Source organism: Phoxinus phoxinus, assembly GCF_949152265.1.
Source record: "Phoxinus phoxinus genome assembly, chromosome: 10".
In the NCBI taxonomy this organism is placed as follows: domain Eukaryota; kingdom Metazoa; phylum Chordata; class Actinopteri; order Cypriniformes; family Leuciscidae; genus Phoxinus; species Phoxinus phoxinus.
This window is the reverse complement of record NC_136885.1, coordinates 24,960,438-25,178,427: the sequence shown is the minus strand read 5'-3', so window position 1 is coordinate 25,178,427 and position 217,990 is coordinate 24,960,438. Positions and strand designations below refer to the sequence as shown.

At 38.3% G+C, this 217,990-nt stretch overlaps 8 protein-coding genes across 10 annotated transcripts; 5 read left to right on the top strand and 3 right to left on the bottom strand.

The window, feature by feature from the left end:
- Positions 1-2,304: 2,304 nt before the first annotated feature.
- Positions 2,305-5,842, top strand: pnrc2 (proline-rich nuclear receptor coactivator 2). Of its 2 annotated transcripts, XR_013799228.1 has the most exons (3): positions 2,305-2,581; positions 3,062-3,280; positions 3,476-5,842. XR_013799228.1 is itself a non-coding variant. In XM_079625056.1 (2 exons), exon 2 carries the CDS (start codon positions 3,497-3,499, stop codon positions 3,962-3,964), a length of 468 nt encoding a protein of 155 aa, XP_079481182.1. In that variant the 5' UTR covers positions 3,141-3,280; positions 3,476-3,496; the 3' UTR covers positions 3,965-4,102. The 2 variants fall into 2 exon arrangements, 1 of the variants encoding a protein (XP_079481182.1); XM_079625056.1 differs by lacking the exon at positions 2,305-2,581 and having other exon boundaries at positions 3,141-3,280; positions 3,476-4,102.
- Positions 5,843-8,129: 2,287 nt separating this feature from the next.
- On the bottom strand, positions 8,130-10,076 carry LOC307006313 (uncharacterized protein). Its single transcript, XM_079627162.1, has 8 exons — positions 9,596-10,076; positions 9,438-9,488; positions 9,311-9,355; positions 9,155-9,210; positions 8,917-8,984; positions 8,803-8,831; positions 8,564-8,717; positions 8,130-8,467 (listed from the first exon to the last, which is right to left on the bottom strand). The coding sequence occupies exons 2-8, from the start codon at positions 9,477-9,479 to the stop codon at positions 8,256-8,258; spliced, it is 606 nt and encodes a 201-aa protein (XP_079483288.1). The 5' UTR covers positions 9,480-9,488; positions 9,596-10,076; the 3' UTR covers positions 8,130-8,255.
- Positions 10,008-18,337, bottom strand: LOC307006312 (uncharacterized protein). Its single transcript, XM_079627161.1, has 15 exons — positions 18,325-18,337; positions 15,506-17,470; positions 15,280-15,419; positions 14,803-15,004; positions 14,268-14,372; positions 13,603-13,793; positions 13,363-13,504; positions 12,612-13,256; positions 12,384-12,508; positions 12,169-12,295; positions 11,941-12,065; positions 10,783-10,902; positions 10,651-10,698; positions 10,491-10,574; positions 10,008-10,267 (listed from the first exon to the last, which is right to left on the bottom strand). Exons 2-15 carry the CDS (start codon positions 17,358-17,360, stop codon positions 10,145-10,147), a joined length of 4,032 nt encoding a protein of 1,343 aa, XP_079483287.1. The 5' UTR covers positions 17,361-17,470; positions 18,325-18,337; the 3' UTR covers positions 10,008-10,144.
- Positions 18,338-19,272: 935 nt separating this feature from the next.
- dop1a (DOP1 leucine zipper like protein A) lies at positions 19,273-44,505 on the top strand. Of its 2 annotated transcripts, XM_079624672.1 has the most exons (38): positions 19,273-19,629; positions 20,719-20,911; positions 21,000-21,181; positions 21,268-21,438; positions 22,041-22,230; positions 22,361-22,459; positions 22,710-22,809; positions 23,704-23,813; positions 25,166-25,280; positions 25,375-25,495; positions 25,602-25,721; positions 25,798-25,909; positions 26,234-26,263; positions 26,828-27,067; positions 31,912-32,458; positions 32,817-33,088; positions 33,169-33,321; positions 33,426-33,526; positions 33,650-33,915; positions 34,022-36,119; positions 36,475-36,586; positions 36,854-37,036; positions 37,153-37,278; positions 37,357-37,491; positions 37,609-37,664; positions 37,758-37,862; positions 38,659-38,725; positions 39,014-39,158; positions 39,285-39,364; positions 39,620-39,729; positions 39,865-40,014; positions 40,120-40,181; positions 40,313-40,465; positions 41,615-41,751; positions 41,964-42,019; positions 42,175-42,339; positions 43,164-43,293; positions 43,667-44,505. In XM_079624672.1, the coding sequence occupies exons 2-38, from the start codon at positions 20,774-20,776 to the stop codon at positions 43,967-43,969; spliced, it is 7,440 nt and encodes a 2,479-aa protein (XP_079480798.1). In that variant the 5' UTR covers positions 19,273-19,629; positions 20,719-20,773; the 3' UTR covers positions 43,970-44,505. The 2 variants fall into 2 exon arrangements, with proteins under 2 accessions (XP_079480798.1, XP_079480799.1); XM_079624673.1 differs by lacking the exon at positions 26,234-26,263.
- A 987-nt stretch (positions 44,506-45,492) lies between these two features.
- Positions 45,493-91,569, top strand: snap91a (synaptosome associated protein 91a). Its single transcript, XM_079624870.1, has 28 exons — positions 45,493-46,330; positions 60,832-60,974; positions 67,324-67,399; positions 67,631-67,733; positions 68,926-69,019; positions 69,318-69,429; positions 69,551-69,657; positions 69,755-69,796; positions 73,946-74,007; positions 74,809-74,821; positions 76,657-76,778; positions 76,868-76,950; positions 77,495-77,509; positions 77,969-78,103; positions 79,601-79,681; positions 82,202-82,432; positions 83,603-83,683; positions 83,926-83,994; positions 84,221-84,337; positions 84,876-84,947; positions 85,839-86,021; positions 87,891-88,127; positions 88,219-88,243; positions 88,513-88,606; positions 88,686-88,772; positions 88,873-88,980; positions 89,769-89,863; positions 89,950-91,569. Exons 1-27 carry the CDS (start codon positions 46,201-46,203, stop codon positions 89,853-89,855), a joined length of 2,709 nt encoding a protein of 902 aa, XP_079480996.1. The 5' UTR covers positions 45,493-46,200; the 3' UTR covers positions 89,856-89,863; positions 89,950-91,569.
- A 212-nt stretch (positions 91,570-91,781) lies between these two features.
- Positions 91,782-98,351, bottom strand: prss35 (serine protease 35). Its single transcript, XM_079626594.1, has 2 exons — positions 98,153-98,351; positions 91,782-94,449 (listed from the first exon to the last, which is right to left on the bottom strand). Exon 2 carries the CDS (start codon positions 94,434-94,436, stop codon positions 93,168-93,170), a length of 1,269 nt encoding a protein of 422 aa, XP_079482720.1. The 5' UTR covers positions 94,437-94,449; positions 98,153-98,351; the 3' UTR covers positions 91,782-93,167.
- A 10,098-nt stretch (positions 98,352-108,449) lies between these two features.
- Positions 108,450-191,650, top strand: me1 (malic enzyme 1, NADP(+)-dependent, cytosolic). Its single transcript, XM_079625731.1, has 14 exons — positions 108,450-108,650; positions 136,942-137,075; positions 140,891-141,040; positions 158,344-158,419; positions 159,903-160,064; positions 170,169-170,272; positions 184,987-185,096; positions 186,086-186,183; positions 186,498-186,611; positions 187,852-187,957; positions 188,057-188,199; positions 188,295-188,468; positions 190,965-191,063; positions 191,151-191,650. Exons 1-14 carry the CDS (start codon positions 108,522-108,524, stop codon positions 191,316-191,318), a joined length of 1,767 nt encoding a protein of 588 aa, XP_079481857.1. The 5' UTR covers positions 108,450-108,521; the 3' UTR covers positions 191,319-191,650.
- Positions 191,651-194,900: 3,250 nt separating this feature from the next.
- On the top strand, positions 194,901-200,512 carry mchr2 (melanin concentrating hormone receptor 2; the record flags this gene model as incomplete). The annotated part of the gene is made up of 5 exons (XM_079626374.1): positions 194,901-195,115; positions 195,981-196,190; positions 197,383-197,577; positions 198,086-198,205; positions 199,179-200,512. The coding sequence occupies 5 exons, from the start codon at positions 194,901-194,903 to the stop codon at positions 199,489-199,491; spliced, it is 1,053 nt and encodes a 350-aa protein (XP_079482500.1). The 3' UTR covers positions 199,492-200,512.
- Positions 200,513-217,990: the final 17,478 nt, after the last annotated feature.

Here is a 217,990-nt window from a genome sequence, read left to right as displayed (position 1 = left end):
AGAAGAATATCATATACGATGACTTGAGGTTGAGTAAATCATGGGTTAATTTTAATTTTTGTGTGAACTATCCCTTTAACTATTAAATATTGAGTGTAGCGTTATTTTTAATCAACAGGTGGCGCTTGTGAATCTTTTATGTAGCTTCTTAAAGGGATAGTTCACCCAAAAATGCAAATTCTGTCTTTTAAGAATGTTGGAAACCAGACAGTTGACAATAGCCATTGACTTCCATACTTTTTTACATACTTACATACTTGAGAGCTTTGTTTTTGTTTTCATGTTACAGTTCGTTGTCAACAATCTAAAACAACAATCACTTTTCTCTCTGTTACTTTTTAACAATTTAAGCCTTGTAAAATAAAGGCAGTGTTTGTTATAAGATATATCTATCTATCTATCTATCTATCTATCTATCTATCTATCTATCTATCTATCTATCTATCTATCTATCTATCTATCTAACACGATTTATCTTTTTGTGTCATAAAAGTATTGTTTTGTTTCTTGTGTAGACATCTGTTTCTCCCCAAATTTGGTCATTTGACCTCTTCTCAAATGGTGTGTGACCAATAAGACTCTCCCACCCGACCTACTTTCCAAACATAGGATTCAAACTTAAGCCAAGCCCCCTGGAAAGCTGTAAACCAAGGTTACATCCAGTGGGTGTGCACTTCCGTCACCAAATATGGGTTTTGATTAAACAGGCAAACAAGTGCTGTATTATGCAACAGGTTTGCTTGAGGGTTTGCAAGAGTTTGAGGTTTGCAAGAGTATTTCTCTAGATGAGGGAATTTTAAATGAGAATTGAAAACTTTCACATGTTTAGAACCACCACTTCAGTAAAAGTTTTTACAAATTACGATTTGTCTTAATCGATTTGGCTCATTTATTTAATAATCCTTAGCATTCTCTAAATTCTAAGTGCAATTGTCACACGTCTTATGGCGCATCAGCTAATCTATGTCTGGAAAATGTAGTAACTCTCCCAAAATATTTAATTCATGCTTCAAAACCTATAGTTATTGTGTCAGTAAATTGGCCAATGCCACAAAAATGAAACATTTGTCATTATGAGCCATAGCTCATGGTCAAATTGTTTAGATGGGTTTTTTTTTTTACTCCATGGCAGTCAACCCAAATACTTAGGACCTATTTTTGTTGACACTGACTGTCAGTTTTGTCTGAATACAAGCTTTTTAGATACACATTTCAACATTAGGTAAAAGTTTACATGGGAAAGTGTAGCACACAGAAAAAGAATATGCACATCATACCCACATTTTGGAGTGACAAATTCACTGAGAATCATCAGCAAGCAATGCGCATTTAGTTATTGTGCAACTAGACAATATTGAATAAGCCTATAATTATGTTTGACTAATGTTGAGCTTTTTTGATGAAACATCAAGTTACTTCCTGAGAACAATGTTGGAAATATGACAACAGAGAATGTCTAAATCTGGCCTAAATTAAATGTTTATAACTTCTAACAGCTGTTGAACATTCTCAGTTATAGCACCACCATTAACAATCTAAGTAGACATTTTGGTTCAAGAACACCAAATGGCCCATATGCCCCCTCAATCCATTCACTGATTTATGAAGATACTAGGCTACACCCCCAAAATAACACCGTTCTCAGTTGCTTTTCAAACACTCTCCCTCCTATTGTCATTGGCAGTAGACACCACTTCACAGGTTTTTATCTCTACCTGTTGTCACATGCCAGCAAGTGGTGTGTGATACCATGTTTCTACTTGGTTTTCAAGACAAAGGCCTATTTCCTGTGTCCCACTCACACCTTTCCTATGATCATGGTAATGCCTGCTATATAAGTGTCTACTGTTTTATTAGGTTATTAATATAGTAGGCTATGGATTTTAACATCCTGAATTCAAAATTGGACAACTCAAAATTCTGGTTTTGTCTGATAATTTCCACAACATGAAGAGTCTGAAAGTAAAGTATTTTTGGCATGTGTTAAAATTAATTTTCCCTTACAAAAACTTATTGAATATCTAAAGAATTAAAACACGGTTTCATTGTTCACGTGATTTTACATAAAGCATAGACACTGTGTGTTGTGCCCATATGTGTTTTTCGAAGATATGCCATGGACATAGGCTTCATTGGTATTCATAGGCTATTTGCATTTTGAGATGAAACCATAGACTGTATGGATGAAACTAACCGGAAGAAACCCATGTGACGTGACGTTTTATATAGCTTCGAGTTATTACAGTAAGGCGGAAAAACCAAAATTCCCCAGTCCCCATAAACATGCAATGACGCAGGAAGGATGGCAACAGGCGTGTTCATCGCTCCTATTGGTCACACGTCGACAGTGCTTCTCCCTGATTGGCCAGAATAACATACGCCTGAAGTACTTATGCTTTGTTGAGGATCCATTTTGTTGTTAGACGGAGACAAACTGGAGGAGAATAATACCATTCCGTTGTTGCCTCGGATTGTTATGAAGATTCACATATCGGGAAATATTTTCTCCATTAACAGCTACAGCTAGCAGACTAGACCAAGGGAAGACGAAGGGCTTTTTCATCAAAGCCTGAGGAAGTCGGTAAGTTGTTTTTTACTGAGTTAAAGACATAGGGAGTCGTCGACAGTATTGACGCCATGTTGTGTTCAAGAGTCTTTTGTTTTGGTACGGTGCCAGAAAACATGACCTAATACCTTTATTTTATAAGTTAAAGCTCAAATATTTGTTGCAAAATCATAGTATTTATCTGCGATTTCGAAATGTGTGGTTTTTCGTCGACAAGACTGTTTGAACATTAGGAAGATTAGATGTTTATGTAACAACATTTTCAAGATTTAGATTTTTAAACGATGAATTATATGAAAGTTTTTTTATGTTTGACCGTAACCTCATTTTAGACGGGTTATTTTACTCTTATACACAAACAAATGGTTTAGTGAGATTTTATCTTTCTATATTTTATGTGAAAAAATGAATGTTGCTTGATGCTGTCAAAATTGAACACATTTTTTGGAAAGATTTTCGTACTTTATATTAAACCAACCGTGTTTCTTTTGTTAGATTCACGGCTTCTAGAGCACCGTGCGCCGAGCGTGAATTCATGTTCAACTCGGTTACACGACAAAACAACGCTCATTGGCACATGAACACTTCAGATCTTGCTGGACCTAGACGTGCAGCGAGAGGTAGATCAACTACTTCGAGGACCTGGAGCCCGATCGGTGAAGAGAAATTAAAAAGTGAAGAGAACCAAGCACTCAACTTTTCTACAACAGTGAGGTAAGCAGAGGAAGCGAGTGGGGGATGGGCGGGGACTCGCGCTGCACGTAGCCCTTTGTTATTGCAAGCCAGCAACACGGGACATTTGACAATTATTTTGAGCTTGTTTTTAAACCAGTTTGCACACTTTAACATTGTACTTAAAAAGGCGCATTATTTCCCTTTGTTTAAACAAGGTTTATATTTTGTCTTTAGGTGACATCCAGTTAAAGCAGTATGGGAGGTGGTGAGAGATACAACATTCCAGATCGCCCAGCGCCCAAGAAGATCCACCAGATTGGCAGAAGCAAGCAGAGAAGTCGAGACCAGAATGGAGTGGTGCATTCCGCCTCCTCAGGAGCCTTAGGGGTGCCCCATCACCTCAGCCATCGCAGGGGTGAGAAGGGCACCAGCTATTCTTGGTCTCCTGAGGCGCGGCAGGCCGCGTCTGTAGACAAGAAGAATGCCGCTGTTCGTTTTGCCACACCATATGATCAGAATTGGGAGGGGACCATGTCCCACCTGAACAAACTTTTGTCAGCTCAGTGTGGTCAGAACTATGCTGGAGCCAAGTTCAGTGAGCCCCCATCCCCAAGTGTTCTACCTAGGCCCCCGAGCCACTGGGTGTCTCTTCCCATCGGCGCTTGTGATCATCGTGAGATGATGACCTTTCAGTTAAAGAGCCTTCTGAAGGTTCAGGCATAACAAGGTCTCACTGCTGCTCTCTTAAGCCAATATATGAATGAAGGCTCCGCTTTGACCTTTGGCCTCCCCATGAATGCTTCAGCTGCGTAATATATTTTACAGCTATTTTTAGATTTGCGTCTTAATAAGGTGATAAGCATTTGACAGGCAGATGTTTCTCCTAAATGTTCTTCACCTAATTTTTTTAAAGAAAACCGCTTCACTAGTTATTACGTCATTGAGGCCTTAAGGGGTGGTCGGAAAATCTTAGCGGAGCTGTACGCCATGACAAATGATGAACTGGATGTCCTCCTAATAACTAATTGCTCTGTTATGCTCCTGTTTTGTTTTGTTCTTTTTTTGATGGCTGTTTGTGACAGTGTTTTTTCTTCTCAACCTGGCCTAGGAGTAGATGTCAAGACAACTCGCACCATTTTCTTTCTAATATTTCGAATTCTGTTTTTCGCTTGCTGAGGTTTGATGCGCACTCTCGGCTTGAGTTTTAATCATGCAGGGAGTGGCGGAAACCTCTTGGTGCTAAGCACAGCAGCATTTGTAGCATTATAGTGCGTACTGCATTTCCAGGTATCTCTTTTTATTTTGCTTTTTGGGAAGTAAAAGCCACTTGACGTCGTTCTGCAGGGAGAACTAAGCGAACAGAATACGGAGGGGGGACAAGCTTAAGTGAAAAGGTCATTTAACTAACCTCAAGCTTAATGAGGTTGCACAATGGACCTTGTGCTTTCAACACCTGTACTTCTTTTTTTAATGGCGCTGTGCGCATTGCACTATAGGTGTTGAAATTCATTAAGGTTCACAAGCTCTATTGCAGCGTTAAGCTTGTACTTTTTGCATCCCTTATGTTATAGCTTAGAAAACTAAGTGTGATTTTTAATGTCTACCAAAGCTACGTAATCAGCAATTTTCTGTTGGAATCCCCCTTAGCTTAACCAGATCTGGTTACAAGTGCCATAAATCATTGGGTAAGGCATTAGCGTATATCAAGGTTTTGGTTGACAAATCATTTTTTAAAACTTTGCTGTACTCTTAGAACAATCACAGAGCAAATATGCGGAGGATGGTTGTGATGCGAGACCATAGGACAGATGTTTTCTGTGGTCTTGTCTCATAGCCTTGTTTGCTCTGTGATGTGTTTTGATATTATAAGCATTATGTTATGAAATGTGTGTATTATGGCACGGGGGAAGTGAGAAATAGGGCGCAAGTCCAGTGTGGACATGTTTACATTGTTTGTTAAAAAAAAAAAAAGGCAGACTGCCGGCATTTTACACACACTGCCCTTTCTCACTTGTTGTTATTCTTGCACTGCTGTTCATTTGTGTTCAAAAGTTTCAGACAAAGTTGCTCTTTCAACTGTGGATATGTGAAGCACCCCTTCCCACTTTGTTATACGTGTGGCGGAAAAAAAACTACCTCTCTTGCAGAACGTGATATTAATAGCTATCTTAAAGATGACAAAACAAAGCTGATAAGTTTTGGATGTGTGTAATGGAGCCATGTAAATAATGAAATGTATAAAATGTTGTAGCATATTGTACATTTGTGCAGGAACGTTTGAAACCTGCAGATAAAGTATTTTTAGTAATAACACTGAATGTAAAAGTCACGCTAAGGACGTGGCTTGTTTTCAAATGCTGAAGAATATTTTGTTAAGAAAAAAAGAGAAAATTTTGCCTATAGTGCGTCAGAACCCCTGCACTGTGCAGTTTGTTGCCAGTGATCTTGCACATAATATTTTTATTTTGTATAATGCACCATGTAGGGGCAGAACGAGCTTTAAGTGCAAGTAAAAAAAAGATGGAATAAATTTTTTTTTGAAATTGAAAGGGACTTTTATACATTGTTTTGAGTTGCCTATGCAAACAGTATTTTTTTTTTTCAAATTTTTTTTTTGCTTGGTTATAACGTTATTATGGTCAATTTTGCCCTTTATCCAGAGTCCATAAAGTAGTGTTGCATTTGCATCAAGTCATTGGTCTTTCCTCCGCAGGCCAATGTTTGATGCCAATGATGCTGCATTTACCTCCAGAAAAGCCAGATTACATTTTAACCTTTTAAAGTAAAAAGTGAATTATTTTAATAGAATGTGTAAAAGTCCTTTTCCTAAATTTGTCTGTCCTGAACAATTGGCTTTGAATTTATCCCAACCTTGTAAGTCACTTGAAATGCAAACTGAAAGCCCTTTTATTAAGATTTGGTATACTAAAATATTGTTTAATTTGGTTGTCTAAAAAAATAAAATCCCTTCCCTTCCCCCCCAATATTGTCTTTGTGTGTGATGATTTTTTTGTTGAATCTGTTGTCAGAGTTTACATGTAAAAAACACATAATGGATGTTAGTTTTAAATGCTGTTACTATTTGGCATAGGTTTTCATGTATTTTTCTGCATTTAGAGAAACTTTTTACCTAAACCCTAAAATGAACAATATACTTAATTTCACTTAAAGGAGAGTAATATAAATACTATTTTAGTTTTAGTGATGTTAAAATATTTGTTTTGCGAAATGTCGAACGCTACTTCTAATATCAAGCAGGAGCTTGCATAGGTCAACTGACAACTGTGTTGGACTTCGGCCCAGAGTTTCGAAGTCAAGAACTCCGTCTGATCACGTAGACCGCATAACCCACTGAAGGTTTTATAACGGTGGTTTATGACGTGTCATTAACAGAACGAACTGCTGATAATGCTCTTTCAGTCCGTTTGACTTCTTTGGAAAGATTTGAAAATGCATAATAGTGATTAAAAAAAAGTATTTTTTATAATTATTACACTATAACAAAACAGGCAGACTAAAATATCTGTCAATACAGATTGAAGTCATAAAAAATTATGAAAAACTTGTACGTTACATAAATGAAAGGTTTAGGGTTGACAACGCGTCATTTTAAGTTACAGAAAAACAGGAAATTAATGGCTGGTATTTGGGTAACTCCCCTGAGCAAACTGTTTACAGATTCAGAGCTCTAAGCTTATAACAAACAACGAATTCAGTATACAGGGAAACTGGTTTGTCCCATGACCATATAGCACACTAGTACTAATAGTTCTCAACGGCGGTGAATTTCATTAGTTCAAGTAGAGGTAACTGCAGGCTGGAGCAATGGGCGTGCCATGAGGTCGGTAAGGAATGGGGCGTGCCGAGAGGAATGGGGCGTGCCGTAAGGTATTTTCAATTGGACGCGAAAAGCTTCCTGATCCGCATAAAAGCGAGCCATAAACTTAATCACTATAATTACACAAATAATTATACAAGACCAAATACATTTCTTTCACTGTAAAATAGCAATAATGATATTAAGAATACATTTAAAAGTACGTCACCTTCGAAACCTTATGTATGGCGCGGGTTACATGACGTCATCATCACCGCGACTTTTTATAGGATCAATCATTAAAAAACATTCATACTGTTTGTGATAAATGCACTTTTTGCAACCTATGTTTGTAACACATCACTTGAAGATATTGAACATTTATTTTTGTATTGCCGTTTTTCTATTTCTTTTTGGACTGACTTTAAAATAGATATGAGAAACATATTTGTCTTAATTTGTCCAAAACCCATATTTTTCTGAAAAACTAAATTATATAATTCAATTATTTTGGCGAAGTTTTATATTCATAAGACAAAAATAAAAGAAACCCTCATATATTACCTTTTATAACACTGATCTCACAGTATACTTTGAAAGCCTTTCAAACATGAGGTAACAAAAATAAAATAAAAAGATTTATAACTACCTTGATATTATAAACTTTTATTTTTGCATTTATTTATGTGCATTTTATACTTACTGTTATTCTCTGATTTACACATTTTGAGCTGTATTTAAAATGCCTTGTATTAATCTTTTCTTTTATTGCATACTTGAAATGTCTGTACTTGAACTAAATAAAATAATATAATTAAAAAACAAATTAAATTATTATTTTGAAGATAAAAATATCTCCTGACACTATTAAAGTCATTTTGAACTTTCATTTAAAGTTCATACAAACTAAAAGTAATGTTATTTTTATAATAATGGTACAGCAAATGTTTTTGCTGTATAAAGGCATATATACTGTACATGTTTGATCAAACACACCATATAATTATACAATTAAGTAAAAACAGTTTAATAAACTTTTAAGTGACATTAATCAATTAAGCAAAACAAACACCATTTTATACAAAATACATTTATTCAGTTGTCATTTTTACAATTAATTTTTTGAAACGTCAATAGAATGTCATCAAAGGCTTGTGTTCTAAGTCAAAACTCATTCCGAAGTCAAAACTCATTCCTTCACTGATTCATACTGTAGTAGCAGTCCATAGAACAGAAGCCATCAAACTCTTTGTCTGAATAGAATGCAGTGAAGACCCCCTTCTTTCCACTGCCGCGATATCCAGTGGTGTTTTTGTAGAGGAATCCACAGGCATCACATCTGGTGAGCTTAAACTCCACCCTATATTCCTCCCTCACATTCGGATTGACTGACTTCCAGTCAACGATACCTACAAGGAAAAGAAAAAAAATATTTGTAATGCAAAAAAATGAAATTAATATATTAGCTTAACTTGTTCATTTCATAAAGTAATACTTATACATACTGTCCAGCCAGGCAAAGTGAGCTTTTTTAAGAAAACCTGGATGGTGGACTGTTTCATTAAACTTTTTGCACACTAGTGACAGAGTGTGAAAGGCTTTGTCTCCTTCTTCATAAACAACATCAAGAAGAATGTGACTGAGCACCTCTGGTGGTAGCTGGAAATAAAAATATGGAAAAACTATTTTAAAATATTACATGACTCCAAATTTTTATTTTTAAATAAATAATATTCAACAGTACATCAGCAAGGCCTCCTGTTGGGTCCATGACTGAAAAAAGAAAAGAAAAAACATTTTCACTGGCCTTTTTTAAAAATATATTTTTACGTGTTATATTTCAAACTGTTTACCATACCAGTTTTGACTTCACATGAGCCTTCAACCTCAGCATCTTTTCTGTGCCTTTTCCGATCTGTAGGAGACCTAGAGAGAGAGAGAGAGAGAGAGAGAGAGAGAGAGAGAGAGAGAGAGAGAGAGAGAGAGAGAGAGAGAGAGAGAGAGAGAGAGAGAGAGAGAGAGAGAGAGAGAGAGAGAGAGAGAATTACAAAATGCTAAAATGTCATTACTTTAAATTTATTAGAATTAGAATTTACCCTGAGTCTTCAAGTAGCAGTACACACCACCATTTCCTTATTCTTGACATATTAGCCTTAACAAAAAAAAAAAAAAAACATTACTATAATGTTTAAAATTCTGTTTTTATACTGGCTTGCAAAACAAATGTGTTGAACAAAGATCTGAAGACTCACCTCAGAAAAGTCAAAAGCCACCCCCAGAGAAATGTACAGGCCATACTGAAAATCAAAGGCTACTTGTTAAGACCTTTTTTATTTTGTTTCTAAATTAAACTGATGTTACTGTCATATAAAAACTCACCATGAGCACAAAGACTCCACAATTATTGGAGAAATGCTGCATTGGAATCTCCTGGATAAGGTTTGAAAGCAAATCAAGAAATGAAAAAAAGCAAGTAAGCAAGAAAGCATTTAATTTAATTGTGAGCTAGAAAAATAAGTGATGATTCAAAAACTTACTGGAAGATCCTTACAGGAGATCTCAGTCCAATGGCCAGGAATGACAGTCTGAGCAACCCTTCTATTAAATGATTTTTAGAAATTGAGAAATTATTATGTTGAAATTCAAAATCAACAAAACACACCCCTATTCAAAAGGTATCTCATCCCTATCTTTATAACTCTGCTGCTAAACTTATGAACAAACTATACAACAGTCCCCCATTTTGATTGTGTACGCCCCTTACTGTTGATTGGTTATTAGTGTTTTGGTACTTTCAACGTTAATACATTTAAATGACCTCATAATTCACATAAGACATTAACACAAGAACGTCAAAAATGAAGAAAAAAAAGAAAAATGCTGAATGGTTTAGAACTGAACCACCATACAGCAGCTGAGAACATTTGAACAAGAACTGTTCAACTGGAACTTCTGAACATGAACTACTGAGCTATGTAAAAGACCTGTACACTTGACTGTATCTTCCATCACTCAGACCACTCGCGCAGAGTGAATCAAGAAAAAACACCTGTTTCAGCTTTGGGCGCAAAATCTGAAAATGGTTGTTAAACAATAAATACAGAAATCAATTTGACATGGATAAAAATGTCTTCATGACTTACACAAAGCATCCAATGTGACTTGATCCACGATGGGAATAGAATGCAGTCTTTTGTAGAAGCATCAACCTATCACAAATAAATATAACACAAAATGGTGCACAATGTTTATTTTGCTCTGTGAAATCTTTTTGGACACTTTGAAAGAATGCTTACAACATGTATGCCACATAAAATGTCAATAGCTAGCAATAATACATAGAAACAAGTCAATGAAATCCAAAGTATGTATGCTAAAATAACAAATCCTAACTACAATATTACTGTTGGAAAAAAATATATAATTGCTTACAGGGATATGTAACATGGGATCTGCACAAAGTGGGGGAATCAGCGTTGCATTCACATAGCTGTTAGACGTCCAGACTTGGATGCCCTAATTACAGAAACATACACATTTCTTCATAATAGCTTTTTGCATTTTATTCACGCTACAAGCAATGACATTTTACCTGCAATTTGCTGAGGTCTTCAATTTTCTTGAAACAGCAATTCAGAATCTGTTAAGATATCACAGCTTCACTTAAAAACAGGAACATTTTTGAAAAGTAAATTGGATCAAAGAAATTTAAGATGATCCTAACTGTTGCCTCCACATTGCGTTCCAATCCCAAGGTCTGAAAATCTTCTCGCATCAGGGTTGTAGAATAAACACGTGCCACATGTTCTCTCCCATTTTGCTTTGTGTCTAAAATATGTGAGAGCTATTTGGAAGGGGTGGGGGGTGGGGGGGGGGGTGGGGGGTGGAGGACATTATCAACATACATTACAAAATGTTTGAGGCTACTTGAGCCTACTTGAGGCTTCATCAGCTTAAAGGGATACTCCACTGTTTTTTCATACTAAACTATGAACTATGTTATTCCCTTAACTAAGACGAGTTGATACATACCTCTCTCGTCTCAGTGCGTGCACTTAATCGCTCTAGCGCGCAGTGAGTGACACTTTGATAGCACTTAGCTTAGCCCAGTTCATTCATTAGGATCCAGACAGATGAAGTTAGAAGTGACCAAACACCTCCACGTTTTTCCTATTTAAATACAGTTACACTAGTAGTTACACGACCAAGTATGGTGACAAAATAAAACGTGGCGCTTTTCTAAGCGGGTAAAAAGGATAACTAATGTATGGCGGAATAGCACTTGAAGTTGGAAGCACTTCGACTCGGCGCAGTAAAAAGTCACGTTGGTTCTAATGACAGAAGTGAGAGGGAGAGGATTTTACAAGCGTGACTTTTTACTGCGCCGAGTCGAAGTGCTATCAAAGCATCGCCGCGCGCCAGAGCGATTAAAGGGATAGTTCACCCAAAAATGAATATTCTGTCATCATTTACTCACCCTCAAGTTGTTCCAAACCTGTATGCATTTCCTTCTTCTGCTGAACACAAAGGAAGATATTTAGAAGAATGTCAGTAACCAGACAGTTTCTGGTTCTCATTGACTTCCATAGTAGGGAAAAAAATATACTATGGAAGTCAATGGGAACCAGAAACTGTCTGGTTACTGACATTCTTCTAAATATCTTCCTTTGTGTTCAGCAAAGGAAAGAAATTCATACAGGTTTGAAACAACTTAAGGGTGAGTAAATGATGACAGAATTTTCACTTTAAAAGTGAACTAATCCTTTAAGTGCACGCACTGAGACGAGAGAGGTATGCATCAACTCGTCTTAGTTAAGGGAATAACAATTTAATATGAAAAAAACGGTGAAGTATCCCTTTAAAAGATTTCAGAGCAAATCACCTTTTCTTCGCTGAATGGTTGCTCCCAGCCAGTCTTGTTGGGCATTACATCCTTCCGCCCTGTCACAGACGCCTTGTCTATACTCGGCTCATTATCCATTTCGACTGTGCTTTTACTTAAAGTCCCTAGCAATAAAGCATGCGAGTGTCATCTAACCCCAGTGTCAAATAACATTTCTGGAGAAGCCAAATAATGACATTAAATTGCATTACGAAAAATTAAGTTTACCTGCAAGTGCTTGGCCATGCTCATCCAGGACAACCTGAGTGCAACCAACTTCTCTCATCAGGGTTGTAGAACAAACACTTGACACATGTTCACTCCCATTTTGCTTTGTGTCCAAAACACGTGTGAGCTAAAAAACATTATCAACAAACATTACAAAATGTTTCAGGCTACTCATTCCTCAGCTTTTAAGATTTCAACCTTCATAGAGCAATCACCTTTTCTTCGCTGAATGGTTGCTCCCAGCCAGTCTTGTTGGGCATTACATCCTTCAGCCCTGTCACAGACGCCTTGTCTATACTCGGCTCATTATCCATTTCGACTGTGCTTTTACTCAAAGACCCTAGCAATAAAGCATGCGAGTGTCATCTAACCCCAGTGTCAAATAACATTACTGGAGAAGCCAAATAATGACATTAAATTGCATTATGAAAAATTAAGTTTACCTGCAAGTGCTTGGCCATGCTCATCCAGGACAACCTGAGTGCAACCAACAGCCTTGGTAAGCTGTTCTGTAAACCTAGTGTTAATCGCAACGTTGTAGTGGTGCAGCAGATTTCGCATAAGAAACAAGTGATTTGATGGCTTCATAACATTTAGGAAGTAATTGTTTTTTCTCATTTGAGAAAACAACTGCTCCGCACACTGAGAATTAACTCTTCCAGCCAACTCAGGCACAAGCTGTATTTTACGAAGTTTATCACGGGGATCCTTTGTGTTGTTTTCATGGAATCTGTCAGAAAGTACATAGTGATCAGATGAGCCAGTTAATGGATGCCCATTCACATCAGCAGGCATTTTCTTCTCTTTGAGCCATTCCAATGAAATCTTAAGTCTCCCCTCTTCTGCTGCTGCAATATTGGCATCATTTGGCTCCAAAAGCCGACCCTCATGTGGGCTGAATGGAATCATGTTTGGGTTACGGAGATTTGCATGAGTGGAAAGTCCTCTTGCAAAGTCATAAATGGTTACGTTGGGAAGGTGTTTCCAGGACAGCAAAATGTCAGTGAAGTCCCTTGGACTTTCAGCTCTCACCAGGACTTTAATGCTGTTAACGACACCACAGGGGCACATAACAACTGCCCAGCCACCTAAGTGATAAATTGTTTCAAATTAATGATTGCAGCACTAAAAGTAAAAAAAATAAAGAAATGTGTGTTTTCTATTATAAATTAAGATATATCTGTGCATACAAACCTGATGCACCCCAAACCTTTTGAAAAATTTTGTCATATGCTGATCTGTTTTGCATTTCACTCCTCAGTCTCATTATGAGGTCCATCTTTGATCCCTTGTTATCTAACCCACATGATGCACATAACTGTCGGACAGCAGCCACCTATGAATTAAAACAACAACAAAAAACTCAGAATTTATTAGAAATAAACAATGACAATAGAATACGGTTACAAAAAGGTAAACAAAACAACACTACACCTTCAGTGACATCAGCTCATCAATAAGCCTTTCCTCAGTTACTGGAACTTCAGATGCAGGATTAGGATTTGATGAATGTACTTTCTCCCATTCTGTATTTAAGACAGAGCCAGACTTCCTAGTATTCGGTCCAATCCAGGGAGCCCAAAGGTGATAACTTGGCTTGACTGCAAAAGGATTGGGGTTTCCAGCTGCAAAAACAAAACAAAAAACAAGTCATAATGTTGTTTCACTCTGTCTCCTCTCCACCAGTAAGCTGGTGTGTGGTGGGTGTTCTGGCGCAATATGGCTGCCGTCGCATCATCCAAGTGATGCTGCCCATTGGTGGTGGTTGAGGAGATTTCCCCCTTCTATGTAAAGCGCTTTGAGTGTTGAGAAAAGCGCTATATAAATGTAACGAATTATTATTATTGTTGTTGTTGCCAGTGATAACTCAACTTTTATTTCTAAAGTTTAACAACAAAATAAAGTTATACATAAATATAAATTAATTAATATGTAATAACAGATCATGTCATGGGGTACACTGTATTTTTCTAATTTGTGTGTGTGCATGTTGCATCCATGTGTAATGTCTCCCAGTATAAAAGTTTAGGCATAATACAAGATAAAAAAAATACCTGTGTCTGTGTAGTACTTTGATCCAAATTAATAAAATAACTTACTCTCCACAAGACCTCTTGCAATAATCTCCAATCGCAGTGAATTCCAAAAAGCCTCCACATCCACCTGTCCATCAAAGTTCGCTGGTGGTTCTTCTATTTCACTGACTAACAAAATAAAATTACAAATACAGTGCCAAGTCAAAACTTATAAAACATCACTATTTTTAATGATTTGAAGGAAGTATCTTATGTTCATCAAGTCTGCATTTATTGGAGCAGAAATTCCAATTTAAAATTGTTCTAAAACAATTTGTTTAAAAACATTCTATTTAATATACCATCAAAAATGATTTCAGTCATCAGTCATTTATTTTTATTTAATTATTATGTCAGTGTCAGACATCAGTGCCACATGATCTAAATGTAATTTATTATGCCTTATCAATGTGGAAATATTTTTTATAACCTGTGATACTTTTTCAGGATTATTTGATGAATAAAAGACAGCTCAACTCAAAACTTCAATTGATGATTGATTCTAATAACTTGCATGCAAGTCAGGATATTTCAAATTCTAATTAGATCTGTATCATACCTGGCATGCTAAAAGCTGCTTTTCGATGAGCATCCATGATCACAACAGATGGATGGAATCCACACTTTAAGCAGGAAAACTGGTAGTTGTGATCAGTTAATGCTTCAAAGTGCAAATAAGCACAAAGCACTGTTTTACTTGGGTAAACCACTCCATTGGATATTGAAAGCGCTTTACAGACTCTTTCAACAGCGGTGTGAGACTAAAGAGGAAAAATTAGGTATTGACATTGTTGTGACAATAACATTTAACACTGTAAAGCAGGGGTATCCAATCCTGCTCCTGAACGACCACTGTCCTGCAGAGTTTAGCTCCAAACCTAATTAATAAAGTCTGGTCCAGCTGATCAAGTTATTACTAGGAATACAAAACACTTCCTGGCAAGTGTGTTAAGAAAAGTTGGAGCTAAACTGCAGGACAGCAGCCCTTCAGGACTGAGTTTGGACAACCTGCAATAAATTAAGCAATCCACAATACCTGCAAAAAACTCCGAAGCATAAGACAAAATTTCAAACTGAGTATGATGTGGTCATCGTAGTTATGCACACCAGTGCTCCATTCTTGATAGCGATATGCAAGTCCACACACTGGGCATGTCTTGCAATAGGTTTCAACACCTAAAAACAAAAACAAACAAAATAAGCAGCTAATCTTAACACACATTACTGAAGTAAGAATTTACTACTAACAAATAAATACCAACCTTCAATTATTCCAACTGTTGTGACAATTTTAGCTTTATTAGAGATGAGCAAAGGATCACTAAGGGGTTCCGAACACGATGAACAGTGCATTTCATCTGGAACCAAAACTTTTGGGAATTCCTTTTCATCTAAATTGGTTGCTGAGATGGGTAGGGAAGAAGGTAATGTTTTCTTTGTAAAGATATACTGCACCATTTTCTTGAGGTCCTCATTTTGTGGAGGGTACACAATGTTCTCAGAATAGTCTTTTTCTGAATCAGAAAGTCCAGTGTCCACTGGCAATGGAGTCTTACAGGTCAATTCCACCTCTGTGCTCTTCACTCTTTGGAACATTTTCCTGTTGGTTTGGAAAAGATACCATTTGCACACAGCCTTGTGTATACAGGAGCGTCTTGGCCGAGTACAAGGGCAATGCCATGTGTTGTTTTTTGCATTATAAACAACCATGATTCTTTCCAATCGGTTATAGAATGAAACTTTTGGCTCAAAAACTGACACATAGTGCATATAGGATGGACCACCAAGAGTCACATAGGATGCAAAACACACACTTTCTTCTTCAGCTTTTTTCTGAGCATTTAAGCACTGTCTTTTGCGTTCCTCTGAAAACCATTTGTGCTGTACCATTTCTCTTAAAGCCTCTTCATGCAGGACAACATTTCCAGCATCAGATCTGCAGTAATCCACTGATTTTAAGTGTGTACACTGACAAGATCGCATGCCACTTCTTTTAAAATCCATTACAGAATTGCAGACATCAAGTTCACAAGTCACCTTGTGTGAAATACCCCATGTTTTTTTGATAACATGAATGGGTATACAAGGGCCTTTAGATGATTTTGCAACAGCAAAAACTGCATTTTTTGGGTCAATACACTGACTTTGAAGGTGAGACTGTGCAGTGATATCAGGTTCAATATTCAAGTGTGCCCTTTGTATATGTTTCTTGAGGTTTTTTTTTAAAACGCACAGATTACAGTGGGGACAACATAATCTTTGCCCCTGTTTTCTACGAACTTTCAAGCGGGTTTTATCGGTGTCATCACAAAGAGGTGCAAAAGACACAGTTTTGGTCACTTGCGGAGTGGTGTCGTCACTTTGAGCAGGAAACCTAACTGACTGGACCATCTTTGGAGCTGCATCACTACTGGGAGGAGACAAAGATGCACACTGGACCGGTTTTGGAGCTGCGTCACTACTGGGAGGAGACAAAGATGCACACTGGACCGGTTTTGGAGCATCGTCACTACTGGGAGGAGACAAAGATGCACACTGGACCGGTTTTGGAGCATCGTCACTACAGGGAGGAGACAAAGATGCACACTGGACTGGTTTTGGAGCATCGTCAATACAGGGAGGAGACAAAGATGCACACTGGACTGGTTTTGGAGCATCGTCACTACAGGGAGGAGACAAAGATGCACACTGGACTGGTTTTGGAGCATCGTCAATACAGGGAGGAGACAAAGATGCACACTGGACTGGTTTTGGAGCATCGTCACTACAGGGAGGAGACAAAGATGCACACTGGACTGGTTTTGGAGCATCGTCAATACAGGGAGGAGACAAAGATGCACACTGGACTGGTTTTGGAGCATCGTCACTACAGGGAGGAGACAAAGATGCACACTGGACTGGTTTTGGAGCTGTGTCAATACAGGGAGGAGACAAAGATGCACACTGGACTGGTTTTGGAGCATCGTCACTACAGGGAGGAGACAAAGATGCACACTGGACTGGTTTTGGAGCATCGTCACTACAGGGAGGAGACAAAGATGCACACTGGACCGGTTTTGGAGCATCGTCACTACTCTGATGAGACAAAGGCACCGTCTGTTTGACTACTTTGCACATATTTATGTGCTTTATAAAATCAGACTTTTTAATTATGGTTTTTGAGCAGTGGAAGCAGTGAAAGTGCTTGGTTTGTCTGCATTCCAAGTGGCAGTCAAAGATGATCAAATCTAAAAGAATCATAAACATCAAACACAATTTAAAATAGGAAAATTCATATATAAAGTAAAACATGTTTGACATAAGTTTCCAATTATGATACGTAACATCACCGTTCACGTTATTATCTATAACCTTAACAAGTTATAACAGGCATGCATAGGGTGCGATTTGGCGGGGGGGGCGGGGGCGCGCGCGCAAGTAGACGCGTCCGGTAGCCATTCGCGCGTCCGGTAGACGTGAAATGATAGAAAAGACATTATCTGTGTTAGCAATTCGCCTCATTCGCGTGAACTGGACGCGCAAATGAAGCGAATTGCTAACACAGATAATGTCTTTTCTATCATTTCACTGTAGCTCAGCATCGCGATGTAAAGTTAACGTTATTGCATGATCACAGTTTAAATGTGTGGGGAAAGATAAGCTATTAAAGTAAAAATATTGCGTTAGGCTACTTCATGAGTTAATAAAAAAGATTTTACAATTCCTGCACATGCAGTGATGAAGTTCATGTTCTCATGATTTATTTTTATGAATAAAAATGTTTCAAAACATCCCCCCCCCCTCTGTTTTTATTCACAAATCGCACCCTGCGATCACAACTGAACTCATACTTACGTTCATGTCGAACCGCGCGAAGTCTGTGGCTTTGCAAATGACTGTGTATATGTTGTGATATTCACATGGACTAAAAACATTGAGAGCACAGAACGGACATCGATATAACTCGCCGACTCTGATGTCTTCGATGCAAATGGACTCATTCATTCTTCTCACTGTAACATGTGTCTGTCAACAACAATTAAATAATTACCAAAGTTGAAAGATGTAAAGCAAAGAGAACCACAAATTACACGTGTATTACCTCCGCCATCTTCTTTCCGTCTAAAGGAAATGACGATATTTTTTAGCTAAAGGAAATGACGTATAACTATGGTTACTGCTGATTGGCCAACGCAGTTGCCAGGAGGAAACTCCTTTGACCAATGAGAAACCTCTTGCCACGCCCCTACCTCTCGCCACGCCCCTACCTCTTGCCACGCCCATTACTCCAAGCTGCAGCTACCCCTGTCTCCATTAGTTTGACTTGTGAAATTTAGATGCACTACCGTGCTTACGTTTTCACTGTTGTTTACGCTTTCTGTGGTTATAGCCTCTAGCGTACTAGAGCGATTAACAGATTGCAACATGGAATTAACCCAAAAAGAAAGAGGATAAATGATAGTTTTTATAATTTACGTTACTTTAAATTACACATAATTATGAATGGTCTTGAAAGCTTCTGGTGTAAATAACGTATTTTAAGCAAATTAATTTAACTGCCAAATAGAAAAAAGTGCGCAACGTTGGGTGCAGTGGTTTCTGTTTTGTTTTCCACAGCACCATCAGCTGGCAACGAGCTAACGTTACATTTACTGGTTTCGGTGATGCGGACGTGATGCAGACGTCACTTATTGAAGAAACAACAACCTTTCAATAATTTAATGGAATTCAAACCACTTAATACAGCTTGAAAAGTGAGCTAACGTTAGCTGTACAAACTATTCCGTTTATAGTCCACAACCACAATATGGTTAACGTTATTTAGTTCAGTTTTATGTATTCGAAATTCACGTTTGCGGTATAAATGTGTATAATTTATACTGAAGAACAAAACGTGAAACGCTCTTCCAGAAATGTTATAGTTAATGTAGTTAATATTGTGTTACTTATTATATTTTAAATCGCCCGTATGAAATTTATTTCCGGGACTTGCCTACAAAGTGACGCAATCATGGGAACTTTTATTATGAAACGGAGACGTATTTTTTTTGTTTAACAAGGAACTGATCCCGCATGCGCAGAACGAATCATTTTTTACCTGTCAACGTCTTTAATCAAAAATGGTTTCATCCGCAGAGTGTCAACGCTATCTGCATTGATGTCAACATTAACGCAGCTGTATAAAAGATGGCTTTACTAAGAGCAGATATGTAACTTAATCTCTCCAGCGGAGTCCGGGAAAGCGTTTATGCTGTCAGTACACCCACCGACGTCGCACCTGACCGTAACGTTACATCGCTCACAACCTATTCATCCATCTATACATTTGCCTGCCTACAAGACTAACAAGCCCCCTCAGCCCCTCACAGCTCAGACCTTTTTAAAAAATCGTCGTCGACTGACAACGGTAAGCAGCAGCTCAATGGAGAGAATCCTGTGCTCTATAGCGAGCGTACAGTAGCATAGCAGTTAGCGTGTGTTCATGACATTTGATCGTGTTTGGGTGGCTATTCTCAATATGTATGGGAGGTATCGTACCAAGTGGAGAGATGTAGAGAGATGTTTACTATGAACCACATATTCATCATTGTCACACTAGTTAACCGCTTTTGAGGACCTCAGAGGGGCCTTCTCATCACATCAATGGTCCCTTGTTCCCCATCAGCAGATTATGGGAAATCACAAGCCTGCCAAATGGAGTGATGCTATGTTTTTTTCTAAATTGAATTCATTCCAGTTGAAAACAGAGTCAGACTTAGAAGGGCTTAATGTGCATACTTGTTTTGCTTGGTGTGATCTTGTTTTGGAGAGAGTAAAAACTGGGCTGTTATGATGCATCTTAAAGGGACAGTTCCATCCAAAATTGAAATCATAATTTACACAGTACACACCCTCATGTTTTCTGTATGGCTTTCTTTCCTCTGTGGAACACAAAATGTGAATTTAAGCAGAATGGCAGCTTCAGGCACCATTTATTTACATTGTGTAGAAAACGACTGAGGTTGCCATTCCTATTGGTACAAAATGAGGGTAAGTAATTGATGTTTTTGGGAGTGATCTGTCACCTCAATGAAACGTTTTTATTTTTATTGCAGGTTTTTTGCATGAATTTAATGTTTTCAATAACATAACTGCTGTTAACGCCAGATTAGAATGGGGTATGTGGAATTATTAATTTATTTCCCCAGTCAGTGCTTTATTGTTGTTATTCTTTGCCCTTTATAGCTTAAAGTGTCTCACCTGCAACTGAGTCACATCTGTTAATAATTCAACAGCCTCCCACTGCATTTCCACTAGTGACAGTGAGCTCTTCTGACCACTAAAGTGCTGCTGTGTTTGGTTGAGTGTGGTTAAGCTTATTGTTGAGTATACTGGAATCTGGGTGTGAGCTCTTTTTTCCGTCATCAAGCATGTGATCTACGCTGTAACATTACTCATTGAGTTATGATTGAATTTAACCTTTGTGTATTTTCCCCGCTGTTCCTTTAAACTTAAGGTGTGATGTTTGTACGTGACCTCGGAATCGGCTTTTAGTCCCATCGTGTAGGACGATGAATGCAGAGGAGTTGGAACTCCTTGGTGACTCGAAGTACAGGAACTATGTGGCAGCGGTAGATAAGGCCCTAAAAAACTTTGAGTACTCCAGCGAATGGGCCGATCTGATCTCAGCACTCGGAAAGCTCAACAAGGTCCATTTCTACATCCTCTTGATTTTAGTAGCAGTTCCAAACCTGACAGGTGCTTTACTGATCTAATTTTTCTGTATTTGTTGGACAGGTTTTGCAAAACAATGGCAAGTATCAGGTTGTGCCCAAGAAATTGACCATTGGAAAGCGCCTGGCCCAATGCCTCCACCCGGCGCTGCCCAGCGGGGTTCACCGCAAGGCCCTGGAGACCTACGAAATCATCTTCAAGATCATTGGACCAAAGCGCCTGGCGAAGGATCTTTTCCTCTATAGGTAGAGATATTGCGAGATTGATTTTTCTGCTACAGTGACTTTTAGTGCCTAATATGTGCTTTTATTACCCTTTTCCTCCTCCTCAGTTCTGGACTCTTCCCTTTACTATCCAATGCTGCTATGTCTGTGAAGCCAGTATTACTTGGGTTATATGAGACCTACTACCTGCCCTTGGGGAAGACTCTTAAACCAGGCCTGCAGGGACTCCTGACCGGTGTAATGCCTGGTCTGGAGGAGGGATCAGAGTATTATGACAGGTAAAATAAAAGTTTTTAAATCTAGAATGTACTTGTTTCATGTTTATTAAATATGCATACTACTGTTTATATTACTACTGGTATTATATTAGTACAGTAACAGTAATATTGTTAAATATTATTGCAATTTAAAGAATGCAATTTATTCCTGGGAATTTCTTATTATTTTCTTATTTCTTATTATTTTCAATGTTGAAAACATTTGTGTTGCTTAATATTCACCGGTATTTATAAATAATATTGTGGAAACTGATTTTTCTGAAAGGATTCTTTGTTAATTAAAAAATTGCCTTTATATTAAATGTTTTTTTAACAATGTAAATGTACGTCTTTACTGTCACTTTTGATCAATTTAATGCATCCTTGCTAAAAAAAATTAGTTTCTTTTAAAAATCTTACTGACAATATTTTGAACAGTAGTGTATATTATATGTTCTTAAAAACATCTTAATCTTAATGTATAAATGGAGCTAATGAGCATGCACAATTAAATATCCAATATTAGCTGAGATATTTATATATATATATATATATATGTGTGTGTGTGTGTGTGTATACATGTATCTACAATATGAACTAATACCAATAAATAAAAACAATAGGAGCAATACCCTGCTAGAAAAGGTGGCAGCAGCTGTGGAGCAGCCGGCCTTCTACAGTGCCCTGTGGGGCAGCATCCTAACCAGCCCTTCTGTGCGTTTGCCTGGAGTGTCCTTCGTCCTACTGCACCTTAACCGAAAACTATCAATGGAGGACCAGCTCTACATCATTGGCAGTGACATCGAACTGATGGTACACTGATCAATAGTGGCAAAATGCAAGCAAAACAGCCTTTAAAAATGAATGAATCACAATATAGAAATAGTTTTATTGGATACCACAGGGAACATTTATTTATATCATGATTTCATGTTTTCTTCAGGTGGAAGCAGTCAGCACATCTGTGCAGGATTCCAGTGTGTTAGTGCAGAGGAGCACCCTAGATCTGATCCTGTTCTGCTTTCCTTTCCACATGAGTCAGGTAACAAAACTGACAATTTTTTATTCTATTTTACTCCAATGATAGGAATATTTCTTATATTTCTCTCCGAAATTCAGCTGTGAAAGACCTTACTGTGTTGCATCTCTGGTGGCAGAGTCACCTGTCCACCTTTAACACATATATTTGTAGATTTGATTATTCTCTAGTCACAAAAATAGAAAATTTAGTGTAAAGTTTTTGACAGAAATTACGCACTAAGACGAAATGCACTCTATTCTGTTCATTTCAGGCTACACGTCCAGACATGATCAGGATTCTGTCTGCAGCACTTCATGTTGTCCTACGAAGAGACATGTCCCTGAATCGTAGACTTTATGCCTGGCTGCTGGGTGAGATATCCACACCTCGCACACAAACTGTATGCTCTCCAGTGTCCACCCTTTTTAGTTTTGTTCCCATTTTCAAAGATGGTGTTCTTAGAAATCCTTTGTTACATTGTAAATGTCTTTAATGTCATGTTTCATCTATTTAATGCATCCTTGCTGAATAAAAGTATTAATTTCAGTAACACCTTATTTTACAGTGTCATTGTTACATATGTTATGCTACATGTAGTTATTATAGTAATAACTATTAATTATGCATAATTAATTACATGCAACTAACCCTAAACCAAATCCTAACCCTATAGTAAGTACATGCAGTTACTGAATATTACTCAGTCAGTACTTAAATGTATGTATGTACAGTGTAACAAAGACACCTTAAAATAAAGTGTGACCTTAATTTCTTAAATAAAATATTTCTGACCCCAAACTTTAGTGTAAATAAGCACTAAAAACTTAATTTTACAACTTCATAAAAACAGCATAAACTTGCTTAAGTTTTGTAGTGGTAAAGCATTTTATATTTAAGCTATATAAAATGGACCAAAGGTTAGAAACAATTGTTTTAACATTCCGATTTCTCATGTTTTCATAAGAACCATATCACACATTATCAGTTCAGACAGATTGGTAATATGATTCCTAAATGGCCTGCGTGTTTAAGTGTTTTGGTTGACCTGATTTTGTCTCTTACTTGCTGTCCATTTGCTGTGGATGAACATTGCGGTAAGTTTGTATGTCATGAACACAGTGACAACTATAAGTAGCCTCTTATCATATTTTCATGAACACTTGCTCATTTATTTCCTTGTATCTCTGCAAGTCATTAAAATTGTTTTGGAAAACTTAATATCTATGAACTCAGTGTTCTTATTGTGTGCTTGATGGTGTTTTCAGGGTTTGATAACAATGGTGTGCAAGCAGGCCCTCGTAGCACCCGACTCAGTAATCCAGAAGAACACGTCACACACTACTTCAACACTTATTCCAAGGACATGCTCATTCAGGTAAGGTCAAATGTTCAAGGCAGAAAATGAAGTCCAAACAATGAGAACTTCACATATGTTTTTGAATGCAACATCCAAATTTTGTTCTATGTCAAAAAGATGGATTGATGCGACTAATTTTTCATGGGACATCAGAAATCTCTGCTGTTCACAGTATTCTAAGCAAACATTTCCAGACAGAGAAATCAAAAGCAACATAGAAACTTCAAAAGATCTCTTTCTTTTTTTGAGTTCGAGTTTGCTTTTGTTGTAGGATAAAACCGTTTTTGTTATGTCTGCAGAGGCACACAGGTGCATGCACACATTTTGTCAATAAGCCACTCTGTCTTCACTTTTCTCCATGTGGTCTGTATGCATGGTTTAGCTTGCAATGAGACACTGGTCCCTATGCATGCATAGACAGAGCCTTTCAGGGCCATGCTTTTAAAATGTCCCGGTACCCCTGGGGGTTGAGTTTGGGACTGCAGCAGGGGGAGTTTTGTTTTTGGCATTTTCCTCTCTGTTTTATTGGAAGGGGAATTGTTTGATTGCGTGCCATCTGGTTCGGGCCACTTGTTGGATCTCGCTTGTTTGGGAAGTAGGTTATTGCAGGGACCGTCTGTTCCTCTGTCTGTGCAGCCATGCGTTAGACCAAGTGTGAAATCCCTAAAGAGCGGAAATACACACTTGCAAAGGCCTACACAGTATAATGGAGAGAATTTTCCTTCTCAAGGGTAATGCTGAGGAAAGATGCATCTTAAGTACTTTCGTTACATTTAGATTACCTTTTTCATCATCTAACACTCAATTAAAATTAATCTTTAAAGTCAGCATGAAATTAAAATTCACCCTATTTTTTCGATTATAATGTAAATGCATGTTATAGATATCATTGTGAAATTTTTTTTGTTATTACTGGTATCTTACTGATTTTTTTTTTTTTTTTTTGCTCATAATGTTATTCAGAAAGAATGTCTTAACTTGATCTTCTGGGTAAAAACCCCACATTGCATTTTTTTTTTTTTTCAATAATCTTTTATACTCTGATGTATGTCATTATATGGAAAAAATTATCTGTCGCTACTTTTGAACTCTATGAACTTTAATAATTGAATCAATAACACTGTTAAATGTAATCTTTAGCAAAGCTCAAAACCAATAAACTGTATGTTTTTCATATTGAACATTATATACATTTATAATGTTATGATACATTTACTTGTAATTTTTAAAACCGTTGGTTTAAGTATTTTATTTTTCATTTATACAAAATAGTATGTTTGATATCAGCCATTAATCTTCAGCCATTTATCATTACTGGTCAGAATTTTATTTGTCTTTGCATCCCTAAATGTGTCTGTGTATGTTTGTAGGCCATGGTGGGGATCTTGCAGGGGAAGGCAAGAGGAGGGGAGGAGGAGAGCATCCTGATGCACGACTTAAAGCCGTTTCGCATTCTCATCAGCCTTCTCGACAAGCCTGAGCTGGGTACAGCCATTACTACATGCTGTCTGTGGTATGCTTAAACTCACACAAAGAGAGTTTGGAATTGCCTTGATACTTTTTTGTCCACTTTATTTAGGCCCAGCAATCTTAGAGGATGTTCTGATTGAAGTGTTTCGCACCCTGCACACTCAGTGCCGTGCTGAGTTGGACCTTCAAAACCAAAACCCCTTCAGCAAAGACCAAACTCAACTTAGCAGGTCCGCACTTCTTTTCTCTCACTAATGGTTTTTACAATTATGCAGTTCTTACAAATATTTTTCAATGACAATATTTTCAACTTTTTCTTTTGTGTTGCTTTTTCAGCAAACTCAGAGAAAACAAGAAAACAGCAGAGCTCATTAAAACCGCCAACCTCTTGTTTAACTCATTTGAGCCCTACTACATGTGGGACTATATTGCACTCTGGTTTGAGGAGTGCTGCAGGTGTGTGTAGGATAATGGGTTGAAAATATAATGCATTTTTGGTCTATTTTTGCTTGACCTCATTCTCTTTTCATAGGTGGACTCAGAGCAGTCATACCACTGGACAGACTATGAGCTCTGAGACATCAACACGCTCATTGGTTGAGTTCTGTGAGCTGGTGGACTTCTTGTTGGACATTGTATCTTTGGTTGGTAAACTTTACACTTGGATATGATAATTTAGCTATGGAAATGTTCAGATCCCTAGTGACTTTTTGCCAACTAGAAATTAAAATTGTCTAATCTCCATTGATGTTCCTACCTCTTTAGTTATACGCAACTAAACTACTTCAACATTTTAGTGTAGATATTTTCTACATGTGTCCAAATTTTTATGTGTGTGCTGATGTCTATGTGAAAGATTCAGAGATCATCTTGGCCTTCCAATCAGGGTTTCTGAAGTGTTTTCTGGCCTCTGCACTGCTCGCTTCTGTCTGTCTGAAAATCTCTGCTCTCTTTTTTTTCCCTCGAAGCCTACTAGAAGCATGAGGGTTATCTGCCAGGTACAGTACTGCTCTTACTTGCCTCTTCACCTTACCTTCACTTCACTCTAATTTTTTGGCTACCTTTCCAGAAACATCCATTAACGGTCTGTAATCTCCAGGTTTTCCATTTCCTGCTCCTTGCTCGCTTTGAAAAAATAAACGCCACTTCAGCTTCACACCACTCACACCCTCTGATCTTGAATGCCGTGAAACAGACAAGCGGAGTAATAATAATAAAAAAAAGCCTATTTGCTGTATTAAATTATATTTATTGTTATGTTATATCTAACATTTTACATTATATCATTATTTAAAAGAAACACTCATCATGTTTATCTATGGATGTTGCGGAAGGTAGAACCATAAACTTGCATGAGCTCACCAATTAAAATTCTTAAGCTTGTTACTCACTTTTACACCACACATAAAGCCTAAATGGTTATAATATGTTTTTCAGTTTTGTTAACCATAACTCTTAATGTATATTACTGACTGTGACGCAGGAATGGACCTCCGGCTGTCTTAATATTGACAAGGAATTGAGCCTCCCTCATGCATATCTCTCTGTCTTTTTCGCTCTAGGAGACATACATTGAGATCCAGACAGAGCATCTACCTCAGTTGCTGCTGCGGATGGTTTCTGCTCTTACCACACACCTGCAGGCCCTGGGCCTCAGAGAGCTCACCCACTGTCTGCGCCTCTGCTCGAAGATCCTCAGCAAAGTCCAGCCCCCTCTGGTGTCACCCCTTGCACTGCCCTCTGGTCCGCCCTCGTCCTCTGCCACAACTACCCCTTCCTCTAGAGACAAAGATGAGAAAATGGTGAGAGCAGACAATTAAATGATTCAAATATGTTCTGTGAATAAATACTAAAAACCAGATAAATGACTGATTTTATATGTAGGTCACATTTTTAACAAGCTTAAGGTAAAGCATAATATATGCAGGGTCTACACAGCAATGGAAAAACTGGGAACAAACAAGCTTATGAAAGACATTCAATAGAATGTTTTTTTTTCTAGTTATGCTCAGCTCTAAATTATTTAATCAGTTAGAAATGGCTATTTACATTTACATTTACATTTATTCATTTAGCTGACGCTTTTATCCAAAGCGACTTACAATTGCTATATATCAGAGGTCGCACGCCTCTGGAGCAACTAGGGGTTAAGTGTCTTGCTCAGGGACACATTGGTGTCTCACAGTGGATTCGAACCCGGGTCTCTCACACCAAAGGCATGTGTCTTATCCATTGCGCCATCACCACCCCTCTATTTCTTTTAGTGCTATTGCGAAATTTTTTCAGGGTTCCTATGATGGAAAACCTAGAAATATATAATAATTCAAATATTTCCAGGCCTGAAAAATTCAGGAAAACACATCTTAAAATGTCATTAAAAACAAGTAAAGAACAAATTTCCATTACAATTAAATGACTGGAAATTCAAAGATGTATGTTGCCTTCAAGTAACATGTAGACCTCCTTTATTAGGGGCAGAGCACCGAAGTTACCTATTGTAATCGTTGGCGTTCTTATTCTTCTTCCGTTTCCGCTCAGGAAGCCTATGGCAGCCCATAGAACCGCTTGCGGTAAAGTTCTAATTTGAAACACAGATAGATAGAGACAGTCTGAATTGTCACAATAGTAAATTTGGAGACTCAATCCCTCTAGTGCCACCAATTGTGCAAATTTGCACTCACGTTTTATGCTAATAACTTTTGAACCGTAAGGGCTAGAAACAAAATTACTATTGCCTCATTTTCTGTCATGAAATTTGTCTGCCATTTTGAATTTTCTGAAAAAAATACTTTTTCAAACTCCTCCTAGGCCATTGCTCCGATTTGCACAAAAATGGCACCAGGTAATTTTTATGTCGAAAAAGTTATGGAACTCAACTGTTCCCAAACAATGTCGAACGAAGTGCCTGCCAAAATAAACATGAGGCTATATCTTTGCAACGCGTGATTCTTTTCCCAAACCAGTTCAACGGAAATCCTGCCCTGCACCCAATTCTAAAGATTTCATTGGTCATGTCAATCAATGTACTGATACCAAAAATCACAAAACTGGTCTTGTTAGATTTGGTGCATCATGTCGAATCAAACGATACCAAACTTTCCTATATTGACCATTTTGGGCGTCGGCCATTTTGAATTTTGTCGTACAATGCTATATTTTAAGTATGCATTGGCGTATTTTTACAAATCTAGGTATGTGTCTTCGGCACCATTGACCTTGTGGTCAAAAGTTATAATACCTATTTTTTCAAACTCCTCCTAGACCGTTTGTCTGATTTTCACCAAATTCAAGTCAGATCATCTTCAGACTGTGCCGACAAAGTTGTGGATTTCGCGTCGATAGACGAAACTGTTTTCGTATACCGCAGCAAACAAACCTGAGGCATGACGACAAAATGACTCTTGAGGCTGTATCTCTGCAATGCTTTGGCATATTGACACCAAACGTTGCTTGTGCCATTGTCACCTCACTCTGAACACACCATTTTGGTCACAGCACCATCTGTTGGTCGAAAGTGATAAACCATTAAATCAAATTACTAGTGGCTGTATTTATCATTTTTCAGCCATTTTGCCTAAAAAAATCTTAAAATGTCTTTAATTGCTCTTTGTTGCAGTTGGTCTGATGCTCCCAGCCATCTTGACATGATGTATAGTGCGTGTTCTTTGTGCTTGGCCCCGATAATTTCTACCTTTGTAGAATGAATATTCAAAGTTGTTGTTTTTTTCCTTTATATGTAAAAGTCAATTATATAGGCTGCCCTTGGTAACTGATGAAATAAATCAAATGAAAGTAAGATAATCTCATTTAAATTGAGTGGCTTTTAGAAGCTGTGATTCAAGCCCAACTAAGGAAACACATTGGCATCAGTGCACAGAGACCGACCTCCAGTCTGAAACACAAAATCTGTTACTCTCATCTCTGCCCTGTGCTTCATGTACAATTTTTTTAGGCATTCCACATAGGGAATATGTAGTGTAGATTAAAAAGTATCTTAACTTAACTGTTCACAGTTCAGCTGTGAAATGTACTCTCTTTCTTCTCTGACTTTGTACATCACTCAGCACTTTATTTAACTGCCAATAGCAACAGTACTCTGTCAACTTAGAATGTCTTTTCATTGTTTTGAAGTCTTTGGAAGCAGTCCCTACAGCATTAGTCTGTTAAAGTCAAGCCAATATGGCCTGATTGCCATACAAGCACTGGCCTGGAAACAACCATTCTTCTGCCTGATGGTGTGTGTCTCCCACTGTACATGCCTTCACTGACTCCCTGCTCTGGGTCCAGTAGACAGGATGGTCCGCCGTCATTGGACCCTGACATAAGTTTGTTAGGGTGTGTGTGTGTGTGTGTGTGTGCCCCCATGACCTGTTTGCTACCTTACCGGGACTACATGTCTCCACCGTAAGTGAAGCTTCATCGAAATTGTGCCAGACTCCCTGGATGGTGCCAGCATACAGGGAGGGTAAGCAAGGGAATAGGGATGAGACGTTCATGCACAGCTGAGTTCCTCTCTCTAGTGGGAGCCAAGTCTAGCCTCTGAGGCCCAAGAGTCTGTCATTTTCACTCAGGTGAAAATAGCCTTCAACCTCTCAAGCTCTCGCCTTTCCCTCCTCTGGGGCTCATGCAGCGCACTGCTTGCCACCTGAGTCTGGCTCTGCGCTGCTACACAGTTCTATGATAGAAACCACTGAGTTGTGGATGTCTGAATGTGTTATAGCCAACCCACAGCATGATGGGAAGGGCTTCATGTTAAAGTGTAGGACTGAGAGAGCTATGTTTTGCGCAAGAAATGGCCTCAAATTTGACAAGCATGGAATTCCTTGCAGCCTTACAGTCACTATGATAATATAACAATATAATATTATCGACATTATGCAAATAGGGATTTTTTTTTTTCTAATCCCTATTTAATTTAAAAAAAAATTTGTGGGATTTTTAAAATCGACTTCGTGGAATGCTTGAACAGTCAACATGAAGGAAGCTCTATATGATTAGACTGGTTTAGGTCTCACTTGACCTGTATCATATGTGGCTACATAAGATGCATTTGTTGTATTCAAAAATAGCTAGATAGAGCTCACCATAATGGAGCAGAATTCACTGGTTTCAAGTCTTAATGTAAGGGTTGTGACAGGATTTAAAAAAAAAACTGCACCAGATGTAACACAACAGGGCTCGACATTAAACCTTGTATGTACTTTGCCCTTCGAACAAGTAAATCGGTCATTCACTTGTCTAAGTAAAAAAGTTTATTGTCTGGAAAGAAAAAAGGACTTTTTAATGCAACTTAATTTCAAGCAATATTTGCATCAGTTCTTATTAGTTTTCATCAGTATCAGCTCTTATTTACTTAAATCAGCATATTTGTTATTTTTTTAATTTATTTTTTACCTTTTTAAAAAGGTATTTTTTTCCTAGCCCTATTAAATGTGTCATCTATCATGTCAAATTCTTAAGTTGTATCAGTAAATTCAATTAGGATAATAAGACACTAAAAAAAGTCTGTTACCAAAAGAAATCACAATCAGCAAAATCCATCTTTTCACTGCAGAGGAAATAGAGCTGCATCGGAAGTGGCTTTTAGAGAGAAAACATCACTCTTGGTCATGTGATATTGCTTAACTACCGGTATATATGTTATGTGCTGTTGCAATCATTTGTTTGGATTTTCCCACAAGAGACTTTCTCACAAAGACTGGCACGACCTTGTTACTGTCCATAATTAATTTATTTTATTCATTTCATAAATTTTATTTATTTATTTATTTATATAGCACTTTTTACAATACAGATTGTTTCAAAGCAGCTTTACAGAGATAACAGGAAAATAATGCAACAAAGTTTGTTTCCAGAAGAAAATAGCATCACAGTCCAGCCTAAAGTAGCCCTCAGTAAGATCTGGATTTCTTTGTTGTATCCTCGCGTTTTGCTCGGAGGTTTCTTCGGAATATATATTTGACAACAACTGTTAAAAACTCGCTGGCTATTTTCAGACACTAGAGGCTTAGTAGATCAACGACATCAAAGCAGATGGGAAACCGCCGGCCCAAAGTTGCAAACGCTGTTTTTCCGCTCACGGGCACCAGGGGGGTGCGAAACCACCACCATTCAACCCAAAATAAGTAATATAACCATTCCAGTGACTCCGAAGTTGATCAGTTAAGGTAAAAAAGTTACTTAGTTCACCTTTAAGTAAGTTAATGTTTAATTTTGTTGTAAAAAAGTTATTAATTTAGTTCATTTATATATGGCTGCTCTGGAGATACCTGTGATGTCATCGTTCAGTTCTCATATAATGGTGTCAATGCAGGCAGATCAATATTATTGTTGAATATTAAATTTAATGTCCCCAACTAAGCAAGCCAAAAGCCAATGGCAACATAGATGAAAAAAAGGTGAAAAAAGCGACAGTGGCGAGGAACCAAAACTCCATCAGGTGGCAGGATGGAGTAAAATGTTTTAAAAAAAAATCAAAACTAAACCAGTATATTTCATTGACTTAATGAAACTGCCTTGACTTTGAAACTGTCAAAGGGTGAATGTAGGGTTTTGCACAGTAGTGTCAGAAGACACTGTGTTTTATGTACCATCCTGGAGAGAAATCATTTTCTTTCTGTTCTTTTTCATTCCCAATCTTGCTCAGACCCTACCAGTCACTCTTGAAGCCCCTGGCAGCACTGATGTATTTGATGATGGCGAGAATGCTTCCAGCAACCGATTGTCAGAGAGTGGATTTACTGACTTCATCCAGTACCAGGCTGAACGTGGGGAGCAACCTGATAAGATGCAACACTCCGAGGATGATGCCTCCATCCCTGAAGATGTACCTGTCCAACCCAAAACTAAACCCAAATCTGGGCTTAATAGTTCATCCCACAGTAAGCCCCAGGACAAGCCAGTGATGCAGTCCTGCCTTGAACATTTCCAGCAGTTCCTTTCTTTCCTAGTGAGGCTTTACATCACCCCAGGTGGTCAGGCAGAAGCAGGAAAGAGCTGCAATGCAGAGATGGACACTCTAACAGTGGTGGCTGATAAAAGATGGACAAGTGGTTTTGAGGAGTCGTCTGTGCAAATGGAGTGTCTGGCTGCATTCACTGCTGCCTGTCAGCTCTTCTTGGAGTGCTCCAGTTTTCCAGTCTACATTGCTGAGGGCAACCTGAAGTCCTCGCCCACTAGAGAGGAGCAGGCAGGTAAAAATGACCTTCTGCTGCCATTTCTTAATTGAATGTACCAAAGGTCCGAGGTCAGCCTGTTAGTCACCTTCCTCTAAGTTGTGACCTTGTTATCACAATGCTGGACATTGTTATCCTTGACTGCCTCTGCTGCCTTTAATCATAACTCAGAAATAAGTATTAGTATTGCTTTAATATACAACCCTTACATACCTGATAGCACAATCTGCTTTTTTCACATGCAGTATGAATTAATTTACTACAAAGGTATTTGGGGGCAGTTTATGAGGGTAATTTATATAAATACATAGTTTGTTTCACATTTGAAATCCTTCTATGTCACATTACATATTTGTGTTGTGCCATCTCTTGACAGGTGAGAGTGTTCAGCCAGCGGTGTGGCTTCAGACCCTGATGGATGCATGCTGTACAGCTGCTGATTTCAGTATTCAAGCAGTAGCTATCTCACTTGTCATGGACCTTGTCGGACTCACACAGTCTGTAGCTATGGTGACAGCTGAGCGTGTGGCAAGTCCAGACTCGGGCCAGCCAATGAGTCCGAGTCAGGGGCGTGTTTCAGTGGTGATTCGACCACCACTCACACCTGGTATCTTGAAGTACATTGCAGAGAAAACAGGTTTCTTCAAGGTTTGCATTATTTCTTCACTTCTTAATTCTCTTGAAGTCTCTCCTTTTATTTTGATCTCCTTCTCACTTCTCTCCCGTAGAGTGTAGCCCTTATCTTATGGGATCAGTTGGGAGAGGAGACTCCCCAGCACCACAAGCGCAGTGTGGAGCTCTTTTACCAGCTTCATAATTTGGCTCCCTCCCCCAGCATTTGTGAAGATGTCATTAGCCAGCAGCTCATGCATCGAGACAGGGTCAGTCATACATGCATGCACAGACACCCCACAAACAAGTGGCATAGAATTGCACAATTATACATGCACCGAATGTTTTTCACATATTACCAATTTTATTTTAGAGAATACGCCTGGAGGCTCATGTAAAATTCTCAGTTCTTTGGCACCTAACCAGAGACTTGAATATCACCAAGTCCTCCCCTTTCAATCGGACCTTTGACAGGTAAAAGCACTTCTATGGGAGATGAAGTCTAATTATTCAAAAAAACAAATATGACTTGGAGAATCATCTCAAGACACTGTCATTTAATTGTTAAACTGCCTCACTGTTCTCTTCCTCTTGTAGGTCTCTGTTTATCATGTTAGACAGCCTCAGTTATTGGGACGGCTCTGCAAGTGCTGTTGGCAGGGCCTGGTTGAACCAGGTGTTGCAGAGACATGACATAGCTCGTGTTCTTGAACCTCTACTGCTTTTGCTGCTGCACCCTAAAACTCACCGTGTATCCATACAGCGGGTTCAAGCACAGCGTCACTGGACCCCGTTCTTTCCTAACCCAACGGAACAAGAGTCCTCTGAGCCAATTTACATGAGGGATATGGGCTATACTGAAAGTAAGAGGGTTCATCTAGTAATATAAATAGATTTATCATCTGCTTTTTTTCTTGTTTAACCAAAATAAATATTTGCTTTCTAATGTGATTTTTGTCTCCTCTGCAGGTTTTAGCCAGATATCAGGGAATGGCCAAGCATGTGGCAGATGCCTCCCATTGGATGATATGGAACCCTTTAGCCTGACAGTCAACCCTTTGAGTGACAGTCTTTCTCTCTTGAGCCTTAGTAGCGAGAACCTGCAGCTGTGTGGCGAATATCAACCTCCTGATCAGCAGGGGGAGCACCAGAGCTCAGATTCAAGTGGCTCTCAGTCCTCCACTATAGACAATGGCAGCTTTGATGAACTGGAGGGAGGTGGTAGCACTGTTAATATATCTGATCCTGTGCTTTGTCAATCTGTTTCGTCTGAGGAGGAGTCCTTGCACAAGGCAGTTTCTGCTGTGCTTTTTGAGCTAGTAGACAGAGTGGTGCAAATGGTGGAAAAAGAGTCCACTGAGACACCATCATCTCCTGATGCCTGGATTCAGACAGACTCTGACAGTTCTAACTCATCCACCGATACCTCTAATGGGCCATGCATCACACTTGCTCCCTTTTCCAACACCCAACCTAGAATGCTCCCAGAATTTGTTGCAGGGGGAACCTTGGAGTTCCTGGCTGTGGCCTCAATTGATGCTTTAGGGGAAGAGGAGCATCGGGAAGGAATTGCTCGGCATAGCTCCTCCCCTTCTATCATTACACTGCCAGATAGCGGTGGCAGTGCTGCCACAGAGCAGAGTCTCCAGGTAGTTGACCAGCACCGCAAGCGCAGCCACAGCAGCACACAGCTCAGCCTAAAGGGCAAGATTATGGAGCGTCTGGTGGACAAATCCCCAGGGGCCAAGCCTAAAATCAAGAAGGTCAAGAGGAAAGATGATGATAGACGCAAAACCAACCAGGCTGAGAAGAGCCGCCCACCCAGCATCTTCTTCGGTGACAGTCTTGACTTGGAGAACTGGTACAGCTGTGGGGAAGGGGAAGTGTCTGAGATTGAAAGTGACACAGGTTCACCCAGTGGTGGGGCTGCTAGCGGGGTGGGAGGATCTCGCACTTCTGGGTCACCTCGTTTTAACATTCATCCCCTATACCAGCATGTGCTGCTCTATCTTCAGCTCTATGACTCCTCTCGGACTCTGCATGCGCTCTCTGCCATTGCAGCCATGCTACGTGCTTCACCAGCAGGATTTGTGAGCGCCATCTCCACCACCAGCATAAACAACACATACACTCCACAGCTCTCTCTTCTGCAGAACTTGCTAGCACGTCATCGTGTCTCTGTCATGGGCAAGGACTTCTACTGCCCCATCCCGCAGGACTCGCACTCTCACTCGTTCCGAAGTGCCATGTTCCTGGAGATCATAATCTCCCTTTGCCTCTATTTTCTGCGCAGCTATTACTCGGCCCATGTGGCCGCCACCTCACAGGACCTGGCAGGCAACCATGCCATGCAGCTGACAAGCGTGGAGGTGCTGACGTTGCTCTTCAGCGAGCTTTCTAAGGTCACTGGGGGCTCAGCAAAGGGCTTTGCAAGCTTTATTTGTGACGTTTTGTCCAAATGCAAAGTGCAGAAAGTAGTGCTACACTGTTTGCTTTCCACCATATTTAGTGTACAGAAGTGGCATGACCACCGTGCCCGTGGCACCAATGTGGCTGCAGTTGAGGAGGGGCTTTCAGAGGACAGTGTCATCAATCTGTCAGAGGACCAGTTGGACAACTGCAGCGCGATACAGTCACAACTTTTGCGTCTGCTTCAGAGCCTGGTGGTGTTGGAGCACCGTGTGATGATCCCAGTGGATGAGGGTGGAGAGGGAGTTCCTGGGTCAACTGGGTCTAGTGTCATACCTAATGGTCCCGGGACTGGTTTTGAGCTGATTGGGGGTGAGGTCGAGCATGTCAACCCACAACAACCTATGACATCCTTGCAATATCTGCACGGGCAACCCATTACAGCTCAGGGCATGTTTCTTTGTGCTGTGATCCGAGCCCTGCATCAGCATCATGCATGCAAGATGCACCCACAGTGGATTGGCCTTATCACAGCCACTTTGCCATACATGCGAAAAGTGCTTCGGCGAGTAGTTGCATCTGTTACTCTTCAGCTGTGCAAAAACCTTGACAACCTTATCCAGCAATACCGCTACGAGACGGGCCTCACAGACACAAGGTACTGGACCAATTCAGTTATGTAGCAGAGAAACAGGGCCATACAGCAAAGCACAGTAGTTCACGGAGCTGTTTGTATTGAAATGTTCAAATTGTTGATAAAGAGTATAATCACAAACAGATCACTCACCGCAACCACAAAAGTGATTATTTCAATATAGGTCATGTGATAGTAAATTAATTTTGACCCACAAGAGGGCACTGTTCACCATCAATTCTTCAGTGATTGCCCTAAAAATATCATGTTCTTTTAAAAAGCACTTTAGGGAATATAAATTAAAATAAATACCATAAAAATTTGAAGCAGTGCTTTGTTAATGAGGGGAAAGCCAATGTTTCTGTGTGTATATTTCTAGGCCCCAGTGGATGGCATTGTGTATCCCTCCTGACCTGATTCTAACTGTACTAGAAGGAATGACAGCCATAATCCATTATTGTCTGCTAGACCCAACATCACAATATCACCAGGTGAGGGAGCTAGTGTTTCCTGCTTGTTGTCTTTCAAATGCTTAAGATAATGGATACATTAAAAAAGTCAAATGGTGAGAACAATTTAATAATAATAATAATTGCTATTATTATTATTATTATTAATCTATAATGTATGTATATATATATATATATATATATAATATTAATTTAATAGGTGTCAGTGTTTTCCAATTTCAATCAATGCTTAGGTGTGAGCTTTGAATTAGTATGATTTTTTAATGCTTTTGTGCATGTAATCTTCAGCTTCAGGTGAATGTAGATCAGAAGCACCTTGCAGAGGCACGTGCAGGCATTCTCTCCATCTTGCACACCATCATGTCCTCCGTAACCCTGCTGTGGGGTGTCCTTTATCTGGCTGATAGTTCCGACAAGCCAGCGGCAGCCTCTGCCTGCTCCACCTCCAACATCAACCTAGGATCCACAAAGGTACCGTTAGGAGAGTGGACTTGTGTCTTAATCTTAATACACATGTAGTGACTGTGCTTTGGTCCTGAGAGTAGTCCAGGTGCTAGGTTAACAAACTTTTTACTGCTTGTTCACAGAATCTCAGGCAGCAAATTCTAGAGCTGCTGGGCCCAATCTCAATGAATCATGGAGCTCACTTCATGGCTGCTATTGCTTATGTGTGGAATGAAAGGAAGCAAGTTAAAACTCCATCCAGGAACAAGGTATGATCAACACCAGAAGTAACCTATTGGGTTTGTACCCAGGGACTACAAAAACAAATGCATTGGTCTGTATTTTAGGTAATTCCCACAGCTAGTGAGGAACAACTTCTCCTTGTGGAACTTGTTCGTTCAGTAAGTGCCATGCGAACTGAGACTGTGATACAGACAGTGAAGGAAGTCCTCAAGCAGCCCCCAGCCATCGCCAAAGAGAAGGTAGAGTTACGAATATACCCTGACAACTCCCATAATACTTCTCCAGTCACTGTCAATTACTGCTGTTGGTTTTGCAGGTAGATTTAAGACTCCCCTTTGCATTTCTTAATTTTACAGAAGAATCTTTCCCTAGAGGTCTGCATGCTTCAGTTTTTCTATGCCTATGTGCAGAGGTAAGTGAACTGACCAACTATAGTAATATCAGCATATGCCAAAGGTATTCTTTAAATTACTCTGTCTCACTGCCCTTGTCTCGTGTCTATTAGTATTCCAGTGTCTAGTCTGGTTGATAGCTGGCCATCACTCTTGGCATTGCTGAAGGACTCTGTGCAGCTCAGTCTGCCTGCTCCAGGACAGTTCCTCATACTAGGGTAAGTTATTTTTCTCAAATCCTAGGACAGCCATACTTTCATTTCAAAAGTACATTCATTTAGAGGTTTTACTCATAAGATAAATAGTGGTAAATATAATAGAATGAATGTGTCCAATAACAAAATGAACTTTGTCATAAATGAAAAGTTTGTTTTTGTTAAAAAAATAGGCAATATGTTTTGAAAGACTTCATTAGCTATCAAGCTTATTTCATTGGAATGTCCTGGATCAAATTATATTAGGCATTGTTTTACTGAGAACGTTTACTGAGAACTGAGAACGTTAGACTTTAAAAAAAAAAGATTGCTCCTTTGGACTTCGGTACCAAGTCGGTCCTGAAATTTTTAAATTGTGACGCTTTGAACGATGTTGAGTGGAATCGTAAACACCTCTGATTGGCCATTGTGTTCACATGCTCATCGGATATGTCCGTGATTGGCTACAATGAACAACGCACAGGAGCATTTGAGTGCACACGGAAGTGTTTGAAAGCGTTTTAAAAAACGGGAGCTGGAGAGCGTTTGAAAGCACAAGCAGCCGTTTATTAGAGGACCGGTCCTCCGATAGACGCCTGCTTCCAAACGCTCCCGTGTGTATCTGTGTAAGCGCTCGGTGAGGAGCGTCATTGATGTTTATTTACAACATGTTTTTGAAGCGCTGATCATTGTAGCCAATCACAGACATATTTGATGAGCGCGTGAGCACAATGGCCAATCAGAGATGTTTACGATTCCGACTTTTTGACAGCTCTAGATCACATGAAGTATCAGGAATTCATTTTTATGTTTTCTTTAGAGTATTGAATGAGTTTATCCTAAAGAATCCCACCCTGGAAAGCAAGAAGGACCAGCGAGAGCTACAGGTGACCTTTCCCTCATTCCAACACTCTCCACTGTTACATCCAAATATCATTGTTTTTTTTACATGGTTACTTTGTGTTACTGTTTTTTGGACATTGTACCATGGTAATACCATGTATTTCACTACCACTTGCTAATACCACTGTATATAAATATGGCAATTCTATAATACTATGGTAAACATTGAAACAGTTGGTAATGCCATGGTACTTTAGTGTCAGTGTCAGCTGTTTCTCTTACATGTCTCAGTTTAATTGTTCACATTAAATCATAAAACCATGATTTTCCAGGATGTGACCCATAAGATCGTAGAGGCTATTGGAACGATTGCAGGCTCATCCTTAGAACAGACCACATGGTTGAGGAGAAACCTGGAGGTCAAACCTTCCCCTCAAATCATGGTGGAGGGGGCCAGTCTGGAGGCAGATGTAGAAGGTCAGAGACTATGTGTGTCTGTGTTTATGTAAGGTATAGCCCATGTACATCGACCCCTGTTAGCATGCACAGCTCCATGACCATGAGGGTATGGCGAGTCTTTCACTAACAGTATGTATGTTTCAGATCTAATGCTCACAGTGATGGAGGCCTCCAGCTTCACTCCATCTGTGTACAGTGTTCACGCCCTCACTTTGCTGTCTGAGGTAAACACAGAATGTCACATGCACACTCTTTTCCTTTAAATATACAACGAGCCCAAATCTACCACAGGTGCTGTAGATATCATTTGTAAATTAGAATTTTGCATTGGTATCAAGCACACCAAGAACATTCACAGGTCACCAGAGGTCGTGCTCTGCCCTGCCCCACTTGTCTCTGTATGTTTGCTTTTATTTTGCATTGTTGTGTTGATTGGGTTTCTGTGAATTGAATTATTGTGATCATGGGTGTATTTGCAGGTACTGGCTCATCTATTAGATATGGTCTTCTACAGTGATGAGAAGGAGAGAGTGATTCCTCTGCTGGTCAACCTCATGCATTATGTTGTGCCATACCTACGCAACCATAGGTATTTAGTCTTCAAAATCCAACACTGTTGACCCAAGATGAGGAATTGACAAAATTATCTGCTTCAGTGTCTTAGATTGTATAATTGAAAGTTATTAGGGATCAAGATCTTGTTGCTCTCTCTTCTTTTTGCCAGTGCTCACAATGCCCCCAGTTATCGTGCATGTATCCAGCTGTTGAGCAGCCTCAGTGGATATCAGTACACCCGGAGAGCCTGGAAGAAAGAAGCTTTCGACCTGTTTATGGACCATACGTTTTTCCAGATGGACTCCTCTTGCGTCAGCCAGTGAGTTCTGTACAGCACAACATGTCCTTTCTCCTCGTCACAGTGGTTTTACTGCCTCTCACAGGGCAATGTTACCCTTTAGTTGACCACATCTCTCTCTTTCAGCTGGAGAGCAATCATAGACCACCTGATGACTCATGACAAAACCACATTTAGAGACCTGATGAGTGAGTCTTCCCTTTCTACTAAGTGGGCCTTCCAGCTGCGCCCATCTTATTGCTCTATCATTATCATCGAGTTGGTTTTTTGTGTGTGAGTGTTGTAGAGAGGAACTTGCTAACATTTTGTATATGTGCAGCCCGAGTTGCCGTGGCTCAGAGCAGCTCTCTGAGTCTTTTCACCAATCGAGATGCAGAGCTTGAGCAGAGAGCCATGTTACTCAAACGACTGGCCTTCACCATCTATAGCAGTGAGGTGGACCAATACCAGAAGTACTTGCCAGACATTCAAGGTACACGCAGAAACTAACAGACATGCTACATAAGAGCACCTAAACAAAAAAAACATTGATTACAAATCAGGGGTGTACAATCCTAGAGGGCCAATGTCCTGAATTTAGTTCCAACCTGCCCCAAAACACTTGCCTGTAAGTTTCTAGGGCTGCGATCCACTTCGCTTTTAGACGCATACTTGCAAACTTCCCTGAGCTCTTCTTCATCTCCAATTTGAAGTGAGTTCCAGTTCCTCATGTGAATGAGGAAAGCTTATATGGACAGACCCTTGACCCCCTCGACAGACCCTTGACTGAGGAAGCGAGTTGACTCCTATGCAAACTTCAGGCAGCACACATACACCACAATGCAACACGATTGTAACGCCACAGTATATCGCACTTAATACTAGGTTTAATCTATTAATTGCTTATTAACTCTTAACTTATAAGGTTATTGTATTGATATTTTATTAGTTTGTGTAATTTTATCGATTTTCTCCAACAGCACAAGCATACCTATAGGCATATAGAATTGTGCATCAAACTAATTAATTCGGAAAAGTAAATAAACAGTATAATGTAAATAATAAATCAGTTCCATTAAGATTTCCAAGTGTCCAAAGGCTTGGGACTTTCCTATTCAATCCATTCCAAGGGTACTGCCAGTAGTGGACAATCGTAAGAATCGCCAGTAGTCCAACGTAAGCACTGATGTACATCTGAGAAGGATAGACATCAATGAGATGGAGGGAAGTTAGTGAGGGTAAGGCATAAAAAAGTTAAGTGAAGCGCAGCCTTGTAATCTAGCGCACATAATAAGCTCTAAATCAGGGGTCGGCAACCTATGCCAACTTTCAAACAGCACTCTGCACGTGAGAAATATGTATTTCGCTTAAATACCCCTCACACCTGCACACCAGTGAACATTTTTGAGGTAATCGTTCCTCATAGTCACACAACCTGTTTAACGTTAGAAGTTATAAATACTATTAAAGGGTGAAAATTATACAGTTTCTCGAGTCACGCTGCGCGATTGAGTAGATGACAGCTCACAGTTTGTTCAGCTGTATTTGTTGCTCTTATATTTCAGAGAAAAAGCTACCGCTGTCAATGAGATTTTCAACTCTGTATACACAGTCCTTGACATTTCACACACTGTCGTTTCAGAGCGTCTTGTGGAGAGCCTACGACTCCCTCAAGTGCCCATCCTCCATGCTCAGGTCTTCCTCTTCTTCAGAGTGCTGCTACTGCGCATGTCCCCCCAGCACCTGACCTCACTCTGGCCCACTATGATCACTGAGCTGGTGAGGATATGACACACCTCACACACATTCACATATTACAAATAATCACAAGCAACATCTTACAAATCAGTCTGTAAGCTCTTGGCCTTGATGGTGAAATAACAGAAGTTCCCAGGGAGAATTTAGACGGGAATAGTTATTTGGTAGAGCGTTTTTGTCTCATTCTATTAGAATTAGCCATGTTCATTAGGCTTGTTTGTTTCTTCCCACAGGTTCAGGTGTTCTTACTCATGGAACAAGAACTCACTGCAGATGAGGACATCACCAGGTATCCATTTATCAAATCTGTTTTATAAATGGATTCAAGAAATAAAATCAAGAAAAGCTTTTGTTCAAGAAATAAAATCAGGCTCCATTTAAGACCTTGATAGGTGATTTGTACATGTTGAATGCTGATGAATGTGGTCTTTGGCCTCTCTCCAGGACCTCAGGCCCCTCGGTTGCAGGGCTCGAGACAACATACTCAGGGGGCAATGGCTTCTCTACCTCCTACAACAGCCAGCGCTGGCTCAACCTCTACCTGTCTGCCTGCAAGCTGCTGGACCTGGCCCTCGCTCTGCCCTCTGAGAGTCTGCCTCAGTTCCAGATGTGGGTGTTTTTACACGTTTTGACACATTAAATGTTTTGAAATGTATTTTAGTACAGGGAAGGAACTCATTTGAATAAGCTAGTAATATTTCTTGGGCTTTCTAGAGCTTTTCACACTGCACTTAACCCCAGGTTATCGTTGTTCTAAATGCTGCTTTTAACCCTGGATAAAGGAACATTTCACACTTGTAATTTAAAAGTGAGGTTAGCACCGCTTTTTACCCAAAGTTATGAAACCTCACAAACCACTTTTGCTGTAACACTGCATTGCAGTGCCAAACTTGTAGTGTGAAATTATGTGGTGTTAGAATGTTATGGCTAGATGCTTAGCAACATACACCCAATTGCTTGCCTCATATTCACATGTTTTGGACAGTCAAAGAAACACTGTTTAAGAAATGGTGATAGAAAAGACGTTAATTGGAGTGAAGAAAAGGCTGTTTCATTTAATTGTTACAGTTATAGTTCAAAAAGTCTAAACAGGTCGCATGCTGCTTTTGTCTATTCAATGACACTGACACGGCAAATATGCAAATAAAGACATTAACACAGGGTTTGGGAATTTATAGTGCAGCTTATGATTACCCAGGATTAACTGTTAACTCTAAGTCATGAGCAGTGTGAAACGTGATAACCCAGGATTCTGTTTACCCAGGGTTTAGAATGACCCATGGTTAACTATTTCAAGTGTGCAAAGCCCTTCTGTTCCGAGCTGTGGAAACTATTCATCCTTTTACATTATATCAGTCTTCTTCATTGATAAAATTCATTACGAATATTGAGCATATTTAATTTGAAGGAAATAATAATACACTGTGCCACAGGTATCGCTGGGCTTTTGTCCCTGAAGCCTCGGATGACTCTGGTCTGGAGGTCCGCAGACAGGGGACCCATCAAAGAGAGTTCAAGCCCTATGTTGTCAGACTGGCCAAGCTGCTGAGAAAAAGGGCCAAGGTAATACGACCAACAAACAGTCGCCACAATATGCAATTAACCCTAAAAAGGGCAAGACCATAAAGAGACATCAGAGAATTTATGTATTGCTATTTTTCCATCTCATCTCTCAACCCTTTCCCTGCCTCTCCCCACAGCCTCTTAAATGTCGCCCCTTTTAGGATTACTGGTAATCTATGGAAATCTGTTCTTTCCAATTGTTGCCTTATTTTTTTAATAGATAAGAAATCTATTAAAAGATTAATAGATCTTTTATTCATTCCACGTGATTAGCATAGGACCTATAACATTTATAGACTATTCAGTAGATTTGCTAATGCTCGTAAACCTAGGATGTTCATTACCTTCATGGGAATGTCTCCATTAACTCTAGAAAAATCCAGAAGAAGACTGCTCCACACGCACTCTGTCCTGGGAGCCCGGACAGCTCCTGCTCACCCTTTATGTGATCCGCAGCATGGAGCAGCTCCTCCCTTTCTTCAACCTTCTCAGCCAGGTGTTCAGCAGTAAAGGCAACAGTCGCTCAGGATCATATCACAGCCCTACCCCCAGAGACGGCCCATTCCCTAGCAAGGATGGGAAGTTGGAGAGCCAGAAAGTCTTCTGGAGCCGGGCCAGACAGAACATTGAGGAAATGGTTGAAAAGGACTTCCTTGAGGGACTCATCAAAACGTGACCTGACATGAACAAAAAGTGAAGCTATTGAGCAAAAACACTAACACCTCACCTTTTAAAAAAAAATGGAAGAGAACAAAAAAAAAGAAGTTTGTACATTTTTTTTGCTTTTCTAATTAATGTATTTTTCCCCAAAAGCTATACTATTTAATTTAAATTATTTTAATGTAAATATGGCCAGCTGTGATGATTTCTTTGATTTTTTTTGAGCCCATAGGATAGTATGATGATACTGTGCCATTCCATATTGTGGTGACTTGCCTAATAAAAGAGACATATCATGTGAATTTAAAACATTTTGGAATTTCCTTATACACAGAAAGGCTTGTAACAGATCTCATGTCCATAACTAACTAATCAAACATGCACTAATATGTATTTCCTTTTGGATTAGATTTCAATTGTCAACAAAAACCTTTCGTGTAAAAATGCATATATGCGGATAGTTAAAAGTAATGTTGCTTTAAAAAGATCAAAGCCATAATGGAAAAACATTGCGTAGCAGAGATAGGAAATAAAACATACATGTTCCAATCCACATGCTTTCACTACAGCTGTTTTTCTTCTTTAAAGAGTGATCTAATTTAACTAAAGTACAGCCATAATCAAATGAGGGGATTATGAATTTATAAAATGAATGAAGACCACCATTAAAATGACGTAAGTATATTATTTATATTATTTTTTGTTTATGATGCTGTTCTGACTTTATTATTATTATTATTTTTTTTTAATGGTACGAAACTAGGAAAAGGGTTTGGCACTTACTGTGTGAATAAAAAAAATCATGGCGATGATTCGAAAAGGTTAAATGATCCTGAAAAAAAATGGTCAAAAACAACTGGATTGGAAATAAATGGGAGACGAATTTCATCTATTGGAAACATTTGGTACTGCGCCAAAACTGATAGGCTATAATCAGCCTCAAATTTATAACACAGTTTGTTTAGATTTATGGCTTTGATTTTCTCACAATTTTAGGGTTAAACGTGTTTTGGAAAATATATATTTCATACAAAAACTGAAAATGGTATCTTTGTGCATTTTTTATAACAATGTAAAATTAACAACTTTTTTCAAGTTCACTTTTTTAAATGTTTAACTACCGCATAAATATAATTTAGTAGCATAAAAGTCCCTAAAATACAAAATATTACATTAAAAACAATCATTTAGTTGGAAGAAAAAAAAAATAGGTCATTTTTAACCGACACGCGAATTTTATTTTTGTGATATAGTTGTGTTTATTGCCTAATAAAGGTCATATCAAGCAGTTGAGGAACTTGAAGAAAATGATAATGCTTGAACATTCTTGAACAGTCCTTTGTTGTAGACAAGCTAATTTTAATCACGAATAACAGCCACTGAACGGATCTTTAGGGTGAACTGACTGACTGAAAAGATTCATTCCAAGAGGAATCAAATTCCCCACCTCCGGTTACCATAGCAATTAAACAGCACATTTACATGGGGCGCAGATAGTAAAACGCAATCTGGGGTTTTAATGACGTGTGACCTGACTCATGCGTGGGGGCGGAGTGATAGGAAAAATAAATAAATATTGAGTCCATTAGGGACCGCGGCTTCCCGTTATCGCAGCGTTTCATCCTCCTTGTTCAGCAATTGTCCGAAACTGGACATAGCCACAGGGTGAATAAAAAGTAGGGAGAGCGTCTTTTAGAGATGAGGAGAACAACGCAAGCCGTTTGAAGGTTTGGGTGACTGCACATCCAGCGGGGTTTGTCGGGAAGATTAATCCTTGATCTGGAGGAGGAGAGAAGGACGACTGTTCGAGCCGAGCATCATCGTTAACAGCCTTTTCCAATACAAAGTGGAAATAGCGAGGACAATCCTTTAGTACTTTATATAAATTGTCTTTTATAACATTCAAGCTCACCGTTTTCTCTTTTTAATAACTATTTGCGGTTGAAATAGTCGTTACGCATCTCCCGCATCCCCACGAGGGGAATACACAGCGCAGGCGTTGACCTGAAATTTATATTTTAGTAAACACGGAGTCTAGCTCTGTATGTTTTAGTATTGCCTTAGGTATGTCCATAGCTCATCATCCATGCTAAAGATTTAATCTTGATAACAATAACATCATATTAATATCGCGAATTGTGGCCGCGAATCCATTTTAAAGGGCCTCATCCTTTTGGACGCTTTGGAGCAACTCGACGCGTCTCTTTATACGGGAGTAAGGGCGTTTGATTCGGCGAGAGAAGAAAGATGTCGGGTCAGACTTTGACGGACCGCATCGCCGCGGCGCAGTACAGCCTCACGGGATCCGAGGTGGCTCGTGCGGTGTGTAAAGCGACCACGCACGAGGTGATGGCACCTAAAAAGAAACATCTCGAATGTAAGTTGGTTCAGGTTAAGATTACACATTTCTCTGCCTTGTTTAATGTCTATCAAATATACCTACACCATCTGTTCAACTATACACATCATGGTTTCCCACTTTGCCCATCATCATTCCTCAAAGGTCATCAAACACCACTGGATTGGTTAGAAAGGTCTGTGGTGCTGTTTTGGTGTCAGTATTGTGGAATGGAGATATGAAATTTCTCTGTGACTAATGGGCCCTCATTTCACAGTGTGTCTGTCACTAAGCAGAGAGACACCAGAATGAACAGAGAACATGGCTTCCGTCCACTGTATGGCCTGAAAGGAAACAGACTATCTCACACTTCCAAGTCATTTGTTTGGAAAGCCATTTATTTGGTATGAAATGGAATCTATCTATCTATCTATCTATCTATCTATCTATCTATCTATCTATCTATCTATCTATCTATCGTTAATATACAGGTTTATATATATAAAACTTAAAAGATAGACATTTTAAGCGATATGTATATAGATATGCAAACCTATTAGACAGTTCAATTACAGTATATATATAAAATGTAGCCTACATATCACTGAAAATATTATCTATCTATCTATCTATCTATCTATCTATCTATCTATCTATCTATCTATCTATCTATCTATCTATCTAGTGCAATATAGGACAATATAGATTTTCAGATTTTAATATATTTATAATGTGCTCTAGAACCTTTTGTCTACTAGCTGTAAGTCTGTAAGTTACTGTACATTACTCAGTGTTGATAGCATGGTAGGAAGTACACTCGAAGGCTAAAGTAATCAACCTCCAGATGAGGTTGAGTAGCATGTGACCGGGAATTGTTTCGGCAGCTCCAATACACTTTCATTGCCTCTCAGATTCACCTCTGTTGAATTATACATGGCTCTGTTGGTCAAAGGTGAGGATGTCACCAAGAACATGAAGTGGAACATTTGAGACCAACGTTCAACCCCTTTGATATTCAATGAAAGTTTAAAACTCAATGTCTTATTGTGTGTCATGTAGGGGGGGAAAACAGATTGACAAATATGCATGTTGTTTACTCAGACCTCTAGTTGTAAAAAGAATTGGTAGAAATTGGACACAAACAGACAAACAATCTGCAAAATTCAACAACCGTTAGATGTGATATTGAAAGTAGATATAGCTAGTATTTGAAACGATTTTACAATTGTCTCATGCTGAAATGTAAACAGTGTCTCATTGAAATATGGCACATAAATCTCTCTGAATCATGGTTCTTAAATCAATAGCTTTCAGTCCTGATCAGCATCACAAAAGGTCTGTGTTTGTGGCAGGTGTTCTAAGCACTGTGACACTCCCACATCTGCCTCAGAGGAGCATGGGTAATCAGAACACGTCAATTAAAGCAGAGATAAGCAATTCAACTGCAAGGCTCAGGACAAATTCACGTGGTTGAAAAACCTTTCCTTGGTTTCCATCCATGTAATCTTCCTGTGATGAATATTTATTCAGTTTATTTATAGTTTTTAACCCATTCAGTATTATTTTGTATGCAGCACTCAGCATTCAGGCGACATGCCAGCAATCTCTTTAATGTGCTGACTCATTAGTTCACCTCCCATTTTGTAATGTACACTCATTTCGGTAACATAATGTCGCTTGTCTTGACTTTTCAGATCTTATGTGTACCTAGTTAATTGTCATTTTTAGTATTTTGGTATTTAAACCAAAATCAGAAAATGAACAATGAAATCAACTTGCATTTTGTTACATGGAACAAATCAGTTTGAATAGCAGGAAAAGGGGGTGGACCTTCTAGGTGGATTGTGCTGTTGAATTAGTGCATAAAGATCAGTGGCATGCAGTGATGTTCAGAAATGAGGCAAAGTCCTTTTTTACTTTGACACATTTTCAGGTTAAATAAATAAACATTACTTAGGCTACCAAGAAAACAACAACCAATACAATTCTATAATGTATTTTTACATTAACAATGCAATTAATGTTCTATTTATTAAAAACAAGCATATTTCACATCAAGTTCACATTTATTTCAAAACAATAACTTTAAGAATGCAGTAACAAATTTATTTAGCCTGGCCAAACTCATCGCTCACTGAAACCCCTCAATATTGTGTTTCCAAAGTCATTTCAAGTTCGAATGTGCTGTGACAAAGCGGTGATATCTAAGTGGGTGAGTTGTTCACTTACTTTTTAATTATCACATTAACACAATTATTCAATCCAACAAAGTGACATTCCCCCATTCATTCTCAATTGACCATCACCAAACCCACCCCACGCTTTAGTTTAGGGGGTCTCTTAAAACTCAGTGCGCTCAGGGGAGGCGAGGAGATGCTGCTTCTCAGCGTAACTTTAAAGGAACACGCCGACTTTTTGGGAATTTAGCTTATTCACCGTATCACCCAGAGTTAGATAAGTCCACATACCCTTTTCATCTCTGTGCGTGCCGTAACTCTGTCTGACGCACCCACCGCCATTCTAGCTTAGCACAAAGACTGGAGGTATACGGCTCCAGCTAGCATACTGCTCCCAATAAGTGACTAAATAACGCCAACATTTTCCTATTTACATGTTGTGATTTGTACTTTGTATAGTCACAGCGTGTACAAATAACAGGGCCACATGAGACACAGCCATCTTCTAACCGTATACATACTGGGAACTATATTCTCAGAAGGCGAAGGAAGCACTGCTCCTTCTGCGGAGTGATTTGCTCGCAGCACCTGAGAAGCCCCGTGGTGAGGAGCAGAGAGTTCACTCAGTGTTGCTAGAATTACTGTTATTTTGTCACTTATTGGGAATCAGTATGCTAGCTGGAGCCATTTACCTCCAGTCTTTTTGCCAAGCTAGGCTAGCGGTGGGTGCGTCAGACAGAGTTACGGCACACACAGAGATGAAAAGGGTACTTAGGCCTATCTAACTCTGGGGGATACGGTGAAGAAGCTAAAGTCCCAAAAAGTCGGCGTGTTCCTTTAACCGATGGTGTCACTGTTGGACAGTGTCACTTAAAAATCAGTTATTTATACACTTTTAATGTGTTCATTCGTGTTCATAAAATTCACCTCATTTCTGACATTTCCAACCCCCCATTAGGATTTTTAAACATTGCATCGCCTCAATGTTATGTCCTGTGACCGGGAAAACTGCACAGATGTTTTTTTCCCCCAACATATTAAAGGGATACTAAAAGGCTTCATTGTATCAGGCCTGTGTTTGGAACTGTCTAGCAGAAGCAGCAGTAGCCATGACCCAATAGTATAATAGCATTTAAGACACTAAAATTGTCCTGAGTGTCACTGCATTAGATAATGGAATATAAAAACAACTAGCATCTGCGAACAACATTTTTTTTTAGAGCATTTCTCACTTTTATAGAAAAGAACTACGGTAACTACCTTGCAAGTACGTCTTTCCAACTGGTCCCAAGTTGATTTTAGTGAATGCATCAAGCAATTCCCCCTCAAGTTCACACAGGTGTGCTAGCAGTAAAGTGTAGTTCATTGCATTAACTATGGACGTTCCACTGATTAATGTTGTTCAATGAATTTTCGTAGTCGTAATCCAGCCATTTCAACAGGAATACATCACTAGGCCATTTTTAGGTGGACCCAAATTTCTACCCAGCCCCCCTAAATATTTTGTGATTAGCTCCCAATCTGTACACAAATTTGTGATCGCCTCAGTCCCCTTTAAGTTTCAGCTACTCCCCGTCTTTTAGAGTTATTCAGCGTGTTTTTCTCCAGCGAAGAAGACATACTTATATTCATTCTAAAATTGTATTTATTTTAAATTGTGTTTTTTGATGTCAGTGAATTATAGAAGTGGCAAATTTAGATAGATTAATGTGCTGTTATTTTTTTTAAATAGAAAACAAAAAAGGAATGGTTTAACATAGGGCAAATAAACCATAGGCCTATTGCTAATCTAGGCTATTACAGTAATATAAGGTTTTGTCTATACTAAATTAATATTAATGAATATGATCTGGTTAGTTCAAATGATAGATAAAAATGAAGTAGCATAGAATCAACTGCATGTATTGTTCCTGCCTACCCTAGTATGCAAACAATAGCCTATATGATTTTTTTTTTTATCATGCCCTCATTGGGGGCTAATATTGAAATCCTAGAATTGCCCCTGATAGGAATCCATGTAATCATGGAGAATTTCTTGTGAGGGCGAAACATTTCCCAATGCAGATTTCACAAAAAGTTCAGTTGAATGAATCAATGACTGTGGCCAAAAGCTGAAAAATGTTGCATATGAAGGTAAGAAGGCACGTCCCAATCAAATGTCTGTGTCATCCTGGCCGATTTTTTAAGGCAGCATAGATGTGACCTTCACTGGCTTTGATATCCCAGAATCCTCTGCATTCCATACCATGACAGTTGAGCTGAAAAATAAATATGGCATCTAAAAGTTGTGGTAGGTGGTCAGTTTGTGTTTAAATGTACATTTTGGACCAACTTTTTCCAATTTTGATGTATTTGTAGTTATTAAATATTTGCTTAGTTATCACCAAAGCTCTCTCTATTTAGGTGTAGATCATTCAATATTATGCTGCCTCAGAAATGATTTTAGTGTGGACAGAAGTTTAGACACAGCCAATGTTTGTGAACAAATAGATTGAGTGAATGATTCAACGACCTAAAAAGAGCTTCCCAAATGATTCAGCATTTACACAAATTGGTTGAATTAATGATTCCAATGAATTACTCATAAAGACATTCACTTGTCACCATATACTGGTGTAACCTACAGAGAGAGACACTAAACCATCACCACCAATAATGGACAGACTGACAAAAACGTACAAAGGCGGAGTAATACTGTCACGTTTCAGTCCAAAGACGATGAAGAAGATTCAATTAGAAGTGTTTTTTATTAAACAAAGTCAAACAAAGTTATTTAATCCACAAATGCGAGACAGCGTACGAGCATAAACACGTGGAAAAAAACAGACAATGAATGTGAACTGGAGAGGAACTTAAATGCACGGATACAATGAACTGACTACAGACAGGTGTACTCCTTAAATGAATATCCATGAAAACAGATTAGTGGCGGGAAACTAGAACACACGAAACAGGTAACTGAAGAGAAACAAATTAAAAGTCCATGAAAATGAAACTAGAGCTAAACTGAAAATAATGGTGGCAAATACAAACTGGGAAAAGTCCCAGTGCTGTTGAACTATATTTATAGATGAGTCAAACAATCAAGGAATGAAACATATTCATAGGCATCTGGTTCGGCAGTCTTTGTTGGTGCTATTTTTGGTGACTGCGGGTAGAATGTCCATGTGGGGTCGGACAAACTGGGCAGAGTGTTAAGCTCAAACTCACGCTTGAGTTTCAAACATCAGCAGTATAATGATAAAGATACATTTTATCTAAAGGCCGTAGGGAGATATATGACTGACTCACAGCTAAACTGGAGGGACTTGAGGAGGAAATCATTCATCTGAGTGTCACAAGGAAAATGAAGAGGCTATTGAGGCCACCAGGGTGTCATTTCAACCAAAGTGCTGATTTAAGGAGCTTCTTTTACAGCTTAATAAGTAAAACTTACATTAGCTTACAAAATACATTCAATTCGCCCCATTATTCCAGAGAATAATGCATCCCTGGCTTAAATTCATTTTTAAGTGTGTCTCTGTGAATCAGTCTCACTCTATCCTTCTCTTTTTCTTTCTTTTTCTTTCTTCCTGTTTGTCTCTCTCTAGCTAACTCTTTCTGTCTATCCCTTTCTACAAATCAAATGGTGCAGTGTTGGCGATACTCTGTCTGCAGTGTGTGAAAGTAAGAGAGTGAAAGCTGTGCGGCACTGATGTCACTCAGCAAGAGAAATCAGCATAGCTGTGATGTCACAGTATCAAAATGCGGCTTTCGGCCAATCACAACAAAGCATAGTGGCAGAGTGTTTTCAGCACCTTGGACAGGGACACCCCCTCAAAAACTGAACTACCACCTCTATTCTTATATTCTGTCAATCCTCATCCTTCCTGCATCCTTCCCCCCACACACAGCTGACTTAGAGGTCACTGCGTCCTTGAAGCAGTATTCATTGTGCATTAGTCATTGTGTGTGCTAATTTAAAAATTTGAAATGAGTCATTTATGCTGCTCTTACAAGCACACGCACATATTTGCATTTGAGTATAGCGAGAGAGAGATGCTCTTCTGTCCATTCATTGCGCAGATGTTTGTAGTGCTGTTTGCTTAGTGGTGAAAGTGCTAAATTTGTCGCCTGGTTAATTAGGCTACAATCACACTGGCAGTAGTGTACATGGCATCAATGGGTGCTGTTAGTACAACGCTGTGCCATGAATAATGCAAGAGAGATTTGTTTCCTGTGTAATCTGTCCGCCGGGCCCCCAGGAGCCTTTAAGAGACAGAGCAGGGTGCAAGGGTCTCGACCAGGTCTGCCATTGGAGATTAGGCCACACAGGATTCCACTGATTCTCACATTAGAGAAGTCAAAACAGATTTGATTATATGTGTTGCTGGAGATTGAGATTAGCTTTTTCCAAAGGGGAAGGGGGTTAGAATAGGTCAGGGACTGCAGATTAGTTGGAGAGGTAAAATAGAGCACTAAGATTATAATAGCACATTCATGTTTATCTGATGTTGAGATGCTCAGTCAACATAAAATGTGTTTGCAAGCCATTTTGCTTCTGTACACTGGCTCCTTTCAGAGTAAGTAAGTGTCACACGCATCCAAAAATAAAAACAGGTGCAAAAAACTAAAATATATAAATCACCCAACATGATGTCGACACACTGTTGCTCCCTAAAAGGTTGATTAATCATCTCTCCAAAAAGATGAGACATTTTGAACAAAATCTTTTTTGAAGAAAAGATAAAAAAAAATACGTTTTGGTAGCAAAAGTGTACCGACATTATTTAGATTTATTATTTTATGCATTTCAGAGTGGAAATAAAAATGTAGGTCAAGACTTGATTTTATCCATTATGAATGATAAATAGGGTCCATTTGGATTGATTTTAATGCAAAAATCTTTTAATTGAATCACGCTTCAACACATTAAGCAAAATCTGTCATGCAGTAAACTATTGAGTGACTGGCCTGAAATTGTATATGGTTGCTAAAGAGCAGGCTCGTTATTAGACTGTTTTTCAACATCATTAGCAAATTGTCTTGTAATGAGAATCATGCTTCAAGTTAAGGGTGATTTACTTAAGTATTTAATCGGTAATATATTAACATGGCTGAGCAAAAATATATATAATTTATCATGCTTATAGTTCTATAAGCATGATATAAGCTCACGTCTGCACTACAGAAAGGAAGATATTCTCCTGTACAGGCTGGTTTACGCTGGTTTCTTCTTGGCTATGTCGCCACGCTGCTTGCCAGTGAGGGCACATGGACAATCTCTCAGTTTTTTTTTTTTTTGCTTCAGGGATAGGACTATAAATAAATAGAGCTTTTCATGCTCCATTCATGTGCAGCGGAATATGGCTGTTTTTGCTCTCAAACACACATACTGTATCCAGCATACTCATTCAGCTCTCATTTTACTTAAACGCTCTACCTTAAAACCGTTATTCATTTTATAAACCGTTTATAAACTTAAAACCGTTATTCATTCGTTTGCATAGCTCTGTTGAATGGACTTGGCGAAATTGTTATTTCAGTAAAAACAAGTAGCTAGTTGCATAGGATCTTTGGACAAGGGGAATGTTGGTAAAGATATGCAAAAATATTAAAACTGGTCTAAATCAACAAGATAAATAAACCATTAAGGTTATTTAAAGGCTAGCACATAAGGATATTATAATTTGTTATGAAAGGCAAAGTGGAGAGAGTAATGCAATTTAGCATGCTAAGATTAGCATGACACAGTTGTCCACATCGTTGTACAGGTTTACAATGGGACAACTGTCACATAGGCTAGTATTTAATAGATATATTACAAAATCATCCTGTGACATCCAATAATTTCTCAAATAATATGTTTATGTTTCTCAAATAATATGTTTTTTGTGATATCACAAAATAATAATGAGAAAATATAGCTTCTGGGACTAGAGAATTCAACAATGGTAACTTCCACAAATGCAATATTACTCACAATTCTGGTTCTATAACTAACAAAGAATGCACTTACAAGTCCGTGTCACTTAATTTGACATTCTCTGCAAGTAACTGGACTCAAACCTGGTCAGAACTCACCAAGTCACTGTCAGAGCATGCTGTGTAACACTACACAAGCACTATCCATTGTAGCACTCCAATATTAGGAGCTATAGTGTGACTGTTTGTAGTATCAGATTGTGCATTTAATTATCAGAATATGAATTCTCTGATTATTAGTATGCCGTTTTTGAGTCTTTATTGTGTTCTCATGTCTTTTATTTTGAAATTGTGTGGGCTGTGAATGATTGGTTCTTGTTCAGTTGTCTTTGCTATCAGGTTTGCTCTTGTGTATTGTTAGCCTATATCTTTACATTGCCCTGTGTCTAGCATCGTTCAGTGTAACCAGGGCAGGCAGTGATTGGTGAGTTCTTTGTTTATAATTAAAAGTACTGTCTAAAGATACACATGGGAACAATCAAGTGAGTGCAGGGCTTGACAATAAAGATGGCCCTGGGCCAGCATGAACAATGCTCGGGACAGTTGACGGACATTGGGCCAGTGCTGCATCATCATGAAAGTTTATCATTTGCACACCTTTTTAAGCCTTGCTAGTTTAAATATTCAAGCGCAAGAAGACGCGAAAGATAATTATATTTGGTACTCGCACGCTGTGTGAGAAGTTTGTGTGTGCACACATCCGAGGCATGAGCTCAGAAAGCCACTTCTCAGGGTGTGTTCACACTTTTAGTTTGGTTCATTTGGTCCGGACCAAAAAAAACAACAACATTTAGGCCTGGTCCGCTTAGTGTTCACATAGACCTAGAAGGCATATGGATATGTTCACAACCTGATTTGTCACGTATATTTCGTACATCCAAAACAATGCTGTGTGCTGGGCTAAATGCACTTGCTGTGTGTAGCCAACATATGATGGTATTTTGACCAGCTGAGAACTCGTGAAGAGCTTATAAAATGTGTTAAGGAGTCAAAACAGTGTCAGGAATCCGACGGTTTTTGCATGTACCAAATTTTGATGGGCAACATTGCAACTATGATGAGAAAAAAACAGTTATGTTTGAGCATTCTGTCCTTTTAAGGGTCGCATCTTGTGACATGTCGTTTACATGTCTTTGGTCCGTGTTGCATTCATATTTCATTCGAACCGCACCAGAGTTAATTTGGTAGCTAACCGAAAGCCATTCTTTCGGCGATCTTTGTCTGCTTGTTTGATGCGCACCACGGTTCGAATGGCAGCGTTCACACTTATTCAAATGAACCGCACTAACAGAGCCATCGCATTAGGGTTCGTTTTAATCTAACCAAACATGGCAAGTGTGAACACACCCTCAGACAGCGTGCGAAAACTGAAGTGAACTGAGTTCTCTTCGCGTCTTCTTGTGTTTGAATGGACAAATTCACCCAAAATTGTCAAAATGCCAGTCTTGGCGACTATCTTTGTAAACAGTCGTTTATGTCGTGAACGTAAACAGTTCAGAAATAAAACGCTTGTGAAAGAGAATATTGCATTAGGTCTTAAAGTGACAGCAGACTAATAAACCTGCTCTCTGCTGTTAATGTTAATCAAACAGCAAAGGAAAAAGAAATAAAATAACTCATGGTTCTTGACTGAATAACTTTTGTAACTTTAATAAGGATTAATATAATTTATACAGTGAAGACAATGCAATGTTATTTTACTTTTAATTACTTTATTCAATTTCTGTACCTGAAAACTATTAGCCTAGACCTTCCTGAAAATCACTGTTTATATAATTTGAATCTTTGCTCTATTGTATTTATTTTTGCTATTGCTATTATTTGTTCTTATTTTATAACTGGCGGTTTAATTGTCTTTAATGATATTTGATATTTAGCTATATTAGGCTAGTAGTTTTCGTGTGGTATCAAAATTGGAATAGAAAATTGTGAAATTTCCCCGTATCTAAAATTTGGTGTCATAAGCTTATTTTTAAAGGTTGCATGGGTCAAACACAATGAAAACAATAAGTATTTTAATAATTAGTTTTATTACTTTTGTGGTGGGGGAAGTGAAAATTTCCACATAAATTAAATGTAATGTAAACGACTTTACATATATATAATTAGCTTTAAAAAAAGTTGAAGGTGTATTTTAATAGTGTGTCCTTATTTAAATAAAATATGTGTGTGTGTTAGTATCATTGATATATTGTTAATTTTCATGTTATAATCTTGTGTTTCTACTTGTTATTAATAGTTTTATTTTAAATAATCTTAAATTAATAATTTTACAGATAACACATTTTGATAACTTACTGAACGGTTCTTAAAATTCTATTGCCAAACAATGTAGCCTATATGATATTAATATCTTGTTTATGATCTTTTTATGATTAAATGCCAACCACCCATTGAATGGTCTGCCCTTCAAACTAAAGTGTCTTCATTAAGTTCAAGAGTATTTTGTGCATAATGTCACATTGTGTTGAGTCACAACCCGAATCAGAGCTGCTGTTTGAAGTTGTCTGTGTACCCATGCTGTTATCAAGTGGATTTTCTTGTACACTCTTTAGCTGTTCTATTAGGAGGACACTCAGTGTTAACTGGTTTTTAACTGGCCTCTTGTCTCGCTCCATGGCTGCGTACATTGCTTAATTAAATGTTGCCGTGTCTTAATATTCAACAAAGGAGACCTGGTTTCCTGACACCAGACTAAGTGCTGCAGTTGCCAGGGAAACAGGCGGTTTAAGCATGTCTGTCTCTCCTCCTACTCGTGTCTTTAGAGGAGTGAAATGACCGTTTTAGAGACGGACCGTTCGGTGCATTTTAACACATGGCATGAGATTTTGGGGCGTTGTTTGTAGAAGCGATCTCAGCGTGCATAAATGCAGGATGCAATTACTCCACAATGGCATTTACAGTCTGGGTGAAAATGCTTTTGTAATGGCACCTCAGAAGGTTAATTGAATGTCTAAAGTGCATGTTCTAGGGCTTTCTCTGCCGCTAATGGTCACTTTATGCGCAACTGAAGCTGTTCAGTGCATTTATAGGGTGTGAAGTTGAACTATGAGTTCACACAGACCAGACTGTTATGAATTTGGGATTTTATTTGCTTTAAGTGCTGAGTTGGATGATTAAAATGTTAACTAATTTACAAAACAGTGAAAAATTAATAAACAAAAATACATACTGTGTTGATATGTTTATACTGAGAGTTATTGACTACTTGTTCTCCGCTTCCTTTTTGTTCGTTTCTGGTACAAGTGGATAAATAAATGTGTAACGTGTGTGTGGGTCAGGGGTGCCCTACATTATAGGAACTTTAAAAATATTAAAATGCATAATCAGTTAAAAATATATGCAATGTATTTCTAACTTTGCAGAAAAGTCTGACATTTTACAGGCACCTTGACAGTTTTTTTTTTCATTGCAGCCAACAAAACTTGAAGAATCGCAAAGAATCTTTTATGGCATAAAGAAAAGAAAAAAAAGGCGATATATATATATATATATATATATATTTTTTTTTACAATTGTTTTCTTTCAAAATGAACTATTCATTATTTTATAAATAATTTTATATAAATTAGATTTTCTTCAAAGGTTTAAAAACAAGCTTGTCTTTTTGTTATAAATTTAGCAGAAGTACAAAATCAAAAATCATCAGACTTTGAATATTTACTTCGACTTTGACATCAGTTAGAAAGGTCGTAGGAGGCACTGGTTTAGGGGTAGGGGATATAAAATACCATAACTCAATAATATGAAAAAAACAATAATAGTCAATAATAGAAGTCAATAAAAAATCCCGCCATGATAGAAAAACCAAAGTGTGTGTGTGGCCCATGGATCTGCTACCGATACTGTCATTTGGTCCTGTTATTGAACAGGGAAAGTGGCCTGTGGGTCAAGTTGGTGGTCGATAGTTGGGGAGCACAGCAGAGGCCATGAGGCTGCAGGGTAGTTTTCTGGCCTGCTATATGAGCTCTCACTGCGTTTACGGTTTGACTGCTGTGCTCTGATACCATTTGTGTATTGTGCACAGCGCTTCATCTTAGCAGGGTGTTTATTTGTTTGGATTTTGTGTAAGCATTCCTGCCGTGCAGTGAGAACAGTGAGATGTGTCCTATCTGACTCCACTACTGATTCTCCACTCACAGCCTTTTATTACTCTCCATAAATAATTTAGGAAGCGAAGGCTAAGTCAGAGATACTGTTTCCTCTGAAATCCTAGTGCACAAAACTCAAAATTTTATTACAGTATGACTCATGTGTGTTTATAGTTTGTTTTAAGCACAGCCTTGCTTCATAATCCCCTGTGAATGCCCCCAATAAGTACAAACAAATGCCCCGTATATCAGTAGATTTTCTGCCTCATGCATCGATTCTGCAACTCAGACGAGACAAACTTTATGTCTTACAAAGTTTATGAGACTGAACAAACCTGCTTTATTACCAAACTCTTTAAGAAGCCATTTGGTTTATTGTATACTAACAAAGGCATTGAGCACTACTGAAAATGAGGTGAAGAAACAAATCCCTTATGCACTATAGTTCAAAAATGTCGGCTTGGTAAGATTTTTAAAATGTAAAAAAAAAATAAGTCTCTTACGCCCACCAATTCTGGTTTATTTCAACAAAAATACGGTAAACTGGTACTTTTTCAATAAAAAAATTTATTAAAAAAATTCTATTTTCTATCTAAGTAATTTATTCCTTTGATGGCAAAGCTTAATTTTCAGCAACCATTACTGTACAGTATTCTTCAGAAATCATTCTAATATCCTGCTTTGGTGCTTTCAAATTATTTCTAAGTTGAAACCAGTTGTGCTGCTTAATGTTTTTGTGGAAACCACAATATTGTTTCAGGATTATGGTGAACGGTACACAAAATTAATACAATGACCTGAATATTAATGTAATATTATGATAAAAAGAACTAGACATTTTTATATTTTTTTTATTTTAGGTGAGGTTCAATTATATCAAGGAGGTTTAACCTCCAATTGTATCCCATAAGGCTGTGGTGAAATGCTTTAAGATGCCAAACTTTTAAGCCTTTTAGAGGGAGGTCTATTATTGTGTGGACTCTGTGGTTATGTAACTTATGTAATCTAATCTGTGGTCATCTTGTACTGTACACTAATGTGTGTGTATCCTTCCTCTTTCAGTCAAGGTGACTGCATCCCATAGCCTGGTGCATTTCCACCCTATAATATTGTTTCCTATGTGATGAGAGATGAGGCTGCAAGTCATTGTTCCAACATGCCTTAATTAGATTATAATCATATATAAAACGATATCGGAATTATTGAGACATGGTTATAGTGCTTGTCAGTATGTAAAAATAATACTTGAACCTAGACTGTGGTTTAAGGAAGTTTTTTGTGATGTGTAGTTCATGGTTTAGGATGGATGGTGTGTGGTCTGTTTTGGCTGCTTTGTCATGAATCTCCTTGGATACATGCTGATAGAAATCTGTGCGTGCGTGCGTGTGTGTGCTGTAGTGAAGGTGTGATAGAAAGAGAAAGAGAGGGACAGAGAGAAGAGAAATATCTACTCATCTGTTCTTAGTATCTGTTCTCTTGAACAATGTGTCCAACAATGTCTGTCTACTCTAGACAGATAGATAGTTTGACATCTCATAATCTGTTTATCAATCTTGTTTAACTATCCATTTGTCTACCTCTGTTTTTGTCTGTTTAACTGTGTCTGTCTGATGGTCAGTATGTCTGACTATCTTACTGTTTCTCCGTCTACCTGACTATCTCTATCTATCTCCCTATCTCCCTATCTCTCTATCCATCCATCCATCCATCCATCCATCAACTTATCTTTCTATCCATCTTACTACCTATTTCTCCAACTCTCCGTCTGTCTATCTTACTATCTATCTAACTATCGTCTGTCTTTTTGTCTGTTTATCTATGTTTTCTTTTTCGCGTTCTACTTCTCTCTCATGTCTCTTTATTGCTCTCTTTTAGCATATTTTGCTGCATTGTCAGATGTCACTCTGAATAACAAGTCAAAAGAGCCGTTTTGTCATGCACTGGTGCACCTCAGAGTTCCCATCACAATGCATTATTCAAAGTTATGACAGCGCTGTAATATTAATCACCTGTTATTTTCCCTTTCATATCTGCATTATTGAGTTTAGGCTGTTCTTTGTGGATACTTACTACATGTCTATAACCATAGCTATAATGAGAATTCTAATTACAATCAATTCAAGAGATTTGTGAACTCTCTCATCATTTTGTCTTCTGAACCTAAATGTCTATTAAGAGAGAATGTTTGATATGCTAGCCAGATTGTGTGTTACTCTTACCCGGATATCCTGATCTGTGTTGTGCCCACTTCAGGAGCTGTTATGAGTTCAAGCCAAGTCTTTAATTTGCATTTCATATTCCCTCACAGACTTGATCCAGGCAACCCAGGAGTCCAATGTCAATGTTCCCCAGATGGCTGATACCCTGTTTGAGAGAGCAGGGAATGCGAGCTGGATTGTGGTCTTCAAGGCTTTGGTCACCACTCACCACCTGATGGTCCATGGCAATGAGGTGAGAAGCAAGCATCTGATTACTGCAGGACTGACTACTTGCATTGTTGAAAGTTCCTAAGTTCTGCATTATACTTAACCTACGTAAATAGTAAACTTGATTTTTAACAATTTTCTGAGTAGCTCATCCCCAGAGCTGACCACCTATTGCACTGAAAGCCCTTCTGCTTCCACTTATCACCATTATCACACCCATCAGGCTCACAATAGGCTCAGAGAGACATACAGGCGGGCAGATGCTCTGGCCCTCTCTCTCTCTCTCTCTCTCTCTCTCACTCTCTCACTCTCTCTTTCTGAAAGAGCAGTTTACTCTTTCAGTCAAGGCTTGCGCTGTGCGGTGAAAGAGACATCGGAGAGTGAAAAGGCAAATGGCAGTGGAAAGCAGAATGAGATAAAGAGAAAGAAGAATGAATGATAATGGAAGGAGGGTGAAGGAACTGAGAGCTTAAGACGAACTGATCAAATTCAGAGAAGTACAGCTACAAAGGATAATTGAATAAATATGAAGCCACATATATGCTGGAGACATATGAATAGGTGTCACTATGTTATAAAAAGTGGTTGGACAGTTATGGAGGTGCGCATATGGATATGTTGTGACGTCATGGAATGGCAAAGGCGTAGCTAGTGAATATTAATTATTGCGCAAATAATTAAGCAATCTCATATATTTATATACAGTTGAAACCAGATATTTACCGTACATACATTTCAGAAAAAAAAACACAAAAACGTTCTTTACTGTTGTTGGGGATTGCCCCACTGAATGCCGGTTCTTTAATGGGCTTAACCACTTCAGTACTCTGATCAGGGAGTAGGAGTCATCATATATTTCCACATTTATTTTGTGCAGGGTTTCACCATATAACATGTCAATTATCCCAGTAAACAATTACCGTCTTTCAACGTTGAAATATGGTTGAAAATATGTCGGTCCGCCTTGGACTGGTTTACGACGTGATTTCAACTAAGTAGTTTTGGCCGGACTGTTTGACTACGTGTTTTCAACTGATCATCTAAAATGTTTTCAACTGATAATCTAAGACAGCTAGGATAAGTCTGTTATACATGCTAAAACAACAGAGAAAACAAACTACCAAACCATGTTCATTATTATCTCAAATAAATTTAAAGAGTTTTACATATTCCGTCAAAGTTATAAAAAAAATTTAAACGTTGAAAAGTCGGACAAATTTGACGTCTTTTCAATTTTCATTTTCAACCTTCAGTGGACGGTAATTAGACCGTAAAAATTACGTCTATTCAACGTCTAATAGACGACTTTTTGCTTGCTGGGATGCATTTGAGGTAGTTTCTGCAATAAACAAATAAACAGAAGTAAATAACCAAATGTTAAACATACATGCTCACATACTGTTGTGATAAACAGTAGCCTACATGACAGATTAGACTATTTTAACAGCTCTCTCAAAGTGTGTTTAGCAGAATAAGAAAGCAAACAGAATATAACAAAATATATAAACAACCTAAGGTACATTATAATAGCGACCTCATTATTGTATTAAATAATAATAAATCTAGAATATCTTATACAGATGCATAACCCTTAAACGAGGTATTACCAATATTAGCAAAATAAGCCCCGATGCTAGCGGCACTTTCACGTGCGTTTCACATGCCAAACTAATGTACATAAAGATCGCGAAACACCCGCGATTCAAGATTGCGAAATACCCGCGATTTACAGGCTTAGTGTTAAAGATAATCTTAACAGTATAAACATCCAGTATTAATAACATAAAGTCAGGAAATAAACTCACTTCTTCAATAACTTTTGTCCTGCACTCAGAGATGCTGCACGGGTGGAAATATGCGTCATATTCTGACAGCTCTGTATGCGTAACGGAGAACGCGCCACTTACGCCAAAACCGCATCCAATAAAATTGCGTACTACATCTATCCGTATGTATTAAGTATTCTACATAATAAACCCTTATAGAATACAGCAGTAGATAATACTTAAAGACATACAATGTAAAGAATTCACAACAACTGTCATACATTAAATCAGAGTAAACTTTTTCTGTTTTAGATCAATAAATATTAACATCTTTTTTGCATTTATTAAATGTCAGAATCGAGCGAGGGATCATTTTTATGTATTTTTTTGATAACTTTCATCAAAGTCAGACTCTGAAGTATACATACACTTCTTTAGTATTTGGTAGAATTGCCCTGAAACTGTTTCACTTGGGCCAAACGTTTTGGGTATCCTTCCAAAAGCTTTCTACAATAGTTTGCTGGAATTTTGGCCCACTCCTCTTGACAGAACTGGTGTAACTGGGTCAGGTTTGTAGGCCTTCTTGCTCGCACTCGCCTTTTCAGTGCCGCCCACAAATGTTCTATGGGATTGAGATCAGGGCTTTGTGATGGCCACTCCAAAACCTTGACTTTGTTGTCCTTAAGCCATTTTGTAACTAATTTGGAGGTATGCTTGGGGTCATTGTCCATTTGGAAGACCCATTTGCGCCCAAGCTTTAACTTCCTGGCTGTCTTCAGATGTTGCTTCAATATATCCACAAAATTCTCTTTTCTCATGATGCCATCTACTTTGTGAAGTGCACCAGTCCCTTCTGCAGCAAAGCAGCCCCACAACAACTACCACCCCCATACTTCACAGTTGGGATGGTGTTCTGAGGCTTCAAAGCTTCGCCCTTTTTTCTCCAAATATACCGTTTATCATTATGGCTGAACAGTTCAATTTTAGTTTGGACATGTCTCCAGAAATTAAGATTTTTGTTCCCATGTGCAGTTGCAAACTGTAGTCTGGCTTTTTTATGGTGGTTTTGAAGTAATGGCTTTCTTCTCCCAGAGTAACTTTTTAGCTCATGGTGGTACAGGACTCGTTTTACTGTGGATAATGACACTGTCTTACCAGTTTCAGCTAGCATCTTCACAAAGTCTTTTGCTGTTGTCCTGGGATTGATTCGCACATTTCACACCAAAAAACGCTCCTCTCTGGGACTCAGAATCCGTCTCTTTCCTGAGCGGTATGATGGTTGTACATTCCCATGTTTTTTATACTTGCATATTATTGTCAGAACAGATGAACGTGGGACCTTCAGGCATCTGGAAATTGCACCTAAGGATGAGCCACACTTGTGGAGGTCCACAATTCTTTTCCTGATGTCTTGGTTGATTTCTCTTGATTTTCCCATGATGTCAAAGAAAGAGGCTCTGTGTTTGAGGTGTGCCTTTATATGCATCCACAGGTGTGCCACCAATTAACTCAAATGGAATCAATTACCGGTAACCTATCAGAAGCTTCTTAAACTCAGATTGGAATCGTCTGGAGTTTTCTTTTTGTTTAAAGACACAATAAACTAATACATAAAAATTCTCCCTCACTCGATTCTGACATTTAACAAATGCAAAAAATATGTTAATATTTAATGATCTAAAACAGAAAAAGTTTACTCTGATTTAATGTATGACAGTAAATAAATAAAAGTTTTTGTGTTTTTTTCTGAAGTGTATGTAAATATCTGGTTTCAACGGTACATACACTGTGTTTTTTTACTTCTGCAACTGTCCAAATCTCTGGTGAAACCACATTAACGGTTTTCGTTCACACATCCCCGTGGACACACTTTTGAACAGCACACCTTTCCTGGCTTCCACCTCCAACAGCAAAACATCCTGTTCATTATCCGTTGAGGTCTTTGTTCTTTTCTCTTTTTTTTGCTCTTTTGCTTCAGTGACTATATACAATACTTCTCTATAAGATTCTCTGGATATGCGGAAAACTCTTATATGGAGCTGGTTTGGGCGTGTATTATGTAAATCACTAACCTCAGGCACAGGGTCACTCAGTTACAATATATGGAATTCATCAACATTAGAACAAGGTTTAGAACAAATGCAAAAGAAGCTCACAAAAGCTTTCCGCCCAATTCACACCACACGTGCATGACGTGCTGTGAATTGGGCGGAAAGCTTTTGTGAGAAGTTCAAATGTCATTATAAATACGAATAATGTACGCAATTAATAGTGAATGAGACCCACTGTCGAAAAGTTTAGGGTCAGTAAGATTATTTTAATATTTTATGGGTGTTTTCTTTTCTTTTTTTAAATATTCCTCTTATGCTCACCAAGGTAGCATTTATTTGATAAAAAATATAGTAAAAACAGTCATGGTGAATTATTATATTTAAAAAATCAAATGTTTTCTATTTGAATATATTTTAAAATGTCATTTATTTATTTAATGGCAATGCTGAATTTCCATCTTTCTAATATGCTGATTTTTGCTGGATTTTAGATAACTAAAATCTACATTTATTTGAAATAGAAATCTTTTGTAACCATGTGTAAAAGTCTTTACTGTCACTTTTGATCCTTTCCGAATAAATTTATTAATTTCCTTTTTTTTCTTTTTTTTTCTTACTGACCCCAAACTTTTGAACAGTTTTTTGTTCATCTTGTAATAACACTTTCGTTTTGAGTAAGAGAGGTAAACAAATATGAATCTTAGGCTAAAAGTGATGGTCTTCTCATGTGCATGTTGTAAATATATATGTAAATATATTGTGTAAAGTTATGCAGTGTTGATTACTTCTACAAGCATTGCCTTTCATTCTGCTGAATAAGCAATGAGGACAAATATTGTATGTCATAACAATAATATATAGTAGATGAGCTCACTTTCCATTATTTTAATTAGAGAGAGCCATTCAATTATGAATGCGACCTGCCAGACTGCTTTGTCTGAGGAGACAGATATGCTGCTTCATAATCTTCCCCTAATGTTTAATTCGTTATTGTGGATATCAACTCAAGGAGAGACAGAGGTGCAGCTGGATAGTCAGAGAGGATAGTCACACTCTGGAAGAAAAAATTAAACATGGTATGTGTTCTAATACATCAGGCTATGTGCTTCTACAGGTCACATATACAAGGGAAGTATTTACCTTGACACATGGATATTCGAACTTGTTAGTAATCGGACCTAACTGATTAAAAGTGTGAGGTACTTTATGGCCCTGTCCCAAATGACTCACTTCATATGCACTTACGGTCTTGTGGGCTTACAGTGGCTGCCGCGTACGTGTGTCCGTTAAGGCAATGGGACCGTAGGGTGTGCCATTTTAGGTTTCAGAAGGGTGCTCGCGAGTGCCCCCGACAGTCAAAGCGACGTTACGTCACGAAAGTGCGGACACGTAGGAAGACCGCAAGTGTTTAGGCTGCCATTTCGGACAGGGCCATTTAGCTTGATCTCCCCAAAAGCTTCTGTATTGATCAGCTGACACATCAGTTAAACTCTAACTGGCAGAACTGAAAAGGCACAGCCCACAGAGATGATGGATTGCTGGGTTTGGTTTGATTTATGTTTTAGTTAAAATCATAATATTTGAACCCTCCAAAAATCACTTTGAAAAGGTCACCCATAAATCAATAACATAATATATACCTTTACCTTCATAGCATTATACTAGAATTCATGAACCAAACATGGAATAAATCAGTTTCTTTCATTAGTGTTTTTGTCTTGTTTTCTAGCAAAAAATATCTAATCAATAGTTGAGATTGATAAATAATAAGGCTTGTCTGTAGAGAAGATGTATATCTTAAACTAAGCATATGTTTCTTACCTTTTGGGCAAATAGGTTTATGACTTTTAAAACAAGTAAAAAAACCTAATTCAAGATATGTTCTCTGAAATTTAAATACAAACAAGTAATAATCATATTTTTACTTATTGTTGCTAGAAAACAAGACAAAAAAATTTTTTTATTTCCAGTTAAGTATTCACACTGTTCATGGAATCATACAGTATCTTTTTTCTAATTATTTTGATTAGTGAATATTTTCCATTTCATTTCATTTTCGTGACTCATTACTGTTTTCCATAGACTTGTTTGCCTACTGTTATTCATCAAATGTGTCGAGCTGCATAAATTTGTTTGTAAATGAAGGCTGTATACCCTGCTCATATGCAGCGAGTGTGCTAGTCTTTCTTGATAAAGCCTCTGCTATTATTTCCATTTTTCCATTCGCTCCCACTCAAAGCTTTAATGTGAGTTTTGAGTGATTAATCATGGGATGATTATATCGGTTTGGTAGCAATGAATTCTGTTTCTTCACTGAACTGCAGTTTTCAAACGCAGTTCTGCATTACATATGCATCTCTCTGTATCTCTGTCAATTGGACCTTTTTTTATTAATTCTGGGAAGTATTGAAATTGTAGTCTTGGGTGTTCCAAAAAGCAGACTTGAATTACAATTCCATGTGTGCTAATATATATATATATATATATATATTTATTTATTTATTATTATTATTATTATTATTATTATTATTATTATATTCTTCTTTTTTTTCTCCAGAGGTTCATCCAGTACCTGGCCTCCAGGAACACCCTATTCAATCTTAGCAATTTTTTGGACAAAACTGGCTCTCATGGTAAGTAATATTTCATTCAGTGACAGCAGCTACCAGTCAAAATCTTTTTGTGTGATATTAAATCACTATAAAAAGTGATGTGAGCTATAATTAATTGCACTACTCTTAAACAAACACATTTTGACAGTTCTTATTTAATCAACTTTGTTGCGATCCCCACTACTTACATTTGAATTTGCCCATAAATCAAAATGATCAGCCCGTTGTATTTATAAAGGCTTGTACTTTCAGGTTATGACATGTCAACGTTTATAAGACGTTACAGCAGGTATCTGAACGAGAAGGCGTTTGCATACAGACAGATGGCTTTCGACTTTGGCCGAGTGAAGAAAGGGTAAATGAATCTTCTGCTACATGCGCAGTAACAGATTTGAGTGGGATGCTGTGAAATCAAGGACAACCTCAAGTCCCAGAAAAGAGCTTTGTGATGCTGCTGTAGAAAAGTAGTTATTGTGGTTACTCACGAGGTTTGGAGAGCCTTGCTCTCTTGGAACTATCTCTTGTGTGTGTGTGTGTGTGTGTGTGTGTGTGTGTGTGTGTGTGTGTGTGTGTGTGTGTGTGTGTGTGTGTGTGTGTGTGTGTGTGTGTGTGTGTGTGTGTGTGTGTGTGTGTGTGTGTGTGTGTGTGTGTGTGTGTGTGTGTTATACTGTATGTGATCAAGGTCTCATTTGCAGACATGACACAATGAAGAAGCTACAACATATAAATTGTCTGACATCCCAAACACATTGGCAGCACACATCTGATTATTAGAGACAAAAAATTGCATTTTTAATTAATTCTCTTAGAAATGTGTATTAATGTACCCTGAATATGAACATACTGTATCTATTAGACCATATTTTACTTTTCTATATTATAATATTATACTTATTATATATGGTTAGACGACACAACCTATTCATGACTTTTTCATCAAACTTTTATTTTAGGTTCAAATGTATGTGAATGTATGAATAAACATTTATATTTTAGCTGCTGTAGTCACTTTTTCAAAAAAAAAAATAACAACACCTAATTTTCATATGGTATGACAAATACATTTTTACAGGTTCATACCATGATATGTCAAATTTCCAAATGTATTTCATGTCAACTATCCATGTTTTTTTTTTTTTTTTCATGAAAGCATACAAAACCAATTACAAAAAAATCTGAAAAATTCCAATGTTGAACTAATATCTTCTTTGTAACATTCATGGCAGCTAGCCAAAATTTCCAGTCCTTCTCACTCAGAGGAAGTTGAGAATTATCATTCAACAATAAAAGAACAGGATGCTTGGGAAAAAGTATTCTAGTGACATTGTACAAAAAAAAACATCCCACAAATTTTGTACATCTGGACAGTCCCAAACGCATGTACATCAATGTGCCTGTGTTCCATGGCCTACAAAAATCCTAGTAAGGGTGGGGCTGATCTTAACATGTAACCCAATAATTGTTGTTTTACCTGATTCTGGATTATGTTCACTTATAAATGACATGTTCTTTACCACCAAATCCATGTGAATGTGTGTGTTTCTCAGTGCTGATGGTGTGATGAGAACAATGTCTCCAGACAAACTCTTGAAAGGCATGCCCACGCTGCAGGGTCAGATCGATGCTCTGCTGGAGTTTGACGTGAGTCTGCTTACTGTCACCATCACTGGCTGTATTAACACCCGATGCTGTTACACAGGGTTCAAACTCGACTAGCATCACGCCTAGTTAGGAAAAACTTTTGCAAGATACAAATCTGTGACATACTGTCATTTTAATGGTGTTTTTACAATTTGAAATATAATACAGTCTGAATTTTATGTTCACTGAAGCTATTTCCCTGTAAGGTAGCTGGTAAATTTTGACAGCTGGTGAATAAATATATTCACAGCTTGTACTGGAAATGATCATTTTTTATTCTCTTCCTTTATTGTTTCAGGTTCATCCAAAAGATCTTGTAAACGGGGTGATCAATGCCACCTTCCTGTTGCTCTTCAAGGATCTGATCAAGTTGTACGCCTGCTACAATGATGGCATCATTAATCTTTTAGGCAAGTCTTTGTTTTTAAAGTTTAGTGATAATATTTTTCAGATTGCAAAGACGGCATATTGACAGTTTGCAAGATTTGACGCATCTATGTTACTTAATATAATTTCCTTGTTCATTTTTAGAGAAATTTTTCCAGATGAAGAAAGGACAATGCAAAGAGGCATTGGAAATCTATAAAAGATTCTTGACACGAATGACCAGAGTCTCAGAGTTTCTCAAAATTGCTGAGGTAAACCATGCATTTTTTGTAATTATAAAATGCTCAGTGAAACTTGCATTAGTGGTTCATAGGTTATGTCATATAATCTCTCCTTTTTGTCCAACAGCAAGTGGGAATTGACAAAAACGATATTCCTGAACTGACGCAGGTAAGGCTCTCCTTCATTCCATTCCTCATGATGCCAACACTCTCCACGTCGGTACTAACAGTGCACGTCAGTGTTGTGGTGTTGTTTTAATGTGTTGCATGTGTCTTAGCCTTCAAATCTGAGAAATCCCAGCAGTTTTAGACAATTGAGAGGTTGTTGACCTTTCCTCACCATTGGGCCAGTCATAAACATCCATGCGCTACATATTTGTCAGAAGGGTGCGTGTCCCGTGGATCCTTCCTGTCCTGTGCCCCCCGGCTGATTGACAGATTCTGTACCTGTCTTCTTATTTCAGCGGTGCAGATTGATCACACAGGCTGAGAGAGTGAGTAGCGTGTGGTGCTTTCCACTTTGGGAAATCCTACAGCTTAGGAGAGAGCAAAAAAACAATCCTCATTAGCGCTCATTAAATAAACTGCACACTAAATCTCATTTCAGAGTGAACTTGGATGCGACTGAAGGATCATGAGCGCAGTAGCAGCAATGCTTGCTGTCTGAGACAAGAACATAAGCTACAGCCACATTTGCATCCCAGCAAAGCTGAAGAATCGCCAAGAATAGAGTTTCCACAATCATTAAGACCCATTTAATATGTTGAACAAAACTATTTGCCTAAAAACTATTTAAAGACGTCTGGCATCTTTTGAGAATTTCAGTAAATTTCTCTCCAACGGATTATTGCCTCCCTTTTAGATGAGCAAAATATGAAAATAACTGGCGCTTTCCATGAATATGGAGCACTTTGGTGTCCTCAGACTTTTTAAAAACATTTAAAGCACAAATAGCTTGTTTTTCTGTTGTAAAAGCTATTATGATTTTTGCCTTTTGTGTGCTAACTTTTTTCAAAATGTTTCCTTGTATTAAAAAAAAAAAAAAGTGCTTTCTTTAAATTTGTGACACCCAAGATGTATTATTTGGACATTATTATTATTATTTTATATATATATATATATATATATATATATATATATATATATATATATATATATATATATATATATATATATATATATATATATATAAACTAACAAATACTATTTTCAAATCAATAGAAATGTATGTTCATCACTACAAAGCAAAGCCCCTAGAGAGTGACGGCTTAATTTAGACTAAATATGCATGCAAATTTGTTACTCCTTGTGCTTCTATTTTAAATTTGTATGTTTATTTAACATTTATTGCTCAATGTTTTATATATATTATTAGAAAATATCTGCCCATAAAATACCCACCTCCTGTCGCCTTTCCATTTATTGAAAATAACAAAAACTGACTTAATTTATAAAGTTTCAGTCACCTGTTTTGTGCTCTATTCATGGAATACACCAAATTCAAGCTTTTAAAGCTTGCAAACAGAAGGTTCTGCCGTTGTGGAAGCTCTGTTATGAAATGATGAGAGTTTTTCATACTAGCAGAAACAAGGAGGCTTGCTCTGAAAGCATGCTGCGAGTGATGTCAGGGCAGGATGGTTGCCTTTAGATACTCTGGATCAGCGGCGGAGTTCAGGACGTGCTGGCGGGAGACGTGCATGACTGCCTGGGTTCTGGATTTGGCAGTGGTTGTAATTGGGTTTTGGCCTGGGATGCACAGCTGTGTAGCTCAAGAAATTTGATTACATTTAACAGGGTGTAGTAATGTTCTCACAATTTATTTCTAGATATTCCCTTAGACCCTATTTAAAGGACTCAAGTGTACTGAAATCTTTTGATAGCTGCATTTTGCAAGTTTGTTGTATCCTTAAGTGATCAGTTGTGCATGCAATCCCGATCTACCAAACAGAATTAATAAAGTGCTATTTGTTTGTTTTTTAGCTGCTTTTAGTGTAATGAAGTTGAGTTTAAATTCAGAAAAGCCCGTTCCTCTTCATTAAATTCTGTCTTGATGCAACCCTTCCCACTCACACTATAATTAGAAATCAAAAGAAACATTTAAAAACCCATTTTTCAGCTTTGAATTTTTCAGTTAATTTGTGTCACAACAAAAAAAAGCTCTCATGTCTTACAGGAGCTAAAGAGACACAACGCATACATTGTGTTTAACACACTGTTTAAGGATAGCTGTTATCTGCTCGGTATAGAGCACAGGGTAATTAATGGATTAATTATGTGAATTAATCTCCATTATTCCTTTGTAAATATGTATGACATTGTGTGTAGCTGTGTTTGTGTGTGTATGACAGAGAGAATGGGGAAAGTAGGTGAGAGATGTTGAGGGTATGCTTGAGGTTAGTGTATTGTGCCAACACTTCAGCTCAAACCCCAATTCTCAGGGGTACTTCTCAAGCCTACTTTTCTAATCCGTCTGCTAGGACCCCAGTGTAATTGTCTGAGAGTGCTGCCATGAAGGATTCGTTTAGCTGCCACTGCTTGAATTGTTGTAGGAATTATCATACACTATTTTGATGAACAGCAATAGGTCATGTACATGTATATTACTTACACTTCTGAATACTCTATTCTGATTGGTCAAATGGCATCTAGCTGTCATATGTTGTGCTGTAAAACAGGTTAATTTACTTCAAGAAATAATATGTTTAGATAAGTTGTCCGAGTGCTATTGGTTCATTATGATTAGCCGTGTTTCCATCCACCTGTTTTATTGTGAAGTTTGGGAAATTTCTTAAAAAACGGTAGATGGAAATACCAAGATGCGCATAATTTCAAAAAATGTGCATAATTGCTCTCAATTGAGGCGGATATTTTTTTATCCGATGAGAAGACTTGCACATACACTACAATGGAAACATATTTTCTGAAACTCAACAAAAAACTCTCTCGACTTTGCGTCGACAGTGGATGAGATTGAATAACTGGACTAACCAGCGGACCAATTTCATTGCACAGCATCTCAAATGTTGGTTTGGTCATTCTGAAATTCCTAAGCCAAAGTCTGTCATCAGAATGATTTGGTATTTGTATAATGACCACCCAGAACTGTCTCACAGGATTGCGTTTCCAAACACCAGGCATCCTCCTCTGAACGCGAAATAACATGACAGCATTTATTACGTTTTGTCTGTGCTCTCTGAAAGTCGCAAATCATTTATGATGTATGAAAAAAGAGCCTCGGGGAAGCGTCCGACTGCAGAAACTTCCATTTTAAGTTCCCAGGAAGTGACGATTTTGTTCTCCTGAGTCCTGACCACTTGGGATGGAAACACTGCTTTATTCGCAATGCTTTATGTGATCCAATTTTGAGCCCAGTTTTGCGCACAAGTTCAATTTGTTACTTTGGATGGAAATATAGCTATTGTAACATTTTTCTGTGTGTTTTAACATTCTGATTGCTGTTTATGCATCAAATACAGTAATACATTTGTTGTTAGTTTGCATTATTATTATTTTGTACAGACATTACAAAATGATGTATTATGTGAACAGCTACTGACATACAGCACGGTCACCAGATCAGACAAGGCACCCCACTCTATCTGTACATGATAGGTAGTTGAATTTATGATACTAATAATGGTATTTTTCCAGGCCTGATCAAATATTTAATTTTCAAGATTTGTGAATTGTAAAGGGATTGTGGCATAATAAGTCATGCATGTAGGTTAGATGTGTGTATCTTGACTAGACTTAGACAATCTATAGATGCTCTGTGGTATTATGGCCCATATCATATTACCAAGGCTTTTTATTTACGGTAGCTCTTATTCATGAATTAACCACAAAAATGGACCAGATTATATATTATTTTAAGATTTGTTTGGCCTATTTAGCTGTAACTGCATGACATTTTTACCCATGAGATACACCCACCTGCGATTATGTGGCATGTCTAACCAATAATGTGCTCTGAATGTCTCTGTTGTGCCTGAATGCATGAGTGAGCATGCTGCAGTGCATTGTGGGCCCCACTGGGACCATGAACTAAACTAAAGCATTGTGCTCTGCATCCAAACCAGCGGGGAGAATTCTTTACTTACTTAATTAAGTCTATTAACTTACATAAACGTATCGTTTATTGTGTTACAATATAAACTATAATTATATAAGTTATAGCAATTTTCTAGTATATTTTGTCATCTGCTTGTCTTCATTCACTGTTAGCAGGTTGACTTTGTCTTTTTGTGTTTTGTAGTCTGAATGATTGTGTCCTTGGTGGTAGGTCACTTTAACAATGCGTTGTTTTGTGGCTTTGTAGGCCCCTGAGAGTCTTCTGGAATCTCTGGAGACACATCTCAACACACTCGAGGGGAAGAAAGTGTAAGTGCTTAAAGTCTTCTGAATAATATGAAGCAATAAAACAAAAGAAGTCTATCTTCTTTATCTCGAACGGATGAAGCTTTTCTACTGCTGATAAAATCGATACTTTTATTACAAACGGTAATACTGTCCCTCCTTTCCTTGTGTTAACAGTGATGAGTGAGTATTTCTACAGAATGTTTGCCAGAATTCACTTGTACCGTAAACATAATTATATTTTTGTACTGTAATGGTGATGTTGTCGTCATTGTGGTGTGCACAGTTCTATAGACTGATGGTTGAACTTTAGTTTCAAGTTTCAGCATTTCAAAATGCTAAAGTTCCCTCTCTCTATAGAATTAATAATTTTTTTGTCCTGCAGAGCTTTTTAATCAATTTCACTCTGTACAAGGCTGAACCGGACTGAACTTAACACACTAACAGTGCAAGCCTAGAATTGATCGATTGCTCAATATGAATTGATCGATTTTGTGTTTGGTAGTCTTCATTTTAGTGTCATGCAACTTGTATGGTAACTGAATACCCCGTATTCCCCCAGTGCATGCCAGCTGTTGATATTATATGAATTTAAAATAAATATTATAATTTTTGGATTGGATTTATTTTGTTTCCTACAAAAAAAATCGAAATGAGTAGTAGGACAATAAGACTATTTGTCATTAATGCATAATGCCTGTTTGCTGTTTGAAATGATTCCTCATATCATGATTTACAATTCCATCATTTAACTTTTTGAGTATAATGTTTTGTCAAAGTTATTTCAAAAGCCATTCTCACATTATTTACGTTTCCTACCACTAGGTCACCTACTAAGGTGAGTAATGTGAAACTTTTTTACAATTGAATTATGCAGTATGACACTATCGTTCAAAAGTTTTGGGTCAGTCTCTTATGCTAGCCAAGGCTGCATTTAATCGACGAAATACAGTAAAACAGTAATATTGTGAAATATTATTACCATTTAAATGAATCAAAACAATCTGTTTTCTATTTCTGTGATTTATTTCTGAGATTGAAAAGCATAATTGTCTTCAGTTTCACTAATTCTTATTATTTTCTATGTAGAAAATGGTTGTGCTGCCTAATATTGTTGTATAATCTGTGATGCACATTCTTTCAGGATTCTGTGATGAAAAGAAAGTTAAAAAGAACAGTGTTTTTTAATGGAATTTATTTTTTGGTATCAATGTAAAAGTCTTTACAGTCATTTTTGATCAATTAAATCCATCGCTGCTGAGTAAAAAAATATTCATGGCTGCGTTTCCCGATAACGTTGTCTCTTAGCTCGCTACGAAGACTCTTAAAGTATAACTTAACTAAAGGTATACCATTTCTAGGCGTTTTCCCCGAACCATACCTTAGGAAGCTGCTTAAGATATACCTTCTTACGTGCGATACCAGGTGCTGTCCGTGGCGATGCTGCTGAAGTGGTTGAAATCGATGTCTCGACAATCAATTATTAACTTGTGCAGGGGCTGTTTCTCCATCATGTAGGAAAGTGGAGTTCTTTATGAAAGAAGCACTTCAGAAATAGTTGAAATTGCATTTATTAGGACTCATGGGATATTATAACGAATAATCCAAACTATAATAGCCTAACCTACATATTTAAAAATTGTATCATATATTGATGCCAAAACGGTCGGCCCATTTCATATGTTTACGTGCTTTCTTCTCTTTCCCATTTTTGTTCGCTGAGGTGGAGCTGCGATTAAATATTGTTCTTGTAAATACTTTCTAGCATTTCAGTAATAAAAGTGTACATCGTACGTGCGGTGTCTGACAGTGATCAAAAAGGATTTAAACAGTGAAGTTTGAAGTGATCTCTTCTTGTAAACTTAGAGATGTGGATTAGGACGGCAATTAAATCACCACGCGACCTTGGTGTTTGTCAAAAAACAGTATAATTTGGCCGGAGATTTTTACGCAGGTGGTGGGAGAAAAACACTGACATTCTAGATTCGGACTGCAATAAAATCACAGACTAACCCCTGTAAATGTTAAAAATACCTTACGACCCCATGAAAAACAGATAGCGTCCGAATAGGGCTAAACTGACAGTATGCTTTCACCGGCCTTTGAAAGGGCTCCGCAGACGGAGACAAGAGCAAACTCCCCACCACAATCATTCCCTTTAGACTAGCCTTTAATGGTTTGCCAGCTGATGTACCTTTAGATAATATAATTAACTAAATTATAATATTATAATTAACAATCTAACAACATTCAGTGTAATGACAATTGTATTCTTTGCATGAAACACTTGGATTAGCCTAATTGAACACTGTCTGGGTGTATTAAAACTTTAGAATTATATTCGTATATAGACCTGCAACAGTGATAAGGTAAAGCTTAGAGTGGTCCAGACCAACCTTCCGAACGTATGACTTACAGAAGGTACACTTAACTAAGAACGTTTCGGGAAACACGTATTAACGATAAGGTACAGCTTAAGGTGTAACTTAAGAACGACGTAGCGTTAAGGTTTCGGGAAACGCAGCCCATATCTTTACAAAAAAAATTGTACTGACCCTAAACTTTTGAACAGTACCGTATATAATTCTATATAATACTAAAGTATTATAAAACATAATTTGTCTTACTGTCTATTTATTAAAATAAATGGTAAATCCAATATGCCACATATAGAAAGGATCACCAACAAATAATGGAACGCCTGCTGGTACCCCTGCCAAAAGCGCTGATCCCACTTCTGCAGCAGCCGCAGTAACTGACAGCATTGCAGCAGCACCAGCTACAACCACCATCAAGTCAGTTGTCTTATTATAATAAAACACAACCATCTGTGACATGTCCTACTGTATATGCATTACTCTCTCTTGTCTTTTCCTCTCTGTAGTAGCGGCTTTAATGATCTTGTGGATTTTGATCTGTTGGCTCCAACCGCAGGGGCTTCGGCGGCTCCCACAGCATCATGGGGAGGTGAGCTGATGTCATTTCATTTTGCTGCTATAAACCATAATCACCTGCGATAACCACTGTACTGAAGAGTGTTGTGGTTGTTGTTGTTTTTATGACATTCTTTGAGATTGTTTTATCAGGGCAGGTCAACTGATCACATTTCTGGTTAAAGTTGTGCAAAAATCTCCAGCATTTATTGTCACAGAGACTAAAAAACTGGAGGTTTAGGTTGTTATCGGTGTGTTCATCATTCATATCACCACTACTAGTTTGTCTATTTGAGCTCCACTGCATGAACCATTTTCTACCCAAATTAGGCCAGTTAGGGGAATATATTTATTGAGTGGGCATTCTAATGAGTTATAATGACAGACTAATTGGAAATGTCTTTCCCTTTCTGCTTTTCTACCCAAGCTTGTCAAGTCCCAGTTGTAAGCCGCAGTTTCTTTAGAAAGAAAAATGTGGGATCAGCTGATTCAAGGAGAGATCAAACATCTGTTTGCATCTAACATAATCTTCTTCTTTTCTTCCTCACTCATTTCCCTGTTTTTGGCTTTGGTGTCAGATCTGCTTGGTGAGGGTGAGTAGAGATGATTTTTAGATTGCATATACATAAGTGTTCTATCCAGGATCTGAGCCTTAAAATGTATCATACAAAAATCAACATGTTATTTTATTTTATTTTCCTATAATAATTAAGCAACCTAATGATTAATCATCAAAGGTTATTTTTATTTAGATTTAAAAAAATATATATAATAATTTATAATAATTGAAAATCATTTCAAAATTTGAATGGGCAGGACACCCTTGCGTCTTGTCTACCAGGAAAGTTCTGAACAAACTTTTTACTGTCCAAATCTGCATTCTTCTTTTTTTGATCCAGCTGTAGCTTTATGAAGTAATTTTACTAAAATCTCACCACAAAAAAAAAAAAACGTTCTTTCATCATTCTACATCCCTTCCTCGCCTCTCTCTCCTCCTCTGTCTTTCTGAATGATGTGGTTTGGTTGTGGCTTGGCTGTGGCGGGTGTTCCAGACTCTCTTGCTACCGCTAACTCTGAAGCGCCCCTCTCTGAGGCTGACACTGCCGCAGCTTCTGCTACCGAACCAGCTGCTGCTGCCGCCTCGCTGCCAGTGCCTGCCACCGTCTCAGACATGGATCTGTTTGGAGGTCAGTCAGGTCATTTCCAGGTTTAACTATCAGGGAAGAATGTTGAGTTCATCGGTTGTTTCGTGAATCACTTGTTGGTAAATGCTTGGTTTGGGTGCATGGATTGTTACTGGTACAGTTTGAAGTCACTTTTCATGAAGGTACAGTAACTTGTCAATTACTTTATATTTAAGTAAATGCATTTTGCCATATTGGCAAACATAATTTGCCGTGTTTTTTATTCCTTTTCCAATATGTGGCCTGAAGTCACTATTGTGTAAGTAGAAGATAATTAGTTCATTGGACCATATTTATTCGTTTAACAGACGCTTTTATTCAAATGAGAACAATACAAGTAGATAGGATTAATCCAAGGGAGAAAAGAACAGAAGTATTGTTAGGCCTACAAGCTGAGTTGATCCGTTTGTTTAATGAAGCATACTATATAGCTAAGGATTAGTTCACTTGAGATGAGATCGCTTACAGCAGACATTTCAGTACAGGCCTGATTATAAAAGGTCAACCGCAAATAAGAGACATCAAATCACCTTAAACTGTCAAATTTCATGCCATGCAAATGTTTAAGCCCAGGCCAGCTCAAGTTTAGCTCCACTTTGCCAGCGGAAATATGATATTAATGTTATTACACATTGAGTATGGAATTAATTCTTTTTTTATATACAAGTGGGCAACCCTATTTATTAGAATTAAGTAATTAAGAATTAAGTATAAAATAACATTTACCGGTAATTAAAACTAAAATCTAAAATTTTAAGTACTAAAATGCATTTCAGATGCAATCACTTTGATTGCACTTGTTGTAAAAAAAAACATGTAATGTCTAATGTATGTTTTTATGGTTTTAGTTTGTTATGATAAAGTATAATAATGCTGCTATTAATGTCTATTAAAGTTTCATACAACATTACAGACATGTTGTACATGTTGTTAATTAATATAACTATATATATTATAACTATAATATAATATGATTCTGTATTATATGGATTTGGCAACCCTACCAGTAACTGACACATTGTTTCATACAAAGCTGTGCAGACTGTTGATTTGATACTCCTCAAATTAAATTGACAGTCGGTTTAAAAAAAATAAAAAAAATAAAGCTTTTTTTCTCTTGGTTAATAAATTAATTAATTCTTACCTGGTCATCATAATGAGTCGTGCAGGTTTTGATGGGGTTTGAAATATCAAATGCCACAATGCTCATCACCGCCTTGGCTTTAGTTAACTGAAGCAATGCTGTCAAATCCAACACGTTTTACTCACTTGTTGGTCCTGACGGCATTAACTGGATGTTTCACGCAGGCTGACTCATTTCCCTCAGTGTGTGTGTGTGTGGACACGCTTAATTAAACTGTATACAGCCCAGACTGGTCTATTTTACTGCCATTTGGGTTGTATAGAGTGCTTCTGTTCACTTATAGAAGTCTATATCTATCGCCTCTTCATCCCCGTTTCTTTTTCTCTGTTGGGTTTTGTTGGTTTGGGTCGGCCCAGATGCGTTTGCGCCCTCCCCAGGTGATGGCCCGAGCGAGGGTGTGGCCCCAGCAGCTGCTGCCGATGCATGTGCCGGATCTGGTGGGTTCTCATCCGTACACAAGATCCTTTAGCACCCTGCTCTCCTGTGTGTGTGTGTGTGTGTGTGTGTGTGTGTGTGTGTGTGTGTGTGTGTGTGTGTGTGTGTGTGTGTGTGTGTGTGTGTGTGTGTGTGTGTGTGTGTGTGTGTGTGTGTGTGTGTGTGTGTGTGTGTGTGAGAGTGTGTGTGTGTGTGTGTGTGTGTGTGTGTGTGTGTGTGTGTGTGTGTGTGTGTGTGTGTGTGTGTGTGTGTGTGTAATATGGTCGTGTGCTATGATCAGGAGTTTGTGAGTGCAAGAGAGAGTGCAGTGCAAGCAATGCGATTTTTGTTTACATTGTTTTAGTTTTTAACCCTGCTTTTGCCCACACGATACAGCAAAATAATTTTGTCCATGACCTGCCTGAGCACATACACCATTCTCTGCAGGCACAATTAATATTATCTCTCCTTACATTACAAAAAAATAATTTTTAATCATTATCTTGGTCTTGTTTTACAGTAAAAATATGTACACATCCTTAAAACATTAAAAGCTCAATTAATTTCGTTTTAAGGATGTTTAGATGTTTTGAAAACAAAACAAAATCCTTAAGATGATGATTGAAAACTATTTTTGCCTCAACTTTCTGGAGAAAGGCTCAAAAAAATTAAGACATTTTTCACGATTTACGCATTTTAATTAATAGTAAAATAGTAAAATTCCATCAAATTGAATTGAATAATCCTTACATATTTTTACATAAGGATTATTAAAATTAAATTTGATGGAATTTTACTATTAATTGGAATGCTTAAATCTTAAAAATACAAATAAAAAAGGCTTAACATTTTTGAGTGCTATGTTACCTTTACTAATAATTTCCCTTCCAGCTTATATTTTCAGTATCAGTGATTCATTTGAACAACCTAAACTTTTAATTTCATGAAGTTTGAAGAGCAAAAGCTTAGTGGTTGTATTTACATAATGCAGCTGTGGTGTCATAGAACATGAACAGAGTTACTCTATATTTACCTAACTTTATATTAGCTTTTATTGTAATTTAGGATTACACTTTATTTCGATAGTCCACTTTAGACATTCTTCTACTTTGCAACTACATGTCAACTAATTATCATTAGAGTATTAGTAGACCGTTAGGTAACTTAATAAGTTGACATGTACATGCAAAGTTACTTATATTCAGTAGAATGTCTGTTCTCTGTTGGAGGACCATCAAAACAATGTGTTAGCCGATATTAAGCAGGGAGTCTACTAATACTCTAATGACTGGTAGTTGACATGTAGTTGCAAAGTTACTTATAGTTAGTAGAATGTCTGAAGTGAACTATCAAATAAGTAATAAATAACTTGGCTCTGCTAGGACCTTAAAAATCTGCAACTTTTGACATTCAGACATTACTTCCTTGTTTTTGACCACCTCAAATATGTATAATTATACAAAACAGATTAAACCATAACATTGTTTATTGTGTTTTTGTTACATAAGTCTACTGAAGGCGAGTTGAATGCGAACCCATATGCAGTTCATTGAAACGGAATACAAATCAAACCGAAGAAAACCATGACATGAACTAGACTAGAGACTTGGCTAGAACATAAAGTTCAAGCACAAAAACACAAAGAAACACATGATCAAAACAACCAATCAGAACATGACACATGGCAGAATCACATGGGGAGCAAGGGAATCACATGACAAAGCCATTCCCCCATTCACTATTCCCTACATTACACATTACTCTACTAATTTAGTCCACTTGAAGGAGTGAATGAAAACAAGTGAGGTAATTTGGATCCTGAGAGTGCTGCTTTTGCATAGTTTGTGCTTTCTGTTTAATAATCATTTGAAACTTAGCAAACTGGCAGCTCCAGTAGTAATGAAAAGATTTATCTTGAACACTGTCAGGGAAACTAGCATGTATAAACCCTAATTAAATTTAATCATCAATTAAAAAGGTTATACCTGTATGATATTACGCTGTACAGTGTACCAGCTGTTTGGAAAATGGATGGACGGCAGCATCTTCTGGTCAGACGCGGGAATTAATTCGGCGCGACCATCACAGTACATTATGGGTATTCTAAAGCCGTTGAGTGTACATCGGTTGTACACTCGTTATTGTGGTGCATTATATGATTGAATGAGTGCACTTGATAATGTCCACTATAGTTTCAGACACCACTACAAATGGTTGTCCACTCAAATAGTGCCCTATTTAAGGGTATAAGTAGCGATTTCGGACACAGCCCTTGACTAAGAAAACTACAAAAAAAAAGACAAGAAAACAAACGTGAACCAAAACAGTTTTTAACTACTTTTTAATGAGTCTGGTGGTTGCAGTACTAAGGTTAATGGTGTCTTAAAGTGTGCTTTTTAAGGTAAAATCCATCTCCTCTCTCTCCGTGACTTCAGTGCTGCTGAAGTTATGAGCTTTCAGTGTGTTTCTTTTTCATTTGCAGTGTTTGTTATGTAACAAACCTTCCCCACTCCATTTTCACCCCCCACCCCTCCCTAATAAAGACCCCTGGGCCACATCCGAGGGGAGCTCAAGTGTTGCCCCAGAGCTGGATCTCTTTGCCATGAAGCCAGTAGAGAGTATCGCTGCCGCAGCGTCCCCTACCAGCGCCGAGCCGAGCATCTCACCAACAGCGGCCCCTGCTGTCCCCTCTCCTCCACCCGCTACTGCCACCACCACCACCACATCTGCTACACCTGAGCCCGTGCCTCCGCCAACACTAGACCTGTTTAGTGGTAATATTTCTGCTGTGGTTCTGCCTCTGTCTTGCTTTACTCTGCATTATGACAATATTAACTTGCTACGCTAGTTCCCCAACATTATTAAGATTCTCTTTGTTTGATTTCTCTCATTTAGACTTCGGTTTTATTTTTTGGTCATTCTGGTTTGTGAATCATGACCTTAACCACCTTTTCAGTTCTGAGGAATAAACAATAGTTTGGAATATAAATATAAACATACACTTCTCTTATTACTATTATTCAGCAAAGATGCATTTAATTGATCAAAAGTCGCAATAAAGACATTTATAATGTTACAAAAGATTTCTATTTCAAATAAATGCGGTTCTGTTGAACTTTATATCAAAGAATACAAAAAGATCAATCACGGTTTCTACAAAAATATTAAGCAGCACAACTTTTTTTTACATTTATAATAATTAGAAAATGTTTCTTGAACACAAAATCATCTTATTAGAATGATTTCTGAAGGATCATGTGACACTGAAGACTAGTAATGATGCTGAAAATTTAGCTTTGCCATCACAGCTATAAATTACATTTTAAAATATAAAGCAGTTATTTTAAATTGTAAAAATACTTCATAATATTTCTGTTTTTACTATTTTTGATCAAATAAATGCAGCCTTGGTGAGCATAAACATTTAAAAATCTTGCCGAACCCAAACCTTTGGACAGTTGTGTAAATATTTCAAAAAGATTATACTATTGATGTAGTTGTAAATATCAATTGATGTGTATAAAATGTCTGTATAAAAAATGTGTATATAATATATATATATATATATAAAAATGTACATCAAGAGGGGTGGTCAATGTCACTGATTCACATTTGGCCTCTAAAATCGCACTGCAATCTGTCAAAATCCAGGATTTGCAGTGACCACATTTGTCCTGCAATCATTTTCTGGCTTTTTGACCATAATCTGAATGCTGCAGTTTGCATTGACATTTGCAGACTTGATTAAATTGTCTTTTGTGCTACTTGTTCAAAGTGATTATGGAAAAAGCAAGCAAAGCAAAATGTTTTCTCGTCTAAATCTCTCTCTCTCTCTCTCTCTCTCTCTCTCTCTCTCTCTCTCTCTCTCTCTCTCTCTCTCTTTTGAAGCTGTCATGTTATGCACTGACTAGAAGCGTAATGCAAATGTGTGTCCTTGTTTATAGATATGTTTGATTCTATGCCTGAGCAAAGCTCCTCCGCGGAGCCCAAAGCAACCACTCCTAGCGTAGACCTATTTGGTGCAGGTACAGGAGTTGCTTCCCATACTTCTATTGAACGTCTCGTCTAGTCTCACCTTTCTTCTTTCCCATCTGTTTTTTTGCCCACTCCGTCTTGGTTTGTCCTCATAGTGGAACGTGGACTTGTGCATGTTTGCACCCTCAAAAGCACGACTCTGTGTTATTTGCGTGCCTCTGCTCCTTATTGATTTCTCTTCTCTTACATTTCATCCTCCACTTCCTCTTTCTGCTTTGGCTTGGTCTGGAAGATCTTCCCGCTGTGTCACGCGGGCCCTCACCTTTGCCTGAGGCCAGTGTGACTGGTGATCTCTTGTCTGGTGAGTGTCTGAGGCTTGTCTCGCTAAACCTAGCATGTTCCACAAAAGAATGGAAGCCATGCAGGTTTAACATGACAAGAGGGTGAGTAAATGATGACAGATCCCTTTAATTTAATGATGTATTTGGTTAATGTTCTTCAATGCACTTCTACTTTCACTCTACCTCACAGTAACACTTTAAGCTGCTAGTATTATTTTCAAAGGTGTGTCTCTCTTTCTCATATAGACTCATTTGTTGCTCCAGCTGTTGTTCCAGTGGCTCCTGCACGTGCTGGTCCAGCTGCTCCAGCTCCTCCTGTCTCTCCTCCTAAAGCCGAGCCTGGACCTGTGCTGGATCTCCTTGGTGTGTCCCCTAAACTTTCTCATAAATAACACCTAGAAGACCAGAGGAAGTGCTTAAATATTGAGATGTTCATATTCAAAGGCTTCCACTGCAGTGTAACCCAGAGAATTATGATCAGGTTTTTACATCTGACTACACAATGTTGGTGCTGAGCTTGTTCAAGTTCATTTTATTATAGCATAGACATTTACATTTATGAACTGGTAAGTATACACCAGCTGTTTCATAACCCAATTTTTCAGTTATAAAGGGTACTTTGGTCAGTGTCTGTTAAGTGAGCAGATGATGATGTTAAGAAGAGAGAAGTTTGTTTGGTGTGTATTTGCATGCTGTGCCGTATACATTGTAAGTGTGGAAAGATACAGGGAATACACATCCACGTGTCAGCGTTTGTTACGGTGTGATTCTGTGTGGGCCTGTTGTATGATCTCGGCTCACTCTCTCCATCTGCCCTTCTCTCAGTGTGTATGCAGCTTTAAGGCTGACTAATGCTTCTCCTCCTTCATGCTGCGCTGTGGGACGTCTGTCTCTGGAACAGACACATTTGGAGACACTACTGGAGAGTCCCAGTCCGCCGCTCCGGGAGCACCATCCTGTGACCTGCTTGGAGGTATGGTCACAAATCTTGATTGGGAAAACTCTCATTTTTGATTATTGATGAAACCGAGAAGCTAGAACAAGCAATGCCAACGTGCTGTTCTATTTATGTTATGCAGTTAATGCCTAATAAATAATTAAGTAAAAAAAAAAAAAAAAAAATGATAGTAATTAATCATTTAATTACAATCATAATAACAGTAGTTATTATCATTGCTTTTTTTTAGTTAAATGTATAATTTAATCCAATAATAGTAATAATAATAATTATATATTATAATATATATATATAATGCTAAGATTCAATATTTTTCTATAAACTAATTCTAGTTTAATTAATTAATGTTACTTTTTCAGTAAAACTTTAAGCGTAAATTGCTATGCTGATAATATAATTTGTATTAAAATTTTGTATTAAATTAGGATAATAATAATAAAAAAAGTTGTTATTGTTAACTAAACTTTTAAAAATATTTTTTTTGCTAATTGAAATAAAGCTAAATATATCAATAAAAAGCTTTATTTAAAATGTTAGATTTTATTTTTGTTATTATTTATATTTATATATATATATATTTTGCTTTATTTATTTATATATATAGCCTATAGTTTTTATTAATGTTTTGAATTAGCCTTTATTTGTAGATTTTCAGTTTAGTTTTACATTATGCTTTAGTCATTTTGTTATGTGCTTTTGGAATTTGTATTAGTGTGTATATATATATATATATTTTTTTTTTTATTATATTTTTTTTGCTTTATGCATATATATATATACACAGTGTATGTGTGTGTGTGTGTGTATGTATATATATATAAAAAACTAAAACAAATTCCAAAACCTTTTTTAAAAAAGTCTACAAGTGCATTGTGGATTTGGCGTCTCACCCGTTGATGTCTGTAGGGTTGATTTCACCGGTCACCCCGACGGTTACACCAACCCCAGCAGCAGTGCCAGTCTCAGCCCCAACTGACCTGCTGGAGTCGGCTTTTGACGCCTTCGGCAGTTCGCCAGTGTCCTCCACACCAGCAGCGGCAGACAGCACACTCGCCACCGCAGCAGCGTCTGCTGGCTTTGATACGTCAGGTGAAAAATCAGATTATATATGTTCCCCGGGTGTTTCGAACAGATTACTATACTCTCACATTAAACATTGATAATTACCTTTTTGCCAAAACTGTTTTTATTTTCTCTTGAACACAGCGTGGCGTTTTTCAAGCTTGCTTGCTTCTCAGCACACTTTCGTCTTGCATGAGCACTTCTGTATCTGCTGACCTTCTTGAATAATACAGAGAGGATGTGGCAGTGCTTATAAAATGCATTCTCCCTGTGCTTTTTCTCCTTTTCATTTCTTCTTGTGTTCTGTCTGTTCTTGCTCTCTTACTATAATACTGCTTTTCTCAACTTTATCACCTGTCCCATTATTCTGTCATGTCTCTCTCTCTCTTTCTCTGCACTTGGTTTCTGATAACTCTCTCCTTGCACACTGATCTGGCTCATTGCTTGCTCCTGCTGTGCGATTGGTGAGTTGGTGAGAGGACTCAGGGCTTTGCGGCATGTAACGCTGTACCCGATCACGCTAAAGGGATTGGGAGGTTTGAATGTTCTCGCGCTGTTTGTTCATCCACTGCACATGCACACCCTTTACCCTTTGAACTCTGTGCAGTTTTTCCCTGCTCGCCTATATTCTTGAGCATTACTGCATTAGAATGAATTGCCTGCCTTAGTGTTGTTAGTACTGTACCGGAATACTTCTTCATAAAAGGTGCACTAAAATAATCATTTCAGCATATACTATTAGCTACTTTATAAATGTGTTGTGAATTCTTCATACTTTTTTAGGTTGTACATTTTAAGTATTTGTAAAGTGATATTTCTTAATTTCTTTACATTCAAAAATAGCTGGAAGTCATTATAAGCTATAAAAAAATACTTGATGCACCTTTAACATTTTTGAAGAGCCAAAACCTTACCTTTAAGGTTAAAGTTTTGGGTCATTGACTGGGAGGTGTCTGATCTCTGCCCATCTCCTCATCTGGTACAATTAGTTCTGCAGTGAGGATATTTTCTTTGGTGCCTGACATGATGCGTCCGACCACGTTGTAATGCAATGAAAATCCTGTTTATAAAGATGTGCTGATGTGTGTTGCCAGTTTTTGGTTTCCCAATGCATGTAGTTAACACCCCTGGATGCAATTTTTGAAAACCACATGAATGATATGATAAATATGTGGATCTCAATTTATTTTTGTTTTTTAAATATATGTGCACTTTTGTTCAAAGGTTTGAGGTCAGACAGATTTTTTTTTTAAATTAAGAAATTCATACTTTTATTACACATTAAATTAACCAAAAGTGACAGTAAATACATTTTGATACAAAATATCTCTGTTCCAAATAAATGCTGTTCTTTTTAACTTTCTATTCTTCAAAGAACCCCCCCCCCCCCCCCCCCCCCCCCTCCAATGTAAGGTCCCCATACAAATGCTAAGCAGCACAACTGATTCCAACATTGATAATAATAAAACATGTTTTTTGAGTGCCAAATCAGCATAATCATCGTTATAATTGATTTCTCAAGGATCATGTGACACTGAAGACTGGAGTAATGATGTTGAAAATTCAGTTTTACCATACATATTAAAATAGAAACCAGTTATTTTAATGTGTAATAATATTTCACATTATAACTGCTTTTACTGTATTCTTTATCAAATAAATCCATTCTTGGTGAGCATAAGAGACTAATGAAACATTAAAAAAATCTTACTGACCTTTTGAACGGTAGTGTATATTTTATTTGAATGTCTTTTGTTTTACTCCTGGTGTGTTACAGTACATCTGCCTTGGTATTAAATGGGATTGCTGACAAGTTGCATATCCAAATCAATTCTAGGCTAAAATAGTCTCAATCCATACTGGCTATATTAACCGACTCTTCTCTGTCAACGCCAGTGTTTGACGGATTAGGAGACCTTCTGATGCCAGCCATAACCCCTCAGAGCACAGGCGGGACCCCCATGGCTGCAACGAGCATGCCGTTGATACCCGGAATTGTGCCCACCGCTGTGCCGGCATTGGCTCCGGCCATGGCGCCCGCAATGGTACCGACAATGGCACCCGTAGCAGCTGCCCAACCAATTAAACCAATCGGAGGAGACTTGGACACTTCACTCGCCAATCTGGTCGGAAGTATGTATGGAACAATGATGGACTGATTATGTAGGGGTCATTGTCCCCATGATGCCGACTCTAACTTATCTTGTTTCTTCCTCTCTTGTAGACCTGGGAGTGGGAATCCAAAAGAAGTAAGTTCAGTGTCTGTTGCAACGAGTCTCTATGTCCATGTTGTTTCAGAAACACCTATTAATCTTGTCACTTATCCGTAATGTCAATTCACGAGCATGATTTACTCAACCTGACCCGTATTGACAATTCATTTGGACTATTATGGCAACTTGATTGATTCCCTCTCCATTGGAGCACAATTTAATCATGTTCACTTTGTGTGGCCCTAGAGCTGTGTTTATGAATGATTTGCACATTATGTTGGCTGACAGCTATTTGTTTTGCACAGGGACAACCAGTGGAGTGAGAAGAAACTGACAGGAGGAGCGAACTGGACCCCTCAGGTCGCCCCGAGTAGCTGGGGCACACCTGGTGCTCAGATGGTAGCGTGCTGCTTCTTTCTTAAACACATTGAAATGTTTCTTGTATATCTTATCATATTTCTGTTCCGATTGTGTTTAGTCTGGCTCTGCCCCTGGAGCCACAGGAGCTGCCGCCCCACCTGGAGCAATGGCACCACCCATGGGAGCACAGCCTGGCTTTGGCATGGTGAGAAACCACTTTTTTAAATGTTCAAAATAATCTTTGTATTTTGCACTTACTGTATGCACTTATGGATGGTTATTTTACTTGTCGTTTTTTTACTCAGCCCCCAGCATCAGGAGCTCCCATGATGCCCCAGTCTGTGATGATGGGTCAGCCCATGATGAGACCACCATTTACAGGGCCAGCAGCAACAGGAACACCCGGAGCACCAGTAAAGAACATACACAAAAATGCACATGCAAACATTGTTAAAGTCGACATGAAATGGAAGTTGCAGTTGACATTTCTTCCCTATATATGCGAGTGAAACAACTTATCGAAAAAGAACGAAATGTAGGGGGCACTTGAGTTTGTCCATCGGGAATTGATTGGGTCATTGAGGTTTGAGCTCATGTTAGTGACATGTTGTCCTGCACCAGTAAACACGTCATCAGAGAAGAGAAGAGGGAGAGGACGTTATTTTGATAAAAGATTAAAAGGGCACATGCTGCAATTTTCCATTAAAAAAACAACAAGAATTGTCCATTTTGATTTAATGGTGACTCTTCTCATCAACGAAATGTCAGAAATATTTGTAAGCAAAGGTTTTTTTAGCGCGTCAACGATAATGATGAAAAATGTGCATCATGACAATTGCTATTTTAGGAGATCAGGGTTTCAAAGAACAGTACTCGCATGTTAGTTTTATTAATTTTTAAATTCATATATAATTGTTGGAACATTTGGTTTAATTTTGCACTTTGCATATTATTTTTACTAACTAAAATGAATAATAGACTAAGACATTGACTGAAAGATATTTTCATCAAAAGACAAAAACAACATTTTTTTATGTTTTTGAAAAGTCTTTTGTGCTCACCAAGGCTGCATTAATCTGATCAAAAATACATTAAAAACAGCAAAAATTGTGACAATTACATTTACATTTGAAATGACTAACTGAATGAATTAAATTTTCATCAGCCATTACTCTTCCTCAAGCACCCTTTATTTCCTCAGTTGTCTCCAGGACCAGCTGCTCAGAGCCCCAAAAAACCTCCCAACAAGGACCCACTTGCAGATTTCAACATCAAGGACTTCTTATAATTTTCCAGGTATCCTTATCTTACAAGTGACTTCTTAAATGAGGCTTTGGTGCCTCACTTAGTAACATGACATTTTCTCCATGCTCTATTTGCAGTATGTGTTTTTCTCAAAGACTGAGCTCCAGTGAGAGAGGTCTGCTGTCTGTTTACACCTCCAGATGCCCGAGGAGCCTGCAGCTAGATATCCACTGACCCCGCCCCCTCCCAGCCCAAGCCCCGCCCACTCGGCCCCACCCAGCATTCCTGTGTCATGTTGTAGCACAAACTGTGAAGTGAATCGTAGAAAAAAGAGAAAAATTAAGGTGTGCTAATCTCAACGTTATCTTTGTTTTAAACGAAACAGAAAAAATTATCTAAAAAAAAAAATGCACACAAATGAAAATTAAACATTAAAAAAGATTCTTATGTATGTCAACTTTTTCCAGTGTTTAAGTCTGAAATGAATGATGTGTGTGTGTTGATCCCCTCAACTTTAATTCTGGTTCCTCTGGGACTTCCCTTTTGGGGTCAGAGGTTGTTCAAGTGCTTTCTGTTGTCTGTTAGTTTTGGAGCAGTGTGCAATGTATCGTTTGCAGACGGTACTGTGTATATTATCCTCATTGATGAAAAGGTCTCTCCTCTGCTCAAATTTTTATCTGTGGACAACTTATTGATGTGTACCTGGTAATCGGATTAAAAGAAATGCTGTTGTCATCTCCCATCATCGACTGACATGTTTGTTTACAAAATATAAATATATGAAATATAAATATACATGAGTTATGTATAAATTAATAGCATATCTGGGCTCCTCTGTAACCTCTTGGTGATTACATGTAATTTTTGTATTTTAACTCATATTATTTTTCATATATATATTTTTTGATTCTTTAGTTTGATTTGTTTTAATTTAATAGTCAATGCGTTGTCAGTTCACTGTTTACATACTCTTTATGGATATCGCAAGAACCCTGAGGTTAATCTTTATGGATAACCTCAGCAAATTTGGATTTTAATTCCACTTAATCTCAGTGCTACGAATCTCAGATGATCTCTGAGAGAGGCCTTTTGCAGTATCTTAAAATAACAAATATGTACAGCAACTTGTTCAACTGGTGGTGTTTCCTAAAAAACAAAACAAAAAAAAAGCCCCCAAGATTTCACAGTTGTAGTCAGTGGAATGCTGTGTTTGAGTCTCATAGTTACTTGTGCTTGTATGAAATCCAAACTGAAGCTGGTACATGTAGTGTTATTTTGTATAATTGTATAAGAACCCGTTCACATGTTTGGTTATCTCAGTCTTACCCTCTCGTACTACATTATGAACCCTGACCTTTGTTTGTTATACGTTATACGGTTGATTCATGCTCCCTCTGTTGGTGAGTGGTGATACTGTAGTTTGCACAACAAAATGGACTGTGGAGGAGATCTCTTATAAGAGAATAACTGATAACATAGGGTGTAGGTTCATTAGCAGTGATAGACTCTTAGATCTTTGTCAAAGTTTTCAGGAGGTCACTGTTAAACAGTGTTACAGAAAGGTTTGACTGACAGCCCTGTATCACTTTCCCTGTTATCTCTCATGGAAATTACAAAGAAAGATCTGTGGATCTCTCTTTTGCAATTCTCTGTTCCCTTGAAAGAAATTTTATTTTGATTTATTGATTCATATTTGACACCCCTACATAGTGCATGTAAGCCCTTTGAGATGCAATAAACTGATGGGAAGAATTGCCCACCTGTGTCCCCCCGTGTCTGTTTTTTTCACAGAGCTCATGTATGTATAAAAAAAGTTATATATGTTCCTGGTATATATAGAAACAAAAATAATATATGTTTTTATATAATGCACCATTTAAAATAATATATATATAACTTGGAAAAACTAGATGTTAGATTATAAGCTTGGTGGGAAAAAATTAACACACTCACACACACACACTATTTTGTCCTCTTAGACCAATACTTATAAATCTCAGTTTATTTGGTCCTTAATAAAAAAAGATTTAGGAAAAAGTTGTACAAAATGAAAATTGATGCAATCCGATTTTGATAAATCAATTTTATATTAAGATTTTTGATTTATATTTCCTATGAAGCTGCATTGCTTTTCTCTTGATCATAATTACAATGCTATTTATTATCAATCATATCTAAATTTAAATAACCCTGTGTTTTTGTAAAGAACATCATGATCATGTAACTCATAATACAAGGCTTACATTAAATACATACATACAGTTCTACAGTAGGCTGTTACTTCGACAGGTCCTTAAATGTTTTATATTTTAAAATTAAATTAGCACCAAAAGTCAACAAGGGACTCTGAAAATTAAGCTTAAACCTTCAACTAACTGCTTGCATTGTTATACAAAAGGCAGAAACAAAATGATAGCCCATGAAGACAGGTAACAGTTTATGCTGTCAAAGGGACACAATCATAACATTTGTGACCCTGCACCACAAAACCAGTCAATTTTGAAATTTATACATTAGATACATTTATAAAATTGAGATTTATACATCATCTGAAAGCTCAATAAATAAGCTTTCCATTGATGTATGGTTTGTTAGGATAGGACGAAACATTGAGAAAATCGCCTTTAAAGATGAAAAAAATGTTTTTATATATATTTACGGTAGGAAATTTACAAAATATATTCATATAACATGATCTTTACTTTATATCCTAATGATTTTTGGCATAAAAGAAAAATCGATAATTTTGACCCATACAATGTTGGCTATTGCCACAAATAGGCTATATTGTGTTTTTGTGTTTCGTCTTGTGACTGGTTTTGTGATCCAGGGTCCCATTTAATAATAACAATAACAATGATAACAAGAAAAAAGAATTTCAAAGAGCACCAGCATATTGATATTCAGATGTGTTCTTCAAAAAGAAAAAAGGAAAATAGCAAACATCAAAGCTTCTTCTCTCAGAAAAAAAAGTTTTTTTTTTTTCTTGTGTCAACTAGTCAGATCTAGCTTTCTACTTCAAGGTATCCAGACAGATTACCAGACAAAACAAATGCCTCCCATAGCAAACACCACTGATTGAAGTACATTTTCTAATTCAAAACAACAGTTTAGGACAGAATTAGTTCTCGTTAGGACAACTGAATCTAGAAATACATTCGTTCTAACTGATTCATAACAAAAGTTGTCTAATAAAATAAATTAAGGTATCAAAATAGCTTGGAAAAGTTCAATGGTAGGGTTGTTATAGTCTAGTGTTGATGAATGCAGCAGTTTGTGTAGTGCACAAATGGGAGGCACAAGGGTTGGTGAGAGCCGGGACCGAGGCAGTCAGACGGGCCACTGATGGAGTCTCTCAGGTGCCCCGACATTGGTTAGAGTCCCCATGGACCCAGCGGCAGATCTGTGCGTACTTCAGGGGTGTGATTCGTACGGCCACATTGTAATCCTGCTGCACCCCGTTAACATCCACCCACTGGTGACCCGAGAACACGCCAATGATTTTCCGCTTCCACTTCTTCTTGCCAGGTTCTTTAAGGCGAATGTAGACACCCGAGCCGCTGGAGCCGGGCTTGGCATCGCAATACTGGTACAACAGGTCGTTGGACTCCTCGGATACAGCGCAGAAGCGGTACACCAGGTTGCCCGGTCGGTCATCGTCGAATCCCGAGAAATGGATACGTCCAGCGGGCAGCTTCTTGACGGAGGGGATGACGCCTAAATCCATGTACTTGGTCTTCTGCGCCCTCTTAAGCTCCAGGATGGCGTAGTCATAATCGGCCACAATGTCCTCTGAGATACCTTTAAACCAACCCTTCGGCACCTGCATCTGTTTCACGCGCGTCCACCGGAACGAGGGCTGTTCAGAGACGGTGCTGCGGCGACTACGGTTCCTCCTTCCTTTGCCTTTGCCCTTACCCTTACGTTCATGCTTCTCTCCAATCTCTCCATTTTCGTCGATTTCTTCCTCCTCTTCTTCGTGTTTCTTCTGGCCTTTCCTTCCTTTCCCTTTCCGGCCTTTCTTCCGGCGGGAACGCTCTTTCAGCACGCCGACGCTGAGCTTCTGTACCCCGTCTAGGTAGTCCGTACCGTTGTGGATGCAATGAGCGGCCGTCAGGACGTGTTTGGGGGACACCAGCACTCCAGAACAACCTGTGGAGATCTTAACAGATGTGGAGAAAGGATACTTCATGGAGTACTGCTTGTCAGCGATGGTAAACCTCGTATCCGTGCCGTAGACCTCTCGTCTCCGGCGAGCGCGCAACCGAGAGCCTGCCGTCCAGTCGTCGCTCACGTTTAGCTCCTGCACGGTGACGGTGGTGAGCGTGCGTGTTCCGTTGTCGTACATGGTCTCGTAGGACAGTAGCTGCTCCAGATCATCCAGACTGGGCTCTGGAAGACCCCGCTGGCACTCAATGCCACATATCCCATGGAGCTCACTCTGCGGCTTGGCCAAAAACTCTGAACTGCCCAGATGCACCGTTTGCTTTTCTTGTACCAATGGTACTTTCCTCTGTGGCCAGGTGTAGTCATCGTCACCTGTGGGATCATCCACTGCTGCAGATACCAGCACAGCCAGCACAGGTGAGATGGAAAGCAGGAGCATTAAGGGTACCGGGCCCATTGCAGAGAGACCCCTAGACCAGACACAAAAAGAAAAAGAGAATCAATATCACCTCAAATATTGTTCAGTAACTCTCTGTATACAGGAAAACAAAAGCATTTTTCTAACTGAGAAAAACAGGAGAGAAGATAAACATCAATCTATCTGAAATCTGTGACCGTCCTACAAATTAGTGGACCTCTTTCCTGTTCCTGGATGTCTTGATTATTTAGCACATCTTATTTATTTTATCAGCTCTTAAGTAGAGACTCCAAGACCTGAAATGTGTGTCAGATAAGGCAGACATCCAAAAATAATATTAAGGGGGCCTCCAGGAGGAGCAGGGCTTGAAGCACTAAAATAGGGAACAGATGATTTTATTAATACAGTCATGACCACTAGGGGGAGACAAATAATAAGATTTTGATGCACTATTTCAAAACCCCTGAGAGTATGTTGAGTGTATGTATATACAGTACACCTCATTCTCCACCATCACATTCCACAGATATTTAGAATTAGACCCAATCCTAATGATCCGGTTAAGTCAACAATAGTATTCCCACAGATTCCAAAACAAAAAATTGGAATCTGCTTTTAAAACAAAAAATGTATTACGTTTAGTTTAAATACATAATTAGCGAATGCCAAATTTGCTGCATTAGCTTTAGAGACTAAACAAATGAGTAAAATAGCGCACAAGTATGCTCACATTTAAAAAATATTCCTTAAATGGCACTGGCTGACAGAAAATATCTGCCATAGGAGGAAAACTGGAGACTGGAGGTTTGTGGTGGGGACTGTAAGAATATTGACCCTGTGGGTCAGAGCTCTTTGAGTCAGTGGTTTGGAAACGTCTCCCACTGTCTTGCTAAATGTCAGTAATAAGTATATACTTGGGTTCTGCGGATGGTACCGCAATTGGTACTGTTACCAATGAATAGGAGTATAAAATAATATGATAAACTAAACAAACGTGCACCCACACACATACAGATACACAAAGCAATCAGATCAGCAGCCTACTTCTGTATTCATTTATGTATCTGGTAACATCTCTAACTGATAAAGTTTAAGATTTGAGAGCATTTTATTTTCCACCAGACCATCACTTTGCAGCGATGAAAAGGTGCTTGACTCTTGACTCATGCAAGTCATATGAATTATTGCGCACCACATAAATCAGGCACATAAATATTGGGAACAAAGCAGTGATTTTAAATGGATAACAAGGTTCCCAAAGCTTTGGAACAATGCACTTCCATGATTCTTCCAGTCATTTGTGGGTGCAGGATAAAGATTTACATTGAAGATTTACAAAACAACATTATATAGATGAATATAATAATAACATAAGATAAGATAATAACACAATTTTTAAAGATTGTATACATATCCATAATATTTTAAGGCCTGTAAATCACAATTTTATCCAAGTATCCTGATATTTTCAGGTTTTCCATGTCAATGAGATCCCCCGTTTGCAGAGATAAGTATGGGATCTTCATCAGCAAAGGTCCTGATCAAGGTGACGTGGTTATTGTGCAATAATAACCAGCTGACTTCACATTATCCATCTTAATACTAACCAAATAAATAAAAAGGTGGGAAACTGATTTGGATTCCATTACACTGGACAAAACAAATGGCTTTGCAACAAGGTTAACACTGGACTGATATTATGACTATTAAATATATAGTACTATTAAAACAAAGTATTCTGGGGTCAGTTTCATATACAGTCAATAACTAAGACACTAGATGCCAGTAGCATTCATTTGAAGAGATCGCAATACGAGATGAGTGTGTAATACAAGAGAGGCTTGAAAATAATGCCGGTTTCTGGATACGCAGACTCATACAACCTTGCCATGGACAACAGTGACTATTCAGCAATATGAGACCTCTGAATGCTGCGATTTACCAGTCAGAAATGCATTAATTCATTAAGCAGATGATACTTAACCAGAGCAACCGAAGATGAAAAAAACACAAGCAATTAATCTTAAGGGGTGAACAATGCACTAAAAATGCTGGGTTGTTTTAACCCAATTTTTGGTCAACTATGGACAAACCCAAATGTTGGGTTAAAAATGTACTAAAATGTTTTAACCCAACAGCTGGGTTTGTCCATATTTGACCCAAAGTTGGGTTGAAACAACCCATCATTTTTTTATGATGCATGTTAGAAGTTCACCAATATGTTAGCAATCAGCATTACTACGTTTCAAAATTCTACCAGCATAAGCATTACAAAGCAAAGGTGGAAGTATGTGGAGCATGACTCACAGAGAGAAAAAAATCACACACACACACACACACACACACACACACACACACACACACACACACACACACACACACACACACACACACACACACACACACACACACACACAGAGGAACACAGACTGCAGCAACTAATCAGTAGCCAGTTTAGGGATGGGGAGTGTGGGTTGCAATATTGATTGCTACTCCATTCTTGGTTCAGTAAATTTTCCCCTGCAGAGCTGGAATCCCTCTCCTCCCACCTTACACTCCACTATGACATGGCGTCGGTGTGGATTATCTGCATCAGCCGTGCTGTCTATGAGAATCAATCTGTACAGACACTGTGAAGCCTCATCGGAAGTGTGAGGGGAAATATGTGCGCGTGTATGTGTGGTAGGAAAGTTATGGATTCAGGCAATGACAAATCAGATGTGTGCCTACTGGAGATTGCCGTGAGAAGGGAAGCACTTACAGAGGTCCAAACAAATTCCAGTAAGTCTATGATGTAAAATATGCAGACAGCTCGGGCCTTATAAAGTCGGCAAAACCGACAGACTCAGGCAAACTTGGTCTGACACGTGGTCTGATCTCTCTATCAACAGTTTTTTTTTTGTGATAAAATTGAGCTACAGTAATCTGACATTCTTCCATCACTGCTGAAATATCATGACATTTCCAACGTCATTTTCTCTGTAATAGGCTACATCTAGAGACGCTTAGATTAGTGGGCTTTTTAAAAACTGGCTTTAAAAGCAGAACATTTCCCGTCCAAGTCAGCATCAACCCATTTTCCATTACAAGGCAAAAATCTCAATATTGCACATTTGTAAACTTTATTAACCAACTTGATCAACCAAACGGTGGCGCTATTGGTCCCTTTTCAAATTAAGTTTAAAACTGATTGATTCATTCAAAGTTGCCGGATCTTTAAGTGCATGTCTTTCTCTCATTCATGGATTCATTAATAATTTACACGAACAATGTGAAGTTAAATGCGGGTCAATCATTTCCCTTGTATAAAAATTATGCTAACCACTTCCACCAAAGGAGACCTTTTTTTCCCCTTTTTTTGTTGTTGCAAGGGTTGGTTTAAAAGTAAATTTAGTTAAATTAGGGGTCAAAGTACCCAACTAATTAATCATTCCTGATTTACCGTTATAATAGGATTTACCTTTTAATATAGGCTATGTAGGCCTAAACAAAGTATTCAAAGCATTTTCTGAACTTTCTGAACTTCCTAAACTCTCATGAAGAAAAAAAAAACTTTTTATTATAGGCTAGTTACATTTTTCACAGAACCTTTGCAATCCATATAACTACACAGATGCTTCAGAATGATCACGACGATGACACTTTATTATTTCCACAGGTTAGAATGATGCAAAAAGTTTTTTTTTTTTTAAAGAGAATGAATGTATGAATGAATTAATGAATGAACGAATGAATTAATGAATGAAGCGTCATACCTGCTATCATTCGATTGATGGAGATGTTCAATCCGCAAACAGATGCTTGTTATTTAAGCAGGAAGCGTGTAAAAGTTACTTCATCTCAGAGGGTTTCGGTTGGATTGGCGGATAGTCCGTTTCTTCTCATATCTGCTCCACCTTCAAGACAGGGAGAGCTCAGAGACGAAACCCTTGGTAGGAATTACACTTGACGTTTAAGGGAAAGGGAGGAAAAAAAGTCCCAACAAGATTTTCACAAAGAGTTTCGTATAGGGGAGGGACCATCATGCTCTGCAACGATGGAGCAGAGAAAGTGAAGTTGAGAAAGCGTTCAGCACTTGATCTTAATGAATCTTTGGATTTGAATAAATCTTTATTTGACAATTCAAAGAGTCTGTCCAGAATTCAAAAGGGCTTTCCACTGATTCGTTCCACTGAGCGCACAATAGCGCAGCAGCGACTTTATTGTGATTCGGTTCCGTTCCCACATCACTGGGGCTTGTGTCCGTGTACATGATGTGGTAAACACGCGAGCAGGGGGTCTGCGAGTCAAAAGGACACCTCTAAATTTGCGTGCACATCTATGTAGATTTTTGTGTGGGAGAATGACGTCAAGCTCCTTTTTGTCTTGAGATTATTGGAGAGAGGGGGGCATGCAAAAATCCAAATTAATTTGAATATTTTTTGTAAATGTGGTTGCTATTACTATTCATAGGATATACAAAGGGGGAAAGTCTCATAAAAAAGGATGAACTATTTTTACATTTTTAATTTCAAGTCAATTGGAGTAGCCTAAATATTCATGATTCATGCAAGGAAGGTTTTTGAAAGTATAGTCCAAAAATGGCTCACCCTCATGTTGTTCCAAACCTATGAGTTTCTTTCTTCTGCTGAACACAAAAGAAGATATTTTAAAGAATGTTGTTAACCAGACAGTTTACGGCACCCATTGACTTCCATAGTAGAAAAAAAATGGACCGGCTACCGTCAACTCTCTGGTTAACAACATTCTTTAAAATATCTTCTTTTGTGTTCAACAAAAAAAAAGAAAAAAAAAAAAAAAAAACTCATACAAGGTTTGGAACAACTTGAGGGTAAGTAATGACAAACTTTTAATTTTGGGGGAATTATCCCTTTAAGTAGGCCTATGCTACTTTTACTTGGTCACTCCGTCTTTACATCAAACTTTTTCAGGTAAATGAATACAAACATTAAATTTCTAATGATTTTCCCATTGAAAACTTAATGTAGATAGATTACCAACATACGTTTTAAACTTTGTTTTTGTCTTTAAATTGCTGTTTATCCTCCTTTTTTGTAATTTATATAAATTCAAGTTTATGCACTTTACTGTGTCCGATCAACACTATCAAAAGTGTTAATTTTTCCACTTAATAATTCACAGGACCTCTGAATTTAAATGATTGGGTGTTTTTTTTTTTTTTTTTTTTTTTTAAAGAGTCCACCAAACAATACTTTTGTGCGTAGACACTTTACACAAAATGGCACAGATTCCTTTCCTAGAATTAAAGTGACTGCTGGAATTAGAAAGGGGCATAGCTGCATCTCGCAGAACTTATATTACAGTCAGGTATATTGCCTTTTCCCCCTTGTTTCTGGATGTTTCTGTCCAAATCAGAGACTTAGGAAAGGGTCAGTCTTTCAGTCGTCCACAATGTACGCTCACATCAGCACCCTTTACAGCACTGTGAGGTTCTCTGTCAAGTTTGAACAGAGAAAGGTGATCTCACCGCTTTAGACTGTGGCCTCCACCCTCCAATGTGCGCCTACAATGATCATCATGAGCTCTCTCTTTGTCAATGCAAGGTGTATTGTTTTTTTGCACATTGGTATTATATTTATTGTTTTTTGAATGATAAGAGTCAGAACACAAGACTGGAGATGATGGAGGCGGAGTGGGCGAGTGGCATCTGTACATGACACAGAGCAGAATCAAACTCTTGTCTCAAATGAGAGCCACTTCTGTCTGAGGCTAAAATTATAATTTCATATCTAACAGGACTAGAAATTGTTACATGAGTGTTTGGCAGAGTTGCTCTGAAAGGAATGGCTTTAAGTGATGTTTCTGCTCATGGTTGTGCGATACACATGGTTGCATAGAGAGTTCTTTGTCAAAGGAAGTCATGTTTTCATGATCCAGGGTGAACCATTAGGTTTTGTGCAGGCGTATGCTGTTAGAAGATTGTGTTAATGAATATTGGAACTATAGCGTTCATTTTGAGTAGTCATGGCTAATATAAAGAGCTGATTCCCCTGCTGAAAAATCCAGCATAAACCAGGCTGGTTAGAGCTGGTATAGTGCTGGTCTGGTGGACCGGATTCCAGTTTACCCAACAGCTTGTGGTCAGATTTCACTCGCTGCTAATACATAATTCCATGTATATGTAAATGAAGACATTTTGCTGGAGTTTAAGGGAACGTGAGTGTTGTGTTGAGTGGCTGCTCAGGCACATCCAGAGAGTCAATGAAGGCGATGTAGATTAAAGCGTCAGGTGTTTATTTATGCAGGTCATGGTCATAAACCATCTCAGCTGGCCTTCACCTTTCCATCTCTTATTAGAGCTTCCTCCCTTAAACAGAGAGCCATTTACAGGGTGCCTCTTTCCTAACCAGCCCCCCTCTCCCCGGTAATCTAGTGAGATAACTTTGGGTTAGCCATACTGAATTTGTTGACAGCAAATAATTAGACATCCAAATGGGACAAAGCTCAGGTAATCTTTTTTGGGTTAATTTTTTTTCATGTTTAAAAAAAAATTATGCTCACCAAGGCTGCATTTATTTGCTTTATTCAATTTAAAACCCAACTGTAAAAAAAAATATTTTCATGATTTGTTATCGCAACATTTTTCTTTTGTCAAATCAACTTAGATAATTAACGTTGTTCAGATTACATACTTATTTGAGTTACTATTTATTAAACCAATCTCCTTCATTGTATGAACTCAAATGTTTTATTTCAATTAACTCAAAAATTTTATGCAACCATGTAAGTTTTTAAGTTAAACCAACAATATTTTTTTACAGTGCATTTTCTATTTGCATAATATGTTGTTTGTTCTTGTTAAGCAAAGCTGAATCATACTGACCCCAAACTTTAAATGGTAGTGTATGAATTAAAGATGAATTGAATTAAAAATATGATTTATTTCTAAGATTTTTATAGGCACTTTGAACTCTACAAAGATCTTCTAATCTAAGGGATATTAAATCAGTTTTTAGGCCATGCCCAAGTTTTTGTTGTTGTTCATACACAACCAGAACTGTGATTCAAACCACATTTTCCCCTCTAGTATAACTTTTTTTTTTACTTTCAAAGTATAAATACCTGTTTAATAATTGTATCATATATATAGGGAGTTATACGGATGTCCTCATCTTGATAGGAGTAGCCCATCAAGACTGCTGCTAAAGTGAGACACTTGGACAGACTTCTAGAGACATGACCTCCTGTGCTCAAGGCGAAGTTGCCAACATACACAAGAGAGGAGCAAAGCACTTCAAGCATGCAAACAGCTAATACAAACTAAACAGAAATGGTTCCTAAGCAAACACACTGATCTGGCACAGTGAGTCATTCTGCTCCGACATTGGCCCGGACTTGGCCAACAAGATGACATATAGGAGTTGTCAAGTTAGTGGCTTGAAACAAGTTCAACATTTTACAATGAAAGGATAAATAGATGATGACTTCCATTTTTGGTTGTGAATTTAGATGGTTAGTGGCTTCAGCGTTTCAGTGTCAGGAGTTTGTTAACAGCCAGGGTCCTGTTGGATTAGCTTACAGGTTGTTTAGTTGTTCTGCTAATTCTTAAGTTTAATACAAGATTTTCATACAAAGCACTCATAGTCAGACTCGGGAGACTTGCATTTGGGTGTCTTCAGAAAAACTCAGTCAGAAGAACCTAAAATACCCACATAGAAACACATCTTTTGCTTGAGATCAAAAAACCTATTCAAACACCAAACTTTGCAAAAACACTGTGCTAATACAGAAGTCAATATACCAAGACAGAAATATGAAGTTAAGATTGCATTATGACATCCGCATAACTGCCAATAAGCTTCTTGTCTGGCAGAAAGTAACGTTTTTACATATAGCATACATTGCTAAATCACATTGGCCCTATTTGTGCAGTATTACTTCAAAGAACCAAGATCAAAAGCAACTTTTATTCCCCTTTGTATGACCTTTGACCTGCCTTGCGTTTTTCAAGCCTGTCACTTTACGCTGTATGGCTGTTTGTCCTTCTCCGTATCTCTCAGTCTGTCTCATTCTTTGTTTTGTATTATTTTTTGCATTGCCCATTCGTGTGCTAGCATGCTTGATTAGTTCCCATTAAACACGTGCAAACACTTTGTGATCACGTCAGAAGATGAATCATAGCAGCATCACAGTAAATGATGGAACATTATTATGAGCACTATGAAGAACAAGTCCATGAGTTCGCCAAGGTTTGCCAAGTTAATGGCATCAAAATACAGTATATGATAGAGGTTTGTATCTGGGCACTAAGTAGCCTATACCAAGTAACCCAGATGTTCATAAGCAGAACTGCATATGCTTTTGTTTTCTGGCTGTGAAATAATCTGTTCTTATCTTTTTTTACAGAATATTAATGTTTTTATTTTTGTAATAGTGTTATTTATTATTTTATTGTAATAATGTATTTATATAATTACTTTTATTGAAACAAATGTTTTTAAAGTCATTAAAATAAATTGTAAACAAATTCCTTATTTTACACTCTTAAACATAAAGGTTCTTTTATTGGTTCCTTGAAGAACCTTTATCCAAACTTTCCAGTGCACAAAAGCTTCTTTATAGTGGAAAATGGATCTTCAGATCATTCAAATGTTCTTCACACTAAGAAATAAATGGTTCTTTTAAGTGTTCTGTTCTTTTAACTGTTAATTTAAAGGTTCTTTAGGGAACAAATGGTTCTTCTATCTATGGGATTGGGATCACTGTTAAACGCCCCTTTTGGAACCTTTATTTTTAAGAGTGCACCTGTCACATTATGTTCCGTTCATGGACTTTCTGTTGTCATTCATCAGTTGTGTTTCCCTGTCTGTGTTTCCCGCCACCAATCTGTAACCATGGACACTGATCACCTTCCTCACAGCTGACTGTCATTTGTAGTCATCATCACTGTGTATTTAAGTTCCTGTCTGCATTCAGTTCATCGTCCGGTATTGTTTGTGTCATTAAAGAAAGTGTTATTTCTACTTTCACCCCTGTCATCCTTCCTACGATCCGTGACAGCACCTGCATTTTAGTGTGAAAATAAAAACCAGGTTGACCAGGATTTTGATGTGGAATTTCCGCAAACAAAACCATTTCCCTTATAACATCAAAAATATCTACTTTATTTTATTATTATTTTTATTTCAGAAAGCTACACATATAAACTGCATGTGAAAAGAAATCAAGCTGTGGTTGGTCACTTTACATCTTTACCTATTTTCGGTAAATTTATTTTATTCTGTAACTTACAGCTTTTGGTCAAGAATCATGGAACTTGGGCTTTTGAATTCATATTTAGTTCTTTAACTGCTGTTTATTGCTCCATCTTCACTCACCTGCTCAATGCCCTTTTATCAGTTAAGAGTAAAGAACTTATACAATTGATGCCACAGTCTGTCTTGAACTCTCTGTCCTTCTCTCTGTCACTGACATCTGGTGAGCTCACGAGTCTGCGTGTGTTCCTTCAGTTCTCTAAAAGCTCACTCAGATTTGAGATGTGTGGTTCCCTCGGCTCACCCCTGCTGAGGTTTTTAATGGGATATAAGAATGGTGCTGGTTAAAATGAGCAAAAAGCTGTCTAGTGGAACTAATGTGTTTGAGCTCAGGAACACCACACCATACAATGTGTTTCATTGAGACACTGTGTTTATGTATCTGCCTAAAGCAGAAATGAACGACTGTGCATTGTTTCCTTCCTAAGTGAGGAGCGAAGCAAAAATGGCAAGACAGATTTATGGCATTTTAAAGCCTTGTTCTTTCCATGTCCTACCTCTTCTGATTCAATTACTCTCTCGCTGCTCCCTAAACCACAAACTGCTAAATCTTTTCACTTTGTTCCTAAATAAAAATATTACCTTCTAGCACATAAGCCGTGTCACATTCGCACTTCTGGCCTATTCCAAATCATCCGTGCAATTTCCGTTATCAGCGCAGAGGGATCCCCTGACTCCCACAGCGGCTTCTCATTGAGAAACTCTCCACTGATGCGGTTTGCATTGGCAGGTATATATCACAGCACAGGGAGTATAATTTCCTCATTCCTGGAAATAGGTGTTTCGCTGCACACTATGTAAGTATGCGAGTGTGTGTGTTAATATCATACATCACAGCTGCAGCAACACAGGTGTTGGTTTTCAGGGGTTAGGGAGGAAGTTCAGCAATCCTCTGTTATCAAGAACATCATTCACTGTCTTTTCTGGGGCCATGTAGATATTTCCCTCATCCTGTTGATCTCTGGCCAGTGTTGTGGCTTTGATTCAGATTGAAGAGCTCAGTGTTGTATTTAAGGGCCTGTAGGGCTCAACTGGGAGTGTGTCATATAGGAGGCTCCTTTATGAAATCACAAAACCTTACCGTTGAATTGGGCACCTTTTGCAAATATAATTATACACAGCCGGAAGCAAGTCCTGTTATTATGAACCAGAACATAGTGTGCACAGATAATTGGATGTCTACCCCCTGATGTTAAATACTATCTATATTGTTCTGAAAGCGCAAATAGCAATACTAGCTTGAATTTTGGGAAAACCATTCATTATGCATGAAGAAGTAGAAGAAACATAAAGAAAAGAGGAAACTGAGGCTTTTTTCTTGTTGCTGACGAACGGCTTAAGGCTGTCTTGTTTCGCAAGAATGTCTTAGTTAAGCTGTCCAGTATTATAAGGCAATCTGCATGATTTAGGTATTGATTACATTTACATTTATCCATTTAGCATTATGCTTTCATCCACAGTGACTTACAACAAGCGATTCATCACAAAGAGGTAATAAACACAAGAAGTGCAATACAAAGTTTCAGACATCATTTAGAAGAATACAATTCTAGAACAGAGAGAGATTAAGGAATAGAGAAAGCATTGGGACATTTTTTGTTTCTCAGCAAAGTGCCATGCTGATGGAAGAGATGAGTTTTCAGCTCTTTATAAGTATTGTCTGGGATTCGGCGTTCCGGATATAGGGTTGGGAAGATCATTCAACTGGCAAGGAACAGTGAATGAAAACGTTCTAGAAAGTGACAATCAGCAAAAGCAGTACTCACTAATAAAAGAACCTTACTGTTTTAATATTGTATATATTTTACACACTGCCTTTTGTTTCAATAGCATTCAACATAATTCTATTAATATATTGTTAATTTTATTTCTTAGCTTAGACTTTGGAATTGTGTAACTCATTCTGCAAAGTGAGGTTGAAACTATTGTTTCAAAATGAGTAAAACTATTGTTTAGATGTATATTTACATTTTTATTTCAAAATATTAAAAAATGGCAAAAAATATATTGCTATATAAATGTTAAAATATATTTACTAAAACTTATTTTCCTCATATATTGTGGCCATTTATATATTAGCAGTAAATACCATGTGCTGTTTCCAAAGTAGGCTATATTTGGCAAATATTTGTAATATATTTTGGCCAGAATTTTCATAAAAAAATATTGCTGCAAATATTTTTGGCTAATAATATTTTATTTGCAAGTCACAAAAGTGTCTGCTAAATAAACTTTTATTTTTTATTTACTGAATTAGATTTTTTTTTGTAAAAACTGCAGATGTTATTTAAGATATAATTGTTTTTCTACAGGCATTAGCTTCATCGTCTTGCCCTGTTGATAGTGTGTATTGAAAAACGAACTGAATATACCGCTATCTGAGCCTCATAGTGCTCTTATCTGAGCCTCTGTATCACAGTCTTGCCCAATTTATCGCTCCATTTATAACTCTCTGCAACATAGTGTTTGGACAGCCAGTGTTTATCTTTTTGGCATCTAATTTATAAGGCCTATGCTTCTCTGAAAAATCACCCCATTACAATATTTTTAGTAGAATAAATATTTGATTTATTTTGCAAGCTGGGATTATTTAGTGACATAATCTCAAACCTGGCACTCAAGAGTCTGGTTTGCTCCCTGTTCTTGTAAATCATTTTCAGTCTATTTATGTTTATGACATGTTTAATCACCTCATACCAGTCACTAATAGAAGAGTCTCCTGATATCACATTTATCCTATTTAAACATTATTCTACAATATTTTCTATCTATTTTATTCTATTTTCTAATACTTGCATTATACTATAAAAAATAATACTTTACGTTATAATAAAATAAAAATAAATAAAATATTCTATAGTAATATTTGTTAATATATTATTTTTAATGATATTTTTGACCGAGGCATATTTAAATAGGTTAAAGTTAGCTTATTTTAGGGTTAAAATAGAAAATAGATACCGTAAAGAAGGACATGAAGTCTGAATGAATGAAACTGCTGTGCATTTAATGCTTCAGTGTGTTAAGATGCATTGTGATCTAACTGTGTCTCTGTTGTCGTTTTTTTCTGAATGCTCTTAGCTTCACTATCTCCCACATTTAGACTGCCTAAAGCCAAGATAAAGTGACATAGGCCTTGGGGCTAAAAGGAATGCACTTGAACAAGCTGCCCTTGAGTCACACTTCATACATACAGGGAAATGTCCGAAGGTCACAGAATATCCATCAGCTTCCTTAATGAGCCAGTTCCTTAATGCTGCGCCATCTTTCTTTACTTTCTCTTATGTGCTCTATAGAAAAGTGCTCAAATTTCACTGATAATTAACATTAAATAGGCTTTATAATTACATATCTGTTCATATGGGAACAGTAATGGTATGCACTTTAGCAATTTAAACATTTTTTGCCCCTGGCATATAGTGTTGGATCAGGGCCAAATGCCCTGGGCTTTTCTAAGCAGTCACAGTGACTAAGCGTCTCTGTAAGAGGACCCTAACTACTGAGTCTGTAAGAATGCATACCAGCATACTGTACAAACCAGATATCTTGCACACTTGTGAACACACACACACACATACACACACACACACACACACACACACACACACACACACACACACACACACACACACACACACACACACACACACACACACACACACACACACACACACACACACACACACACACACACGGCAGGGTTCAGCCAGAACACTGCTCTCAGACATGCTCATTTGTGAAACATGATCCTTCTTATCATTACGAGACAGCTAATTCAATGGCCTTGTGCAATGTAAGGTGAGGTAATTCTCACAGTGACACAAAGACACACACACATACGCTATCTTAATCTATAGTTCTATAGTCCATATGGGAACAATAAGCTTTGTATTAAAAATTATGATGAGAGGATAATTCAGGTAAAGGTCAATAAAGTGTTGTGTGCAATAGGCTATGCATCAGTCAATTTGTCCAATGATGAAACTACAGTACCTTTTACATAGTTGTTTAATTGCAGTGTCTTACTCAGCAATTTTTCACTATCCAAAGCCATATTACCTTACTCAGAGCAACTTGCACAATGAAATCTGGGTTGTGAATTTGCAACCTTGCTAGCCATCACCTGACACCACACCACACACCAGTTTGTTGGTATTATTTCTTTAAGATTTTTTTTTTTTTTTTTAAAGGGGGTAAATCAATATTACAAATTGTTTAAGATTACATTGATATGAAATATCAGAAATAAGTGGTAAGGTAGACCAGGGCTAGTTTTTTTCTCAGGTTGGGTTTTTAGGTTAATTTCTGCATATAGTCTCACATAGCCTACCTTAAAACCTTGGCAATGGTGGAACATATTGATGGAACATATTGTCAAAGAAATTGTTCATTTAATGCATATCAACGTTTTGTGGGCATTGTCACAATTAAACTTGTTTTGTTTAGGCTTTTCTGTAATTTACTAAAGTAAATAATTATGAACTAGCCTATATTCTATACTATAGTTTTATTGTATAGGCCTACCCAAAATCTATAGCAAAATTGAAAATACACAGAAAATACACATTTGTATAACCTAGCTACTACCGAGTCAAATCTGCAATACAAACACTGTGACAACTAGCCCCAGTCTCATTTTTCCTTTTTCCAACCATGGGAAAGTTACTTTGAAACAAAGCCTGGAAATATTACGTAAATCCTATAATGTTCTGCACCAGATAAGCTTTGTCAGGCTAATAGTTTGGCGATAACACGCCACCGCTGTGACACTCTCGCTGAGTAACGTCTTCCTGTCTGTGATGCAGCGCGTGCACTTGTTGAGTTCAGCGCTATTTAAAGGGGAAGCAACATGGCACACGCTTTAGTCAAACAGGAATCTGTCGAGTGGGAGATGCAGAAGTCAGCAGACCAAACCAAGACCTTTGTTTACACCAAGAAGAGGGGGTATGATGTTACACGTAACCCCCACCTGAATAAGGTAAACAATTTGTTGTTTTAATAACTTTTGGACGTTTCTTTTTAAAAAATAACATTTTGTGTTGACTATTGCTAATACGACAGCAGGGCAGTGGATATCAGTTTCGAGAGGAACTATAATTAGACTTAAAGGGCCACACGCTTGCTTTGTTTGCGGGGTTGCTGCTTGTTTTTAAAGCAAGTCCGTTAGTTTACAGGTGCTCTTGAACTGACGTGGGCCGTGACGTGCCACATTTAGGATCAGCGCACCAAGTTTTCTTTTAACGGTCTACATTTATCCGCTTTAATCCGTATACGAATCCTATTATAATAAGCCCTATATTTCGCTATAATAACAAAATAAAGAAAATAAAGAATAAGAATAAGATCAATAATCTTATTTTATAATCTTTTGGTAAGATCAACAAGCAGCCTCTGTCCAAGGTGCTGACCAGTATCATATCACCTCAAGAACTTGCACTGGATGCGACCATGATGCTGCAAAATATTTACTTTGTTTGCTTGAATGATCGTGCTATCTATTAAGTAAAAAAAAAAAAAAAAAAGTTTATATTATGGGGCTATAATCCCATTTTCCAATGCAATTTCTTAAATTGTAGATAAAACATTTACTCTTTGGATCATGAAGTGCATAGTTCTCCAGTGTTCCAATAACTACTACAGGTAATTTGTTAAAATAAAGTAAAATAAAGTTTTAGCCCTGCCTTTCCACCTGCTAGTTCAGTGGTAACTTAGCCTATATATTGTTACACTACAGGCCTTTTTTTATTAACACTTTCAGGTCACTACAAAAAAATGCTTGAGAAAAACATTTCTAGTGAGTGAAATAACATTTCTGACCTTGAGCTATCGATTGGTATGTATGTTTTTGTAGGGGTGATGTTTAGATTCTTCTCTTTACTCAGTGTGATGACGTCCAAACCTCCTTTAACCTCCTACCAATTGTTAAAGGGGTAGATCAATGTATGCCCCTTGGAATTTATTTTCAGAGCATTGTATTTTTTTCAGACATATGACAAAACAAAGTGCATCATCCATTATAGTGAAATACTACAAATTAATAAAGTAATTTAGATTAATTAATTAATTAATTGCTGTTTCCTTAAAAAAAAAATCAAATTATAGGCCTTATAAATAATGCACAATATATCATAACACAGTAAGAGTCAAAGCTCTATTAGAATATATTTTTGTTTGATTGTCATATTATTTAGCTCTCTGTCTGCCATAGTAGATTGCCGTTCTGTTTTAAAGGGGTGGTAAAATACAATTTTTACAAGATGTAAAATAGATCTCTGATGTCTCCAGAGTGTGTGTGTTAAGTTTTAGCACAAAATACCCCACAGATATTTTTACAAAGCATGTTAAAGTTGTCACTTTTTGAGGGTTTGCAAAAACGCACCGTTTTGTGCCTGGCCCTTTAAATGCACATGATCTGCTGCATAGGGCGGGGTTTCAAGAGCTCATGTGTGTTAGCAGCTGCGATTACCTCACGCAGACACACTAAAATGACAGAAACTGCTCTGCCTTCAATGTTAAAACGGAGTCAGACAAAGATGGAGAGACTCAAGATGAAGTGACAACATGTAGAATGCAACAGGACGTCTCTGAATGGTTAGTTGATGAATTTATGTTGCTGATGTGGAGTTAACAATCTTCAATTAGGATATTCTGTCATGATAATCTATAAATCGGTCGTATAGGAACTGTTGTGAGATGCACACAGAGTGACTTTCTATTGCATGTGAAAAGATGGATACTAAAGTTTGAGCTGACTCACAAATGTACTCTAATACAACAACTCTTCCTCTTCTCAACATGGGTTGTGTGTTCAGGGAGCGGGGTTTATGTACATTTTAGACTTGCTGATGTCACTAAACCCTGAGGAATGTCGTGTAGTCATTACCAGCTGTTTGTTGTAGTCCTTTTCTTTAAAAGCAAATATCTTCCTTTGCTTTGAACTTTGAGCGTTGTAACTTTGCAGATGTAGTTTTTGCTCAAAAGAGCAACATTACACACTAACTAAAGTTAGAAAAGTGAAATCATACTTTACCACCCCTTTAATTAGAGTGTTTTCTCCACATTCAGAGATGATTTTTCATCTAATTTTCATCCTCTGAGATGAGATTTTTCTCAGCTACAGGTCGCTAACTATGATTGCAGTGCAAAGGCACTAAACATCACACATTTGAAGATTATGAAGAATGTTTGACATTTTTTTCACTTTAAATGGCCTACATGTAGAAATCAGAAACCCTTGTTATTAGCGACACCGGTGGCCGTTAAGTGAACTGCAGCAAATTATTGCTCGTGTTGCTCGCACTCGTGCACACGTGACGTACAAGACACTGAACGTGATTCAAATTTATTTATTTTTTTTCTTCGCTTTGTAGTAAAAATAAGTTGGAAAATTCTTTGCTGGGATAGGCCTACAGTTAACGAAGATCCAGATGCCGTTGACAGACACGTTTAGATGAACGTTTAACTATGTTCTACGCGCTTTTCTCTCAATAACAAAATAAACACAACAAAGAATGAAAGCAGTGAGAAAGTATCAGATCATAGCGACGTGGATATGTTTGCACGAGCTCAGCAATTCACCGGCATCATTTCGACAGATGAGGTAGGCTAAAATTACACGTATGATAGTTTAAAGTAGACTATATTTGAGAGCATAGACTAAATAGATCTGACTATGTGAGATAGTTAATCCCTTTCCTTTAATTGCTTGACAAATTGACTTAACATTATGGCTCTTTCGGCATTATCCTTTAAGCTTTCATTTGACGTGTTATTGGATGGAAGAGCGCGCGTAAACGTCATATCATATATTTTGATTTACCCTCGTGTCCTTAATACATAAAAATCAGTCTACAGGTTCAAGTCCTCCTGTACGCACGAGGTCAAGTCGTGTTTACGTCGCCGGTGCGTTCAAGTCACTTTTGTTACTTTCTCTTAATTAATTACACACAAATACAGTAAGGTACTTAAGCTCTCGTTCTAAAAAAGGAAGAACAAAGTTTGTTATGCTTTTTGTTAATTTATGAAGCCACTGCTAACTTTATCGTTATTACATGTTATTTTATGATGCTATCATATTCTGTGCAGGCGATTAGCTTACTGTGCTGTAAATAGAAAAGCCTGACAATATCACTGATAAATTACCTTTAAGTATTGAGGTATTCCGCCATGTTTCTCAGTGACACCACCACAACTCATATCCAAGCATAGTTATCATATAATAAAGGCTAGATGTCTCGTCCGCGCTGCTGGCCAATGGAGGTCAACGTCCGCACACGGCGGCCATCTTGCCACAGGGGGCACGCTCACTCGTAACATTGTGTTTAATGGTGTACTTTTTAAATAACCATAACTTGCTCGATTTTGAAACGGGTTGGTTTGTTATAAACGTCAGAGATGTAGTTATGACACTGCATACTTATGAATAATTATAATATTATATATTTCAACATGTTCCAGCATTCAGAATTATAGCCACGTTAATAACGTTTGTAAGAAACCAAACCGTTTGTAAATACGGCAAGATTTCAGCGAGATAAGATAATTTGTGTTCGTGCTGATCACTCACCTTACTTCAGATACCACAGAGCTCGCCAGAAAGCTTCCCTGTGACAAGATGGCCGCCGGTGATGCCGTTCGAGACTTATATGGATATCTATGATATCCAAGGGGGTAATTTTCATTCATTTTGGCGTCACTTTGACAGCGAATAACTTTACATCTGAGGCGTCCAAAGACTCCATTTGTCCATTATTTATTTCTAAAGAAACACGACAATGTATAAAAGGCTCCATTACTTTGTATCTTACGTTATGGCCCCGTAGAAGCCGTTTTTGTAAAAATAGGCTAACGATTGCATCATAACCACGCAACTCTCTGTCGCACAGTAGAGAAATTACCGTATAGACCGGCGGAGAAGCTCGCAAGCAATCAGGGGGACGTGGAGGCATAAGGTCCGATAAAGTCAAGGGAGAAGCCCATAGAGTGTGATAAAGTTGATCCTGCTGCTAGCTCATGGACAGCTAATACTCACGCTCTCCGTCTCTGCGAGATTCGGAAATGGAATGATTCAGATTTCTCTCAGCACAGCTACTAGACTTACAGCTGTCAGACACGTTGATCACGTCACATCTACGTCATCAAGCTCAGTTTGAGCCTGCGCAGTTCGCCTGGCGATCAGGAAGTGAGTGCTTCAAATTATTTACTGTCTATGGTCGTATCGGGGCTTAGAGAAAATCCTGAGCTCCCCACTCGTAGGCCTATTTACGACATTGTGGTGGTGTTCATGTGCGTTCAACTCGTAAATACGATCTATACGAGTTGACTTGAACGCACCAGTATACAACCTAGGAAATCGAGGACGGTCTCGTTTTTTAAGTTTCGTTATGTTCACTCGTTGACAATAAAAAAGCAATTAATATATGAAAATTCTTACATTATATAGCCCATTTAAGTATAATTTTTGCTCTTTTCCCTGGTTAATTTTAGAGCACAATTTACTTTAAAAAAAAAAACTTTTTTAATCTAATTTGCATAATACTTTATATAAATACTTTATTTATTTTTCCTTTATATTTATTAGAGTTAATCTGTCACTGTTTGACCCTAAGTTGTAACTCACTGTCCCTGACCTTTGGTTAATTTTTTCTTTGAACTTTTCCAGTCTTCTGCTGCGTGTGCCTGCACTCTGCACTTGTTTTCATTAAGGTGGAGTTTACGTCCTCCTGAACCCTTTGCATCAGTTTCCCGTTCTGAAATGAAGGACCATAGTCTGATCAAACTTTTTTATTAGGGTGGACTTAACGTCCTCTTGAACCCTTTGCATCAGTTTCCCGTCCTGAAATGAAGGACTATAGTCTGATCAAACGTCACGTCTTTTGGCACTCTGCCACAGGTAAGGTAGGCTACTGATGACAACACAGCACGCTGCCTGTCGTTAAGGTTAATGACTTCTAATCTGCACAAGAGACGGCACAGAATGCACAGAATGAGGTCATATTTTCAAACCAGGTGCACACTAACAGAAAGTTCTGAAAGGTGTCTTTATGTATACATGAATGCATAGGGTTGGTTGAGGCATGAAGATCACGGGTCTGTGTTGTCTTTTTTTAGTGCACACTCATTTCACAGTCATTTCAGCTATGTTGACCCCAGCTAAAAAATAACATTTTCTTAGGCCTATAAATGACGCAAAGGCACTCTTTAATCAGAACTGGCTATTGAAGTAAGATATTTTCAGTGACCCACTCATTATAGAGGTCATGATGCTGTTTTTCAAGAATATAGGCTGTGTTTTTACACCATGTTAATCTGAAAAGGTGTTTCTGTAACTGCGAGATGTTAAATATTTATACCTGAGATATTGAGTTCAAAATGCAAAATAAACTAAACTAAGGGTTGGGCATTTGGCTCAGGGGCATGTTGCGGGCACAGTGTCGATTTCAACTGATTTTCAGTTGATGTGCAGTTTTGTTCAGCTTGCTAAATTCAATTTAGATAAACTAACTTATGATCGCATACAGTATGATTTCGAAGTAAAGTGTTTCTTTAGGTGTCACTTTATTACCCTCCGTAGTCCCTTTTCCTGGTATCAAAAAAATATTAGATTAATGGCTCTCATTTATGTGGCTCCTGTGCCTGTGGTGCTGGAAGTTGCTAGACTGGTGCCACAACTTAAAGCTCATGCGGTGCTTCGGGGTATGAGAGCAATTCTAAGTCTTTCATGTTTTTATGACGTGGCTTTCCAGTTCCTCCCACGTCTGTGACTCTAATGAGCTCAATTCAGTGTTATTGTCTTGTTTTATAGACAGAGACGTGATTTAATGAGATTAATTAAAAGAAAGGCCTTGGATTTTGCTCTGTCTTTGCTGAAGGTGTCAGGAAAAGTGTGTGAAATGTGAAATCTCTGCAGTCATTATAAAGAAGGAAAGAGGATTACATAAACATAAGAATGAACCTCCAGGACAAAAGACTGTGTGCAATATATATTGTAATTAGCACAGTGATTAGCAAGCAGCTAAAGTGTTAAAGGATATTAAGTCATATTCAGGGTCGAGGGCCATTAAAAGCTAAATTAAGAATGGATGCGGAATGCAGAATTCAATTTATTTGAATTTGAATATAAGGAAATAACATTAAAATGAACTGAAATATAAAGAAATGCGCATTTTGAGTATTTTTTATTTAGAAAAGTTAATAAAAAAATATACATTTGCTTGATAAACCATTGATTAGGATGGATGGATGGATAGTTAGATAGATAACTTGAATAATAACATTTTGAGGATTGTTACCATCAGAAGAAGAACTCACTGCACCTTAAAATTAGTCCAAATGAGGTGCGTAAACAAAAAGCCCTTTCTAGATAAGCATTGATTTTTATCTCGCTTCTATAATGACTTTTTTCTTTGGTGGAGTGTGTGGACGCTCTTGAACTTGTAACCATCAGGCCAATGCAAATGTTTGACCACACAGTACTTTGGACAAGTGCTTACGTCATTGCTTGTGCCCTGTTATTTTTCTGACTATGATGTGTCAGATGGACATTGCTAAGCTTCATGTTTGTGTAATCAACGGCATATGTCATTCATCTGGTGGGTTTTAGTTTACGCTTAGATAGTGATACTCGCTTGTAAATAAAGTCCAACATCGAATGAAACATTTGCTCTTTCATGCAGCCTTCTGAAAAACCAACCTTCACAACTCATGAACCAAAACAAGGAAATTAAGAGAGAAGGTAGGAAATGACCCCTGAGAAGGAGCTGTGCGAGGCTGTACACTCGGTACTCTGTGGTTCTCCATTGGTGCATTGTTGCCTTCCCACGGGCCTGGTGATCACAGGGCTAGAGTGTTCTCACTTTTCCTCACTCTTAGCTGCAGAGAAGCAGAGAGGACAACATGCTAATTGATGCTGTGGGACTGAAAATGTGAAGGCCTCACGTCCACAAGCCGGAGTTTACGCAGCGCCCCTCCCCGGCATCCCCTCTGACCTCCTCCCTTCTCAACAGCCCTTCCCTGTGTCTGCCTGAGGTGCAGGCAGGATATTATCCCTGTGTTTGTGGGAAGCTTTGCACAGTAAGAGACGAGAGTGAGGAGAAAGAGGTCTCTGTGGAGCAAAAGGAGAGAAAGAGGGAGCTGCCCTGCTCTCCACAGACCTCTTCTGTGTCTCTGCTTTATCTCTCATTAATGACCGCCTGTGTGAATCGAGGCCAAGAGCACTAGCCTCTGGCTTCACGCCATGCCAGAGACCGAAAACTTAAACAACGCAGCACAAAACTCTCCTAGCATCCAAGCCGAGATCCTGTTTCACATGGGGAAATGTGCTTTTAGGAGCACAGGTGACTAACAGATGCCCATTCAACTTGCTGTGGAAAACAAGAGCTCAGTTGGAAATGTGGCACCTTCTGGGCAGAGCATTGGAGACTTTAAGGCCCCCTTGTGGTTGTTGTTTGTGCCAATTGCCTCAAAGTGGCACTGAGCTATTGTTACAGGGAAAGAGCTATTTTGGGAAATGTATCTGTTAGCTTTCTCTTTCATTTCAATTGCAGTTGCTACATGCTTTGTAATGTTCAGGACAACTGATGACCACAGAACAGTAATCTAGTTCCAGCATCTACCAACAGGGGCTAAGTGGACCAGGCTAACCAGAGCATTGACCCCATTGTTATTGATCTTTATAGGTTGCTTGGCTTGCAGTTGGCTTTAGCATTCTTTGCAGTTGAACAACCTTCTTTGTAGTTGTGGAAAGAATGATTTAAATTGGACAATGGTGTCCTATTTTCAACCTACTTTCTTACATCTGCCTCCCTGACACACAAGCTTGTCTTGTTCTGTCACATATGTGGTGTGTTTAATCTCAAAAGATGTATAGTTTTGCATTTAAATGAAAGCAAATATGGGTGAGGCAAATAAAATAAGCAAAAAGTCAAAGGCTGTCAAGTGTAACCAAGCACTGAGCTTTTCATTTCTTCACTTCAAAGTAAAGAAAGACCATATTTTGGTAGTGCAGTTGCATGGTTCAAATTGAATGCTCATTTCCCCTTGAATGTTAAGCGTGAAAGGTTTGAATCTTGCTTAATTTTGACATTTTGCCATTTTTTTTAATGAACTAGCCTAGATAAAATCTGTTTGTCAGTACAAGTATATCAATAATATTTAGTCGCACAATTTGTCACACTTTCATTGTATGCAAGCATGAATCAATTTATTTATAAAATGTAAGTCTACTTAGTCATTGATATTTGAAGAAGAATATGAATTATTATTTTTTGGCTAATATATCAGGAATTTACGTTCAGACAGACAGATACATGTTGGATATTCAAGCGTTATATTTTCATCCATCCATGATTATGTAATTTAGCCCTATACTAAATTAAAAATGACTTAATTTGCTTTTGTATACCAGAAAATTATCAGCCAACTGCCAGCCAATGTAGTAATATTTATATAGTTAGTTAAAGAAATATAGACAGTGATATATGTTACACTGTACTGTATGTAATCCAAGTTTTCATTGCATTCAATTTTATTCCACCGAAAAAAAATATTTTTCTTGAGTGTTGGCAGAGACCATTACATTTTCATCTCCCCCTTGCCAGATGCTTTCTTCCAATATGACAAAAGAAAATGCAGGTGCCTTCATTTGAATGCTAATGTTTTTTCTTCAGATGCAGAAGGGTGCATAAAGTTAATCTTAATGAAAGAAAAATACCTACTTTATGCTGAACCACCATGGGACCTGATTTGAAAATGTTTCATGCCAGAAACGAATGATGTTTGATGTTTTAAGATGTTTGGTTGGCATCTCAGACATTTTAATAGTTTCACTTCTACCCTATAACGTGAGCTTCTGTCATGTTGTTATATTTCCACTTTTTAAATGGATTGTGCTGTAAATCACAGAATAATGTATCTGTATCTCTGAAACATGATGAAACATTTTGGACAGCATCACGCCATATGATATACCGGTTAATGAAGCATCATGTTTACTTTTCCTTTCAGGAAAAAGCCCTTGCAAAGTGTAGCTAACGGTTTCTTAACATTGTCACTGCCCTGCTTTGTCAGTCTGCTTAGACCGGCTTCTGCAGGATGTCTGTTTGGCTTTATTTATTACTGTCATTGGTGTCTGCTACATTGAGGTTTCATGATTGGATGTGAGGTGAAGTGTCCTTGTCATGGCACAGCTCGTGTAGCAAGTGGAAAACAACAACAGATAATCTTTAACAATGTTGAATGTTTCTAAACGGTCTTATCTTAGCTCATAATTCTCTGATGTTTGTCAAAATGGCAAAACCATTTGAGATCAATTAAGATAATTTACATCTTCTGTCTAAACAAAATCAAAAGGCAAACACATCAGTCTCCCATGATTCAGACAAATGGACTATATTTGAATGGACAGTTTATGGAGGAATTTACCTGACAGGCAGATAGTAATTTAGCCTTTGTATTGAGGAAGTGAGGCATTCAATTCAATTCAAGTTTATTTGTATAGCGCTTTTCACAATACATATTGTTTCAAAGCAGCTTTACAGAAAATGCATTTCAAAAATATACATACAAAAATACAGTTAGTTAATCATAAAATTTAGGGCATTTCACGAGTTCACACTCACAAATAAGTCAGATGGAATAAATAGTATGCGTATTTGGCGTGCTGTCCGAGGAGAGGGCTCCGGGCTCGGTATTCGGCCCGAACCCAGAGTACTCCCCCCGTATTGCTGGTTTAGGAAGTAACCAGGCGAGTGTGAGGAGACGGGGTGGTGGAGGGATGCTGAAAAACTGTCGAGGAACGTTGGTGAGTCAAATGAGTATGTATATAGGTCTCCACTCATGCTGATTGGATAGAAATGTTGATTACTGATTGTTGACAGCTGGTTGGAATGATGTGATAATTGGATCAATTATTTGAACGTGCTCCTCCCGAACTTTGTTTATAAAACATCATAACATATCGCCGGCGTTGGGTCGTCTCGTCACAGGCGTCGAGTCGTCTCATCACAGGCGTTGGGGCATCTGAAGTCTCCATGAGAGGCTGGATACATAACTGGAGCTGACGAACTCTATTTGAGTTATAGGGACAGGCGTCCCGAGATAACAACAAAAAAGGCAGATGGGAAATAATTAGCGTAGCTGCTGTTCATAATATGAATGCATTTGATCTGATTTAACTGTAGTATAAAAGGTATGAGATGCATCATGTGAATGCTTGGCTAAAGAGATGCGTCTTTAATCTAGTTTTAAACTGGGAGAGCGAGTCTGAACCTCGGACAATATCAGGAAGGCTATTCCAGAGTTTAGGAGCTAGATGTGAAAATGCCCTCCCTCCTTTAGTGGACTTAGTTATCCTAGGTACGACCAGAAGCCTCGAATTTAGCGATCTTAAAGAGCGCGATGGATTATATGGCGATAGAAGATCCCTTAAATACACAGGAGCTAAACCATTTAGGGCTTTATAGGTCAGTAACAATACTTTGTAATTGATACGGAACTTAATAGGTAACCAGTGTAGAGATGATAAAATTGGTGTTATATGATCATATTTTCTTGACCTAGTAAGAACTCTAGCAGCTGCATTTTGGACTAACTGTAGCTTGTTTACGGAGGATGCAGGACAACCAGCTAATAAAGCATTTGAAAGATGCTGGTAACCTAAGGAACTGTGGGCATTACAGGAGATAAGGACAGTGCCTATACATGCAGCTGAGATTCTTATAAATATGTGTGTTGAGTCGGTATGCTAATGAAAGGTTGATGGAACAGACTTCGTTTTGTCTGGACGGAGAGCATCTAAGCTCTCAGGGGGTGTCAGGTGCTGATGTCGGTCACCTCTTTCTAGGTGGGCTTCAGTAGTGTGTGTGTATATATGTATGGCAACCCAGGTGTGCCCAGGTGCATATAGGAGAGGAGACTGACCACCCACGGTGTATAGCAGCAAAGCATTCCAGCACTAGATGTGAGCGAAGTGGTTAAATGAGGAAAGTGCTCTACTGTTCACAGAGAGATTAAGTGCCAGTCACCCTTATCCAACTCCTCTACACACACACACAAGCATGCACGCACAGAACAGAACAGCCTTCTGATCGCAATCTCCCTGCTCATTTGTCCTTCACATTTTTCTCTTTGACAAATTGTAAGTTTCCAGACAGTGTTTCAGCAGAACAGTATTTCTAACTGAGACATGATGTAATTCATTAGTGTAATTTAGCTTGGAAACCATTAGTCTCTGATATTAGAATACATTTTTTACCATCATAATATACAGTTGGTAAATTTAATCATGTTTATACTATGCGTTTGAACATAAACACATTTTGACAATATTTTTGGTAAATAAACATCAGATATCAATTATTGTTTTGGCCACAATAGCAAATAGTTTGCCATATCTGGGCTTTTTCATGTGCAAATATTCAGCTAAAAATAGGTAAAAATGTTTACCAGACAAATTTCAGAGAGAATTCCACCAGCAAAAGGAATACAACAGTTTTTATAGAATAGGAGCATGGCAAAAATGACATTTAACATTACATAATTTCCCTACGATTGGTTCTTCATATGCAAACCCTTCTGTTACTAGAAGCAAACTCATATCTCAAATCATTAGAAAAATAGAAAAGGGTTAGAAGTTAATTTGATTACTCAATATGTCATGAGACTATTCTAGACCGTTCTATTTTTGATATTGTCATGGTCAGTACTTCAGAATTTTCCATGGACACAATATTCAGAGATCATTACATTTTGTTCCAATGTTAGAGTGTTAGGTCTATCATGCTATCTTATCTATTAAAAATCCATCACAACATTCACAGTCATTCCACTTTATTAATCTCCGCTCCATGAATCACACCCCAGGGCTGTCATTGATTAGCTGCTGTGTAAAATATAATAGGATTCGACAAACGTTGATAGAAGTGATATAATAAATGATAACAAATAATATAAAATAAATAATGTTGTTATAAAACCAACATTACATAAGTTTTGATAATCAGTATACAATCATTTGTAGCTGTCCAATCTTATTTATTGATTTTGAACAAGGTTTTTCCTTTGGTGGTCAAATTTTAATTTCAAATCCAAATCGTTTGACTTTGTATATATCTGTCATGATTTAAATAATAAGGCTAAATAAAGTATGCCAGACTTAATGCGATAAAGTGACGGACAGCTCTAATGATAGCATATGTTCTGGAATATTTTGACAATTGAAGGTCAACCAACTTATTGCACATATCAAGGCTTTACAGAACAGTCATATTAATGTCAGTAGCTTTGACATTATCAATCTTTTAGGCCTACACATTCTCTTGCACTAAAGCAGTAAAAAGTAAAGGAGAACTGTGATGGGAATGATTCAATATGTAAAACAACATAAACAGCAAATTACAGTAAATTTATCCAGTTCTTATCAGATTTGAGAAACTCTACATTTATTACATATACTGAGTGTGAGGAATGGGTGAGAGTACCGTAATCTCTTTTTGAAGGGCTCATGGGATTTTAAATCTGCTTTGAAATTTGTGCTTGCTTGCCTTTAATGCTCAGACTTCCCACAGGGAATGGAGAGAGTGGTCACAGTCTTTGCTCAAAGAGAAGGATTTTTTTAGGCTCTTAAGTCTACCTCCTTTTTGTCTTTTGTTTTCTTAAAGATGTGCAGTTTTTCACATGGATGGCCACCCTGTGGGTGGGCAAGTGAATAATTAACTAGATGTAAGGAGGATGTGAATGAATGGTGTCAAATTAAGTTCCCGGCACAATATAGCCCCAGAGGAGCTATGCTGATCCTGTGTAGTAATGAGGTTCAAGAGTCACTACGTCAGCAATCAAGAGTCAAATGAATTCAGGTTCATACAACAAGACTAGAACATGTCCCAAAGTCTGGGGCTCTGTGGCTCACCCTTTTATATGGGTGTCTTTGAGGGGCTCTGTAGCGCACCCCTTTTCACCTACAGTAATGATACTTCATACACTTATAGATCTTTTCGGGCCAAACAATTGCACTCTTAAGTCATACGCCACCCCAACAGGAAGTCGGCTATTATGGGTTGTTTTAAAAACGTATATGTCTGGAAAATGATATATACTCCCACAAGGGGATACATCTGATCACCACAAAGCTTGATCAGCATGAAGCCAAGACATTGAGAGTGCCAAATTACAAGCGGATTTTTGATATCTCGAACAGTTCAGACATGGCAAGGCAATTCATTATCTTTTACTAGCTATTGCATGTGGATATTTAGACATTAACAAAGACTATCCTACTTTCTGTCACAGTTTAGATTTAGTTTGTTTGTTTGCATAGCTCAACTAAACTTAACTCTCTCTCTCTCTGTGTGTGTGTGTGTGTGTGTGTGTGTGTGTGTGTGTGTGTGTGTTTGTTGTGTGTGTGTGTGTGTGTGTGTGTGTGTGTGTGTGTGTGTGTGTGTGTGTGTGTGTGTGTGTGTGTGTGTGTGTGTGTTAAATGCATATTTCCCGCGATGTACAGTTACTGGTAAGCCACCAGGGGCCTTGGGCCCATCATCGCTGCCTGCAGCTATATTTATGAATGATTTATATAAATCAAAATGATCGATTTTTCTTTTATACCAAAAATCATTAGGATGTTAAGTAAAGATTTTTTTCTAAAATGAGCATTTTTATCATAGGTCATTTTCATTGCCATTAAACTGAAATAGCTGAACATAAACGTACAAGCTTGATAAAATTATCATTCTAGAAGAAAATTTCAGATGGCACTTAGAGGCTTTTGCATCTGAAGTCTTCATATATAAAACTTTTTTGTGTGTGAGTGAATGCAGCACAATCGCGAACATAAATGGACAACTTTAAAGGCAATTTTCTCAATGTTTCGATTTGTTTTTTTGTACCCTTAGATTCCAGATTTTATATCTTGGCCAAATATTGTCCTACAAACTATACATCAATGGAAAGCTTATTTATTTAGCTTTCATATGATGTATAAATCTCAATTTCAAAAAATGTACCCATGTGACTGGTTTTATGGTCCAGGATCACAATTCCCGATGGACAAAATCAAGTCTGTGCTACATTTTTTTCTTGCTTTTGAAGCCGTTTCACTCAGACGTCACAATATAAGAAAATACAATCCCAAGTTCCTCCTTTTCATTCAGTAACACATGAATCCCAAAGTGAAAATATGTAAAAGCTATAAGAAGAAGCAGAATAAGAAGTGGTTTGATAATTATCATATATCATTTTTGTGGTAGATTGGAATCTTTGTAAAAATAATAATCGGCCTTGAGCGTGTTCGTGTCCACTGAGAAATGCCTCTGATCATGGTTATCGCATTAAGAGGGCTCCTGCTGTGCCTGTGCATTTGGGTTGTACTGTATGTTAAATTACTTTTGACTGATTCTTAGATCAAGACTAGAAATGCAACGAACCAAATGGCTCAGCCCAGTGTTATTATCTTTAACTAAAAGTACTAATAACATAGACAACAGAAAATAGAAAACTTAGTTGAAAAACTTATACTAAATGAAAATAAGAAATGTTGCCTTGGTAATAAACTAAAATAAGTTTAATTTGAAGCTCTAAAATTGTTACCTGGATATAAATAAAAACTAAAACTGAAATAAAAATAAATTAAATAGCAATATTTAAACAAATCCTCAGAAATCTAATAAAAAAAACTGCTAGTAAAAAGTAAAAATTACTAAAAATGTAACTAAAATGAACACGAAAACTAAAAATATAAAGATAATTTAAAATATGAATAAAACTAAAATAAAAACTAAAACAACACTGGACAAGATAAAAGTTGTGAACCCAAATAGTATATTTAGTGAATAATAATAATACAGAAAATTGACAAATAAGATGGAAGAACAAAAGAAAAGCATACAAAAAGTAAAAAATTAAAAATGACAAGACATTAGCATGAAACCAAAGTCAAAATAGTATATTATTACAATACAAAAGCAAAATACAAAAGGGTTATTAAACTAAATATGATTTAGGCTAGTCCATTTATACATCCCTCAGATGGCATTCACGGGGCTGCTTTTTGTGAAGAAATTAAATGTGTTGAACTCAGTGATAGTTTTAACCCACACTCTCATTTTGACTTGAGGAGACACAAAGTAATAGTATCCAGCCTTCTCTGAATCGAAACATGATTTTTTGGACAGCATCACGTCATATGGAAGACCGTTTAATGAAGCATCATGTTTACTTTTCCTGTCAGGAAAAAGCCCTTGCAAAGTGTAGCCAATGGTTTCTTAACATTGTCACTGCCCTGCTTTGTCAGTCTGCTTAGACCAGCTTCTGCAGGATGTCTGTTTGGCTTTATTTATTACTGCCATTGGTGTCTGCTACATTGAGGTTTCATGATTGGATGTGAGGTGAAGTGTCCTTGTCATGGCACAGCTCGTGTAGCAAGTGGAAAACAACAACAGATACTCTTTAACAATGTTGAATGTTTCTAAACGGTCTTATAGCTCATAATTTTCTGATGTTTGTCAAAATGGCAAATCCATTTGTGGTCAATTAAGATAATTGACTTCTTCTGTCTAAACAAAATCAAAAGGCAAACACATCAGTGTCCCATGATTCAGACAAATGGACCATATTTGAATGGACAGTTTATGAAGAAATTTACCTGACAGGCAGATAGCAATTTAGCCTTTGTATTGAGGAAGTGAGGCATTTGAAAGAAGCTGGTAACCTAAGGAAGGTTATAAAAGCTCTCCAAGGTTAAAAAACAATGATGTGACTCTCATGTGAGAAGGAGGGCAATTATTGTACCAAAGCATATTGTAGCGACAGATATGATGTTATGCACATTTGTGGAAATTTGCATTAAATTGTTTTGATAAAATCTGAAAAACAGTAATTCATTTCACAACTTCACGTGTTATAATCCTGAGCATGAGATTTAGCATTAGATATACATTTGTAATTGTAACTATTATAAATAAAAAGGTGTCATGGGAATAAGCAAAGCAGCAGCTTATATTGGTAACACTTTACAATAAGGTTTAATTTGTTAACATTTAAATTACCATGAATTAGCAATGAATAATACTTAAGTTTTTATTAATATTAGTCAATGTTAATTTCAACAATACATTTTTAAAAGTCAAAAGGCTGTCAGTTAACATGCACTGAACAAACAGTGAACATACATTAACATTTATATTGCTCATTGTTAGGTCTTGATAGCGAATGCATTTACTAATCTTAATAGGTAGGTCCTAATTGTAAAGTGTTACCATAATCTTTTGTGAGTTTTAATTGGATCTTCTCCACATATGAATTCTGAACTCTCTTATATGACTCATTTAAGTGCTGAAATTAAATTATTCTTCCAGACAATATAATTGGTTCCATTTGGGAAAAAATTTATGTGTGCATTGTTCCTTTGACTCTTTGCCATTAACGTCAAATTCATGAGCTAGCTGTCAGGTTGTATTGTTCTCGGGACGGTCAAGTGAATGGAGAACTGGTTCTTATTACAACCAGAAATGGTTATTTTGAGAGAATTAATAAAACACAACCTGATTATTGGGTTTAGCCTGATTCCCGGACGAAGGACTCTTATTAGCCTGTTCTTTTAATGAATCAAAATATACAGTACATCACACAGTGTAGTCCAGTTCACAAACGAATGAACCATTCAAGCAAATTATTTTAAGGGAATCAGAAACACACATGACAAACAGTGCTGTTCTATTCTTAGACGAATATATCTTTTGAACCAAGGCTGTGTCAGAAATCGCCTCTATACCCTTAAATATAGGGCACTATTTGAAGGGACAGCCATTTGTAGTGGTGTCTGAAACTATAGTAGATGTTATCGAGTGCACTCATTCAAATTCCATAATGCACCGCAATAATGAGTGTACAACAAGTAAATTAAGTCAATTCAAGTAAATTAGTACAGGTCGACCAGTGTGGAGTCCGAATCCAGGGATTGTTAAGATGTGAAGGACTCAAAATTGTGAAAAACCTGATTCCCATTCATACACTCAACCTAGATTGCCTGTTGAGGTGTAAATTCAAATGACATACCTTCAATCTGTTTAAATCAAATAAATACTAATGTATAGTTTGACAGTGATGAAAAAAATCTTTATTTAGTTCGACAGCAGCGCATGCAGCTTGTGGACAACTCACTGCAGGACATTTTACAACAAACACTAGTGAACGAAAACACTTAGAGTACCAAACACTTCTTGTATTACTATTAACAACACTACAATTATATTTTCTATTAAAATGTTACTGTTTTTTTCTTCAGTACACAAAGCTAATATAGTCAAAGCTAATTGCTACATTTGGAACACTTACAAGTGCACAAGTGGGTTCTGTGATGAAATGTGATATTTCAGTAACATTATTGTGACAAATTGTCTAAAGAGCCCAACACATACTTTCTGAAGTTTTTCTGTTGTTTTGATCAGAGTGGATTTAATTGTAAGCTTTCCAGTCACTTGAGTACTCGTTCTTGTCCATATTCTGAGTTTCTGAATAGTTGGTAACCACAGTCGCATTTACAAGTATTTTTTTTCTTCTATAATACACGGACCACTTTGTTTCAACTAGCCTTGTCACCTAGGCCATTCTCTCTGTTACTTTTAAACCTTCCCCTTTGTGGTTTCCTATTTAGTCTTTTGTCTAGTTGTTCTGATCCTGTTCCTCAGTGCTCTGATAAAAAGATACAGCTGGAGAGACTTGTTTTTTTTGGTACAAAGAGATGATGACAGACCATTTGGGAATGATAAAGGAAAAGTGGTGCACATTAAAGAGGAATAAAAAAACACTGTCAGGGTTGATATACTTGAGAACAGGTTATGAGCCTGACCACGGACTGAGTGCCCGGAGGGATTGAATGCATATTTACCCGGCCTTGACTCGCTCTTGGCCATGAGGTCTCGGAATTTTATTTATCATCCATTATACAATTGGTTCTATAAGTCTATATAATTTTATAAAAGATAAATGTCTCCTAATTTCAATAAAATAACCCCGGTTAGGGGTGTGTTGACTCATGGGAACTGAGGTTCAAGTCTGGCCTACGGCATCTTATTTCCACTCTTCTTACTTTTATTTCGAGACCCAAGTTTTGTGGCTTTTAGTCATGTGTTTGCTTTAAAGTCATCTATAGGTTAGTGCACTACTAAACATTTGCAAAATTGACTTTTAGCAGATAGACAATATACATTTACAGTTTTTATCTTCTAGGAAAACATAGCAAACATATTGATAAAAATCTCCCTGTGCTACACATTTTTGTCCAATCAAAAAAGTCATGGTTTATGGCTGTGAATGAACTAATATGATTTAAAAAAAGAAAAGAAAAAACAGGGAATGGGCCCTTATATAATAACAGGCACAACAACTAAAGCTAGAAGCCATTAAAGCAGCAAGTGATAAAAGTTATCTTCAATATGAATAATCTCCTTGTAAATGTCTCTTTGACCATAACACAAATAGCGACATTTATTTTTATTTAACAGAATTTACACTTTAAGTTGATGGATTAGACAGTGCTTTTGTACTATTGTTAGAGGTCGTGACCGAATTCAATGCAGCTTTTTTCAGTGCAAGCCCTACACCTGCAGTCCAGGCCTGTAAAGATTTTGCTTGCTGTTTAGAACGGGACTATTAATGTCCACCAACCATCTGAGACCCCGGACTGAAAGAACATTTTACTACCTTAGCAGAAAGCATTGAAAAATGCCCCCTTTTACAACTCTTTAGACATTGTTACTTTTGTGGACAACATGGTGAGCATTTTGAAAATAGAATCGCATGCAGAGGAAGGGGAATTTCACTGGTACGTGATCTGTTTGTGTCCCACAGCTATGGCAACCCTTCTTAACAATCATCTTACTTAACATGGCAGGGTCAAAAGTCAGAGTGTAACTTTTAACAATTAAAGGAAGTAGATGGATTTGGATTGTTGTTTTTGCAAAATGTGCTGCTCTGTTGCTCTGCTGGATTGTGGATTTGCAGATATGAATAGTGATTTAGATTAGAAGCATATTGGAAAAATCTTAAACAAAGCTGCATTGTGCAGAGTTGTACTTTAAGATTAACCCACATTCAGTCAGCTGCAAAAATGATTCATAAAAATAAATCTTATTTGTACAGGTGTGTCTGCCCTTTTGTTTTTGTGTGTTAGTGTTGAAAAAAGCTGTAGGTTTTTATGTTTAAGTATTTTTGACATTTCAGATCGAAATAAGTATAAAAATAAGCGTGATGAAGAAAACAATGCAGTTGACAGCATCTTTTCAATCTCACCACAATGGTTTGTCCGTGCTGAAAAGACCAGCTTACACCAGTAATGTCTGTGGTGGTAGAGGCATGGTGAGAAATTAATTTGATGCAATAAAAAGGCTACTCTCAGGCAGTGCCAACTTGTCAATCTCTTGGTTGGTCTGCTGAATAAATATTTAAATAAGTGTTTTTGAGTATAGGGAGGATTATTTTTTGTCCAGAAATATGGCTGCTATTTTGGTAAGAAAAAAGAAAGAAAAAAGTCTGCAGCCTCTCTGATTCAGTTGAGTTCAGATAGATGGTGATTCCTTCATTCTCCAGCTTAGAAGATATATATATATATATATTCTAAGCTGGAGAATGAAGGAATGAAGGAATATATATATATATATGTATGTATATATCATTGAACTTTAAGCAGTAGTCAAAAGAAAGATAGTCTGGACTTCAGGATCAAAATTTTTGTTCAGTTCAGAGTTTGTTTTTGGAAAAGGACCAGGAGATCAGGACACCTTTGATTCGGAGCAGATCAAAGAACTAAGAACAAAAGCCAACAATGTCCTTATCTCATCAATTTTTTTTTTTCTTGTTTTCTCCTTTATACATGAACAAACACTTCACAAATATTTTTTGATAGTGATATCTCTTAAAATGAGTCTTATCATTGAATCCCTTGTGGAGTTCATAAGCATACTTAATACGTCTAATTTTGCCTGTCTGCCTTCGACTGTTTTTTCATCCAAATGTAGCAAAAGGCTATAATAAAATACATATTTCACTGTTGAATTAAATATTTAAGGATGTTTCACATAATAATCTTTTAATTTGATTCCTTGTGGAGCCATCTGCATTTTTAGTTTGCTTAATGTTGGTTTCTGCTTTTTTGCTTTAAAGTATTAGTTCACTTTTAAAATGAAAATTGTGTCATCATATACTCACCCTTAAGTTGTTTCAAACCTGTATGAATTTCTTTCCTCTGCTGAACACAAAGGAAGATATTTAGAAGAATGTCAGTAACCAGACAGTTTTTGGTTCCCAATGACTGCCATAGTATATTTTTTTCCTACTATGGCAGTCATTGGGAACCAAAAACTGTCTGGTTACTGACATTCTTCTAAATATCTTCCTTTGTGTTCAGCAGAGGAAAGAAATTCATACAGGTTTGAAACAACTTAAGGGTGAGTATATGATGACAGAATTTTCACTTTAAAAGTGAACTAATCCTTTAAGATGAAACTGTAAGGAAAAGGCTATATTGTGTTTCATTTTGCTTTTGTAAGACTGGAAAAACTGGAAGTTTTACAATTTACACATCATTCCCTACACATGCTGTCCTGAATTCACCCAAAAATCGATCTGGTTTAATATGAACAATTATCATACAGTATTATACATGTTTGGTATCATTTGAAATGCCTCAGTGCGACTGGTACAAAGGTCTCATTCCCACAGAAGTAAACAAAAAAGTTAATATGGTGGTTAAGGTTAAAAAGTTAATATACATACCTGATATAATAAATTGTAAACATTTGATTTTATTCTAATCGACTCTGACATTATTTTCAGTAAAGAGTTAAAAAGAATAGTCAAACATTCACTCACATTAAATGAGGCACAGATCATTAAAACCATTTTCATTAATGGAGTCAAATGAAATAACGAGTTGATGCATATGAGAAAATGTATTTCATTTAATCAAATTACTGCCACAGGCCTTCCCCCGCTGATCGAATGCCGCCATTGGGTCGATCGAGCCAGGACTTACACTTTCTAATTGGTGGGTGGAAAAAAGATAGTGTCAACTTAATAAAAGTAAATATTTTCAGATAATGTTTTACACATATTATAATATTATTTTATCTATCACAATATAAATTAGTCTTTGTACATGGGAAAATAAAGCTCATTTTATATTTTAGGGGATCCCCACAAGGGGATTATTGGAGATTTGTGCCATCCAAAAGTTTGTAAAAATAAACATGGTTTAAGAAGCAATCAAGTGGGAAAAAAATAGAATTAAAAATTATACCTTTCCACTGGAATATCATCAGACAACATTTATTTTGTATTTGTGGCCCTGATTGAAATATAGTTACTTGTTATATATATTTAAAAAAACAGCCCAACAAGAGAATTACCTGAACTTAATGTATTACTCTTTAAAGATCACAGTTTTTCATCACCGTTTCATTTTGCAACAGATAGGGCAGCCTTAAAATCAAACATCCATTTTACTTTACTTTCAGTTGGTGTTGAGAGATAAGTGGAGGAGTGATTATGTGAGTGTGTGTGTTAGATCACATATTGATGGTTTTGTCATTGAGCTTTCAGCAGAGTGTTCTGTGTAAACAGACCAATCTCTGTGGAAATTATCAAGCAGGAAAGTCAAGAATCTGAGTCATCATTCTGGTTCCATAGTTTGCTTACCACTATAAAAAGTCCACAATTCATAAAACACAGTGCTGACTCATAGCCAGACAATTTATTATTGATGGAGGGGAATTTCTGCACTTTTGCTTTATTTTGCTGATGTTTTGGAGATGTATCACATTGATGTTTGTTGATGCAGTCTTCACTTTTGTTTGTGCATGTGAGTCACACTCTCCTCCAGATGCTGAACAATTCTAATTTCAGTACTTTATCTTTATTATTGCTCACTGTTCAAGTACATATTTTTGGCATTTGGAGTTATCTCACAACTTAATGATGCACATGTGGATCTTGCTTATTGCACTTTCCTAAAGGTTCACACGTGCGATTGTCTTTCTGCATTTGAGATTATTTGCTTCTTGTTTTTGTCTTCTTGCCCATCTGGTTAGTTGCCATTTAAGTGATGCTTTTATAGATTTTTTTTACACAAACCAGAGCCGAGTCTCAAGAGTCTCATGCAATGTCATCATAGATCAGAGGCATTAAATGGATTGTTCATCCACATATGAGAATTCAGAAAATTGTCAACATCAAAACAGCTTGAGTTTCTTTATTCTGTGGAACAGAAAATGTCATCTTTTTTGTCCATTCAATGAAAGTCAATAGGCTCAATGTTGTTTTTGACCTCATTGACCCTTATTGTATGGGCAAAAACAGTTCTGCAGAGAAAAAAGTCAGTCATGCAGGTTTGGGTAAACTATACCTTTAACTATACCTTTAGCATAAACAATATTGATGTCTTATGGCTTGCTTCTTGAGGATATCAAACCAGCAAACATTCAGACTTAATCCCTGTACCACTCCACCCAATCTGATATGCTTTAGGTCAATACAACATCCACCACACTACAGTATTTGCACCCGTGGCTTTTTGCTTGTGTCCTACCTACAAGTCACTTTATATGGTCATATGGACTGAATTAAGAGCGTGGGAAGATGTATGTGGCATTAATACAGCTCCCACTCTCTGATCCTTTGTTTGTTCTGGAGGTGGATCATCTGATAGGTACATTTCATTGACATAAGGGAGCTTGGTACACTTGCCTCTGTGTCTGATCACTAGCATGGTTATTGCATTAGGTCAAAGTATTCTCTTAACAGAAAACTTTTTAGTCTTTTCACTTACAGTAGATGAAGGACTACTTGGACATAAGAGAAATGTGAGAAGCACAATGAGAACAAAAACTCGGCCTCTGATCTCTTTCTCAGAAATAGAGCCAGTGTGTATATTAGACTGACATGGACGATTTCCTTTCTCACGTCCCTTTTTCATTTTGAGAATCTGAAATGGGCCAAGTAGTGAACCCTGCTTCACACCATGATTTCCGTTTGGATCAAGATATGGAGTTATGTTTGGTGTGTGAATGTTGGTCTACTGTGTGTACAAGACTGTAGATATGCATAGTTGGGCGTTTCTTCAACTATAGGGACTTTTGGCCCTGTGGAATTTTTTTTAAATAAATGATCTTATAACATGCTTTTCACAAGCTTGTTTATCATACACATTATCAGACATTAATATGTCCCTTTAACATTATCCAACAGTTTTTCTTTTAAAATAATGCAAACTCCCACCACAGTTACATAGTTACATATAATTGCATTTCTGTGACATTTCAATATTTTTTAATATTTTAAAATTTTAATCTGTTTTCATAAAATAGAAACCAACCAAACATAAAAGTAGCCAAAGTTGAAGAAACACCCATTAGCAGTGCTTTGGTCTCACTCCAAGAACACACATGTCCTGAATGTACGATAAGAAAAGTCACATTTCGATTGAGGTTATGCAATGGCTCAGCTCAAACTTTTCACATCAGTGAGATCACAAAATGCAATACTTCATCCAGAGCGGCTCATTGTAACGCCACTGACACATTTGTGCTTCATGGACTCTCATGTATTCTCCATTACAGGATCAAGAAACATCCCTCCCACTGTAAAGTTCCATTGAAGAACAGCTTTGCCTGCTTTTCTGCCTTTTTTTTTTGCCTTGGTGCTTTTTTGGCACTCTATGAAGCAGCTGCAACTTTTTTCCACGTACAAGTACTGGGAATTTCAGGATTCAGATTGAGTTTGAATTGGAATCCCCAAATTCTTCTTCAACGTGACCTCTTACTTGAAGTCTTGAAGAGCTTTTGAAAGCTGTAGACTGGCTTTTATCAGTCAAAAGCAAGGCTTTAATGTTTGCCACAAAGTGCTTAGTGCTGTTTGTTTGGGGTGGTACTTGTCATGGCCAAAATAGAGGGGTGGTGGCATTGATCTTGAGATTACAGGTTGGCATGCACAGCACCTCTCCTTACTTGAGCTTGTGTGGGCATAACACACGTTGGCACACAACACATTGGCGTCTTTAATGTGGTTGTTGCGCATGTGGAAGCGTTCACACATTCCTGCCCTGCCTGTCCCTTTATTGCTACAAAAAGCAAAACTGTAACAACCTGAGCCAATGGCAGGGGCTCTGATATAGGTTTAGTTCATCATTTACTCATCAGCATGTTGTTCCAAAGCTGAATGATTTTCTTTATTCTGTGAAATTCTCTACAAAAGAAGATGGTGTGATATTCCTGTGTTGTTTGGATGCCATTGACTTTTTAAAATATCTTCTTTTGTGTTCCACAAAAGAAAAGTCATAAAGGTTTATATAGGGCTGCACGATTAATCAAAATAAAATAAAAATCGCAATATGGCAAAGTGCGATTATGAAATCGCAAAATAAATTTGATTTAACTAAATACATATTTTGCAACCCTTTTTATCTAGATAGCAGCACTACTGTTGTGTAAGTCTCGCACTCCACTTGGAGACAAAGCAGAGTCGCTCTTAACTAGCGCCAAGTACCTCACCAGTTCCCACGCCAGCCTCGCCAGGAGCTCAGGGACTCATTGCTCTAATCTTGCCATCCATGCGTGCCATCAAACAGACCACTTTCCCCAGTCCAGCCATCCATGGCCACGATCAGAATGCCAGTCCTGGGGCCTGTGGACGTGCCCTCCAGAGTTCCACCTGCAGCTCCATTGACAGAGACGTTAATTTGCCGCTTGGGCCCGGTTCCACCGATGTCTCCATTACACATATGACACAAGGAACCATTCAGTGTTTGTAGAGCTGTTTGAGTAATTATATTTGATTAGGTAGAGCTGTTCTCATTGATAATTAATGGTGCTTGCTTTTTGCAAGCAACAGTATTGCTATTGCTTTATTGCAGTATTGCAGTATTGCTATTTTGTCCCGCCGAAAACTGCTACTCCACCCGCAGTTTTTGTCACAGACCCATGAATGAGGTGTCAAAAACGTGCGGCCTTGTGCCTCCTATGACTCTTAAAAGGGATCGGGGGTACGGTGTTCGCCCCAGGGGCGAAAAAGTCGCCGAAAAATCCCATAGACTTAACATTGCGACAAACTTTGACGAGTCACGGCTCAGAGCGAGGATTTCGCAGAATGTGAAATTTACCACATTTGAAGAGGCTGGCAGGCTCTGTAAGAACATACCTCACAATGGGGTAAAAGTTGCACCCCTGGGGGGCAGGAGCGGCCCAAAGTTTCCACATTGACTTACTATGGTGTAGGACGGCCCATTTTGTATTGAACATAACTCTGGATCACAGTGTCATAGAGACAAGGGGGCCTCATTTTACTCAGACGGCCAATCAGTCTCGGGATCATTGTGAAGCTATCAGGCCACGCCCCTAGCAACCATTTAGAGCACCTTAGCAACAAAATCCATAGACTTCCATTGAAAGAGATCAAAGGGATATCTTTGGATAGAAGATTCATAGAAACATGGGGGTGGTCTCGTTTGACTCGGGCCAGCAAACAGCCAATCATGAATCACATCAAAACTTCCTAGCCCCTCCCTAGTAACCAAAATCCACAGAGGATATCTTCCATTCTGAATGTCACAGAGGCGTGGGAGTTGGTTTATATTATTCATACTGACAAGCAGCCTTTGGAGTCTCATTATTGGCAGCTGCCAAGCCACTCCATAGCAACCAAACAAAGTACCCTAGCAACCGTTTACCAAGACGTATATCTCTGCATCAGAACATTGTATAGAGGCAAACAGGACTTCCTACATGCTACACATGCTAGCATTGAATAGCTACATGCTAATATTGATTAGTGCTAAGTGCTAAATCATGCCAAGAAAATGCTGAGTTCAATGCTGAATGCATGAGAAACATGGAGTTCGGCTTTTTTTGACTTAGACTGTCAACTACTCTTTAAAAATCATCCCATAAACTGTATAAGCACACCATAGCAACCATATAGAGTACCCTAGTAACCATACAAACACATGAATAAGCCATATCTCAGCACCAGAACATCGTACAGACATGGTTGTTGTTCCGTACACAATAATGTGCAACCGGGTCGTGTTTTTTGCCACTGCAAGCACCATTCACATTTTCTTCTGGAAATGTACATTCTAGTTCCTGTTGCTGTTTCTTTCGAGTCATCTTCAGTCTTCTCAAATCACTAGTTACAAGAATAGCAAGCACTTTTGGGCATTTGCATGTGTCAGTAAAGGTCAATGAAATGCTTATTTCCATCAAAGTTGTCTTGGATATGTAATCATAAGTGTCTAGGGATAGTATTGCATGAACCATAATAGAGAAAATAGAATGTCCATTTTTAATCACAAAGGTTGCAATTCAGACCTGGCAAGATGGCGGTGACTTTTCGAGGCTCTTAAATACAGACCATCAGTGGCGCACTGCACAGTTAGCTTCAGAAGATGACAGACGCGATAGAAGCTACAAATAGCATTCATTGCTTCTGAGTAATAAGTCTGTATTTTTGCCACAGAATCTTTTTAGAAGCCAAAAAGTGCTGTATGCTATTGAAGGTGTAGCTGTCCTGTCACAAAGGAGTTTTGTCCGAGGAAGTTTGAGGATTTTTACGTTTCAATAAATAGTAAAACAAATCTATTTCATTGTGTATTAACATACTTTATACGTATATTAATATGTTTATATTTATTTATATTTTTAAATATGCATATTAAAATGTATCTACTTATATACTGTCAAGTCAATTCACCTTTATTTATATAGGCTAGCGCTTACAATACAGATTGTATCAAAGGAGCTTCACAGTGATAACATGAAAATAATACAACAAAGTTTGTTTCTAGAAGAAAATTGCATCATCGTCCACCTTAAGTAAGGCAGATCAATAATATTGTTGAATAATAAATGTCCCCAACTAAGCAAGCCAAAATCCAAGGCAAACAGTGGCAATCAGGTGACAGAATGGAGAAAAAAAAAACTTGGGAGAAACCAGGCTCAGTCAGGGGCCAGTTCTCCTGTGGCCAACGAGCGAACAGTGTATGATTATGATTCAGGCAGCATTACAGGTCAGAAGTCGGATTGGATCAAAACATTCAGAATATGAATTCAGTTCCATCTGGATATGCATTCATATATTTTCGTCTGTCTGCTTTTATGGTTTAGATAACATTTTCATAAGTTTCAACATAGACTGATCACACTCAGATTTAAATTACATTGCAGATAATTCAGAAATATTGCATTTGATTTACATCTCATGAAGTAGCAGCAAAATCCTCAGAATTTTTATAAGGCGAGTTCCTCTGGGTCTCAATTGCGTCAATAACACCACATCTTATTGCACGTGCGCAGAGTAGTCTTTGTTTACGGTCAAAATAATTTTTACAAACATACCACTTAACATAACCAGATGAAAAAGGGTTGAAAAGCCAAGCTTGCATATACTTGTTTAAAAAGCAGATCTAGCACAGCCTTTCAGGGTTTTGGGCCTTCCTTAGTGGTTCCTCTGTAGGAGCAGCCAGAGGCGCGGCAATGATGATGCAAGTCTGTCATTAAGGAAAAGACAGGCTAGCTTCAAATACCACAGCTTTTGGTCTTGACAGATATTCATGTGGAGTCTGGTAATATGAACTCAGGGCCCCCTGGCTGTAGCATTTATATTGTAGAGGTCAGGGTCAGGGTAAATGTCAAGGGGTCGCAGCAGCAAAGCAGCAATCTTGCCCTTTTAGCTGTACATCACACTGAGATGTGATCCAACCGTGACCCCTGTGACCTTTCTTAGGCTTTTCTTGCATTACTGACTCCCCACCATAACAAACAGTGAGACTGGAAGAGAACTCTATGACAACAGCGACAAAAGGCCTTTTAAGTCATCTGAGACACACGCAAAGGGAATATGGGGATTTATTTAAGCTTTTCCAAACAATCTTTTAATAATACAGCTGCTGAAGCTTAGCTGGGTAAAGATTAATTATTGAAATGAATGCAAAGTACATATGTTTCTTATTACTATAGTAGCCCTTGTAGAGACTTTACATATTTACATGGCATACAAGTGTAATTAAGGAAAATCTGAGGACTTTAAATATCTGTTATACTTGTGTGTGTGTGTATATATACACACACATACATACAGTATATACCCTTTTTCACTCCAAAAAAAGGCACATTATGGAGGTTGCAAACTTCAGTTCTCTTTTATTTTAAACTTAGCAGTTCACATCAGTTCTCAATGCTCAGTAACTCCTGTAATAATTGTTAATAGTTGACTGTTCTTTGTCCTCTCTGCAGGGGATGGCCTTCTCCCTGGAAGAGCGCTTGCAGCTGGGCATTCATGGCCTGTTGCCTCCCTGCTTCCTCAGCCAGGATGTACAAGTTTTGCGGGTCCTCAGAAACTACGAGCTGAAAAAGGATGACTTGGACAGGTGAGGAAATGGTTTAGTGACGTCCATCCGTTTGCTCTCAGTCCTGCTTCATTAGAATTACTCTCTCAAATCAATGAGTTGTTTTCTGTGACTAAAGTTCACCCCATCAGATCACAGAAACAGTGTTATGTAGAAACATTAGTGTTGTTGCCGCCATTTGCACAATATAAGTAGATCCTTTGTTACAGCAAGAACTATTTTCATTTTCTTCTCTTTTTTGCTTTCCCCATTTTTCTGAACTGCAAACAAAGAGACATCAAGAGTTGACAAGACATAAAAAGCATCATCAAAGTGTCATCAAAATAACATCAATAGATCTTTAACTATCATGTTAGTTTGCATTTTCACAGAATTCATTAGTCCCTGTAGGGGATCTGTTTTGCAACCCATGTTTTGCATTCCTGACTTTTTTGGAAATGATGTTTCCGTCATATCTCAAGGCTACTAGTCACGTAACAGTCTTTGGTTTGTCCTCGCAGACAGTGGACAAGGTTTATTTCTGGATGGGTCGCTTTCAGACGAATGACCCTGACCTCGGCATGCATATTACTGACTGCTTGAGCAATGAGGGAGTCTTTCCCAGACTATCAAAGTTATTTTGCTGCCTGAATTTTGTATGGGACGGGCAGCCCGCCAACATTTTTGACAAAAATATCAAAAGTCAAAGTAAAAAAAACAAAAGAGAGTAAAAACATGCATTTGCTTGGATTATGCAGGGAGACTACACAACACATTTTGACAATCTTCTGGCAAAGTGCAGCACAGGCCTCTGAAACTAGTCTCTGCCATAACCAGTGGTTAATGGGTTAATGGGTTCAGACTGTCAACATGACTGACGAGCGATAGTGATTAAACATTAGGCCTAAACATACAACAAGATGGAAGGAACAGAGCTCTTAGAGCTAATTCATCACATAATGCAAATAGTTTCATTTGTTTGATTATTGTCACGCAGTGTGGACTACTATAAGGCCCTGTCCCAAATGGCACCCTAAACACTCATGGTCTTCCTTCGAGTCACTTTTGTGATGTAATGCCCCTTTGACTGTCGGGAAGAAGTCTGCGGCGGAGCTCGCTTCAGTGCTGGCTTGGCAAAAGTGTGCATTGAGGACGCATATCGACCGCAAAGGGGATGCTCGCGAGCACCCTTCTGAAACCTGAAATGACAAATGGCACTCTACGGTCTCATGGACTTAACAGAGCAGCCATTGTAAGTCCACAAAACCGAAAGTGCATATGAAGTGTGCCATTTGGGACTTTAAAAGAAATGTAGAAAATGAAAGATGAAAAAGAATGTAGATGAGAAAGAAAGAGAAAGAAAGAAAGAAAGAAAGAAAGAAAGAAAGAAAGAAAGAAAGAAAGAAAGAAAGAAAGAAAGAAAGAAAGAAAGAAAGAAAGATGCATTAATAAAGAAGCTGTGTATCTAAATAAAAATTATGCAAAGAAATTATTCCCTAATCTAAGGTCGAGAATTATCATGCTTTTTAACATGGTCTAAGCACCTCATTTTGAAGTTCTGCCTTTCCCTTCATTGTGCCATTGCATATAGAAGGAACAGTATAAACTCTGTGAAAGCCATTACTTCCATCAGTTTATTGGGAATACATACAGCTTTACAGCAGTTGGCTTTGCCAAAATTGAAGACGGCCAATCCAGGCAGATTCTAGCTTCGAGCCGAGTCTCAAGAATGACATTTGGTTGACTCTCCTGAGATTTAGTTAGGTAACAAGGTGCCAAAATATCACTCACACATTTCACCATCACAAACGCTGTCAGAGCACTGCGGTCTAAATTTGTCGTGACTGTCATGATAGAGCTGACACTTTAAGGTAGGGTTAGATTTTTTTCTTATCCTACCTTGTGCACTTTACAGTCCGGGTAAACTTCTGATAGTTTCCTTCTGCCTGAGGAAGGTGGGCACACTTTTTCTGAGCCAAACAAGAGAGATATTATGCTCTTGCCTTGATGGAAAGCTTGCTCGCACTGATGGGGAATGTGACGTGGTCTTGTTAATTTGGGTCAGATGTAGAACTTGAATGTATTTCTCTTGAACGTATTTCTGTAACAAGGAACTTGTGTCTAAGATCTCTGGGGGCATTTTTGCGTATTTTTCCTAACATTTTGACATAAGCAGGGAAAACCCCCCAATTATTCTTGAGCTTTGTTTCAAGCAGCAGCACATGGTCAAGACTTTTTAATGTGACAGTCTGGTCATCTATGTACTACTTTTGTTGGCATTTTCATGTAATTTCTGTCCTCTGATATAGTATGTGTCCCTCTCCCTATATGCTGTAAACCAACTTTACAATACAATTTGAGTAAGTTTCTTGCCTCAAAATAATGAAGAAATCTCTCACTTTCACTCTGGTAAGAGAAACAATATAATATAATATGTAATAAAAAATTGTTAAATAAAATATAATACTTCAACATATATTAATATATTATGATTTTTACAAATTAAATATATATTTATATTAAATATTATATTATATAATTGGTGATATTTCATTTTTTATGGTATTTAAAATCCACCATACAACTACAATAAATCCAAAGTAAAGACAAACAAGCTTGGATGTTTCATTAAAGACAGAGGAAGCTACTTAGTCTGTTTTTCAACCACATTATTAAAGGGGACCTATTATGCCCCTTTTCAAAGACTTTATTATGTTTTTCATGCTTGAATGTTTACATTATTTCAGCACCTCTCTTCCCAGTCTGTCTGTAACACAATTTATTTCCTGTCTTTTTGAAGCCCCTCCTTCCGAAAAGCGCAATGTGCTCTGATTAGTTTGCTGGACCAGAGTTTTATGATTGGTCAACCGCTTCATGCGTGTTTTGGAAATGTTACACTCCTAACCACACCAGAGAGTTTCAACACACTACTGATGCAACTCAAGCAGGCCTCGTCCACTTTTTTTTGCGTATACCTTGGGTGAAATTATATAAATAAGAGATATTCTTACGTGTGTACATTCCCAGAGCAAAACTCAAGACTACAATCAGTTCAGAAACTAGATTATTAGATAATAACTCTAGGAGTGGACTTTGTAAACCTTTTTCATGCTCGAACAGCAACATTACAAACTAAAATGTAAAAAAAACATAATAGGACTTAAATGTCGGTATATAAAACATGATCGTTGTATACATTGTATACACTACTTGAGTACAGTAATTTGTGAAGATTTTTTTCCATTTATGAAGCTACATTTTAAGTGCACTTCTATTCATCCAATCAGAGAGATTTCCTCAGCAATTAGTTTATTATTAGTCTTTCTTTCATTCTGTCTCACCCGTTTTCTCCCCAGTAACCTTCTTACTCACTTGTGGATGTGGACTTGTCTGTTCCTGGTGTCACACTAGCTGAATCAGAACGACTCAAAAATAGGTCGGGGATGTCACACTTACTGACTGTTATTGCTGAAATCTTGTCATTTTCTGTCATAGTTCCAGATTAAGAATTGAAGAGGGCTGAACGATCAAACAAATATGTCTGACATTTTGCTCCGATTCCCTGTCACTGTGTTGAGAAGCTCCTTTTTGGCAGGAAACTTTAACATCACAATGACCAAAATAAAATCTAAAGCTGTTACGCCAGCTTTAAGTTGTTGGGTAGGTGGTTTGGGTAATCCTCCCTTAAAAATGGAGCAGTATAATCCCAGGAGGTCCTGAAGCTACTCACCATACCCTGTGTCCTGCTTTCTAGCTTTAATTGCATTCTTATTGTCCTTTACTTTAGCATCTGCTGTATGTTGTTATAAAATGTCCTTTAATGCATGTTGTTGTATTAATGTTCCACTTTTTTACAGATACGTATTTCTGATGGGCCTTCAGGACCGTAACGAGAAGCTGTTCTACCGTGTCTTGATCTCAGACGTAGAGAGATTCATGCCTATTGTGTACACGCCTACTGTTGGCCTAGCGTGCCAGCAATACGGCCTTACCTTCAGGAGACCTAGGTAAGAAGACTGCTGAACTTAATTTCATTTGTTTTTATAGTTAAGCTCTTTCTCCTTCACGTTCATTTAGCAAACACATCCATCCCACTGGCAGCTTATCTTTTAGCTCCTGGCGTTGTCACCCTGCTTTTAAATTGTTCTACAAATCATCAAATATCTTGCCTCAAGGAAAATGAAACTGAACTCCTCTAGGAAAGTTGAAACATCTGTCTGGAAAGTTAAATATACATCCTGTCGTAACAGAAATTGTATTGTATGGTGGAATTTGGAGACTATGCTCTCTGATTATTTGACTCCTTGAAGTATATACCAGTTTAAATAAGCATAACCTTTAGGTCATTGACGAGCTTGGCATATATTGTGAGATTGTTTGTTATCGCTCTTTGCTTCCTGTCCTGGTTCAATGTGATTAGCAGTCATTATCACCCATTTTATCTCTCAAATTATGCCTTTTTTTTTGTCTTTTTCCCCCTCACCGCTGTACTTTGTGGTCTGAACATGATCAAATATAAGAATGCTTTTCAAGTCTTCTCATTGTTTTCAGTGATTCATTTTGAGGGATTTCCTAGGATCCTCAAATGAGGGGAAATTTTAGAGCATTCCACAACCTCAATGTTACATGAGAGACTTCCGCAATCTCCCTAAATGCAAAGTATTTGGAAAGAATGCCTTGCAGGCTCATTACCTCTGATATTATGATATAGGACAGTGGTTCTGAACTGGTGGGTTGCAACCCAAAAATGTAACCCAACTAACCGTATAATTGTGCATAGTTAAGATAGCAAGATAAATTAAAGAGAAAAGTTTCCATATACTTTGTTGTTGAGGTCAGAGACTGACATCATGTCATCATGACTCTAACCAAGGCCCTTCTCCATCGATTGCTCAGTTTAGCAAGGAGGCCAGCTCTAGGAAGAGTCCTTGTTACTACAAACTACTTCCACTAAGGATTATGGAGGCCTCATGTGAACCTTCACATGATAGATTTTTTTGTGGTCTTCCCCAGATCAGTCTCGACACAATCCTGTCACTGAGCTCTGCAGCCTGTTCCTTTGATCTTGGCTTGGTTTTTGCTCTGATATGTATTTTCAGCTGTTAGACCTTTTATTGAGAGGGTGTGTGAAATCATACAATTTCAATTGATTTTGCCACAGGTTAACTCCAAACGAAGTGTAGTAACATCTCAAAGATGATTCAAGCGAAATTGGAATGCTCGTGAGCTAAATTTCATGTGTCCCAGAAAAGGGTACAAATACTTATGCAATGTAATTATTTAAGTTTTGTATTTTTAATAATTTGCAAAGTTATCAAACTGTGTTTTGCTTTGTCATTATGATGTATGGAGTCAACACTGATTTTGTTGTAATTTGAAGCAGTTTAGCATAATGCTGCAACATAACAAAATGTGAAAAAAAGAAGAATACTTTCGCAAGGTTTTTTATTCTTTTTTAAAAAGGCAACATACTGCATAATAAAAAGGCTTTTTATCACTTAGGATCACCAGACTTTACAACAGCATGTTGTAATTGACCATGCCACTTTTCTTGTGCTTGTTCAGCAGGGTTTATAAGACCTTTGATCCCCAAATAATGGCAGAGTGTGAGATGACCTTTTTGCAGTGATGATTTAGACAGATCTTCCTGCTGACCCTCTTATTCCACCACTGATCTTCAGATGCCAGAGAACAGACGGGAGAATTTCTAATATTCTGAGGATGACCTTCCTTCCACAAAATTTTAAATAAAAAAGGACTTTCATGTGAAATGTCAGGGGTGCATGATTGACCTTTCCATGACCCAGGACTCTCGAATAACAAGTTATAACTGAATGCAAATGTGAAAGGACTTTGTATATTACTAAGTTCATGAAATCATTTTGGCATCTTTTGTGAAGTCTTTTGAAAGAGAAATAGGTGCATCATTATAGACTTGGACTGTTTTCAAAAACTCAAGTCGTCTGCTAGTTTAGTTTGTTAGATTCTGAGTAAGAGGGATTTGCTGTTGCAGCTCCAAAGCTCTAAACTGCAATTGTCGAATTGCTTATTAGCTTATTGACCTGTTTTAGAAGGGCAACATGGATTAACAGTGTGGTTGGAGCTTTTTCCCTGTCATTATTCCTGAGATAATGATAGAGAATTTGCTTAGTGGAGTTGTCATTTATGTTGAACACGTTTAAACTTTGTGGCCCCTATAAAGAGGTTTAAAGACTTGAATTCTTTCATTTGGCCCACACTAGGATCGCATCGATGAGCGTTTAGGACTTAGAAACTCCCTTTTCACTCATTTATCCTCGTTTCAAGAGAGCCGTTGGTCTCGCATTGAGTGGTTGCTTGTGTTTACTGGGTTTGAGTTTTTAGAAAACCATCAGTTTAAGATTTATTCTTACATAAAATGGAAATAAAGTTTGGAATTACAAAGATTTCACAAATAATGTGTTGTAACTTTTGGGATTAACCCTTTTGCTGATTTTGTGGGCCTTGTGAAACAATTTGGAGCTCATGTAGTATAGGCTTTGTGGGGTATAAAAATCACATCCAGAGTAAACACAGTTTTAGGTTGTGGAATGTTTAATTTGTCTCTCTTCTCACTTCTTTAAGGGTGCTCTGATCAGGATTTTTGGAGCCGATCACTTATAACAGGAAGTAGTATCTACCGATAACCGATACAGATCTATTTGAAGCCTTCTTTTTATCATGTAGAATAGTTTATATGTATGCTCCAATCAGGATTTTTACACTTCTTAATGTAAAATGTTAACGTCACACTCCGAAGTTTTGCCTAGAGCTAGGTGGGTCATTCAGGGACTTGTCACAGTGTTGTCTTCAATCCCTATTGCAGATCAATTAAATTTGGAACTCTCTGGACTTTTTGATCCAATTAGAATTACACTGCAGTGTACCTTGCAATTTATGGAAGCTATAGTATACTTTTGACTTATTTAACTTTCCTCTAGTACTAGCTACGAAGATGTACTCTGACCTTTGGATGATTACAACACATTGTGTTTTGAAGCCAATGTGTTGTATAGCAGATTGTTAATAATCTATGCAATATTCCTTGTTACCCAATTCCAGGCCAATGTTTCTCTGTAACAAATCATTGAAATTGGCAGAGTTGTTTAAATTCCTTTCCTCCTAGTAAAATTGTGGAACCTTACCCTAAAGCGAGAGGCTGATGAGAGAAATAAGGTGTAGCTTTGTTTCAGTTGGTGTACTTGTTCATGATGGGGTGTTTTTATTATTTTATTTCCACATGCAAGTATCCAGCAATGGAACACTGTGAGGTAATAATATTAAACAATTTTATTAAGTTAAGTGCTAGTGCACTACAGATTCCAGAATAATTTAAAAATCCATTTGTGTTGGAGCTTCGGGGCGAAGCATCTTCCTATCCTGTGAATTTGCATGTACTATAGTTGATTTGCTGTACAGAATGTGAAGCACTGAATATCACAGGACTTATTTAAGAAGAAATTATTTCCTAGTGGTAAGATGTTGAATGGTTTACCATTCTGTGATAGACGTAAATACCCTCCAGTTACTCAGAAACCTCATTTTCCAACCACAGTGATATACTGGCACATTCTGATATTTTTTTGCTTTATCCCGAGTAGAAGTCAGAGTTGTCTGTGTGGGATGGTTGTCTTTTTATGATGGTATACTAATCAGAAGGCATAAAAAGCTTCTTTAAGGCAGTTTATAGAACTTTGGTGATGAAAATAGGTGTTTCCTTGTAGAGCGCTGTGTGTTTTGAGCAGCTGAAATTGTACCATTTTGCTGTGTTGACTCTATAGTCGTTATTTAATTTTTATAAATATATATAGAATTATTTAAATGTGCTGCATGTTTACAATCCCATGTATTATATGGTTTGCAATCATGTGGTTCTTGTACCAGAAATTTTAATTGAGGCTGCAGGATGTTAAATTTAGACATGATGAATTAATTTAGCATGAAATGTTAAGGCCATGGCCCATGTGTCCAGTCCACTAAAGCATTTTTAGCCAGCTGAAAACGCCTTGCTGTGGGCGCGGTGCAGCATTTTTTTTTTTTTTTTTTTTGCTGAGACACTATCCACCTTATGTTTCAACGCAGAAGTAAGGTGATTTCTGTGAATGTGCGAGACTTCCGATTTATTAGCCGCTATAGCGAAATAATGAGGCAAATATGTAAGTGCAGTAAACTGTTTGCACTATAATCCAGCATGTTTATAATTAAGATAACACAATAAAATAAAATGGCAAGAAATATCAGTTTGCAATATCAAACAACATAATGAGCTGTTTTGTAAAGCTAAAAATAACTGAAAGCTAATGACACCTGCAGCCAGACACATTAAAATAACAACAAAAAAAAAATTCAGTTTGGTGTTTAGTGTAGCTCTCAATCAATGTGACACCAGCCATTTTGAAGATGTATTTGAGCTATACATCCTGTTATAAGCCTAAAAGGATTTCAGGAATCTCCCACTCAAGGGAGTGTCAAGGCACCTGACACAGTGTCTCTCACATATTGTGCAAATACACCGTCTGACCTCAAGGTTAACAATGCACATTTACCAGATTTTAGTGTCAGTTAATATAAAGGGAGCAATAAAGTATATCAGACTCATAGAAAAACAGGTGTTGTACACTCAAACAATGTTGTAATAATTATCTGCATTTTTATTTCCTCTTAAAACTGTGGTCATCAGTCCCACACATGCCAAGCCGTGGTATTGACTCCTCCTTGGTGGTGCTCAGAGGCCAACAAATTCTTCATCCAGATGTTTTATTTTAAGTTAGCTGTTGATCCAGATGTGTTAGTCTAGGTCCGTGCCATTTATTTGCTTTTGGAGGATGTTTTAATTTCCAGTCACCTTGGAAAGAAATTTGTGCTCAGAAGTTGGGTTGATAAAAAAAAATAAAAAAAAATAAAAAAAAAGCTCTTTACCCTTTTCATTCCTCATTTGAATGTAGTGTAATGAATTCAAGCCTTTAACAAAACATATATTTTACATAAAAATAGATGAGTCTGGAATAACATCAAATTAAACATCACCACGGTTATTAGGTCTTAGCCATGTGTTGTGAAATAATTTGAGCTGTTTTGTAAAGATAAGACACTATACCATTATATATGTGTGGCAAATCACATAATGCTTGTCTGTTGTTTTAAGATTATTTAGGGATGCATAAGGCTTGGATACAGTGTCATTGTGTAATTGTTTTGTTTTGATTGGAACAGCTTATGAAAGCACACTGCACAGTTTAATTGAATAAAAATGAACGGCTAATTTATGGCTGGAAGAATTTAAAGACCGATAATTTCACCCAAAAATGAACATTTCCAACCTTATTTACTCTACCTAATGTTAAAGTACCTTAAAAACATGTTTTATAAAAATAAATATATACAGTATATAGGGGGAGACCGGGGATGGTTGTAACACGGGTCAGTTGTAACAATTCCAATCTGTCCGATCAGGAACTAGTTTCAAATCACCTGATTCACTTCGCACATGCTTAGTTTACAGTAGTTCTTATTCCACATGTGATAAAGTAGAGCCCTGTGGCAGACACAGCACATGTTAGAGTGGAAGAAACTATTTTGAGGTAAGAAAGTAACTTTTTTTTACTTGTTTTGTTTTTGTTATGGGAATTTCTGCTTTGTAGTTAAACTCATCAAACTTTTATTATGTTTATTGTGTGTCTCTTTAGATATTTTCCATGCAAGTTGTTAGTGCTAATGTTTTGCCTGTTAGCTGTAAGGTGAGCTAGTTCATGGCTACATGACTCTGGGTTAGTTGGTACAACAATGAAACACACACACACACACACACACACACACACACACACACACACACACACACACACACACACACACACACACACACACACACACACACAGACACACACACACACATAATGTTCAAGTGTTACATTTTATTATGGCCAATACTAACACTGGCAGTAACAAACATGCTTGCAAACAAACAATGTTTGTGTTCAAGTTCAATTTATAATGGTCAATTACTATGAATGAGAGTGACAAACACACTGAGACTAAGAGTGACACTCTTATTTTTAAGTTATATTGAAAAGTCAGTGTTGAATAAAAACCTTTCAAAATATATATATTTTGAAAGGTATATATATATATATATATATATATATATATATATATATAAATCGTTTGGTTCTTCAAGTCTCAGTGTCACATTTGATCTGTGATTGAGTTTAATTTGAGTTGGACTTTGAGTTGATTTTGCACGGTTTCCTGTCTTTGGATATTTTCTTTATTGTGATTCATTATTTGGTTGATTCTCTGCACCCGTTTCTCATTTCCTTTGATTGGTCTACTTGCCCTGTGTTTGTCACGTTCTTGGTAAGATGTTGTCTCATAATAGTGGTTGTTCTGTTTAGGTTATTTCTAAGTTTGTTTTCATTAAAGTCCCTCTGAAGTGCCTTGAAACACGCAGTATTATTAAATCTATTTCCACTGAAACAGGAAGACAGGGCGGGACATATCGAACAGCTCCTCCCCTTTTTTAAATGAACAATAGCATTTTGTTTATCACAGATCGTCCAGAGCCGTTGAGCTCGGTAAAGCCGTAGTTTCCTCCTAATCTCTAACCGTTTCTCCTCCTAATCTCCTCCATATTGCTTTAAAGTATAGCATTCTGTGCAGAATTCAAATGGGTTCGATACGTTTTTTGGTATGCGCCGACTCGCGCATATGATCCACTCTGTGCTTTCATGTCTCTGGACCGGAGCACACTGTATGAACACTGCAGCGTTTCGCATGACACTAACGTTAAACCAGACTTCATTCGCCCGAATGGAAAGCATATTTACACTGTCTGAATCTTTCCCTATTCTCTACATAGTGCACTATATGCCCTTCACCATGTAGAAAATGAAGTCAAGTGACCGATTTTAGCCGCAGCTTCAACGTCTATTATAGGGGACGGGATGCTTTAGATTCTAGAGAGCATTTGATTGGACAGAAAATCTGAGTAGAATCTGAAGTGCAGAGTGATGTCATCAAAATCATTGATCCATATTGGCGGAAGTGAGAGGCTGCTAGTTTTGAATGCTTATATCTTCTAAATGTGAATTTTAGAAGAAATGTGAACTTTTGCTGCATTCACTGTGTGACACTCGGTGCAAATGTTGTATGGAATATTTTATGATACTTTTAGGGTCCATTCCATGGAAAAAACAACCAGTATTTTATTAAAAATGTCTCCTTTTGTGTTCAACTGAAGAAAGTAATACAATAATGAATTAATTTCCCTTTAAACCTAGCAAGCAGAAGAAACTCTCTTTAGATTAAGTTAAATACTAAGTCAAGCTCCAGACTTTGGCCTGCCTGTACTGTTTCTCTGAAATGAAGTGAAGTAGGGAAGTCACAGCACAAAATCTTTGGCCTGACCGTAAAGAAAGCTTTTAATAGTTTGGGAATGAATTGAAGATGCCAGAGTGTGTTTAATAAGGGCTTGTGAAACACTATGCAGCGTGCTGTGATTTTCTCAAGGGGAGGAAATAACTTTTTCTTTTTTGCAGGGTCTATTGCAGTGTCAAACACTATTGCAGCGTTTTATAACTCTGTGTGGTGTCATATTTAAAAAAGGCCCCGTCCAACAGGTCACGGCGCTGACGCTTCTACATTTAACTTTAGTGCCTTATTATTTTATCAGCTGCAATAAGTGCAACAACTCCTGTGGGGAAAACAGAATCTCAGCCTGAAGAGACTTTAAGAGTGATTTAGTTAAATAAATAAGCCTTGCGGGTGATTTTGTCCTCCTTAAAACTGTGGGAAACTTGCTCATTTTCTATTTAGCAGAACTGTTGATGTTTGGTTTCGGATGCATAGTCATAAATAAGTATGTGTAACAGGACATTTTAAATTCAAATCTCAATTTATTTTATGACCAATATGGATAGAACCCAAAACTGTTTGTAGTGAACACCACATAGGACTTGTGGCCTTAAAAACATGTTAGATTTTATGAGACATTATTAAAGCATTTATGTTTCCTGAATGTGCACTTAGTCTTGGGGTTTTATTACCTGGATAGCATCAAAAGGTTGCACATCACTCCATTACTTTAGAAAGAGTGTGAAAAGCTCTGAATATACTACTGTATCTCAGGATGTTAATCACATTTAATGAGGACTCGCAAAGCCTGACAGGTATTGCAGCAAAAATTGCGTGACTGGAGGTAAAAAAAACCACACACAAAAAACACCCTTCTGTGTCAATTAATCTCTCCATTTGTGCATATAATTCTGATATGTGGGAGTTTATCATCTTTAAAACTTTGGTGTCCGACTTATTTTTTGCTCGCATCTACATAGCGTCAACATTTTGAAGAGATGTGAAAGTTAACAAACGTCATGGACCACAGTCTTTCCTGGGCATGCCATGCTAGCAAAGTCCAGACTAACTGGATAATTTGCCTGCATATGGCATATTATGCATATGGTTGATGTTTAAAATGTTTTTTAAGAAGATTTGCTGCTTTACTGTGATTATGAAATCCTTTCATGCAGTGCACCTTGCCCATGGTATGCTGTTTGAATAGACCTTTTCTTTGAATTCGTTCCCATTAGACACATAAACACAGATGCAGCTGTTCAAGTTGATTTGGATGAGGGGAAAATTGGCAGTAGTCGGAGCTATAGCAGAGATGCAATGGGCACCGTGGGTGCAGCACACCCACAGTCAACAGAGGAGGCTTTGGAATATATTGTTGTATTATTTGTTTGGGAAAAAAGCTTTACTTAAGTAAATAATGTCATGAACAATTCAGCCTTTTTTCATCAAATTTCCCTTTTTAATTTAAGGATTTATCCACTTATGCGACTTAAGTGATGGTAATGTTTATTTTCATTGGTCACAGCTTTTATGGAATATTGGATGTCATAAAATACATTTCCTTGCACCTCACAAGTTTACAGGAACTTTGAGCTCTGCGGGACAGGTGATATAATTGGTGATGATGGTAAAGTATGTTTTGCCAACTGAGTTAAAAAACTGGGGAAAGTCCATTCTTATTGCTTTTTTTATGGCTGCTCTTCATCATTATGATATGTTATTAATTTGTTTATTTATTTTAGTATCTTTGTAAGAGTCAGAGGTTAGAGAATCTTTATAGGGGTTATGCCGAGCGCCCAGCGTTCGAACCGGAAAACGGGTATAAGCATTTCTGCTTTTCACTTCCGCAGCGGTATTTTATCTCTGAGGTGCAGTGATCTCTGAGGTAACTGTTATTTTTCTGTTAATTTTTGCTTATTATAATATCATTCTTATTTCTGATCAAAATTTAGAGTAAAACTAAAAAAATAAAAAGGCGTAAAACTTTGTCTAATAGAGTACTCGGGGCTCTGGACGTCCGTTTGGCAATAAATTGATAGTTGATAGTATTGATAGTATAAATTGATCGGAAATTGATAGTATGGGTAGCTCCTGTAAACACAGGCTATAAAAGGTTATTACTACGCTGTGTTTACCTCAGTAGCTGACAGCCGGAAGTAGTTATACCCGTTTTGTAGAATGTTGCGCATAACCCGTATTCATCTTAACTGTTTAAAGTAAGGTGTGTTTTTTTACCCCACTAAATATTCAAATCATGCTTATTTTACTGCAGTACATGAAACTTACATTAATCTTCTGTTGAAATGGGGTCCGATGTGACACGCGGATTGCATTAACAGTGATTTGTGTACATTCGTCCCACAAGACACTGTTATATTTTACATGCTTGTAGAAAATGCAATCCACAGTCATCTATAAAATATACCAAATCTGAACAATCCATAAATCATAGTCACACAAGCAATATTTAATAATGCTATAACTTTGCCTTTTATTTCATTTCCAAGGCTCTCTGAATTAACTTTCCTTAAAAGAGTCTCTGTGTGGTCAGACACAACTAATACTATTTTCATATGGGATGTTAGTGCAGTTTTGGCTTTTGCTGTAGAGTAGCAGTCAGTATTTAGCACAATGAGCCATATGCTCGAATTGATTTAGCGTTTTAAGCATGTCAGTTGTTTAATAGCCAACGTCACACAAAAACGCAACAATTACTGGAAAGTAATTGATGGAAAAATGGAGCATGGTTGTAATTTATCTGTCCTTTTTTCTTTGACTGCAGAGGGCTTGTTGCCTTGTTCCATTAGCATTTTGTGTGTGTGTGTGTGTGTGTTATGTAAGCTTGGGTAATTTGACTCTTCTGGCTGTCTGAATGCCGAGTAGAGGAACTGTCTATGACTCCGACAAATACAGACGGTCAGCCCACTCTGACCCACAGATGCAGATGATTTGGACCACACTTTATTGAAGGAGGAAGGCTAGTACCATCTACACCAACTTCAATCATTGGTTTTTTTCCTTTCTAACTGTAATTTTTCATCTAAGAGCTCTCTGCCATGTCTGGACTGATCATAATGAGGGGGATGCTAGCCTCAGACTGGCACTCGGGGTCTAAAGATGATGTCTGGGATTATAAACCTCAGATTTCAGGATCTGAAATGGCTTTGCACTTTGCAAAGGCATTATGGAAAAGGGTGGTGGGTTCAGAAAAATGAACCTCTCATGCAATGCGCTCCTCTTACTGGAATAGAGGAAAGTTTGGCTGCCGTCCGCAGCTGGGTGGAGAGGAGTCTATTGTTGCTGCTAGTGGCCCGCACAGAGCAGAGGAGAGGGAATTGGAAAGAACGGTTGGTGTGTTTGTCCAGCTGATTCTTAGTTTTTCATCTGAGTCCCTCCATTTCGCTCAAGCCAAGCACTTTTCCATCCCTCAGAGCACACGCACGCCCTTGCACACTCCCACGCAGTGCTCTCACAGATTTAGGCTCTCTTGTTTTATTGTTAGTGGATCATGTCCCCACAATGACGTTTGAAGCAAGTTGATGTCTACAGAACTTTAATTTTATATCGCTTGCTCTGGGCATATTTCCATTTGCCAACTCTGTAAATATCACAGGCGGTTTATAAAGGTGGAAACTAAATCTGCCCTTCCCTTTTTTTTCTAATACCAGGTGCCCATTGCTTTGAATAGTAATCAGCTGAGATTGTTGTCTCTCCTCTCCTCTCCTCTCCTCTCCTCTCCTCTCCTCTCCTCTCCTCTCCTCTCCTCTCCTCTCCTCTCCTCTCCTCTCTTCTCCTCCCCTCTCCTCTCCTCCATTTCTTTCCACTCACATGAACTTTCTATCCTGTTATTAACTCATAGATCAAGATTAGGAAGGAGTCTGTGTCAAGAAATCAGTAACCACATTCTGAAAGAATTGTATTGTCAGTGATTTTGGTGCCAGAAATTGGTCAAATTTAGCCACATAATTGAATCTTATGTCCCATTCTTAATGCTGTCCTTTTTCGTCACGTTTCTTTTTCTGTATTTTGTTTTTGTTTTTGTCTTTTAACCCAGAGGACCTCCATGGGATTATTCTGTCTGTAGGATAGTTGAATCATATTTTTCCTTAATTAATTTTGGAAGTTCTTTATTATAATGTTTAAATGAAAAGAGATTCCTGAACTAATTCCTGGCCTTTTAATCAGTAATTAATTGTTGATGAGGATGAGGATGATTGCGATAAAAAAAAAATGGCTAAGATACATGAGAATAATTCTGCTATTAACATTCACATGTGAATAAATTAATTTAATTAGATTGCTGCAGAAATGTCACAGTATGCCTGGAACCTTGTTATGCAAAGTTATACATAAAGTATGACATACTGATTACCAATAAGCATTTCATAACTTTAGTAAAGTTCTTGCTTGACAAGTTAGCAGGATGAAGTATTGCTGAGGGTGCTGCAGGCAAATAGTAGATTAAGGCTATTGAGAATTTGGTTCAGAGAATGGGATTTAGGGCCCTATCTTGCACCCAGTGCAAATGACTTTGTACGCCGACGCACAGCGGACTTTTCCCTCCACAGACGCACGTCTGTAAATTAGGGAATAAACTTGTGCTCCCGGGGCGGTTCAGCGAAAAGAGGAGGCGTGTTCCCTGGTGCTATTTTACAGTTTCATAAAACAATTCTGCCACAGACCAGGAAAAACCTAGTCTAAAGTCAGTGCCGCGTTATTCAGATGATATTTTAAGGGCGCATGCTTGGCCATAATGTAGCGTGTGCACAACGGTCATACACTTTGCTTCTCTCATCTACACAGACGCAGCACAGCAGTTCATATTTTTGCAAACCATGCATAATTACAAGGAAACATTTTACCACACGACGAGGGAGATCGCTGTGGTGTCCATGAAGATGTGAATAGGCATAAATCTAACTTACACATGTACCCAAATTATTCAGGCTAATTGTAGTAATGACAGATCAAACCTTTTTTTATCAGTAGTGGCAAGACACATATGTATATAAGGACATCTGACAAAGTGGGTTGTCCGTCAAGAGCCAGGAAACAAAAATCTGAAGACTGTGAAGTCACCTTTAACATCATGTAAGTTGCGTGCGCCTGGCAAATCCGCCGTTATAATAGCAATCCGCCATGGAACAAGCGTGCCTGCTCTTAAAGGGAATGTGAGATGACGCTCTGATTGGTTTATTGCACATTACGCCCAAACCATTAGTAATGTAGCTACTTCAGATCACCCCATTTTAGATTTGCGAGATCCGAGCACAAAGTTACTTGTGTTTTGCGTTGGATACTTGGGTTTTTAGATCGTTAAAATAGGGCCCTTCAGTGTTTTAGCAATTCAGAAAAACTGTAATAAAATAATGGAACAAAGACACACATTATACATTACATAGTGGCAGGTCTGTTAGTTGTTGGTTATGAAAGTATCCATAGTGTGCAAAACTGCAATGAGCTTGCAATTCAACAAGCTCTCGGTGAACAAAAACAGAATTTTGTGCATTACTGAGTGGATGCGGCGCTGACTAACTTAAACACCTTTGAATGGCCACCAAGTGGCCATTGTGTTCATGCACTCAACAGAAAAGTCTGTGATTGGCTACAGTCAAAACATGACGTAAATAGAAACCTTTGATGCTCTTGATGCACAGAGTGCTTAAGAAAGCAGCCGCCTATCAGCAGGTACAGAGTTCCCGGTGCTTAGTGTAACTGTTACTACAGAAATGCTGGTATTTTTTCAATTGCACAGTCCACTTGGTACCAAAGTACCCATACTTTTGACAGAACTATGTCAGACATAATGTGGGGGAAGTTGTCCAGGCTGTCTGGGTATGGTTCAAACCTGTTTAAAAGATCTGTTGTGGTTTTCCCCTCATCATGCATAAGTTTGAGTCACTGTGGAGAATTTCATAGAGCAGTCAAAACCTGGGACACTTTAGTCTGAAATGTTTATGAGAAGAAACAGGTTTCCAAGGCATCATAACATAATTTGCAATGATGTTAAACAAATTTGAAAGAACTTTAGACATAACTAAGCAAAATTTTAATGAGTACTATGCTTATTTCCCAGTAGAATTGGAATCATACAATGAGAAAATTTACATTTTACAGATTAATTTACTTGCATCGACTCCTTTAGATGCCATTATTATACTTTCAACCAATCGCCAAATCACATGCACAGGACTATAGGATATTATGGGCAGCAAAGTACATGTCTTTAAAAATGACCAGAAGAGGGCATTTTAGTATACAGGATGTTACGAACATTGAGATTAACTTCTTGTGCAACACCAGATGCTTTGTTATATTTTTTCAGTATAGTATAATATTTTTTTTAACTTGCACTAAGCAAGGATGTATTAAATTGATTAACTCTGACAGAAAAGACGTTTATAATCTTACATAAGATTTCTATTTAAAATAAATGCTGTTCTTTTTAACTTTCAATTCATCAAATAACCCTGAAAAAAATCACGTATCCACTGACTAAAATATTAAGCAGGGCAACTGTTTTCAACATTGATAATAATAAAAATCTTAAGCACAAAATCAGCATTGAATGATATATAAAGGATCATGTGACACTGAAGACTGGAGTACTGGTTGCTGAAAATTCAGCTTTGCCCTCACAAGAATACATTATTATTTAAAATGCATTTAAATAGAAAATAGTTATTTTTAAATTGTAATAATATCTTAATAATATTACAGTGTTTACTGTATTTTTTTTATCAAAGAAATGCAGCTTTGGAGTCTTCTTTTAAAAACATTAACATATACGGTACTTACGGATCCCAAACCTTTGAACGGTAATACAGTATCATATTTTAGACTAAATATATACAGAGTTGGCTCCTGACAACTTTAAATTACATTTTACATTCTCATTTGGTCCTTTTAAATTCTTTTAACCATCCTTTAACAGTTGGATCCTGTTTGTTTCAGAGGAAGATGGTGGTAGACAGTTGTGAGGCTTCCAACTGACCCTTCCGAGTGAGTTTTTCACAATACTGCAGTACTTGAAATTTGTATTATCCATTTAATTTATAAAAAATTTAAGTTTGTTTACTGAAGCTGCAGAGGTTATTTTTCCATGGTGCTTGTGATGAATGACTTTTAAAGAGTTCTGTGTCAGAGGAGCATGCAGTCTGTATTATGTTTGTGTTTCGAGCCTGATCCTTGCTCCCAGGCGTGTGCTTTTCATTTGACTTTAGTTCAGCTACTGAGGAAGAGCTCTTATGCGCCTTTTCCGCTGCACTGGAATTTAGCAACATCTTGTTGACGCATAAAAGGATGTCTAAACTGTAACCCTGGAGTCATATCATTTGTTATATACCCATCTTTAGATTTCCTGTCATTGCCTAAGGTGTCTTCCTGTCACAAGATGGCCTCAATTTGTAGGCTTCTTGGAATTGGATCAAGTCCACCTGGTGAAGTCTAATTTCAAGATTCTTCCAGATGTAAGAATGATCTGTTTTTTTTTTATGGATTCTGTGAACTCAGGCTGACTGAGAGATTGGACGTTTTCCATGAAGCCGTAGGTGGAAGGAAGAAAGATCTACAGTAGGTGTATGTACTGGAGATATTTTTTGAGGTCAATGTGAAAGATGTCCCTGGGGTCCTGCTCATCCAGCTACACTCAGTGGATCTCATGAGACCAGAAAATAAAAACTTAATAGCGAAAAAGAGCGGTCAAGAGAGAGAGGTTGAGCTACAGAGAGAATTTTTGCAAGCAGGGCCGTAGGCAGGGTTTTGTAATCACCAAGGTCCCAAATTTGAGCTAGTAAGGGGGGTTGGGGGCCCGGCTCCCCCATACTAATTTTATTTCTCTGATCTACATATGTGCATTTCAAGAAGTTTGAAGGCTAAAAAATGTAGCCTCCAAGTTTATTAAATTCATTTACAATATGTACACATTCATCTTATGCCTAATATGATGGAAATGGCTTCGTTAATGTTTCTTGTCCCCTCACAATGTTACTTATTACATTACATGAATCACGTAAATTAAATAGGCTGGTGTGTTTTCTCCCTTGGTTCGGTTCCTTTAGACACATATGAACACGACAATCTTGCTCGGATGGTCTCGGTCCTATTTCAAAAACACTGTGGGGTGGTTCGCTTTAGGTGTAAAAGCAATCCGACCCAACGGACCAAATGGTATTATAATTCCTAGCCGGAAATTTGCTATAAAAATAGCAGTAGTGTCTGATTCTGTGAGTGAGCACATTAGTTATCACAGTTGAAAACCAAAAGAGCACCTCTTCATCTTAAAATGTTGTGTAGTTGCACTTCTCCGTGCGGGAATGCTGTCCAGATGAAGCCTTGATTCTTGTTCTAGCTGCATTATAACATTCGTTTAGTGTTTCGTACTGTGTCTTGAAACTGTTAATCTCTAGACAGTGCTGGGAGTTTGAATTTGATCCATGAATTTGCTGTAGTATTAATATGTAGGAAGAATGTAGTATATCATTTAACAGTGGGAATGACGGCTACATTCGTATAATGTTTGAGTCTCGACAGTTACAAATAAAGCCACAATAAGCTCATGGAGCGAACTTGTCAATAATCTTGATGAATAACACAGAGGAAACTCTGACCAGGAAGAGGACAGTTGTACTTGCATGTGACTTGCGTGAACACATTTTGGTACGCTTTGAAAGGTTGCCTTGTGAAAGCGAACCGAACCAAGAAGAAAATGCAACATTGTAACAAATAAAGTCCCTGTTTCGAAAACAAAACAAACGATCTATAGGTGTGAAAATGCCCTGTGTGTGTGCAAAAGTTAGCGTTTGTTCATCTGTTTTCTAGGCATTGATCAGTCAAGTATAGCCTCTAATCTACGAAGGTGTTTTGAGTCTCCGCCTTTTTCAACAAGAATGACTTTCGAGACTGATCCAGGGTGATTTATCTAGCTCAAACAGCACAGTCTGTCTGTTGAAACACAAAATCAGTAACCCTCCTCTTGAACTTCAATCACAAGTGGTAACAGGAGGTGCATTTGAGAAGCTTTTTTGAGAAACACGTTTCTTGTCGAAGTAGCCCAGAATTAAAGCTGATGATTTAATTATTTAAATAGAAGGATTTCGGGTGGAATGGGTGCCTATAAAAAATAGCATTCATTGTTAACATGTGGGAGTGATAGAACCTTCCACTGGGAGGTTGATAGATTTGATTTGGAAGAAAAAATGGCGAGTACAGAAATAAAGCAAAGCAAGCACACTGAAATATGGGATTAAATAACATATAATCAACTTTTTTATAGTAGCTCAGCAACAGCAGCAGGTAGTTTCAGAAGTTTCAGAGGAAGCTCAATGCGATCATTATTATTTGATTACTATACATACTATTATAGTATTTATTCATATTCAGTTTTTTGGCTTTTATTTTTATATTTTAAGTTTTTATTTAAATGTGTTTTTGTCCTTTTATTCGTTTTTTTTTTTTGTATTTCTATTTAGCTTTATTTATTTTTATTTCAGTTTTAGCAGTTTTAGTATTTCAGTTAGTTGCCAAAGCGACTTCTTATTTTTGTTAGATTTTTAAAGTTTGTTTTTTATCTCATGTTTATATATTTTTTATATTTTTAGTTTTCTTAACAACACTGAAGCTGACAGTAAATGTAAGGGTAACACAGGGTTGTGAGTCACATGCCAAGGGAGACTATGCCGAAATCAATCATTAAAAGTGATTTAAAAAATCTGTGATAGTCAGGAGCTATGCGCCTATCATTACATTTACCTAAAGGTGGTACATGAATTGCTCCAAATGGAACTGGAAAATGAATCTACACTGGACATAATAAAACGCACTCTACCTCATCATTTTAGATGTCCACTGGTTTGTTTAAATGTTCCATATAAAATGAATGGAAACATTCGCCGACACAGACAGCTCAATTCAACTGACCATGTTTTGTTTTTCTCTCTCTCAGGGGCTTATTTATTACAATTCATGACCGCTCCCACATCTCCACACTACTTCAGAGCTGGCCAGAGAAGGATATTCGTGTGAGTTCTGCCCACTTACATCTACACCACCCTGTACTATTACACAATGTACCAGAACTCTCACTGTCAGAATTAAAACTCTCCAGGGTTTCACCAATTCCAAAGACATTGATTCCAAATTTATATGACTTGTACCGTGAAAACGATGCCATAAAGTCATATTAATCTACTCGTTAAGCATTTAAAAGTTATTAAGGTAATGATGTCGCACCCTGTAGGGTTTTGGCGTGTTGAGGAACAATGCGGGGGGGATGAAGCAGTAAAAAGGTTAAAACCTACTGCATCTGCATCACAATGTTAACGGGAAAAAAACGCGTTGTTCTTGCTTTGGGATCAACTGCGTTCGGTAATTGGATTGAATTAAACAGCTTATGCTGTTATTTTGAATTTGTTAGTTTATTGTGAATATGTGAAAATGTGATTATAAAAGCAGAAAATCTGTTGTTACTGGAGGGCAGACTTACAAGCCAAAATAGCCTATCACAGATCCAGTTATAAATGCATATGTTTAATCCAGGGCAAAAACATACAAATTCAATGAAAAAAAGTGATTTGATAATAAAATGCTTAAATTAGATCAGAAAGCTTTGTAGGGTGAATTAAAAGTGCGGGCTGCTTTAGTGTCCAAACCGATATATACACACTTCCATTAAAAAAAATTGGAGTCAGAAAGGTTTTATTAATGTTTTTAAAAGAAGCCTTTTATGCTCACCAAGGCTACATTCATTTGATCAAAAATACAAAAGTAAAAAAAATACTAAAAACTGTAAAACCTGTGATGTTAAAGCTGAATTTTTAGCATCATTACTCCAGTCTTCAGTGTCATAAGATCCATCAGAAATATTGGTAATTCTAATATGCTGATTTAGTGATCAAGAATTTTGTATTTATTATTATCAATGTTGAAAACAGTTGGAAAAAAAATCACCCTTCTCAGGTGCCTAAAAAGAAGAGCATTTATTTCAAATATAAATGTTTTGTAACAACACACAAGGGGATAGAATATACAGTAAAAATATATACAATACACAGACAAAACTGATCAATAAAGTTCTGCACAATGCTTTAATAATAATCCACACTAAAAAGGTCCAAACGATGTCAGCAAACATACTAAACACAACTTAAGTACAAGCCAAATTAATGAAATAATGATAAACACCTGTGCTGATTAAATTAATTACCCTGACAACAAAAGAGTGGTGGGAAACTGAACAAAGAAACACATGTGACTAAAAATAAAAAAATAAAGGTCCATGAAAACAGAAACTAACTGAACATAACTGTGACAGTAAAAATCATTACGCCTATGGAGATTCCTCACAAAGATAGCAAAACTGTGTGTGGCTCCCTATAATGCATGTATGGCCCACATTTGGTTAAAAAAAACGTAAACTAAAATTTAACAAATTATTTGGATGTTCATGCAGTCTGTTTCTGAATTTGCTGACTGTCTCAATAACTTGGTTGTATTTGTTGCTAGGCCGTAGTAGTGACAGATGGAGAGAGGATACTGGGCCTGGGGGATTTGGGCTGCTATGGCATGGGCATCCCAGTGGGTAAACTGGCCCTCTACACCGCCTGTGGTGGAATGCCGCCTCAGCAGTGCCTGCCTGTTATGCTGGATGTGGGGACAGACAATGAGGTAGGCAGACATGTGGCACCACAGCCATCCAGACCGTGACTGCTGACACCCGCTTGCCATCTCGCTCTCCTTGACATAATCAAAGACATTACTATTCATTGCAACCACATCCTCTCTCACGACTTTAATCCGCCAACTTGTTTGTTTTCAACGGTCGCAACGTTGCAGTGTCGCAGGACGTAGGTTACTGCTGCAGTAGCTGTAGGCTATAAATAGCCCTTTGAGTTCAGAGGTAAATATAGTGAGCATAAAGTCTGTGTCATTCTCAACCGGGCTAAGGGTGTGGCACTGCAGAAATAGAAAACCACTGCCTCATCTACCAAGGCTTTGTGCCAGTGTCCACCTGGCACTCCCCTTCTGTGCCAGAGCAGTGGCTAAGCCATGCCATCATGGATGCCGAGTCCCAGATGGACAGAGTAAAGTGAGAGAAGAAGAGACTAAGAAAGAGTGTATGACTTTCAAGACTTTGTGTTTTATAGACACTTGTCTTTTTGTTGAAGTTATACAGTAGCTTATGTTTACAGTACAACTTTAGGTCTCAAAATGACATTAACATTAATTTCAATTTAGTGGATTAATTTAATCAGACACAAAGTAACTGGAGAGAAATTGCTAGGCCTAAGTAAAAAATATATATATTTCTGTCATGACAACTCTCAGAGAGTTTGGCATGATAATGTCTATGATAATGAAAATGCATTTTGTCTTGGCAGAATAGATCTGCTACACTTCTACTGCTGCTGCTTTTTTTGCTGCTTTTGCAGAGCAAGTACGGAATTTGCCACTGATTATACACACGGCATGCTGCAATGAGCAAGCAAGACATGCTGCTGCTGTACAAGCATTCATGAATCCCCCCCTTAGCAGATCTATACAGGTAAAACTGGAGAAGGAGGAGGGTTTGTGAAAGCAAGCTGCAAACTGCTATGGCAAACAATAGGCAATCATTTTAAAGTTGAGCAGCAAGCTCGTTGGCTACAAATACAGCGGGAAACAACAAGTTGTGCCCTATAGAGAATGATGTAAATGTGAGCAGGTGCAATAAAGCATTTATGAGCCTTCACCCGTTTTATGACAGAACTTTAGATAAATAATACACTACCGGTCAAAAGTTTGGAATAAATAAAAAATGTTCTCTCTCTTATGGTCACTAAGGCTATATTTATTTAATAAAAGATACAGTAAAAACAGTAATATTGTTGCAATTTAAAAGAATTTGGCAAAGCTACATTTTCAGCAGGAGATTTCTGAAGGATCATGTGACACTGAAGACTGGAGAAAATTCAGCTTTGCCATCACAGGAAAAAATACATTTTAAAATATATTCAAATAGAAAAACAGTTATTTAAAATTGTAATAATATTTCACAATATTACGGTTTTTATTGTATTTTTGATCAGCTTTAGTGAACATAATGCTGATTACACACTGCACGATTTCAAAGTCGTCAGATTGCTGTTCTTCTCGCACTACACGACTGTCTGGGGTACCATTTAATTGCTTTTGTGTGCACATTACACGACAGATCGGCGACAACATTTCAGTAGGAAGAATCGGAGACAAACCAAACAAGGTGAGAGGAGTTCTCGCGCGAGACTGGATTTCTTCTTTTAAAATGATTACGCCTCAAGCTTTGTGGTCCAAATTGTCTGTGCGCCGTATTGTAGCAAAGAAGAAAAAAGAAGTCATCAGAAGACATGCTTGCTGATGTTCTGTTGCAGGACTCCTCCCCCCTGAACTTTCCCTTGCCCTCTATCTTAGCTCTCTCACTGGCTGTAGGTCGTTGCCAATGTAATTTCCAGTCAAAGCACATGACTCTGAGTCACAGACAGGTCCAAATATTAAGCATGCTAAATATTTCATGAGCATCGGCGCATCTCTTAGATCGCATATTTGCTCATTCACACTACACGATTGTCACTCACATGAGCAAGCACCGGTTTGCCTCAGATTTCGGGAATTTTCAATGATTAACACGAAACTATCGGCAAGTATAAATCAGGGATAAAATCGTGCAGTGTGTACTCGGCATAAGATACTTCTCTCTCTCTCTCTCTAAAGAAAAACTACTATCTTACCCAAAGCATCTTGCTTTAAATTCAAGGTATCCATTTATGTATATCTCAGTTAATATGATGTCATCAATTCTTGCTTTTACACTAAAATTTGAAGTTCCTTAACTCATTTGACAGCTTCACTCTCTTGTTGGTTCTTTACAAAAGCTCATAAATGAGTTAGAGTGTAAAAGCACATTAACACTGTTGTGTAACTGCTCTGAGTCAGTTTTCCCATTCGGTTCAGCTTCAGTATTGTGCAGGCCAGCTCCACATGTGTCTTCTGCTGCAATGCTAAATCCAGAGTGGCCAGTCAGCGATTCAACGTATCCTCAGGCATCAAAACACTTTAATGAGTTGACTCTAGATTTTGGGCCCCTGTCTCTGTCTGCATCCAAGTGTATTCAGCTGGAGGATTTTTTTAAAAATTTTCAATGTATTTATTTATTTATTTTGTTTTGGTTTAACTTTTATTTATTTGTTTATTTTCCACTGTCTGGGTTAAGGTTGCATGCATGTGTTCATGATAAAGAGTCTTCTGTCCCTCTAGAAGTCTAAAATTGAAAGACTTCTTCTGCTGCACCATTTGGCCGACTTTGCATGAAGTCTGAGGTAATTAAGACCTCATTTTCAGGATATTCTGAGGAGATGACAGATCTGATTGATGAACTCACTGCTTATACCCCCACAGCTGTGTGTGTGCATTTTATAGGATTGTGCAGTCAGATGATAAAATGAGTGTTATTAAAGGATTAAGTCTACTGTTATTTCTAAAGGAGCAAGACGCCTACTGACTGGGGTCAGGCTGACTCCTTTCTTTCTGCCTCTCAGAGGGAGCTTGACAACTGCTCCTGGGTCAGTTATGACTCTTCAAACACAGCCACTAACATCAATTCAGACAGTAAGGAATCTGATCCAGGATCAGCGTAATTTATGGTTGCTTGATCCAGGCCCTGTACGCTCTGGTTAAACTCTAATCCATAAAGAACGCTGTCTGTGGTCTGGCTGCTAGAGAAAGTTCAAGATGTGTAAATAACATGGAGGGGCTTTGCGCAGGTTTTTTATGGATAGCTTAAGTGCGCTAATTGTTCATGTCAGCAAACTGGATTTCCTGCCAGATACTATTTGCTGCTTGTAATTGCAGTTGTTATTTGCACTCCAGTGAAAATATTTATACTATTACATATGCTATCCTATTATATTTGTATAGTATTTAGATGATATTATAGTATTATATACTGAAATGTATACTACTAAAATATTGTTTTAAATATGAAATAATATATATTTTATTATAAAATGTTGAACATTTTAACAATCAAATTTTCAAGCAAATACATACAGTAATTCTGAAATAGTATACAACATTAGTAAAAAAATGTGTGAATATTATTATTACGATTATATTTAAATCTTATGGTTTTTGAGGAATTTATATATTTTTATAAATTATTTGTTATATATATAAACAAAACTGTTTATTAAGAAAATTATTATATTTGACCTATGAGGTTTTTGAGAGTATATAGTGTGCGTGCGTGCGTGCGTGCGTACGTGCGTGCGTGCGTGCGTGCGTGCGTGCGTGATAATGAGATACATTTTGAAATGTGTGTATATACACATTTGTTTAAAACAATTGTTTTTAATTTAAGTATTTACATGTATTTTAAGTATTTCATTCATTTGAATTAATTTAATTATAGATTGGGAGATGATCAGGCAGGATCTGAAAATATCATAATCTGGGATCAAAATGTCTGCACTTTCACTAGTTAGTAGTGAAAGTAGTCACTCCGTTAGTTAAGGACAGGTTCAGTCAATTTTGCTGCTGCAGTGTAGATCCAGATTGCACACACACAAACAGCCAAAGCAGTTTGCAATCAAACCCATGTAAACACTATTTGTGTAAACACCTCCTGTGAGTTTTTCTGGAGTATTGTGCCTTGTCTAAACAGTGCTATATTTCATGGAAATAATGAGCTTCTGTATATACAGACCTCCAGACAACAGATTATGATCGCTGATACCAAGTCTGTTGATGTATCTGGTGTAAAAGGGGAATATGATCTCTGATGACGCCTCTTACACATCATCATTTAACTTCAGAGGCTCATTCTGCTGATTGACAGCTGGGATACTCTGTCTAAACTGCTATCACCTCATGTGACCTCATCCACACGCCTACATTCACATACTGAAAGGAAACCAAATGATGTCATCGCAAACAAAGTACTGTCTGTTTAGGTTGTGGGTGGCCTAAGCATAGGGATCTCTCTCTCTCTCTGACACTCATTTTCTTATTCTTCTCTGACTGTGGCTAACAGACCCTGACTGTTCCTGTGCCTTAATCTCACCTGAAAGACTACATACACATACAGTTCACACACACAAAGCATAACTCATCAAAACCCAGTTAATCCCAAAGAGAAAAGGGCTCTCTCTCTCATCACCCACTGACCAATAAGTTCTCGTATTCTCTTCTGAGTAGCTGATCTAGGATAAAATTTTGTCCTGATTTTGCCAGAATTATCTCTGGTGGTTCCCTTTCATGGAAACTCATGCTGTGTCGAAGACGACACTTTGGGGAACGCCTCCAGCGTTATAGCGTCTGAAGGAATAGCGTGTGGAACTAGTCCAGTCTTGATTAATTCTGCGTCATGACGTAACGTGACTGTGTACTCAGAAGCTACAAAGGGATGCCGGCACACAACAGCTAGCTTCTGCTCTTCAGTTAGCTTCTGTCTTATTTGGTGTTATCACTTATCAGTCTTATTTGTCCTACTATGAAAAGCATTCCTTATCAAAAAGAGTGAAAGTATGGCGAGTGAGAGGCAATCTAGGCAGTATGCGTCTCCCTGTCCCAGATACATCACGGAGGGAGACACACCCTCGCTTTGTGTTATGTGCCTTGGAGCGAAGCATGCACAGGCAGCGTGCGAACTGTGAGCTGCCGCTGCTGCTCAGAATGCTCTGCTCCCGCTTGGCCTTGTTCGATGAGACAGGCCAGGCTTGCGCTCCCTGTGGTTTGGGATCCGTGTCCGACGAGGCAGCGTGGCGTTAACATTCATGGGGATCGCAAATGGAGCTGCCTGGCGAGTTTGAGACGGCCTCTGCCTTTCCTCAGTTCTCAGCTCTGTTGTTTCCATTCAGGGATCAGAAACCCGCTCTGCGGCTCTGCTCAGGATTAGAAGCCCATGCTAAAATTATCTGGCTCTGAGGAGTTAGATGTTCTAAGCATTGAGGCAGGAGAATTAGAGTACTTGCCACCTCATTCCCCTTTTTTTGAGGAGCTGCTGAAGGTTGTGACTAGAGAAATGGCCTAATTAAATATAATTTGGCCAACAGAAAAGCAGAAGGTGCAAAAGAAAAGTAAATTCAGTGAGCACTTCCTGCAGGCTCGGTCACAGCCTTCATGTCGGAGTCTGCCTTTCTTTCCCGATCTATACACTGCGGTGTCATGATCGTGGAAAAGGCCGTTCTCATCGAGATTATCGAGCCCAACTGTTCATAATTATTCCTCCATCTTGGGCTCGAAAGGGAATGGCTATGGGGTGATGCCATGGGTTGAAGAGTATTTAGCATCATATCTCACCCAACACTGCATCATCCCTTAAGACTCCGACGCTGCCCATCAGCATAATGTCTGCATAATGTCTCACAACTGCATCAGCAGATGGAGAGTGTTGCCTCTCGAGCACCCCTCAAAAAGCATGGGGGTCAAAGCAGCACTCTCAACCGAAGTTTTCTAAGCCGAAGACAGATCTGAGGACTGATCTGAGGATAGACTCATTCAGGCAAGGAAGGCTTCGGGAAAGAGGTCAGGACATTGTGCTCAAGCCTCTAAGGGCAGTCCCTCCGGGGACGGATCTCGCTCCTCCGCGGAGCCCTAAGGAAATCGATGTTTGCTTCCCGCTGCCTCGTGCACTTGGGGACACATTGTTTCCAACAAATGCAAATCGCAGTGTCTGTCCAAATTGTTGCGGCCCTGTCGAGTTAACTTCTTCAAATGAGGCCTGTAGAAAATATAATTCGGTTGTTACCTGCCAGCCAGCCGCTTCAGGTCAGTGAACACCGAGGTCAGTCTTGAGAGAAGATCCCCCTTGTAGAATATGTAGAAGCTTGGAGGAGTCTTTGAAGAGGTACAGAATTAAATTCTATAAATAGTATTGCCCGCCAAAATTCAGCGGGGTGGTCTACACTATTGTCGGGGCACTAATTAGCAAGGGCTGAGGCCTAGGGAATGGACACTCCACCCCGGGACCGTAGAGCTAATTTGGAGGAAGTTCGACCAAGCGGAAGTGGATTTGTTCGCATCTCAAGAGAACACGCATTGCCCACTTTGGTTTTCCCTTACACATCCAGCTCCTCTGGGAATGGATACCATGGTGCAGGTGTGGCCGAGGAGTTCTAGAGAGGGTCTTTCGGGACGGGGTCTGACTACTTCTGGTAGCCTCGTACTGGCAACCCGAGTACGGTTCTCAGACGTCATAGCGCTCCTGGCAGACCCCTCATGAGAGATTCCCATCCCTCTCAAGCCGAGGGCTCATAAAACCACCCTAAACCGAAGATGTGGAAGCTCTGGGTCTGGCCCCTGAGGGGGACCAACTCCTAAGTTCTGGTCTCTCAGACGAGGTCCCTCCACGAGGAAACTTTAAGCCTTAAAGTGGAATGTGTTCACTTTATGAGGCAGAGAATGCCAATTGGACCCAGTTAACTGCCTAGTAGCTTCAGTTGCGGAGTTCCTCCAAAGTCATTTCTCTGATGGTCTTTCCCCATCCACACTTTAGGGTCTATGTGGCGGCCATAGCTGCCTTTCACACGCCTTTAAGTGGTGGCCCTCTGGGGAAACGCCAACAAATCATTTGTTTCCTTTGTGGTGATCAGAGGATGAGACCTGTAGTCCTGGCCAGGGTTCCCGTGTGGGACCTGGCAGTGGTTCTTGAGGTGTTATCCCTGGCACCCTTCGAACCCATTGATGAGCTGTCTGAGAAGTTTCTCTCTTTTAAAGTGGCCTTCCTGCTAGCCATTACCCCCTCTTGCTTCGCTCCTGGTAGGGTAAAGGCCATTCTCCACCCTAGGCCGGGCTACTTGCCCAAAGTGCCATCTAATGTGGTACGGTCTGTTATCCTGCAGGCCTTTCATCCTCCACCACATGTGTCGGCTGATCAGTAAAGGCTACACCTACTATGCACTGTCCGGGCCTTGGAGGCCTACGTACATAGGTCCTCAGGTTGGAGGAAGTCGGACCAGCTATTAGTGTGTTTTGGGTAACTTAAAAAGGGTTCCCTTGCCTCCAAGCAGACGATTAGCAGATGGATTGTGGAGTCTATTCCTTCAGCGTATGAGGCGCGCAGTCTGCCCTCTCCTCTCCTGATAAGAGCTCACTCGAGTGGAGGAGTGGCATCCTCCAAAGCATTTCTATCGGGGGTTACCCTTCAAGAGGTCTGTGATGCTGCTGGCTCGGACTCCCGTCACACCTTTATCAGATATTATAGCTTGGATCTGCCCTCCATTCCGAGTTCTCAAGTCCTCTCTTCCTGAGCTGTGCCTGACAAGGTTCACACCAGGAAAAACCCTATTCATTGTGGCACAGTGAGTATTTCGTTCCCCCAAAGTGCCGTCTTCAACGCAGCATATGTTCCCTCAAAAGGGAACTACTCGGGTTAAGACTGTAACCCTTGTTCCCTGAGAAGGGAATGAGACCCTGCGTTCCTTTGCCACACCTCCTAAGTTCCTGAGAATGACTTGCTCCGACCTATCAGAAGGTAATACTTTTGTGTGCCGGCTTCCCTTTGTTGCTTCTGTGTGACATCCGTTCACATGTGACGTCATGACACAACACCAATCGAGATGTGACTTGTTCCACACGTGCTTCAGACGCTGTCACACTGGAGGCGTTCCCCAAAGTGTCGTCTTCAACGCAGCGTCTCGTTCCCTTCTCAGGGAACAAGGGTTACAGTCGTAACCCGAGACGATTTGTTTCTTCTGAGAACTTCAAGCACTTCACTTTCTGTGAGAGCAGGCACATCTTGTTATTTTATATATTATCTTAGCTTGTACTCTGATGTATTCCTTTTTCAGATTAAAGAGCCTTATCTAATAATGTCAACAACTGACATATTTCCTATATTTTGTGAATATATATTTTACCAGAATACATTCGGGTGATTATCAAATAGGCAAGACGATCAAGAGATTACTGATTGGAAATTGAATATGGAAAAAAGTTTTGTGGATGTAGGAGTAGGATGTTTCTGGATCTTTGTTGCTTCCGGAACCACATGTTTATCAACCTGTCAGATTTTAGATTAGGTTTTCGGGTGGGGCTTTAATAGTATTCTTATTAATCTTTAGTTTTCTCTAATTTTGAAAATATTTATTTATAGTTAATGCTTTAATATTGTAAAATAAGTTTAAATTCAAAATAACTTTTCTATTTTAAATTGCCATTTATTCTTGGAAAAAAAAGCAAAATTTTCAGCAGCCATTACTTTCAATCATTCTAATATGCTTTTCTGGTACTCAAAAAATATCATGATACTTTTTTTTCAGGATTCTAAATTTAACTTAATTATCTTTTTTTATCAAATTTTGTTGCATTTTGTTGTTTGTTTTAGTTCCTGACTGTGGGGTTCAGAGAAACTACTTTTATAGCGACTGTCTTGATATTAAAAAACACAGTCACAACAAACCAGACCCTCTGGAAGTATGTCCCATCCAACTGAGTGTGCACTTAGAAGTGCATTATGAACACACAATAAATCTGCCTGCAGTCACCATCTCATATCTCAGACTGCACTCTATGTTTCCTTTCCCACACTGATGAATTCACGTACCGCCAGAAACCAGACAGTCCTCCCTTTTAAGGGCACCTTTATGATCGCAATTGCTGTGTAAAACTCTTAAGGAGAAATCCAAAGAAGTGCTGGAAGTAAAATATCCCTTTAGTTCAATTTCCTGCATGAGTTTTTTTTCTTCAGCTAGCATGTCAGCACAGTTCCGAAAAGTTTCTCCTGGATTATGATATTGATCTTGCATTGTGGAACGGAATAAGTGACAGATCTTTAAAGATTGGAGAAGCCTACTATATGTCACCAGAGACAAATCTATCATTTACTGGAAAATTGAGTAGAATTACGATGATCAAGAATTATGAGGACAAAAAAATAAACATTAATGAACAAGATCAATTACATGAAATGAAAAATCAAACTATTTTCTAACTACATGTTGATCTTAAAGACAGTCTCATAGAAGTTTTAAGAGTTTACGAGTTATTACTTTTTCAGTCCCAAACAACTTTTTTAATTTTCACTAGTCCTATCAGATAGAAAAAATGCTTTTATAACGAGGACAGATCGTCAGAACTGATTGTGACTAAAATTGCGTGTGCCATGTGGGAATGAGTTCTGATGAAATCACTTCCTCTTTCACTGTGATCAAAACATGGAAAAAGCTCCAAAGTTGTTGCCATACGATGTTAAGTATGCACCACACATCAGAACTGCTGAGAGTGCTCTGTTAATCCATTTTCTTTTCTGGTTGACTGGCATGCTGACAGTGATGGGGCGCACAGAATTTTTATATGACGCTTGCGTTCTCTCTCAACTTCTTTTCTGTTTTTCCCATAGCGTTTGTGGCTCACACTGTGATGTCTGCAGATCTGAACAAGAGCGACAGCTGCTAGACTTTCAAATTGAAAATGCAGTGTTTTTCTTTTTCCTCACATGTCCTCTTTCTGTCTCTTTTTTTAAAGATTTTATGCATTTCTCTTTCTCTTGTTCTCGGTCTGTGTTTCCTTAAGCACACGCAGGCACAAATAACTGTGAGAGGTAACCAGATTACCATATGTAAACTAATTAAAGAGGAGCTGTATACACAATAAACATTCACTTGTTGAGTTTTGATGGTATTTTATTTTTGGATTCTCATTTTTTCCACTGGTTAGAGTATGATAAATTGTCATGTCATGCTATTGTTTCTACTTGATGCCTGGGATTCTAAAAAAGTGTGGTTAAAAACCTTTTATTTCTCTCTTTCCCTGTCGCAGGAACTCCTGAAGGACCCTCTGTACATTGGTCTGAGGCATAAAAGACTACGTGGACAGGCCTATGATGAGCTGCTGGAGGAGTTTATGAAGGCCATCACAGACAGGTATAGTAAATCCACTGTACCCTTCCCTCAAAGCACATGCTTCCTTCCACAGGCCGCTGATGGAAATGCCTGGAGAGCATAGCTGAGCCATTGCGTTGCAGGAATGTGGGGTAAAGCGCATGCCTCTAGGTTTGTGGGCTCTGAGCGACGACTCCAGTGGCAGAGACCCGAACCGGATCACTGACTGCACGCCTCATCAGTTCTCTCCCCACATATCCTGCACTATATAGAGCCATGTGGTGATGTAATTTGGCCTATAACCAGCCCCCACTGGCTGGTTGATGGATCTTCGTGCTCCATGATACTTAAAATTGTTCACGCTCTTGTGACTATCATTTTCTTTGATAGTCTTCAAAATGGCAGTTTGGGTTATTTGAGTCATTGTCATTTTCTTTTTCGACAGCTAATAGGAGAGAGAATGTCCATGCATAAAGCTCAGCTTTTAAAAATTTGGAAGATTAAAATGTGTTTTAATATGTGTAATGGCTGTTGGAGTTCAGCATTGTTATATATCATGGAGAAGGAAAATGTGTTTTTAAAGGGGCCTTATTATGCTTTTTTTTTTTTACTTGTTCAACTTTAGTTAGTGTGTAATATTTGAGCATAAAAAAGATCTGCAAGGATACAAAGCTTAAAATCCACTCTAAATGGAGATATTTTATTTAACAGAACTCACTTTCCAAGAACTACAACAAACGACTCGTTTGGACTACAACCTCTTTTTCATTTTGTGAAGTCACAATTTTATGGAATACACAAAAAAAGGTGTGAGGCCTGTTGATGTGCATTTGTCACAGTGTCTGGTTTGAGTTCCCTGGGTCACCACTAGATGTCCTCCTTCCCCACGGTGTTTGTCACATTCTGAACTACATTCCCCACGATCCTTGTTCTTCATTGCACTCAGCTGTCCCTTGTCACTAATCATTGCACTCAGCCAATTCCCCATTAGCATTGTCTTTCCCTGTGTATATAACCCTGTCTGTTTTAGTATGTGTCACGGAATCCTTGTAATCGTCACGCCACTTCTGAGTTCTGAGTTCGTTAATGCCTGTTGTTTTGTTTATGTTTATGTTTGATTGCTTCTTTGGTTTTGACCCCTGCCTGGACTGGTTCACGATTACGGATTACCCATTAATAAACACTGCACTTGGATCTACCCCTGTTTCCCGTGTGTGGATCGTGACAGAAGGATTCCGTCAATATGCACAGATCCAGCAGTACGGGTATTCGTATCGCTCCTCCAAGCACTGCTGAGGAGAGGATGGGACGTTTTGGTAATCTGGCCTATCTACGTCAGCAGGGCCGGTCGGTGGGTGATCTATCCCAATTTTTTTGGACTCTCTCGAGAGGTATGGGATACAATGAGGCCACACTCAAGGACCTTTTTAATAAGTGTCTTGACGACCCATTGCCGGGCTGGGAGATGAAGGGGCTGGAGATCCTGGACTTTTGGGGATTCACCAGTTACCTTCATCATCGTAGCCAATGGGATACACCACTCCCGCCTGTGTCTCCTGACATGGCTTCCATACCCTCGCAGGAGACTGCAACACCCCCAGAGGCGGTCACGGACGTCACAGAATCCCCAGAGGCAGTAGGTTTGATGTCGCCGCCTCACCATCAGAAACGGCGGAGGAGGAGGAAGATTGCCAGTCTTCCCAAAGACCCGGAGGCCGTCCCCTCCGAGCAGCCCGCTGTCGTCCCGGAGGACGTCCCCTCCGAGCAGCCCGCTGTCGTCCCGGAGGCCGTCCCCTCCGAGCAGCCCGTCCCCTCCGAGCAGCCCGCTGTCGTCCCGGAGGACGTCCCCTCCGAGCAGCCCGCTGTCGTCCCGGAGGCCGTCCCCTCCGAGCAGCCCGCTGTCATCCCTGAGATTGTCTCGGAGCCGCCCACCATCAGTCCTGCCACGGCCAAGAGAGCGGTCTTCCTCTGTTATGCGGTGGCGGCACTGCATGCGTGGAGGAGGCACAGGCTGTCTGCCGTTCCAGAGACTGTCCACTACACGTCTGCTGTTCCAGAGCCGGAGCCAGTGTCTGCTGTTCCAGAGCCGGAGCCAGTGTCTGCTGTTCCAGAGCCGGAGCCGGTGTCTGCTGTTCCAGAGCCGGAGCCGGTGTCTGCTGTTCCAGAGCCGGAGCCAGTGTCTGCTGTTCCAGAGCCGGAGCCGGTGTCTGCTGTTCCAGAGCCGGAGCCGGTGTCTGCTGTTCCAGAGCCGGAGCCGGTGTCTGCTGTTCCAGAGCCGGAGCCGGTGTCTGCTGTTCCAGAGCCGGAGCCGGTGTCTGCTGTTCCAGAGCCGGAGCCGGTGTCTGCTGTTCCAGAGCCGGAGCCGGTGTCTGCTGTTCCAGAGCCGGAGCCGGTGTCTGCTGTTCCAGAGCCGGAGCCGGTGTCTGCTGTTCCAGAGCCGGAGCCGGTGTCTGCTGTTCCAGAGCCGGAGCCGGTGTCTGCTGTTCCAGAGCCGGAGCCGGTGTCTGCTGTTCCAGAGCCGGAGCCGGTGTCTGCTGTTCCAGAGCCGGAGCCGGTGTCTGCTGTTCCAGAGCCGGAGCCGGTGTCTGCTGTTCCAGAGCCGGAGCCGGTGTCTGCTGTTCCAGAGCCGGAGCCGGTGTCTGCTGTTCCAGAGCCGGAGCCGGTGTCTGCTGTTCCAGAGCCGGAGCCGGTGTCTGCTGTTCCAGAGCCGGAGCCGGTGTCTGCTGTTCCAGAGCCGGAGCCGGTGTCTGCTGTTCCAGAGCCGGAGCCGGTGTCTGCTGTTCCAGAGCCGGAGCCGGTGTCTGCTGTTCCAGAGCCGGAGCCGGTGTCTGCTGTTCCAGAGCCGGAGCCGGTGTCTGCTGTTCCAGAGCCGGAGCCGGTGTCTGCTGTTCCAGAGCCGGAGCCGGTGTCTGCTGTTCCAGAGCCGGAGCCGGTGTCTGCTGTTCCAGAGCCGGAGCCGGTGTCTGCTGTTCCAGAGCCGGAGCCGGTGTCTGCTGTTCCAGAGCCGGAGCCGGTGTCTGCTGTTCCAGAGCCGGAGCCGGTGTCTGCTGTTCCAGAGCCGGAGCCGGTGTCTGCTGTTCCAGAGCCGGAGCCGGTGTCTGCTGTTCCAGAGCCGGAGCCGGTGTCTGCTGTTCCAGAGCCGGAGCCGGTGTCTGCTGTTCCAGAGCCGGAGCCGGTGTCTGCTGTTCCAGAGCCGGAGCCGGTGTCTGCTGTTCCAGAGCCGGAGCCGGTGTCTGCTGTTCCAGAGCCGGAGCCGGTGTCTGCTGTTCCAGAGCCGGAGCCGGTGTCTGCTGTTCCAGAGCCGGAGCCGGTGTCTGCTGTTCCAGAGCCGGAGCCGGTGCCCGTGTCTGTTCCTGAGCCGGTGCCCGTGTCTGTTGCAGCTCCTGAGCCGGTGGTGTCTGTTGCAGCTCCTGAGCCGGTGGTGTCTGTTGCAGTTCCTGAGCCGGTGGTGTCTGTTGCAGTTCCTGAGCCGGTGGTGTCTGTTGCAGTTCCTGAGCCGGTGGTGTCTGTTCCAGTTCCTGAGCCGGTGGTGTCTGTTCCAGTTCCTGAGCCGGTGGTGTCTGTTCCAGTTCCTGAGCCGGTGGTGTCTGTTCCAGTTCCTGAGCAGGTGGTGTCTGTTCCAGTTCCTGAGCCGGTGGTGTCTGTGACTGTTCCTGAGCCAGGGTCTGTCCCTGTCCCTCCTTGGTCTTCACCGCCATGGCCGCCCGAGGGGTCGTCTCCGCCCTGGCCGCCCGAGGGGTCGTCTCCGCCCTGGCCGCCCGAGGGGTCGTCTCCGCCCTGGCCGCCCGAGGGGTCGTCTCCGCCCTGGCCGCCCGAGGGGTCGTCTCCGCCCTGGCCGCCCGAGGGGTCGTCTCCGCCCTGGCCGCCCGAGGGGTCGTCTCCGCCCTGGCCGCCCGAGGGGTCGTCTCCGCCCTGGCCGCCCGATGGACGGTCTGCTCCGCCCTGGCCGCCCGAAGGGTCGTCTCCGCCCTGGCCGCCCGATGGACTGTCGGTTTCGCCCTGGCCGCCAGCTAAGTCGTCACCCCTTGTTCCTGTTCCCCTCCATGGACCTGGCCCCCCATCCCGCCCCCTGATCCTCCACCATTTCACCTCCCGCCTGGACTCTTGTTTTGTGTGTTATGTCTTGGAGCGTCTGGTAGCCGCTCCGTAGGAGGAGGGTTATGTCACAGTGTCTGGTTTGAGTTCCCTGGGTCACCACTAGATGTCCTCCTTCCCCACGGTGTTTGTCACATTCTGAACTACATTCCCCACGATCCTTGTTCTTCATTGCACTCAGCTGTCCCTTGTCACTAATCATTGCACTCAGCCAATTCCCCATTAGCATTGTCTTTCCCTGTGTATATAACCCTGTCTGTTTTAGTATGTGTCACGGAATCCTTGTAATCGTCACGCCACTTCTGAGTTCTGAGTTCGTTAATGCCTGTTGTTTTGTTTATGTTTATGTTTGATTGCTTCTTTGGTTTTGACCCCTGCCTGGACTGGTTCACGATTACGGATTACCCATTAATAAACACTGCACTTGGATCTACCCCTGTTTCCCGTGTGTGGATCGTGACAGCATTAGAGTAGACATTGTTGTCGCTATGTCAAAGAGACGCTGTTTTCTCCACCCCGTTTCCAAACTCAGAGTGGTTTAAATGTATTTATACACTGTTCCTAAGCATTATAATCCCAACGTTTATCTGTGTGCTGCCCTTTTGACGGAAAGCCGCTTCCAGAACCACTATGCACAAAAGCTTCTCCTGAAATTTTCCGTTTTCGAAATTGTCGGGACAATCTGTTGTTTTTTGATCACAACTTGTACTGTCTTATAATTTGTAATTGCATTTTCTATTAACAGTTCCAATTATAGCCTAAGTTTTATGTTGATGCTATGATGTAAACAAAGGGCAAAGCTTGCCTCCGCTCACCCGCTAGCTAACATTAGTGTTGATATACTGTAGTGTTGTTTACTGTAGCTTTTGTAAGCTCTCGCTTTTGTAAGGCTGTTCACCGCCCCTTATGAAAATTAACCTTGGTTTTGTGATCGATCACTGTTTGTTTTACCATAATTCTCCGATAAATATCATAATTAAATGGTGTATAACATTGTATCTAAAATGTAGAAAACAAAACAAAAAAAACATACTACTCTGAAACGTCCTGTAAAATCAGTGCTTGAAAAGTCCATGCATGAAATCCGTTCTGGACGATCCTCTTGTTTGTTAGCATTCCTAAGTCTGAATCAGGCTTGAATTGGTTTGAAACTGACACTATCCTCAATATTTACATCTGAGTAGAGCTTGCGGTTATGGTAAGGGGCTTGACATTTCCAGAACACGCGCTATGCGGTGCAGCGGTGGCAATCACAACACACTGGCCCAGCTAACCAATCACAGCACATTTCGTATTTCGGAATAAGAGTCTTCATTGAAACCAAGCATGAAAGCATTGTACACCTCAAAAACAAAATCAAGGCTCCATAAAAAGGGCATCATAGGACCCCTTTAAGTCTTTATTAGTCGAATATGTTTATGCAAGCATTACTATTAACTTGAACTCTTACTGATTACACATTGTAGCGTGTAGTTGCACTAGCTATTCTACAGACATGAATATAATCAATCAAGTTGTTTAGGAGATATGTGCTATTACTTAAGTCATTGTACTTTTGGGGGATGCAAAAGTATGAAGAAAATTCCCATATACTTGCATTGTAGGAGAGACACAAACAGTATCTAGGGACCAGAATATCATAGGGCTTTTATGGTGGGCTCTTTTGATCTGAAAGTGTAAGAAACCACCTAAAACCCCACAGAAACCTAGCACCCAACAAGAAATGCCCTAGCAACCACCTAGAACCAGTTTTGCACTGATTAACACCATTAACATTTAAGAACCAGGGTCTTTGTCAAAGGTCTATCTGTTGCTTTAGGCTCTGGTGTGTCCTGGTTTGATGGAGGATGTCATAAGAACGTAGTGCCACACATGGCTGTATTTAAAGGAGAACTCAAAAACCCCAGTATCTGATTTCCCTCCAGCTGGAAGAATATAGCCATGATTCTATAATAACGGGGTGGACATGAAACTACAGGGAAAAGCATCACTTTTCCCCAAAAGTGCAGAGTTGGTGGAAAATGAATATAGTGATTATAGGTTGCCGACTGACAAATGATTACAGTCCTGGGGATTTTTAATAAACTCCTTATAATTTAAAAAATCAGAGGCTAGATGCTTTAGGAAAAGGTTGCTGGATAAGTGCTAAATTTACATTACATTTACATTTAGCCAAATCAACTTACCAATAAACCAATAAAGGGCCTTTTTTGGGAGCCATTAGTTTGTTCTTTTACTGGGAATCGAACCCATGACCATTCTCTTTCAGTGACATGAACAGTTCTAAACTTCTCTCTGTTTTAAAGTTAAAAAATATTTGAAGAAACTGCACACAACCGTCTATTGGTGGACTGCAATCCAGTTGTTGTTGTTTTTTCCAGTGAAATGCAAAAATCTGCCTTTATTTCAATACATTTGATAACAATGGCAAAAATAACTATGGCCGTTTGAAATAAAATTTATAGATAAGACAAAGAAAAATTATTAAATGCACTGTATATTCTTTCAGACCATAAGTTTAACAGCCTGCAGGTGCTCTGTTTCCCATCAAGCCTTTTTTTCGAGAGTGATGAAGAATAATGACACCAATCCCCACCAGGCCACTTTTCTGTGCCACAATGGCTTTAAGAAGCTTAACTAGAGCAGATAGTGGGCATAGATGCTCTTTGAGGTATTTGTTTTGTTTAAGGAGTGTAGAAAAACATATAAAGAAACATCCAGAAAAAAAGCTGCATTTTAGGATGCCGGGAGTATTTTTGCGGGGGGTTGTTATGCTTCTTTTATGATGTAGTTAATTCAAGAATAGATTTTTTTTTTTTTTTGCTTCTAAGGCTTTGTCTTGTGGTGCTGAAGTAGTTTGTGGGGGTTGACTTTGTTTTCCCACCCGCTCCCAGAACAGACTGAAAAGTATCTGTCTTCTTTAGCCCCTCTGTGTGCACCGGCACAATTCCCATGTCAAATTATTTAATTTGAGCTTGTTGCTTTTCACAGAGCTGTAGTGGTGACGGTGTTCCAGCTATCGCTATGGTAACACGGGCCATCTTAGGGCACCGTTACGAAGCCATGTTAGGAAAAGTGATGGATGGGAATGTTGCTTGATTTTTCTATGCAGATGGGAATTGAGGAATGGGAATTTAAGGAGTGTTTTAATAGAAAGAGCAGCCTGCGAAGCCCCATGGGCCCCGTGGGAGCCGGTGTGTGCTGGAGAGGAGCACCAAATTCAGAGAGTGAATGTATTGCCTGCCTGTCCCATTAAAGGGTTAGTTCACCCAAAAATGAAAATTCAGTCTGTATTTGCTCACCCTCATGTTGTTCCAACCCGCTAAGAATTTTGTTCATCTTCGGAACACAAATTAAGATATTTTCGATGAAATCTGAGAACTGGCTCACTGTTTCATAGGCTGCTAGGTAATCGATATCTGCCATCCCAGAAAAGTTAGTAAAGACATTGTTAAAATAGTCCAAGTGACTTCAGTGGCTCAAGTTTATCAAAGTTTATCAAGCAACGAGAATACTTTTTGTGCACAAAAAACAAACAAAAACAACAACTTTTTTCAACTATTCATTTTCTTCTGTGTGGGCCTCTGAGTGAGTTCACGTAGTGTAACAGCGCAGCGCTTCTGGGTTGTATGTCAGAACGAAGGCTCACCAATAGTAAGCCTACGTTCTGACGTACAACCCAGAAGAGCTGCGCTGTTACACTGCGTGAGGCCCACACAGAAGAAAATTAATAGTTTAATAAAGTCGTTATTTTTGTTTGTTTTTTGTTCACAAAAAGTATTATCGTCGTTTGATAAACTTAAGGTTCAGCCACGGTAGTCACTTGGACTATTTTAACGATGTCTATACCAGCTTTTCTGGGATGGCAGATATCGATTACCTAGCAGCCTATGAAGGAGTGAGCCAGCTCTCAGATTTCATCAAAAATATCTTAATTTGTGTTCCGAAGATGAACGAAAGTCTTACGGGGTTGGAACAACATGAGGGTGAGTAATTACTGACAGAATTTTAATTTTTGTGTGAATTTAATCAAGTGTTTTTAATCAAGTGAATGCAATTGGCGAGCATTGGAGACTTCAAAAACATAAACAATGTATATGAAAATTAAATTCAAATGAGGTCATGCACATTTAAAAGACACATTTATTAGCTCCATATGTGGTTATCTTGGTGAATAAACACTCTTTCACTAACTTGGATTTATAAAGTTTTTGTAAAGTGAACTTTGTGCATGCACATACTTTTAGGATGAAATCTTTGCAAAATTGTATTAATGAGGTCCTGGGTGTTCGTTTGAGATATTCACCCTTGGCATATGAAGAAGATGTGGGAGTTTATCAGTTTAACTTTACACCTGATAATGTGTGCAAACCTGTCTGGAATTTGACTGCAGATAATGTGTTGGTATTGTGTGTGTGCACGGATTTAAATCTTTGGTTGAACAGCTGTGTTTGGACAAGATTTTTACCATGACCTGTAATACGGAGGCCCGTGGGTTGCGCGGTAGTCATGCAGGGAAAAGAAAATCTTTGAAAGTGTGTCAGCTCTACCAGAATCCTTAGACCCAATCTCAGCAAACGTCCTGAGTATGTGTGGTCAGTATGGGCGCAGCAGGATTATGCTAAACCTAAACCTAGTGGCTGTGTTTTTCATCTCTCTTTTCTCAACTCTAAGAATGTTGTTATGTCTGAGCAAACCACTTTATGAGAAATGCTTAATTCCCAACAGCCATGTTGCGTTCCTGTTAGTGTACAAAAGCTGAAGTGCTGCAGTGAGATCTGGCTGGTTAGCTTCAAAGGTCTATGCTTTTATCAAAAGATAATTTTTCCTGCACTTCTGTCTGGGGCAAATAATGTACCTAGAGAGAAACAAGTAGTAAATCAACAGTGAATGAAACAAAAAGGCACAAAGGGCCTTGGTGTATTAGCGATGGTGTGGAGATGGGTTCAACAGTCTCTCATGGGCTCTGAGCTCATTTACTGCATTCCACTTTAGGAGTGATGGAGCCAAGCTTCCGTCCTACGATCATTTAGACTGAGACTGGAGTATATTATGGTTTGTATAGAATTTGCTGGCTACAGTCTCCAGATTCCATATGCCTGAAACATTGATTTGGGAATTGTGAGATGTGGTGACCAAATGTCCTGGTTAAAACAGCAAAACCTGAGCTCAAGTATCAGGAATACAGTGTGAGAAAGTCCCCATAAGGAAAATGGATTAATAAACATAGTAAACAATGTCTTAATGAAATGCAGAAATATTTATAGTATTATTATTTTACTTGCAGTACTTTTGTGTTTTCCTAATTCACATTAGATTATATATAGATCACATTTTTTAATTAAATTACAGCAATTACCTTGATACTTTTTTTTTAAGTCAGCATAAAGGCAGTACAACAAATAATAACATAATACATAAATACTTATAATATGTAATTTATTAAAACCTTGTCTTTTTTAATACTCTACAAAGAATCCATTGTCATGGTACGGTTGTGTAAGAAGCTCACGAAGACGAGAAAATAACAAAAACAGTCTTTAATTCAAAACCCATGAAATTCTCAGGGAAACTGAATCACAACCATCTTAACATGGACGTAACACTGATGAGAACGGACATAGAATGAAGGAGAACTCAGGGTTTAAATGCATGGAACAAACAAAGGGAACTAATGAGAGAATTAATTAGACAACAGGTGAACAAAATGACTTATCAAACAAACTGAGAAACTAGGTCACATGGGAACAACAAAACACAACATAGTCTACATGTTACATCCATAAAAATGGACTTAATTTTCTTTGATTTTTGCAGTTCTTACTTAACTCAACCTGCAACAGTCTCACAAGTGTTTGCCACTTGCTTGCTTGTGCCATTTTCCAAGCACAGAGCACCAAAATGTTAACGGAAGTGCATTAACCAGAATGCTTGTGGAGAAATTTCTTTCTAAAAGCAGCCTAGAAAGTTTTCTCATTCCCAGATACTGATCTGTTGACTGAGATCATTTTTAGGACAGAACCAAAGCAAGTTGCCTGTTTGCAAAATTATTATTTTTTTTCATGCTTTTTCTCTCCCTAAAAGTATGGCACAGCTGTCCCGGAGAGAGATTTAATATTGGCTCCTCTTAACACCCCAATGCTTTCTTCTCCTGTCTGGAGGTAAAGGCAGATGAGGGGAGACTGAGATCCTGTAGCTCTCAATGTGCTTGGGTGTGTCTGTCATTGTCTGGCCTGACTTTTGGTGGAGAGGACCAGTGGAGCTGATTCTCAGCCAGCTCTTTGTTTGAGTTTTACAACAGACGCAGAGGTGCATTATGGATCTGATTGAACGAGGCGCCAGAAAAAGACAACAAGCTTTGGTGAGAATGAGAGCACAATGCACCGAATGGGTGCTTTGTTTTGTCGGCTAGTTGTTTCCGCCTCATTCTGTCTCTTTCTCATGCACATTTACCCAAAATAAACAACCGCGAGAGCTATACTTAACTAGTATTATCTCAAATATTAAATGGTATTATGTTGGCAGAGATTTTCTTGTTCTAATAATAATCTTAATTTCTTTTTCAACCACTGTTGAGGTAGATCAGGAGGTTATGATCTCATTTTTCATCTCCATCCTCTGATGATGTGCTACAGCAGATCATGTTGGGAGCATGTTGGGATTATGACTCACTTTCTCTACTTCCTATTTATATCTGCCAAATCCATGAGCAATTACTCCGTCAGTCTCTCTGGACTGCTTTCCTGCCGCGTCCTGTAGATACAGTGGGGAGAGCAAGTATTTGATACACTGCCGATTTTGCAGGTTTTCTCACTTACAAAGCATGTAGAAGTCTGTAATTTTATCATAGGTACTCTTCAACTGTGAGTGACAGAATCTAAAACAAAAATCCAGAAAATCACATTGTATGATTTTTAAGTAATTCATTTGTATTTTATTGCATGACAAAAGTATTTGATACATCAGAAAAGCAGAACTTAATATTTGGTACAGAAACCTTTGTTTGCAATTACAGAGATCATGTTTCCTGTAGTTCTTGACCAGGGGTGCTTCTCAATATCCCTCCTCGTCTCCTCGCTCCTCCGTCCTCCATCCTATGACCCGGAAACCGATCGAGCTCAGCCATCTTGAAGGACATCTCAATTCTCTAATTGCACCGCGAGGAGGCGAGGATCGAGGAGTGAGGAGGCTTCCAGAGGAGCTATGAGCGAGGATACACAGGTGTATCCTATGCGGAAGTGTTTTATTGACTTAACGTGACGCAAGTGTAAATTCTCCTCCCCCTTCACATCGGTCACAATAATTTTATAGCTATATAATTTTATTGCAGTTTATATAAACCACACATGTCACATATTTCAACAGGGTATCTTGCTTTATTATTATTTATTATGAATTTCTTAAATAACCAAACTTCAACAACATAAGGGCAGATCTTTTGAGCGCTGCTGATGACGCTGTAAAGTGACGCTCGAGTGATCAAGTATTCCAATGTATAAAAAAACTTTCATTCGATTCCTCCATCCTCATTTCCTTTCCTTGCAGCCTTCCCCCGCGTCTTCCAGGGGGTAGAGCTGAGACGCGAGGAAAGGAAGCGAGGAAAGGAAACGAGGATGCACAAATAAGAATTGAGAAACACCCCAGGTTTGCACACACTGCAGCAGGGATTTTGGCCCACTCCTCCATACAGACCTTCTCCAGATTATTCAGGTTTCGGGGCTGTCGCTGGGCAATACGGACTTTCAGCTCCCTCCAAAGATTTTCTATTGGGTTCAGGTCTGGAGCCTGGCTAGGCCACTCCAGGACCTTGAGTTGCTTCTTACGGAGCCACTCCTTAGTTGCCCTGGCTATGTGTTTCGGGGACCAGGTTTGCACACACTGCAGCAGGAATTTTGGCCCACTCCTCCATACAGACCTTCTCCAGATCCTTCAGGTTTCAGGGCTGTCGCTGGGCAATACGGACTTTCAGCTCCCTCCAAAGATTTTCTATTGGGTTCAGGTCTGGAGACTGGCTAGGCCACTCCTGGACCTTGAGTTGCTTCTTACGGAGCCACTCCTTAGTTGCCCTGGCTATGTGTTTCGGGTCGTTGTCATGCTGGAAGACCCAGCCACGACCCATCTTCAAATGCTCTTAGTGAGGGAAGGATGTTGTTGGCCAAGATCTAGCGATACATGGCCTCATCCATCCTCCCCTCAATACGGTGCAGTCGTCCTGTCCCCTTTGCAGAAAAGCATCCCCAAAGAATGTTTCCACCTCCATGCTTCACGGTTGTGATGGTGTTCTTGGGGTTGTACTCATCCTTCTTCCTCCAAACACGGCAAGTGGAGTTTAGACCAAAAAGCTCTATTTTTGTCTCATCAGACCACATGACCTTCTCCCATTCCTCCTCTGGATCATCCAGATGGTCATTGGCAAACTTCAGACGGGCCTGGACATGCGCTGGCTTCAGCAGTGGGACCTTGCGTGCGCTGCAGGATTTTAATCCATGACGGCGTAGTGTGTTACTAATGGTTTTCTTTGAGACTGTGGTCCCAGCTCTCTTCAGGTCATTGACCAGGTCCTGCCATGTAGTTCTGGGATGATCCCTCACCTTCCTCATGATCATTGATGCCCCACGAGGAGAGATCTTGCATGGTGCCCCAGAACAAGGGAGATTGACCGTCATCTTGAACTTCTTCCATTTTATAATAATTGCACCAACAGTTGTTGCCTTCTCACCAAGCTGCTTGCCTATTGTCCTGTAGCCCGTCCCAGCCTTGTGCAGGTCTACAATTTTATCCCTGATGTCCTTACACAGCTCTCTGGTCTTGGCCATTGTGGAGAGGTTGGAGTCTGTTTGATTGAGTGTGTGGACAGGTGTGTTTTATACAGGTAACGAGTTCAAACAGGTGCAGTTAATACAGGTAATGAGTGGAGAACAGGAGGGCTTCTTAAAAAAAAAACTAACAGGTCTGTGAGAGCCGGAATTCTTACTGGTTGGTAGGTGATCAAATACTTATGTAATGCAATAAAATGCAAATTAATTATTTAAAAATCATACAACGTGATTTTCTGGATTTTTGTTTTAGATTCCGTCTCTCATAGTTGATAAAAATAAAATGGTATGATAAAAATTACAGACTTCTACATGCTTCTACATGCAAAATCGGCAGTGTATCAAATACTTGTTCTCCCCACTGTATGTAAGAGTTTAGACTGCAGTTTGATTATAAAGACTGTCCTGAGACGTGTCCCCAGATCGGAGGTTTCTTAAAAACTTTAAAAGGGTTTCTGAGCTCATTAAACCTTGTTTACCTAGAGTGCTTTGGTGCTGGAAAGTCTCTGGAGACAATGAAAACTTAATGGCGTTTTTCTGTTTTAGCAGCATGTCTGACCACACAATACTGACCATTTTGTATCATATAAAGGATTAGTTCACAAATAAAGGATTAGTTCACAAATAATGACATTTCTCTGCATTTACTCTCATTTTTTTTCTAAAACTGTATGACTTGCAATTCAATTTTTGAAGATAACCATGGACACTCTTCTCCACATAAGGAAATTGAGTTACAAAATTACATGCAGTTGAAGCACTATTTAAGTATCATAAAACATTTTCAAATGCCTTATTCCAAGCCTTCTGAAGTCTTATGATGATTTTGTGTGAGATGTATTCACATAAATGTTTGACATCCACCCTAGCTTTCCTTGTGAACGAATCATATGAGTCAAATACTTTCAGTGAATCATCTGATCTAGTTTGCAAAACCACTCGGATGTTTAATTTTGTCTCATTCATGATGTTGTTGACAGAAATAGAGAAACGGATGTATGCTTCAAGAGACAGCTGTCATTATGAAAACAATGAGCCAATCCCTTTGTGTGTTTGAATGATGCATGGCAGCTCTAGGCAGCAATGCAGATCTGTTCTTCTTATATTGGGTTGAGTGACAGGCTGGCTCTCTACAGTGCCACACTGCAGTGTTTACCCATCCTGTTTCCAATGCTTGGGTGTCTGGGACCTCTAATATTGCATCAAACTCTGATGGGGATCTCTGCCCGCTATTTTTCATTGGGGAATCAGTTAGTTGATCTATACTATTCTTTCAATAGTTCTGCTGACTGGATGTATAATATGAGAAACCACTGAATTGTCACTAGTTTTTTTTTTAAGTTGCTTGTGTGTGTGCAGTTCATTGGCTATTGATTTTGAATAGCCACGTTTGAATGTTTGTCTTAGTATTTCAGTGGGAGAATTAGAGGCCATGATGTTACCACATCATTAGCAAACTGATCATACAAGGGTTGTTATTTTCTTTTCTGATCTTTGAGAGTTGTGTTTGGCTGTGGAAACAACTACGAAGAAACAATAACAGTCTCAGGTCCACACTGAGAAGGAAAAAACCCTTCGGGATTGAACAACCCCATCTATGATGGGCTTGAGGAGCAGTTGGATGGCCCCCTCTGCAGGCTGAAGTGGCGTGCATTAGCTAGCAGCTTTATTTGAAATGATAAAAGAGTTATTTACAGTTTTAGCCTGTGATGATTTGGACCATTTTAATTTCCATTTTGTAAGGATTCTTTATACTTGTTTTTTATAATTCCTTTGATATTATCTTTCATTTAGTTGTTTCTTGAGCTCTGAAGAAATATATATTGATGTTTCTGTTATGCACAGGTATGGGGTGAACTGCCTAATCCAGTTTGAGGATTTTGCCAACACCAACGCCTTCCGTCTACTGAGTAAATACCGCAATAAGTACCTCACGTTCAATGATGACATCCAAGGTATGGGCACTAAAAGAGATTTTAGTTGCACACTTGTTTTAATCTCTCTTGCACTAAATGAAAGCACAGACAACACATACAGTATACGGTATTATTTAGGTCAATTAAAATGTCATAATGTTATGCTTAAGCTGGTTCCTAATCTGTAGTGCAGTCATTTTGAGCGAATGCTGAAATCAATGATTGTAAGTTACTCATTCAGACCAAATCTCTCACTCTGATTTTCCTTCATACTGTTGCTTAAACCCCTCTTATATTTATGATTCGATAAAGAGTCTATTTTCTACCATCCACCTCACTCTATCCTTTTTTTACATTATCATTGCAGACACATTTCAAACACCAAATATAACACAAGCTTATTGTTTGAAATTGAGTTTAACCATAGTTAACCATATGTGTCCACCATGAAGCGAGCATAGCTGATCGGCCATATCCAATTTATTTTAAATGGGAGTTGTTGACATTGGAGGTACTTGGAATAGTTTTACATTTCAAATACAGTTTGCAAATTTTTTACGTGTCCAGGCCAGTGGTTCTCAAACTTTTTTACTTGAAGGTCCCCCATTGTCCAACATGATACAACATAATATTATATTTTTTTCATTTTATATATATATATATGTATATGGGCCATTCAGAAATAAAGTTTAGAATTCTCTAACTGTTCATGTATGTAATAGCTAGACTTCACTGAAGGCAACCACACTGATGTACATTTAACAGACTCATCCCCAAATCAGCAGTTCTCTAGAGTTTTGAGTGGATTTCGTCTTAGACAGGGTGAGAATCTATTAGCAGCTGCTTATCTCACTCCTTTGACAATTCCTACAGAAATTCACCTCCAAATAAACTCCACCTTGGTGTTTAGAATTGAGTTTCCAGAGTTGAGTCTCAAGCCTCAGCTCCTACTTTTATGTCCAGTTTTTCTTCTTACCACAGAGATTAGATAAACTCAGTAAAATATATTTGTGTTTCCTGTCTCGTAGGTACTGCTTCTGTGGCTGTGGCGGGACTGCTGGCTGCCCTTCGCATTACCATGAGCAAAATGTGCAACCACACCATCGTATTTCAGGGTGCAGGGGAGGTGTGTGTGTCTGTCTGTGTGTGTCTGTCTGTGTGTGTCTGTCTGTCTGTGTGTGTCTGTCTGTGTGTGTGTGAGTTGTTCCAGACAGTGTTTTGATGGTAGCTAACCCATTTTCATTCATATGGTGGTTCATCTTGTCTGTCAATCCAACTTTTAAAAAATGTATGAAATTATTATTTTAAGATGTAAGAAATTGATTTATTTTGGAGTCAAGCTGTGATATTTTTATTGAATTATTGTGAAGTTGAGTTTGTTTTTTAGATCTGTATGTGAAATGTATATCTTTTGATTTAACAGCATTTTTATGTTTTCAGGCTGCAATGGGCATAGCTGAGCTGATCATTATGGCGATGGAGAAAGAGGGGCTTCCTCGTGAGCAGTGTATAAAGAAAATCTGGATGGTGGACTCTAAAGGACTTATCGTTAAGGTGAGGTCATCAAGATATATTTATATTAGTTTTGACGTTCAAACACACCATGTGATTTGAATTGGAATTTACACTCTTCTCATTCAATCATGTTCATTGATTGTTCATGAACATTACTGTAGGTCTTCATCAGAACATTTTTAGAATTCAATGGATGATTTTGTTATTTCAAGCTTAACAGATCGTTTGGCTATGTTAGATTGATAAAGACAAAGAGGTCAGGGAGGTTGTGATAATGCTACTTTCATCCAAGTGATTTGTGGCACACCAGTTGCTGTCCACCTCCCTGGAACTCCTTGGAGTAAGAATCTTTTGGTGATGGAGGAGCTTTGTGATCTCAGCAGTTTTCTCATGCCTTGCTTCTTTCCGCTTCTCTGAAGCCCGGGGCTGCATCACTTAATGGCTCAGATCCTAAAGGGGAAGGCTGTCACCATTCGGATTAGATGCTGTTAAGCATGAAATAAAGGAAAATACTTTCCATTAACAGATTATATAAATACATGCATATAATTATATGAAGAATTTTTTTTATTTTATTTTAGCTGTGCAGTTAGTTTTGTGTAAAGTTATTATTTATCTGACATAATAGTTTCTTATCCAAAGAACATGGGATTGTCTTTTTATTGCTTCAAATTAATACTAGTGTGTCTTTTTTTGTGTGTCTGACAAAAAAGCCAAATCTAAAAAAATATATATATAAGAATTTCATCTTATTAAATAATAATATATCAACCCAAATTCCATGTGCTAGACCGTTTAATGCTGGACCTTTTGTCAGTGCTAACTTGCCTCTTTTCTGAGCCATTTCTGTGATTATTTTGTATTTGTAGCTGTGTGAAGTCAGTTCCTTTCAGTAAGGTGTAGGTGTAGTTCATCACATTAAATATGGATGAGTTCCACTAAATGGTATTTATATATTGCCTAATCATTAAAAAGCAAACCAACTTTCTTTCATTAAAATTAATGGCAGATATACAGATAAAAATGCTATATTTTTTATACTTTATCTAATGCAATGACATTTATGCTATTTTAAAGGTTGACATTTTTAAGTGTGTATATTTTAGACACTGAGCAATGTTTTTATTGCCCATCTGGCAGATCATACACACTTTGTTCTCTGTGTAGAGAATCTGTGTTCATTATGAAGTGCGGTGAGTTGTGCTATTGTATTTTCCTGATGCACTTTAATTTTCTGTCTTTTTCTCTGTCAATTGTCATCTCTCTGTCCCCCATTAAGGGTAGGGATCACCTCACCCACGAGAAAGTGAGGTTTGCACATGAACATGCGCAAATGAAGAAGCTGGAGGATGTTGTGAAGGAGCTGAAACCCACGGCTTTAATTGGTATAGATGTACTGTAAATAAATACATATATACACTGCTGTTGCCCCAGCAGTCCCTATGAGAACTATTGGACTCAAATACTTCTCATCATCTCCACAGGGGTGGCAGCTATCACTGGTGCTTTCACAGAGGAGATAATCAAGGCAATGGCTACCTTCAATAAGAGACCTATTATCTTCGCTCTAAGCAATCCCACCAGCAAGGCGGAGTGCACTGCTGAGCAGTGCTACACACTCACTGAGGTGCTTTTGAAGGAGTTGCATGTGTACATTAATGTCAGAAAATTTAAAATTTTGTTTAATTTTTTCAGCTTTTTTTGTTTGTTTTAATATTGCAGGGAAGGGGGATATTTGCAAGCGGGAGCCCCTTTGATCCGGTAACCCTTCCCGATGGCCGGAAGTTTTACCCCGGTCAGGGAAACAACGCTTATGTGTTCCCTGGAGTGGGGCTGGGGGTCACCGCTTGTGGGATGAGACACATCTCCGAGGATATTTTCCTCATCACGGCTGAGGTGATCGAATCTCGCTTGCTCTTTTCTGTCTACCTAAATCTGTTAACAAAGTTAACTGTTTCTGGAAACTTTCTCTCTAATCACATTTTTTAAATTATAATCTGTTGTCTCCATCTTTCACTCTCTCTTTCTTAGGGCTGGCTATTAATACACCGTTCCTGATTCGATTCAATACAGATTAGCTAAAATCTCTAAACTATAAATTTTGTATATTAAAATTATACAATCAACCTCTAACTGTACATTGCAAAAATATTCATTTCAAAAATTAACAACAGGGCTCAAACTAAATTGTTTGTTTAAAACAATTAAATGGTAGCGAACTTTCACTAAATGGGTAAAAACTGCACATAAATAGTAGCTGACAGTCTGAATAACATAACAGTTTTGGTGATCATCTGTCACAGCTCATTAAAGTTACACAAAATGTCACCAGCCAGATGACCATTTTTAACACGTTTGGAACAAATTTATCTATGTATAATATAAGATTTTTATTTAGTTTTATTTCCATATGTCTACTAGTAGTAGGAAAAGGCTTGCATGCCCTGACATTTTGGATGCACATACGGGTACGGGTTTTTCGCGAACAGACGACACCATTGTCAAAACAATCCCCGTTCACACTGATCTGCGAAAACGACTAAAAACACTGCATTATGCATGCCAGGCCAGTAGTTGGCGATGTTAATTTGTAAAGAAACACTACGCAAAGCTAGGTAATATGTAAACGCATGACCGTTTTCACAAATTTCGTTTTTTTGTAAATTACACCGAGACTATAACAGTATCCTATTCAAAAACTTTGTTTTTTTAAGTTCCAAAATACATTTTTAAGGGTGAAAAATATATCATGAATATTAATGCTTAGGTTTCAAGAAAATAAAATACCACAAACAATATAACACAATCAATATAGTGTGCCTATGTATATCCATCCTTGCATTCATAATCAGAAAATAACTTTTTTCCCAGCCCTACCTTTTCTGTCTCTCTGTATTTATATGCTTGTAATAAACCATAAAATCCCATTTCAATATGCGAACATCTCCCATTTTATAGCTGCAAGCAATGTCATCTTGTATTTTACTGAACTTATCTGTCAAGCTGTCCTCTGCGCTTCACCTGATATCAGCCAGACAGTGTTTTAGTCAGGTACTGTGAATGGTTGCATCAGACTGTGTAAACGAGAGCTTTTTTTGAATGTCAATGAACCACTGCCCTGTAATGCTGGAAACAGACCACTGCAGCATAAAAAGGTTAGCCAAGGCCTTACGCACGCACATGTTAAATCAGTATGTGCCAATGAGGGAGATTTATCTCTTTAGAGCAGCTCAAAGTAGAACGATCTACTCCGAGAGCGAGCAGGATCACTTCTCCTGCAGTCTGTGGACAACTCCAGTGAAGCTGCTGTCTGGATATCTGAACTTCAAACAGCATCCGGCAGCAGGGGGGGAATGCTTAACATCTCTATCCCCGCTGGTCGTACTAGGCTTTTGTATATTTCAGTAAGTTATGGTTCTGTGCTATCGAGTCTCAGGAAGGTCTATAATCACTAACTCCAGCAACCCAATGTGACCTGAAATGGCAAAGTGGTGAACAAAACAAACCATCTGAGAGCAATAGAGGGAGATACAGGAAATTTATGTAAATAAAGCAACTACGATAACGGAGCAACCAGAACAATGAGCGACTGCAGCTGATGGTAGCTGAAGAATTGTGTTGTCTTTCTTGTGTAGTTCTAAATTGGAAAATGACAAAAGCTAATTGTGATTACTGATTCATTATTGTGTTGTTATTAGTGGTCAAGGTTGCAGTAACTCTCATAGAGCCAAAAAGTTAGTTTGGGCTCTAGAAGTATTTACTAAGAAAGAAATGATTTTGAGGGCAGCACAACATAGCACCATGACTTTGGTTTTAGTTTCATTAAAGCTGCAAGACCTTCCAGCTGTCATTTATCCAAGAGACTTGTTATTCTGCATCACACAGCATTGTTTTAGTATTATTTACTATTTATATAATAGAATCTATTCATATTTTGAATTCGCTTTTTACATTTTTTTTTATTTAGTAATTTTCTTATGTAATATTTATATTTGATTTCAGCTTTATTTTAATTACTGAGATTTTTTGTTTTAAATGTTCGCCTTATTTTTGGTTAACAACACAACCTAGCCGAAAATCTAGACTTCAACAAAATCTAGCCGAAACAAATGTTTTAGTTATTGTTTTAGTCTTGTTAGTTTTTTTTCGGGGGTATGGATCTGGCTGACCTTAGGCAAGAAAAAAACACTTATTACTGCCTACACAATCCAGGTATGTAAGCAGTGGGGACGCTGGGATGAATATTTGATGCAGGTCCATCAGAAAAACAAACAGCAGAAGAATAATTAGGTTCTTACTCTTTTCACCGTGTACACAAACGGTGTAATTAGACTTATATTGTCCACACGTTAAGTCCATAATAATCACCACCAGTTTGTGCTGTGTTTATAGACTATAGCAGAACTGGTGACTGAGAAGGATCTTGCAGAGGGGCGTCTGTATCCTCCTCTCAAAAGCATCCAGGATGTTTCCTTCAAGCTGGCTGTTAAGGTGGGCTCGACTCCATAACATCTCAAGCCACAGCCGTGATTCATGCGTGGCGCTATTTACTAATCATTTTTATGTGCATCATGACAGATTGTGGAGTACGCCTATAAACACGAAATGGCAACGCTGCACCCGGAGCCGCACGATAAAGAGGCTTTTGTTCGTTCGCTCATCTACAGCACAGATTACGACGAGTTCGCCGTGGACTCGTACGGCTGGCCCGAGAATGCCATGAACGTCCAAACGTGCAAACTGTGACCACCCAAAATACACAGACCAGAATGAGATTTCATAATATGACATTTCTGTTTTAAATGTGATTTCTTGACAGGATTATAATGATTATCTGCAAACAGTACTGTAAACCAAAAATAGCCTTAATAAAATGTCATTTATTGTAATTTTGTGAGAGAGTATGTTACATATCACCAGTGTCCATAAGTATGTACTTCAGGATGCATGAACATACAGCACTGCACGATCATCATACATATGAACAGTTCATGTTGGGCTATAAAAAGAACTGTGCCTTATAAAGCCATTCATTATCAAGCAACTTTCACTTCAATAAAAGTGATATTCTGGCAACAGATTTATAAAGAGATTTTTTTTTCTCGTACACATTATTTTAACACTTTCATTTCATTGGAAATTAACAAATCATATAGCAGCTTGAAGTGTTTGTCTTAAAAATGGGATAATGGTTTTCTTATAATGTTTTACTGCTGATGATGTAAAGAAACAAAATTGTCTGATTTTTATTTATTTATTTATGTTTACATTTAAACCTGAAGAAGAATATTTGGGCAAAAACCAAAGTCCCTTTAAAAAATAGGCTGATTTGTGTAACTATGTCACTATGGTAAGTCTATTATACATGTTTGTATTTTATACCTAGTGGGTTTTCACAGGAAATTGTGTACATACGTCTGTGCACGTCTCGTCATATCTGTAAACAAAGGCTGTTCGAAATTGCCCCCTTTGCCCTTAAATAGGTCACTATTTGAGTGGAAAGCCAATTGTAGTGGTATCCGAAACCATAGTGGACATTATCAAGTGCACTCATTCAATCCCGTAATGCATCGCTATAATGAGTGTACAACTGATGTACGCTCAGCGGCTGGAGAATACCCATAATGCACTGTCAGGCTTGTGCTGAATAAATTCCTGCGTCTGACCAGAAGATGGCGACGACAACTGAATCATCATTCCATCCAAACCACTGCCAATGTGGTTACAGCGTAATTTCATACAGGTATATAAACTCCTTTTAAATTTATCATTTGTTTAATTATGGTTTATACATTCTAGTATGCATGACAGGGTTCAAGATAAAGATTTTAATTACTACTGGAGCTGCCAGTTTGTTAAGTTTCAAGTTATTATTAAACGGCAAGAACAAACTATGCAAAAGAGGCAGCCCTTCCGGCACTCAGTGTCCGAATTCACTAACTCGATTACTGTAGTGTAGGGGTGATTTTGAACACAGCTAGAGAAAAGTAGCTCCACATGTATCCTGTGGGAGTGGTATAGGTTAGTTGTCACAACGAGCGAGAAAGGTTGACATGGAGCATGTTAAATCACGTTAAACCTCTGACAATCGCCCATAAAAAAAAAAACGAACAGAGGAGAGTCTTCTGGCAAAATGAGAACGCAATAGAGCTCGTAATAAAACAAGAATCAACATTTGCTTGGCTTTCTGGAGATAATGAGAACTGAGAGATTTGAAATGTAAGCAGATTTGAAACTCAAAAGATAATTTGTCATATGAGTTCTTAGTAAAGCATTATCTATAGGGGTCATTTCCTTATGTGTTGTTGTAGTGCGGTGCTGGAATTTATTTTCCAAGGAAGTACCATGAATATTAATGAGTATAGCTACAGTAACGTCTTCAGCTGGTCAGCTTGAGATCCTTTCCATCTAAACTGGTTATATCTCTTAAGCCTAGCAGTAGATATAACCATGCACAGTCACCCAGAGCCGAAGCACAACCAAAACAATGTTCTTCCACAAAATGCATACAGTTTTGTCAAAAGTTACATAGCGTAGCTTTAAGTTTGTATAGTCACCCTTAATGTGTAGCCTTAGTAATGGATCACAGATTTCGGAATAAGGTCAATCACATTTGAATTGGACACATTGATGTAATCGTACAAGCTGATGTGAGGTACAGTATGTTTTGTTACATTGTATTATATGCAAAGCTGTGTGTGTGTGTGTGTGTGGGGGGGGGGGGGGGCAGTGTTTGCTTTTTTCTGTGTTGTGTTGATTTTGGTGGGGGGTTTTTTTGTGAAAACAAAGTTACTGAACAAAGTACCTTTAAAGATGGTAATTTCACTCTGCGACAGCTTTCTGTATAGGTAACAGTCATACAAAAAATATTTCACATGAAGTTCTGTATGAAATGTTTGTCAAGATTACGCTTTGATAACATTTGTCAAATTAGCAATAAAATCCAGCAACACGAGTATAATCTACTGCACAGTGAAGCTCTCACTCTTTGCCCGTCTCTAGCCCTATTTGGAAGGTCCAACAGTCTCTGCTGATCTAACTATTACATGACTGCAGTAGAACTTTCAACTCCAAACCACTGCAGATTGGCAAGATAATTGCAGATATACACTTTCATTTGTAAAAACCCATGCAACATGTATCATTTGTTCATTTGAAAGCATCGGCAGTGCAGGCACTGAGTGTTTAATAAGGGAATCAGATCATTTCACTGCGTTTACCTTCACTGGGACTATATCTCAATTACTGCAGTTTGTTGCACCAAGTGCTGAGATCTGTGCTGCTGGAACATGCTGTTCCTTTAGGAGTACTGTCAAAATTTGTGGATTTCTGATGCATTATAATTGAATTATATTTCAAGGCTGAATTCTTTAGCTGCACATTATATCATTCCCATGGGATTTGCATTGATCATGTTTAATGAGAAGCTTCCTGAGAAGCAGATACATGTTCAAATAAATCTGAATGAAGATAAGGAACTTACATTGGAGAAGTCTACAGCCCTCTACGGATTCTAATATAAAAGGCTTTGAATCTTTTTTTTTTATATTCTCAAAATAAGTTGTCTGACTCATGAAAGTGAAAGTTTTTTTTTTTTTTTTTGAGTGCATATGCTACGCACTGAGAACCCTTAGGAAGGATTAGGGGTGGGGAGTGCGTGCGTATTACACGCCATAAAGTGCGTATCATTTGCACGCGAAAACCGTATCATATGCACGAGAAATAAAATTCATGGTATAGGCTAGATACACACTTTCATGAGATCGTGTTGTCAATTCATATGATCTGGCGCAGTTATTTCTTCATAATATAATCTAGAATACTTATTTTTCAAAGCAAATTTTGAAATGGTAAAAGATACATTTCTTTTTAGAGGAGATGTTGTCTTTTTATGAGCTTTGCTTTATGTATACTTTATGGCACTGATGTTGCACCATACAAGTGTAGCCAAGATAACTTGTAGCCAAGATCAGACAAATGTAAAATAAGCCATAAATGTATATTTATATATATATATATATATATATATATATATATATATATATATATATATATATATATATATACATATACATATACATATATACATATACATATATATATATATATATATATATATATATCTTTCGAATGTCTTTTGATATGTTTCCCTTTGATGTTCACAAGGTGGGTGCGCACGCGATGGTACGAGTGGAGACGCCATGTGCGCATTGCCTGGTATGATGAGGATGCTGAAGCCCACGAGGACCTTCCATGGACGTACAATACTGTACGGTTGATGTTACCGTATTTCAGCACATTCTCGTCTATCAGAATGAAACGCGAACGATGAACGCCATGGTGGAGTTGGAACCTGTTGTTTGGAACTTTACGCTCAAATTAGACAACGGCACGCGCGCTAATGAGACAGCAGCAGGATATTCAGCCGATGACTATTATAATATTGTTCACGTCACGGAAACCAAAATCCTTCCTGCATTTATTGGATTTCTGTGCTCCACCGGGCTGGTTGGAAATGTTCTTGTTTTGGTCACTATTTTAAGGTGGGTTTATAGGGAAGACTCACTATTTTAATTTAGTTATTTTGGATTTGTTTATATGTTTTAAATATATTTGCTTCATGGCATGTTAAAAAAGTTATTGCTTATGGAATACATAAACACTTCCCCGAAATTCATAATTTCACAATAACCTTGAATGGTGTATAGCCTACTGTATGGTTTTCTCTTTCCACAGATGAATGCCTGTGTAAATGTAGTTAGTAAAGAAATATGCCAAATTCCTTAGGGAATAAAAAGTAATGTGATCATAATGAATACTAAAGCATGTTTATGAAGGCTTAAGAATGTAGAGTTTTAAAAAAATCAATATTGAAAGGATGTAATTTGATTTGATCGCTTGATTAATTGGATATAGCTTTATTTAAATAAGCATTAAATGGGAATTTGCCACTATATCCTACATTTAACATCTTGCTCATTGTTCATCATTTTTTATGACAAGAATAGATCACTATTTGCTATAGTTTCATTTGCACAATCTCAGATGAAAGAAATATTCAATTTTATTTTGCCACAGTTCCTTTACATTAGATAGATTAAATTGTTTCAATGATTTAATTTACAAAAAAAAAACGTTTATCTTAATTTGTTTATACCATGGTCTGTCTGAATACTCGATTCTGATTTGCTAGAGGAAATCCTCCGAGAATTTTCACTTTTTTGGTAGATGGATTCCCTCAGGAAATAGCCATGATCCATCCTCAGACTCCTGTCACAGGTTATATAACCCTGTTTATTGCTGCTTGCAACTTGTCATGTTTCCCTCACATCTCCCGGTTGTTGTTTTTAGCAGTTTCTTACCAAGGGACCACAGATCACAACAAGTTCTTTCTTGTATATTTTCTAGGTCAGCCAAAAAGACAGTACCAGATGTATATATGGGAAACCTGGCTGTGGCCGACCTGGTCCACGTGACCGTCATGCCGTTCCTCATTCACCAGTGGGCTCGTGGGGGGCACTGGGTGTTCGGCAGCACCCTCTGCACGATCATCACCTCTCTTGATAACTGCAACCAGGTGGCGTGTGCTGCAGTCATGACCGCTATGAGTCTTGACAGGTACGTGATCAGTGAAATAACAATGTTTGAAAGAATATAATTCATCAAATTCAACAATGCACAATTGTTTTTCCACTACACATTTTACATTGTGTGTGTGTGTGTGTGTGTGTGTGTGTGTGTGTGTGTGTGTGTGTGTGTGTGTGTGTGTGTGTGTGTGTGTGATCTCTTATTTAATCTCTTCTGAAAGCAACAGCTCAGCTCAGGTTATGAGTTCTTAGAAGAAAAAGAAAAGGAGATAGACAAATCTGAGGCAGACTGTCACATGGAGAAGTTGTTATAAGGGCTTCATCTATTTTTGAGAAAGATTTTGAGACAAATTGACTGAATAGTCACTGAACTGTTAGTTAGTGCTACATTCGATAAAGGTTCATCAGGTTTTGACTAAGCTTCTCCATTGGGAATAGCATACTGTTTTTGAACTGTGGCTGGTAGTACAGTAATGTTTTTATGTAGCACTAAGTGCATTAGTGTTTCATTTAGAGCTGCTATACTGTAACATCACCACTAGAGGCCACTCTTACCACAATTATAGAGCAGGCCAGGCAAGTAAAATAGGACGTTAAGTTATTTACTGTTTACAAACACTAGTATTGAAAGACAAAACCAATTCTGCTGATATACATACAGTATGATAAGGGTCTTGCCTATTTTGTGCTTCTTTGGCTCAGTAAAGATGTTCTCTTGTTATATGAACATTAATAAAAAAATATTCAAACCCTCATTTATTATTTTATTCATTTATTCAAACCCTCTCAGAATTGTAATGGATATTTTTGAGGAAGAACTTACTAGACCAGGAATGAAGCTGCGGTTGACGGTCCATGAACACCCTCATTTCCCGCAATGCAGCATCTGCAGTAGACTGTTTCATCCTTTGTTTTAAAGAGGATTATTTTGGGGTTTGAGAAGATAATATTAATAAATATATGCCAAAGCACATATTGGCACAAGATGATTTAACACCAAGCTCATTCCCAGCTGCCTTTTCTATCAGCAACAAGATTGTCTGTCCTTTAAATGCCAGGTCGTGTCTTCACCAGCAGAGTAATGGTGAATGATAAATATTTTTTATATTTTGCCTCTCATAAATGTCAGCCAACTAATTAAATGATACAATGACACATTTTCAGTGTGAAAGTACTCATAAGAGGAGTAAAATCTTTATTGTTTATTCATTTATGTGCTCCAGATACCTGGCCCTTGTTCATCCTTTTCGCCTGTTGAGTCTCAGGACCAGATCCAGGACGATCCGTATTAACCTGTTTGTGTGGGCGGCCTCCTTCATCATGGTTCTGCCAGCCTGGGTTCATGCCAAAGTGATCCGCTTCAGAGACGGGCTGGAGAGCTGTTCCCTTAACCTGGTCTCTCATAAAGAGTTGCTCTGGTAAATGCTTCTGCTTGTTCTGACAGGTCGGATTATTCCCTCTCTCATAACCCCTTATTTTTATTGTCATAGTTCTGCTTTGACTTCTGAATTTTGTTCTTCTGTCACTCTATTGTTATACAATCATTTATTGAAAAGTGCTATGGGACAAATGCACCAATAAATATGGGTTTTCGAGTGTGTCCCATTTTCAGCATTCTGTTTGAGAACTTTGCAACAAAAATTTTTTTTCCAGTTTTTTGGGGAAGTTATTTTCTGTTATCTGCTGTGAAAGCTGTAATTCAACGTAGTGGCAAATTCATCGACACTCAAAACAAGCAACATGAAACCTTTTCTTTGTCAGTACATTTTCCACTTCACCAGAAATAGCCTTTACAGAAGGCTGATGCTCAGAGGAATCCATCCTTCTTGTTTAATTAAACTAAGTGAATTAAACTAAGAGAAGGGATATAAAGGCTTTAGAGCTTTTCTCACACGACTGACATGATGTGTCCTCATATATCAACAGGTACACACTCTACCAGACTGTGACTTCCTTCTTCCTGCCATTACCTCTGATTCTCATCTGCTACATACTTATTCTCTGCTACTCCTGGAGAATGTATCGCAAGAACAAAAAGGCTCACAGGTGAATTTTTATTCATTACAGCCAGGGTGTGATATCAAACCGTCAAAGCTACAAATGTAATTGGTTTTGAAGCCATTCAGTGGCTTTACTGTTCTAACTAGGTATACACTGGTTCCATTTATTAATATTTAATTCACCATCCACAAAGAGAATATCTCCTGCAAAGTGAATATGAATTCCTTTTTCTTGTGTGATATTGTCAGATGTTTGTCCCCTTTGAGAATTATCCTGCTCATGGAAATGTTTTCATTTTAGATTGACAGCACATACTGATTTTATGGCTAAACCATTAAAAAATGTCCTATGTTCAATACAATGTTTAATGTTTTTTTTGTTTTTTTACAATAATGCACTTAAGAGTGGACGTAAATGCGGACAGTTTTTGGTGGATTTAAAAGCAGAAACTGTCAAATTCCTTTGCTGTGCATTGTTCATTTACATATTAAAGGGATAGTCCACCCAAAATTGGAAATTCTGTCAGCATACACTGTAAAAATGATTGTTGGTTTAACTTAAAAAAGTAAGTTACCTGGTTGCCTTAAAATTTTGAGTTAATACAACAAAGATATTTAATAAATAGAAACTTCAAAATATTATGTTATCTGAACCCCATTAAGTATCAAAGTTGATTTGACAAAAGATTAAAAGTTGTGATAAATCATGAAATCACCCTCATGTCATTCCAAATCTGTATGCATTTCTTTTTTTCTGCTGAACGCAAAGAAGTGAATTTGAAGAATGTTGATCATTTTGTTCATACAATTGAAGTCAATGGGAATAAAAGTCATACAGGTTTGGTATGACATGGGTGTGAGTAAATTATGACAGAATTACATTTTTCAGTGGACTATTCTTTTAACTGTAATTATCATATTTAGGATTTTAGATTAGAGCATGTAACCACCATAAACCTGGATTTAGGGTTTGGCTAAATATTGTACGACCCAAACCTGCATTCTCCGCTTTCTCTCAGGTATAACACCAGCCTGCCTCGGGAGCGCGTGGTCCGCCTCACTAAAATGGTCCTGGTTCTGGTAGCGGTGTTCCTGGTCAGTGTTGGGCCGTACCACATCTTGCAGCTGGTTAACCTGAGCGTACCTCGACCCTCTTTAGCGTACCACACCTGCTACTACATGTCCGTGTGCCTGAGCTACGCCGCCAGCAGCATTAACCCCTTCATCTACATTCTGCTGAGCGGACACTTCCGCCACAGGCTGGTCTGTCGGGATATACCCAGCATGCCAAGTGTGGAACGGGAGATCCAGGCCCCACGCTCCAGTTTTTAAGCTGAATTCACACTGAAACACAAGTAGGGCCTAGCACTGTAAACGGGTGAAGCCTTTGTTGGTTTTATGCAAAGCACGCTGGGGAAACATTTCTATTTGTTATCTTTTCTTAGATTTTAATTGTTGGGCCTGGAGGTATTTCATATAGGAGGCATGGGGTGTTTGATATGTGCATGTATGCTTGTCTTGCACCTTTTATAGACCTATATTGTAAATGTGGTTATTTATTCTTTTTTTGTGGTGTCTTGGCTCCCTCTACTGTTTAGTTGTAGTAATTCACTCTTCGGCTTAACTCATTTGTTAAGCTCAAATAGCCATCCATCCATTACAAATAAATGCTGGGTTGTTTCCATCCATCCTCCATCCATCCATCCAATCAGGCCTATTAACCTTCAATATATCTTCAAAACTTCATTCAAAGTTTGTCTAGACAAATTTCACTCTTCTACTTAAAATTAGTTATATGCTATTTTTCTTGATTTTTTTAATGCTGATTTAAAAAAAAAAGTTTTATTTTTCTTACATTTCCTTACATTCTTATTTGAATTGTAATTCTGAAGCTGATACAGAGAAAATATGTTCTGAATTCTGTACATCCCTGCCTTTGATTAAAGGGGCAGTTTTGGCATTTGCGGATTGCATTAAATTGTGGTCCAAAGTCCTCATCTCTGGAGAAAATAAAAAAAAGATGATTGTGATAATTATAATAACTGTTTAGGGCATGAAGTATACCTCATTGTGGTCTTTCACTGTATAATATGGCTCTGTTTTCAGGTTTTAATCTTGATTGTATTGTATGTGACATTTAAAAAATGTGAAATTTTATTATCTTGTGAATGTTTTATTATATTATCAATGGGTTTTTATTAATTTGTCATATCAGGAATGTGTTTAGTAAAGATTGCTTTGCACAGAATGTATCAAGGCACATGAACATGTTTTCATTAATCTTGTGTGAGTGCATTACACTGTAAAAAAAAGTTTCAACTTTAAGAAATGCTTTTCAAAATTGTGAAAGTTCATATGCTGTCATAACTTATTGATCAGATATTTTTTTTTTGCAGTGTATATTATCATTGTTACATACAAGCAAAATCAATATTGCTCGTGACAAAAGGATGCTGTTGTGCAGAAATCCTTTAAGGGCATTTAGGATTGTCTGGTGTGTAAACTGGACATCATAATGAAGTGGCTGGCAGCTCTAAAGAGTGGGGTCACTGACCAGACAGGCAGAGATGCAGGGATCCGTTGGCAGCCCAGCTCCCAGAGTGGAATCAATTCTCCAACCAGACCAGAGACAGACAGGGACCGCGACTGACCTAAAGCATGCCTGGCGGCAATGGCTGGAAACTCACCCCCATGCGCTCTCTCTCTCTCTCTCTCTCTCTCTCTCTCTCTCTCTCTCTCTCTCTCTCTCTCTCACACACTTACTTATACCTTATATGGCAGCCAGAGGCAATACCATCTGATGTGTTCAAATACTTGTCAATATTAGTTTTTCAGTGTCAACATAGCTTATTGAGACCATGCATTACAATAATACTATTCAATACAATAATATAAGTCACAAACGGTTGTGCTATTGGCTTTGTCAGTGATTCTAGTGCAGCAATAGATATTCTGCCAGGGTAGGTAGGTACTTTTGCCTTCTTTGTTTAAAGCACATTATACAAAGTCTTCGCCCTGTATTTTCCGCATCACATAAGTTTTCCCTTTCTCAAACTTTGAATCATCCTTCTGGTCTCTGAGCGTGGGGACTGACTGACTGCTGCTAATCTGACATTGTTTGACCTTGTTTGTGACTTGCTTCATATGGCACTGGCCTTGTTACTTACACCTCAACAGTTTGGCTGCCAGTTTGTGTCATGTTTTTCACACTAAGGCTTTTGTTTTTACGTCTGTTATTTTATTTTAACAGATCATTAATTGTATGAGTTATTAAAATGTCTGATATCACCAGTATTTTCTTTTAATGTGTTAACATTTTTATTGCACAGTCGATTTTCCCTCAAATATTTATTTGTGGCACAACTATAAGTTGTATGATTGGTAGAAGAAGATTAGTAGAACATTTAGTTTTGCACTTGTGGAAGTGAAACAAGTGAAACCATTTTCCTTTGTGTGTTACTGTAAAACCGAAAATGACATATTTCTATAGCCTACATACACCCCCATCTCAAAAACATCAGCTGGACATACAATATAGACCTACCCAAAAAAAGTAGTTTAATTCTTAACCAGTAGAGGGCATGTGCTGACAATTTTCTCAGCTTAGAGTTTGCAGATGCTTTTTTACAAACGAGGCATAATAGGCCTACGCAATATTTAGTGAATCAGTTCAGCATGTTTATATATAGGCCCTAGTCCTAAGGCCTAGCCTAAGTCTAATGTATGCTAGATCAAATCATATTTCTCTCTGTACACATGTATGCACTTAAATCCTTTTATTATTTTTGGCCTACTGATACAAATGACACGGTTCCCTGGAATACTTGATCAGAGTAAACATAATAAATTGTCGAATGGCCGCTAAACTGGATATGTCATTGTTGTCGTTGGAAACTGACTGGGCCTACTTTCATGCGTCTTAATTCTCCGAGATCTATATTAATTTTCTTTCCAAAGCAAAGACTCAAAACGATTATGATTTCTGTAAGCTGGTCGTAGAGAAAATAATTTTAATATCCAATTGAATAACTGATAATAAAACCTAGGAAAAATGGCGAGAGACTCGATATGGACTATTTTTTCTTAGCGGAATTAAGATAATTAAAAATAATTTCAAATAACTTAATATTTCATGTCCGTGTATTTTTTTTATTGTGATATTCGCAAACGAGATAAATACAGTAAACCATCAGGCCTATTTCAAAATAGAACTTCAGCTTCCATTTCTCCTTTCTAGTGTTGCGTCACGTGCCTTTGTGCATCTCTTTCTCAAATGCGAATATTATGTAGGCTACACTGGCATATTTTAAAGAAATTATTCTGTAACGGTACTTAATTAGAAGAACTTTTGACTTGCTTGTTAATTAGAAAAAGAAAAGAAAAAAAAGAATAATCAAGACATGCTAATCCTTGATCATTCGCTTATTCCAATAGCCTACATTTCCACCAGTCTTTTAAAGAGGTAAAACAATTTGGCACTGGCAGTTTCGCACTCTAACAAATGACCTCGGTTATCGTATTTATGTAAGATTAATATTCCCGGACGTGTCTGTACATGGTGAAACCTGTGAGGAGATCAGCACAGGTTTTTGCCTGTGAGGCAATGGTGCGCGCAGGTTTTCCCGACAGCCTGTTGTTTCGCGGGCGGGTACCACGCGCAGAAACCAAGCGCGAATCAAAGGCCTGACAACTTCTTTGTTAATTGGAACAGGCTTCTCGCTATGTGTGCAGCGAGGGTGCTGAAAAGCCTGAGATACAAGATGACAAGTGTGAGCACGAAGTACAGTCGCGTTTAATTAATTTTTCTTTCTCCCTTGGAAGTTCGAAGCCGCTCTGTGCTCGTTTGTGATGCATTTCAAGTTGTAATTGACGAAATAACTCGCAACTGCAGTATTTCATCAGCTTGGCCGAGGTGCCTTTGTGTTTGTGGATTCAATGTGGCACTGCCTGCCTCACAGGTATAGAGTGAAAAGAGATTTGAACTCATTGTTGCATTGCGGTGTATCCCAGTAGGCCTAATAACTGTGAAAGAAGAGCCTCATCTCATGGCCTCAGCTGAAACACCTGGACATCTAGCTTTGGTAAGTGAGCAGTTTATTTATTTTGGGTGTCCATCCAAATTAAGAGCACTTTCCCATAGTCCCTAACCCCTTTTTAAGGGGCATATTTCCCACTGGACATATTTCCATTATTTCCCATATTTAGGTTATTTTAACAATATAGCTACTGTAAGCACACAGCATGCCAATCAACACCAAATAACAATGTATTGTAAGCAATTGACAAGATTACAATAAATGCTAAGCAGGGCCCTAGACCATTTTTTAAGAATCCTTTTAGTTTTTATTGATTAATACACTTCATAGTAGACACACGAGAATTAACCTCATTAGTTCTCGCACATCAAGCAAACATGCTTTAGCTTCGGTTTATCATAACTGATGTGTCCGTTGATTAATTTTTATGCGAATAAAGGCCTAATCTGTACATTATATAAAGCGATTGTGTCTCTTCAGAAAATTTGGACTAAACCGCTCTATTCACATGGATTAGTTGTACGATCTCTTTATGAACTTTTTAAAGCGTCAAATTGGTAGTTGCATAGCTGTCAATGGAGGGACAGAAATCGCTCAGATTTTATTTAAAAATATCTTAATTTGTGGTTTGAAGATAAACGAATGTCTTACGGGTTTGGAACGACATTAGGGTGAGTAAATGATAAAATAATTTTAATTTTTGGGTGATCTAACCCTTTAAATCTTAATCTGTTTTGAAATTATTAATCTATTACTGTCATCATTTACCCACCCTCATGTTGTTACAAACCTGTATGACCTTTTTTTGTTAAACACAAAGGAAATACACAAACAGTGAGACATTTCTCAAAATGTTCCACTGAACGATGCCAGTCATACAGGTTTGGAACGACATCAGGGTGAGTAAATAATTACCGATTTTGAATTTTGGGGTGAAGTATCCCTTTAAGAGATATTTTTAAGGATGATTATAAGTATTAACTAGATGCCTTTTTATTTTCATATTGATTTAGTGCAAAATTTATGAAGATATAGGGCTCCAACTCCAAGGCTGTTTCTTCCACATAAGAACTCCTCTCAGTTTGTGTGAGGTAACTGTGATGTTTAGTGGACCAAAAATGTTTATTCGACTGAGTTGTTATTTGACTATGCAAAAGCATGGTGCACATTGCACATTTCCTGCTCCCACAACCTCGGCACATGCTTGTGTGACTTGTGCTGATTATACAGCCTCCACAACTCCAGATGGATCAACACATGCTGAAAATGCGACAAACTAAGACGCAGTTCTCCGTCTGACCTCAATCTATCACTTCAGTTTGCCTGTATAAATGTCAGCGTGCTTCCACTCTCAGACTCGGTGAGAAAAATGTAATCATGTTGTCATCTCATAAGTCGTTTTAACAGCCTCATCAGAGTTTGTTTGCATGTTAATTGAATCAGTGTGGGTGGGCATTGTTTTAACCTGTTGTCACGTATCTTGTCGAAACGCTGTTGCCATGGGCATACTTGCCTGGTATAGTTAAGTCTAATGCCCTTTTGTCTAACAAGACTGTTGTTTACAGGTAGAGTGTTTTTTGGGTATAGGCCCGTTCACACCCAGGATGATAACTGTAATAATAAAGACTTATTTTAAAAAGCATTCTTAATGTAAAAGAACAGTAGAGTCCAGGCCACAACTTTAACGATAATAGCACAAGGAACAATATTGCTAGAATTATTTTCAGAACGATTTTGTTTGAGGTGACGATCAAAAAAGCATTCATAGCCCATCCTGCTTTAAAGAGCTCAAGCATTTAAATCCGTTGACGACCTAACTGTAGTGTGTGCTTATAATAAATAGAACATTATCGTGCGTTGGGGTGGATGCTAATGTAGTTATCGTTAAAGTTCTCTCTGTTATATTGGACTGATCTAGCTTTGTAACAGTTTAGGATGTACATGATCACAAATTAACCTTAGAAGCAGATTAAAAGACAAAGGGCGCAGAAATCACCTGTACCAAACACGAGCCGGGCCGCTTTAATGGTTTTTGAAACGATTACATGCATTCTAATGGAGGACATTAACATGCATGTGTTAGAAACAATAGCATCCCTTATTGTTTCTCCATTCTTCATTAAAGCTGAAATTCAGTGCAAAATGATTGACTGCCAAGTTTTGTGAACATCAAAGCTTTTTTTAAATATAATTTCCCCTAACCAGAAACCCCATTAAATTAACATGCATTTTGAATCTTTTGCCCAATAAGTTGCTTAATGAATTGTGAGAGGCATTGACAATGGTCAGGGCCTCACATTAATGTCAGAATTAGACATTTAAAATATTGTGTGTGTGTATTGTCCATTTTGAGTCCGTCGTGCTGAGATGTGATGTGTGTGATACGAGTGAGGTCTCCAGTGCTCTTCATGCCCCGTTAATAACCTGGCCAGCTTTGATGTGGCAGTGTGGAGCGAGGTGGCTCTTTCTCTGCATCACTTGTGGCATGCAAATCCAGCCAGCATTTTATCTCCTTACCTGCTGCTCAAGGGGCAACTGGATTTGCTCTGGCTTCCTGTATGCACTGTTGTAGCGCGAGTCATAAGATGTCACCTACCTGACGGGCCACTCACAAACGCAAGGAATGTGAATCTGTGTGCATTTGCTTTTCTGTTTATTTGATAATACTGTCTGTCTGTGTATGACATTCAGTTATACCTTACATTTGATTTTGAACGTTATGCTCTATTTCTGAAGGGCTTGTAGTGCTGCATGGGCTGGTAGCTTGTTTGTGCATAAGCCTGCTTCTGCCTATAAAATACTTTATATAACACACAATTGCACTTTATTTCTCTTAATTGCAAAAATAAATAAATTCCAATGTGACTTTGTCTCATATGACTTGTATGTCTCGCAATTGTTCATTTATAGCAGACGTTGTGGTCTTTCTCTATTTTGACTTTCTTGTCATTTAAACTTTTTCTTGTAACTTAAACTTTTTCTTGTAGTTTATGAATGTTTCTCCAAATTTTGGCTATTTCTTGTAATTATGTCTTATCACTTTATATTTCGCAATTGCGTATTTATATCAGGCACGGTGATGTCTCAATTTTTACTGTCTCATCATTTCTACTGTTTCTTGTAATTGCGACTTTTTATCTCTTATACATCTTATACGTCTTTCGCGCATTTTTGGCTTTGTTTCTCATAATGTGACTATATATCAGTTGCAATATATCCTATAATATATACTATATATCCTCCGCTTTGCGTTGGGGTCCCGATCAGCCTGTAGGGGTTGTATTCGCTATAACAACCGCCTCGCTATACATTATCCCTTACATATTTCGACTTTGTCAATGCTTTTGTGTTCTTGCGCAATTTTTTTTGCCTTCCCCGAGAAATTTTGCGTTCGCCCTCCAAGAAATCAAAAGGTTATGCGAGCAAATGCAAAGATTCTTGGGGGAACGCAAAATGTCTTTCGAACAAACCCAAAGTTTTTGGGGGGAACGTAAAGGTTTTGCATTTTCGTACAAATGCTCATCTGTTCAAATAAAGTATAAATTGTTTTGAATCGTGTTTAAATACATGATGTTAATTATTATGTATGCTATTGCACAAAATTGTGATTGGGAATTATTATTTCTAATGTGATTGAAACCTAAGTTAAGCTTTGGTTCATCACATCAGTCATTTCGTTCGTTGACCAGTTCTGGGCAAAGCGTATCTTATGCAATCAAACAGTGGCAAAACTGAACTCCAGTGTGCATTTGGTTGGTTAAAAACCCATTTGTTGTCTTGCACTAACCCAGAGAGAGCACGTCTGATCGCCCTCTTGACCTTGAGATGAATGGCTGCCCAAACCAGTCCCTGCTACACATTATCATTTAAATGGCCCAAGGAAAAGGTTAGGTCAGCTCATTTGATGTTGAAATGCAAACAGAGATCAAAGGAGAGAACTCGCAGTGGCCTATATTTACAGTAGTCGGTCTTGGATTGGTGTGTTCGGTGGCTGAGGTGGAGTGTATTGTCGGTGCGTATGAGTTTTGTAGGAGGGAAGAGCACATTGTCTATTTGTTCTGCTTGGTCCTCATGGGTAGATAGCTCATTAACCATTGTGGCCTGGCACAATAGCCAAGAGCGCCGGCTGTATGGGTACAACAAGTCCAGCACAATACCTGTAAACAGCCAGCGGCTTAATTGAAAAAGGCCCCTGGGACCACCAGGGTGTCATAACAATAATAGGCTTGTATAGGTGCATAATATCAAAATTGCAGAGGCATAGTGGTGGAGAGTACATGTGTGTGTGTGGTTGTGGTTTCTCAGTGAAACAGTGTTTTAATGGTGTTGAGATGTTACCCAGCTATTTTAAGAGAGGCATGTATACTAGCTGAGTTTTTATTGAACATGATGTTCTTATCTGTTTTCTCCAGTTCCAGGTCACTGAATAGCACAAGCTTTTGCACCACACACCTCCAACCATCACCTTAGGCAAGTAAAGGCTGAAAGCTCCAAGAGAAGAGGTTGAAAAGGTCAACAATGTATGGTAATAAAAGTAATCCAATTAGATAAGACTAGTTCTGTCAGCAGGGACATGGTCGTACACTATTATTGATATCTCATGATATGATAATATTGCCTTTTTGTTGTTGTTGGTGCAATAAATATTCTTTAGCTGCGTGAAATGAATTAACAATCATTTATTGGTGTTTCCAATAAGTGAGAGTATAAGTGCACTATGTAGTCTTTTCTTTTGTGGCAGACCACTAAGTTCGTTCTTGCTCCTCTGAGGAGTTAATTCGCAAACTCCCTTGGTGACACCCACCAGCTTTTCCCGAGGGGGATGTGTGATAGAGCGGTTGGTTGCTCGTTTCTGGGTCGTCCAGCTAAAGATGACCCGGGGCAACAGGACTGGACAGAGATATCACAGGCCATGACCAGAGGCACTGGTAAACTGAGGCAGGTCTTTGGCCCAGCAGTGCCACCTCACATTTAAGTAAAGTCCATGTGATAGACCCAGCTACAGAGACTGCAAGTTATTGGGTCTGAATGGTGCTAATACGCTGGGCTGGTTGGATGCGGGTTGGAACTCTGGTGTCCTATTAATCCTAGCTGGGAGAATCATATAAGGTTAGAAGTTCAGGCTTTCATTTAGGACTGTTCTGAGGTAATAGGATCTGAAGGTCTTCCCTGTATAGTCACTCAACACTACAATGAATACAGTAAGAATAATAGACTGAAGAGAGGAGATAATTGCCTCAATGCCTGTAACACTTTGCTCAGAGCAAGTACATGAGAATATACATGGCACGATGGTGGAACTCTGAGTAAACACAACTTTTTTCTTTGTATGTTCTGTCTCATTAAGCATGAGTAGGCCATTTTATATATTTGTACTTAATACCGCAATCCAGCACTAGACAATGTAGTTCATCCCAAGAAGTCGCTCAATCATCAATATGACTGGTGTACTGTCTGTTGAATTGGATAAGTGTATGTTAAGTGATAAATATTTTCATCTATTTTTTTTAGAAACAATCAAAAACAACAAAACAACCAAAAACAACAATTTAGGACTATGTTCAGTTTTGAAAATGTATAGACCCAAATGAAAGCTGGTGTCCCATTCAATTATGTCCCCGGGACATGTCCCCTTTAGGCTCCTTTTTTTTGAGGGATGGCCCCACAGTGCTAATTGGGTCTCGTCTCGCACCAGGTTGATTGGACTTGACACTTAGTGCAGGGTGAGAGCTCCAAAATTCACTGGAGCAAAGAGAGGGGGAAAAAACAATCAAAATTGAATTTACTGACCAGTAAATTTGCTAATTATAGTCCATTAGCCCGAGCACTGAGAAGGTGTGAAGACAATCCAGAGCCACACGCCTCAATGAGACTCCTGACACTTTGACCTAGATTACCCAGAGGGTGTTTAATATGCAAGTGTACTATGGCACTTTTTAATTTTAACATGGAATTAGAAAAGATTACCCTGCAATTCATAAAATGACCACAATCCTTAAATCAGTGCACTGTTTGTAACAATGTGTATAAAGTTTATTTGATAAAAAATACAGTGAAATAGTAATATTGTAAAAATATCATTACAACTATGTTTTTAATGTAATTCATGTCTTCATTTTGAACGATATATCTAATGCTTAATAAAAAAAAAATCTAATTTAGATATTTGTAATTGCCTAAATTGTCCTAAACTTTTGAGACCACATTACATTGAAGTAATAAAAGAGAAGTTCAAGTTCAATATCATGTTGAATTCCATCACAGGAAAACCACAAGTGGACATTTATCTCATATACAGTATGTGTCTCATTCTCTCTACAGGATTATAGAATAATTCTCAAAGCTTTTACAACAGTAATGTCATTTTTTGAAGCTTCCAAAGTGGAAATGACAGTAGTGCCTTATAAAGAGGTTTTTCTATGTTTTTAAGTAGGCTTTTTTCACCCTTCCTACCATCATTCTTTCACTGTCACTTATTTGTTTTGCCCTGTCTGTGAGTTGAACCATGCAGGGATGAACCAGGTCATATTATCTTGTGATCTAGAGGAGCAGAAAGATTGATATTCCCACATAAGGTCACTATACATAACACCAGCACTTTAGAGGTCTGTGCTGGTGTGATCTTTTGTTCTGCTCCTGACACTCACCTCTTCTCCTAGAAGTTAAACCCGTTTGAGTGTGCAGTATATCAATTAAACAGCTCTTTTTCTGCCCTTTGGAGGGGGTGGGGGTACAGGTCCAAATATTTACATTAGGGCATATCAGTTTGACGACTGTGTGGCGGAGCGGAGAGAAGGGCCATTTGGTGCAGCAGAGAGGCCATTAGCAGAGTTAAATGTCTAGAAAGAATCTGGACCAGACAGCTTTCCACACAGGATCATTCGACCGGAACCACGTAGCTGGATAAATGCTTCCGTCATGCAGTAAATACAGTCTTGAACAAAGGCTTGGTTTGTAAATTAGTTTGTTGATGAGGAAGCACCTTTTCAACACCATTTGCAGTTTAGGCAGCTAAATGGAGTTGAATGGTGTAATGAATGGGTCATGTACACCATCTACCCCAAAATGACCATTATATACACGTGTGTATTTAAATGTATATTTTGACATGGCTTTGGCTGTGTTGTCAGCCTTGGTGAAAGAAAAAAAAAGAACTCCCCAAGGCTGCCAAAAGCAAAGCTGATGCTATTTTATTTTACGAGCTGTTCTGATTCAGTAACAGTTCAGGAGAGCCAGTAATTTAAGCCTCTGCCCTTTTTCAATTACCTTTTATCTTTTGTGCCATCTTCCTTGTTCTTTCTGGCTGGCAAGGCTGCATTTTTGTTCATTCACCTTATGGTAGGCATTGGAGTTACAAATTGCATTTATTTCTAGAATCAAACAAAGTAAAATGACAAAACGTAAAGAGCTTGAAGTGTTTGCTGCTTGTCAGGGACAGAGGTAGGGGACACCAGTTAGTTGTCACAGCACTAGATTGCTCAGAAGTTGTGGCAGTTGTGGAAGTATAGAACAAAAAAATATCCTAGATAGTTGTTTGAGAATTTTTGATGAGAAATGTGTTAATATTTTAAAATAGAAAACTGTTGTTTTAAATTATAATAATTTCACAATATAAATGTGTTCTGTATTTATCAACTAATCCCAGCCTTGTAGAGCTTAAGAGTCTTAAAAACAAAAAACAGTCTTACTGGACCCATATTTTTAGGTAGTGCATATGACAAAACATGTCAAAATCTTGCAATGATGTCCAACATTTTTTTTACTTTTTAAAATGCGAGTTAATACGTTATGTAACCCAGTATACAACAAACCAGTTTGTGAGACCGTAAATAAATTGGGTCAGATATCTTTCCTATTAGTAAATAAATATGCAGCTAAAAAAGTTGACTACAAATGCATGTGAAATTCACAAGGTTAAAGCCTTAAGCATTCCCAAACTCACTGAACCCTCACAGGGGTGAAGGCTACAGTAAATGCCAGCAGTGAACTGACTTCTAATCGCAGACTTCGTTGTCTTTACAAATTTGAGGTCCATTTATGATATTTTTTAGATCTCTTTTGAAGCTCTTTCTTGATTATTTTTTTTTTTTTAAGCATTAGAAAAGACAAACAGGTTGAGGTCAGGAAAGGTCTGTTGTTAAGGCCTATTCTTGATCTTTAACCAAGAAACCAGGGATATGGATGAGTTGGTGTGAGAAGACCATTTGATATGCACTTCATAACACACACGCACCCCACACCACTACTTAACCTAACCTACCCATGTGTGTCCTATGCACGTAAAAACTCATTTTCGTGTATAAATTGCACGATAATCACACTGCGTGCTATAGAGACGCATTTAGTGTGACCGGGTTAAAGACAGAGGTATATCATTTAGTAATCGTCTTGTCCATGTATGTACAAGTAGACCTTGTAGGAAAACGTACCATAACTTGGGCAAAATTACTATTAATAATATTAAAAAGTAGATTACCCAGTTTGAAACTGGAACTTTAAGTCAAAGATATTAAAATGGCTTATATTTGTTGTAGACTGAGTTACTTGAGTTTAGAAAGAAGTACATTCATCTTTAGTCTTTCTTATAGAACACCAAATTAATATATCAGGGATTTACAGTCTTCTAAATGTTAGGACATAGTAACAGATAGTTTGTAAGTAACTGCAGGGGAAACAGCAGACACACGACGGTTCTTTCAAAGGGCCCTAGCTTTTTCCTAATCATGTGCTTTGATGCACAGAGAACTGTGGTACTGTGACTCCAGAATAGTAAGGCTGCTATGGATCCTCTGCATTAGAAAGATTATTGTTTATCCCTCCTCTCACAGTGACATCTCCACTCTTGTGAAATTATGAACGCTGTACGACTCCCCTCCAGGTTGCTTTTCTGGTTTGTGAGGTGTGAACGTGAGCGTAGGTGGAGGATAAAAGATGGTCTTTGAAGAACATCATTAGATAAGTCATGACCTAGAGAGGCATATCTGACACCAGAGGCACAAATAAATGCAATTATCGTTGTCTTGTATCTTCTTATTTCCTATCAGACATTTGTAACAACAGTATAATACTACTAGTAGTCTACTAGTTTTCTTGCAAATCAAGCAGCATGTGATAAAGGGCACAATTTTACATTCTTCTCACTGCATTGTTTTGCTTTTTTAGTTCCCGTTGCTGTAATCTTTTGAAGGTTTTAATAGCGCCGCATGTTAAATCAGTATCATAATGTTATTGGCAGACATTATTGTTATTAGTCGATTACTGTATGCATTTAGCAGATGCTTTCCATTTTTTAAAGAGCCAACATTATGCATGCAGATGAAGCAAGATGATTTTTGTGTGTTTGAGTGTATGTGTGTGGTTGGTAAGTGTTTTATACTTCATTTTACATGGTCATTTCACCCATTTTCACATTTAGACTACCTTTGCCAACTAATGCTCATTGCTCTCATAAAATTTGTCTTTTAAAACATCAAAAAATGAATAACACTTTTAAATGTAATCTTTAGCTAATCTCAAAATTAACAACAATTGTTCAAACTGTACACGTAGTGATGCGTAAATTCACTTGTAGCATTCACTTGTAGCATTTATTAGTCATTTTTAAGTACCGGTAGTCATTTTAATATTGGCCATTCATTGATTATCCATTACATGAAAATAATTTACTTAATAGTATCGGACACAATTTTTATTTCGGGGTAACCCTATTGGTTTTAAACATTATTTTTTATTTCATTATGTCTTCATTAATAATTGCTGGACTAGATTGTTTTTCTTTCTTTTTTTTCAGAAATTTAAATTCCTTTTGAATTTGGTTGCATTTTACTAAACTAATCTCGTAAATAAATGTCTGCAAATTGGCTCTGCACTATTTTTTTTTATAAATATATTTTATAACCGTTTTATTCTGCTGACTCACTTGAAAGGTTTAAGAAAGTCACTCTAGAACCAGTGTTAGAAAAAAAGATATTTTTTTTATAACATATGGATCTTAAACATCGTGTATGTCTTTTTTCAATTATTTTAACCTGGATTTAAGCAGTAAAAATGGCACTGGCATGATGTTATAAACAAATGGGATTGCTAGCTATGGAGGGACGTGTGGATAAGCAAACATTTGGCAAAACTGACCTTGTTTTAAGTTCCCTAATTAAATGCCTCCTCCTGAGTCGCACTGTTGGTTAAAAAGACTGCCACGATGAATCTTCGAGGCATCGCTGTCATCCAGTCAAGTCAACTCAAAAACCCAATTATCGTGATGAGACACAGGTTGTAATGCTGGTTAAAGTTGGTTTGGTTGCACACGCTGGCTCATATTTTAAAAAGCACACTGGAGGGAAATAACTGAATTTCCAATTATCATAACAAGAATATTCTCATATAAGGACAGACAGCAGCAGAAAAAAATGCTTTTTATTCTGCATGATTTGGCAACTTAAGGAGGTCAAGACGTAAATTTGCGTAGCCTTGAGCTATATTAAGTCTGCACAACAGCAGGAAGGGGGATGAGGGCTTTGTCTTTTAACATGAGCGCTGGATGTTGCATGTACTCTGGAGTGCTCACTGTCTTTCAATTTCCCTTCAGGTAACACGAGAGCATGGCCTTTTGAATACCTCAGGGAATGTCGATTTAGAGCGTGTTTATTAGTGGATTTGGTGCCAGAACAAATTTAGGAAATAACATGTCATTGATTAAATCATCTGTTTCAAAGAGCACCTAAGGGAGGTAGTGAAAAATATGTTGGAGAGCACCTTTTGTACTTTGCGGTGAAATAAGATCGTATCCGTAGCTGGCATTTATTTTTTCTTTAGTGGAATGCAAAGCGAGAAACCTCAAAGAAAGAACCTCAGAAGCTAAATGGAAAGAAAAAATGGTCAGTTTCATAAAACATGTTTTTTCATCTTCTCTCAAAGATTATAAAAATAAGTATAGCTATTTAAAGATTGGATTATCACAGTATGTATCTGTAATATCAATGTTTCCCCTTAGAAATATGAATAATATATTATTTATAATTATTTTAGGCGCAATTTGAGTGAAATATTATGTGTATAATATATTATTTATTTATTTTATATATATATATATATATATATATATATATATATATATATATTATAAATATAAATTATTTTAGATTGTTATATACTACTATTCAGAAGTTTGGGTTCAGTAAGGTTTTTTTTTTCATACACAGTAATCATTTTTATGAATAGATTATTCCATGTCCATTATTCCATTATTTTTTTATTTATTTTTAAATTGTTTTCATTCAGAAAGAATGCATTAAATTGATTAAAAGTGTCAGTTATAGCTTTCTATTCGTCAAAAAATACACAGCCCAATATTAAGCAGCAAATATGTTCTCAACACTGATAATAACAAGAATTGTTTGAGGACCAGCTCAGCATATTAAAATTATTTCTGAAAGATCGTGGGACACTGAAGTCAAAATGTAGCTTTACCACCACAGGAATAAATTACATTTTAAATATATTATTAAAAAACTAAAGTTATTTGAATTGTTAATATTTAAGTTTTTTTTTTACTGTATTTTTGATCAAATAAATGCAGCCTTTGTGAGCATTAGAGGCGTCTTTCATAAACAATAAAAATATAACAGACTCCAAACTTTTGAACTATAAGTGTAGGTAGATTTATATATTATGTGTAGAGGGGCATCGGATATTTGCAGCTGTCTTTGTATGCTCAAATAAATGAATTAGTGCCTGGACTTCGCCGTGCTGCACAGGATACAAGCACTAGGAAGAACAAGCCAGATTCCCTGCACCCTGTCTTCACAGATCCTGTCACTGTCAGTGGATCCCAGGCTCCTAGCTCTGAGAAACAGCCCAGCCAAGCGGGCAGGATTGAACACCAATCCACCCAACGAACCCCGGGCTTTTCGTTTGGATCCATTCTCTAGCCCCGCCCTCTTACCCTAAGCCATGCATCCAGTCTGTGCATGACAGTTTCATACATCCCCTGCCAAAAATATTTCCTGGATGCACTGTGATCCATGACGCTATCAGCTTCCTGACCCTTGAGTTTGTCTCGCACTTTTGTCCCCTTTTTTTTTCTTTTTTTTTATCCGAGCATGTCAACAGTTTCTTACCGGCTTTCAAGATGCTGCCCCCTCAGTGCGTTCTTGCGCCTGTACAGCCTCATGAGGTTTGTTTGCGTGTCTATTTGATTCCACTCCATGAACACGTTCTTATAGATGCACTCCATAAGATAAAGGGAAGCACAGGGTCTTGTCATTCCTCCACATCTTAATCAGGAGCTACACCGTGGAGAGGAGCGCAGCGCAGCGCCACGGACCTTCCTGATCATTCTAATGAGGACCCCTGGCAATGCAGTCAGCGAAGTATAATTGACTTGTTCGTCTCTTATTTTCATAATAGACACTCCCTGACCCAGAGCACATTTAGTTTGCTATGAGAGATGTCAGAAAGCATTGGAAGTTTCTTCTGCACACCCATTAAATCTGAAGGCATGCCACCCTGTCTTCGGCCGGCCAGCACTGTCATTAGCTGCCCAGCTTATTATGCAGATGGAAAATGTAAGTAAACGATTCCCCGATTGGCCGAAAAACTTACGTGCCTGTACACACCCTGCGCCCCCTCCACCCTGGATCCTTTCCTGGGTGGATTCAACCAGGCCCCCCAAAAAAAATGTAGTTCTTTGCTCTGAAAAAAAAAAAATTACATATAAATAATAAAAGCACTGCAGTGCCCCTCTACTTGAAAACCTGGTGAAGCGTGTGGATGTCATTGTTGTTGCAACAAGGCCTGCCATCTACCTTTCAGGACCAATTGAAATCAAATTACATATTTTTTGCCGAGGTAAGGGTTAGCCAGCGAGGGTGAGCCCTCGATCTCTGTCCCTGCTAGCTGATATGAAACAGAACAGCTGTGGATATCAATGCCCTCGCGCAATTCTCCACTGACCGTGTCTGCTGCGATTTTTGGAGCTGTCGCATTCATTGCTATGGACGGCCGTAATAGGATACATCCTCATACATCTGGCATTGAGAACACAGAATTAGATCATTATCTCTTAAATAAACCTACTACTGGAACATTTTAAAATGTCCAAGTAATTTACAGCTTTGCAAGTATTCGACACCCTCTATTTCCTGCCACATAGTGTCTTGAAAAAATATTATCAATCTAATGGGTTTTTTGCATCAAATATGAGGAACCACCTTATTTCCTTCTATAATTTCTGTGTCGTTTAATGAGATGATTGTGCCTTCATTGAACTTTTTATTTTGTGCTTTCTATTGCTCGTGGCATGGCGGCTGAGACGCTGGGACATCATTAAAGTAATTACTACAAGCTCTAGTAGTTGCAGGAAAATAATATGGTGGGGGTTGTCTTTTTTTCCACAGACAGAAAAAGCTTCTTTTTTTATTTCACCAAACATTCAGCACTGCCATGATTGTTAGATCAGACAGTACCCATCACATTTCTTGGACCTGTTAGGGAAATTATTGAAATGGGGAAAGAGATGGAAAGTCCTGGTGATGGTGAGCCTTCTATTCAGTCATTGTCAGAATACAGTTGTCAGTCCTAAATACACTTACGTTCACACACAGTTCTGCAATAAACCGTAGTGACAACTGTAGCCTTCTTTGTAACTAAGGTTGGTTAAAACTTTTCTGTGTAAATTAAACTGCACTGGACAAGTTGTCTGTCATATAATCAGTTTGTACTGCACATGGGGTTGTGTTTTCATGTTGTTCTGTTGGTTATTTAAGATTTCTTATATAATTGTGTGCCTTTATTGTGGTAATTTATTATATAATGTGTCAATTGTGATGAGACTTTCCAATGAAATGGAAGTTGCCTTCTGACAGGGTATTAATGTGCAACAGTCAGGTTCTGGTAAAATAAAAAATCCCATTCATTTTATTCCATTAAGGAAATGATTGTGATTTTAACGGTTAAAGACTATAAAAATGCTACTGTGAAAAACTGTTAATTGGTTACCAGAAAGTTTCCTTACTATATACAGTAAATAACTGTGATAGATCTAATGGAAAAAGAAAATGTAATTTTACTGTAAAATACCATTTAAATTAACAGTTTTTGAAAGTGAAAAAGAACAACTCATTGTATAATTTACAGTGAAAACCCGTAAATTGACATTCCCACAATTCCCTGCGTGACACTTCACATTTGATGAATTTTTCTTAGGGTTTTTTTCTAATCCGTTATGTACATTACGGTTTTATGTTGCATTTAATGTTGTTAAATTAATGTTTATTGCATTTAAAAAATTTCATGTGTGTTACCATGATGGTGTTTAATGTTTGTGTGAAGAATTACACTGTGCAGGTTATACTGTATATTAGTACTGTATGAACTTTCTTGTGGAAGAACTGCTTGTGATAAGCTTTGATTGATCATGTGACCCTCCACTGCTGGGATTGTTGATTGTCAGTGTATTACAATGGTACAAAACAGATATTAATACTTCAATAGGTCGGTAAATTAACATTATATCAGATAATGAAATACGGTTTATTACTGTAAGTTAAGTCTGTAAAACCTAAAAATGTTGGTATCGTATACGGTACATTTCTGGCAACCACAGCTGCCAGTGTTTTACCGTAAATGTAACAGATTTTTATTATTTTTTACAGTGAATGGTTTATGCTTTTGAAGTCATCAGCAATTTAAACTTCATTTAAAAATAAAACAAATGTAATAGCCATATTCTAGCTGAAAAACTGCAATGCATTTCTGTGAGATAAAGAGCAAGAACCAGTGTGCAAGAGGAAAAATAT

What these genes read in the sequence shown, in the direction of transcription:
- pnrc2 (XM_079625056.1), top strand. Translation starts at nt 3,497, where the DNA reads ATGGGAGGTGGTGAGAGATACAACATTCCAGATCGCCCAGCGCCCAAG.
- LOC307006313 (XM_079627162.1), bottom strand. Translation starts at nt 9,479, where the DNA reads ATGCAGCATTTCTCCAATAATTGTGGAGTCTTTGTGCTCATG. An exon ending in GTGGAGTCTTTGTGCTCATG is followed by an intron (nt 9,356 to 9,437) that starts GTGAGTTTTTAT and finishes TTTGATTTTCAG; the next exon opens with TATGGCCTGTACATTTCTCT. An exon ending in TCACTTTGCCTGGCTGGACA is followed by an intron (nt 8,468 to 8,563) that starts GTATGTATAAGT and finishes TTTTCCTTGTAG; the next exon opens with GTATCGTTGACTGGAAGTCA.
- LOC307006312 (XM_079627161.1), bottom strand. Translation starts at nt 17,360, where the DNA reads ATGTGCAAAGTAGTCAAACAGACGGTGCCTTTGTCTCATCAGAGTAGT. An exon ending in AAAGGTTTGGGGTGCATCAG is followed by an intron (nt 13,257 to 13,362) that starts GTTTGTATGCAC and finishes TTTATCACTTAG; the next exon opens with GTGGCTGGGCAGTTGTTATG. An exon ending in AACCATTCAGCGAAGAAAAG is followed by an intron (nt 10,903 to 11,940) that starts GTGATTTGCTCT and finishes CCTTCCAAATAG; the next exon opens with CTCTCACATATTTTAGACAC.
- dop1a (XM_079624672.1), top strand. Translation starts at nt 20,774, where the DNA reads ATGAATGCAGAGGAGTTGGAACTCCTTGGTGACTCGAAGTACAGGAAC. An exon ending in AGAAAACAGGTTTCTTCAAG is followed by an intron (nt 33,089 to 33,168) that starts GTTTGCATTATT and finishes TCTCTCCCGTAG; the next exon opens with AGTGTAGCCCTTATCTTATG. An exon ending in CACATTTAGAGACCTGATGA is followed by an intron (nt 40,182 to 40,312) that starts GTGAGTCTTCCC and finishes GTATATGTGCAG; the next exon opens with CCCGAGTTGCCGTGGCTCAG.
- snap91a (XM_079624870.1), top strand. Translation starts at nt 46,201, where the DNA reads ATGTCGGGTCAGACTTTGACGGACCGCATCGCCGCGGCGCAGTACAGC. An exon ending in TTTGGCCGAGTGAAGAAAGG is followed by an intron (nt 67,734 to 68,925) that starts GTAAATGAATCT and finishes TGTGTTTCTCAG; the next exon opens with TGCTGATGGTGTGATGAGAA. An exon ending in ACCTGTGCTGGATCTCCTTG is followed by an intron (nt 84,338 to 84,875) that starts GTGTGTCCCCTA and finishes TCTCTGGAACAG; the next exon opens with ACACATTTGGAGACACTACT.
- prss35 (XM_079626594.1), bottom strand. Translation starts at nt 94,436, where the DNA reads ATGGGCCCGGTACCCTTAATGCTCCTGCTTTCCATCTCACCTGTGCTG.
- me1 (XM_079625731.1), top strand. Translation starts at nt 108,522, where the DNA reads ATGGCACACGCTTTAGTCAAACAGGAATCTGTCGAGTGGGAGATGCAG. An exon ending in AAAAAGGATGACTTGGACAG is followed by an intron (nt 137,076 to 140,890) that starts GTGAGGAAATGG and finishes ACTTTTTTACAG; the next exon opens with ATACGTATTTCTGATGGGCC. An exon ending in CTTACCTTCAGGAGACCTAG is followed by an intron (nt 141,041 to 158,343) that starts GTAAGAAGACTG and finishes TCTCTCTCTCAG; the next exon opens with GGGCTTATTTATTACAATTC.